Source organism: Anser brachyrhynchus, assembly GCF_964034855.1.
Source record: "Anser brachyrhynchus genome assembly, chromosome: 4".
NCBI lineage: Eukaryota > Metazoa > Chordata > Aves > Anseriformes > Anatidae > Anser > Anser brachyrhynchus.
Window position 1 is genome coordinate 55517669 of NC_137698.1, and position 234781 is coordinate 55752449.

At 41.5% G+C, this 234781-nt stretch overlaps 2 protein-coding genes and 1 long non-coding RNA gene across 14 annotated transcripts; 1 reads left to right on the forward strand and 2 right to left on the reverse strand.

The window, feature by feature from the left end:
• Nucleotides 1-93202: 93202 nt before the first annotated feature.
• On the reverse strand, nucleotides 93203-206946 carry TBC1D1 (TBC1 domain family member 1). Of its 12 annotated transcripts, XM_080588755.1 has the most exons (23): nucleotides 206246-206542; nucleotides 205858-205934; nucleotides 199024-199538; nucleotides 154106-154639; nucleotides 150348-150437; nucleotides 147166-147270; nucleotides 146627-146759; nucleotides 145120-145211; nucleotides 143388-143498; nucleotides 140825-140953; nucleotides 138042-138128; nucleotides 136047-136336; nucleotides 134194-134322; nucleotides 131758-131877; nucleotides 130432-130571; nucleotides 118845-119030; nucleotides 114891-115052; nucleotides 111899-112057; nucleotides 105149-105393; nucleotides 104476-104635; nucleotides 99841-100010; nucleotides 97355-97525; nucleotides 93203-95235 (listed from the first exon to the last, which is right to left on the reverse strand). In XM_080588755.1, the coding sequence occupies exons 3-23, from the start codon at nucleotides 199438-199440 to the stop codon at nucleotides 95035-95037; spliced, it is 3831 nt and encodes a 1276-aa protein (XP_080444881.1). In that variant the 5' UTR covers nucleotides 199441-199538; nucleotides 205858-205934; nucleotides 206246-206542; the 3' UTR covers nucleotides 93203-95034. The 12 variants fall into 12 exon arrangements, with proteins under 12 accessions (XP_080444881.1, XP_080444877.1, XP_080444883.1 ...); XM_080588751.1 differs by lacking the exons at nucleotides 205858-205934; nucleotides 206246-206542 and adding an exon at nucleotides 206805-206946; XM_080588757.1 differs by lacking the exon at nucleotides 205858-205934 and having other exon boundaries at nucleotides 206246-206551.
• Nucleotides 154648-157085, forward strand: LOC308193754. Its single transcript, XR_013949900.1, has 2 exons — nucleotides 154648-156239; nucleotides 156465-157085. It is a non-coding gene; the product is annotated as an uncharacterized lncRNA (long non-coding RNA).
• Nucleotides 206947-215226: 8280 nt separating the features above from the next.
• PGM2 (phosphoglucomutase 2) lies at nucleotides 215227-234198 on the reverse strand. Its single transcript, XM_080588766.1, has 14 exons — nucleotides 233724-234198; nucleotides 229537-229704; nucleotides 228598-228704; nucleotides 228192-228276; nucleotides 226460-226543; nucleotides 224771-224964; nucleotides 223400-223589; nucleotides 222517-222614; nucleotides 220865-221045; nucleotides 220645-220738; nucleotides 219624-219753; nucleotides 216894-217083; nucleotides 216085-216218; nucleotides 215227-215837 (listed from the first exon to the last, which is right to left on the reverse strand). The coding sequence occupies exons 1-14, from the start codon at nucleotides 233778-233780 to the stop codon at nucleotides 215735-215737; spliced, it is 1815 nt and encodes a 604-aa protein (XP_080444892.1). The 5' UTR covers nucleotides 233781-234198; the 3' UTR covers nucleotides 215227-215734.
• Nucleotides 234199-234781: the final 583 nt, after the last annotated feature.

The window sequence follows — 234781 nt, forward strand, 5'->3', positions numbered from 1 at the left end:
TCTCTTCCGTAGTGCTGTTACATTTTGAATTAAATATTCATTAGGTCAGAAACAATGAGGAGTTACTCTTTCACCAGCATTCAACCATAAAACGTCCCTCAAGCCTCTGCTGTTAATATCCCCCCATTACTCATGAATGGGACTGATAAACAGGCTCCTTGATTTACCCATTATGCTCCATTCTCATAAAAATTGTGTTCCTACTGTCGTTGAATCTTTGGAGAGTTACAGGTGCTGCATCCGGCTAACCAGACTTTTAAAATGTTCTTCTGTGAGTGGGAGCTTGAACCACTGACCAGCTTTTTGCAGAGCTTTATGGAAGCCTTGGAGATGCTCAGGAGAGGAGTTCTAGTGAAAACTCAGCATGGAAACCGAGGTCTACGCAGCTGCACTGGTAACCCTAGGGGGTGCAGGTGATTTCCCTGAGCTCATCTGGGACAAGAAAAGGCTGACTAGAAAGTTGGGTCAAATAAAAATGAGCTGTGGATTTGACTTAATAGCTTGGTCTTCTGAGGGACTTCAGTTTTATCACAGACCCCTCCATTAAACGGCACAGATGTCCTAGGCAGGAGAGATCTGCAGCTTGTGGCCAAGGACGGGTGTGCACAGCCCGTTTGGGAGGGTGCCCAGGCTCCAGTTATGCGTGTTCTTATCTGTTACTTTCTGCTGCTAGTGTCGAATGAACACAACTTGTCTCTTTTTAAAGGAGCAGTCAGATGTGAACGGCTGTGGCCTTTACGAAGGAAATTGCAGGTTTCTGATATTTCTCAACAACAAAAAATTAATCTAGAAAAATGAAAATGTGAGAGGGGAAATTAAGAGGAAGGTGCAGATGGAAATAAATGTGGAGAGAGAAACAGAGAGAAAAGAACAAAAAAGGAAATGAATTTCACAAAAGAAGGTCATTTACTTCCAAAATGTTACCCATTCATGCCAGAGCTGTAAAGTTAATAGCATTTTTGTTAACACAGGTTGGATATTCTCCTGTCCAGAGGTTGCTAACTGGCTTCTAAATATGAGGACAAGGCAGAATATTGAGCTACATCTAAAAGTAAAAATAAATCTAAGCTTGCCAATTACAACATTGAATATCCCCGTGGCAAACAGAAGCATTGACATTTTGTCTTGTGTCAGCAGTTGAGATGAAGAAAAAGTGTCTACCTTTTTCTCTATTCCTGCACTCAGAAATGGCCAGGAAAGAAAGGGTCCTAGCAGAGGCAGCAGAGAGCAAGCAGAGAAAAAAGCAAAGCCTGTGAGGTAAGGTAATGAGGAAGTTTGTGGAGTGAGACAAACAAGAAGCCCTTTTTGAATGGGATCCTGGGCTGAATAGAGAGGCAATATGCCTGGAAATGCATGTGGCAGCAGAACTTTTCCATGCGTGTGAAGAGGAGCATTCATAAATATACCTGAGCGCAATGACTTTTTTTGGATTTATAAAGGGAATTTCAGTAGGAAAGTGGAGCAGAGATGAAGAGGCAGACGGAGAGTGCTGGCAGAGGTGAAGTTAAGTGACAGCGTACAGGGGACGCACTACAGAGGTGGCGGACTGGGCCTGGGTGATCTATGCTGTAGGTCATTGCTGCTCTTTTTCAGGGCATACCCAGAAATTTGACAGGCCCAGCTGGCCTGAGGAGCTCCAAGGACACGGGGCACATGTGGCCGCAGCTGATTAGGGTATCTCAGAAGATGAGCGCCTTGCCCAGGGTGCATTTTTTGTTCCTTCAGTCACCAGAACACACAGATCAGAGGGGGTGAAGGCGTATCTCCCCACGGGGAAGGCCCAGCCCTTCTTTGTGCTTTGGGGTTACCTGGGTGTGAGGGCTGGGGGCTGATATTTTGCAGATGTTGTTCACACCCCACAAGATTTTCTGAAGAGGTTAGCAGGCAAGAACTGGCAGCAGTAGTTTCTGGCACGGGGAATAATATGGAAGTTATAGACACAGTTTTCCACCGTGAAGATGGGAAGGTGATATGTTTTTAGAACATTTTACAAGACACTGTCCTTTACACTGTGCCCAGCCTAGCTGTGGGGCTGGTTTCCACAAGGTGTATCACTAGTGCAGAGCTATGTTAGAAAGGAAAATTGTTTTAGTACTTAGTTTCCTTTGTGTGACCCCTTTGACCATTTGGGAATCAGCCACGTGAGAAGGTAGGAAATGCAAAATGAAGTGCAGTAGTGGAACAGCCTGCAGCTTGGGATCTTTTTTTTCTCCAGGCTTCTCCTGTGGGTAGTGCAACTCCTGGGGGCTGGGAGCTGCAAGGCTCAGTTTTGCTTTGGTTTGTGGTGGCAGAATGTGGAATATTTTGGTTCTGAGTGAGAAGGTCTCAATGGAGAAACAACATCTTCCCTCCAAAGCAACAAGTTTTGAAAAAAGTTTGTTGTTGTTGTTGTTGTCCAAAGCTAACCAGTAGGGAAAAAAAAAAAAAAAGAAAATACAATTTTCTGAGCAACTTTGAGCACCAGGAGTCAAAATGAACAGAAAGAATATTTAGGCTTATAATTTCCAGGAAACAGGGATAAATTAGGAGCCTAAGACCAGAATTAGGGGCCTCAGTGTTTTGTCTGATGTGGGTCTGTAAACATAAGACAATACATGGACAATTGCAAGGATCATCCTTACTCTGAGCTAGGGAGACTCATTTTCCTTTATATCTCTCCTGGCCTCACTGGTCTTAATGGGCTTTAAAACTTTTGCATAAATGGTGTAGTCAAACTGCAGCAATTCCAGAGGGCACATGGATTCTTTCCTCATTAAATTGTTACAGCAAGTTAATTAATGAGGATCTTGGTTGAGAGTGAATTTTAGGGTTGCCACCTTCTAAAAAGCTGAACCAAAGTAATAAATTTACTTTACTAAATTTACAGACCTAAATGGTCTGTTTGTCTCATTCATTCTCAATGAGTACAGATGCTTATCTCTTATGGAGTCTGCCACATGAGAGAAAATTCTCCTCTTCATTTTTTAAACTTTTCAAGTATTTGGAAGATCCAGTTTTTGGAGGCAGGACCTTCTTTTCACTTTTAAAATAATAAATATTGATTTCTGAACGCTGCATGATGAGTTAACCCACACCGCCACCTCACTACAGTCCTGTCACCACCATTCTGTTGAGGTGAATCTATCTCCAAGTCTTGTTCAATAATAACTTCTGATTTCTTGTATTTGATTTCCATGGGCCTTCTCCATTGGCTTGCACACCGCGTGGTCTTCCCTGCATGCATGCACTTTGCACCCCGCTGTAGCGGGCAGCACAGTTACAGAGCTAGGAGGAATTGTACCTTCACAATTTCACCTCCTTCTCCTCAGAAGGATAATGTGATTAGTTAACTGGCACTGAAGTAAATCTTATAATCAAACTGAAGGGGATTCTTGACCCTAAAACCAAATCCTGCCCCAATTCCTGCTTCACAGTCTCATGTAATTCCCTCTCCTGCAAACATCAATGAGCTCTCAGTGCCTGCCAAATCTCAGCCAGCCTAAACCCACTTTCAGAAGAAATTTGTCCTATGGAGTTCTGTGCCCTGGAAACAATAACATATGCAATATAACTATTCAAAAGTTCACATCACAACAGCAACTGCATAAAGCTCATTTGAATAAAATGAGGAATGAAAACAATGCAGAATGAGTATTAAAAAGTATAGCAGGTAGAGAAGCATATATATATATTTATTAGTGTAATGCTTCATCAAATAAATAAAAAAATCTGCATGATAACGTTGCCTGGTTTTATTCCCCTTCAGCGATATCAGGACCTGATATTTTTGCAAGGTTTTGATCAATGATACTTCATACTTTCTGCCGTAGGCAGCAGCTCCTTTCCAGGCAAAGACCTCGTGGACCATGGTGTCCAGGAGGGTGGAAGTCCCAGGCATGCACGAGCTCCACAGAGCGATGACGAGTGTTTGTTTGTCTGGGAAACTGCCTGAACAGTAAGCTCTGAGTGTCAGGGATTTTTGTTGTTGTTGTTGTTGTTTTGTTTCAATCAAAATTCCACTTCTGTGGCTTTTTTTGTTTGTTTTTATTTTTTTAAATGTGGAAGTGAAACTTTAGTCAAGAAAAAGCCTCAAGAAAAATTAAGAGGAGGAAGAAATGCAGTTGAGATACACGTAACACAGTCCGCAATGCATCATCACACTAGAAATATGTCCCACTGATAGCGGGGCCACGGCTCCTTTACCTGCAAGTGACAAACTGCATCAGCTGTGTTACAGAAATAACACGGAAAGAGGAAGCAGACCCAAGGTATTTTACTATGATGCCTCCTTCCAGCGCAACTCCAGTTACTGCCGAGAAAGGATGATGAATTGAACCGAGTGCTAGCGGCTTGTATGGGCAGCAGCAGCGCTCTGACAGTCCCGAGGGCAGCCTCCCAGGGTCCCAGAAGGCTATTCAGGGGGAAAAAAAATGACTTTGCCCTTTTGCTCCTGGAATCCGGATGTCTGGCGAGGGGGCAGGGGCGGAAGGGAGTTGCAGCTCTGTATTGTCCCCCCATCGCTCGCATTTCTGACACACCCCGATATCCTTCTGCTGTGCAGATCCCGTTCAGCTGCCCGGTCTTAGCACCTTCTGCTGTAGGAAATGCTGAGCATTTTCCCACAGAGCACCCCAGCAACCCCCTCCCTGCTATTGCAGCTGAAGTAATCGCATGTTCACAACACTTTCTAAAACATGTGGGCTTGATGTTAATCTTGATTTTGAGGGTTTTCCTCGTTTACACTTTTTCCTAATGCTCTTTACCTGGGCACTCTCACCTTTGCACATCCATGTTGCCCACAGCCTCTGAGTGGTTTTGCTGTGCAGGGGCTGGAGAGCCATTTGCTCACCGCCAGCTCCTTCTTTCCCCGTCCATCCCTCCCTGTGCACCTTCAGCCACCTGCAGAGGGCCCAGCCTGTGCCCTGCACTGTCCTGACTGCCCTCAGCATCTGCTCTTCTTTGTAGTCCTCCCTGCTCTGCCAGGTTGCTCACCAGCATCGCTCCAGTCCTGTTCCGATTCCTGATGTTCATTAAGAAATTCACTTCTACGTAAATTATTTCTGAGCACTTAGGGTCTTCTGGGCAGGGGTTGCAAGCTGGGGAAGCCCTGGAAGATATTTTAGTTGTCTGTATACCTCAGGGCAAGGAGAGACCAAGCACATCCATGCATGCACGAGAAGACAGCTGGGGTCACGGCTGTCCCTCCAGTGGCCGGATCTCACCACTGATAAGTTCGATGCACTATTTCATATGCATCATGAGAGTGTATAGAAACGCTGATGGAAATGAGCTGACGTAGGTTTAATTTTAGTTGTTAATCATTGGCCGTATTTTGATCAGGGTTTCTAAGGAGTGCTTGTAAATAAAATTAATTGCCCTTGGCTGTGGAAGGGCTTATGAATTGCACTAGCCACTGCTTACAGTCACATTTTCCCCTTGCTGAGCAAGGATGCAGGGGGTGTTTCCCAAAGAGGCACCATCAAAGTGAAAATACCATCACTTGTTTTCGATCAAAATTAAAACATTGCTGCTAGTGGCCCCTCGAAGGTGGGCTGTGGTCCTGCAGCCAGCTGCTGCTGGTGCGGGTGGGTATCCCAAAACAGGCTGATGCAGGTGTACCCAAATATTTTGGGGATAGACTCCACTCAGACACACCAAATCGCCCGTGCTGAGCATGAAATTTCTATTTTTTGATCCCATCTCATGCCCCGTCCACCTGTTTCCTAGCAGCTCACATATGTGGGTGCTGTGACAGCACCACTGCCCTGCCTAGCAGTCAGCTGGGACTTGTGGGGACATCAGGGCCAGAGGGGCAGCAGGCGTGGGCTCAGTCCCGGTGTGGTGCCACCGCGGGGGACGCGCAGCAGAGCTGTTGTGAGCCCAGTTTTCTCTTTGGTTGTCTCACAGCTACATTTCACATCTCTCTTCATATCCTCACATTTTTTTGGCCATGCATAACATTGGAGGTTATGCATGAGGTTTTAAACTCTCTGTGTGGTAACTGTAAACGCCATTTTTTTCAGTCTGTAATATGGAGTGCCATTGGGTTATTTCTATATGGTGTAGTTTCAATGACCAACTCTCTTTAATAGTCATTATTTTTAGAAGTTCTGTCTTGACAGACACTTTTTTACCCCTACTTTTTACATTTCCTTCCCTGTTTTTTTTTTTTTTTAATATGTTGTCAGGACACCCTTTTCCAACAAACCAAACAGATACAGTCCATAAATGAAAGGTGACCTTTATGCACAAGGAAAGACTCCTCATGAATTGCAGGAAGTAATAGACTATATGAGAAAAGTACCTCCTGCTCTTTTTTTTTTTTATGTATACCACATTTCCCCAAAGTCCACGACTGTAAAACAGAGACTTAAGTACCAGCCAGAAGCAGACTCCTGAGTATTTTGTAGTGCTCAGCTTTACACAGTTCCCTGCCTTTGTCCTTCGACAAAAGGCTGCAGTCTATTAAATTCTTCTGCTCAATTTGAAATGAAGGCCATATTACATAGACTTCAGCGTGAATTTCTATAGATAGAAAATGCTTTGGGGATTATTGGAATGCCTGCTGCAGTCATCTACTGGTATTTAGTGTAAGCAAATGCCTATTTAGTGAGGGTTTGAAATGCAATATGATTGACAGAGATCCACGCCCATGTTCCTATTATTTCCTCTTTACTGCAACTATTCACTGTGTTTTTCTAATGGCATTAAAATCCAGACTACAGCTTCCAAGGCCTGCCCTTTTCCCTCACACTCCCTGATACCTTCCTAAGTTCCTTTACTCACACCCTCCCACAACCCCAGTCTCTTCCCTTACGGCTGCTTTGCAGTAGAAGCGTTTATTGGCTTCCAGTCGTGCCATTTTCTCTCATCCTGTCATTGTCTGCCTGGTGTCTGGCTGAATTACCAGCCCAGCTCCACCTGCCAGAACGTCATGCCAAGCACATCCTCTCCTTCCAGATAAAACCACAAAAGCACTCTCCCCCTCCCAGGCAGGCAGGAAGGGGCTCTAATCTATTCCTCCCTGCTAACGCTGTCTACTAGGGATCGGCTGCTTGGTGCCTCTCCCTCCCTGCTGCTGGTAAAATGTATTTCATCTCCTTTTCCTCTCTCCTAAGGGCCAAACAACATTTGAAGAAAGCCTTATCTTTCCCTTGTCCCCATATCTGTATTGTCACGGATGGAGCTTGCTGAAAGACTGCTTCTGGGAAACTAGTAGCTTTGTGCCTTTTAACCTTTTTTCTGACCTAGTCCTCCCATTTGTTATTCGTGATGTAGACACACAGAGGGACAGACCTGAGGACAGGCTTCACAGGAGGGGATGTTTGCCACATAGTCCTTTGTACTGGTTCTTTATCAAAAGCAGGTATTGTTTAAGGGTGAGGGTGCTTGGTACTCACTAGGATGCTGTGCTTTCTAACGAGAATGAAATATTCAGCCAAGCATCATCATGTTCACAAAAAAGCTCCAGCTCTCCAGCTCCAAAGGTGGAATAGTGGAAAACAAGGCACAAAAAATGTGCTTCTAGTATGAAAAGTGGGGGCCTGCTTTTGTTCTCTCCAACTGACTGACGCTTAAATGGAAGCAACAGCAAGGACAAAAGCGGTGAGGCACATTTGTGGAAATATCACAGGCAAGAACTCCAGGCAGCCAGCCTGAACTGCAGCTTGCTCACTGCTCCCTGCAGCTGCTGGCAGACCTGTGGCTGGCATCTTTCAGAGGCTTTCTGCCATTACGATGGGGTGTAACACTTGCAAAGTTTTTCCTCCTTGACTCTGTGACATGGCCAGGTCTGTGAGAGCTACACGCACCACCAAGAGGGACACTGAGAAAAGGGGATGCCCAGACACAGAGAGAACTTACCAGAACACTTCCACCTGCATTTCATGTTTCTTCTTTTATTTCCACCAGCTTTTGAACTCTGCTGGGAGCACAGGAGCATAAGCTGTAAGCTCAGAGTGGATTTTGGCAGTTGTCAGCTCAATGTATTTATCAGAGTTTATCTCGGGTTTGGATAGGTTTTTTCCTCCCGCTGCTCTTAACGACAGGTTGTTCCAGTAATTCACTTGCATGACATAAAAACCTCCAAATTTTGGCCCAAAATAATTGTTTGTATTTGGGTCAGATTTTTTCACTAGTTCAAATATTCTTCACTCTTAGTGTTTACTTGCCTGATGTACTAACATGAGGCAAACGAGAGAAAGCAGTAGTTGGTCTTGGTTTTCTAAAACATTCCCAAATCTTTTTCTCAAATCTTGCTCTCACCTTATACATATAATAACCACGCTTTCCTGGGCTCATATTTCATAGCTGCATACTCAAAAACTATAATTTCTGTATGCAAACTGCTCAGCATAAATCTGCATGGAACCAAGCTCAGTGGGACACTATGAAATAAAGATCAGATTCATGCCTTTCATTGTGAAATGCTCACACTGGGAAAAAGAATAAGAAAGAGAAAAAAAATAAGAGAGAATGAAAAAGGAAAAGAGAAAGGACAAGAAAAAAAAGAAAAAGAAAAAGAAAGAAAAAGAAAAAGAAAAAGAAAAAGAAAAAGAAAAAGAAAAAGAAAAAGAAAAAGAAAAAGAAAAAGAAAAAGAAAAAGAAAAAGAAAAAGAAAAAGAAAAAGAAAAAGAAAAAGAAAAAGAAAAAGAAAAAGAAAAAGAAAAAGAAAAAGAAAAAAAGAAAAAGAAAAAGAAAAAGAAAAAGAAAAAGAAAAAGAAAAAGAAAAAGAAAAAGAAAAAGAAAAAGAAAAAGAAAAAAAAGAAAAAGAAGAAGAAAAAGAAAAAGAAAAAAAAGAAAAAGAAAAAGAAAAAGAAAAAGAAAAAGAAAAAGAAAAAGAAAAAGAAAAAGAAAAAGAAAAAGAAAAAGAAAAAGAAAAAGAAAAAGAAAAAGAAAAAGAAAAAGAAAAAGAAAAAGAAAAAGAGAAAAAGAAAAAGAAAAAAAGAAAAAGAAGAAGAAGAAGAAGAAGAAGAAGAAGAAAAAGAAGAAGAAGAAGAAGAAGAAGAAGAAGAAAAAGAAAAAAGGAAAAGGAAAAGGAAAAGGAAAAGGAGAAAAAGAAACAAACCAAACCACCAAAACCAAGGGCATGCTAAACAATTTCTAAAAGAATTTAAATGGTATTAAACTTTTACAAATACAGACTTCATTATTATGTGCTAATAAATTTGATTTGGGGAAACATTGCTGGAAAAGATAGAAAGTTGGAAATTTTTTACAGGATTGATTTTTTTCTACTTTTTGCTAGCACTCCGATTAACTCAACTGAAGATTATTTTCAAGTGTGGTGATTCCTATTTGACTTACTTGATGAAGGTGTGCAAAACACAGTCATCCTGATTCAGCTGAGGGACTGCTTCCTAGAAGACTAGAAATATTGGCATGTGGCCCGGTAGATGGAATATTTTTGCATACATTTTGCAAAAGCATGCACTGGTGCATTTAGCAAGGTACACTTTCTTAATTTAGGTGGCTTTTTTTCTTTTTTTTTTTTTTTTTTTTTTTCTCCCTCCATATGAAGGATAAGGTCTCTTCTTTACTGACATAGCATTGTAGCTCAGAATGGCTCTCTCAGTTTTGACATGGTGTGGATGGAGTAATATGCTTGCTTTCTTTTTTCTCCTGTTCATCTTTAGAAATTTAAAATTTTATTTTTCTTCAACTCCTGAACCATAGCTATACACTTAGTTACTTTTTCCCATTTGCTTTATCTTTTGTCTGTATTTACAATCAGGACGATTAGATACCGAACAGCATCTGCTAGAAAGAAAGGTCACAGAAGGTACAAGAACAGTTAAAATATTCCAGTTCTTGGACTTTGTGAAAAATCTTGTTGTCTTTAAAGCAAGATGACTACTTTCAATATAATATTTTTATCTGAATACAATTCTTAATATGCTTGTTTATTATTATTATTATTTGAAAAAGTAGGACGTAGCCCTTCTTTCACTTACAGTAGTTTAATGCTGACATATCCCCAATGTTTTTCTGTGAAATCAGCATCAAGTCCATGGGGATTGATTCAACCCTTTAAGGTGCTGCCTATTTCCATTATGTCTGTGAAAGAGAGCTTCAGTTTAATGAAAGGTTGACATTATTATGAGTCACGTAACTTCAGCCCCAAATTCGGTGTTATGAGAATCACTTTGAGTTATTCAATTCATTTCAGACTAGAATAACAAGACAGAAATCTTGCTGCTCAGCAGCTGAAGACAAAAGCAATCACTGAACTCCCCCAGACTAGAACATCTAAGATGTTTGTTGCTTTCACAAAAATCTTTTCCATGGAGAAAACTGAAGAAGAGAGAGAAAAACAAGGTCATCCAAAACTATTTTTTCAATGCTTATTTCCTCAAACTTCCCTGCTTCACTCTATGTAGTTTCCACTCTATGTGACTGAATGAGATAAGGCAGGGCTTCATGAAACCTAAAAAAGAAACTTTATTTAAATGGAGACAGCTGCTGTAACAACACTAGGACAGTTCACAAATCTGTGGAAATTTTGCAGAATTGTTGCGTAACACAGAAATGTTTAGTGGTTTGTTAAATACTAAATTGACACTGATTTTCTTTCAATACTTTTGACTCATCACTCTTTTATTTCCTAGTTTCCTAGTGTTAAAACATTCAAAATATTTGAGGTAGTCAAACTCTAGCTAAAATATTTTCATTAGCCAAAATAATTTTGTCAAAACAAAGCATCCTGACTCACTTTCAGAGGTTGATTGTATTCTTAATTCACCAGAATTAAAATAAAAACAAAAACAAAAAGACCTTTTCCTATCTTGCACGATCTTTTAGACATCACAAATAGCAGAAGAAAAAATCTTTGCTTGATTCAGTTCTGCAGAGAAATGTTTATAATGTGGGAATTAAAAGTTACATGAGCCAATGGGGCTTTTGGGAATAGCTTTGGTATCAGATGCCTGTGGTTATGGGACTTGCAAAATTTACTGTTCAAGCTAATGCTTGACCTCACCGAAGTTCCTAAAGCCTGGGAAGGGATCCTTCGGTCCCTGCTGGTGGAGGGGTAGCAGTGTTGATGGAAGGGAAGTGTTGCCCTCTTGCTGTCAGCTCCAAGACCAGGCGAAGGCATCCTGGATGGTGGGGACCAGAACCATGACTTTTGGTAGTGCTCCTGCCTCCAGCCTCTCCTGTGCTGTGCTGCCTGCCCAGCTTACTTCTTCAAGTCATACATTCACTGAACCTTGGAATAAGGGACCTCTCACCCCTACCCATTGCTGTGCAAGAATTAAACATGCTTTTAACATTCTTCTCCTGTCCCGTAACCTCTGGCTACATCTGGCACATCTGTGTCACTTGGCCAGGATGCTTCTCATGTGCCTGTTCCCCCTGGCTGCTTGGTCTCCACCCAAGATGTCAGCACTGCAGCCTTCAGGACGCATAAAATGCATGGTATGGAAAGCAGAGTTTTGTAGCTGCAGATAGTGAGACGAAATCAATAGGAAAGGTACAGTGGCTCACCGTGGTGCTAACATCCTTCATTTAAAGCACCACTGATCTTTCATATGGTAAATGATCCAGATCCAGCCACAGAGACATTTCAAAACACACGGAGTTTACGGCACTTTGGGGTGCTTATCCTTAGAACAAGCAACTATTTTTCTGCGTGCGTTTTGCAGTGCATCTCAGAGCAAGCTGCAGCTTCGGAGGAGAACTGCAAGCACAAACCGTGCTCGATTTCAGTCCACACATTGCAAGGCAGAACAAGTCTTTGGGGAGAGGCTGCCTGGAGGTCCAGCGTTTCATTTCTGCACCAGTGAAGAGGCACCACAAGGTCTCAAAAAGGGCAGGGTCACTTCATACCGTCTCCCCTCTTTGAACATGAATGGAATGAGGCTCTGACCTTGGTTGATTTTTGACTACTTGGGACTATTTTGTGGAAACCCCCATCTCTTATTCCCATCTCATGTCTGGCCTTTCTCCTTTTCTGTCACAACTGAGGTGCAAACCTCAAAAAAAAGGCAAAATGCCCACCTTTTTGGAAAGCACCACAATGTCACCCCCAGAGTTTCATAAGCACTCTCATGCTGATGCTTTGCACTCCTTTCTCTTCTCTAAATATCCCACTAAATGCTTGTAAGCTTGGGGAGCAAAGGGTGAGCTGTGCATGAGGACACGGCTGTCTGAAACAGTTCCTTTGAACAAGGGCAGGACCACGTGGATGCTGTGATTAATGAGGAGCATATCTTAGCATGACAAAACGGTGTGGAAGCCCCTCTATTAGCTAAAATGCCTCAAAGAACACGATTTTAATTTACTGTAGGTTTTACGCTGATAAATTGTGGTTCCTTTGTGCAGGGTCTTCCCTCTTAAATTCCTATTTATCTTTTCTGATGAAAAACATGACTAGAGTTTGACTCGATAAAACGGGAAATTCTTCAATAGAGTAAAATGTCCAATGTCACTTGGTACTAGCTGACAGGAAAGATGACAATTCTTCTGAATATAACTAAATACATCTTTTAACCATCTCTTAATTTGTATCCCATAAAGGACATTTTAAATACATTTTAATATTTTGTTTCCAAGAGAGCATAGTAAACTTTTCATGTGTCCAGATTCTGTGTTTCATGAATAAAACTCTCAACACAAAGTCAGAAGAAGGTTGACAAGTCTCGTATGCCTTTTCTTTTTCTCCATGACTTTTTGGGTGGTCTCAGAGTTTTTGTACCCATAGCAGATGGAACAGGGTGTTGAATCTTTAGGAAACAATTTTTTCCCTTAAAAATGTTTGCTGAGTATTGAGTCGAACAAGCAGTCTAAGAAACAAACAATTGATTAAAAAGCAAAATATGTTCAGTTGCTTTCATTAAAAATTGCCAGTAATTTCATTGTCATATCTTTGAGAAATAGTACAAATTTACCCAAAGGTGACTGAGGGTTGCATTTGTACAGTGGACAGTAAATTAGGACATAGAAGGTCTATGAAAAGGGAACTTTTTTTTTCTTTTTTTTTTTAAATTAATATTTGCTGTAGTGAAATACAGTCCTAATTTGACTGAAAATATTGGAAACATACTGAATTCAGTGAACAACCTTAAGAAATCTTTATGAAATGGTTAAAATAGCTCTTATTTTTTCAATAATATATATTTTGGGCCTTTTTAAAGGAAGCCATTGAAGGTTGCATTGTTATATTTATTTTTAAAACTATTAATGAAATGAAACAAAATATCATATTTGAGTGTCTTCACCTCAAATGATTTTTAACTTTTTAGTACCCTCATATTTTCCTCTTACAGTTTTGAACATCAGCTACTGATTAATCACACAACTCTAGCCACATCTGGGATTCTCTGCTCCCTACTTAAGAGAAAATCATTTTCTTCTGGGAGTGGGAAGATGAAGGAATGTAAGCTCCTCTCCTGAAACCAACAGTGTCATCTCATACTTATTTTAGGGTAAAGGAAAGCAGGATTTATCCTGTTCTATTGTTTTATTCATATTAGAGTGGTATAAAAAGAATCTGTCTTGTGTACAGCAGCTGGAAAGGCAATTTCAGTGTGACCCAGCATGTCACCACTGTATGTTGTAGCGCTGTGTTGGTGGTTGGACAAGAGAGCTCCTTAATGCCCAAAGGGATCTGCTGAGCCCCCCAAGGCTTCCCTCTGGCCCCTGCATCCACTCCAGCCAGCACTCGCCCCACGGACATCCTTCCTGTGGTGGACACATACCCGTGTGTCCTCTGCTGCTTGCTGGGGAGCCAGCAAGGATGGGAGGGTCTCTAAACACTTCTCTGCACAACTCCAGAAGCTTATCTGTCTGACATTTGTAGGTTAAATCCAGAGAAGGAGCAAATTGGCAAACATTCCCTCAAAGATTTGAGGGCAAGTTGACTTTAGCCAGGAGAAGATTCAGTCCGTAGCTACTTAATCAATAATACACAGTATAAAAAGATAGCTAATCTCTTAGCTATTACTTAGCTATTACGAGGCTGAGCTCGTTCTGAGGTTTAGGATTTCAGCCAAATCAGTCCTCCTCCTGTGAAATGAAGGTAGGAGCTTTTCTCACTTTTCTGTTCACAGGAGGTCATGAAGAGGCATGCCTTATAGATCGCAAAGCGCTCACATACCTGAGCGACGACGGCAGCTATACCTGTATCAAAGGCAGAAGGAATTTGCATGTTTAGTGAAACAGAGGGTTGAGCTTTAGTTGCTGTTGTTTGGGGGGGGGTGGGGTGGAGAGAAGGAAACGACACTACACAAAGTCATTTTCTTTCCCTTCTCAAAACACTTCCACAAATTACACGGTCAAAAATATTAAACTTCCTTCTCAGGGTATAAACTAATCTCCAGGCACTGCCTTTCCCTGATGTCCTGCTTCTTCTGTAACTGTCTGCAGATGGGACAGATGTGAGTTCCTGAACATTTTTCACTTTTTCTGAGGCCAGGTGGGAGTACGGTGCACTAAATGTACCCAATTGGGCCTGAACAGTTCAACACTTAGAATTAATTCAGTTTTCTTTATGCTTATGCACAGTGAGTGGTTGGGTGAGGATGATTTTGACTGTTCAAAAGTCTGCGTTGACTAGCCTGTAAAACATAAAATATAACTAGATAAATGAAATGATAGACTCACACCTGCATGTTTTTTGCTACAGGAAGTGCCTGTTACTATGCAAAGAGAGACAGCTTAAGTAAGACACCATCTAGAGCAAGGCTGTGCACTTTCCCTGGAGCTCACAAGTTTTTAGTGAGAAGAGGAAGAAAAAAAAGTTAGTTCTACAGAGTTTTGGCTCAAGTTTGCGCAATGCTAATGCAAACTCTGACCTATGCTAAGACAAGGAAGGACATGACCTTGCCCAAGCAGGGAAGAGAGCACAGGATCACATCTCAAACCCTTGCTGGCCAAACACAAGGTGAGTCCTATGGCTGATGGAGCACAAAGACTATAGATCCTTGGGGAGGCAGAAAGCGGGTGGTTGGAAAGGGGATGGATGGACCAGTGTGCCTCCAAAGGCAATCCAGCTTTGGTACCCTCTCTGAATTTATCACATCTTCCTATGCCTGTGCCACGTCTGTACACAGCTGCACAACCCCAAGAAAGAGTCTGTATGTCACTTCCAGAGGTCCCTTCCAGCGTTAACCATTTTGTGATACTGTGATATACCTTCACTTTGCAGAGCTCGGCAGTTTGTGTAGGAAAGCTCTCTCATGCTTTCCAGTCCTTCCTGCCTGTTGTTGGTTTTCCATTACTCTGCTTCTGGATGGCCCTGAAAAACCACAAGAACTTCCTTTCTTGTAGCGTTTCATCACTTTGGCCTCAAAATGAAACTAACCAAAATGAAAAACAGCCGGATCAAAAACTAATCTAATAAACAAATAAACAAACAAAACCAAATCTTCAGAAACCCAGTTGATTTTAATTTTGTATCTGTTTTTAGCCAAACTGTGCATTCATTTTTAGGTCTTTTCTTCCTTGTTGGTTCATATGTTCTTAGCAAGAAGAGTCACACTTGCTTTCGGCCCCCTACCAGTCTCTGATCTTCACTTCTGTTGTGCTGCCATTCAGCAATTGCTTTGCTGCTATGTTACTGCTTATGTTGGGAGGCCACAGGTCTGGTGATTTATGACTGAAACTCCAGGGGTTTTTGGTCAGCACCTAGTAAAAAAAATATTACTTGTTTCTTTCATTTAGGCTCTGAAATATTTTTGTCACTTAGGCTGGTGTTAGCATGAAGAGTTTTTCTAAAACCACTGAAAAGCTTTGTGGATCCACTGCCCCACTAATCTCAGTTTATAGTTTAAGGCCAAATGAAAGATCAATCCTGAAAACTTCACCTGAAGGGAAATGAATACGATCAATCAATAATTAACACTGTTCGCTTCTACTGAGTCCAAATTCCTGCATGTAGAATAGCTCTGCTTCTCTTAGTGCGACAGGTTTGTCAGCTTCATTTTCAGTTTAACCTGCCCAGGAAGTTGTAGCAACACACTTACAGGTGAGGTTCTGCAGTTTTTGTGTCCTGGCTACCCTTTGCTTGTGGTACTAATTTATGTAGTAAGTACACAACTGGAAGTTACTCAGAGAAAGCAGGAGTTTCAGAGCAGGACTGTTGGGATGAGACTCTGGATAATTTATTTTAATATAGATTATTGAAGAATAAACTGTCCTGTGCAAAGGAGATGTATCTGGGGGCATGAAGGAGGAGGTAAATGGCCGTGTGCATGTAAAGGACAAGCAACTGGAGGCTGGGGAATCAAAGCGGATTTATCCAAAGGAAAAAATCCTGACAGGCTTCACTACAAATTCTTCCCACACTGCTCCCCGCCACGAACTCCAGCCTAACATGAATGAACCACCAAACCTAGGGCTGGGAGGCAGCCAGATCTCCTCCGAGCTGGGCCTCCCCTGGCAGGACGAGCGAGACCCACAGGAGCTGGGCCCTGTGAGGTGGACGGCTGCCAGCAGAGCTCCGAGCTGGGCCTTCCAAGCCCAGCTCAGGCAGGCCCTCCAGAGGGACTTCAATCCCGGCCCCACCGTGAAAGGAGAGCACTCCGGGCCGCACAGCTCCTAATCTCTCTCTGTTTTATGTTTTTAGCCTCTTTGTTTTTCTTGTCCTGCTGCCAACGGGTCAGACAGTGTGCACAGTCAAGAAGCAGCTGCCTGCTGAAGCTCTGAAGTTCACGTCATGCAGGCAGGGCTGCTGGGGGAGAGCGAGCGAGGGGGTGAGATTAGGTGAAACATTAGCCACGTCCTCTTGGCTTCCCTCCAGAGCTTTTCAATTATTTCTTTATGTGCTTTTGGTGCTGTGCTTGTTTGGCATTTAAAAGGTATGCTCAGAGAGGATTTCACAACGAGCTGCCATTTTACAGTTCAAAACAGATGCAAGCTTATCACCCCCTGGAAATTATGTCTCCACAAACCCCTTCCTCTCCCGTTCCTCAGGGCTTACAGCAAAGCCACCTCCAGCAGATCAATCATGAGGACTGTGTAACAGGCTAAAAATAATGCTAGTTATAAAAGTCTGGAAGCTGTTGTTCATTTTGGGATTTGAAGATCCAAATGTCCATCAATACCAAGGATTCTAGTAGCTGGACAAGAGTAGATAGTCTTCTAAGATGATTAACGCGACTTGCTATCCATTTACCTCAATGCCAGTTGCCAAACTGTGCCTTCTTAACTTCCCAGGATGCAGGGAACAGGCAAATCATCATAACAGTTCTTCAGAAGCACAATTTCATCCTAGATCTAGAAAAATAGGGTTGGAAGGCAAAATGAACTGCACCTATATTGCTCCTGACAGATCCTTGCCTAACCAGTTCTTAAAGACTTGATAGAGCCTCCACCAGTGCCCGAGGCAGCCCGTTCCAGCGCTTCATTTTCCTTCCTATCAGGGAGCTTTTCTTTATTCAGATGGGAGCATGGGCTAGATTCCTTATCTACCTGTCCAGCCACAGGTAGGTGGAGTTGCGTGTTGCACCACTATCCGTGACTTGTACAGTGTCCTAAAGACAGTATTCCCTTCAGGCCAGGGTGGGGATGATGAGAGGAATACTGTGATAAAGCCTGGAGTGCAAATTCAGATGGCTGAAATACATCTTCTACCCAGGATAAAAAACAGAGAAGTCGGAGAAGTAACTACTGGCCTGAGCTTTCACAGTTTGTGTAAGCATCATAGGATTGTATCTTAATTTTGTGATGGGATTTATAAAATCATTGTCAAGGGAGGCTAATGCACTTAAGATGACTCTTAGTGAGTGCTATTCTTTAAAGGAGCAGGAGATTTGAGTATTCAGGGATCAAATATTTTACGTTTAATCTGGTCTGGCTCTGTGACAAATTTTGTTGGCTGAACTGTTATGCTGGTAATATGTTAACACTATAAAAGTGGGTAGACAATTTTTTATTTTATTTTATTTTTATGATAGGTAACATTCTGCCTTTAACTTTCAGGCAATTAACACTGTGCTTTTTGTTTTTGTTTCTGTTTTTGAGCTGATTTCTCTTTTGGTCTTCTGGCAGACATCATGCAAAGAGTAGCTTGAGAAGAAAGACATACCTGCAATTTGACACAAGCATGACCAAGAGAGGTCACTGCGGCATCCTCAGTGAATACGTTCACAAAAGGATGAGATAACACACTCGGGAAGGTAGTCTGAGGAAGCCATTGCCTGCCTCATAGAGTTTGGATCTTGCACAGAACTAATAACCCCAGAAATGAAGAAAACTCAGAGCTCACCTAACTATGGGAATAATTTTAGTATCATGAGGTATTTCAAAAAAGGCTGTGTTTCTTTCTTTTTTATTTTTTATTCTTTTTCCTTGTGTATGTAAGAGAGAAAGGCACACAATAAGTTTTACTATTTTTTTTTAGGTGGACAAAGAGCGATACCCTCTTCTGTAAGAGTTCTCTCTTGCCTCCTGAGACTACGAAGTTTCCAGCTGGCCATGAGACTCTTCATCTCTAATGAATTTATCCTACATCCTACCAGCCCACATCTGCTCTCTTCTCTTGCTCAATAATTAGTTATGCAACCCCGAGAAATATGCTATTAATTCCTGAATTTCCACGCTCAGTTCCTGTACTTAAGAGTTTTTGCCCATTTCTTTCTCTCCCTCCCATAGTTCCTGAGGTTCTTCATCCCAGGATGGAGGAAGACAGTGCTGGAGATGCTTTACTTCCCTTCCACTACTCGCAGACACAGTGATGAGAGATGGAGGGTGAAGGGGAATCCGGTCACAGGCTGACACACTTTTCATTGGCTGATGGCCAGAATGAACCGTCTTGTGTGACCTTCTCTATAACACAGACCAAAGGGCTTCCCTGCAGTCATTCTTGTTTGAATTACTGTTTTTCTTTGAGTAAAACAGCTAAACTTGATTTAACCACTCCCAGTGATGAAGAATCTACCCTCCACTCCATGTAAATTGTTCCAGCAGTTAATTTCCCCTCTCTGCTGAAACCGCTCACCTTATTTCCAAGGCGGATTATCTAGATAGAGATGTGTGAGAGCCCATTTCCAAAGTTTTGCTGCAAATGCAGATAGTCCTATATTATAGCTGTCTGAACCCTTCCCCTTGCTCTAGTGAAGTTCTTTGGCTTTTGGAAACTCTTGCTGTGAGACATATTTTCCAATCCTCAGTCATTCATTGGACTTGTTTCTGAAATGTCTTAATCTATTAACGTTCTTCTTGAATTGTACACGAGGCCAGGACACTTTTAAACCATGACCAGTTATAGCCTTTGCCCATAGCATCCAGAGTTCCCAGGTTCATACACACAAGGATTCCTCCAGCCCTTTTGCTAAAACAAAGATTTCCTTCTGTTGAGTTATCTGGTTTGGCCAACCCACAGACTCATTGCCTCTAACAGCTCCTTTAGCCTGTGTGGATGCTTTGCATAATGTGCCCTTTGCTGAATGACTTTACTTTTGGCTGTACTGAAGTTCATATTAAAAAATTGGCTCCTTGTGTGCAGCTTTGCCAAGCATGTCACATTGCTCCTTATCAGGGACCTGATTTCTTCATTATTGACCACTCCATCAGTTCATGTGACTTTGGTTCTATCCATGCTTGCAGGGCTTATTCATGCATTTCACATCAGATAAAATACGTAAGAGGAATAGGAACAAAGACCTTCCTGTCCCACCTGAGGTCCTGAACCACAAACTGAACTACATTTCTTAGACTTACTTTAATTTTGTTTGCCTAGTGGAGGTAACAGGGCTGTGGAAGAAGCCTCTAGCTCGTGTAACCTAGTTAATGAGCAAGTGCCAGATTTGGCAAGTCTGCTCAGCTGTGCCAGTGGCCTCCACCTGCATCTTCCCAGCACCTCACCTCAGCAGTGCAGAAACATTGTCTGGTGGCTAATGATGGTTGAGGGTAGTGATGGCTCTTTGCTTTGGGGGATGCTGCCTGCTCCTGTAGACTGTGCCACCAGTATTGGGTCCCGAAGGCTGATGAAAGTGAACTAGTGGTTATTCTAAAATATACTGGGCACTCTCACAAGGCATAGGACCATGCTTGTGGTGCTTTTTGTGAAGCTTGATGCTGAGGTGTATTCAGAGTGCACTTACTGGACTGAGTCCTTCAGGAGACCTTGGTGCTGGGATGCCACATGTCCATGAGGCAGACATTGAGGGTTCAGCACATGTGAGATAATGGTGAGCCTCGACTGTGCAGAAGCTCAGGAATGCTGAGGTCCAACAGTGAGGTACTACATGAGTATGGGAAAGGGCAGGCTTGGTTGTAATTGTCTCAAATAGCTCAAACTACCCTGCCCTTTCTCCCCCTCCACCCTTTAAAAAAGTATTTATGTATTTATTTATTTATTTATTAACCCCTAGGCACCACACCTGTATCCTTTACTGGATTTAGCAGTGGAGATTTTGACTGCAACCCCCATGTGTTGTTCCCATCCACAGCTGGGCTCTCTTTGCCCAGTTCTGCCACTGTCCATTCCTCTTCAGCCACATCCCATCACTGCAACTTTTTTCTCTCAGAGTGATCCTACTATTTGAGGTCTTTGCCAACATTTAACACAATTGTCCATTAACACAATGAGCCAGGTTCTGATCTCATTTACTTCTGCAAACTTAATAGAGTTCCCCTGGGCTTGTATCGATGCACATGAGAACAGATCCTGTCCCATTTAATTTGCCCTATTGCATATTTGCTCAGAGCTAACTGCATAGCTGGCTTTGTACAGAGGACAAAAAGACTTGTCCATAATAGGGAGCTGTTACTCTCCAGATGCTGCTGCGTTGGCTGTTTGCACAGAGCCCCGTACTCATGGCAGTGACAGTGTTCCTACTCTAGACCCCAAATTACTGAGATGATTATTTTTTTCTTTAAACACCCTGTTAAACTCTAGGTGTTTTGCTGACTTTTGTGCAATTTAAATGATTTAAGTGATTTAAATGTCAATGTGATGTTAATATTTAACAATTAACACCAGGATGTTCTCATACACCTTCCTTAGGAGATACAAAAAAGCCCAGCACTTACGTGTTCCTTAAGTCCTATTGTCAGTTCAAAGCAGATTCAGGTGGTGTGTTGGACCTTTATCAGTTATCACCTGCAGTAGCCCCTGGCACAGGATTGCCCTGAAATATGCTTTCCCTGGGCACCTTTCAAATTTCTCCATTTGCAATCTCCTCATAAGCCAGAGAGAGCTTGTATTGTGGAAAACAAGAAATAGAATAACAAAAACTGAGAGGATTAAAAAATAGCCTGAATGATTTAATTTCTGTTTTAATTCCAAATGTGCATGAGGCCCCTGATGTTTCCCACACACAGCTCCATTCTCTGCAGCACAAAGAGGATATATTTTAAACGGTAATGTTAATGGAATTATATGTTGCTACTGGATAATGGTCTCTGCTGTGGAGAGATAATTGTTGAGGCAAAGCTGAGGTATTTATTGAAGATAAACACTGAGGCAAAGCCAAGATGTTTATTTTCTAAACACCAGATCGTAATGCAGGCAAAACGTATAATATCATTGGCATTATTATTAATACATTGGAAGCCTGAACGTAGCCCACCACAAGCTCCTGTGAACTCAGTGGGAGCAGAACTGGGCCCCAAATGAGAATTGCACCCAATCCGATGCCACAGGGCAGCCCTGTTGGCACTATCATGGGCAATATTCAAGTGTTGTCCATCTTTGCTGGTGTCTGCCCTTCTGTAGCTCGGGGAAGTGGCAGAAATGCGGTGTGGGGACCTGACTGCTCCCAGATGAAGCATCAGGAAGGACGGATTTCTTAACCAAGTTGGCTCAACAAGAAACTAAAACAAAACATTTGCTGATTCTTCAGCTTCGTTTGAGGTAAATGAACCATGAAAGATGCAACCGGCCTGTTGTCAGGCCATTATTGTACAGTTTTCAAAACTAATTTTACAGATACCTGTGAATAATTCATGCACATATTACCTCTGAACACTTGTGAAGTACAGGTTTGTACAAGCACGTGGGCAGCCTCAAGCAGCAGCAGGGCCTGGAACCATGTGGTAAGGGAAAAAGATGGGCCCTCAGCTCCATCCTGGGCGGCGTTCGCAGCTGTTCCTGCGTGTTTGGGAACGGCAGGGCTCCTCTGGGCACATGCTGCTGCAGGTTTTCTTTTGTGCATGTCCTGAGGAGTCTGACAGCTCTGGCCGTGTTTGCCTGTAGGAGACAATCCCAGCTGATGTTAGTTGCCCTCTCATCCTATCCTATCCTACCCACCCCGTACCTTGCAGCAGTGCTGAGCAGGGTCTCGTGTCACATTTCACAGTTTTCAGCACTGGCCTTGATAGATTAAAAAAATCTGAGCTGGCTCTTTTTCACTGTGTTATACCTTTCTGTCCAGGGAGGGATGCAGGTCCTGAGTGTGTGAAGATACTTAAACACCTAGCTCCTACTGATTATGTTTGTCATTAGCACCTAAGTACACCCATGGGCCTGAGCATAACTCCCTAAACCCAAATAGGACAGCAATGTCCTTGAGTGTTGTGTGCATTTGAACACATTGGTTTCAGATTGGCTGTAAGGCGAATGTGTGCACCTATGGAAAATACCACGTCAGATGAAAGACAGTCCAAACTTCTTAGTATTTTTCTACTTCTGAAGATTATAACCTAGATTAATTTTTAAAAAGATAACTGAAAATTAGGTCCTAACAAACCTATCATATGTATACAACCTGATTTACAAAGGTACTAACCATCCAAGGTTGTGTATCTGCAGCAGCTGAAGGAATAAAAAATTCTGGGGTCTCCAGCCCTTTAAAGAAATTAGGCTATTTATGAAAAGTCTGGGTTTTCCATATACATACTGATGTATACCAACAAAACAGACAAATAAAGCACACAGTTGTCCTTTATTTAGGATGGATTCTTCCATTATATCTCTGTCATCAGCACTTTCCCTCCTAAACCCAAAGCCCATCATTGCCCTGAGAACTGCCGATTTGGCTGGTCCTGCTCCTGAGGGAATAACTGCTGTGCAGCTGCATGCAGCCCACTACGGACTGGCTGCGCTCTGCAGTATTTCCCTTTCTGATTGCTCTGTGGGCTTCCCCCAGGCAGGAGATGGTGGCCCCCAGGTCTTGCCCTAAAGCACTGCCAGGACGCAGCCAGGCACCCCCAATGCAGAGGAGTTTGCCATGGCACAGAGCTGCCCGGGGGGTACAGCCACTCTTACTGGGAGCTAGGGATTCATCCTAATTGTTTGCAAGGTTTTTTACAATGTTTGAATATAAAAAAGTGGCAACCGCAGAAATACCAAGGGAACATATTGTAATTCATGTTTTTACAGCTAGTGCTATGAGGTAAGTTGACCCGATTACAGAATAGTGTATTTCTAGCTTTTCCTTCAGTTTTGGCATACTCCCGCAAGAGCTGTAATTTTGATTTTAGTTCTTCGCTGGAGAGGCCATATCTGACATGTAGATATTAATTATTATTACTTGTATTTTAATTACCTTAAAGGTCTCCAACAAGATCAACAATGGTCAGCATATAGTCATATACATGCAATCATGTGTATGGCCCAAACTGTACCTGTCCCGGGCTAGCTATGATTGTTAAAGAAATCTGGGTAAAGGTATGTACAAACAAACAAACAACAAAACAAAAACAATCAACAAAAAACAATGAGAGTTTAAAAGTGTCAGGTTATTGTCAGGATCTTGTTATTTCTTATTATGTCCATGCTCCTGGGGATTTGTTAAATGGTAGGTAAATGAAGAGGGATAAGGAGGGAAACAAGGAGAACAAGGAAGGATGAAAAGAGACACACTGTCTATATGCATACATCCATATGCAAATGTTCTCACACAAAGGACACAGGCTGATCCTTTGGATTTGTTTAGATATATGCATATGTACAAGTGCTTATAGGTAGGTAGTCACATACAGACACAGCAGAATTTGTTCGGAAAGGCACAGCAGTGAGGCTACAAAACAGTCACGACGTGACTTTACAGCTGCTCTGGGGGTCAGGCAGCTCACCTGTGACCAACCTGGCTATGTGGCCCAAGTGGAAGTCTGCAGATGTGCTCTCAGAAATGCTATACTTTCCCTGGCTTTTCCAGCTTGGTGCTCTTCTCACAGTCTGAGTGCTGCTTAACTTCTACAAAGTAAATCAGCTCCAAAATGACCATTTTTAATGTGTGTAATATAGCTACAGGTAGCCGGCAAATACAAACTTCCTATGCCTTTTTCTTTTCCTTCCTATTTCTTTTAATCTCAATTTGCACCAAGCCTAGAGTGTGATAGCCTGGAAAGCTGGGGCCTGGTGTACAAATGGCAGGACATTTCTTAGCCATGTCACTCCTTCTCATGTTCCTACCTTGACGTTTTAGCAATTGATGAACTAATTCTGTAACAACAAATGTACTGAAAGAATAAGTTCACAAGAAAGGTAGCATAAAAATAAGGATTTCATGGGTGTTTCTAGTAGTCACCTGAATTGCAGACTGTATGACTGCTTGTTATCTCGTGAATCATCTGTCATATATTTGACAATATATGTTTTGTCAAGTCAAACAGGCTTCCTTAGAAAGAAAAAGATGATATTATTATTACCCAGGCTGGATTCTGTGTGTTTAATGGTGAAGCACTCAAACGTCTTTCAGGTTTGACACAATACAATTCACATGATGTTTTTCAGAAATTAGCTCTAAGCTGTTTATATGAGTGCGCATTTGCACATAAAGACATTTAGCAAACATTGTTTTGCTTTTGGGAAATCTCAGGATTGTTTTAATGCCATCTGCTCCAATGAACTCCTGTAGATTCGAAAAGGAAAACTGTAATTACTGGATTACTTGGTACTGTAATATTCAATATTATGGTAATGTGGGATGAACTAACCATGCTATGGGACTGAGGAACTTCTGCCTTCTAAACTCAACTTCACAGAGGCTTTAATTGGATACTTAGCAGAAGGCAGTTGGAAATATATTAGGGCACTCACTTAAGTACTGTGACAACATTTTGTCTGAATCTTTCTGGTTTCATACCCCAAAAAAGTAGATGTGACTCTTGACCTCTACTCTCAAACTGCATAGATGAAAAAAATAAGAGTAAAACCAGTTGTCATTTTGGTGTGACTGATGCACTGTAGCACGAATTGTTTTGATCTTTCAGTGTCACAGTGTAAAAACTGCTTCAAGCAGGACAAATGTGGAGCTAATTTTTTCACAGTCCTTTCTCAGATAAAATTGATTTTTCTAGTGGAATGCTGAAGCTGAAAGACAGCAGAAATAGCAAGCTAGCAGCAAGTCTCTAGCAGGGACAGGACTGCACTTTTCTCTTTCAGGAGTTACTGATTTAAAGGATATTTGCCTACTCATCGGCCTGTTCTGAGTATTTGCTGTTTGTGCATGCACCTTCATCTTCACCTAGCTCGTATGGGCACTGTATTCTGTTCTATACAGGTTCCCCAGGCGTGGGTATGGTAACCGTGCCTAGCAGTGAGGATGAGCACACATGCCGTGATGTGCCCTGCCAGCCATTCCTCTGGGGTGGGTCTTCTGCAGCACTCTGTGCTAGTGGGTACCAGTCAGCACGTTTCTGTTGGCTATTTTAGAAAGACAAGGTCAAATACAGTGGTAGCAGAAAATTTGGTAGTTTGTAGTGGCCTTTAGCCCTTGGGAAATTTATTCTTCAGATTCAGAGCTCTAAAAAGAGTTATACCTTCTGCACAAATGAATTTTTGTTGAACGTAGAGATTGCAGTACCTTGGAGGACTGTGGCTGAGAGCACCAAGGCTGATCACAGTCTTCACTGTGCAACTCTCTGGTCTTTTGCAGTGACTGTAAAGGGCTTCAAGAGTGAAGAGCCTGAACTAGACTTGAAAAGCCATGGATGGCTAGGATAGATTGCAGGGGACAGGTCGGATTCATTCAGAGCAGCTCTTGTTCTAGTGCAATGTTCTGTATGTCACATCTGGAATTTGGTATCATCACATGCAGGATGAGGAAGAACACGTTCCCAGGCCCCAATCATGCAAAGTCAGGCAGAGTCTTCTTACTGAGGAGAAAGTCTCACACATGTCCCCTGCAGAAGCTGCTCTGTGCAGTCATTGTCAGTCAGTAGTAGTCAGAGCTACTGCTAAATTGTGGACTGACTTAGCTAATAGTGGACCTGTGCAGGTAGCCACATAATTGCCTCAAACTCTTCAAAAAATGTATTCCTCCATTTATCAGAAGCTTCTTTCTTTTTTTTTTTTTTTCTTCAGATGTCTGTTCTCATACGAACAAAACCTGATCGCAACTGAGGTCAATAGGCATTTAAATGTTGATTTTAATAAGTGTATGTTTGAGTACCCATTGCATATGCTATTGTGCCTTTCCTTCATCAACACATGAATACTCTGCTTGCTGGTTTTGAAAAAAAGTGTATTAATTATGTGAAACACTGAGCCCAGCCCAAACATCAAAAGGACTTGTAGGTGCTCACTTTCTCACTGGAGACTTGCTTGAGGAACCCAGTGATCTATGAGCTATACTGTGTGTGACCATACACTTTGTCCTTAACATGTGCTTGACTGTAGTTATATACGTAATAGATCTGAAATCATTGCGATTCCCATAATTCTTCCACACACTTTGTTGCAAAATTCATACTCCAGTTAAAAATAAATAAATACATACTCAAGATGTTTTCATTACTTTTATGTTTTGTTGACTACTGATCACAGAGGGAAGCAGGTGAATCTGCAAGGAGAGAGAATGGGAGCAAGAATGAATTAGAGGTGGCAGGAGGTGAAAATGAAAGGGCCTATGTCTCTTTCTTCAAGAGGGAGGTAATTCATTGATATTTGCCAGAAGATTTCATAACATAAAATGATTTTTGTTCATAAAATGAACTACGACAATCTTGACAATGGCAGTATTCACCAAGTTGAGGGGCAATCTCCGTTTCTACCAAATTTAAGTCACTGACCATAGTGATAGCATTTCTCACATACCTATTGTGAAAATTTTGGGATGGAACTTTTTGCTCTGTGTCTCTAAGTGGGTTGAAAATCACTGAACTAAACAATTAACAAAAACTTTGTATGAATCACTAGCAAAGTGACTTTGAGGTGTGGAAAAATCTCAAGACTCCCTTCCACCTCTTGTTTGAAATCTCCTGTTCTCCTGAGGTGCTGCTCAAGCTGAGAAGGGAGAAGGAAACAGAAAGGAAGGGAATATCTCTCTTTAGAAGGGAATCTCTCTCTTTAGAAAATGCAACTTGTTGAAAATATTGTTCGACATTGTTGACACTCCTTTAAACACTAGCAGGGGGCAATGATTTGCACCCATTAGTCTCTCTTCAAATGAAATTATTGGTAGGATTGTAGCAGCATTAAGTGATGAATTCTTCTAAACAACATCAACTGGTGGCAATGACAGCATTCCAGAAGGCTTATTTAAAATATAGAGTGTATTGTGTAACCCTTTTTATTTGTCTGTTGCACAATCTATTTGCTGATACTTGTTTCTTTCCCTCCCTCTCTCTCCCCTAGGCTATCAAACAAGGCTGCCCAACCTTACACTCATCCATCAACCTTCAGTTATTAAGAGAATAACTGCAGAACATTTACAAGTGGATGGGATGGAGTGCTGGCTGCTTTTCAAGAACACAGTCAGTGCTACAAAAACTTTGCAAGATGGCAAATTTTCTCATGCTGGCTGTTCTTTGCACTGCTAGGACCTGCTAGAAAGAGTGGTTTCTTGAATTTAGGGTAACTGATATAGGCTGATGCCAAAGCTGTTAATCATATCATATTCAGTATCAAATCATAATTCTATCTTAGGAAAATCTTTTTTTTTGTAGCTATTTCTTACAAAGACTTCAGGATACATTGGAGGGAAGAAAGAGATCAGGGTAAGGCCAGGCATCTGAGTGCTTATATGACTTTCTCAAGTATACGTTTTAAAAAAATAATTGCATCAAAGCAGACGTTCAAAGTGTCTCACACCAGAAATGTAACAAAATGAATGTAAACTGGATCATTTTCTCATTGATTAAAAGACAGAGGTTGTGATGGATGGAGCGGAGTTGCAATGTAATAATCTACGAATCTGATCAGCAACTTAGGGTGTGCACGAAGACATCTAGGCTGGTGCGGCACAATTCACTCCCACAGCTTGAAGACTGGGAAGCAGTGCAGAGGCTCCTTGCAAGCCAGCACTGAAACAGAAGCAATATAGCCCTGAGTGCTGTGCCAGCTGAACATGATTATTCTGCCTCTCAGCCCCACTTGGCGTATCTGCACAGTACTTTGCTGTGCTGTGTGGACTTGCCAAATCAGCTCAGTGCTAGCTTGGGGATCTCTGCATCATGTTCTCTGCAATGTAAATGTACCCTTGGAAATTAAGCTAATCTGTTTGACTTCTGGAAGGGTAGGAGAATGCTTCCTGGCTAGCCAGCATTGCTCTAATTAAGCAGGACTGTGGGAAGAAGAAAACATGTCAGTCTGCACAGTGACTTTCCAGACAAGAACATCCCGGCAGGCACCGAAAAGCTGATTCCTTTGAGCATCCTACATTCGGTTCAAGTGAAAAGCTTCAGGCTTTGTTTTGCCAGTTTAGATGCTTGAAAATCCAGAGATCAGCGAACAGCTAAGAAGTTGTTCCCAGGATGGAGCAGGCAGTTGTCAGGAGCTGCTACTGGGCACAGGACTTTGTGGGCAGAGGCTCTGCCGAGGGAAACTGGAGGAGCAGCCAGCCTCAGTGGGAGGCATGCAGATAGACTCGAACAGATCTCTCCTTTGTCGTAGGTCCATTTTCTCTGCCTTGTCTTTGTTCTAAGCAAATCAGGCTCTGCTTTAGCAAGGCTGTTTGGTGATGGACACGGCTCTGCTCCTGGAGGCAGAAGAGCTGAAGATGACTCAGGACCATGAGGTAATCCTGGCTGACCACAGGAAACCTGAGCCTGGGAGAGTCACGGGGCTCTGCTGCAGGAGACGTGGAAGCCAGCAGCCTGGGACCGGGAGAGAGGGCATCTGATGAGATCAGGAACGTAACTTACGCAATTATAATGACAAAGGTTATGAACTTGCATTTTTTAATTCTGTTCTGTGTCAATTCAGGAATTGGCTACAACTTTTTTTTTTTTTTTTTGGTAGTCTTCTGTAAATGTGGCCTATCAGAGGGCATTTAATACCAGGAGAAGCGGCAGAGCACTAAAATATGATTGATTTTTAGCAGCTCCCACACGGTCTGTGTTTTCTCCACTCAATAACAACACTGCTTGGTGACTTCACCCTGCATGCATGGCAATTAGAAGTTTTTACCGCTCCACTTCATGTTGTGAAGATCCTCAGCAACAGCAGCACAGAGATTAATGAGAGAGGGGGAAAAAAAAAACATTTACCAAAGTTGTTGCTTGTGAAGACGTATCACAAGTTGAGCAACAAACACATGAAACACAGATGCTAAATTCCTGTGATAGCCTCTCCACAGGAGGCAAGCTGAATGAAAGCTAATGGTTCCTTTCCCTCTAGCTGTCCTCTTCTCCCTGCTTTTATCAGTTCACTTAATATGCTCCCTCTGACTGTTTTTCTTCCTTCACATTGCAGTGATGTACATCACACCTGATACCACCCAGCCTTAGCACCTCCCTGCCTTGCCTTCTGGCTCTCTTCTCACTCACTCTCAGTGACTTGTGCTTCCATCCTGAGACCCTTTCTCATTAATTAGGCTTCCCTCTGCTTCTGCTCCCCCCTTATGTGGCCTTCAGTTCTGGCTCAACCATTTTAACAAAATACCTGTTTATCAGCCTGATATTCATCAAGCACATTGCCCTTCCTCTTGTTTAAGCAGTGTTCTTACCTTTTGCTTTATTATTTAGTTCTTCCATTACTCCCAGGCCATGAATTGCATCAAAGCCTTCTTTACTCTTGATCTACTTCTTCAACATTTCGAGCTACTGTGTTGCACTGACATCCTGAGTGCTCATTATAAGCCTGTTTGTTATCTGAGAAACCATGTTATCGCACGTAGATGCACTGGATGTTCAAAGAAGTTCACACTGATCTTGGGGACAATTTCCAGTACCCTGCTGGCACATCTGGTTCAGGCAAAATCAAGTAACAGTTGTCTACTTTCAGGTATATACATAAGCAAAGTGTTCCTGCCTTTTTTCCTAAAGTGCTTAGCAAATACACCTATTATATTGATTCTTCTGCTCACTCTTTGATTCCTAGGGTAAGCAATCTGCACAAGGTGCCCAAAAGAAACCCCGTTCCTTAACCCTCCTAGGTTATCAGTGGCCCAGGGACGAGCTTCTTAGATGACATTTCCTTGTGCTGTTTCCCTGTTGGCTTCTTTGTCAGCCAGCTCCATGCTATCTCCCACGCTGCAACCAGTGGCAAGCTCCCAGGTGAAGTCTGTAAAACTGCTCCCTCCCAAATTACTCCTTCTGCTTCCCCCTTTGTTGTTGTTGTTGCCTCAAAAGCAGTCCCACGTAACGGTGCCTAGAAAGGCAGAGAGGCTTCTTTGATGATGCATTTGTGACACTGTTGCCTCATTTTACTGCTTCCACTCCTGCCTCGTGTTTGCCTTATTTACCTGTTGCGTCTTGTCATAACCTACACGAGCAGTGCCATGGAAGAGGGACTGCTCTTTTTGCTCCTAGTACCTCCCAGCTTCACCAGGGCACAGACCAACTGCTGGGTGCTAGTATGGATCAGGGCCTGGTGCCCCCAGCCCAGGCACTAGCCTCACAGCTCATATGTTCTCTGCAGAACCAGTAGCTGCAAGCTCTAATGAGCACTCGCAATTAAGAAGCAGTTAGCTCTGAGAGCTCCTGTTTCCTGGCAGAGCCCTCCAGTCCTGGGACAGTACCGGTACAAAAGGTGGACACCACCAATTCACCCGTTAGGTGCGTCCTCCAGAGGCTGTGGCTGTGTTGGCCGTGGTCCGTGCTGAGCTCTGCAACGACAAGGGTGGCACTAAGCAGAGTCACAGCTGGTCTGATGGCTCATGCCCCTGCAGGGACTCAGATAGAAAGGTGCTTCATTTGTGAATCCCAAAAGCTTTGTATGGGATAAGCATCAGGATCCCAACGCAGCTAATGAGGTGATACCTCTGATAATGCTCAGCGCTAAATTAATTTCTCTGCTTCTCCAGGGTTTCAGGTTATTCCGGTCTGGGTTCCAGTCTCTTCTTTGCATGGTCCTAACCCTGAGACACAGTCTCCTTATCTTTCCTTTGGGTCTTCCTTTTCTTTTTTCAGTCCATTTTTATGCCTTTTATTCACTGTTATTATGTGTTTTATTCACAAGCGTTTTATTCACTTTTTTTATCACAAGCTGTGCCAGGCCAGAAGAGAGAAGCAGTTTTTTTTCTTCCTTTGAAATTCTGACTATATCAAAAGAATCTTGTACTGATGTTATTTTTTGCTTATTTGTATTCCTGTTCTCCCCACAGTTTTTCCTGTCTTCCTGTTCCCTGCAAGGACCAGAGGCACTATCATTACATCCCATACAGGCAAACCCATGCCGGTAGCCATGAGGTGTGGTGGAGTCTAATCTTGGTCACACAACTTTCAGTTGTGTATCCAGGCCATCTGGTCTTGAGTTATTTCAGGTAATGAGTTCAGGATAAATCTCCAAGCCATTAAGAAGAAATCAGTTACTGCTGTCTTGCTTTCTCTGTGAACAGAATTTCCAGGAGCATTGATTTCCAAGCTGATACGAGTGGGTTTACTTATTTATTTTTATTGTTTTATGGTCTGGAGCAGTCACTTTCCATGCCAAACCAGGAATGGTTTTAAGAATTACCTACAGAAGGACCACTCACATAAAAGTAATGTATCAGGCATCTGTAAAAAACAGACTAGATCATTCTTGAAAGCAAAATCTGCCATCTAAGATCTTGTCTGGAATTAAAAATCCTTTTTGTTGTGTGATGCTGAAAAACTTCAACAATCTTCTGCTGGAAGTTGTTTAGGAGAAAAAAAAATAGTATTGGTTTTGTTTCTTTCTCCCTTGTTCTTTACATGAATTTACCAGTGTTAGAGGAAGCAAATCTGAGAACATGATGGCAGAATGACCCAGTGCTTTTTCTGAGAGTGCAATACCCATCTTGCTGTCTACTATTAGCTGGCACAACCTGTCCTCAGACAGCTGGTTTCTACAGTTCACCATCACAGCTGTAAGCTCACAATGACTTATTGTCACTATCAAACATGATTGCAACAGAATCATGAAACACTTGAATATAAAATTATAAATCTTGATTTCCCATCGTCCACCCCCTAAAGCGTCTGGTGCTTACAGAGCAGGTCTTTTAAAACTGTAGAGCAGATGCTCAGCTAGTGTAAATCAGCATACTATGTTGTGAAGTGGAAAAGTATTGGTACTGCTTAAAGGATGTTTTAAAGAGATCACTGAGTAATTATATGCTCAAAATGTCCACTGGGAAAGGTATAAACCAAGAACCTAATTTGCAAAAAAGGAAGATTTACATTATACATGAAAAAAACACCCTATCTAGGGGATAAGCAACAGGCAGGCAGGCTGTGTTGCAAATCTCCTCCACTGGAGGTCTGTATGAATGGATTAGACCAACATCTGTCACACATGGATGGATTCTGCCCTGGTGCAGGGCCTGAGCTGGATGTGCTCTGGAGATCTCTTCAGTGCTTGCACAGCATGCAGAAATGGACTTCAGCACTGAAACAGCTATGGGATTAGCAAAACACTTCTGACTCCTTCCTTCCTGTTCAAGACAGGCCAGAAGATTTGCAAATCAGTTCATTCCCATGTGTTAACCTCCGTGTTATTCAGGCAAAGTTTCTCAGCCTCCACTTCATTACTGAGCATAGCTAGGACAGAAGACAGGCAGTGCTCTTAAATCATTCCAGGGAATCCACCAGCAGATGTTAAATCATTACAGTAAAAAGTTAATATTCCTTTTTGTGCTAAAATGAGCTATAACAGCTATTTAACTCTATTATAGTTAACGACGCTATATATGCATCTAGTTATTACTGTAAAACTATATAAAAATATATAACCATATACTGTAGTTAGCTATTAAGCAGCTATAATAGCTATGTGTGGGTTTTTCAGAAGACATTTTATAGTGAAATCAATGGAAAAGCTTCCGTTGGTTTTAATGGAAAATAAGTCAAGATTAAAGAGAGGATATTAGTGTATTTTGACATAAATTAGTATCAAGAGTAAATGTTAGGCCCAGAAGAGACTTCATAGTATCATAAGACTGTAATTCACAAGTGTACGCACTTTCAATGATCAAGATTTTGCTAAGCACATTAAAGCAAAAAATATATTCTTCCATCTTACTCTGTCCTTCAACATTTGTTCTAAGAAGTTATGAGTATTTTAGTACTGCATGAGGCAAATTTTAATGGCTCTTTTTTCAGACAGCCTCTCTTCTGCAGGATTCTCTGTCCTGGCATGCCCAGCCTCCTGCTTTGTGTGCGATTTGGGGATCAGCAGGCAGCATTAGAAGAGGATCGGGACAATCGTACTTTGAGAAGAACGTTACAGTTCCTGCGTATTCCTGTGTTGTTCAGGCCACTTGGATGGAACAGTTTTGAGGTAGGAAAATGCTTTTCCATGTAACACAGAATAAAGACTGACACAAAGTGGTGCATGGGTGTTCCTCAAATTACGCCTGTGGGATGGGTTGTGTTACAGGAAGGCTTGTGAGCACCTGCACTCTCAGGGGTGCTTTTCAAGACTAAGCCCTGTGGCCTGACGCTGGAGGAGTGGGGAGAGCTCAGTGCTCACAGCGGCTTGTGAACAAGGAAAGGAACAGCCCTGATCCCTTGTGAAGTCCAGAGGGAAGCCCCCCCACCCCAACCCGCACTTACTGGTTTAGAAGTAACATCACCCAGAGACAGCTCTGGTCTGGTTTCACTGCAGTTGTATGCCCAGGTCCGAGGACCAAATTAAGTAGCACAGCTAACCTGAGCTCATAGGCTTTAAATGGGGCAGTCCTGCTCTTCCTGCCTTCCTTCCTCTCACTCTTCATTTTCACCTTGGTAATAGTAAAGCTTTTACTTTAAGGACACTTGCTGGGCTCCAGCTGACTATGTGCAGAGCCACCTCAGCTCCCATCTATTGATTTCCCAGTACCAGGACTGCAGAGCAGGCATACTCATGTCTGGCATTGCTGGCATTAAGCCCCAAATGGTAAATCCAGCCAGATTATTGAGTGCTGAAGAGAAGAACATGCTTCAGAGAAACTTGACTTGCTCAGTAGTGGGATAAGGAGGCTTCTTATCTCTGGCCAAGGGCCAGTGTTTTTAGTGCTGTGCTGTCTCTGGGTAACACTATCTGGATGTCCCTGTGTCACCCAATCCTGTACCTGTATTATATAGTTTCTTCCATTGTCTGGGGTACTGCAGCCTTTCCATTTCATCCCACAATTTCTTTGAATTGTGTGCTTCTCCTTAATATGCACTGGAGGGAAAATCAATTTTCGGTCTAGTGTTCTACTTAAAGCCTGAAAGGCTGGAGTACAGTAGATTGTCATCTCCTGGCCTCCAATACTAAGAGAAAACTATTCATTAAAATATTAATACATAATCATAAGATGATGCTAATAATGGCCATAATAACTACTTTAATCTAACCTGAGGGATTTTATTACATATTGTACCAAGTAAGATGCAAGGAGTACTTTTTGTTCCATAAAAACTTCATCACTGAGAAAGAACAAGAGAAGCCCATGAAGATTCTGAATATTTTCAAAAGGGTGACACTGAAGGAAGAAACTGCAGTAGGAGACAAAAGAAGTTTCTTTGACTTTTTATTTTAATCTTAAAATATTTTGAAAGACATATCAGTTTTGTCAAGAAGAGTGGCAGACAATGTAACTGAAGAAGTCACTTCATGCTCTGTGGTGAGGTGATTAGATAATTTCCTAGTCTAAGTTCCTGACTCACTCCCTGCTTTGCTAGAGCTCAAGTGTTCAGGGATGGCAGGATTTGTACGTGAGAACTGTAAAAGAAACCTGGAGAGGGGATCAGTGCTCTGGTCCCAACCCACACATGTCTTCCGAAGTGGAAAAACAAGAGGCTTAATCTGCAAATAGATGTCAATACTGTTTCGACAGAATTATTATTTGAGACACATGATTTTCACCTCTGAAGAACAACAGATAAAATCAAAATTTCAATACTTAGGCATGGTTACAAACAACTTAGGTGGCACTTTTTGGTCCATACCAGTCTTGTCACAGGATTGCAGTAACGCTGCATTGGAGCAAGTCTAGAGACAGTAAGAAAAGAAGTGAAAGCATGCAGTGCCTATGCCTAAAGGCAAAGCTGACAGAGAAAGCCTGGGGTCAGGCGCTGGAGGTGTTAGAGGAGGTTGTGTTTTTGCTCAGCTTTTTGAGAGCTGAGGCTATTTCATCAACTCCTTGGGGTCCCTCCAAAGCAGGCTGTAGACCATGTGTGCTGCTCTAGCAATGGCGGTGCCAGGCCTGCCTCTGCAGAGGCCTGGTCATACGACAAGAGCTTGCCTGGGAAGTACCAGTTGCAGATCAGTTCTGTTGGGGGAAGCGGCTGGAGAGTAGGAGGAGCTGCTGAAAAAATGCACAGACAGCCTGGCCATAAACACCACAGCCTGTGTGGCTCCCTGCTGGGGTGCCAGCCAGGGCAGGACGCGGGGAGATGGAGCTCCCGGCCGGCTCCCTTGGGGCCCAGCCCACCGATGTTCCCAGAGCACGCCTAACGCCCACGGGCGGCGTTCGCTGCCTGCGGAGCTCAGCAGCGGCCACGCTCTTTGAAATCGCACCTTGGTTATGATGGAGGTGGTTATGGGGATTTTTTATTTATTCAGTTTTTTAGTTAATGGCGAGGTGGTTAGGGTGCCTGCCCAGGGAAACCTCAATATTAGGTCTTCCTCAGCCTGGAGAAGATCAAGCTGACGTTTCCCAAGCAAGCAGCCTAATGAACAGGACAGCTGTGGGAGGGGAAGAAACTCAGAGCTTGCTGTTGAAGGTGGGTCTTGGTGGAATAAATTATATATCACTCAAAGGTCCAGAAAGAGAGCAACCAGAGGCAAAGTGACTGCAGCCCAGTGGCTACAGCAGAGCCTGAACAGGGCCAAGGCTTGGCATAGCTGCTGCTCCATGGCCTTTTCTGCACCTGAGCCCATGCAAAAATAAGTCCAGCACCAAATGTAAGGATTCCCTTTGTAAGAAAACAAAAACAAAACAAAAACAAAACAAAACAACAAAAAAACCCCTTTTGCCACAGAGCCAGGCTCCTTTGTGTACCTCAGCCACTTTAAAGAATCCTTATTTCTCAGTTGCTGCAATATAACTGTTTGAACCTCTCAGGTTAAGGATGGCACTAAGGACAGTTTTTTCTTGAGCAGTGCTTTAGCCAACAGGGTGCCGTACAGGACTCGGGTAGTGGTGGTGCCACAGCTCTAAGTTTCAAAAGAAACTGTACTTCTTGCTTTTTCTTTTCTTAGGAAATGGCTGATGGACTTTTCTTCAGGAGAGACTCGCTAGATATGGATTCCAGATAAATGAATATTCCTAGCTGCATTCCTTGGTGAGCATCCCGGGCTGTGGAGAGGGCTGGGTTTCTTAGGAACATGGCATAATGTAGGTCAGGACAGACTTCTGGGTGTCATCCCCTCCAGCCTCTTGCTCACAGTAGAGCCAGGTACAGCAGGTTGCTCAGGGCCACATCAGCCAAAGTCTTGGGTATCTTCAGGAATGGAGACTTAACAACCTTTCTGGGCAACCTGTTGACCACCCTTGCTGAGACAATGTTTGTATCCAGTCAGGATTTCCTTTGCTACAACATTTGACCATTGCCTTCATCCTTTCACCATGCACCTCTGAGTAAAGCCTTTCTCTGTAACCCTACCTTAGGCAGATGATGGCAGGAATCAGGCCTCCCTGTCGCCAGGGTTTTGCATTGGCACAGCTCCCAGCTCATTGCCATTCAGCAGTGCCCAACCCTCCCTGCAGCCTGCACTTACGCAGCTAGCACAGCATCTGCCATTGATCTGTGGAGACAACCCTGGACATTTGTGAGGGATTTCGCCCTCTGGTAGGTTAATTATATAACATCACACTACATTTTCATCTGAAGGTTCAGTGTTCCCATGCAGTTTTCCCAATTTCCATTTAAATCTGCAACATTGCCTGAGAGAAGAGACATACAGAGTGGTCAGCTACTGCTTTTTCCTGAAAGATGGATAGGCCTTAAAACAGGTAGTGTCAAACAATTATAAATCATTCTGAACACCATAAAATTTTCCAAATATAAACAGATACTCAGGAATGAAGGTAGAGGAACAGAGGATCTGTTTATTAGGTTGTCACTTTATACAGCTAAACATTTTACTGTTTTGTTTGCACTGAGATATGTGTCCTTTGTAGGTAGCAGCTGTACACCAGCTGTGTACTTAGTTCCCTCTATAAAGATTATAGAGGGAACACGTGGGCTGCCATGTGGAAAAGGAGTTTCTCCTGTAGAGTAAAAATGCAACAGATGTGCTGTATGTTTTCCCTCTCTGATGCATGCAGAGATTCCTCATATAATGCGTTGTGAACAGGACCAGTCATCTCCATTGCCTCTGAATAAGGTTCTTTGGAAATTGGACTGTGGTTTCAGGAGCACCTGAGCTGGCTCTGTGTGTGGCAGGCCCAGAAAGGTCTTTATGGAGCCAGCACTAATGAGCCCCTGTACACTGGTGTCTTCTATTTGCAGCCATGACAGTGGTGCTGTGCAGGGGCAGCTCAGGTCTCTTAAGGACCAGCAGTACCACCCAGGACCAGGTTTGGCTGCTACTAAACCTGCCAGCTTATGTATTTATGCACTGCTACATTTGAGCTAAAAATCCTTTTCCATTGAACTAATTTAATCTTTTTTTCCATTAAATTTCCCATTTAAAATAATTCATTATGGTCCTTTCCTGTGACCAGGATAGTGAAGAGCTGACTGCATGGGCTTTTCCTTGTTGTCTCTGAAACTTTATAAAGAAGCTGGAAGCCATAAGAAAATCTGAGCCCCTTTGTTAAAAGTGGGGCTTGGTGAAAGTAGCAGCCACCTAAAGCAAATCTTTCTCTTAAGGACAGCGAAGCTGGTCATGAGAGGAAGAATTTGAGAGCGTAAACCTAACAAGATAGCAGACTTCATCACTCCTACCAAACACACATTGTGGATCCCCAAATAGAAGCCAGTATATCTCACATCTCTGCTGCTGTACAGTTTTCCAGCTGTCCCGTGTCTCAGCAGGACCTCGTCTCCTACGGTGTGTTCAACCAGATCCTCTCCTCTGCTTTACTGCAAGGTTAAAAGCCAGTTTCTCTGCCAAGTGAGTCTGCCAATGCTTGGTCTCTAATGAAATCTCTAGCCAATTTCTGATGTTTTGAAGAATAAGATGTATTTGGTATGGTATCAAAGACAAAGTAAAAATCACAAAGGACCAGAGATTACCTGGAATGTAAAAATGACCAGGCCAAAACCCCTTGTATAAGCATGGCTGAGAGTTGCCAAGTGGTGGTGAAAGCAATACAAAACAGTCTTCATGACAGCAAGTCTGTCCATAACGTGAAGTGTTTCTGCCTGTTTGTTTCTTTCTCTCTCTTACATGGGTTAACTTGCTAATTTTCACTTTAGTAGTTCTCTGCATAATTTATCAACAGTGGATTAAAGACCGGATTATAGGGCATGCAGCATTGGTTTGCTTCTTGTGGTATCCTGTGGCTGCTCTGTACTTAAGGCGTTTGCAAGGCCAGGTCAATATATACAAGCACTTGACAGCAATCTTTTCTTCAGACTCTCTGTCTGAGATGATTCAGCACTTAAAGATGCAGTTTCAAGTACTGCATTTTTCTTTTTGAGCCAGAACTTTATAACTCCTCAAAGAAACCCAACCCAATATTAATATAACACACAATTACAAATGCTCTTACCTGACTTACCATGCTGAATGTGTTTGTAATGTTAAATTACACTTTGTGGCTCTTTGTGCTGTTGCTTGGGCCTGCACAATTCCCTAGGGACATCAGCCCTGCTGTTGGAGACAGCAATGCTTGGAGTACAAGAGCTGGTGGATGCAGCAGCCTCTTCACTTTGGCATGCTCAGTGCTGCCCAATGCCAGGTGGAAGAGAAGGAGAAAGGTCTCCTGTGACACCACCTCTAGCTGTGGCCATCATTTCCAGCAATGTTTCCCTACAGAGAAAGAAACTGACAGGTACCAACTCATAACACATTTTTTACTTTATCTTGTCAATCGTTTTAGAGAGCTGCAGATCTCCAGTTTTCGGCATTGACACAACTCTAGGTTTTGCTTTTCAGTTCTTGGTGACATTTAGTAATTTACCAGTGATAAGCATGGATGGGTTCCAATGGGAAGTTTATTATTTACAGTCCAGAGTGTATTGATTATCCTGACAACAGGAACTAGCATCCTGTTTTATTCTTATCCCTCTTACCCCACAGACTGCTTAAACTCATGCTGATGAACCAGAAGCCTGCTGACAAACATCCTCAGGAGCCCCGAAAGACATGCTAAGCATACTCGCTGGCTTACCTGGAGAACCTCCTAGAAAAATTGTTTCCAGAAAATGACAATAAAATATAAGATAGACAAATATATATATATATATGGCAATATGAGCAAAGCTATGCCTTCTTTGCTTCAAAGAGCCAATGTTTAAAGTGGTGTTTACACAGCTCTTCTGCTACTCTTTTCTAAATCAAAATGTCACCTGCCTCGCTTTCTGAACCAACACATGGTTGTTGTTTTATCATGAAATATGACGGCTGCTTAACACAATTCAAATATCAGTTTGAGAAAACAAAGGCTCTTAAAAAAGGAACTGGATGTACAAAGATAAGTGCTGTAAGGCCACATTCTTTCTAAGTGTAGCATCTAGGCTGCTGATGACACATCAGGTTAGAAAAATAATCAGCTGTATCTCCAAAGAATGTTCCCTTCTGCTGCATTTGTTTAATTCTTTTGGGCCTACATGTAAACAAAGGACTACATTTTTAAAATCTATAAGACCAGTTGAGCAGTCTTATTTCTTTCCCTTATTTTTTATTTTAAGTTGCAGAGCAAGGAGACTGTGGCTTTGTTTTATACTTTGCCACAGGACAAGGAGAACTTCTGTGGGTGTGATCCTTAAGATGGAGGATCAGTTCCAAGTCATTTGTATTGAAATGCTGTATCTCTGCTTTGCTCAGAGCTTCAGACGTTCCTGCCTCCATCCTCTTTTTCCATGACACCGTAGATTCCCAAGCATGGCCACGTATCAGCAAACTCCCACTCCCCACAGGCTCCAGTCTGCCAGATATGATTGCTGTCCTGTTGCAAATCCTGAATATATATGTAAAGGATTAATTTTGTATCTCTGTGGGGCCTTCCCCCAGATATTTTATCCCAGATCCGAACAATGATTGGACCCTCTTAATGGCTCTGTAGCACCTTCCCTCCCCTCCCCAGATATCTGGATTGTTGCCAGGCTCTATTTGGTTTTCACTAAGTGTGTTACTCCTCACATTTCCTTAATGCAACACACGGCACGTGCTCACGTACCTAGCTTGTGCCTTGGTTTCAGCCAGGAAATCTGCCCTGTCCTTCTCCCCAAGGTTCTTCCCTCACTGCTGAGGTGCTGCGGCTGCTCAGGAGCAGTTGCTGAGCTGCCATAAATTAGAGGCAGGTATATTAAAGGAAATTGAAAACGATCCTGGTTTCCTCCAAACTCAGCTGGTGATGGAGCTTTATGTACTGCTGAGCTACCCCTGGAGCAAGAGGAAGAACTGCCCAGAGAAAGCCAGGACAGAAAGCTAGGAGTGAAAACCACAGAAGTTGTCCCAAGCTAAACCCTCATCACTGATGAGTTGCATGTATTTAATGACGCTCATTAAAAAATAAATAAAAATGTTGGGCATGTAGAGGCAATAAGGACGAAAATTTTAAACAAAAGGAACCACTTGGGGGTATTTAACTGCTTCAACTTGTGAAAAATTTTGCACTCTCATTGAATTAGTTTTAAATTTTCTTCTTTTCCTTTTTTTTTAATTTCTTATTCAGTAAGTAGAAGAGGGCAATTGCTGGCAGGTTAAGCTTTTTCTTCCCTCTTGCAACAAGCACATACATGCATTTTTTTTTAAACTTAATTTTTCTGTAACTTTTCTAAATCATTTTGTGACTTTGTAAAAATTTAAGTGCCCAAAAGGAAAATGAAATTAACGGAATTTACTCTGTCATTACTTAAATCTCCCCCTGTTCCCGCTGTAATACTACCAAAGATCTAGAAACTTTGAAAGGCTGCAGAATAACAAAACAGGGTGAGAAGAGAGAGAAGGAAAAGTGACCCCCACCCCTACCCAAAAGCAACAACAACAACAAAGGAAAAAACCTCTTGTAACACCAGTTTTATAACAAACATGGATCAGAATAATTCTTGTTCTGCTCACGTCTATCCAAATTTTGTTTTGAGCTTATAGAGTAGTGGTAGAAGGCACCAGAGTATCTCTAAAGCCCCAAAGGTACTGTTTATATCATATTTGATTCCAACTCTTCTGTACTGATACATGTGTATATATAAATACATACGTATGTACATACAAATATTTATACATTTATAAATATCTTTGTGTTTTTGTATGTATATGTATAAAAGAATCACAAATTAATCTCTAAATTAGAAATTAATGTCAGAAAGTATCTGTTTCAGGCAGGTGAAGGGAAAACGTGTCAGTCTCTTTCTGTGTTCTTTTTTCTGCACTTTCAGCTTCTTGCTTTGTGGTTCTAGGAGGCAAAGCTGGAAGAACTCCAGAATTTCAGAGATTTGAGAGGTTTGTTTTTTTTTTTTTCCTTTTTGAAACAAAATTTCAAAATTCTGTTTGTGCTTATTGAGATTTTTAGGCAGAAACTATTAACTCTAAGCAACATGTGAGATGCCCATATGCTGCAATAATAGCGTATAGAGCAAAGTAACTGAAGTATACGAAGTTGAATTTGGAATAACCCACATGCTTTTATTTCCAAAAAGGCCGTATTAACCCAGGGCATGGTTGCAGTCAGTGTAATTCCTTCCCATTGCCCTCACAAAGTTTTGGGTAGCTTAAAATATTCACTTTAGCATGCACTTTGCATGCAACTGCAAACAAGGGAAGGAAGGGAAAAAAACAAAATGCCAACCAAATGTGTGGAGAAAAACCAGAAACAAATCTCAATCACCATCCAGCGTCTGCTTTCATCTTCACTTTTTCTCTTTGTTCTCCCCTCGGCTGGCATAGGTGCAGCCTTGGCAATGATGCAGTTTCACTTCTGACTTTTGAAGCCGGCCTAATATTTTCTGTCTTACGAGATAACATCCTTGGTCACTTATATACCTGTACTTACTGACATGTTTTGTGGATTTGAATGTGAGTGAATCGAGAGCCTAAGAGAGCCTGGTATGCTAGCGAGTCAGGAGTCTCTTTCACAATATTTCCAGTCTAACCTGAAATGGATGGTACCAGAAACTGTAAAGGAAAGCCTATTCCTAAATACTTCTAGGGAGAATTTGCAGATGGTGGAGTTTAATTCATGGAAGACTGGGAAAGGCACATTTTGTGCATGCTGTATGGTAGAACCCATTTAGATATATATACATATTATTATTTCAAGACATGCTTCTGGTGTCCTTTTTGATATCCTTACACCTAGCAGTTCAAAACAATCACGCCCTCCTTACAGCTGGCATTAGATATTTTTTAGTCCTGTTCTTCTTTTGCCTTCTGGCAGCACACAGGCCTGAGGAGGAGGCACAACTGCTCCTCACCAAGCTGCACCACCCCAGACGCAGCCCTGGCCTCACACGACCTGGAATGCCACGGGTCTTTGATGGGATCAGTACCAACACTCCCGCAACTGATTTAATATCGGTTATAACATTTAAGCCGAGCAGCTTTTTCTTCAACGACTCTGCTATTCCAGAAATCTTCATACTCAGCCTTTGCCTCGCCAGAAGCACCAGTGGCCTCTGTTCTGCCTAGAGTCAAGCCCTAGGGAATTTAATACCTGCACCTGTGAGCCCCTTCTGACTTGCTTGTGCTGGGATAACGTGGATAACTGGTACCATTCATTCACCCTTCTTGTGAAGATAAATTCTCACTTCTCTCCTGGGAACTGGGTCTTGACTGCGAGGACTATCTGTGTTGTTACAAAAAAATAAAACCTAATTGCAAATACTTATGGAAAGAGAACTCACATTGTTTCCTGAACACAGTAGGATATGTACCTGTCTTTCAGGCAATGAAGAACGGCAGTTTTGGAGATGAGGATGAGCGCTGTCCTCGGGAAAACCCCAATTTCATTTGTCTTACAAATACCTTTTAGCTGTAACACTGTACCTGACTATAACGTTGTACCTGTAACATTACACTTGCTTCTACAGAAGGCACTGATGGCAAGTTAATTAAAATAGCCCAGTGTGAGCCTGGGAATGATGACTGAACATAAAATTCAATGGGGAGTCTGCACGAGAAACAGCACCGACATTCTTGTCAACCTCTGTTTATCAACAGCTGGGCTGCTGTATTGCATCAGCTGGCGTTTCTTCACTGTATCAGGTGCAATATACTGGGAGTCATGATGGGACTGGATGCTATGGTTAAGTTTGGTGTGTTGTTTTTTGCTTTTTTTTTTTTTTTAGCTCAGAATTGGAAAAGGCATATTTTCTTGCAGGTATTTGAATTCCCAGCAGCAAAGGGAAGTTGAGAAGATGCATGCTATTTTGATGCCTCAAAGGCTGAAGTGTTATGAAAAGTTACTTTTTCATCAAAGACGGGGAGTTTCAGTGCTTCTACGGTGACTTCGCTAGCAGTGAAATGACTGAGAATAAGTAAGGAATAGGTCAAGAGAGGAAAAGCAAGATTGCCTCGTTAAAATACTGCCCTTGTTAAAGATGGCCTTATTCCTATATGTACCCAGCTTCCTACATGCACTGGGTTGGAATCTTTTCTACTGAAATTTGTCAAATGCATTAATTTTTTTTAGTAGGAAAAAAACTTATCCTATTCTGTGGATGTTTATTAGTCTGCATAAAGGCAAAGCTGAGGGTAGAGTTGGTATAAAATGCTGAAAGTCAGTGATGACAAATCTATTTTCCTGCTCAGTGTTTTGAAGAAGTATTTATAAGAACAGATGGTGGGCAGCAGCAGAACATGTTCAGCTTTATCAAGACATTTGGCTAACAAGCACAGACTAAAATTCATTTCTTTCCTTCTCGACTTAATAATTTTAATTAGAGGCAAAAGGTGTGGTAGTCTCATTGTCTGGAGGCGTATGTGCAATATTGTCTTGGTCGGGCAGGACTGGGTGGGAGAGAATATCACTGCCTCTAATGAAGGGTGGTGCATATCTGTACAATCTCTATTTTTTTTTATTGTCTGGTGATCTAAAAAATGCAAATCCTAAATCTGCTATTGCACAACATACATAGAGATACACTGAGGCTATGCTTTCAGTTAGTCAGAGAACAAAAACATGACTACAGAACATGTATAAGAAATACGCAGTGTCACTGGAGAAAAAAGGTCTTTTAACGAGTAGTGGGACATACATTTATTATCTTGAGGGGCAACTTTCAGAGCTATCTATGGAACTTAGCGGTCTCTGGAACTCCTTCGCTATTTAAATGTTTTTGAAATTCTCACTTATTAACCACTAATTTTGAACTTCATATGCTCTCTCCCTAAGAACATCAAAGTGTTCTGGAAGTGGTAATTAAGGATCATATGTCCTAGTGGTGTTCTGGTCGTTTAACCTACTTATCTATATTTGGCCATATTCTAGCTTTTTTGCAGAGCTACTCGCCCAGGTTCTGACGTGCCTTTTTTTTCTCTACCAACAAGGTAAGCCCCAGCCCAGAGCTTCTTCTCCTGCTCTTGTACGCAGCAGTGGGAGGTGGGGAGTGTAACAGAATTGGGTGGGTCCCAAAAGGAAGCACTCAGATGAGATCTGTAGCCCAAGCAGCCTTGGCACGACGTTCTTACTGAGTGTTCCTTCTGTGTGAATGGGTTATGAAAATATTCAAAATGTCTTCACCTTGTGAACGTGCATTTTTTAAGAGCAGCGTGCTTCTAAGATTTTCCATGAGAAGCTAAGCTGCCCTCTTATTTTGTTGTCATGGTCCTCTTGAAGATGACTGTTTGGTATTCCCACCATAAAGAAAGGTCATGGTATATATATAGTACTTTAAATTACTCTCTATTACTTTCTATAAATCTGCTATTGACTTCAGATATTCATTCCACATAAGTGTGAAGCTTTAAACCAATAAAATAATTTATCTTATAAGACCTTATTGAAGGTTCTCCCGTGCTGACTAAAGTTCACTTCTTCAGAACAGTTTAAGAAAGTTATCATCCTTGCGGCTGTAAAAAGGCAACACAGCTCTATCAGTCATTAAATCTGCTATTGACTTTAGATTTTCTCTTCACACGAGTGTGAAACTTTAAACCAATAAAATAATTAATTTTATGAGACCTTACTGTGGGTTCTCCCTTACTGACTGAAGTTCACTTCTTGAGAACAGTTTAAAGAAGTTATCAGACGCCTGGCTGTAAAAAGGTAGCACAGCTCTGTCAGTCATTAAATCTCCTATTTTGGAGTTTTTCCTTCACATAAGTGTGAAATTTTAAACCAATAAAGTAATATATTTTATAAGACTTTGTTGAAGGCTCTCCCTTACTGACTGAAGTTCACTTCTTAAGAACAGTTTTATAAAGTTGTCAGCCTCCTGGCCGACGCCTTATGGCCTTTTTGTCAGGACTGTTTGCCTCACGCTGTACAGCTACCAGTATTACCCATGCTGCTCTTTATGACTAGGAACTCGCTTTTGCGTGCTTAGTGAATATAAATCTCTTGTTGGGGTTAGTGCCACTCCTGAACTGTATTACCAAGACATACAAGAAGTAGCAGGCTGCACTGCACTTGTTTCACCAGCCCGGCTGCTGGAGGTTTCCTGTGCAGTGTTTGAGGAGGAGAACAGAGGTTCTGTGCGCTTGCACAGCTGGCAACTGGACATAAGTGACATTGAAAGTCTGCAGGTAACTTAGCGAGATCAATATTCGAGTCCTTATGGTCTGCCAGGTAAATGACATATAGTTTGTGTGATGTATCACAATACATACGTGCCCAGTAAACCATAGATGTATTACTATATAATATATACTTTCAAAATTTTAAGTACAAAGGCCTGACAAAACTCGATTATCAGCCATGTCCAAGTACTGGAAAAAAAATAATCCAATTTCACTTCCTCCTTCAGTCTCAGACCTTTCCAAATATCAAATATATGATTGAACCTTGGAAATGTTGGAGGAAGAGGCAGCCAGGCTATATCCTGGGATAACTCCCCCTGCAGAAGTCTCAGTGGATGCTGGTGCTTTGGGAAGAGCCAGTGCTTGGTAGTATGCAATAAACCAGGTGCAGCAAAGAAACCAAGGCCAACCTCTGAAAAGGGTACATGTAGAATATTCCTAATAGCAAACTGCACTTACCAAGTCCCCACAATAATGTTGCTTACCTGTGCTTATTACCTGAGCTGTTACCTGGGCTGTTTAAAGACCAATGATAACAGAAAACAAGATAACAACATATGAGAAAGTATAATAGCTAAAACCCAGAATTTCAAGTTAATTTTATTTTGATTGGTTTGGGAAAATACTATTTAAACATCTTCTGTGCATTAAGGTGTGGGCAGACACTCATTTTCAAAGTTTTCAGATGTCAAGCACAATGTTGTCAAGATACTTAATGCACGTTATTTTGTGATGCTGGATCAGCAAACCCTGCTAGTTTAGAGCAGATGAGCATCTGATCCTCTGAGGAATTGTTATAGGTTGCTGGATGCACCTCCAGCATTAATTGAGGTGCTGAGGTGGGGCTGAACTCTTCCTTGACTTGTGCGCTATCCCATCGGCTGGTTTCCTTCTGGGAGACACAGTACTGCCCTCCTCTGAGAAAAGGGGTTTTACTCATGGAGAATTATTACCAGGCTTACCGCTCCCTACCTCAGATCTGTAATCAAGGAGTGCCGAGCTGGGGAATCTCCAATAACCTATGGTGGTGTTCTGGGAAACCAGGATGTACTGTGCCAGGGGAGAAGACAAGTGGGTTGAAACCAGGAGCTGATCAGCCTCCTCCAAAGAGTTCAAACAACCAGAGGTCCTCAGGTGTCTGAACTGGCTACACAGGCAACCCCCTTTTTATTAAAAAAAAAGAGGGAGAACTCTTTTGAACTATGTCTCTTTTGGTTATATTTGAGTGGAATGGCAGGTCAATGTGCTAAAACAATTTAAACATCAATAAAATAATATAATAATATAATTTAATGGTTTGAGAGGTTTACAGTACCTACACGGTAATTTTTTGGACGGGATGCTGTTTTACCAACAGAGCAGTCTCTGTTTCATGGTTCTTCTATTTGTACCTGCTTGTAAGACATTGTAATACATAAAATAGTAATTGTAGATATTAGCATAGATATCTCAAATCTAGTTAAGCAAAACTAGGCTGAAGTACAATGCATTGCACTTAACTGAGGATGTGTTGATGTTTTCTGGCTTGTGTTATGCAAGAGGCCTGAGTAAACTTGCTGTTGGTGTAAAAGACCCCTGTATTCACAATTCTGGACAACAGCAAAAATTATTATTTTTTTTACAATATGTTTTCTGCACGTTTTGAAGGCCTGCTTCTTTAAGCAGATAACTTCAAATTGCTCCTATAGGCAGACTGACACATGTATGGAGGTTTGTAGATCTGATCTGAAACAGTACAGCTGGCACTTCTCCACTGCCTAGAGAAGAGCTGCTCTGGTTTACGTGTGGTGAGATGCTGGCTCTGAGCATCCAGCATGCTTCACGCTATTGGTCTGAGATGAAAATGTAGATTTTGCTGGCTTACATGGGTAGGAAGGGTGTATCTCCTGCTGGGTGTGTCTGATCAGTTATGTTTCATAGATGTTGTGTACTGCTTTTGAAAAGAGAGATAAATGGTTTACTAGTAACAAACCTGTCTCACCCCATCTAATCACCTGGAGTAAAAGCTGTTGAAAACAAATTTGCTCGTTCCTGTGTGGCAAAGTATCAACACGAAACCTTGACCTTTCCTGAGAATCCAGCAGTCTTGTAATCACTTGCTCTTGTTGCTTCTCTTGCTGATTGTGGCCAAATATCAGTAAATAAATATCTTCCCAACCATTAAGCTGATGTATAGGTAAATGATTCAGATTTTGCATGGCCTCCTTCCTTGCCCTTCTGCCCCTAATTGAGTAATGTACTACTCTGTAAATAGATATACTGACTTCTTACCACTGGTACAGATGTTTCAGGTCTGCATTAGATGTCTAGCCAATTCACATGCTGCTGTGTAAGAGGCAGGGCGTTACCTGCAAGCTTATCCTAAGGTGGGGTTAACACAAATCAGCTGACTTTATTTCAGGTGACAGAAAAGTAATGCTAGAATGAGGATAAAAAAGCACCAAGTTTTTCCTATTTGTCTGCACAGATTTAGAGCTGGATGACCTAGCACTTTTAGCATGATGAATATTCATGTTTGGGGGATGTAAATTCTGGACCTTGGCCTTTCTGCCATTGCCACTTGCTGACTGGTGACGCAGGTAGTGGACCTGTCACAGTGCTGTCAGAGTAGTGCTCCAAAATGGGCTGTGCAGTGTGTTCTGCAAGCTGCTAGCTGTACCCTGGCTACTGCTTGGTGGGTTTCACAGAGGACTTTACTTCTCCCACTGCTGTTAAGGAAATCTGAAGGCTCACAAGTAGTGGTTTTCCAGCCACTTGCCTTCCCTGGTGCTGGGCTCTTGGAGCTGCTCTGAGGGAGGTCCAGAACTCCAGCTCAGGACAAAGAAATGGGAAAAGCAGCTTGAAACCAAGCAGTAAGTTGTCCCCTTCCCACTCCATCCATCCCCTCCAGACAGGCTGAAAGGAGGACAAAGTCAGCAGAGGATGGTGCCGAGTAGGCAGTTTTGGAGGTAAAGAATTCCTGTCTGACTGCATGTTGACAAGTATCAGATAAAGTAATTGTCTGTGACTTGACAATGAACCCTACATGATGTGGGGAAGGAGGACTTCTGGCATGGTGAATGCTGTGCACTCACCTGACATCATCTTGGAGAGCGTTCAGGAGCAGGGTAACAATAGCGCATTATTCCTTTAGGGAAAGGAAAAGAAGAACGTGGCGAGGTCTGTAAGAAGCCATCAGGTAGAAATCTAACGAGGTACCTGAAAGCAGTGGATGGGGATAGCAAAGTGTTTCATTTCTCTTTTTATTACACTTGACAGAATTAAAGGGAAGAGTAGGGTTGGTGCATGGGCGCAGCCGATGAGCTATGCCTCTTTGAAGAAATGGGCTAGTGCATTCAGGCTTGGAGAGGCTCCATCTTGCTCAAGCTCCCTTTGCTCTCACACACCCAATACTTACTGTCAGAAATTCCTATTCACTGTTCAGCCTCTCTAGTTTCTCTTTTTTTTTTTCCTTTTTTTCCTTTCTTTCTTTTCTTTTTAATATAATTACTGCTAAATCTAGTGAGCTGTTACTATTAGGTCAGAGCAACAGTTGTTGGTTGTATCTGTGGTAGAGATGCTGAACAGGGATTAATCAAGAGAGCAACTGAGCTCCAGAAAATTCCCCATAACTAATCCATGTATGTCCATGCACATATTATATGTGCAATTCTTACAGCAATGCAGATATCTTTTCTATACTCATATATATTCAATTTGCAGCTTGGCTACTGCCATTGTCTCATGATATTGTGACTTGGAAAAAGAGTGTGTCGGGCAGGACAGCTCACTGGGAGTTCAGGGAGGAGAACCCTACAAAATCAGATTCAACCAGCTCTGAAGAATGAACAGTGAAAAGGTGGCAGTTAATTTTTAGCGACTTGCTTAGCACATAGCTCTACAAAACCTCTATGTGCATGTTAGCAGAGTGACTCTATGGGCAAAAACCTAGCTTATATACAAAGCACACAGCAGACTTTCCATGTACAATTCAATTAATTCAATTAGCTGATTTTATGATTGATTCATCAGAGGGAAGTCTATTTACTAAAACAACCTGGGTAAATATGATTGATTGCCTTGTCTGCTCCTGTGATTTCATTGTTAATGTTGTCATTTCAGATATGTGATTTCAGATATCAGAAGGGATGGAAAGACTGTAGGAAGGAAACGACCGTTTGACTAAGATTTCATCAGATGTGCATAAAAGTAGAAGAGTTAAGAACCATATTTGCCACTTAAGAGACTAAGGAAACACTTGTTATATAAAAAATGTAAATTCCTATATACCAACTGTTATTCAGCAGTCTTATTATTATGAGTTATGTAAACTCTGGGATGAAGTCATACAAGGAATATTTCCTCATATTTCGTAACGTTTTACACTGAACTGTATAATGTATGGATGCATTCTGCATTTCCAAAACATTAATTAAATCACATTAAGTAAACTGTATATTTTGGGAGGCAAAATTTAACTTGAGCAAGGCATAATAGCCATTAAGTTCATTTCATTATTTAGAAAATGCTCCTGTCATAAAACTCTTTTGGTAGTACCCATAAAAGAACAATAAAGTATGTCTTGGCAATTTGATTGCAAAAGCACTAAACAGTCTATATCCCCCCCCCCCCCCCAAAAAAAAAAAATAAAGGAAAAGTGCAGTGCTCCTATAAAAAAAAATAACATTAACAAATAGCCAGATTTTGTAACATATCCTGAAGGCTGAAAATTTCAAGTTTTTTTCAGTGAGAAGACAGCCAGTGCTCACTAGCAGCCTATATTAGTCTTCTGTCTGCATAACTATTCCCACTTTCAATGGCTCTCTACTCATGTTCCAAACAGGGAGGCACGTCTAAATGAAGGAAATAAAGGACATGGATGATGCACTCTGCCAGGGAAAACTGGTATCTTGAATATATTCAGGAAAGGCTTTGAAGTGATGGGAGTCTGTAGAGCATGTATAACACATAGTCCACATGAGAGGCTTTTAGAGAAGTTTCTACACAACTGCTGAGCTGAAGACAGTGGTGAAACTGGTGAAGGGAGGTCTCTGATTCTTATTAGAAAAAGGCAAGAAGTAGGACCTGGGAGGAGGAACAATAGATGAGTCAGGCTCACCTCAGTCCCTGGAAAGATCATGGACTATGTCCTGTTGGAAATATTTCCAGTCATGTATGGATGTACAGGTAATCAGGAACATTCAGTGCAGGTTTACCAAGGGCAAATCCTCCTTGACAAACTTGGCTACAGTCCGTGCTGAAATGACAGCCTGTACTGATGAGGGGAGCATGCTGGCTGGAGGATATATTGACTTTAGTGAGGATTTTGACCCTGTCAGAAGCAGGTGAGAAAACCAAACTCCTCTTGGAGATGGCAGATGATGCAATACAGGGCTATAGCCACAAACTGAAGGCTTGGAATGGATGTTACAAAAAATAGGGCTTGGTTTCCACTAGGAGGGTAGTGCAGCACTGGAAGTTACCTGGAGAGGCTGTGGAGCCTCAGTCCTTGGATGTTTCCAGGACTTGGCAAGACAAAGTCGCAGCTGACCTGATCAACCAGAGCTGGCAGCTGCCCACTTCCAGAGAGAGGTTGGAGCTGGTGACCTTCACAGCCCTCTTCCAAACCAAATTTTCTGTGACTGTGTGTTTGCCACTGGGCTTCCAGCAGTGAGCTACTCCAAGCATGGCATACCAAGCTTTATACCTTCGTGTGATACAGGTAATGAGTCTTGTTTGGACTTTGGCCCTGCTAATGCAATTGTGTCATTTCTGGCTGTGCTTCAGTAACGTTTTGTGTGGGAGTACAAACGGCTGGAGATTGCTGTGTTGGACTGAGGATGGAATTTATACACTGGCTGAGCAAGGAAAGGAGTTGTGGCTCCCTTTTTCTGTGTAAGTTATAAACCACAGTGTTCAAAGGCAAGTGGGCTTCATCAAGTCATCTCCATCATCGAGACAGTGCCACCTCACAAGGAGCAGGAAAGGGCAAGGCTGTGTGGAGCATCCATCCCTGCCTGGCTCCTTCCATTCCCCCCCCCGGCCACTGCCTGTACCAGCACGTAGCACGCTGCGCACACCACTGCGTATGGCCAGGAAGGGCCTTGGAGATTAAATGAAAATCCATGTCCAGATGTGCTTTGTAGGTTGGTTTGGGCAACATAATTCCCCTTGCTTGGGGAAAGCCATGAGGTGACAACGCAGCAAACAGGAAATGATTCACCAGTTTTCGGCACGGATCTCAAACAGTATTTGCGCTACAACAAATACACCATTTAATTTTGCCTGAGAAGTTGCTTACAAAATTAACAACAACAAAAATATTTTGTGCTTTCACCTTTGAAGAGATACAAATGTACATTTTAGATTGCCCAGATACTGCCTTCATTGCGCTGTTTACTGCAACACACAATGTCTTACTCTGTCTGACTAACTTTCCTTACAGATCCTGCCAAGCACAAATTAGGTCAACCTAAGCAACAGTATGAAATGTAATTAGCCAAAACTTTCTTAATTAGTTCTGCGATTCAGGGTGTGGAGAGCTTAGCTCACAGCGAACCGGGGCAGGGCAAGTTGGTAGAGAGACTCTTCCTAACGAGAGGTGGATCTAACGCTGGATACCTGCCTAATATCTTTGAAATGTTGATTGCGATGTTTTATGGCCGTAGCGAGGACTGTAATTTGTGCCTGTAGGGTGCTATGTGCTGCACTAATACATTGCAATAAAACAGCAAACAACAAGCTAATCATCCTTATAGACAACACCTTGTGACTGGAATCAGCAATTCTAGGTCTTCGGGCACTCTACCAGAATCACATAAAAAGCTCAGACTACCTTCATGTCAAAGACATAAATGATGCTTGCCTATTTTTTTTTCCATGTTTGCTGCTGCTTTGCTGCACATTGCACCCTCAGCCTGAGTAGCTGACATGCTGGCAGGCTGGCTGTCGGATCACCCCACTCCTGAAGTAAGTGGCTAAATACTGTATTTGTGGGCACAGGCTAACAGAAATCTACCAGGGCTGATATAGAAAAATACACATGGGAACGACCTTTAAATCTTCAAGGAGCAGTGATTTTTGCACTGTCTGTGCATGAACCAAGCCATGTCTGAAGGCAGTCTAGTTATGTTCATGCAGTACAGCACCCAAGCTACTAAACCCTGGAGCGAGGTATGATAATAGGATCATATGTGCAAATTAACATTCTCACTGGGTGAAATCATTACAGCGCAAAGCACATCCCACATCTACATATAAGTAAAGCCCTTCACAAAAATTTAAAATATAGTCTAAGTGTGGTATAAACATTGCGCTGATCAGCCGCACAGAGGTTTTTGCTTAGTGTTATCATGAAAATTGCATTTTAGCAGGAAAATTCACATCATTTCCAGGACGAAAAACACCCATTTAAGTGCCCCGTACTTAAATCTCATTATCTGGACAGAACAGCATGTCTCAGGGTTTGCTGTGGTTCTTATCTAGGTATGATTTACTGAAAAAAGTGCTATAATATGCTAGGTATTGTACAGCATTCATACTGGCATTCATTCAAAAGCGGGTAAGGTAACTATTTTAATAAACGCTATGCAGGACCAAAGCAAATCTGATTATAAAGCAATATTTGTTGATAATTTGATATATTGTTACATCAATAAAGACATAAAAATGTTATTCAACCTCATTACCTAGATAATAACTTATTTGGACTTATTTTAGTTTTGTATAAGGCCTACAGCCACAGCCACTTGATTTTTGTCATAGAAGGTAAACGTGTGTGCACTTTTATAAACTGGCATTATTTGAATTTATCAGCGACTTTTGTGCATGCGCCTAGCAAGGATGATTGTTTGTAACTTAGGATAAAATATCTAGGTGTATGTTTAAATATCCAGATGACAAAGGCCTGATTTTCAGATACTGTAGAAGTATAATTCTGAAACAAGTGATGTGCATTGGGTCCCTCAAAATCTCTTCCTGGTCCCTGTTCAGATGGGAAGCGGTTGCTTCCTGGACTTTCAGCATTCATTTGTAGCTGAAAAAGAAACATCAGAAAAGGAATGGGATCTTACTGTGAGGTCTGGGCTGAAGCCTCATCGTGCCCTGGTAGGTAATACAGAAAGAGTTCTGCTAAAGGAAGTTCAAAGACTTTCAGTGACTTGAACAGTGATTAAAACAGAGACATTGGAAAGAAATAGTGAAACCACATTCTGAGAATTTATAAAGAAAAATAACAGAAAGGCCTAGTTAAGAAATGCTCACCAAAAGGCCAGTGTTAATAGCCAACTTTCAGTGACCTCACTTATTATGACCTACTTTCTAACAGTCTGGAAACCTGTAAAAATTTGATTACTTCTGCAAGATCTGGTAGGCATTGTTTTTCAAGTTAGTGAAAAATATTTTAAGGAAAATACTAGATAGTTGGGCAAAAGTAGGTTGTCCTCTGAATACTTCATTTAAAAATGCATCCTTACTTCTGACTTTAACACTTTTTCATTTTGCTGCATAGACATAAATGCATCAAAGTCAACCTCCTTTTCTAAATTAATATTCCTTCTGTAGTTTTATCGCTGACAGTAAAGTTATCTCGGCCTTTACAGAAATGCTTAAATGCCTACTTTTTATAACAGGTCTGTCAGCTAATCCCAAGCGCACAAGCAAACGTTTCACTTGGGAACCAAACCCATTTCTATTGAGATCATTGTCAGTTTTGTGCTCATAATATATTCATTTTGCTCTCTATGTAAAAGTGCTTATCATTTACATCAGGTCTATAATGACACTGTTAAAACAGAGTACATCATACACCTAGAAACAAAGGGCTTAAGTTCTCATGTTGACAGCCTTTCTATATGAGTGCAAAAATCAATCCTTCCTCAAACCGAGGATTAGCCAACTACACAACAACGATCAGTTTTGTAACACATAACATATGTGTCAAATCTAATAACAGAAGTCTGCCTAAATAAAAGAATGTGTTCAAAAAGATTAGTGGATTATTGCGGGCTCTCACAGTCTGATGCCACTCAATGCTTTTTGGATGGCTCTGAGCATGTCTCGGCTGCTGCCAGTCCACACGTGCTTCGTAAGCATGGAAAATAATGCAGGAACTTAAGAAAGTGGTGCTGATGGTTTGAATGAGATGGCTATCTGGTGAGCTGGCAACATAAGAGGCTTGATCACATTTCCTATTTTGTTGTGGAAACTGGTGCAATGGCAGTGTTCCTGCCTTCCTCCGCTATTTGCACTACGTCTCCAATGGCCTGATTTTACGTACTTGGAAAAATGGATCAATAAGCTTCTAAATGATGAGGAGTATCTAGCTTGTGTGATAACATCACCCAATGCACATTCAGATGCCGAGATAAGGATGGTTTGGGCACCAGGCTTTAAATATTTGTGTTAAAATGATGCAGTCTGCCCTTGACAATTCATCTGCCTAACTTATCTTGGGAATTCTGTGTGAATATTGGGACTATTCAAAAACTATTGTCATTGAGTGTGAAATCTTCTTTGAAACAATTTTCTGAGGACTTGGGGGTCCACATTTTGCAGGACCTCATACTTCCTTAGCAGTAAAGTACTTCTCAGCTTTCTCATTCCCGATGCACACCTTTATCTAGAAATACAATTTAATGTTTTCCTAAAACTTTTCCTGAAGCATCCAAAATAGCTCCTCAGCTCTAATTTCCCCCCTTATTCTGGAACTGCAAGTCAAACACACTAAAATCTAATGTTTTCAAAGCCTCTTGGGCTGTTTCAAGAAAAATTCCAGGATGTTTATCATAAACTAAAATACTCTGTAGTTCTGTTAATGCTGCAAGCCAGCTTCACAGTTCAAGGGACAACTCTGTCAGACCATGTCTGGTATCACATATTAATGCTGTACTGGTCATAAAGAAATATTGTTTGATTAAGTGCTTGAACAAAGCCATGCAATTGTTCCTTAGCAGAAGTAACTGCACAGCTGTTGCCAAGATGATTCAAGCTTGTCCATCACGCTGCAGCATGTTCCCACTATTCATAGCATTTCTGTGAAACTGCACAGGACAGATATATAACTTGTAAAAATTTCAGTGCATGAGACAAATTCCTGTCATCTCCTGTGCAGTATCATTCACTGCCAAAATGTGCCTGTGACAGGTGCAATCCCACAGAGTCAGTCAGATACGTTTTCCTAGTCTTTTTCTTTTTTTTTTTTTCTGCGTATTACATGTACTACTCTACATTGCTGATAAGCAGGTGTGTTGTTATTATTTTCTGCTAAAACTTCAAAGTCTAAACGTGTTGCAGAGAACCTCCAAACTGTTTGCAGAAGGCCTTTGTAGCTTGTCTTGATCTAAAACCACTACTGTTGCAACTTCAGTGTCAGCTTCTGTCTTGGAAACCACTATTGCATCAGTTGGTGGTGGGATTATTTTTACTTTCTTTCTACTCACATAAGCAATTAGTCAATAGTTAAATTTATGTAAATATTGCTTTCCACATTATAGTTTTCTAAGATCAGGAGAGAAGTACAGACATCTATGCCTATGTGAGAATGGACAGGTCATTCGATTTGGTCTACCCTGCTACTGCAGGTTCCTGTAAATCACTGAGTGATGGTCAACTAATACACCTTCTATAAGCTGCTTAAAAATTTGACTTCTGAAAACAAATTTTCCTTAGGTTGCCTCAATAATATGAAATTTTGACTTTGATGTCAGGTTTTTAACTTTTCCATATGCCTCTTGTACCTGACTGAGGCTGTGGGCACATTTCTTACCTTGTGACTACTGCTGTGGGATGATTGAGTCTTCAACAGGTGCTGTTGCACAGTCTTTCAGTTCTGAGATAAAAGTACAGGACACTTTTCTGATATACCTATGCAGAAAAACCTCCACAAACACACCGAGGCATTCACAGTCATTCTGCTTCTCATCTCCCTGCTCCAAAATCCAGTAGGAGGAAACAGTACCATTAGTTCCTAATGCCACACACCCTAGTCACATTGCTCAGCTAATTAATGATTAGATAGGAAATGGGACCCTGTTAGAGCCATCAAGGTGATCACCTGCTGTCACATCCTGGGCAAATGCTGCTCGGTGTGTTGTAAGTACTCTGTTATTGCCATCTTTAGTTTTCGGCTTCTTTGTAAAACCGGTTACTTTGATTTAGCACTGAAGAGGACAAGAAATGAGCACCTATGATGAAATGGTGGCCTTTCCTGTTTAGGGAAATGCACAACGATGGACAGTACATTTCTGCTGGGGACAGGAAGACTTCTGTCCCGTTCCGCAGGTGACAGGAAGCAGGCTCCCCGCAGCAGCCAGAGGTGGCCCAGCTGGTTGCTTCGGCGCAGCTCCTGCAGGTGCAGTGGGTGTGTTTGTGCCTAGGGAGCCAGGGTCATAGGATAGGTGAGGACCAGAGGCAAATGCATCATCATTCCCAGATGCAAGTTTATCAAGTTTATCCCTAATTCCGAACGGAAAATATTCACTCCCCACTCGAAAGCTATGAACTTTGCCTTTTTTTTTTTTTTGTGGAATACCTTCAACTTTCTGTAGACATTTTGCTATTAAATAGTTTGATTCATTGAAACACAATTTTCCATCAGAAGTAAGAAACAATGGATACTTCCTTACCAGACTTTGTTAAAAGTGCATAAACCCAAATAAAACATTCCTTGGGGCATTAGTAGGTTAAATGCAATATGTTATAAAGGTCATATTTATAAAAGGATGTTCTATACTCAGTCTTGGAAAACAGCCCAAGCCTACTCCTACAATAATAATCTTTCCTTACCCTTTGTGCTCCCTGAGTTATGCAGTATGATGACTGTCAATAAATAGTCATGTTTCCTCAAGTACTGTGCCCAGTGGCACTGTATGTGTTGGAAAAGTACCTGCTTTATAAGTCATGCTCTTTAAATTCTGTTGATACCATTGGACAAACACTGCTTGAGTCCTTTAGCAGACAGTACTCTAGCTGAAGTGACTGATTTTCTTTTTTGATTTTTTTTTTTGCCTGGATGTGATCCATATAATGAAGCCACTACTTGGTAGACTCCCAGTGGAGGAAGAGCCAGAGCTTAGCTTTCTCAGAAGGCATCTACAAAGCATAAGGTGAGATTAAAGCAGCATCTAGTGAAAAGTCTTAGACTCTTTCCCTCTTGAACTGAGAATCATACTAATTGCAGGAGGGGCAGAGCAAAGGATTAAAATAAAAGCTGTTACCCTAATTATGTGGATCCTTTATTTTGTATTAGAATGAAGCCTTAGGTGTGGTTACTATCTGTTTGATTTCATTAATGAGACTTCATAAATTATAAACCAATAAAGAATGCAGATGGGAACGATTTCAGGCTGAGTATGAGAATTTTATTGCTGGCTATCAAAGACCCGCTCCGAAAATGCTAATTTTTTAGACACAGTCCTTTGATCACTACAGATAGTGAAATGTTAATCAAATAAAACTCTAACATTGTTCTTGTTGTTCTAAATGGGAAGTGAAAAGCAGTCTGCCAAATTTTAATTGTTCATTTGGGCTATACTGCTATCACTTTGCAAATCTCAAAGCCCAATGTTAGAGAATATCCTTCTTAGGAAGAAGAATATACTTCTGGAGGCATGCCTGAATATCACTGGCTTGAGAGCATAAGTATTCCTCACTTCTGAGAGCTAAATTAAGACTCTCACTAAGTACTGCAGCAAGTTGCAGTGCTGGAAGTATTACGGGCTTGCATAAGGCAAGACTGGACACAGTATTTGCAAGTTAGCTGGAAGGTGGGATGACGTGATCTGGCAGACTCTTCTGACAAGCCCGTGGCAAGGCTGCGGCATGGTTCCCCCAGCTCTCCTGATGCTGTCTGGCTTGCACAAGTGAGGCCACCACCACAACCCATCGCACTAAGCCATGGCCACTACGGACCTTGCAGACGCCTCCTTTTGACACCCAGATTCTGCAGCCAGACAAATTATGGTTTGCCTGGGAAAAAAAAATGGTTAGGAGGGAAAGGAAACACCCTTGTTTTCTTCTGCCTAATGATCCTCTGATGGGGGAGCCATAACTTAACACCAAAGCATTAAGAAGCCTCTTTGATTAAGTACCAGGAGAAATAGTATACCCTTGAGGAAAAAACATGGCAAGAGAGAAAACACCACTTTTTTTCCTCTTTATAGAGACAGGTGATGCATGTTTACTTTGCTCAGGTGTTTATTTTACTATAACATAAACTCTACACTAAAGCCTAAACCATTACTAAGTAATGTTTTTAGAACAGTTTTTAACACATGAGTTTTAACTCAAGATACTCTGAGGGGGAAAGTGACCATTAATTTTACAAAACTTAGGATATTTTTAAGCAACTTTCAGTGTAAGTCCTGGTAGAAGATATTGTGAGTGTTTTTATGTGGACCTCTCCTGTCCCTTTGAAAACTCAGTTATCATATTCTAACTTCCTTCACAAGGTTTAAGGAGCCCAAAACTTTGCAAATAAACATGTACAATTATGACTCAAAATCCATAAATCAGCACTCCCCCATGCAACAAATGGAAGTTTCTCAAAAGGGGCCCGGAGAGGTGCTGTTTGTGGCAGAGGTGCCTCCACCATCTTCAGGGACAGGTGTGAGGTTCCCTTAAAAAGGGGCCGAGAGCAGCTCCACGAGCTCCAGAGGAGAGCTCCTCTCTAGAAGCAGGTTCAGGTGAGGGTGGAGAGCAGACACGTGGCGCTGCACTCCTCAAGGCACCGAGCATCGCTTTCCCACCCTCCTGGCACCCCAGGGTGCCTCACAAGTCAGGAATCGCCCTGGCTTCCCCCCCAGCAGGCGTGCCGGCCCCAGGCGAGGGGCAGGGACGGGCAGGGTGGGAGCAGCGCCTTGCCGGGGCACCTGCTGGGGCAGCAAGGAGGGGCTCCAAAGGGGAGAGGCTGGGAAATTCCAGAGGGAAAAAATACCCTAACAAGGTGTGGGGACACACCGAGGTATACGTGGAAAAGACTTTGGTGTGGCTATTGCTGATCACTTCAAGGGCAAAAAGCAAAGTCTCTCCTGTGCCTCTCTTCTCATCCTGGCACTAAAGAGCCATATGTGGGGTACAACCTGGAGCTGAAGGTTTAATTTCTCCAAATACAGTAGCAAAATTTATGGTCAGAGTAGGGAGGCTGATTAAATTAAGACTTGAAAGAACCTGCTATTGCGTGCAAAGTGTTATTCTGCCATACACACATACGCACACAGGCATCTCAAACTGTGGAGAAGTTCATTGCTCCACTGAGTCAGGACAGCACGTGGGCCATGGTCTATCGCCATCCTACTGTCATACTAAAGCTTAATTTCTCCACTTAACTGCACTGGCAGCAACGGAGGTGAACGCAGTTTCTTGAAAGGCTGACTACTTGGCATCCATACTGTCCTTGAAATCTCTTTCATCAGCAGACACAGGGTGGTGGGGCATGTGCACATGATAGAGAAGGGCATCTGAACACATGCCGTATGCCATGGAAAGCACCCATGTACTAGCAGAGAAGTCCCAGCACGCACTGGAAAGAAAGTGGTCTGGGGAGAGGAGAATTCAGGTTTAAGCCAATGCAACTGTATGCAGTGGTGATCTTGTGAGAATATGGATCAAGATAGGATTTGGGGGACTACATGATTTTCCCCATGGGCAGACAAATATCTGTGTGGCTAAATAATGATATTACAGTTCCATGAAAGCCATGCATAAATGTCTACAATAATAAAGATGTAATCTGCGTTAGAATGGGAAAACGTAACAGGAAATCAGGTGGTAGTTCTCAAATAACAGTTTTATTCTGATTTCATGAACTGCAGCTTTCATTTACTGCACTGTATTTTATTTAGGCGGTGTTTAAGAGTGCTTGTCACAGACAAGCATCTCTTTTACATGAACACAGACTCACGAGGTTCCCTGCCTAGGCTCTGGGCTGTTTTTTCTCCTTCATATTTTCCACTGCAGTCCCCAGGAAGCATACACATGCAGAAGATGCTATTTGGTCTGTTGCAATGATAGCATTGTTGAGAGTTAGGAGGAAAATTCATGAAAATTTAGGACTGAGATAATACTGGAGTGTATATGTCATTATTGACAATGAACTTTCGGGTTTGAAGGCAAGGGTTAGCAGAGTTTATTGCAGTTGCACTGCTGGCATGTTTATCACACTCATAAACGCTGGCAAAAAAAAAGTGCATAGTAGCACCAAGCATGTAATGCATGCTAGAAGGAAAAGCATGGCATCAAAAGAATCTGAAAGCAGCATGTAATTCATAGAATCACAGAAAAACAAACAAAAATCATAGAATCATAGAATATCCCAATTTGTACAGACCCACCAGGATCATTGAGTCCACCTCTTGGCTCCGCACAGAACCACCCAAAAATCAGACCATGTGTCTGAGAGTGTTGTCCAAACGTTCCTTTAACTCCAGCAGGCTCGGTGCTGTGACCACTTCCCTGAGGAGCCTGTCCCAGTGCCCGAGCACCCTCTGGGTGCAGAACCTTTCCCTAACACCCAGCCTGACCCTCCCCTGTCCCAGCTCCATGCCGTTCCCTCGGGTCCTGTCGCTGTCCCCAGAGAGCAGAGCTCAGCGCCTGCCCCTCCGCTCCCCTCGTGAGGGAGCTGCAGGCCGCCATGAGGCCTCCCCTCGGCCTGCTCTGCTCTGGGCTGAGCAAACCAAGGGGCCTCAGCCGCTCCTCGTATGTCTTCCTCTCCAGACCTTTCACCATCTTTGTAGCCCTCCTTTGGGCTCTCTCTAATTGTTTTATGCCCTTAAGTTCCTCAGTTCACTATGGACATTGTCCTTCTCAGTAGCAATCCCTCAAATTTGGCTGAAACGTACTCTAGCTCAGGTCTATTATGAAGACATAAAATCTTCATTGAAAGCAAATTTCTGCTTCCTCTTTCATTCTAATGAGAAAAAATAGCATTGCAAATGGCCTTTTCCCATTTAACCATAGTCAATAAATACTTTTAACTATATCACCTTTCCTGGGATAAAAATAACTGCAATTATTGTAAAAGACTGTACATGGCTCAAGTATCACAGAGAACATTTTCTCCTGGCAAGAGTCACCAATAAAAGCATACATGATAGAGCTATACATTTACAGTCAATAAATGTTAATTTTATTTTTGCTAGACATAATAAACCTCTTGAGATGGTTAAAGAGAGAACTTTTAAAAGTAACTCTTTAGCACAGCAAGTTTCCAGTATAGACAAAAAATCTTTTTTCATCAGTTCTCTTTAAAAAATGGCAAACAGTGGAGACAGTGTGATAAAAGCCATTTTCCTTATTACTGTTTATGGATAATATCCCCCACACATGACTAGCCAGAATAAGAATATTTTTGAGATTTCCCTTTTGCAATAGGTCTTTTATGAACAGAAACTCATTTCTTTTTCCTTTTTTCTTTTTTTTTTCTTTTTTCTTTTTTTTTTCTGTTACAATGCTTATAAAACGGACAAAATTTTGGTTTCATTGTTCATTTAGAAATGGTCTTGGAAGTAATTTTCAACCAGCTGTGTTTCTGTGGATTATTCCCTCAGTGCTGTTCATGACATACGGTATTACTAAATGTCACAAATCATCCTGAGACGTCACGTATTGTACAGTACAGATTATTTATTTTGCCAAGTCCAGGTTTTTCTTTCTTAGGTTAAGAGTTTGGAAACAGTCCCAAAGGTAATAAGGAAATTTGTGAACTCTCCGTTAAATCTGTCTCTTGGCTGTCTCCCCTTCCTGTTTTCTTGGCCTCTTTGGGGACACATAATCAGTGCAACTCATGTTGACCCTTTGCAGTTGTGTACAGGCTTCTCAACTTCTTACATTTCAGCCAAAAAAACATTGAAAAGGCTGTTTCAAAAACTAAACAATCTATAATTTTTGAAATTCATGTAGACTAGCTGCTTCATACTGCTGGGTAATGAAGCTACAGGTGACTGTTCCTAAGTCTTCCACATTTGCAAAGTGACATGCTATAAATCAAGCGTAGTAGGCTGCCTCATTCTGCTGCTAACCAGGTCAACCTCCCCCCAAAACAAAATTCCAGAAAGCAAATAACCATAACAAGTGGTTGTTGCACATAATGAAGTGTTTTGCTATCATTACACAAAGAGCTTCATAATGCCCAATTACAATTAAAAAAAAAAAAAAAAAAAGAGGACTGGTTACACAGGGATTTCGCAACTGGAGGTATCTCAGTTTGCCTGTGCTTGGATACTCTTTTCGGCTAGTTGGATTTTCTTATGGCTTTAGTACAAAAAGTATTGTTTTTCATTTAAAATAAACCAAAATCAGGCCAAAGGACATTGATCGTGACCAGAGCAAGATTTGAATTATTTTCTCTGTTTATAGGCAAGAGGGAGAATAAATGCTGAGTGAAATCATAGCTAATTACATGAAGTTAAATCTAGCAAAATGAGTGCTTGTCTGCCAATTTAAAAATTCACCTTACAACTCATTTGTCATTTATCTTATAAAGTAACAAGTATTGTAAAGGAAGAACATCCATTCTTTTTATTTCTGGAGATGTTTGGGTTTCAAGGCCTCATCTATGCTGCTTTTACACCTGAAATAACAACCCTTGCCTGTATGTTGGACAACATCTTCCTGCACATCCTGCCCTTTGCATCCCTCTGCCCTCCTTCGTATCATGCAATGGTGACTTTGAAAAGATTCAGCATTGAATGAAGCAGAAAGCCTCTAGAAAGACTAGCATGTGGTCAGGTAGTGAAAGCATTATCACAGGAGGTATGCTGGCCAGGCTGAATTAGAATCATAGAATCATGGAATCAGAGAATATCCCGAGTTGGAAGGGACCCATAAGGATCATCAAGTCCAACTCCTGGCACCGCACAGGTCTGCCCAAAAGTTTAGACCATGTGACTAAGTGCACAGTCCAATCTCTTCTTAAATTCAGACAAGGTTGGTGCAGTGACTACTTCACTGGGGAGCCTGTTCCAGTGTGCAACCACCCTTTCGGTGAAGAACCTCTTCCTGATGTCCAGCCTAAACTTCCCCTGCCTCAGCTTGACACCGTTCCCATGGGTCCTGTCACTGGTGATAACGGAGAATAGGTCACCTGCCTCTCCAATCCCCCTCGCGAGGAAGTTGGAGACTGCGATGAGGTCCCCCCTCAGCCTCCCCTTCTCCAGGCTGAACAGGCCCAGTGACCTCAGCCGCTCCTCATACGTCTTCCCCTCTCGGCCCTTCACCATCTTCGTCTCCCTCCTCTGGACGCTCTCCAACAGTTTAATGTCCTTTTTGTACTGTGGTGCCCAGAACTGCACACAGTACTCGAGGTGAGGCCGCACCAGCGCAGAGTAGAGCGGGACAATCCCTTCCCTCTACCGACTAGCAATGCCGTGCTTGATGGACCCCAGGATACGGTTGGCCCTCTTGGCTGCCAGGGCACACTGCTGGCTCATATTCAACTTGCTGAGGTTAATTAAAGGCATTTAGGCATTTCTTAACTTATTAGGCATGGCACAGTAAGCTGTGGAGCTTTGCTTTTCCAAACTTGAGGGTCTTTGCCATTGTTTAATCTTATTACATGAATGTGATAGCAAACTTCACTGAAACCAACCAAAGTACCCCCTGTCCCCAGACTAGCATAAAGAGAAAGCAGCTTTATAATTACATATTATTCTTACCTGTGGCCAGATGTCACAAGTGTTGTTGTCACATCCCTCCTAATATCCCTGTCATGTCGGCACTGTCACTGTGAACACAACGTTCACAATTCTGGACAGGTAAAAGTACTGTGCAATAATGCAAATAATGTAAAAAAAAAAAAAAAAGCCTCCATGTGATCCTACCAGAAGAGCATCCTCCTGGTGGCATCCTGTGCCCAGAGAGGCTGAGATACATGTGGCCGTTACTGAGAGAGAACCACGTGCAGGGATTTTACATTGTCTCCACAGAATAAGGACTCTCTGGAGTTTAACCTTGGAGTTTAATTTATGCTGCCAGGTGACTGACAAGGGAAGAAATAATCTCCCTGGTGCTTCTGCTGTCTTTAATCAATTTCTATCCAGGAACAGAAATATTTATCAAAAAGTACTCACTCCAATCAGAATAAGCAAGCGCAAGGTCTAATACATATATTTTTTCCTTAAAAAAATAATATCTATACACACACATATATTTCATGGCTTTTAAGTGATTCATAAGGGTTTTGCTGACGCTATCTAATAAGGAGATCTTCAGCAGTTTGGGAATTCCTTTGAAGGACTTAAGCAATTAATATGTAGCTGAGCTGTTCTGTTCTTTACACTCAAAATATTGTCCATGGGCAAAAAGGAAGCACACCTTCCTTTACATAAGTATGTCTAAGAATTGCTTAGTATAATGGTGACCTTAGCAGGCTAATTGAGGGTTGGAATTATATGATCTTTAAGGTCCTTTCCAACCCAAACTATTCTGTGATTCTGTAATTCAAAGATCATTATTAGTCTAGATCTAATCGTTACAGAAATAGAAAGAATAATAATGCTTTTAGAAAAAGTCTCAAAGATGGTAATAAGACAATTAAAATTGCAACACACACACACACACATTTCTTAGTTTCTGTCCTTTTTCCTGGTGTTATGCTAACCCATCCTCTGGACTTATGGTCTTGAAGTCAGCAGCTTCAGGCTGCTGGAAAGGCTAACTCCATCTGTTGTCAGCCTCTGAGTCCCTCTCTGGAGGAAGATGGTGTTGATGCTGCTGGTTTCTTTGTCTAGGATCTCTAGGATCCACTTGGGGTCATTTTATGTGTTTGCTAACATACTTTTACACATTTCTCCCTTTGTCTAAATCTCCATGTCACATCTGAATTTACTATATATGGTGCCCTTTACATATGTTAGATACTGTTTCCTCGTCCTCTTTGTTAAGAGAAACCTGGGGGAGCATGGGGTTCCCGGGAAGGAAGAGGGTAGGACACCAACTCATTGCTCCTTGGTGAGTGAGGAACAAAACAACGTGATCATATAAATGGGCACCTCAATAGGAGCAGGGATGTTACACTGACTGTGTGCTGAGCAGCAGTGTGATGGTTTGCTGGAACAAGAGACCCTGCAGTGATCCTCAGAGCTCGAGAAAGATGCCAGAGAGAGTTAGGAGAGACCAGAGGCTAACTAAGGTATCGCAGGATGCGTTTTGAAGGAATTTACTCAATGTGTCAATCTATTTATATGAAAAAAAAATGGCAGGAGTTATGTTTTGGGTTGCATTTCACCAAGATTTATATCCTTAAACGAGTCAGAGTGGGGTTATTTGACTGAACCAGCCAGTGGCTAGTGGCAGAGCTGGAGAAGAGCTCAGGCCTCCCACACCCCCATTTACTGAGCTGCCCCTAGGCCTCTGTGACAATCTCACTGTCCCAAGGAGAGGACTTTGCATTTCAGTAGTGAGAAGGAGTTCAGTGTGGCAAAGGTAAGATAAAGTTCAAGGACTATGTGTTGAAGTGGAGCAAATACAGGCTAGAAATTAACTTCCAAACAGTAAGGGCAATTAAACAAGGAAGGGCTTTAGAAGCTGTGAGCTCTCCATTTCTCAATTCTAAATAAAGTTATTTCCTAAAAATATGTAGTCGTTTGCACAAGAACTCATTCAAACAAGTGCTGTGACCCATCTTGTTTACAAAGTAAACTGAGAACTTTCGTGATGTATGGATTATAAACTGATTTCTGGATTTACATATCCTGTCATGGCAAAGTGATGTTGACACTGTTTGATCTTGATTTAGTGATTAATTTGATCTTTTATTGACTTGTGGCATATTTTCTTAAAATATAACCCTTCAATTGAATTTGCCGTGTTCTGAATTACTATTTGCTCTATTCCAGGAACTGAAATGACTCCACTTCTTGTTCCTTTTTTTTTTTTTTTTTTTTTTTAATAAAACATCAGCCCTACCCACTTCTTGTCTTGAATGACCTTCTTAAATTTTCCTTTTTCAGACATCCTGTAAGGAAATCAGAAATTAATAAATATGTCAGCTAGTAGTGCTATGGATCTATGCCTAAACCAGCTAAGTGTGTACACAAAGTCCTGACTGCAATGCAGATTTTTTTCATAACCCCAAATGAAATCTAGTCTTTCTTCTTAATGCAATTCATTGTTGTCATATCCTTAAATGACCTGCAGGTAGATAATGATATGTTTGACTGCATAAACAAGTTCATGATAGGTGAGACTGTAGTAGTAGACAATTTTTCTCAGCTTTGGTCCTTTAGCCAGTTTATTGCCAGTTGTTCAGTAGCCTGTGTTAGTGGTGACTGACCAAAATGTTGATACTAGGCCAGGCAGACAGACCTAATATTACATTGTGCAAGTGTGTACTTTCTTTACGAATCTGAGATTTTTCTTTCTGTGATGTTGGTATTTTCCCCCAAAGCACTTTTATTCTCATGCATTTTATTCTGAAGCAAATAGATGCTTTGAAGCATCTTTAAAATATTTTTTTCTTGGCTTTTGACTGGATTAGACTACAGGTAAGTGAGTAATGGTGCTTGCAACTTTTTCACTTGATTGTACAGGCATGGTCAGAACAAGCACAGACTGAGTTGAAGGTAAGAAAGAGTATGTGATGAGGCTTGAGCTTGGGAAGACCATGAGTTAGCTTGATTGGCTTGAGAAGAGGAGAGAGAAGGGTCAGTTTGTGGATGTTGTTGGAGGGGAACTTGTCAGGGTGTGGAAAGATGCAACTGGGCAATATTAGCCCAGTGGGTAAGAGCTATGGGCCTCCTCCCTTCCAGGCTTAGTTCCAGATTTGTAAAGACTGTTTCGTTTAATTCCCACCATTTATTATACCCATATTTCTGAAAGACTTTCCTGTATCATTTGAAGTGGCGGTGTGCCACACAGTTTGACTTGCAAAGGAACCAGACTCTTCTTTATGCCTGCCTTGCAGGGCTCCTCAAAGAACAAGCTCAGCCATATCTGCTGATGCTCTATCTGAGGAAAACCTTTCCCAGTCCCACCCTTCTGAGTACTGATGGGGCAGTAGATTAAAAACTCACAGCCTCTGGCATAGGGGTGGCTGTTTCAGATACAGCAGAAACTGAACATACCTCCTCCTATCTTACTTTGATGTTAATCAGATATCAAGACATTGGCAGGTTCTTCAGCACTCTAAAGCAGTGATGCAATTTCCACAGGTAGGCTTGGAGCCTTTGTCAAACTGACCCTATATGTTTCCCCAGCCCATATGAGCTCTGTTATTGCTATTTCTGACTGAAATTCAGGGTCTTCAAAAATCAAGTTGATGCTAGAGCCAAAATCAGAACTCTGGAGCTCTCTATTCCTGGGCAACTTCTTGGGCTCAGGAATATGCATATGTCTTGTGCTTGAGCTAGCAAGCCTGAGCACCACAGGCAGCAGCTGGGTGATCAGACTCATTTGCTAAAAGGTCAGTTTATCCTATAGCAGTAACAATCTCTTGCTGTAAGTGTCGGTGAAATGCAAAGAATGGACATATGATTAGTAGTTCGAGAATCTCTCATTCATTCTCCCTTTTCTTCTCTCACGAAACGGATTACAAAGTACTCCTGAAGACCCTTCAATCCACTCCTCATGCCAACACATGCACATGCAAAGCTTCTCAGTTCATGTGCTGTCCAATGCCACATAACATTTGTTAGACATATGATTTTATAAATCAACATTTAACAATCAATTAGTTGTCTCTACTACAAAGTGCCTTACCATGACCAGTGGTAGTAAGATGAAGAAAATCATGCCTAATTCATATCTGCTCAGAGACTCAGCCTGCTTTTCAGTGACTTCTATGCAGCTTTTTTCCTGTGTGCAGTAACTAGATTTTATATTACATTCCCTCAGAGTTTAAATGTAAATGCATTTTCCATTTTCTTTACAGTCATTTTTTAGGCTAAATGATAATTTACGTAAAGACAATTTTACTGTATCAGGTTAGATAAATCTACTCACTGATGATAAAGAGTTTGCAATTATCATATGCTGTAAATCATGCGTAATCTAGAAGACAGTGATAGTGGCTCCATAGGGATGTGACAAGCAATTCATACTTTTTGGATGAAAGAAACCCAAACAGGATAATATTATATTACCTGTACATCATTTAAATTCAATAGTAAACAAATCCATGGCTTGCCTCACTTACCCACATCCAGGCATATAGTGCTGTTTAAGAAGTCTCAGGGTATGTGCAGCACCCACATGCAGCTGATAGATATGACACATGGGAAATCTGTCATGAGATCTATAGCTACGGATCAGGTGGGTGCCTTGTGCTTTTCTCACATAGTACTGGACAACTGCACAGAAGCAGCTGAATTGAGACCTCTGTGTCTGTAGCAACATGTCACCGAGGTTTTTTTCCAGCTGAAATGTGTCAGCTCATGGATTGCATCCCAGTGGTCATTATTATATAAAGCAATTTGCATAAAGTTTTGCTAAATGTCATCTTGGGATCAGAATTTCAAAATAAACATTGCTGTTCAGCTGAAGAATTGGTTTTGGGTGTTTTTGTTGTTGTGTTTGTTTTTGTTTCTTTAACCTGTCTTTTCTCCTTTATTCCTGATGTTATCATTAACTCTTTTTCTGTGCCCATGCAAAACCTGGAGGGTAGTGGGAGAGGTGCTAGCTTTCCTTTCTCAGCGCCCAGTCACATGAATTCCCGCTGTGCTCATTGCTCAGAAATGGCAGGCATGGCAGATGCTTACATACAAGACTAAGATGGAAATAAATGGAAAACTTAACATAGCTATAAATAGGCAGAGCTATTATTTAAGCTTCCACATATAGGAATTAACTGTCTTAAGGAGGATCTTTGGTATGAAAATTCTCTGAAGAGAATAATTGGAGAGGACACAAATAAATTTATTTATGTTTGTCAAGCAACAAAAGCCAGTAGATTTCTGTCTACAGGGTATTAGAAAGAACCCTAAAACAGAAACCTAACGTCACTTTGAATTCTGATAAATATGACTTAGAGAAAAGTGAGGGGTTAAGGAGTTAAGTCAGCTGTGATTATCAAAGATAATATGGGCAACCCTATCTCTACAGTGAGAGAACATTTTTCACAGTAGTAGATACTGAATCTAACAGTCAGAGGCAGAGTAAGATCCAGAGATGCAAGATGCAAGACGAAACTAGGAAAATTGCTATTGGAAATGAGCTACAACTTTTTAATTGTGAAGTTGGTTAACAACTTGAGGACCTCAACAAAGGCTATGATGGATTGTCCACCATCTGAATTCTTGATATCAAGACAATGTTTCTCTGAAGCCATTTCGTTGTTTCCTATCAAGACTGCTGGACTTCACACAGAAAGCACTGGTTCTAACTCTGCGGTCTGTACAACATAAAAGGTGTCAGCATAGTCCTTTTTGATCTTAAAACCCATGGAAAGAAAAAGAAAAAATCAGTCATTTCCCTGCTCTGCAATAAAAAGCCATTCCATGACAGGTCAGACAGTATGAACGATGAAATGTGATTAACTTAACCTAAAAAGAAACATATCACTTTACATACAAAAGCAAGTACCAGACAGTCTTACCATTGTTGTCAGTCTGTCACTGGGTGGCTTGATTGTTGTTTATACAGTGTCTAACACAAAAGGAGGCTCATCTCTAAAAATGTAGGCACTCTGATAGTAGTCAAACAGTCTCAATAAAGGAAAACAAGCCCCTTGGGATTACTGCTGAAGTACAGCAATGGAGAAGGTTTCTGAGGCCTTCAGCCTTCGGGGTCAGCACAAAAGTGCAGGCTGAAATGAGTTTCTCAAAACTCAGGGGAAAGTTCACAAGATTGCTGAGTAACTACTGTCTTTTAACATGCAACTCTATATATTTTAATTTGTTTTCACTCTTTGTCATTTTGGAGACCATGGGCAAGATTAGCCCCTGGTTTCTGAGGAAATTGGATTTAACTCTTTAAATATATATATAGAAATAGAAACCTGTGCTTGATCATCAATTTTCTTTTCCAGTCATTTAACAGCAAGATGTTGACTTTAAGTTCAGCAAAGCGGTTTTCTGAAAAAAAAATAGTAAGAATCTGGTCCCATGCTTGAAGTTCAATTTTGAAATAATAACAGGGTGTTTTGTAACGGCAACAAAGCTGCACCAGGGGAGGTTCAGACTGAATATTAGGAAAAATTTCTTACTGTGAGGGTGGTTGATGCTCCATGTCTCTTGGTGTTCAAGAGGCATTTGGATAATGTCCTAAATAATATGCTTTGACTTTTGGTTAGCCCTGAAGCAGTCAGGCAGTTGAAATAAATCTTAGTAGGCCCCCTGTAACAGAACTATTCTGTTCTGTTCTGTTCTGTTCTATTCTATAAACGTTGTACTATTTTCTGGGAGATGGATTAAGAAAACACTCTCCCCCCCCCAATAAAAAATGTAATTAAAATGGCAGAAAAAGTCATTTGAATAAAGTAAATGGGATCCAACAAATGAAAAGATGATGGTGCTGTAATACCACTTCCCTTCACCAAGCTCACCCTGTCCGATGTTCAAACAAATCACGCGGGGGTGTGTTTGAAAGGGATTAGTACACTGAAGGTGTCTTAGTACACTGAAGGTGTCTGACCCCAGGTCAGAAACCGAATGGCAAACTGCATGGCTTCAGGCACTCACTTTGGGATTAAGCAGCAACCTGCATGGATATGCCCTGCTGAAACGCTTCCAGATGATCTGGTTCACCAGGTCAAGGCGATGCCAGCTCCACACCCCACCCCGTGTCCCACCTGGCTCGCCCACAAGCAGTGTGCCTGTCCCCATGCTGCTGGCAGCGGACGCCTCAGACCAAGCCCTCTGACAGGCCCGAGCGTCATTTCATGCGAAGAAGCAAAGTAAACACCAACGTGGCGTTTTCAGAAAATCTGCTCTCCCTCGTGTCAGCACAAAAATCCCCACTGACGTCAGCACACACAGGATTAGGCCAGGGCTTAGTGCTTTCAACACCCGTCCATGCAGGTAGGGGACCAGGACACCCCTGTAGGCCCAGATGCGTCGTGTATGGATGCCAGCATAGAGACAGCAATGCAGGGATCAGTGTCGGCTGTAAAACACATCTGAATATTTATCTGCCCCTCACCCCAGGCATGTTTGGCAGCCTGTACTGAGTTAGATACTGCCCTGGCCACACTGCCAGATCGGCCTGTTTGAAGCCAGCTTGGGTAAACCCACGCAGACAGCGGTAGCATGGGCATGCCCTTACTGTGGCAGAAGAGGTACGGAAACCTGAGGGGAAGGACTGGGGCAGAGCAGGAGATGCTCTGATAACATGCAGAGTTACAGCATTAATGCGTGATCCTGTCCTGGCTGATCTATTTATTGCGGCATCCTTTATTTTTTTTTTTAATGTTAACTCAGTTAATCCCCCTCCCAGCCGTCCCTTGCTGTCTCTGCTTCTACAGCTGTCTCACCACAGCTGTCGCCCACCGGGTTCAGCAGAGCTCGGTATGCCTCCAAGCCAAACATGAAGCTGAGGAACAAACACAAACGGAGCTGCTGAGCTCGGTACTGTGGAAGGTGACATCCTACAAGATCCTAAAGGCCCTGCCATGCTTTCTCTGATGGGAGGAGCCTTTTCCTGGGAGATTCTTGAAGGAGAAACTCTTCAGAAGTTCAGGCCCTGAGCATTAAAAAATATACCATGAAAACTCAGTTGTCTCACTTCATATCAGGGAAGTCCATTTTTGCCAATAATTGAAATCCATTTTGATAGACGTCCTAACTAAACATAAACAGTGAGCAAAGCTTTATTTCTGCAGCTTCCCACATAGTGGGGATGCCCTTACATTTTCTCCACAGTGGGTCAATCCACATCTCCTTCAAGGGAAAAGACTAAGAGGATGGTTGGATCCAGCAGTGAGTCTCCGTGTGTTTTCTTACAGTGCACAGACAAAAGGCAAGTGTTATCTCTTCACTAGAGCTACCACAGGCTGTTCAGGGTGGAAATAGTTGTTGGGGTAATGATATATGCCCGCTCCACCCTGCATTTGTCTCAGGGCAGGCCAGGATCTCCTGTCCCTCCTCCTCTCACCTTTCTCATGCCCTGGAGAGCCCTCTCTAGCTGCCTTCTCTGCTCCCACATCTGACCTGAATCCTCACCCTCCTTCCTTGATGTTTCTCCAGATCCCACACCCAGCACAAATGTCCTCTCTTCCCTTATACAACGTGTGGGAGGAGCTGTGGTCTGGCTGCAGACATCCCAGTCTTTCTCAGGCTGGAAGCATCTCCACGAAGCAAGCTTAGCGTTAGCTGAACCCTGTAGTGATGTCTCATGAGAAATCTGATCACCACGTGCGATGCTCCGGTGCAGTCACCCCTACAGAGGCAGTCCGGAGTTTCTGAGAAATGCCTGCCCAGGTGTTTGTCCAAAGAGGAGCTGACTGCTCTCACCCAGTCTGGGACATCGTTCAGGGAGACAAATGTGGTGGCTCCCACCACGAGATGTTCTCATGCTGGTTCAGACCATGATCAGGCATGAAACCAGGTACCGAGAGGAGCACTCAATGGAAGAAACATATATATACGCCTTTCAGGCTTCACACAAGTAAGAGAAGTTGCATAAGCTACTGGCATAGCTTAACTCTGCTGACAGTCCCTGGAAATGACTACATGTGCAGTTTATCAGCGGAAAGTACTAAAAGCATTTTTTGATGAAACTGTCCCAAGAGTAAAGAGCAAAAATAAGGACACTGAGAAGGTGTATTAGTGAATGGATGGGATGTAAGAAAGTTAGAATAATTGTATGACACTGGAACATGAGAAGGCATCCTTTTACACAATATCACAAAGAAATTTCAACAAGGTACACAGTCCACACCAACCAGCTTCAGCCCAGAAGCTGTCATTACAACAGCTGGTACTGCCTGTCTGGCAAGGAGCTCTGTGAGACATTCAGTTTCTCTAATAATTAGGAACTTGCTGCTGCCAGCTGCTGAGCATTCCCATCTTCTGTCCCCTTCAGCTGAAGACAAGGAAAGCCACATACACCTGACAAGAAGTTTTGGAAGAATGACAGTCTTTGAGGGCCAAAATGTTCATCATAGATCAGGTTAAACATTTACATGTAAAAAAAAAAAAAAAAAATAGAGAGAGAGAGAGAACTACAAGACATTGAAAAATCTATAGCTCTGTGTACCAATATGTAAATCTTCTTGCCTCTCTCCTGACGTGGGTTTTAAAAACATGCTGGATTGTGGAAAGCCATTTGAGCCTTGCAAAATGAAAATGTAATCTGTGGAATGGATCAATCCTGGATGAATTGTTAAATACAGGAAGCCCAACCTCTACTGCTGCCTTAAATGAACCTTTTGGCATAAATCAGATAAGAAAAAAAATGTCCCCTGTGAGTGGAAGAAGGTATCTCGATTAAATACCTGAAGGAGAAAGCTTATTTCTATATCATGAATGCTCTTGTCAAGAGTATTCCTGGGAAATCTGAGACAATCAATGGATATTTAATTTTGAAATGGCCATATCAAACTCAGTATGCAGAAATAGTAAAAAGAACATAATATAGTGTTAGGGCCATCTACCATACAGAACGTCCTTGGGCACTCAAATCAATACAAACATTTAATAAACATTGAGAACACATTAGATCTGTGGAGAGTTGGGCCACATAAAAGTTTGTTAAAAGCCCGGAATGCTTCTATGCTGTAATTGAGAAAGCAGATTTTTCTCAATTTACTCAAAGCACAGACTACTGTGAGATAAACAGGTTTTTGAGCGGTTTTGCTACTTCTTCCACTTATTGACTGCAGAATACCATTGACAGAGATACGCTGAGCACCAAAGTCCTGGAAGACCCAGATTTCACAGATGATATCTGGGTCATTGACCAGACACGACAGCACGTGACTGCGAAGACTGAGGACAACAGGAAGCTGATAAAGGCAGTGGAGATAAAATGTATACTGATTCATGTAACAAAACACACAGACTGCAAAGTACAGTCATTTAGACTGGAAACTTTGTGAGTTTCCTGTGGCATTAAGGGAGATAATCGTACTGGGATGGGGAGAGAACAGTGGCTTTTACTGTTTCAAAGAAGAGTGGAAATTAAGTTTAACTGAGAAATAAACTTCGGTTCTGAACACAAATTTAAAGGGAATTTTACTGAACAGGTCAGAGGCACTGGAGACTACAAGGGAACTGACTAGAAGACTTTTAAAGATTGAGATCCCTCCACATTTTAGACATTAATGGATAGTTGAATAGATAACAAATGAGAGCACAGTATACTATAAGAGAGAGACATCAAAGCTGCTGTTAAAGAGTGTGGAAATAGGCTAGCCACTGTCTGAGTAAATCAGACATCATTGCTAGCAGGCAAGCTCCAGAGTGGAGCCTACAGGGAAAAAGGAAGACCAGAAAGGCTTGAAGATATGTCTAGCTTGGAAAGACATCAAACGGCTCTCAGAGACAGAGATGAGTAAAGAAAGGATCATCTAGAGGATCATCTCAGAGTCCGTAAGTGTCTTCTGGATAAGTAATGCTAGTAGACTTGCTCGAATATGTTTTTACATAGATAAGTCTCCATGAATTACACTGGAAATTGGAGCTCTATTAAATAGAGGGTTTACACGCATTCTTGTAAGAATAATGCTTAACTGTACATTAATGTTATACTGGCTGATTAACTGTTATCTGGGTGCGATATTTAGCAACTATAATATATGCTATTATAAGAAGCACTTTTATTGTTTGTTCTGTGCTACTGCACTGCTGTTGGCTGCTGATGTCCAAAGGAATTTTTGGAAGATGCATTTCTGATTTTAATTCCCTGCCATGGCAGTGGCCTCACTCTCTTCTCCTCCCTTCTCTCTTGTCATTGACTGCAGATCAGTCATATTTCTCGCTTTGTTCCACATCCACACCATCCAAAACATTTTTTTTTCTCGGCCGCTCATTCTCCCTTCAGCTTAGCCACCTGTTTCCCCCCTGCCTTTACATAAATTTTACAGAGACAAAGAAGCAGGGTCCACAAGGTTGACTTGATGGTATAGGGAGGAGAGGAACAAGCATGAGAGGAGAACAGATGCAAAGAGCTGTATCTTCACACATTTACGAAAAGGATGTGGAAAATTGAAGTCACTGACTGTACTTTATGGAGGAACCAAGCTTCCCTCCTAGCAACCTACAGCAGAAATTGCTCTCAGAGGAGAACGCAGAGAAAAACTTTTACTGGCATTAGCTAGGAATGCCAAGTTAGCTAGTAATGCTTGGGTGAGCTAACTAAACCATAAAATAAACTATAGGGAGCACAGGCATAGTTTTTATGTCAATAATCTTGCGGAGTAATTGCACCATGCTGACTGCTTATCAGTCCAGGAATAAGTTATCCATCTAAACAGAACACAGTCTTGGAGCGTGCAGTTTATTGGAACTAGACAGATTTTGAATTATTGACATTTATAAGCTCAGAGGCAGGCTCACCAACCAAATGGGGAACACTTTAGCCAAAGAGATCGGTGTAATGTACAAAATAAATAATGCACACACTGAATTATTAATTAATTAGTGGTGTCATAAACAAACTTTTACTGCTTTCTGTTTCAAAAATTGTAAAGTGTTCTGAATAAAAGTAACGTGCTAAACTTGTGAAGTGAAAGCAATTATGGATATTGAAAGTGAAGAAGTCAAAAATCTTACATTTTTGCTGAGTTCCCACCCCGGGTTCACCTGAGACCGCATTACCAAAACAACGAAAAAGTTTGTCTCCCTAGAGCAATGATGTATCAATATACTCCACAGAGTTCTTAACATGCACAAATAAGAACACAAATTTCTCAGTGTTGTCTCCAAACAGCTCCCAGACCTCCTAAGATTTGCTCATCTTTAATTGCCAGTGATTTCACTCATGACTTACTGACAGTTCCTGCCTCGGAAAGCTCAGCCTGTAAATCAGTTGCAGCGGAGTGGCAATGACACAAATATTGTTCATGCCAACTTTTTTGCCTTTAAACACACCATCATTAAAACATGCTTCTGTAAGATATCCAGTTATTTTACCTCACATATAAATAGGTAGGCTGTCCATCTCCTTCCATTTCAAACTCAAAGTCCTAATGATGCCCAAAGAGAAATATCTTTCAGCTCAATTTTTGGAATCACAGTTTTTGACCGAAAACGCTTCAGGGGAATCTCACTCTATAAGTTCACACAGTAAGACAGGCACAGCATTAAAAGCCCCAATGTGAAGTAAACCCAACCATTCCTTGACCCCACTAAAACGAAGCTTGACGCATGAAAACTTAGCTGTTCTCCCAGTTTCCTTGGCTGTTTCCTAACATATTTTCTGAGGACTAGTGTCTGGTGGAAAATAGTTTCCTCATCCCACAAAACTGCAAAATTTCAAAGTCTTTCCTATCCTGAGTTGGATAGAGCCCAAGACCTTTTGAAGGACTTTGCTAAAACCTAGAGATGCCCAACCAGCCAAGAGCTTAGTCTGAGCCATTCAGTACTGGTTGCCCTTTTCACTGGGCTATGAACTCAGCCTCTTGTTCAACTTGCCCCAAGGTGAGGGGGACAATTAATGAAAAAGAAACTATTCTTTTTAATGATTTCTCTTTCTTTCTCTTTTCTTTCTTTCTTTCTTTCTTTCTTTCTTTCTTTCTTTCTTTCTTTCTTTCTTTCTTTCTTTCTTTCTTTCTTTCTTTCTTTCTCTTTCTTTCTTTCTTTTCTCTTTCTTTCTCTTTCTTTCTTTCTTTCTTTCTTTCTTTCTTTCTTTCTTTCTTTCTTTCTTTCTTTCTTTTTTTTCTTTCCTTCCTTTTTTCTTTCTTTCTTTTCTTTTTCTTTTCTTTCTTTCTTTTTTCTTTCTTTCTTTCCTTCTCTTTCTTTCTTTTTCTTTCTTTCCTTCCTTCTTTTCTTTCTTTCTTTCTTTCTTTCTTTCTTTCTTTCTTTCTTTCTTTCTTTCTTTCTTTCTTTCTTTCTTTCTTTCTTTCTTTCTTTCTTTCTTTCTTTCTTTCTTTCTTTCTTTCTTCTTCTTTCCTTTATATTTCCTTTATAACAAGCATAGGCACTTTCACAGAAACCACTGAAAACCACATTCCTTATCACTTCCCAGCAGAGAAAACACTCAGGGGGAAAGCAGAGCGTCTTGTTCCTTTGGCCTGGAGCTGGCAGGGGGTATAGCCAGACTTGGGCTCTTTCCTCATCCCAGAGGAGGGCTCTAATCACCCCACTACGGGCTGTTTGCAGGAGAGGGACTAGTGGGATGTTATGGCCAAATGGCCTATTTTCTCATTGCGAGCACTCCTCTTTCTCTTTCTTTCTTCAAAGAAAATGGAAAGAAAAAGAAAAAGGAAGAAAAATAAAAAGTGAAAGACAAGGAAACCAAAAAAAGAAAGGGAAAAAGATTTGCTCAATATGCACACATCATAGCAAAAAATTCTCAAGTCTGATCAGAGCAGGCAATACCTGATGAAAATCATTTGGTTGTAAAATTCCTGACCAACCCTAGTTAAAAACCTGCTATTCAGAGGTAGCTCTAGCCACCGCAGCTCTTGCTGGGCTCCCCTGTGTTTACTTTTCCATATCCCCTGGTAAATTTGCACAAGGGTTCAAGGTCTGGAGCTGTGCGCATGCCCTGTGCCAGCCCCGTTCCCGTGACAGACTCAGGAAGCCACGGGGTGACCTTTACAGCCCCATTTCAGTACCTGCCCCAGCTTCCCTCCCCCTGACCACAGGAAAAGACGGGCACACGCTGCCAAGTGCCTGCCTGTCGGGTGAAGCAATGCTGAGCTGCTGGGGCTGCCTGACCCTCTGGGACAATTTCTGACGCCTGGACCATGACACATGGCTTTAAAAGCTCTGAGGCGGATGTGATTTCTTGGCTTTGACCCCAGCACACCCCTCCTGCCAATTTTTTCACATTTGCATGCTGCTGATGCTCCCGGTAGAAAATGTGCTGCTCCCATCAGCGCCAGCCACACCTGCTGGTGGGTCACAGTGGCCCAATTCAGAGCACAATCCTTCCAAAACTTCAGCCTGCCCTACTGCACGTCCTACAGCAGACTTGGGGGGGTCTTGCATTGGGCTTCACCTCCCAGAAGGATAGAAAAGCAGTTCCAAAGGCTGCATTGCTGTCTGCTCCAAAGGCAAAGGGGACAGCGGAGTGAAAAAAGACCTTGTTCTACATAATTCACAAATTCCTGGTAACAAAAACTTTCCAGAGCTTAAAATTAAAATATTAGAGAAAGATTGACATCAAATAAAATTTACCTGGATGAACAGGAAGCTCTGCAGAGAAAGAAAAAATTTTAAAAAAATAGGAATGCAATGAAATCAGACAACTAGTGTGAGGTGAAATCCACAGTGAATCGGTGGTCGGAAATCGCTAAATTAGGAGGGTGCAGCTGAAGAAATGTGTTATTTTGGTGTTGCTTTTCATTGGTAGGTACAAACAGGTGTGCATGGAAACTAATCCAAAGTCATTGTGTGCCAGGTGCTGTGGGGGAGCTGAGGCACAGGGACAAGCTGTACGCAGCCCTGAGACACGGTCTGTCCACAGCCCCTGCTGGCTGTGCTTATCTGCATGCAAAAAGAAGTGCAATTGCATGTGTTCTGGCTTTTCTTTCTCTTTTTTTTTCTTTTTTTTTTCCTTCTCCTTTTTGTTCTATTTGTTTGTTTTTTATTTAACTTCTCAGTCTGTAGCTTAAAAAAGAACTACTTCACTTGGTACAATGTAATTAGACTAAAAGAGGGAAACTGAATTTACTAGGAGGAAATCCTGCTTTTGCTCTAATGCTTCCTGCCTGTTCTGGATATTAGGTTCAAAAAGATCAGAGACTACCTGCTGCATCAGCAGCAGAGTTTTTCTTAAAGTCTCTGGACATCAAACTTACACATTTGTTTACTAACCATCACTTGTATTTCCTCATAGCCCTACTGACTGGTATCTAATGACAGAAAGTCAACTTGCAGTACATCATCTAAACCGTTTAGCTGCTTTCAGATCTTCTGCTGGAGGATTCTTTCAGATCTTCCGCCTATACCAGTTCCAGCAGTGCTGTCCTGCTTTGTTACCCACCTTTTTCCTGTACACGCTTTCTCCCCTGGGCCCTGCACACAGATGCTGCGGGTGAGGTGTCCATCTCATTTCCATCTCACTGACCTAATGCAGAGGGCTCAGCTTGCTGGAGAGGCCTGAGTCAGGGGAAGCAAGGATGCACTGGCGATAGGGACTGAAGGCACGGTTCTGCAGCATCTTTTGTGGGCTGCAGCTGGTAGCTGGCCAGCTGTGCTGCTGTGGTGAGGCAGGGAGGTTTGGGGTGCACCTCACACTCCAGGGAGCTCAGTCCTTGCACTGATCCACACCACTCCACAACACCACAGGTGGTGCTTTCTAAAGGTGCATGCTTAATTAAACTCCATTTAGTTCAGAGGTCTAATATATAGTCAAAAGCAAAAAAGTACCTTTTAAAGATTTCAGGTGCATGCAGATTGCAGCTTATGCCTTAGCACCAACATCCCCTGCCAAAATCCTTAATAACTTTCAGTACTTTCTGCTGCTATACTCCAGCTTCTCTCTCCTGGCTCAGTGTCACTGTGTCCTGCACTTGGGCTAGGAGGTCACCCCCAGCAAAGGCAGCATCGATCAGGGATTAGAGGGTGGAGTGGAGGTAAGGGCCCTTCACCTTCATCTCTTTTGTCTCTCCTCTGCAGAGTGGGCCCAAACAGGGCCATCTGAACTCATTACATTTCCATTACTGTGCATATAAAAAGGGAGAAAATGTAATATCCTCTCTAAAGCTCTTGAAATCTACCGATGGAAATCTTTATTGAAGAGCAGATAAATTGAACAATGTTTTCTAGGTAGCTTTTTTTTTAACATAAAAGAGTAAAATTGCCAGGATTTTAATTTGGGATGATAAATGGAAATTATGATATATTTTTTTCTGGATAAGTTTTTTTTTTTCTCAGTTGTTAAATTACAGTACCCAGTATTGAATTAGATTTCATAATGTTGGCAAGAATGTGAGAATAATAAGAGTGCAATACAACACAAACATCTGATACATTTTGACTTTAACAAAAACACCTACATTGTTCAGATCTTTTTCTCAATAAAAGGGAAAATATCACCAAAAGACTTTTTCTGTGCACTACATTAAGCCAGGCGTTAATTTTCCAGTGACAATCAGCTCTAGATGAGCTCTGTTCACGTGCACCCACCTTTCCCTTAGCTAGGCATGGGGTCCGGGTAATGGCGAGTTACCCGTGGAGCTACCTATGGCACTGAGCATATCCATGAGCTCAGTGGTGTCCCCACTGCAGTGCTGCATGTAAGCAAAGTGGAAACTCCTCAGAGCCTCCACAGAACAGAACTGGGGCCCAATATTGTCCTGGCTTCTGGGAGTCTGACACCTGGCATGTTCCAACATCTCAGAATCAGTTATGGAAGTAGATGTCAATTAGGAGAAAGCAAGAAAAAAAGAGAGGTTTCCCAGGTCTTTTTCATGGTTTTTGTTTATGTTTGTTTCTGTGAGAAGCTCTGCTGACAGGCAGGCAGCCACCTGCCGTGTGTAACACTGAGTAGGCCTCATGGGTTACGGGGCTGCCCGAGGGTCATGGTGTTTGGGCAGAAATGTGCCTTGAGAGTAGAAGATGGGTTGCCCAGACACCTTTCTACACAGAGCGTCAGAAAGGCTGCTTTCTTTCTGCGTTCAGATGGTCTGCTACGTGAGCAAGTTACTTCTCCTCACAGCTAAAGGCTCACAATGCTCTGAGACATCACAATAATATAATGCTGGCCTTAAATTTCCTCATTAGTTATCAGAGCAGCTGGTAGAGAAAACATGTATCAAAATATATGCTGTGGTCTTGAAGTCTTTGAGTGGTAACAGAAGGCTGAAAAAACTGTTACCTCATCCTCCTGAGGTAAAGTTATTCCTAACCTTCAGTCCTGCACTTACTCTCCTCTGAAACCATGTGCCAGTGGAAACCAGTGGCAATCTTAACATCATTAGTATTAACAGCCCGCTTGTCTTTTTTAATGAAGGTCCTTCTGTCTGGCATGCATGCTGGTTAGTCGGGGACTGAAACAGATATGGCCACGAGGAGGGGACTTAGGAGTTTCGGTCAGCAAAAGCCTGTGGGGTAACCAAGGCGGCATGCGCGTGATAAGGCCAATTGTGCCTTAACATCAGCCGGTTCAGATGCTGCCGCGTCCTATCTGGGCAGATGACTACACTCTGAGCCCGAAGGGTCATCAAATACATTAGCTGTGATTAAAATCATTACCTCTCGTTGTAAACTTTGCCTCTCCAGATAAGGCAGAGGTGCAGCAATCGACAGTGGGCACCGTGCCCTCGGGAGGGCCTGCGCAGGCTCCTGAAGTGTGAGCAGGCTCACGTCTCTTGAGGGTGGGACAAGCGCCTCTCCCGCCGGTTTAAAGGCGAAACGAGAAGTTTCCATGTTTCTGTCAGGTTGATACGTGTGAGGAGTACAGAGCAGGGAAGCCAGTCCAACCTTCAGGCTGAAGCATCACGCTGAGGAACCATCAAAGTCGGGAGTCGTCACTTTAAATCGCACTTCTATCGAGCTTTTCTCGGTGGGGCCTTTCTTAACTCTGTTGTTCCAAATGAAAGGTGGAAAGTCTGATAAACTTTAGTGCTAAAAATAAAACTAGCGCAGATGAACTTTAAAGTATATGTGACTGAGTCTCATGTGATCAGGGGACCCAGCGCTGACAGGGACTTGAACTTAATGTAAGCTAAGTGACAGTGTTCTTTCAGCCAGTGCTGGTGGAGAGCACATTACTGTTTGCAAATAGTACAATTCTGCTTTTAACTCATAACATCAGTGGATCACCTCTAAGAAACAAATGGAGCTGATTTTAGCTGAGTGTTTGTAATGTTGTAGTTTAGATCTGTCAGCATACTAAGGTAAAACTGAATGTAAAAAAGAGTTCAATGAATTTCATGCTAAATCCTAGTACAGGAGCCGGAAACCTCAGGTCGAGGTCCAAAGTGGAAACCGTATTTAGCTTTAATGCTATGTGCTATTTAAAGACTTATTAAAACATTTTCCAGAGCTGCACTAGCCTGAGATATTGCTTAGGAGTAATCCTGCAGCTGTTTGTTTGTAGCACATACAGGAACTGTGCTTCGTCTTGTGGGGCAGGTTGGCTTTTTGGTGTTTTTTTTTTTTTTTTTTTTTTTTTTCCCCCCTACGGTGTTTCTGTTTTGCTGACTTCAAATAAAGGTAAATTACTTTTTTTGTGATAAAGGCCCCCTTCGGTGGGCTCTACAGCCCACATTCGCTGTGGATAGTAAGGTGTTCGTGCCCAGCTGATTTTTTCTGCTGTAGGGTAGCATTGCGATGATCTCCAGCCTCTCTGCCCAGCACCTCCAGCTCTCACCCAGAGCCCTCATCTACGATGATGAGTGCTGGGTAAGAGCATAAGGCAAACAGAGATCATTCTGCTTGTCTTCTGCATTCTCCATCAATTAATTCATTGCTTTTACAAGTTCCAGAAGTTGTTTCATGGACTAAGACTCACACGATCCTATAATTACAGCTCATAAGAAGTTTTCATCAAAGCTTTTTCAAACCAAAATTATACTATTTATTGTCTAATCGATCAAAACTTTTCTTCTCCAAATCATTCAAAATTCCGAAGATCATTTCCTGGACAAATCTCGTGGCTCCCACTTCCTTGAGGAGTTGTTGGCAGAGAAGTCCCTTTGAGCACAAGTCATCTGAAACAACATTACCATCTAGTGGAGATTTTGTTCCACCGCTGAAGTGAATTCCCTAGCACAGAAATAACAACACGCTTTGTGGCTGTTGCACAAATGCCGAATTAGGAAGTGTATTAAATATTTGTTTTGAAACTCAATGCCTGAGGTTGACTGACTGCTTTAGTTTAAGAGTGATAGAGTCTTTGAGTCGTAGTGTGGATCAGTAATGTTAAAGCAGGAAATCAATACAATACTCACCAAATAAGTTTGAATTCCCTGAGATTTGCAGAAGGAAGCATTGTTTGATATCCACTCTGGCAAAGCAGCTAAACCTAAACCTGCAGAAGAGAGAACAGAAAAATGCAATTATCCTATATACAAACTATGTACAAGTTAGAGCCCAGCATTAATCAATACAAATCAAAGCAAAATACACAGGTTTGGTGTAAACGGAAATCTTGAGGCAGGATCAGCGACGTCTGCTTCTGGAAACGTCACTGGGACCCACCAGCCATCCTTCAAATGCTCCCCTTCTTGCAGGCAGGAGGTCTGACATCAGGGCACTGAGCATCCCTTGTGTTACGTGCAGGAGAGGTGTGCGAGACAGATGCTGGCGGTGGCAGGCCTGTCCTGCTGCTTGCAGGGCTCTCCTGCCCCACATCTCCACCTGGCCCTTTCTACAGTTTCTCCCCAGTGCCCAGTTTGTTTATCGGGTTTCTCAAAGATGCCCCACAAGTTGCTTGACTTGCACAGCCTTTGGCACAACAAGCTGCACTTCAGCGCAGACCTTCACCTGTTGAAGGTGTCTGCCTAGAGCCACATGTGCAGAGCTGTACCGAGGATTTGGTTCAATTCCTTTACTCTCCTGTTTTTCCCATGCCATTTAGAAAAACTACATCTTGTAGAAGCTGATGTCTGCAGGAGATGGAAGCGCTCTGCACAGCACAGCACTCAGCAGCTTGCATAATGCTGAACAAAAGCATTACAGCACCTCCTTTGCTTAGGGTCACAGTCGCTGCTTTGCTTTGGAGATTATAGGCTTAGGTCTTAAACTCTAAGGGTAATAAACACATTCAAAAATAACCCAGCAACAAAAAAAACTGCCCCAGGGGCAGAATGTTATCTGAGGCGGGAATAACAAGGGGACCATCTTGTTCCTGCTGGAATAGGGGATTACATTCTCCACCCCTTCCAGGAACAAATATGGGTCCTTTAATATCAGGCACTAAAGGAAAAGTAAAATGAAACAGCAAAAAATAAAGAAGTTTAAATCTCTGCCAAAGTTTTGTGGGCTTTCTTTTTAAAATCAGTTTTCTTCCCTTCCTGATAAGATGCAGGAGGGTAATACTTTACTATGCTGGCATTTCTTCCCTTATATAGATAGAACACGCTAGCTCTGGGAGACAGAAAGTCCCCAAAACTTGTAATTAAGAAGACAGTTACCATCTGCCTAGCGTAAGCCCACATTATAATCAGCCTGATTTTTGTGATGGGTTTGGGTATGACAGCTGTTTAATTTCTAAACCTCCCCCAGAAACAGCAATGGCTACACAGCCAGGCTAATTGCCTGAAGCTTTGCAATCCTTGTGCAAAAGATGACTGGAGAGAGTGGGAAAAAGCACTCATACTACTGTCACAGAATGGTTAAGACAAATGGCCAAACGCATTATGGCAAGGGAATGAGCTTGGCCTTTTCTTTTTTTTTTCTTCTTTTTTTTTTTTTTGGAATATTCAGCACAAATTTCACAATTCCTTCTGACCTCCCACATGGCTCAATAACTGCTTTTTTGACTCCAAAATTATGCTGGTTTGGTAGCTGGCGAGAACCTTAGTACATGCTGAACAACCAGGCAGCTTGGGAAGTTAGCACAGTTGGCAACTACTGAGATGCTTGCATTTTAAATTTGCTCCTTCATTCAAAAGTTCAGTAGGCAGTCAGGTCTCAGCTCAGTGCTTGCTCACCCATGTAGCAGAGGGGGCTGGAAACAACAGCATCTTGTTGATCATGCTCTATAAACTTCCAGGCTGGGATCTTAGGTGGCTCTTGTAAACCCCACAGTGGGATGAGAAACGTACTTATAGAAGTTCTGTTCCCCCCAGTAATATTTTAGAAAACCTTTAGGAAGTATCCTTTAGAAAGCCTTTAGGAAGGCTTCTGAGTGATCTTGATTACATTAGCAAGATGCAGGCTTAAGGAAATCAAAGTTTGTAAAGTAATGAAATGAACAATTATGCAGTTGGGAACAAATAATCTGTGCCACAGCTACAGAGTAAACATTGGGATCGTGGGAAATGCCCGTAACTGAAAAGGCCTGAGGAGCCACTGCCACTGTCAGCAAATGTAAGGTGAGTTCCCAGGGTGTGCTGGGACAAGAAGTCTAACATCACCTGCAAACATGGAGACCAAGGGCTAACCCGGGACCTGGAGAACACTGGCAGTGGAACATTGTGTGCCATTTCTGTGCCTGTCCTTCAACAACTAAGAAAAATTGCAGGAGGTACCAAAGCCCACAGCCTAACCGGTCAAGGGCTGGAAAAATGCTTCACAACGCTTGCACATTCAGAGAACCTTAGTCAAGAGGAAGCCTTGAAGCTGACACCCAAAATGTGTCTAATGGAGTGGTGTAGGCCAACGTGAGCAACTCCTGTATTCCCAGACCAATTCCAAACTGGGAGTTTTATCTGCATGGAGCCCAAACTAATAAACTTGGCTATGAAGCAAATAAATAAAATGTGACTTCTGGGTCAAATGAACATAGAGTTTTGTTTTTGTTTTGTTTTGTTTTGATTCTACCTGTAGAGGACTGTGGAAATATGCCTTAAGAAAGTAGCTCTACAGTAGGTCAGGAACTGAAGGAAGGAACTGAATTTGAAACCACAATGGCCCAAAAGACTTCCTTCACAGATTGAAAAGCAAGATCCTGAGATGCATAAACTTTCAGACTTCCCATGCCCTTGGTTTCCTTGGTGTGGATGATAGGGCTCGTTGTACTAGCTACTGCTGGGCATAGACCAAATGTGGTAACGAAGGCGATGGGGGAGAAAATATCCAATCTTTTAAGAGCACTTTGTTCCAGTGGTTGATCTGCCTGGCCATGAAAGATGACGGTTGGCTCTTGTTTTCAGTCCTTCATCCATGTTTGACCTTCTGCTTTAGAATAGTCATCATCTCTTGACCTGTGCTGGATCATAACCTGCTGGTTTCCCAGAAGATTCGCTTCACCAAAATGCACAGGATCGGTCACTACAAAGCAGGTGACTCTTGCTGACCCCACAAGCTGAAGCACGTACCTTAGTTGCCAGTGACGAAAGTTCTCCATCTAGTCTAGTTAGCTTTGGCATTTCATCGTGACATGTTGGTTAAGCGAGAGACGGGAGCTTGCAGACACTGCCTTGGGTCCGTGGTACGTGCACATCCATCTTCACATTGCAAGACAGGGCAGCTGGTGGCAGGGGAATGCAGAAGGGGCTTTCAAGGGAAAGTATACTATAACCTTTTCTCTGAGATCACAGTGCTGTGACTAAATATTCCTGGAATTTGTAGGCCACAGAGCAGTGAGATGCTGCTTGTTGTTTGCTGGGATCACAAACCAGAGGTCACAGAAAGGGTTTGGGTAAATCCCTGTTGTCAGCTCTTTGCTTCTGAAACTCTCAATTCCTCCTTCTCCCACATACACTTGTGTTCCTTTAATCATAGGACTTCCTACTTCTTTTTTAAGCAAAAGCTGACAATTGAAGTTTTTTTCCTTTGTTGAGCCAAGAATTTTTTAAAAAGGGGAAATGAGAATTTACTGTACTTGGGACACACATTCAGCAAACAGTTAGCATGGATCCACTCAAATGTCCAAACAGACATTCCCTAATTTATCCACAACTTTAAGCAATGGTTGCCCTATTCTAAACCCATTTAGTAACACCTCGTAAGCATCTGCCACGACTAAAATAATATTCCTTTCTGGAAATTAGATACTTAGAAAAAAAATTGAGAGAATTGGAAATGTTGCCTTTTAATTTTTTTCCATAAATGCTGGTAATTTTTGGATGCCTAAGGATGCTCTGATGACAGAACATGCTGTTTATGCATGCTTGATTTATGCTAACACAGACTTATTTTTCTTTCTCCATACGGAGCTTGACAGCTACCAGAGTACGGATAACGGCTTGCTATGGCACCTTTCACACTACCCAGCCCATATAAACTCGCATAATTTAACATAAAAGTCAGTAGCTGTATATGGCTCCATCATGCAATCTTATTAATACTGCAGGAGCTGAGTGAGCCATCTGCAGGTCCTGCAAACATATTCTTTGTACACGTAGGATAAAATGCTGCCTTACAGTCTGGACCACCCTCCGTTTTTTTGTCCTCCTGCAAACTCAGGTCAGTGCATTAAATCAAGCTTTCTACTGTGTCAATGTAGTTTAGCAGCTTAATGCCAAAAAAAAAAATGGTCACAGGACTTGACAATTAAAACAAATCCAAATTTTATGAATAAAAAGTAGTGTTTTATTGTTTTTAAAGGTAAGGTAGGTAGCAGGGACCAACAAGAGAAGTTCCAAGCAGAGACCTTCTGATAACAGACCAGCATCACGGTCTGCCTGCACTTCAGATCCACTGAGGTTAGGCATTGTAGAAGTGACTGTGGCTGGAAGTTGTTATATTGTTATTTACTTGTTATTTCTAAGAACTATTGAAACTGAAGCTTGTTTTCAGCACCATGAAGATACCAGTGTATCCCAGAGACATGCCAGAGGCTGCTGTATTAAAAATTCCTTTATTTTGTACTCCAGCAGGAAGCATTCTTTCCTAACCAGATGACTAGGTTAGGCGATCAAGTCTTAGCTGACTTTTGCCACTGTTTGAAAAGAAAAACACATTTTCTTCATCTGAGAAGAAACCTTGTTTGTACTGAGGCCTGCCTCTATGCCCTCCATCATGAACTGAAAAAAACCCCACACCTAAAACAACAACAAAAAACAATACCTGAAGGCTTTCTGAAGTGTATGGAGATTATTTCACTATGCTCAGATTCCTGTTGCCCCTGCTCAATGGATATTTGCACTCATCTCTCTTTATGGTATGTTAAACATCCTACTGCAGAGATTCAGGCCTTGAAAATATCATGACTTTTATCATGGTCATCCCTACATATTATTTTTGACAGTCCAACTCTTTCCATTCTTAGTAGGCATCTTAGTATTTTCTACTCTCAAGGTGACTGTAATGCCAATCCAAATGCTTTAAAATTATTCTTTACTTACATACTGTTATTACTCTGCTACTTCACCAATTGCAAGGTTCACTGCTTCTCTATATCTCCTTGTTACCTCTGTCTCTAACCACTGAAACCACCATTTGAAACTCCTTACTAAAAAAACTAGACACAATTGTTGCAGCAGGCCATTAAATACCGAACAGCAATCACATTTCAATTTTTAATTTTTATTTAGGGTTCTTATTTTTGCCCTAAGAGAAAAGTAGAAATGATGAGCTGGGGAGACATACACATACTGCTAATCCCATCAAGAACTGGTGGCTTTGTGAGCTCCAAGTCCCAATCAGTGGCCAGCTCTTCAAACTACTCAGTTAACTAACACATGGAAGAGACATCCTCTCAGTCAACTGTTGCCTTAGCAATTTCAAGTCTTTGACACTGCAAGGCATTTCGTTTTCTAAGGAGACAATATCCTGAGCATCAGGATCCTTTTCCTAACATGGAAAAATACTCCAAATAGGAGTATTCTAAGCATTTATTCATCTTATAACAGCTTATTTAAAAGTAATCTGAGAAAACAGAACCTGGATGCAAAGAAAAACTTCTTACATGCTAGTTAAACAGTTAACAAAAACCCAACACTTTCAAGAGAAGTCAAATTGTAGCAAGACAACTCTATTCCCCCCCCGAGGACTATCTTGATTAGACTGACTTGCTAATAACTAGTGAGAAATGGAAACTCACCACCTCATTACTAACAGAAGAACATATACAAAAGTTAATTATCATATTCTGCTTTTAGCTAGAAAGTGAAAAATGGATTTATATCACCTTTGTAGACAGGCAGTCTACTGCAAAATGTTAACGGACAGAAAGGGATTACAGGACGGTGATGGGCAGTGACAGACAGGCACGGGCATCCAGTTGAGTCTGGCCCCAATGACCACTGTCAGAACATCCTTGTTGGTCATTTTACTCCAAATCAAAAGCAGAATCCTGCTTCCATCTTATTCTGTAACAGCAGCATCTACTTGTGAAATACAATCCCTTAGAAATGTCAGGAAAATTTCCTAAAATCTCTTCGGCATTCTGAAAGGCTGTATGAGAAAAGCTGGGGGCAGGGAGCTAGTACAAGCTTCTCCAGAACTTTGGTTTTAATGAACTCTGTTCATTAAAGCTCCTCTGTTAGAAGAGTTTCATCATCTTTTAGCATCTATAGCCCAACAGCTTTTCAAAAACCCTGGAAATTTATGATGCAATTAGATAGAAGGAAAAAAAATCCATTTATATAAAGGAGTATCTCCTACATAATGAAGTACTTGCTGATTTGCTTTGGGTTATGCTGAAAAGGCCTACTCTGAGGCACTGAATTCTTGAGGCCTCAGGTTTGTTTAGATGAAAGGAACATTTCCTGGCAGCTGCAAGAGCAAATGAGTACCCAGTCATCCACCCTAATTTAGGTTATGTAAAACTTAGTGGGTGTAAGCCACACATGTGGCTTCTGAAGGCAATGCCTGGGTTGCGCTCCTGTCGGCTAGCTTGGCTGCCAGCATTCTTCTCCCTCCCACGTACCTGTGCGAGTAAAACTCTGTTAAAGAAAAAATATTTCACATCACAGGGCGTGACACTATGTGAATACTGTACAACGATCTAAGGTGCCTCTTGCTTCAAGCGATCATGGCACTCATCCAGCTATAGTCAAAATGCATTCTCTTTTCGATTTAGGCACTTTTTTTGGTGTCCTTAACATAGCAAGTAAACATGGTACCCTCTTTGAAGCAGAAAAGATCGTGATCACAATATTTTGCAATAGGTAGGAGACTAATAAGGGTCCTTCTACACAGGGTGACTTTTGTGTTGGAGGTCCCTGCGCAAGCTCTAAGGGAATCGGTGTGTTTGCTCAATGCACAGTGGCACGCAGACACACCGAAACAAACTCTGACCAGACCAGCACTGGATTCAGCAGCAGACAGGTAACTGGAGCTGTGTTCTGTGCTGGGTGTTGGGAGCAGTAAGGGCAGGTGCAGCCCTGAAGGGAAAAGTGAGCCAAGAGCTGAGAGTGACAAGCAGGCAAGCAAGGGGAGCATCTTACTGACAAGAGGAAAGAGGGGAATGGGCTCAGGGCATGACACTATCCCAGCTCACTTGGCTAAGCAGCAGTGGCGTGCTGTGCCATGTTGAGGTATCAGGCTGTTTGCTTACGGTAAAATTGCAGCAGCTACTGCGGTGGCCTTGAGCTTCAAAAAATGAATCCAGTTCCTTGTTCCACTGTGCGCTGTAAGACCACCTCCCAAAGGAGAAAACGATGAGTGGTGGTGTCCTCCATGCAGATTACTGTCCTTCATTCAGTGTCTTTCTAGCTGCAGTTTAATGATTTGGTCCTGAGTAACAGCAACTGTTACCAAAGACTACTACATTTGAAAAAAATAATCCTAAGAATATTGGTTGACTGGTGATGACACATTCCAATCCTTGCTACTCAGAATTGCTAGCAGTGCACCTGCTCCAGCACACCGACCAACAGCGGGAGGTGTTAGATACCTGCAGAGGACCCAGTAAGGAGTGTGTTTTAGTAGGACTGAGTTATTGTTGGGAGAGAGGTAAAGCTGCCAGGAAAGGATGATGCTCCAGTGACTGCGCTTCCCATTCTGCGCTTTGGGCAGAGCACTGGCTGAGCGCTGAGTACATTGCAGACCTTCTGGAACAATCTTTTGGACAACTAGCTAGACAGCTTGACCATGACTTAGATCCTCATTTCAGTGCCAGTGATAAATAAGAAACTGTAACATTGAACAACTTGGTGACTCAATTCTCGCTCTGAACAAGGGAAGGCCTGTAAATGTGTGCCTTTCATGAAGTGCTTTTGACCTTCTCACTCAATAGGCACTGCACCATCATTCTCAGATTCCATATTAAGCTGTGATTCTGGAAACAGACAACAAGACAAAATTACACAAGTACATCAGGCACCCAAAAGCACAAGGAGTCTCAAGAACCTACCACACACTACGTGCACTAGCTGGAAAAAACCAAACCCGAACAGGGTGACACACCACACCATACCACAGCAGGTCCTTCACCTACGGAGCGCTGTTCAGTGCTGTAGATTTACAGTAGCTACCTTTTTCTTGTTGCACATACCAATACTAGCTCCTTCTGCATTTCAGACTAACCTCTTTCTGGACTACTGCATCAGTGTCACGCACCAGCACCCTGGCACAGCACCCTGCTGCTGTATGTTTTTCTTTTCTTCAGTAGCTAAGCAAAAGTCCTGAGGATTTTTACCTGTAGAAGACGGGCGATGGAGAATATGTTGATTATTTCAACTTGGATTTTCCAGGAATGGTTCAGTTGGGATGCCTTCTGAGGATCGGTGTACGGATTTACAGCACATTGGTTTGTTTGTTTTAAGAACATTCAGTTTAGAATTAGAGATTACTGTTCACATGGAAGACATTATGTGATGACAATTACTATTTCTCAGACAACAGGGAATCTGATTTTACATATCCATAAGGCTGTTCACATACAGAATGGAGTAAGAGGAGGATGCAAGTGCCTGGGACTGCCTCAGGGCTCTAATTACTTCTCATACTTCTGCAGGGAAAAGCTCCAAGCTTTTTGAAAATTGGGAACTGTATGCATGATATCATCTTCCTCCATATTCTTCCACTTTTGGCCCCTTTACCTGGAGAGGCCTGGTGACAAAAATAGGCATAAGATGGGGAAAGACGTACTGAAGCAATATACTATGTATCTGTTTCAGTGCAAGCTGCACAAAGTCTTAATTCAGCTACTTTGTTCATGTTCAAATCCTGGACTAATGGCTAGTATGACCCCATGCTTGCCAGCCATTTGTATGATTAACAAATTTGTATTAATTTGCATATGTACAAATAGAAAATTCCTATGTGCCTACAGAAAATTCGGCTCCCTGCTGAATTTGAAACAGTTATATGGTTACAAAAGTAAACATTTCCTTATTATCTGCTTACCGCGTTTGTGCATTCAGAGAACAGTTATTTAGCTCTGACCTGCACCGTGCACTTCTGCAATTATGCAGATTCTTGATGAAGTACTAGAAGTAATCCTCCCCTTCAACGCTGAGAGAAGCAAAACTCCAAAAAAAAGGAATGCATCCCTGGAGTCATGCAGAATGTGCTTCACTTTAGTCAACGTGTGCAGGTGCAGGTCCCAAGATCACAGCTGGATCCTGAGCATGTTTATGAAGTCTCAAGAGTTTTCATTAATTGTCATTGTACTGCAGCTTCAGGGACAGTCTCACCTTACACAGTTCTGAACTGCCATCCCGCAAACTATATTTTTATTTTTAAATGTAAAAATAAATTACAAGCATTGATGTAGGCATAGATTATTATTTTTATTGCTCTTGTTAAAGTCAGTGTATGAATTATGGCACGATGGTGTAAAAACGCAACGTTATGGAGTGCTCTAACAGTACGAGGTCCATTCTAACAAGGTTTTAAACATGAAGCATGAGCTTCAGTATGGATTTCCAAATAAAAAGCAAGCTTTTGAGGTAAATGGATTAATAATAATTAATCTGGAATTTTAATACTAAGTGAAAACAGAGTGGATTTGCAAGAACCAACCATATTTAAGACATGACAGAGTCAAACAAAGATTTAGAAATTGAACAGTAAATTCTCTTTTTCTTTTTGAACTACTTGGAGGTATTTGTTTTGCACGGTAGATGAATGTTAAACTACAATCACAATGCATCAGAAGGACTTCCATGAAGAAAGGAAAAAAGCAAAACAAAACCTTTTCTACACTGCCAGTCAGAAAATAAAACAAAACTCTGTGCTTTGAAGTTTTAAAAATAAAAATAACAATTTAAGAAGGAAAAAAAATCACATCTCCTGGGTAAATCTCCAGCAAGACAACACATTGATGCCTATTAACTCTGTGCTCGGGGATAAATCAAAACTACAGCACTATTTAATTCTGAAGCAAACCCAAACAACTGGATATCCACGGACATTATTGCACTTGTAGCAGTGGTGCTTCAACTGGCCTGAAAACTACTTTCACTGTATTAAGGAAACTGATGTTTTTTTACAGGTGTAATCATACTCAAAAGAGGCAAAAGAATGGTGTCCTAATTCAAACTGCCATACCCTTCGTAAAGCAGTTTAAGAATCTCTGGCACAGCATGAAGCTCTCGAAATGCCTCCAATGCTTAGAAAAAAGTCTTAAAGGGTGGATGAGTGGGCATAGAGTACCAAATAAAGAGGAAAAAGAGATTGTGGGCATTAGCTTCCCCGCAAAATGATGTTTTACATCACACAGCAGATCAGAAATAAATAAAATGAAACTTGAAGAGTCTGAATATAAAACCTTGGATGATGTTGCAGGAGTCACAGGCTTCACCAAACCAATGTCAGTGTATTTTGTTAAGCATAATGCAATTACTATATACATTATGTACGTTTATCAGATAATGCCAAGTAACAATACACTAAAGTAATGGATGTTAAACAAAAATATATTAAAACAACATACTTTTGAAAACAGATGGCAACCCCTAATTACGCATAGTTACATATGATGAAGTCCAGCTCTCTGGAGTCCAATAGACTGACACCTTCAAGCATCAGGAAACAGTTATCTGAGGCATAAACAACACAATCAACAGAACCAAGTCAAGCTACAGGGAAAGTACACTGACAAAATTACCTCAAGTCCAATCACAAAACTCTCCAAATTTTACCACTGCATAGCTGCAGCGAGGCAGCCATCCATTCAAAGGTTTTACACTGCCATATTTCTTCAGAGGAGCTTCTAAAGGACGTGCTATTTAGCATGGTGTTGATCTACACACAAAATACGTAACAAACAAAGCACTTAGGTTTAGAAGCACTTATGGAAGAATCCATGACATCTTTACAGCATATTGTGTATGAATGCACACACTATTAAGTTTCTCTTGCTTATTATGATGTGGCATCTTACTGTTCATAGCATTTCTACATACTAAGAAGAAAGAGCCATCTCCTGGAGGAACCAGTTTCTCTGATCTGGGCAGCCACTGCACCTGTATCTTGCTTTTTGCTAGAGTACGGCATGTACAATGAAGGTGACAGTGTCAAATCCCCATGAATCATGACAAAAAGAACCAGTTCTTCCCTTCTTTTTTGCTCAGCTTCTCTGCTCTGTTACAACAACAGATCTCAGTCAGCATCCAGGTGCTCTTGCCCAGTGAGTAGAGGTTTCTCGTCTGTATCACCAATCTTTTTCCGCATCTCTTCCACTGCCTTCTGCAAAGCTGTTCGCTCCTGCTCAAGAGTGAGAATTGACTCCTTCAGTTTGCTTTCATTAGTCAACAACAGCTCTACCGTGGCTTCAAGGTTTTGGATCTTTCCATTAGCCACCTTTCAAAGAAGGAAGAGAGGGAAAAAAAAAAAAGAAATTAGTAACTGATAAAATACTTTCCAAAATGATGGAAAATTGCAAAAGTAAAATGGAAGTCTGAATGCTATTAGATCTGTACACTTTAGACAATTACTGCTATAGTGTTCCCTGTAACAAGAAACCTCCCTCTCTCAACTTGATTGCTTTGACTCATTCACAGTTAACTGTACAATATAATGCAAAGTAGATCAAATGAGAAAGTTATTAAGTCTGCAAATTACATACCAAAGAATGGCAGGTTAAGATAAGTCTCTGCATGGGTCAGTTAGGAGACATTTTTGCCCAACCACAGTTGTTGAATTCTACACTGTTTGCAAAGCAAAGACAACTTGACCTGTTAGTTACACCTCATTTCTTCTCCACATTGAGTCCAACAAATGCTAGACTTGGAGGCGAGCAAGGTGAGGATTTAGTGTAACATACGAACAGACAACAAATCTGGAAAAATTCCAGTTGTGTATTCCTGATTCTCCTTCAAGAGGCTGCACATATTGCCATTCTAATTCACGGTGAAACAAAGCATGATATCATTCAAATTCATCATGTGAGACCTGAAGCTGAGGTGCTTTGTCAAAAGCAGAGATCTGTTTGGAAGTTTCATCAGATAACATTTGAAGAGAAAAGACCATTTGGGAGGTCTCAACTTTCAGGGCAGTATTTCTTGTTTCTGATGAGCTCACTGTTCTCCATGTAATTATGGTGGTTTATCAAGTTCAGACTTTAGGGACAAAATATGGACAAACCATGACCCACATGTTTTGGTCGTGTATTTTCCTCATGTCAGCAACAGCTCACCTTTCACGATAGGAAAGGAAGGCTAGTGAGACCCACCTAAAAGAAAAAGGGACTGCTGCAACACTACAGATAGTTCCCCACCATGATGCTAGGTGCTGTGTTGCACTCAAGTGAAGATGAGCTTTGTAAAAATAAATAAATAAATAAATAAATGCTTAGGGCTGCAGTGTCTTTAAGGGCAGGAGGGTGGAAGATGTCCTGATGCAAGTATCTATATAGGACATCTCATCTTGAACCTCATCCCAGAAACCCCTCTGCCACGTGCTGCATTCAACCATTTCCTTGCCCATGTGCCTGAAGCTTTATGAAAATGTCTTGCAGAGGAGTTTCTCTTGTTCTGAGATCTCTAAGATTCATCTTAGCACCTGGAACAGGTTCAGGTTCAGATCTCACACAGTCAGAATTTACATATTAAGCAGACTTTTGTTAGGAAAGGCAATTTTGGTATGCATTGTTGGCTGGCTTTAGCCATGATACAGGACCAGTGGCTGAGAAACCTGAACTCCTTCCCTCACCTATTACCTTACAAAGTCTATGTCTTTCACAATAATCAAGAGGCTTGAAGCTGCAAATAGAGCACATTGTCTGCTTCTTACCCTTGAACTCCCTTTATTCATCAAATTAATTGTGTGGTTGGAAGTTTTACACCAAATGTCCTGTTGTAAAGCAGCCAGAAGGCTGACTTCTTGAACAGTTAAGCAAAGAATAACCCCTACAGAGACCAGGTGTACTGCCTCTAAAAAAAGCTGCAGACTGAACAGGCACAGAACATAAATTAAACATTATTATTTCATATATTATCTAATCCATCTGGATAACAGTTTTTGAAAAAACAAACAAACAAAACAAAAAAAGCTTGCAAGATAGACCATGTCTTTACAGACAGTAAATCCCATAGATGATGCATCTCTAATTTGTGACACTGGCATTAGCTTTCCCCTTCATAATAGACTAGTATCCCTGCTGTAGTAAAGCAGTGACTGAAATATGTAAAAACAGAGTTGTGAAAGCACCTTATGTATTCTCAGTCTTCCATAGCTATGATTTTAATTACAAGAGAGGAGAGTGTAAAAGGAATCAGTTTTTCACTAATTGCAAGCACATGCTCTATCCACAACCTATTCTGAGATTTCTTTAAATGCTAAACTAGATAAAACTTTAAGTGGCTAAGCTTCTAAGTCACTAGACCAAACACCAGCCTCTTCTGTGCCTTAGTATGGGATGGTCTCTTCTGAAAAGGTGGATAAATTAGAATGTTAATTAAATATGAAACATAAACTGTACCTGCAGTTCTTCCAGGAGATCAAAGTTCTGTTTGCGCAAGCTACTGTTTGCCTTTTCTAATTTATCCAGTCTCTGATTGTCATTTAAAGATGAATCTATAAGCTCATCCTGAAGCACATGGTATTCGACTTCATAAGCTTGCAACTGCTTGGCAATATCCATTTCAAACACCTGTTGTATATAGAAATGTTATTAGGTGCTGTGAAGATTAAAACTATAGCTCATTCAATGCCTTAAATCCCATGGATCTAAACTTGGATATCTAATTGCTGCATACAAAAAAGACAATTTTTGTCAGTCACGTTTCCTACTCTGGAGAGGGGAAGGTTGAGGAAGTAGAGTTCAATACAATGGCATTTAAAACTTTGCTACTAATTTATTGCCTGCCTTCAGCAAAATCACTCATGCTAAAGTTTTCAAGAAATTTAGAATTTTTAGGGAATTCCTTTTTCTAGATTTCAAATTTAATGCATCTCAGTTGGGCATAAACTCTCCTAGACATATTCAGAATTAGATGTCACTTTAGAAAAGTGCAGTCCAAGCCGCTGTGCCATAAAAGTGTAAGACTTTTCCAGCAGCACAGCAAAATGAAAGGTTCAAATGAAAAACATTAAACACTGTTAGGTTTATTTATGATTCTACTATGCTCCGTGAGCCTGAAAGAAAATGAAATAATCTATCCTCACACAAATACACCTTAAACATTACGTAATGTCAAAGCAGATTTCTTTAATTGTTAACTACAAATCACTGAAATAAGTGCTCAATCTTATATAAGAGTATTAAGAACAATCTTAGATTTTAAAAGCACATAAATTGAGGTGCACAGAGAGACCCAAGGGAAAAAAGCCCTGCTATTAAATTTTTCCTTTCTCTAGGTTTTGGCAAACACCTGCTTTCAAATCATTCTGGAAACATGATTCTAAGGTCCCCAAGACAGTTATCTCCCTTGAAAGCAGGGAAAAAGCATTTAAATGAAAAGGACAAGTGGCCAATAACAGAATATATTAGAAACCAAACTCAAGTTGATTTTAAAATGCACCTGGGAAACAGCCCATAATTAGAAGTTCATGGGTTAGCATTAGTAAGGTGGGGACTGGGCTCTTCTCCCAAGCACCAAGTGATAAGACGAGGGGAAATGGCCTCAAGCTGCACCAGGGGAGGTTGAGGTTGGATGTTAGGAGAAATTTCTTTACTGAAAGGGTTGTGCGTCACTGGAATAGGCTGCCAAGGGAAGTGGTTGAGTCACCATCCCTGGAGGTCTTCAAGAAATGTGTGGATTTACAACTTAGTAGCGTGGTTTAGTGGTAGACTTTAGTACTAGGCTAAAAGTTGGATTAGATGATCTTAGAGGTCTTTTCCAACCTGAATGATTCTATGATTATATTATTCTTTTATTTTTAAACCTCTTGTCGTTTATACCTCTTGGAAATGAGTCAAAAAAATCAAATGTTATCTTAAATATCTGATGAAATATCAATAATTATTTCCTATTTTGTTCATCTGCACGGTAGGCAAGCTGTTAAATATAGTTGAAGAAAACATTAGGTTTATGAGGTGTTTATGACACCTGTTACATATGCTATAAAAGTTATCTCAAGTAGTTGTACAGAAGAAATACAAATCTAAACACTGAAGGCTGAAACACATTTCATCTGGGTTTGGCTATACATATGGAACTCTACCTTTCTGCATGCTCTGAGCATCTCTGGAAAAAACGGTACAATTCAGCAGGGCAGACTGTTAGCTCCTCTCATGACCTCTGCCACTTTTAGCCTTTCTGCTCTTGAGAAGGGAGGGAAATCCCTGCTGTCATACCCAGAGTATCATATTTGAAAGGGATGAAACATGAGGCAAATCAAAAGTTTGACTTGAAAGCTAACCAACTGAAGGCAAGCTATGGCATGTAAACCCAACGCCACACTGCAGAAGGGGTGAGGAGGATGGGGATTAGCCTAGGAGCCGTGTACAGACTGCAAGGCATGTCAACCTGCTGCTCTTTTCAGCCATTATAGACAAAGTCAACAAAGGGAGGTCTCTACTTTTGCTAATGCAAAGTCAGCATTTGTAAGGCTCCCGTAATTCAGCTTTTGCTCCAGAAATTACTTGGAGAACACGATTATTTGGAGATGTGAAAACTCAGCAGGCTTTTAGCACACCTTGCTGCTTTTTTGTGGAGTGCACTGCATATGGGTTGTAACAGTGCTGCCAATAACAGCCATTATGCACACCTCTGAAAAAAAGTAAACATTTTAATTAAGGGTTCATAAAGTGATCATAACCAACATGTACATGTAAGAATACAGAGGTACTACACTAGTCATATGCTTCCAAAAGATTTCAACACCTTCAGAACTACAATAACAGAATTCTTCTCAGCTGGAAGTAACACAATACATTGTTGGGGTTTTTCTGCCAAGACCTTGTTAAAAAAAAAAAGCGTTATTTCTTTTGCATTCTACTCATACGTTCAGATTATTTCATACCTGACTAATGGTCTTTTCCATTTGTACCAAACCCAAGTTGGGGAGAGTGTTTTTAATAAAATCAACAATAGTTTCTAGGTTCTCATGCTGCAGAATCAAGGGCTTATGGCTTCCCAAAAGGCTTAAGGCCACTTTAAATATAGCCTCTGATCCTTGAAGGAAGAGCATATCTGTGAAAACAAACAAAAAACAGAGTACATCAAGCAAGCACATTTTTTGACAAGAATATTAAAACAATAAAATGTCCAAAGATAATAACTTCTCCTAAGGGCAATCTGGAGGCTAGATATACTCTGCCAGACACATCCTTTTGTTACTGAGGCTACAGCTTCAGATATCTTGCAGGATCAGCATTATTACCATGAACAGCACACTTGACTAACAATCAATTATTTCATTTGTTCAGTGAGTTTTCATCCAATAAATCCAATTCAAATTTAAGCTAAACACATATAATAAGCCAGGTAGTCAAATTTCGCAGCATTGTTACTTTTTGTGCACGTAGTAGTTTTGTGGGCTTTTTTCTTTTGAAATGTTCATGGGAATGAGGAAATAAACCAGCAATTGTGGAATTTACTGCTAAGTCTTCAGTTCTGAACTTGAACAGAATTCTACTCCTGATGACATTTAAAATCTTCATAACAAAGGGCAAAAACTACACCCGAAGAAGTAACTGAAGATCCAAAGTTCCGTCCTTTTCTGCTCTGGAGGACAACGCTGCAAGTTCTCTGTCAGACAACGCTGAGCACACAAGACTAAATGTGCATTTTCCAGCAGTATCAACTTTCATGGGCATGTGCTTATTTTTAGTAGGTGTCTCAACCACTTACATTAATATTCTAATAGCTACATGAATAAGTACCTTCAAATCTTAGTAATACAGCTTAAGTGCTAATATTACAGGTGGCCCTGCAGTGACAGCACCCTGGCATACATTCAAGCACACCGAAGCCACAGTATTTAACAACCTTTTACTTCAACTGCCTTTCTTTTCTTTTCCTTTACAAATTTCCTATGTCTTTATAGAGGCAAGATACGGAAGACTGCAATCAAAGCATCAGACAAGAAGCAAACGCATTTGTCCTCACCAACCCATCAGTATAAACAGCATTGCCTTGCACTTGACTTTCCTGCTACTAGAACTCAATCCTCTACTGGCTTTATTGAAAGATTTGCTACAGGCAAAAGCATCTAACATATGAAATGGTACTGCTGGACAAGCCTTTCTTACCCTGGGCTTTCATTAGATTCTACTCAGGAGAAGTGCTGAAAGTTGGACAGATAATTAAAAAGTAAAATGCAGTTTTTCTATTTGACTCATAAAACAGTCTGTAGGTTAACCTCTTTCTAGCCCACTGCTTTTATGTATCACTTGTAAAGATGAGAAAATAATGTAATTTTATTCTGTATTTTCTAAGTATACTTTTATTTTAAATAGGGCTTTACTTTCCCCTTCCTTGCATTTGAAGCTGTGAATGAAGCCACAATCACTTACGAAGCAGCACAATGACACCAAATAAATAGTATGTCTTCATGATCAAAAAAAGGAAGAAAAAAAACACACAATAAGGGAAATGATTACTAGCAAAACCACAGATATCTCTGATGTAGTAAAGAGCATATGAAAATGCTGGCGAACTGCCTTTCTTAGTAAAAAAAAAAAAAAAGTTTTTTTTTTCTTTCCGAATTTGTATCAGAATGAAATCCCCCTCTTGTGCTCTTTTACATTTTAGGCTGAAGCTGCAACTCATTCCACTATTCTTTCTCACTGTTTGAGAAAGAAAAGCACAAGTAATAACTAACCATAAACCTTGCACTTGGCTGCCATTCATCCTAAAAGTGGTATAAAGTTTTTCAACTCTGGTTCAACGTGAAGTCCAAAGGCAGCAATGATTGGAAAGGGATAACAGAGTAGGCATCTGCCCCAATTGCATACTGAAACAGTATGTGATGGGAAAATGTTTTATAGGGAAAGCTATATATTATGACATGGAATGCTAAAGAACAGCTAGGAAACTCAAAGTGATAAAAACAGAGCTGAGAATAACACGTACCTATGACTCAGCACCTGCCCCACAAAGACAGGTAGTTTAACTCAAGGTGACCTGTAAGTTGTTAACGAACGCCTGTATGAGCTGAGCTGGTAATACACAGCTGAAATCCTTCTCTCATTTAAAATAGCAAGTACTTAACAAAGACCCATTTGTTATCCACTCCCCACACTTCCTGTTAAGTGGGCTGCTAGCCAGCGACAGCAACCCGAAGGTACCCAAATTAATGGCAGCATGACTGGCAGCCCAGAGGATTTCAAATTCAAGTTTTATCTATAATCTTGGAACAAAATAAACGTTTTTCTATCAAGTCTCCTCCCCTGATAAGTAAATAGGGGTATTAAAGAATACATCTTTGTTATGCTGTACTTTCATTAGATTCTACTCAGAAGTGCTGAAAGTTGGACAGATAATTAAAAAGTAAAATACAGTTTTTCTATTTGACTCAGAAAACAGTCTTTACGTTAGCCTCTTTCTAGCCTACTGTTTTCAGATATTATTTGTAAAATACTTGAAAAAAAATATGCTCTATGTAAATCTACGGGAAGTGTTCTGTAACAAGTGCATTAAATAGCAGCAGGGTTTCACATATCAAGGGTTCATTGACAGCACGTTAGAAAATGGCAGTGCACTCAGTCTTAATAGCCTATAGATGAGTTACTTAGACTTTAGAGGCAACATTCATCTCAAGAATTCCAAGAAATGAGCAATGAAAACATACACACATTCTGCAAAAGTGTGTGAACACAGGGGTCAGACGTGGTTCGATCCTAATTTGTAATAATGCTAACAGCAGCCACCAATAAAGTGACAGGCTCAGTCCCTTTCAGATTTGCAGTTGCTTCAGTCTTCAGCATGGGTAAAGACAAGATTTTATTTTCTAATGTACAAGAATCCCCAGGGCTCTCTATTTACATAGTTCCAGTAAACATTGTTTTAAGAAACTGCTAAATACTTTGAGACATTAAAAACTTGCAAGTGTTGGTTATGCTGCACTCTCTCTCTAAGAAACAAAGATTTCAGGTGACAGTTTCAGTCACACATGCGTTTCTTTCTTGACCTAAAATCTGCTATATGCAGAGCATGTATCTTTGCCTTCTATTTTAATGTAAAAATCTTTGCTTTTTAAAGCTCTGCAATCCTCCAATGACAGATAAAATACTAATCTGCATATTAAGGCAGAAATCCAAATATACTGGATACAGAAGGCACTTTTATACTCTCAGTGCAGTCAATAGCTCAATTCAAAGACTGTTATTATCGTGTGCAATACTGTGATAGAATAAGAATAACCGAAAGATGAACTGATGATAATCCCAGTATATAACACTTGCATACAACACTTCATTTAGTTTCTAAATATTATCATTGCCAGCTAGATATTTGTCAGTGGAAGTTAACCTAACTGTTCCACAAAATAAATAAAATAAATCAAAATACTGTTTTCCCTGGAGTTAAGATGCTAATTACAGGACAAGTAGTTCTACTTAGCGTACACCATCATTATCAATGTGATTTCTTCTAACACAACTTGTGGCATGATGTTAACCAGAAACAGGACTGAATCTTTGTTGGCTTATCTTGGAATCTACATTTATTATTTGTTACTGTGGTAGGTGAGACTATAACTTTAAAAGACAGGAAATTGTCAATATTAATCATTGAGTAATTACATCTCTTAAGTGAGACTGACTAAGGAAAATGCAAATATATTCCTATTAGGAGACAGAAAGCAGAAGTAGAGCTCCATTCTATCCTGCTCAACATGGAAGATCCAGTACAACATAATAAAATCAAAAAACAAGTAACTGAGAAAGAAAGAAAGCATCCTTTCAAATACCAAATGATCTATGGAATGCATCCATAAAATAGCATAAAGGTAAATTCTTAATGTGAATTTAATTTAAAAAATAGAACGCTAATTCTGTAGATTCCAAAAACAGGTAACAGAAGTGACTTCAGAGCCTAAACGCCATATGCTTCAAAACATTTTCCAGTTTTTGGAAAGTAAGAAGATTATCTTTCAGGCTAGAAGTGTAAGGATAACCAACAGTACTTTAAAAGCTCTGTGCTTGTGGAGAGTAAATCCGTGATTAAACTTTAAGGGCCACCCACCTCCGTGCATATTGTAAGAACATAACCTTCCAAATCATTTTCCATTGACAGTGTTGGAGATGATGATAATGGAGTAAATGGATATATTTCCTGAGATGATGCCTTGATTATGTCTCTCTTCAGCCTGAAACTAAGTAATTCTAGGTGTTTAACTGCCATTGTCATACCACTATGCTTTCATGGCAGCAAATCTTACACACTCTCTACAAGTGATTACAGGGTGGGAAATGGTAACAGTTGAAAAGATGGGGCAGTTTGGAACAGTCATACATTCTTCTCTCTCTTTCCATTTTACTGCAAACTCTATATGCTCTGTAGGATGAAGTCAGCTTTGCCGTTCTGTTCACCAATAGTGAGTAAACACTACTTCTGGATGTCTGAAACAGATTGGGTGATACTCTGTTCCTAGTAACAAGATTCCAAATACAAGGTTTCAAAAAGAACATACAGAACTTTTATAAAGAATTACCAAACACCCTGGCTACAAATCCAAGGGGAAACTGGGAGGCAAACATGGTGAGAAACCAGGGAGCTGCATAGAGGCTGGGGCCAATCTCATGTTCCTCGAGGTGGTTATAGAGATCTCGATGGTAGTCATGAAGAAGTCGGGACAGTTGATACATCTGGATCTACATGGATGAAGAATAAAGATTTTAAAAATAAAATAAAATAAAATAAAGCTAAATATGTTCTAACAGCCACAGTAGCAAAGGCCATGCTTCACAGACCTACTAGAAACAGTGAAAAATACTTGTCAGCTGGTGTTTAGACTGACTTTTGTGAAGAACAGAAAGACTCAGAAACCACTTAGAAGACCAGGGATGGGTCACCCATGAGTCTACAACAGGCTTATTTGCAGGGTCATTTGAACCTCATACAACATATAGCAGAATTCTTGCTGTTATGGTTTTCATAATTTCCCTAGTAACCTTTTTTTTTTTTATTTGAAACTTGTGCATTTAAGATGTTATATTCTTTTTCCAGATCATCATCTCCACTCTTGAAAAGTGAATTTAAGTTCAACTCCAGATGTTGGCAATACCTATATTGCTACCTATATTGTTGACAATACCTATATTGCTATATTGCTTTATTATAATTTACACATTAACATTCTTGTATTAGAAAAACAGAAATCATACCTGTAAAATTGTCATATCAGGACGATATTGTTTTCTCAGCCCCACATCAAACATGAGAAACTTTAGCATTTTAAAAGCATCTTCTTCACTCATATGAAGTAGTAAAACTCCTGCTACAAAACTAAGGCCCTGGCAGTATCCTACTTCCTGGTCCAGAAGAGAATAGGCCTTCAAAATATTGTAGAGGGACAGCTGCCCAGCTCCCAGCTGTGCTGAGAAGTACGGATGTGTTGGAAATGTGCGTCCTGTGAAAATAGCAGAGGTTAGTGATTTACACTAAAGAATAGCCAAAAAGAAAAACACCAGAAAACCCACGAACAAACAAAACAACGACACAAAACTTGTCATGTTATCAAATTGAACAGTCTTTCAAAAGGTAGATTCTTTTGAAAGACAGATTCTGAGTCAACCTTCAGGAAGCCTGTAAGAAAGTTAATATAAAACTATTGATTCATACTCTACAATTAAGGGTTTCTCTAAGTAGTTTTGCTACAGTAGCTGCAAAATGAATTTGGAAATTGCCAGAGTAGACAGGCTCTGGGATGGGGACAGACTGCTGCGTGGAACAGCTAAGTAACTGGTTCTTATGACTGGAACTTGATCAGTCAGTTCAAGGGCTTATAGCAAGGAGGTGGTTGCCTAAAATAGTGAGACTCAATTCAGAGGCTCAGTGACTCACCCAGTCCTCTCCTGTCCAATTAAACAGTGTTAGATTTTAGATAACTATTAGGATCCAAACATAGATTTATAACACCCAAGTTCTCTGGGTCAGGGCTCATTCTCTTCTTCTTTTATTCTTGTTTTTCCTTCCAGTAAGTGCGTCTGATCACCTCCCTCCCCACCTTGGTCCCTCGCAGTCTTAAGAGTCCTTACTTCTTTTCTGCACCGCGAAGCTCGGACTCTTACATGAGCTGATCCAGTTCACTAACCTGGCAGAAGAATCCCTTTTTGTTGGGGCTTAGGTCTTCTGCCCTGTCACTCCGCTGTACTGAGGTGTCCCATGAGCACCACCACAAGTGACAGGTGCTTGGAGAGCGGGAGTGAGTTGTGGGATCATAACCTTTTCTCAGTAGTGATGGACTTTGGATTTATTCCCCACACCTCTTTAGATTCCAGCCTGCGGTAAACTATATTAATTCCAGAGCTGTAGCAGTAAAACTGAACCATTCCCAGCCCCTCAGTTCAGGAACAAGATGGTAACTTCCACCCCAGACTGATTTATGTGTGTAAGCTTTCATACAGAGCTGGAACCCATACGTCCTTATAACAAACCAATCCAAATTAGTAACTTAAACAATTAGTCTGAGCCATGATATTTACTCAGAAAAACAGCAGTTTGTGCAGCAGCTTCTGGGCTCTGTTCCTCTGAGTTCTTCTTGAGCTTCTGGGCACTTTTTGCCCAGGACTGTCAGTGGATTTCTAAGAAGCAGAGGGTGCCTGCTGCTGGCAGGTAAGGCTAAGGCTACGGTAAGGGCAGCTCTAAGCAGCTTCTTATGAACTCTGCCAGCTGCCCTTGATCCTTGTCAGGATGCTTGTCACTTTTATTCTAGCTGATCCCTGATTAAGGAGACCTAGATGACGGGACAGAGTGCACCCTTAACAAGTCTGCAGTTGTCACAAAATTGGGAATAGCAGCTGATACACCAGAGTGTTGTGGTACCACTCACAGGGGCCTGAAAGGCAGAGAAATGGGCTGACAGGAACCCTGCTAAAGCAGGGGGCTGGAGCAGGTCCTCTCCAGAGGTCCCTTCCAACCTCAGCCATTTGGTGATATCACGGTTCTGTGAGCAGACACATCAACAGCCTCACTTCTATAGATATTTCAGAACATGTTTACAAAGACAGTATTTTCATCTCCAGAAAAAATAATAATAAAAAAGCCTCGCCCCATCACATTTCCCCTGCTACATACCTGAACTGAGAGGAAATTTGAATACTTCTTTTATTCTAGTAGTAAGTGGAGCTTGTTTTTCATTTGCCCACTTGTTAAACACCACCCCACCCTTTAGCTCCTGGAATGCTGCTGTGCTGCCAGATAACATCAGAGCTCCTGTTTCAAGAAGACAAAGCCTGGGGCAGAGTCCTTCTGCCATCCGGTAGCTGCTCTGGCCTGCCACACAGGACTCCAGCATGCAGTTTCTCAGCAGGCCTCCCCAGGCCAGGCCCGGTCACATAACTGAACGCTACAGAAGCGATGCTTTTAGCTTCCACGTGTATAGGGGAGCTTGCACTCTGTTGCAGAGACTTCTCCGCCTGAAGTTACTACAGCACAGACTAAAGGCAGACCTGTGGCAAGGTTGCAATTGCTTTTACTTAGGACCAAGTTCTCGCCCTGCTGAAAAGAGACTGAAATGAACTCTGATACCTCAAGAGTGCCAGGATGAGAAAGTAAGTACCTATACCAACTACTTTATTTCCAGAATATAACAAAACAATTTTCTACTGCGTTCAGCAAACACCCAGTGATGAGTACAGCAGTTTCCTACACTGATAGCATCTGGAGATCAGTTTACTCTAGCTTAGCAAGAAAAGAAGTTATTTACTGAACATAAAGCTAACCTTCAGGAGCTGAAATCCCCACTGACTGCAGCAGTTGTGCAAATGGGGCCAGAGAAGGAAATATACAAAAAAAAACCTTCAGAGGACTGTGGCTTTGTTTTTGCCCATGTATTAAAGTAGCACAGTGACAAGTAAACTGGGCCAGGAGAATGGCTGCTGTACCTTAACTCTGCATCCAGATGCTCCTCATTGTCAGAAAGCAGTATTGCCATCTGAAAATCCATCAATTCAATGAAGCGTGGGCAATACGATTACGGTTTTGCCTCATATTGTGTCAGCAAGACATTTTTGGCTTAATTTGAGAAAGTTTTTTTTAAATATTATAACCACACATTGCAAGAATGAGAGCTCTTTCTCAAGGGAGATGTGGATGCTTTCAGAAGGATTCTTGAAGCTCTGTTTACTTCTAAAAGTCTGAAGAAACACAAGTCAAAACATGCAAATTCATTCTAGCTGCCTATCCAATTGCACTGTACTACTCTGTTTTAACGTGAATCATTAAAGTTTTCAGCTTCCTAGTTTCATCTTAAGGAAATACCAGGACCCCATCCTTCCCTCAGCTAATGGGCTAAGCAAACAGCTCCCTCACAAAATCACTTTGCACGAAAACAAATACGTGCAGTTACTGATTCACCAATGCCTGTAGTTATTTGTCTCTACAAGCAGAGCACATGCCTATGAAGAGAAAGTACTTGTGTGTAGAGCCAGACAGAAAACATGAACAGCCAGCAAGCCCCAGTGCTATATAAGAAAACCACCCTTAGGCTGCCTGTGCTTCCAGCTGCCAGTTATCGCACCCTCTCGTGTGTCAACTCTGCCACGCTATGGACTCAGCTTTACTCAACCAACTCACTAACCCTGCACAAAGCTCTTCACCCATTACTGCAGAGCTTCGGTGTGACAGAACCCCCACGCATATTGCCAGGGGTATCGATACCACATACGCTGACTTGACTGATTGGTACCGGTTAGAGCAAATGATCTGTGTCTGCACAAAAGTGTCTCTCAAAAACAAAAAACCTGCTTCTTGCACAGTGCAGTCCAGGGGAATTCCTAGCATGACCAAGTCCCGAGGGAAACAATCTGCACACATTGCGACTGCCTGTTCCCAGCTGGCCACTTAAGGCTCCCTGGAGTGTCACATACTTCCCAGTGCCATTCCTCAACCCGGCAGGCGAGACAGAGGAGAGCAAAGGTGAGATCAAGTCACTCTCCCCAGCTCAGCTCATGCCAGTTTTAGCAGAACTGTGCCTGTTCCACCAGATTTTTGTTTTGTATGCACTGCCTTGACATTTTGACTTACTTTACTAAATGTTGCAAAACACCGATTGAAAGATGGAGAAAATATTCTCATTTACCACGTAAAGCTTAGTTCACCAACTAAACTTGACAAATCTTCCCACAGTTCGGTACATGCTGAAGACTGTCTGCACAGAGTTATTAAGAAGTAGGTACCCCTGAACAGCTCTCAGAATAGATGATTCCTATAAGATGTGGAAGAAACGGTGGATAGCCTTCTACTTGCACTGAAATATGCTCAAATACTGTTTGAGTACAGTTGCAAAGAATGGAAGTACAACAGGATAACTGTATGACATCTTACAGAAAAGACCTAAGTGAGAATAATACACTATGTATCAGTCATTCAGACCAAACCAAGTACACGTTTTCCTGTAAATTATCACCATCCTATCACATGACATTGGGTTAGTTAACGGTGCATAAATTTCCCCAACAACAGGTTTTTCCACGGTAAACTTATTCATTTAAACTTAGTTATTACGGAACTCTTAAATTGCTCCGCACAACTCCTCAGACCCAAACCACAAACACTACCACAAAAGTCTTTGTAAATTCTGTCATTTTCTGGAAGATTATTTTTTCTTTTATTATGAAAGAGCATGAACACTGAGAGTAAAGAATTACCCCACGTGCAAAAGACATTCTTGTGGAAAAATGAGGATGGCTCCTGGTTTCCGAGGCAGTAAACTGAATTGAAATATCCAACACAGGAGAGAACAATATCTTAAAAGAAATATCCACAACTCTATATTTCCAAGAATAGCCAATGGATTAACTGTAAAACATCCAATTCAGCCATATACCAGTGAGGTGTTAAAAACTTGCATCAGATGACTTGCTTTCAAGCACAAATACTTTTGCAAAGGTAAAGGTTAGACACGTGAGCATCTGACTCAACAACTGCATATATTTGAACAATTACTGTCACGTTAGAAATCCTTTAATGACTGAAGATACCACAGAATTCTTAATCCATCTGAGGAGCAGCCATGTGCAGCACGCTGCCTGGAGGCTGAACCACAAAGAAAAGGGAGCAGCCTTCATGAGAGAAGACGGAGAGGATGCCAAAAAACTTTGTGAGATCTATGAAACAAATGGCCAACTCATGGTGGAGGGTGGAGGAGTTACTGCTACTGATACAGACCTTAACAGAACTGTGTGGGAGCGACAGCAACCAGTAACAATGTTTAGCAGTGATCCATGTCTTAGAGAACAAACTGATTTTTGGTGTTCCTGGGTTTGGTGATCTTAGCCTACCCATGGCAAGAGTCAATCAATGAAAACAACTTTACAAAAAGGAACCCCAAGTGATAAAGGAAGAGGAACAGGAAATGTAGAAGGAAAAGTTAACCATGGCATAGTTTTTCTGATGTACATGAGAACTGCTCTTTTACGATTATTTTCAGCAGCCTTTTCTGCTCCTACCTACTGGACACAATCCTTTCATTGCATTTAAATTTCCTTTCTTGTGTTTCTTCCTAATATTAGAAACAATTTTATAAGCATTGAACAACAAATGTAAGGAAAAAGGGAAAAATAATTAAGAAGACCAAAAGCCTGTCTGAAGCCCACCTACCTGCCAGCGATGCACGCTTATAGCCCAGAAAGCCAACTGTATCCTGAGCTGCATCAAAAACAGCGTGGCCAGCAGGGTGAGGGAGGTGATTCTCCCCCTCTGCTCTGCTTTTGTGAGACCCCACCTGGAGCCCTGCGTTCAGCTCTGGGGCCCCCAGCACAAGAAAGACATGGACCTGTTGGAGCAAGTCCAGAGGACAGCCACAAAGACGATCAAGGTGCTGGAGCACCCCTCCTACAATGACAGCTGAGAGAGCTGGGGTTGTTCAGCCTGGAGAAGATACGGCTCCAGGAAGACCTTAATATCTAAAGGGGGCCTACAGGAAAGCTGGGGAAGGACTCTTTATCAGGGGGTACAATGATGGGACAAGGAGTAATGGCTTTAAACTGAAAAACAGTAGACTTAAATTTAGACATTAGGGAGAAATTCTTCACTTGGAGGGTGGTGAGGCCCTGGCACAGGTTGCCCAGAGAAGCTGTGGTTGCCCCATCCCTGGAGGTGTTCAAGGCCAGGCTGGATGGGGCTTTGGGCAACCTGGTCTGGTGGGAGGTGTCCGTGCCCATGGCAGGGGGGTGGAAATAGATGATCTTTAAGGTCCCTTCCAACGCAAACCATTCTGTGATTCTATAACAGACACTTCAAAAAATCAAGAGCCTTGGTTTCTAATCTCTACTGTACTCAGTGGAGTGAAGCAGATGTGCCTCCACAGACCAATTCACTGTCCTAAATTAGGAGCCAGCTACTGCTTACAGTTAGGCAGAACACCCTGCTGAGAACTGCCTTTAAAAAAGAGCTATTGAGCTGTTCATATCTGTTTTAATAGAAGTAAAAATACCACGTACTAGCAGCTACCCATTTAAACCCGCCCCCCCCCCTTCACCTCCCTCCCCAGAAACACTTCTGCAGTACTTCAAGCAAAGGTGTTTAGGAGACAGCAAAACACTGGACTTCAGGAATGAACAGCACCTGTTACTCAACCAACTGCACTTAAATGTTGACATATTTTCTTGACAATTTGTATTCCACTGATCTATGGAGTTCACCATCAATATCTGAAACACAGATGCATTAGAGATGCATCTGGTTCTGCCTCTAATTACCACATGTTGCAAAGGACCTTTGTGCTTGAAAGGCAGATTTTATGTTTTCTTTGTGGTGCCAAGTAATAGTTCTCACACCACATCAAAAGCAGTTTTTACCAACAACCTATTATTAAATGTTGAGAGGCTTTTTATGTGTTACTTTCTTTTATTTATTTCTCTTCTGGAGATCTTAAAACCCTTATTTTAATTTCACAGCACTCCTGTACTTACCTAGGTCAATAAGTATTGCATGTTGCTGGGAAGTTAGCTGTTTCAGGAGTTCTTTATAAGGTGTGTCCTTTGGTTGTTGTTTATTTGGAAAATGATGTTTAAGATGGTACTGCTCTGCTAGAAATTTCCAGATCTCCCCACGGTGGTGGCGTGGTACTCCTGAGAGAAGAAGGTCATTAAAACCGTAAATTCCCACTCATACTGAGGGTTCAGCTACAGTTGAGCTAACAGGCTTCAGGAACTAAAGATCTGTATCTTGTATCTAGATATGCAAGCAGATCCATATCTGCCAGATATCTATCTGCTGTCTCCAGTAGACCATAGAAGCAGATCAAACTAATGTGCTTGTACTTCCTTCACCAATAAAAGACACTGGCAATGTAGCAGGACAGATTTAAGGTGGAAACACGGTGAGCTTGCCTAAGTCTAAGGTTAGCAGTTACATTCAGTCTAAGAAGTACTAGAGGAGGCAGCAAAAATTGTAATGCTGGTCTCTGAAAAACTATATGCTTATCATCCATTTTCCATATTAAAATATACGATAAGGCTCTGCAATAAAATTAACATTTTCCCCAAATACAGCACTGACATTTCTGTTGGGAGTAAATTTCAGGAAGCCGGGATGCATATATACCCAAAGAATTAACAAGTACAAATGAGATGTGGTCTAGAGACTACAACAAAAGCCAAGCAATCAGGAAGCAAGTATTTAATTTCCAATTTTGCTATGGGCTTGCTGAATGATTGGTGCAAGTAAAAATCTATTAAAGCCTGAATTTCTTTCTCTGTATCAAGGGATGAAGCTACTTAACTATTTCACATACATAACAGTAACCTTTATCTGCATCTATATGCAAAGCTCTGAAAGGAACAGAAAGGTTATTATTACATGCATACTTTATTCAGCACAAGATTGGCACTATTGTATCATCTACCCAAGAATTCAATACCCTATTCTTTGGGCAAGTATTCTGTCTAATCCATGATATACTGCAACCAGGTATTACAGTTTGAAGCAACCTGTGGCTGTAAGTTCTTCAGAGGTTTGCTTTTTTTCCCCCCCATTATATTTGTAACGTATGGATGTCTACAGCAATAGAAGAAATAAAAAATTAACTCAAGCATACATCTTGCATGAAAAGATAACAAAATAGCAACTTTACTGTCTCTCATATCAGCACAAAAGGATATGAATTTCTCTCTGCAATACTTATTTTTGCTAGACTACTGTAACTCAGAGACAACTACTGTAGCATGAAATGCTAGTAGATCTGTATGGTATTTGAATCCAAACCACAAGTATATTTAGACTGTGTGTCTGTAAATTACTTTAGGGAGCTTAACCCTGATTATTGGAAGTCTCCAACATGAAGCAGTGAGGGAAAGTGCCTCTTCAGATATCCATATAAAGTCCTGTTAACCTCAGTGAGGATGAATGTCTCACATAGGGTAGAATTGGCTTAATAGAGCACATCTACAGATGCAAAATTACAAGTGAATTAAAGTTCCCTTAAGAGAAATAGTTCCATATTGAGTTCATCTCTATGCTGCATTGTACATGTAAATCAAACATGCATTATACTTAAACAGCTACTACAGTGTATGTTATGGGTCAATACTACATATTTACTATCCTAATTTAAGCCCCATGCCTACTGAATCTTGCATTTCTTGCTTGTTTGCCTTGCTTACTCAAGTTATTTTTAACAGCTTTGGTCTAAACTAGAACTTACTCAGTTGAATTTAAATGCATTTTTCATTTCTGCATTTATATGAAATTTGACATCACTCTAAAACTTGGTTTTGCCACAATTAGGATCTATAGAGATGTTTGTAGCATTAAGATCTATGGATTATTTACCCATCTGCTGGCTACTTGCATCTGTTTTATTAGTAGCGATCCATTAAGCAGAGATTTATTTATTTATTTTGCATCACTTCAAGTTAAACTGCTAGCTTGAACACCAACGCAGGCCAGCATCACTGGACTATCAACAGAAATCAAGTTTTTCTCATGTTCACATATCGACTGGACAGAGGCCTTTATCTATATGAAAGGAAGGACACCTGCGGTAATGAGCTTTTTGTACTCTGCAGATATCTGTGCTTGGGATATTTGATACTGCTAGAAATGTGGAGCTACCCAGTCATTACAAATGGACAATTTGGTGCAACTTGCTCAGATAACAACATACAGGTAGGCTCAGTATTAACAGTATTAAACAGCATCTGCTAGCAGTGAATTCTTGATACTTCCTTTACACATTGAAAAACTTTGTATAAAACTATAGAACGCTCCTTGGAGAAGCTGTCTTCGGCATCAGCTACGTACAGCACTGAGCATACAGCCTTCAGGTCCAACCATGGCATAAGTAACATTGAGCAATAACCCATTTTTTTAGAACTTTTAAAAAACTTCCATAGGTTATATTTTTTTTGATGCAACGAAGATGAGGTCTGCTCACTCAGTCCTGCATTTCCGAGGAAGACTGTAAGCACATGCTTAGTTCATCTCAGAAAAAAAAAGCAGTTCTAGAGAAATAGCAATGTATAGTGTTTGTATGTACATGTATTAGCCAGGCTGGAACAGAATTTCCAGAATTTCCAGTACACACAGCTTCTTCAGTTCTTTACACAGTCATGTCTTTGGCATTATCCAGACTCATTTCTTTAATTACAACTTTGTTTATAAAATTGGGTTGCAACTATTATGATACAAAGAGGTACTATACACCTTTCCCGTAAGCAGAGTTTATGTTAAAAAAGAGAGAACCCCAAGTATTTTAACCCCATTAATACAACTGCAGCTAATGCTGAAAGGGAAAGTTACATGCATACAAATAACCATGAAGATACCAAACATTGTTACTCGTGTGGTCAGCAACCTGAGAAACAGCTCCAGCAAGAACCTGGTTATAAGGAGTAAAGAGTCACCCTATTCCTTTTCAATTTACGCACACTTCAACAACTCAAAATAACAAACAGTGCTTACCTTGCCCAACAGCAGAGTGTATTTTTTCCATGTCAAATTTAATCTTTGACCTTCCAGGTGTACTCAACATTTTTTCCCAAATCAGAGTCACATCTTTTAAGCACGGTGTGATTTCTTCATAGTCAAGTTTCAGACGTCTGTTCTGCAAATTGTTTTCCGAAGCTGGGAAATTGTATCATGAATGCACCAGTTAGTATCATTTAATATTTGTAAAATGGGTTAATTTAACTTAGAACTTCATCATGCAAACAGTTACCCTGCAATCCGTCAAAAATTGAAGCCAATTAATTCTGAAACATTAAGTGTAAAAATTGTTGTGATTGTGGTGTGGGTTTTTGTTGGTGGTGATTATTTTTTTTGGTTGGTTGGTTGTCTATTTTAAGATATTACATGCAGCTACTTGCATTAACAGTGTTTTGCCTGTTACATGAAGCTCCTTACAGCTAGGCAACTCTTAAATCTAAAGAAACATGAGAGACTCTGACTCACAAATGAAAGCCAAAATTCTCCTATCAGGATATTTCCATTTCCAAACTCTTAGAAAAATTAGTGCACAAGACTTGCACCAAAAAAATCACAAAAATAAAGTTGCATCTACTTATTATGACACTTTATAGTCCACATAAAAAGGAAAGTTCAAGTGTAGGAAGCTTCAGAACTCTGAACACAAACAGAATGTTGAACCTATCCAGGCTCTCTTGAAGTTGCCATTGAAGAAATCAGAACAAGGGTCAGCATGTAACTCAGTCTTAAATAAGGCCTTTTAGATCACCACGGCTCCTCAAGCAGGGATCCAATACATTTTTGTGCTTGTCTCAGATTCTGAGTTACAAGAATATTGCACTGTATTAAATAATCCTTCAAATGCTGAGGGAAAGCATCAAAGGATCATGGCAAAAATGAAAATAAATTCTGTATATGAACGTGAACTCCAAAGTTTGGAACTGAAGTGAGAATTTCAAAGGGACTCCTGGCAAAACATTTACGTGTTGTTTCTGTGTTGTTTGTTTTCATGGATAAAGTGTGAAAGCGTACCTGGAAAAAATGGTTTATTAGTGGCGTTTATGTAAACTAAAGACCTGTAGGAACACTGAATGAATTTGTGCAGGTCACAAGACCAGAAGAACAGAAGAGATTTTTCAGCTTTTTCTGGAAAAAAAGGTGCTGTACAGATGAGATGGAAAGGTGTCAGACATCTATTCCTAAAAGGGAGAAAATGTTGCAAGAATATGCTATAAGGAAACCTACACGAAACTACAAAGAAAGTGGAGTAAATACACTCCGACAAGTCAATGGAGAACCTAACAGTGGGTGTCCCAGTTTTTTTTTGTTTTTGTTTTTTTATTTAACTGGACTGTAATGTGGCTGTAGACTCAACACATGCAGTCCCTGCACAAGAGTTCTGGAATATGGGCAGCAGCTCTCTACCTGCACAACCAGCAGGGCACAGGTTCAAGAATAAGAAAGGACTGAAAAGGATCTATTAGTATAAAAAAAATAAATTAAAAAATACTGCTTCTCAATAATGGTCATTGAGCAAATTGCAAGATTTGGAACCATGTTTCTGAAAGATTATATCAAAAAGCAACCATGATTTTTAATAACGTTGCTGTGATACATTCACCATACCTCATTGTTGTGATGATGCATTATCATAATGCTAACAAGAATGCCATTTTGAGGACATTCTGCCATACAACATAAGCCTATTGCCACTTTGAAAATTCACAATAGAAATTCACCAAAAATCACACTCCTATTTGTTACAGTATTGAGAAAAAATGTATGTTAAAAGGATGTTATTTGTTAAATTCCTTGTTCCTTGTATGTTCAATTCCTCAATGTTTCTATGTTGCTTATATAAATACACTAAAATTATTTTCCCTTGAAGTTTTTCCCTTCCACTGCCTGCCTGAAGCAGAAATGACTATTTTGGAAACTGTTAAAAATCACCTGAAATTTACCAGGGCCATAACCAGAACAATGTGATTACAAGCACTGAAGGCTGTATTATAGCTGTGTGCCCACGCTGAAAGTGACAGTGTATCTAGACCATATAGTGAAGTCAATACATTCACATTTTCTTTAGGTAAAATGCAACATATTTATATACTAGAATATTAACAAGTCTTACACACAGGTATGAAGATAACTTAAAAATGGCATTTAACTTTCAGTTCACATGAAAACAAACTCCGAGAAATCTTTCCATTTTTTGTCTTTTGCAAACATGTTTTGTGGCGCTTGGCAACTGACAGATTGATTCAGCCTTCTTGTATCGTGCAGAAATGTGACAGAGTGACACACAAGGACTGATGATAGAATATGCCTTCATTAAAAAGCATATTTAGATACTGACGATACTTAATTCCCAATATCACACTTAAGCCTTATCAGTAAAAATGCAACCGTGCATTGAATTTTAATACTTTGTTTAGTACTAAATAGCAGTACTCAGATTTATTACTGCATGTGAAATTCTTACTTTTTCTTCCCAGAGACAAAAGCATCAGAGCAGGTGGCATGACGTTGCAAAGCTGTACTTACTGCAGCATAAAGATAACTAGCAATACGACTAGAGGGAATGGCCTGAAATTGCTCCAGTGGAGGTTTATGTTGGAAATTAGGAGACATTTCTTCTCAGAAAGAGTAGTCAGGCATTGGAATGGGTTGCCCAAGGAGGTGGTGGAGTCACCACCCCTGAGGGTGTTCAAGGAAAGGTTGGACGTGGTGCTTAGGGACATGGTTTTGTGGGTGACATTGGTGGTAGGGGGGATGGTTGGGCCAGATGATCTTGGAGGTCTTTTCCAACCCTCATGATTCTATGATCCTATGGTTTTGCAAGTACTGTCTCACTGGTTGAGTTGTTCATGCAGCAGCTACCTAGGACAACTTCTTTATTCCAAAGTGCATACTGCACACCTCAGGCCTTCAGGTATAAATCACTGCTGTCAGTACCTCTTTCTCCAGACGCTTCTCATGGCACCTAGCATTGTATATTCGGCTCCCGTGGCCAGGATTTGTTGTACTATCAGTTTTGTATAAAATGTATTAGCATTTTTTGGGAATGTGCCTGCCACCTCTGGGACTCAGGAAATTCAGGTATCAGGTATTCTTCAAATAGCAGGGCCCAAGTAGAGCTATACTACCAGCAGCAAATAGCTTGCAGGTAGGGTAAGTGCTGTGGGGGACCATATCCAATGTCCAAGAGAAGCGTCTTCTCCTACAGCCAGGAGTTTCATCCCAAGTTTATAAAAAGATTTCACATTTGGTATACTGAACTTTTCACACTGCTGGGTCCTTACTCTACACAGCTGTTCTTCATGGAAGACAATCCTTCCCCACGTTTACACAAAGGCAAATAAGAATGGCCATTTTTATGCCAGGTGCCCCACACCCAGGCGGCTACTCCCTTCCTGAACTTCTAAAATCAGCCAGATAAACATTTCTGTCCTCCTAAGTCATATCCTCAAAGGAGCACCTCTCAAGGACAGTCACTTGTGATTCCGTATGCAGCTGCCACATTAAAATGGATATTCTTAATAACCTGCATTTTGACTTTACATGTCACAACTACCACCATGACAGACTTGCAGGAAGCATTTGGCCACAAAAATTTGTGTTAAGAACCACAACAGCTTCAAGTTTCTCAGTGATTGTGGTATTTCCTTATTTTCGCTTCTAGACACCAGACTAAAATACTTCAGCCACTGTAAACTAAAAGAGTAGCAATTAAGATGAAGTAAACAAATTATAAGGTTAAGTACTTACAATAAATAAATAGTAAATCATTACTTACCATAATGAGAGCTGAGGGAGACGCTGCTAAACTGATTTACCTATATGTCCCTAATACATTTCATTAAGGTTTGGTCCAATCCACTGCCAAGGCCACAGAGCAAACTGAGATCTGAACTTGTACCACAGTAGTGTGTAACAAAGAGCTTCACCAACCTTGTAATTTCTGGTTTTCTTTCTCCATTCTGAGAAGCAGTATCTGCTGAATAATGGCTTTCTTCCACAACTCACGAAGCTCACGGGGTGTCCGTTTCCTTTCTTCCTTCACAGGACCAAAGGGGCCATCTTCACACACTGGTTCCAAAGGGGATCTGGGTGGAAGTTCCCCCAGTTCAGAGTAATCTTTGAAAAAGAGAAGCTGTTGTGAACTACTTAGACTTCATGAACAGGTGAACAAAAGGACACATTTTCAACGATTACATATATAACTATATATCGGTATACATATTTATATATATACATACTTAGAAACATACACACACAGAGGATGCAGCAATACCAAGCAAGATTTTCCAGATGACAATTTCAAACAGATTTACATTGTTTTTTTCTGAATAAGAATCATATGGGCCAAAGCCTGGACATTAATTTTTTTTTTTAACTGCGTGTCATATGCCAACATCATCACTTACTAATTACAGCTTTACAAGACAGAAATAAAAGGGAAAAGGCAAGTCTGAAAACCTGCAGATATACAACCTATAGCTGAAAACAGGTATGATTCAAATAGCATATAAAATCAAATATAGCACCCACTTAATTTAAAAAATAATCTCTAAACTCTGTTTGACAAAGAAAACACACACCCTTAGCTACACACACACAACACCAACTAAGGCCATACAATGGGATAAATTACCTGTTCTTAAAGTAAACATTCAGAAAGGGAGATAAACACTTAAGACACCTTTGTTCTTACTTCTAATTTTTAACCACATCACAACCTTCTGCACTTTTGCTTTTGGCTTCAATCAGCCTACCACAAAATGCATCTTTTTGACAGGAACACAAGGTGATCCTAAAAAGACTGATATCACTACAAAAGAAAGAGATCCTTAAATGTATCTCATACAAATTGAGAAATCTTTTCTTCTTAGGGAAAGGGTAAACAACATTGTTTTTAATCAAGTCCTCAATGTAAGAAGCCTAAGTTCTTACACTTTGCTTTCTTAATACCTGATGTAGTATCACTTAGTTCTATTATTGTTTTATACAACTTTTCTGAAGGCTCAGTAGTCTTTGATATATTTAGAAGAAAAATTACTTAATTTACCACCTTTAAAATGAATGATCAAACAAAACCACCCCTCTCTTTCTACTGAACTCCAAATGGAAATTCATCACAACAGCGCTTCTCCCTTATCCAAACAGAATGGCTGAGGAACATCTCCCTGAGGAGAAGCTGACCAATTACACACGCAAGAAAATGCTTTAAAATCAGTGTAACTAGAACTATTCCCCACTCTCCTGACAAAGACAAGTACATCTGTGCATGTTCCTGGAAAAGCAGCATTCCTGAAACAATCATTCTGCATGGTAGCTCGGTGGTCCATTTCTTTATCACTGGCTAGCATAGTGATAAGTATTTCAAACCAAACACACACACACACACACACAAATTATCACATCTCTACAAACTTACAAAACAGAAGGGCTTTTATCCCTTTAAATTCTGCTCAGAAAGCTACCGTATGTTGACTCACACGGTTCATATGCTGCTATTCTTTTCTTGTTTGTTTGAAGGCACTCACACAACTGAACCTGACGGCTAAATATGAATGGAAATGTTCACAGCTGTTGGCTTCTGGTTTTCTACGCTTTGCCACTGTCTGTTTTTTCCTCTTGAAGAGTTGGAGAGCAATAGGGTGGGTCCAAATACCACCTGTTTCCTTATACAACATTTATTTGTGTTACCACACAAGTACTAAATTCAAGTACTAAAATACATATAAAAATAAATTCAACCTCTTTGGCTAGTAGGCACAATTTAAACATATATCCAAAGTCTGAGTTTATAGAAGTGTGGATACGAAGACTTTGGGCATCTACAGCATTTCATAGAACAATAAGCTTCATGGGATGGTGAACTAAGCAAAGGACAAATATTTGACTCTTTAAATGCAACCACCATGTGTCACAAAGAAGTAGGAAACACTGACACGTATGCATTCTGAAATACATCTGATTATTATCAACACAATAAAAAAATTATACCCGATCCTTTAAAACAAACTGGGAAACATTCATTTCACTTTTTCTTTACAAGTAAATGAAAAGATGTCCCTAGGCAAAGACTTACAACTGTAAAAGAGCTTGAGAATTAAAAGAAAATTATTTTGACTTGTTACTTTTGTGATGGTATAGCATGTACATCAATGTTCTGTACGTTTTTATGTAGAATGACTGCAATGAGTAGGTTTCATCCCTTTTCAATGTATATTAAATATTATAAGAGAAAGGCTCTTAATGATAATACTAGCAGAACTGGCTTCGTTGCCATTAATAAATAGGGAACTTGGAGGAAAAAAAAACAACAACTTTCCATCTTTAAGTAGTCTTTCATTTTCTTTAAGACAGCACTGCATGCAAATAGCAACATTGCCTTAAGAAAAAGGAATTCCCCCAAATGGTCAACAAGCATTAGTGTAAAAAGTAAAAGTGATATAGATAGGAACATCCTTATCCACTACACTCTGTCTGTAATCTATTCACTTGGTACATTCTCAGAACATCCAGTAAGATGCACGTACATCTTCTTGGGGGGAACAAATCTCTTCCCACCCTACTCATCCTCTCAGTGGTTTATGGATCACAGTGTCAGGTATGTATTCTGGTTTTATATGTGTGTATGTACACATGTAATGTGTTAGAAATTATCAAACTATCTACAGAGACAGCTTATGGATAACCGCTTAAGGAAAAAACAAGAACAAAAAAACAGGCTGTGAAAACACATGCAAAGAAATGAATTAAATACATCCACACATTGTTTTCCTAAAGCAAGAATGACCCTAACATTCTCCTGTTAACGTATACCTTCTACTTCCTCAGTGCAAATTTTGTGGATTGTTCTCCAAGGACCAACTTAATAAAAGATCACCTTCAGATTTATTGGAGATGTCACTCAGTTCTAGTCCTCCAGTGATCAGCCCTACTGTAGCAACACATGTAACCACCGCAGAGCATTAACTACTGGGGAGCATGGTCCTGCTTCCATTTAAGTTGAAAAATTCTCGTCTGTTACCAACTAACCTTTAGTGAAGACACTAAAAGAAATATAGCTCACAGAAGTTAAGGCTATAAAAGAAAAAAAGAACAAAGAAATTATAAAATTCTACAAGCTGAAAAATTATTATTATCAACCCTACCTCCAATTCCTCTGTGGAAGAGTCCTAGGTTTGGTTTTGCCTTCCAACTGGCAGCTCCTTTTCTAACTTTTCTTTCTTTCTTCTTATCACTTGTGGACATTTAACAGAAAGTCTGAAGTCCACTCTGATAAAGCGCAACACATTCACAACCTGCCTTCCCTCCCATCACCATCCTGGCATGTGCCAGGATGTATAGAAACCAAAATGAACCAGTTTAACTGCTCAGGTGGCTTGTTAAGTTTGCAGAGTTGCGTCAGCTGTTTGGCTGGCAAAGGCAGGGAGGTGGAATGGCCAGGTAAGCCCTCAAAGCAAAGTATAAAATAATGCACGTTTGGTAAGTCAACACTAATCCACATCCATGAACATACAACAGAGCCATTGGCAGATGTGCCATCCAGCTTTCACATACAGAAGAGATCAGAGAAGAAATACTGTAACAAGAAACGGAATATTTCATTGTTATGCACAAATGATCTGGAGGACAGCAGAGAAAGCAAAGACAAGCAGTAGAGCAACTGAACCGAACGTAACCAGGAGCGCACGTTCCACTGAATCAAACTGCCATGTGTTAAAACCCAAGTCACTGCAGCTTTCAAAACTTGCATTAGATTAGTAGGTGCATTTAAGGACACTAAGTGTGTCAGCACACACAGAAAGACTGCTTCCCTGTTCAACTGCCAACCTTGTTGGCTCTTGCAGACCCCTAGTCCGCGTTTGGCCTGTACTTCTTTCAAATATATTGCACCCCTCACTGCAGCTCCATATAAAATTCTGCCTCCATACATGCTACTTCTACAGGCCTACCATACTTCAGCAATTCAGGTTCAGGACTGGGCAAGTTGACTTGATAACTATTATTATATCTTATCAACATAGAAGTTATTTTCCACAGGAAGTCCATATTGCTTTCCTGCACCATGTACCTCTTCAAGTCTGTGGGTACAAACTGAGTATTCCTTGAGAAAGCGTGTACTTCACTGGGAAAGCCACAAACAGCCCTGTGCTGGTAAGAACTTGCTGTAAGGTAAAGAGCTACAGGTAAAACTGCTCCTGGAAATGTACAAATGAACTAGTGCATCCATACTTACATCACAAGTACTGCTCTGATGCTCCCACCTCTCACAACACCCAAGAAAGAACGAGCTGTATATAGTAAGAACGAGCTGTATATAATAAGAATGGACTGAGAAGGCATTTGTACAGCAAATCCATTTATTTGTACCTGACTCTTTGGCTTTGCGTAGCAGTGCTTCAGTCCTAAGATGCAGAGTAGCCCTACACTCCAAAAGGATCCACACATGTATTGCACAAAACTATCATTAAAACATCCCAACAGCGAATTATCAGAATACTGCCTTAAGCCTTATTTTTTATGAAAGTTAATTTGTAATTGACTAACTTTAATTGATCAATAGTTTCTTATTCAACCAATCTCAGTACCAAACGAGGCTTTGCAAAAACAAGAAAAAAACCGAAACCCACTACGAGAAACCACACAGTCAAAAACAATAGAAGTGACAAACCCACCTAAAAGCCTAAATTTTCAAAACATTCTTTCACAAGCGCTTAGCCTAACCAACTTCAACTATCAAAAACAAGACTACAAGATTCATCTTTGAATAGAAGCTGCAACCCTTCATGTAGAAAATGGTTTTATTTTAGTGTTTGTTTTTGGTTTTACATGAAGCTAAGAGAGAGGAGGTTCAAATATGAAGCGCTACTGCCATTTTACACGTTACTATCTAAATGTGCTGTTTACCAGCCACATCCTCTCTCCAGGGTTAATAAGTCAGGCAAGATACCTCACTGAAAACATGCATGGAAGAATCCCAGCTAAGCATTTCATTTTTTGCACCAGACTATTTTAGTTTGCTGCATTTTAAGCATCACAAATTTCAGCTCACCAAACAAATGAGAGAATCTTCATAATCGCTTAAGTAGCATGACCAGATGCCTTGTGTTACCGGAAAACTTTAGATTTGGAATCACAAGCAGCAGCAAGTTCTTCTAGTCTCACATACAACTTCAGGCAATGACTGAACAAGTTGTTGAAAACTTGTGTATTTCAGTACAATTGGTTAAAATCAGCTCTGAGAGATAGAGTTTGATTTTTCAGTTACAGCTAAGAGCTTCTTCAAAAGTAATCACTACCTTCAAAACTCACCCCATTTATTAATATTATTAAACGCTGAAAAATGAATGCCTTGATATTCCAGTGGGCACAGAAGTCATTGCACATGATTTGTGGTACTGCTGATAGCCCAGCTCCTATTCTACAAATCAAGATTATCAGCATATGTACATTCTGAAAGGGACATAACTGAGGGATCAATTCTAATAAGCAGGATTTATTACAGCATTTACAAAATTTGTTGTTAGTTAATAATCATTTCTTTGCTAAAAAAACACTTCAACAGCTTTGGAGAACACACTGCAAATAATTTACACTATGTAAAAATTCTAAGTACTTTATAGAATGCTAAAATGAGATTTTACAGTATTTGCAATATTACTACAAAATGATTTAAAAAATACTTTTGCGTAAATAATGTATAAATAACACCTCACCACAAGCAAATAAACGAATGGACAGGTGCTAACTACAACTTGTTTTAATAACAGTTCTTTGCATCCAAATTTTTATAGGAAGATTCTCTTCAGCACTTATGATTTAACAGCCTGCTACTTCTATCTACCAGAGACTGAAACCCAAATCCTTTTAATGAATGAATTAAGATGTGGGTTGTTTCTTTTTCCTGTATGGAGATGCTTGTCCTTTCTGAAAGGATATCTTTCTGCAAGTCAAGTTTTCAAATACTACATAGTTGTTCTGGCTAAAGCCCCTTCCCCCCCCCCCCCCCATGCACTGCTAAACACTACACAACATTTCATTCCTCCAAATTACTGTTTCTTTCAACATGCAACTCCATCCCAATGCCCAACTTAAAACAGATCACCCATTCCCCAACCTAAAACTGACAGAGCTGTTATAAAAATCTTGCTAGCTACCTCCCACAGGAAGAAAGCTCACTGCAAGAGCCATTACTTTCCCACCGTTTATTTTAGAAAACAATTCACGCACCCTTTAAATCTAGCATTTGGCTCTACTCTGCTGGGAGCCTCTGACAGTCTGCAAAACAGTTTTCCCGCTATGACCAATTCTGAATAGTCATTATGCAAAAACCATAGTGAAAAAAGTCCACTGCACAAAGATTTATAGATATTGAGCTCAAGTACATAAATATAGTGCTGTGCTACAGTGCAAGCTGAAGTTTCATGATCACTCTGCACTGGTTGAAGCGCGTACTGCCCCTGAGAAGGGCAAGAGAACCCAACCTCTGCTTCTAGGCACGTGCCCCTGCCACCCTCCGTGTGCTTGCCCTAATCCTTGTGTAATACCGTCAATGACCTTAGAAAATTGATCCCACAGAAAACTATTCACCTTTGAGTGAAGCCCATACTTTGGCTGATTTAAATGATGCCAAGCTGTTCCCTTCATCATTTTTCCCATAAGGATACTGTCCTTCTATGACAAGATGACCTGCCAAGTAGATGATGGAAAGGCTATGGATGTGGTTTACCTGGATTTTAGTAAAGCTTTTGGCACGGTTTCCCACAGTTTTCTCCTGGAGAAGCTGGCTGCTCATGGCTTGGACAGGTGTATGATTGCTGGGTGTAGAACTGGCTGGATGGCTGGGCTCATAGAGTCCCAGAGAGCAGAGTTCAACCCAGCTGGTGCCCGGTCCCCAGTGGCACTCCCCAGGGCTCAGTACCGGGGTCCGTTTCATTTAGTATTTTTATCGACGTTTTGGACAGGCTGGGCCCATGGGCCATGTCCAGTTGTGTGACGTTCAACAGGGCCAAGTGCCAGGTCCTGCACGTGGGTCACAGCAACCCCATGCGGTGGTACGGGCCTGGGCATGAGTGGCTGGGAAGCTGTCGGACAGAAAAGGACCTGGGGGTGCTGGTCAGCAGGCAGCCAAACAAGAGCCAGCACTGGGCCCGTGGGTCAGCAAGGCCAATGGCATTCTGGCCTGCATCAGAAAAAACATGGCCAGTAGGACTGGGGAAGGGACTGACCCCTTGTGCAATCCCTTCCCTAGTGGGGAAGGGACATGGGGAAGGAACCCTTCCCTCAGGCGGAAGGTACCAAGGGCCATGGTTTATTGATGGGATGCAGTAGGTCAGGTTGACGGTTGGACCCTCTGTTAGAGGGTCTCCACATAAGCATGAAAACCTGGGTGCAAGCAGGGTGAGGAGCTAAAAATCAAAGAACTGAAGAAACACTTTTATAATTTAAAATGTTTAGGATAACGAGTGTGAGAGCCAGAATGAATTTTATGCATTCATTTACAGAAAACTGGCCCAAAAAAAATGTAGAAAAAGATTAATGAACACCTCCTTTCAAAAGAAATACAGCACTGCATCAGATTATAGCATAATTGATTTTGTTAATGACCTGTGCTCCTCCTCTTCAATCTCCTCACTTCATAAGATACAGCACTCATTCTACCCGCATAAATAAAAAAAATAAAGAGAAATATCACAGCAAAAGGTACTGAGCTCGTATCCAGCTGGCAGAGAGAAACGCTGCCCCCCAGTGCTCCACACCACCCACAGCAGCACAGCTACTCCTTGCTCCTTACCTGTCCAGCCTGGTCTGGCCTCTGTTCAGGAGCTTTCCCTAAATCACACTGTTTTGGAAGCACTGAAGAAAAATTGTATTCACAAGAAACATTACTGTTCTGAAACTGTATTTTAGATCCTTTTCCAAGTACAAGTGGCTGGTTGAATAATTTTGCCATGTGTCAATTCTAACAAATAGAAAAAAATGAAAGCAAACCATATCGTTTAGATCTACAAACCCTTCTGACGCTGACAAAAGGAGTATAAGAGGAGTTCTGGGGCACGGCAAGGGGCAAACAGCTGGAGAAGAGAGGTTGCACTGTAGCTTGCTATGTTAGAACTAACACATTTCAATCCTGAAAACTTTCTGCAACCAGCTGGAAAGCAGTAACAATCTCTACAGGTCATTTTGCCTATGCAGAAAATCCTTTCAAGATCCCTAAAAACCGGAAGCCAGCTGCCTCTTCAGGCTCACCAGAGACTGAGTTGCTGGCAGGAGGCTGTGACAGGCTGTTCTGTCAGGCAAACTGCGTGATGTGCCTCCTATGTGCTTCATCATAAAACACTACAGTCCCTTCAACTTCAGTGCTGCCTTGGGAGGGCGGCACGGGAACAGGACCCAGCTGTGAGCTCAGCCCCAAGATTATATTTGTTCCTTGCACTTCACTTACACACAGACCCGTGTGAAAATAGCAGCACCCACTAGCAGGAGGTGGCTAGAGGAAGGGCATGCACATGGGTGTTGCTCCTCCAACACCCAGAAGTAATGGTTTCCCGTACCCAAGGCTTTCTGTTGTCTCAGAGTGCTCACTTTTTCTGAATGGGGCTGGGTTGAGTCCAGTCATCAGGCAAGGCAGCAATCACAACTGGCAAGCAAAAAGGCATTTTAACATTTCTAGTATATATGGTTGGTTGTCACTCTACCGATTTAGGACTGCTTTTCATTCTACTCCCAAACTAGTAAGAAATGAAAAGTTTCCTTCAAGCATAAGGCAAGTGGTACATTTAAATAATGGGGCCTGGAAAACAATGTGCTCTCCACCTTCTCATACACAATGCAGCTATCAAGGCACAGCTAGCAAACATTCCTCTCTAGCTGAGCTACAGGAAACAAAAGTTTAGCTCATAGAGCACTGAAACTACTAACGAACACCTCCTAAAGAAGTAAAGGGTTCGGAAGTGCAAGACAGCAGAACTTGGTGCAGTCTGCTTCATGTTGGAAGTCAGGACGCTAGACATCCCTTAAACTCAGTACCTCATAAGATTAAGCTCAAAAATTCTACATAAGCTATTTATCAGTTATTTGATCTTTATTGTTCTTAAGTTATTTTTAGTAAACACACCTTCCTACCACACAGAGTGGCAATGGACAGGATGCAACTTGAGGTTCAGCTCCCCACTTGTCTATACAAATGGGCTCACACGTGTATAAAGCTTAAAGTTGTCTCTATTCCTTGTCACATTTTACATGTATACTTACTGATTAAAATCCGAATACTTTACAGCAACAGAGCAGTCTCATTTAGTTGGCAGTGCCTGCCCACGCTTAGTCAACACAGCATGCAGTTCAGGCACGCTGGTAGATTTAATGCTTGACACAAAGTTTAGTAAAGCAGTCTGTGCTAAGCCTGTAAAATTTTATCACCTCTGACTCAGAAATCTAAGATTATTGGTTGGCTGGCTGACTTTAAAAAATAACTAAATCCTAGCCCTTCTTTCCTTACTGCTCTCCTGTTCAGTACCCTGGAGTGGCGTGTGGGATACTGCATTTGACCAGAGAAACTGGTTAATGGAATCACCGTTTATAGCAGGAAACACATGAATGTTGTCTCGCTTTCCTCTGCCTGATTACTTTTGTAATGCAACAAAAAAATGGTATCTTTAAAATCTTCCTCCTCCATCCATTTTGGTTGAAACTGATCTTTTGGTCATACATCAGCTGTTTGTATAGAGACTTTTTCCAAAGGAGAACAGTCTAAAATGAGCAAGGAAGCCTTAAAAATAAAATCAACTACAGGTAACTCTTGTCAAACTGACCGACCCTGCTGCATGTGTAGCTTCTCCTTAAGCAAAGATGAAAGAAAAAGGAACAAGGTGATGAACGATAGCTAGTTACAGTTTCTCTGGAACTACAGAGATTACTGAGTTAACTGCGGTAGTGAGTTCCAATGTAAGATTGCTTGTACAGAGTTCTCTTAAAGGCTACAGATTTGATCATGACTAAGCATTCTTTACTGCCAAAAACACTCCAAAAAAATCCAAATACTTGTTAAAAAAATGAGTTTTCTCCCTCTGTTCATAAACTGAGTATGTACATTGGAACAAACCCAGAAAAAGACAACAATAGTAAGGAAAAAGGCCAGTTATTTTAAATTGTTCCTCCTATTAATAGCACTTCCTGTTTTCCTTTTTGGCCACACATTTTTTCTCCAACTGTTCTGCTTATCCAGCTGTAGATTGTTAAGATCGTATCTTGCGGCTATTATGTCTCATAGGAAAGGTCTGAACAGGCAATTTTGTTTATTTGTTTTTCCTATTTAATATGGGAAGGTTTTGTGGCTTTGAAAAACTAGTAAGACTACTTTCAGTCACAAAAAAAACGCATCAAATTCACAAAAATAGTAGCTTTGCTGAGGTTGAACATCCCCTTCATGTACCTCGAAGCGCAGGAGACCACTTCACATGTTATGTATACATAGACATGCTCCTGACGTCACTTAGCTTTGAAGAGGCATTTGAGAGGCATCTATGCCTCTATACAGTTTACCCCATATTAAGTCCTATTACATTCCAAGCAATTCATTAATGACAAATGTTTTTGTTATGTGCAGTGTCCAGTTAGCCAAGGTCTCTTTTTAAGATGCAATAAAAACGTTTCAATGACTGTTAACCTGAGAGCTTTCCCAGTCATTTCAAACATTAAGATTACTACTTTTTACTATATTTACTACAGCGTATTGTTCTCTATGGTTCCTTGGGACTCTTATACTATGACCTTGAAGTCAGAAGGTAGAAATTGCAGAGCTCAAGCTGTGAAACTCAAATCTCAGTGAGCCAGAGACCATTATCTGGAGACACAAGGTTCTCTGAGGCATTTTTGGTCCCAGTGTGTGGTGTATTGTCTAACTCACATAAGGTGAGATACATGAAATGATGCACTTGCACAGTCATTTGCAGTGTTTTTTTTTCCCTAGTCTGTGGTTCTTTAGCTCTACAGAAATTCAAGGAAGAAATAAGATAACAGGGGATAATCATGGTTAAAGTGGTAAAGAATTACAGACTGAAGCAGCATACATGAGGTCAAATTCAGGATGGTATGAAGTACACAATACAGTACTCAACTGAGGTCATGAAAGAAATTAAATTCCTTCTGCTAGGGCTGGATTTTTCTGGTCCTTAGTTCCATGCTCTAGCATGGAAAGATGAAATAGAAGCATCGTGTTTTCATCAGAGCAATACTTGGTGATGCATTTTTTTCCCCCAGAATTCATTAGAACAGTGTATCTAGAAAATCATTTCTTCTCTGATTAGTTAATTTTATACTATCAGAACTATGTTACATATAGAGCTGAAAAATAAAAACTCCAAAAGCTGATGAGCTTTACGTGACCAAAACTTAAGTGGGAAATCACACATACAGTACAGACAAAGCACTGGGCAAATATTCCCACTCAGAAGACAAAACAGTCCACACTTCACAGATTATAGCCGCTAACAACATTCATGGAAGCAAATAAACCAAGACTTACCATCATAGCGACTGGGAGAATCACACGCTTTCTGAGGGGTCGCCACTCGCAGGAATATCTGTTGTCTCCATGAATGCCGGCGAGTCCTTACAGGGCTGTCAGCACCAACAGCCTGCTGGCTGTGTTTGGATTCATAGTCACTAAAATCGCAGAACACAGAATGGCTTGTGAGGAGGTTACCCAAATTCGCCAGGAACAGTGATGCAGTGTTCAGTGAATAAAACAAGAACCATCAGCTAAGGCGTACAGTGTGCTGTGCACATGCTGTGTCAAGCCATAAGTGGCAGGTGGGTGAAACTTGCTCAGTAGCAGCATGCTTTTACAAGGCTGCAAACACCACTCAGGTTCACCATAAGGGGCTGGCAGCACTGTGCAATCTGCTTTCAGAAGTTTTATTTAGTTTTCAGCTTTCTTTGTGGCAGTGCATGAAACACAACGACTTAAAGATACTTACACATACACCATAGTGTATCTTTACTGTTCTGCAACCATCTATACCATCACTACCATACCATCCACAATATCTAGCAGCTATTTGTAGGAGATAAGAGTTCTGTTGATGCCTTTTATCAGCAAACATCAAGGAGTTTTATAAACCTTAATTAAAATTCCAGCCTTCTGAGAACCAGGTATGTAGCATACTCCTTTACAACACAGACTTGGAACCTTTGTGTTCCCAAGTCACCATCTGAAATAAGCAAGTTGTGAACAGAATCCAGGAACCTTAGATGTTGCACCTTTGATGAAATCCACAAACTACACACAGAGGTTTTTATTCAGAATATTAAACGAAGTAACGAACAGTGATGATGTCTTCCTATTAAAAATCCCACTAATTAATTTAACTCATTACATTTTTAAATAAGTCATTGTTTTACTCCAACCATTGGCTAAGTGATTACATCAGTCTTTGTTCAAGCTGAGAGTGATAGATGAGCTTCAACAGCTCTGGCAACTGGGAATAGTATTTCACAGGCTGTCCTCTCCTTCCACCTCAAGGACACTGACATTGCTTAGGACGAACCACATATATTCTCCTAACTGAAAACAGCAAATACAGTCGTTTGGCAGGAATAATCGCAGAAGTGGACGGATGGAAGTTGCACGACCATCACAAAATCAAAATGGATAAGCTCTGCAAACTTTTTAAGAGAGGAGTCTGGAATAGCTCCACCTTTTTGACAGCAATCACATGCAGAATACATGCAAGTGAATTGTTGCACAAGTCAGATTTTGCAAGTGCAAGAAGCATTTGAAGTATTTCAAACTAAGAAATCTTTGGATAATAACACAGTTTTACCTCCAGACTCAAAAAGAGAACCCTACCTTGTTGCGCTCCTAAAGTCAGAGGTGTTATTTTCATCTACAGGAGCCAGAAATTTTAAGAAATTTGGCACAGAAGAAGAAGAATGAAGCTTTTTCCTTAAGGCAGTACGGTAGGAGATGCTGAGAGTGCAGTTGGGAAAAGTATAGTTTAGAACAAGGAAGTATAAATCCACAGAATAAAAACACATACTGCTAAGTTTTAAACAAAAAGCAGCTAAATCCTGAAGGCATGAATACCAAAGAAACCAAAGTCAAAGTTAAAACCACTAACAAAGTGATACTTTGAAATACATGTTTCTTTGGGAAAACTAAAATGTTCCAATATAAATAAATATACGTTGGGTAAATTTGTTATTCTTTAACATAGCACAAGATTTTCAGTGCACGTTTCAAGTAAATTCATATAACCTAATAGGAACTGATGCCAACTTTACAACTGAAAATTTACTTAAATATCAGTTGCAATGATTGACCAAGTTTACAGGAAAAGATTAGAAAAAGCTGGCACTGATAAACATTGTACCAGCAAATGAAAAAAAAGACTTTGGCAAAGAGCATTTCATAAAGCTTTAATAGGGTTTTATTCAGACAAGCTTGGAACTTTTAAGCTAAAAGCTGAGCTTTCTGACATCATTTAGGATTGATTTATCCTAAATAAAGCTTCAGGATGCAACAGACAGGAGCACTAATCAAATTTCATCAACAGTCTTCTGGACAACATCATACCTAGCTCTGCTCTTTAGTTTAAAATAACCAGCTCCTAACACACTCAGAAGGTAGTTAATAGAGGAAGCAAGAACAACTCAGTTAATGAAAAGTTTCCGTATGGAATGAAAACATAGAAAGTTACTTGGCCGATGAGACTAGAAGACCTTTCCTCATAAGAGTACACAAAAACATGTGAATAGGATAATTTACTCCTGACAAACTAAATTTTATTAAGAAAAGCTTCTGATAAACCTTAATGTTACATTTGGATGGCATTTAGCTCTGCCTCCTGAAGATGTGAACAGGGATGGCGGGCATAACCTGGGAACACCAGAAGTATAAAGTGAAACAGTTCTTTAGTATCTGGTACTAAGCATGAGGAAGATTCTGCTGTAGCACAGTGTACCCTGTAAACACGTTTCGCTTACAACTGCACAGTAAATCAATTACAATTATGTGGTAATTTCACTTAGAGGATTACAATCAACCCAGGCAGTCTTTCTGATTTCAATTCATTAATCTATTTGATATCCCTATCCATTTCAGTTCTCAGTCTTGTTTAGAGTTTCACTACAGTACACCCTTAAACAGCAGGGAAAGGGAAGTAGAAGGTGCTACTGCAGAATATATCACCAAATCTACCGTGGAAGAACCTACTTTTGAGAATTTGACCTTCAGGATTCAAATAAAGGGGCATTAGTGTGGTGTTCAGGCCTGGATAAGTGTTGTTAAAACACACAGTAAATAGGACATTGCAGACTCATGTTTCTTCCCCTGAGCAATACCATACCTCTGCGGTGAAGCTAAATGAAGAGGGACGCTACCAAGTGCTCAGCAGATGCAACTGAAGGGACTGGTGAAATAAGGTTGTGGGCTGAGTATTTTCTCAGGATCAAAAGAACCAGCACCTTGGGGAAACAGGAAGCTTTCACACAAGAAAACAGAAAAGGAACAACAAACAGCAATAAAATGTGCTTGCCAATGGTCAGTGATGCTGACCATGCTTTCAAGGACATTCAGCCTCGTTAGCCTTTGGAGCTAAAAGAAGTTTAACTTGAAGGAGTTTCACAGTTAAGATTTTTAAGGAGTTACTCATTTCAGGTTCTCAGGAAATGAGAGGCTTACGTCAATACTCACTATGCACGTTTTTGTTTTAAGAAATAGGGCACAGAGAAGTATCGTTTGATATTGCTGAGCATAACAAAGATAAATTAACCAACACAAATACAAGTTCCTTTTTTCCGTTTTTTTTTTTTTTTTTGGCTGTCCACAGTCCAGCTACTTCTTGCCTATTTTGGTTAACTTAGTATATTTCCTTTTAAATGTCAGGCACAGAAGGATATTAATATGTTTCTGTGTTAACCACGAACAAAGCAGAACAGAACTGAATGATTCAGGAGAGGCAGAGCGAGCTAGATTACAGGTTCTTGGCAACTTATCACTGGCACAATTTTAAGTAGTGCTGCTGTCTGCTGCATAACAAGAAGCTGCTTTGGAGCAACTGTCTCCAAAGAATGTCATGCATCTGAACATTTTATTCATTAAAAGAAAAAGTTACACAACTATCAGCACTACATTCAGTAGTGGAGCAGTTGAGTTCCCCCTCCCATAAAAATCTACCACCTTTAGTCTCTATGAAGTTATTTTAATTATTTGCACTACAGAGCTTTACATTTATAGCATGGCAAAACAAACCCTACCCCAAACTAGGTACAGGTGCCGTCTCACCTCTTTTGTGCAAAATGCCCACTTTGTTCTCCACTTGAATTATGCCTTAGATATTTAAAAAAGTTGGGTGAAGAGGCTGAGGGATTAAGACGAGCTAGAGTAGGAGAACGTGCAAGTTGACCAGAAGAACTTTTAGATTCGCCGACAGATGTGTTCATACCGTATAGTGGGATTCCAACCAGAGGAATGGAGTTGAGGTAGCAGAAAGAACAAAACACAGTAAGAGGGAGGAAATGGGAAGGGGGGAGCTAAAAAATAAATAAAAGTGAAATCTCTTCTCTAATCTCTGAAAGTAACCTGTACTTGTAACAAATACAAATCAGCCATTTCATACGTTTTTCACAGTTAATGTAGTAACTGCAAGAGGCTGAACGTTTTAACCCAATCAACAAAGTCTGAAACACACATTTAGAATCTTCAGTGAGGCATTTCAGTGCATGATATATTCAAACTCCTAAAGTATGTTAATAACAACCCTGTTTCTTCTCCCTCATATTGCTTCCCCTTGGTTTCTACGATAAAGACAGGCATACAATCAAGAGACTTCATGGATAAGAAGTGAAGTGTTAAATGAGAAGTGAAGTGTAAAATGTTTTGAAGTTCTGGATCCATTCACACTTGGAAAACAACAATCAGGGTAAGCTATTCAAAAAATGCTCACAAAACATACATGACTTGTTCAAAGTATTGTGTTCTTCTATGACCTGTTCTGTATGTTTCCTATGAAAGGTACACAAGAGTGATTTCTTTTTTGTTGTGTGAAGGAGCAGACAGACTTAGGCCTTAGTAAAAATTACATAGTCAAATAGCAATAACCAAGCAAATTAAAAATATACTTAACTTTTAACTGTATTCCTATATTAAGATAGGAACTGACTGAACAAGCAGCAACAAGCGTCACGGCAACTTTCATGAAGGTAACAGACCAACAGCAGAAGTTCTAAACTGCATTACAAACACATTCCAGTATTTAAGAATTAAAAAGGTTCAAAAAGGGGACAAAAAGGCAACCTGGGTTATGTTTCCTTTTAAATGCTGTAATTTTTCTTTTCCCTGTCATCACCTATTTCAGGCACGTTCTTTTATTGCCCTGCCTCCTGCAGGGAAAAATAAGTTGGAACATATACAGATTTCCTACTGTCTAACTTGTGTAAACGAGCAGTTTTGGCAGTGAAATGAAAGTCTACAGACAGAAGTGTTTCCACAGTAATTGGAAAAAGCCAGATAGAGGGAGGAAAGAAAGCTGCCATAACATTCAGAGACTTTGAAAATGCTGAGGCAGGATTACAAAGGAAGACAGCTTGAAGAATACTGGCATTAAGGCAGTCAGTAGCTTGCTTTTGCAAGTAAAATTTACATAGGCTCACTGAAACGCTGCACAGGAGCCTCACCTCTATCACAATTACGTCAGTTTTGTGTGTTACTTTAAAATCACACATGAATTCACCAAACAGTAAGGTTTTCAGCATCAGAAATGCTACATAATTTTTCTCTACAAATAGAAAATGTAGATATAGCATTTATTTGCACTGCTTGCAGATCAAGGCCACAAAAATTACTGAATATTGCTTGCAAAAATATAATCTAATGCCTTAGGAGAGCTCCTACTTAGCTTTGTGACAAAGTGTGGAACTACATGTCTCATATTTCATCTCCCCTGAAGCTCACAGGGACTAAAATTGTGGAGCACACGGGACAGAAGTATTTTTAAACAGGTTACCTACAAACCTCCGAAGAGTGACACACTGCTGTGACATTTCTTATCCACTAAGAAGACACACCAGGTATGCAATCATCATCCCCAAATATGTCTTCAACAAATGAAAGCACAGCCTGCTTTTAGTAAGTCTTACTTTCTCATGTGAGGAGTCTCTGTGCTCACTGAGTGATACCTCATAAGTTTCCTCTGGGGAACAGATGGCGATACTTCAACGGGTACCAGAGACTCCTGGCTTTCTGATGGTAAATGACTCAGTGTGTTTGCTCGCCTTCGAAAGCCTTGCTGAGGTAACGTAACAGACTGGTCAATTGGGTAACTATCTGGGTCGCTGGAGAGATCACCCACTGATCCACTGGTCTTGACAGCATTTTCTGCTGGAAGTGTAGGAAGTCTGTCTCTCTCCTTTTCACACAACGGTGGTTCCTAGCAGAGCAAAATATAAGGTTACTGACATGTGGTTTTACCATCAGTTTTGGGGATTGCAGTTCCATGTCATTATTCAGCCCCCACAGAGATCTGCTTCAGACTTGCACATTTTTATCATGATATCTCAAAGAAAGAATCACTGATATTCAGTGGTTTTTGTTCTTAACCACTTGGGTCATCAAATCACAGTCTCCATTCTACAGAGGAAAAAAAAATTTTGAGAGTGATTGCATTTTACAGTATATTGAACACAACACAGAACCAAGGGGAAATGAACAGATGGGTCAGGTTTGGGTAACAGTGACAGCAATGAAAAAGGCAGCATTTCAGAGTACTGTTTATTTAGCACCCCATTTTACAATGTAAGATTCCTTTTTTCTATTTTAAGACTCACACAAAGGACTTTAATCCTATGACTAAATGCCTGTTTCAGCCCCAAATCACATATTTTTCTTCACTTCCCACCTCTTGTGTTTTTTGCAAAGTTAGCCATTCCTTCAGAATCGCAACCACGGAGAGAAAACTCTCCATTACCTGCATTCAGGAGCCCACAGTAGGTGACAAGGCACTGGAGCAGAATCGATAGCTGTATCCAAGTCTGCAGAGAGCTAAGCTACATCCAAGGAAGATGACTGGCTTTCTTCTGTGTTGTTTATATTACTTTGTTCATACTAAAAACTTTCTAACCATGCAAAGTGGGAAATTACTCCACTTCTTGGTTTAGTTTTATACTTCTTATGTATGCAGTCCCGCATTCATGGTATGTACTTGCAGGGCTGAAGCTAACCAGATTAGGGTCAGCAGCATGGTAATTATCAAATTTGTTTTGCTGTACATTGTTGCTGGATTCAGATGATGTTAGGTAATATTTTAGTTCACATCTATGGATTCACATGATAAGACACAGATACAACATATGTGTTTGTATATAGTACGACACATTTCTACTTCAAATGGAATCCCTCTTGCACCATTATTTTCTATAGGAGTAGGAACACAGGAAAACCCAAGGAAAGGCCTAAAGGCAACTTGAAATTTCTGGAGAACAGGAATATAGACTTAGTAAAAGTCCAACTTTTCAAATAGAGCAGAAGTCTTTGGTGAAACTCTACAGATGACAGCACCTTATACATGATCATCTGTTAGCATGTGACTGCTATTTCTTAATCTGAATCTGTTACCAGAATAAACTGTGAAATTACTTTGTTCAAGTTGTTCTCACAGGATTCAAATACATTTGACATATTATATGCAAGAAAAGTGATTTGGGTAACCAACTTACAAATTTCAAAAAATGGAAAAATTGTTTCAAGCTGGGAAAGTGAAGGGAAAGACAGTGACTGATCAGAGGCTACCTGCAGTGTGTACATCCCCATCACCCTCAGAGGGACTTGGCACAGGAATAAAGAAATCCACGAATGGACCATCAAGTGGCAGCAGGACTCTTAGGAAGAAGGCATACCTAAGCCCTACTCAGTGCTGCTGTTTTTATCATTCTGTTTGGATGTTCAGGGGTTTCTTTGTTTTCATACACAATCAGTTAGGTTGTCTACTCCCCGGATATAGTGAATACAAAATGCAAGACGTTAGAACAGAATAGTTATATGACCAGTTGGTGACTATACTTCACTTCTGACTAGTTGTTTCAGGTAGCATTAACAGGAGTTTCTCACTATATACAGGCACTACAGGCTTTACTTACTTTATTTGTGCTGCTTAAGGTACTGGACATGGAGCTCTCCAGATCTACAGCACTAGAGCTGTCAAGTGGACCTCTGGCTTTACTGCCCTGTAGAAATAAAGCACAGTTAAAATTATAACACAAGGCATACCAAAAAGGACTTGCATAGAATAGACAGAATCTGTAGCTTTCAAAGACAGCATCAAATTTAATCTCCCGAAATGCCTAGCAATAGCCTTAGTCCCTGTGAGAAACAAAGGCTTCATTCAGGGCAGGCACTGACATTTTAAAGGATTCCTATGTAATTAGGGAATTCTCATGGGCAATTATGTACTTTCCATGGTATCAATATAATCACATATTGCATGTATGCACTATAACCACTATTAAAATACCTTCTAACAGTAGTCTAACCAGGAAATTGTCATATTAGATACTTGCTATCAAGATACAAAAAGTTGTAAAGGCTATTAAAAAAGGACTGAAAACTGTATCAATTTAATATACAGCAAGACATAATTTCTAGTATTTTAACATCAGAAAACAAGTATTTTTGTACAATTTTTGACAATATTTTTTGTATAATGTGTTGAACTCTAATGCTTTATGTTGAACTCTAATGCTTTATGTAACTAAGAGAAATATCAAGAAACCTATTGATGGATTTTTTTGTGTTAACACAACTATGGAACTCGTATCCTCCTAACCTTAAAGGGTAACACTGCATTATGTTCTGAAGTAAAGGCATATGCTCTCTTTGAACTACTATTCTAACTATAATTTAATGTTAGCAGTATTCACAATAGTGAACATTGCTCCTTAAAGCCCAGGCAAAGTGCTTTGCCTCAGATCTGAACAAAATCAAGAATTTTCATCAAAACAGCCATGACTGTGAAAATGCAACCAATATACAACTGCGCTTATATGACAACAGCTTACGCCTGTTTGGACAAACTGGCAAAATTAGGAACAATGCTAATGGTATGTTTCACATCCCAAACACATGCACAGCAGGATTTCATGGGGGTGAACTCCATTAATGCTGGTCAGGCAGTTATGAGGGGAGATATGCAACTACAAATCCTCAGCGCATGCCTACCTGTAACAGTGAGAATATGCTTTTACCATGGCCATTCTTATGCCATCATTTGCTTCTAGGGAACAGGTTAGGTACGACATCTGAAATAGGCTTTGAAAGCCTAGTTTTGTCACTACAAACTGCGTCTCTGAGGAAGTATTTTGCAGATAAACTAAACTAGATCTTCCTTCAACTTAACAGTTTGCCTGTAAGAAATGAGAATGTCCTAATTTCTATTCCTTACTATTTGTTGTTTGGTTTTGTTGCATGTAAGCTCTCTGAAAGGTCGGATTCTTTTAATCATTTGTCAAGCAGAAGTCTTTCCAAATCTTACTGGTTTCCTCAGACATCTCCCTGAACCCATTCTACTTTGCACTCTGTTTTAAAATGAAGTGCAAAAACAAAGAATATATGAACGAGACAACTCTGTGTAGGATTAAGTAGTACTTAAATCTGACATCTGATTTGTTTTCTTAGATGCTGCTGTATAATTAGGAGATACTTTCAGCTATTTGTTCATGATAAACATCTTCCCAATGTGTTTTCTTGGGGATCACTGTCACACCGGAGTTAGTTGTTCCCATAACAGGTACTGACAAACATTGTTTTTGAAGAATTTATGTGATAATGCCCAAGTGCCTGCATATTCCTAGTGCCTTCTGAAGTTCTTTACATTGCTTGCCTTTAGGTAGTTTCTAGCTGTTGTGGCTTAACCCAGCAGGCAGCTAAGCACCACACAGCCATTCGCTCACTCTCCCCCCAAGGGGGATGGGAGAAAGAACCAGGGAAAAAAAGTAAAACTCGTGTATTGAGATAAAGACAGTGTAACAGGACAGAAAAGGGAAAATAAAATAATAGGAATAACAACAACTATAAAAGAATACACAAAACAAGTGATGCGCAATGCAATTGCTCACCACCCATTGACCGATGCCCAGCCAGTCTCCAAGCAATGGCAGCCCTCCCAGCCAACTCCTCCCAGTTTTATTGTTCAGCATGATGCCATTTGGTATGGGACATCCCTTTGGCCAGTTTGGGTCAGCTGTCCTGGTTCTGTCCCCTCCCAGCTCCTGCTGCACGCCCAGTCTGCCCGCTGGCAAGACAGAGCGAGAAGCTGAAAAGTCCTTGGCTCTGTGTAAGCACTGCTCTGCAACAACTAAAACATCAGGGTGTTATCAACATTATTCTCATCCTAAATCCAAAACACAGCACCATACCAGCTTCTAGGAGGAAAATTAACTCTATCCCAGCCAAAACCTGGATGCTAGCATTTAAAAGTTCAGTTGCCTCATTAATCATCAGTTCTTCTGTCATTAATAAATACAGTCTCATTTGGAGTGCTTAGTCAGTTCCCTAATCACTTCCTTCTACATAAAAAGAAGTGAACATTTGTGATTACTTTTATTTTCTAATTCCTAAAGAGAAATAAAACAATGGCAGCTTTTCATAAGTTCTCGTGCTCGGCTTCATGTACATTTTTTAAAATGAATATATACACTATTGTTTATCTAGTACTTAGTTCGCTTCTTTCAGGACTTGGTATTTTCTTTAGCAAAGCCCTGCTTTGTTTTGTTATCTTGTAACATGAACATTCAAGCACTGTTTCACTCTGCCTTTAATAACCACTTAGCTACAACCTAAAAGGATAGCAAATGCAGTGTATCTACTATTCAATAAATAAAACAATGAAGCTACATTCAGAGGCAATAAACATGAAGATACTTACACGTGATAAAATACTTTCAAATGATTCTGTCAGAGATCTTTTTGCTTTGTTCTTTAACATATCTAATCTGAATCTTGAGGCACTGCTGGGCACCTCATTTGCAGCATTCTCAGCCGGGGATTGTGAAGTCTGTAAGTGTTTAAAAACGTAAGTGTGAAATACAAAACAGCATGGAGCACAATTTCAGTGAACAATCTGAAGAGCTCTGTAAAATCTATCAATACTTTCTCATATGGTGTCCTTGGTTTTTCATGTCTTTCTCTACTTATACTTACATTGAAGTTTACCAAACTATCCTAACATAAGACCAGAAAATCTCTGCAAATTATATTTGTGGAGTGCCGTAACATGCTTCCGGGAGAACTGCCATTTCAATAGGGATTTATAGCTCTATCAACAAATTTTCTTTAATGCCAGAATACAATTGTGTAAGTTCTAAATGTTTATGTGTAACAGACTGGAGATTTCTAATAGATTTACTTTTCTTCAGGCAAGATATACTTAACAAGAACTCTGAAGAGCCTTCATCACATAAATGTGGGGCTAAGCGCCACAAAAACACATGTAATAGATAATCTAACTCTTCTATATATTTCACCAGTAAAAACATTTCCACTTTAAAGCTAACAGTCTATTGACAGTTATGCTTTTTAAATAAGCCTTTCAGTCCATTTTTATTGCTTGTGAAGATCAGTGTAGCAAATACAAAAATGATGCTACAATGCAAATACTACCATCCAAACCTGACACCTGCAGTAGAAACCAGAGCACAGTTTTCAGTGTTACTTTTTTGGGGTTTCATCTTGAGGCTGTCAGGCACTGTAGCCCTCTCTACCTGGCCCTAATTTCAGAGATCTGAATGCTCAGTGTATGTAACTATCAGTATGCAGACAACTGAACAGCTGTCAGACACTAGCATCACCAAATAGTCCTGTATAGATGTAGTTTTAAAGAAACCTATTTCCAGGACAACAAAATTACAGACTTCGGTATTTTCTTTTCATTTTCATTTTCATTAATGTTAACCTCAACGGGCAAATTGGATGCTGCCTGCTACAATGTTCTTATGAAAGACACCAGGGTGTTATGGGTTAATGATTGCTGAGGCAAATAACATTGCCAGAGTACATGTTCAAAGGTATCTGCTGTTACACAGCTCTGGAGATAAATTATCAGAGTAAATATAAAATGTTATGTTAAGACAAATGATGGACTAGGGGCGAGCCAACTGTTCTTACAGCTTTGGCACCTTTGCAATGTCAGATGAACCAGTTTTGGTTCCAGGAGCTGAGCAAACTGCAGCAGGCCTTAAGAATTTTCAAATCATACCAAAGATACATTAAGATATTATCTTGCTTCATATATCCGTACTTCTAAGCCATTCATAACTGACAACTATTTGATAGCTGGCATTAGATCAAATAAAGGTATCTCAGACATGATGATAAAGAACCTCAGGCAATGTTTCTTCCTGTCAAGTGTTGTGCTTTTTTCCCCCCCTCTTTTTTTCCTAAAAATATATTTCTGGTGTGATGTGCAAACTAAGTAATCAGAACTAAACATGCAAAGTTTTCTTCCTGATTTCTCAGAAAGGTCAATAATTAACTAATTAGCCATAAAATAAAAACAGATTAGCAAAATAAATTAGTGGTAAATGAAGACTTGCTTTTATTTCCCCAGTTTCTTCAGAGGCCTAATTACTGCCCATATATATTGATTTACTAGTTTATAATACAAATCATCAATAGCTATCATCACAGTGGGATTACCAGGCAGCAGTGGTGGGAGTCAGCCAATATTTTGAAAAGGGTCAAATGATCAGAACTGAAAGTTTTCAGAGAACGACTATTGATCCTCTTTTGAAATACAGATCTCCTCAAGGTGTCTCGAGTCAGTCAGTCACAAACGAAGGCATACAAAATCATGAATCCCTTCTAAAAAATATTAACTGTGCTGTAAAAATAAAGCCTATTAAACAACACTGACACAATTTGATGCAGAATAAATAGTTCAGCTCTTTGGAAACAGATGACGATTTCTGCTGCTGTTTCTGCAGCAATGCTTCTCAGCTACTCCTCCCTGAGGGCCATTTCAAGTGGTCGTTTGCACACAAGAAATAGTTTTCAGCTATCAACTAAACATAATGGTTTTTATCAAGGATCAAGTCCAATGTGTTGTCAGAACACTGGCTCATACAGACAGGGGGATGGCAAATGCCACAGATTAGCTGAGAGCAGTTATATATAAATTCTGTATATATTCTCTGACGTATGTTGAATTGTCATTGCGGTGACAAGAAAGAAACAACCACATTAGTGGCCTACCTAGCCTGCATCTCTGTCTCCAAGGTCTGGAACCAGACTGTACCAGCTATCTCAAAACGCGTGACATATGCTTGTCTTGGCACATGATGCTAGCCACAAGGAAAAGCAGAGTTCGCTGCTGCCTACAGTTTGAAGTACCAAAATGCCAGTGATGGAAAGCTGCCTTGGAAAGATAAGTATGGAATGGAAGATTATTCCTGGCTCCCTCTTACACGGGCTAAAACTGAATGGTTACTTACCTGTTTTGCTTCCCAAACGTGAACATGGTCCTTCTGTTTTTCTTCATACATGTTTCTCAAAATAGAGATAATCAACTCATTCTCTTTTTGATCATTTCTTGGTCTTAATTTCTTTAATTAAAAACACCACAAACACAGTCATTACACATTCATAAAATGACTAGCAAATACTTCACCCTTTTCATTTTGTCACTGTTACTACGCAATTAGTGTAAGAACAAGTTGAACTTAGATGCTACCCTATCAGTCCACCAGAGGACAGCAGCATCCCAAGCAAAGCACCAACACAGCCAGAGAAAGACTTATACTGGATTTCCTAAGTGACAGACTTTACATGAAAACTAAAGGCCAACCTTAGAGGTATTAAACTGCCACATGCAAATAATGACTTCAAAGTATGCTTTTGCCAATTCACTTTTGAGGAAAAAAAAAAAACAGAAACAAAGAAAATGAGCGTTTAGAATACATGAAGTACTGTCTTGCTGTCAATGGTGCATGACCCTTCTCCTATAAATCTTTCTCATTAGAAACTTCATTTTTGGGGGAAGTAACAGATATTTTAAAAATTAGTGCACAAAAATGTATAAGCTAAATATAACCACCTCTGCTGCATTCTATTTAGATCTGAAACGCTACATGAGAAAATAATTTTAAAAATTTATTTATGATAGAATTTAATCCCATAAGACATGGTTTTAAGCCTTACTGAGGTAATGCAGAGGATATGGTATGAAGTAGCTAAGGCCAGGAGAGCACCTTAGATTAATTAAAATACCCTTAGACAGTTATCTAAAAATGCAAATCATGGTTACAACATGTGGAGCTGTAAAAATACAGTAACTAAAATTTCTGTCACTCCAACTCGAAAGAAAAACTGAAAAGGATATTCAGGAGAGATATACTTTACCCTTAGTTTTACCAAGTTAATTGTTTGCAGACTTCTACCAGAAGCATTAACAGTTAGATTCATTTCCTGTAACTACTAGAAGCTTTAGACCATTAAAATGTGTACAGACTACTAAAAAGGCAACAGTGCCAGCTATCTGCTATATGCTAAAAAATTACTTAGGTCATGGAATCACTCCCACAGAGCAATTTCCAAATTTGGTCCTAGATGATAAATCGCCACACGGAAGCAGAGAGGGAGACTGAAATGACTCAAGAGAGGAAGGAAACGTTATTTAAAGAAAAAGTCTGAAGTTTCTTAATCTTTACTAACGTGCCAAACCCAATGACATTGCCTTCAATGGTCATCATCTGCCTTAAATCCAGCTATGCTTTCCTCCATGCTAACCTGTGTTTCATTCAGAGCATCGAAAGACAAATTTTTTTTAGTTAGTTTGACAAGTATTAAGACCCAGGTTAACTTTCAGGCAGGACATTTTCCAGTTTGGGAATGTTACACTCATTTGTTTCGTTCAAAGTAACAGCTGAACATTCTCAAAGTACAAGTTACTGCCTTCACTCACAAAAAGTCTGTATGCAGTCCTCCTCAGGGAGGAAGACTATTTGTTTTCATGGAAAAAAAATATTAGGGGAAGAAAAATGAGTAAAATAAGCCCTTTTCAAGAGCAAAATATATCAAAAAATGATACAGAAATTAAAGCACAAGGTGATTAATAGCCTGTGATATAAAGTTAATGAATAATTCACAAAAAAATGTGGAGCTTCACAATAATGTTAGCAAAAAACATTAATTGAGTTAAAACCTTGTAGGAGACATAGAGCTTACCTTAACCTCTTCAAAAACAGAGGCTTGCTCCTGGCTATTTAGTGTTGTTAGATGCTTTTGTAGTTCTAGTTTAGTCTTAAAAGGGGATAGCCCTAACATGAAGAACAAAAAAGAACAAATCATGGGGTCAAATTAGTCAGAATTAATCAACTGCATAAATATGCACAAAATGTAAGCTAAAGCTCATCAGTACCAGTTATTTGAGCTGACCCTTTGCCTTGATTTCATAACAGGGCATCCGAAAAAAGCGTAGGTTAATTTAAAGCTACTGCTGAACTCTCGTCTTTAAAATGAGGGACATGAACTCTTTGCAACAAGGAGATTTACTGAGCACGGACCAGGATTATACTCTTAGCTGATCTAGAAGATTCCATCATCACACAAAATAAAATAAATCCACAATCTACATTACAGCATTTTAGCAGACTACTTTGCTGGTGTTTGATGCAGTAACTGCTTGGACTTTGTTTGTGGTACAAATATATTTTCTATTGATTTCCTCTAGTTTGTATGCCTCGGCCTCTCCTTAAAATAGCAGATCTATTGCATGGTAGCAAGAAGCAAAGGAGAAATTCACTAAAAGATTTACTGACAATCTAAAGCTGACTGCCCTCTCATTCAGATTACTTTTTTCTGCTCTCATCCTGGATTAAGTTGCTTCTCTCTATTTTCTGTGGAAAAACAGCAAACCATCAATGGTATTTTGTACTTAACTTCTTGGCATCATCTGGCATCTCTCTTTCATCTGATTTGATGGTATGATTAAAGACATTACGATTCTTTTGCCTTGAAGAACTTTCCCAAAAATTATCACTAACTGAAGGGCAAAACAAAGCGAAAAGTAGTTTTGAAAGTTCTCCAGTTTCATCAAGTTAATACTAGAGAAGTTTTGTTCATTTAAGTGATGTCTGGTGTAATTAAAGCCCAACAACAGCTTGTCACATCACAGCTTTAGCTTATTGGAGTAAAACCTGTGAGATTTGCTGAAATGCAAACTTTTTTTTTGTCTTGAGCATGTTTTCTAGGCCACAACTACAGTTTTAACTTCTCCATTTAAATGAGGGAGCACAGATCAACATAAACATGCATATTGAAATCTTGCTGGTTCATGTTTAGAGGCAGTGTAATACCACTGTCTAATTGGGATCAATAGGACAGCAGGTCATCGGTATTGCTGCGTATATTGTTAAGAAGTTCAGTATCTACAATTCTCTGTATTTAAATGGCTAACAGTCAGGCTAGCTGTAATTCAATTATATTTAAACAAATATTTTTCAAAAATAAACTGAAACACAAGAAGGGAGCTTAGATTTTGTTTGAAAATTCTTATTAGCTTCTAGATTACTTTATATTGCAGTCCTCTTAATAGAAGAGACTGGCATTCAAGCCTACTTCCCACATCCCAAGTTCTATTTAAGCATTCCTTCCCTTTCAGACCCACATGTAATATTGCCCATCAATAAAATTGTTAAAAAGATATTTGACCAGAAAATTCTTTGAACCTCACCTTCTATCTTTTCACAGAGTTTATGCAAGCTTTGCATAGGACATCCTTCGCAGAGCTGGGGCTGGGCCTTGGAAGTTTGTTGCACAGCAGCTACAGTGAAAGCCTGTTTCAATGTCATCATGATTTCATCAACCTGAAAAGAACAGAGTGCTAAAGAACAGAATTTCACTTATCCACAGAGCTTCTGTTTTCCTTAACACAAAAACAGTCATTCAGAATGACACTGTCATGTATCTGGGAAGGTGCTTATGTTAAAAAAGAAGAGCTGTTGCTGTGCTGTTTCTTGCATACGCAAGACAAAGCTTATCATGAAGTCATCTCTCTTCCAGGCCAACCATTTTTATTTTCGTGGTCTAGTAAAAGACATTACTTCTATCTAGAAACCTTTTCTTATGTATGATAAAAAGAAAAAAAAACCTCCTGTAGTTGTGAGGCACTGGCTTGACCCACAGCACAATAGTGCAGTCCTAGTGTAGAAAACATTCAGCAAAATACAGAGAACTGAACAGAAGATTATGTTAGGCCTTTCTTTTACTTACCAATGCTTCATCTGTACACTGAAACACATAGCAAACGAAGTGGAAGCCACCATTTTCTGAAGACTCTCTGCAGATGAATCCAAAGTGATCCACATGTCTGATTCCCTAGCATAAAAATAGCAGTAATGAAGCAGTCTCATTTACATTAAATGTTTTGTACCTGTATTTTTTTCTATAACAAAAGCATGAAAGGCCCAACAGCATGACATCACATATCTATGGTACCTTAAAATCATCTGGCCATTAAAAAAATGATTCTCTTATTGAATTTACTATTTCGTGAATATTTTAAGTTTCATTTTAGCCAGAGTTCGTTTTGTTTTTAAAGAAGAAGTATTATAGATCCATTGGAAAACACAGAGATGAAGAAAGACATATTGAGTGGTATTTTACTCGATATTGGAAACAGCGGGGAAAGCAAGGTCACTCTTTTTCTTGCCTTTTGCTTAAGTGGTCACACAATTGTTTTAGATTTGTAAGAGCAAACCAAAGCATCTGTGAAAACTGATTTTTTTTTTCAAATCTCAAGAAAAGCCTGTTTATTTAAAAATGAAAATGGTTATAATATATTAAGATCACTTGTGGAAGCATTTGTTGCTCCTAAAATGCATGCAAAAGTCAGGCACGATCTACTTGCAACAATAGGTAAGCATCACCTCCTAGCAAAACTCTGAATTTATTCAATTGCTGGAATATTTTCTTTTATGAAAAGACTTTCAGATGAGCAGAATTAGGTCATACCTGTGCATGTCTCCTCAGTGCACAATTTGTGGTAAAAACTTATGATGAATTATACACACAATGGTAGAACCTACGTATACAAATTCAGTTCCACTCAGCACTCTTTTGCTACCTTGTAGCTGTCATGGCACAACCGTATTAAAGTGAGGCAATAAACTGTTTAAACTTCACTGAAATTTCTAATTTATTGTTAAATCAAAGTCACGATCATGTTTCATAATCTGAAGATGGCTCCAGGACTTCTCCCCACACCGTTTCCCTGTTAATGCAGCAGGAATCATCAAATATTCTCTTCATCATTTTATCACAAAGAAAAAATAGTAATAACAAAAAAGCATTAAAACAGCATAAAATGAGAACACTTCTATAGAACAGAATGGGTGGGTGGCCTAAAAAAGAATATGTAATAGCATCAAATATCCTGAAGTAACCCAAACAATGTTGTTCTAACAATAAATTGTTTGAAATACTAACAATAAACCTTCAAAGCATGCCAGCTGAGTAAAGGAAAATAGTTCAACACATATGGAGATACCCAGTTTCTCAAAGCGTGCCTTCTATACATAGACAACAAAGGCTTGATTACACAGACAACCATCAGGCATGGTGTACCATGAGAACAAGCAGATCAAAAGGACACTGAAATGATGTGAAGTCCTCAGCTTCTCCACCTCTAGCTCCACTGGACACCCAGGCTAAAGCATTTTGGGAGGCAGTTCTGTGATGATGCACAAACAGGCTGATACAACCTGCAGACTGTTTTCCTCCGTCACCCACATCAGAGACGTGCTCAGAACACGCCTGTGCCCCTTCATGGACTCCCCTGTCCACGTTTCTTTTCCTGAAAACCCAACTGCAAGAGTGGAGGGAGCCCACCTGGGATCACAGCCCTCAGATCTCAGAACTGCAAGGCACCAGGAGCGATCACACACTTAGCTGTTTGTGTAGCTAATGCTGACACTGCCCCAGGATGACGTACTTCTTCCTACCATTTCCAGTATCTGACAGATTGGGCATTCTGGAAGTTAAGTACTGATTCTGATTTCCCCTATAACTTATTTCCAGTGCCTCCAAGAAAAGATTAATTGAAGGTCTTGTACAATCAAGATAAATTTGCAAGATGGTTCTGGTGAGTCTTCTGAAGTTTGCATACTTGGGGTAAAAGCCCTTGGGCCTGAACCCCTACCCCACTACTCTCCCAGCTGACAAGATCTGCCCAGCAACACTTCCTTCAGGCACGAGGGGAGACTCGATCAGAGTCTGCCTCCTACTGCTCTGCGGAGCACAGGAGCCTGCAGGGCAGGGCACAAAGTCTACTCAACTACCTCCTACCTAAGGGCATGTGGGGATAAAGATTTTTCTGTGATCAAGGAGCTCCCTTCAAAGCTCTTGATCTGACATCATGCAAACTAGCGATGTTTACTCTGCCATTTTCAGAATAAGTACATGCATGTTTAATGATGAAAGCAACCTCCATCAGGTAAAAAAAATAAATCAATCTCAAAACAAAAAGGGCAAAGAGAATAATAGCAAATCATAATCCCTACATTTAAAAATTGCTAATTAAACCTATTGCATTTTTTCTCTATTTTTCTAGTTTTACCCCAATATCATTTAGACCAGAGCCTGTGATGCACTGAATAGAATTCCACTGTACAAGTAAGCAAGTGCAAAACGGTGCTAGAAAGAGTGGCAAGATTTACATCTCAGTACACTAGGTCTTACTCCCTCCTGAGACCCACAGTACAAACAAGACTGAACTGGTTTAATTGAAGGTGAACTTTTAGTTAAGCTAGTGGAAACATCCATTCCTCAATAAATGTACATCTATTTACATAATTGCAGTTCATGCTAATTTCTCAGGGCTTTAAACTAAAACAATCCACAAGAGGTTTTAAAGGAATTAAATGTTCCCTAAGGAATCTATCCTTGTTTAATGAATTAAACTCTAGGAAATGTCTTTACGAACAGCTGCAATGACAGTTGTCTTTTACACACATGCAACTCAGTCTTGAAAAACATACATCTTTTAGAAGCGTTTTTCAGATAACTCTTGCACATTGTTTATTCCCTTTCATGATCACTCCTTGAAAAATACCCTGACACAGCTCACATTTGCACAACTGTGAATCACGCCTGCTGAAGTTTCAAACCAGAAATGATAAGGTTATTTCTTCTAGCTCGTATTATTCATTCACTAGTCAAGGAAGTGAGCCTTTATCTTAGAAGTTACAATGCAAAGCACGAGGGAAGAATGACGGTTTTACAGAATTACTGATTAACCAGCAACTTGTTTGTCAATAGCAATTACTGAAACCACTTGGGTGAGAATCCACTCGAAAAGCTGGGAGAAAGAAATACACGAACATTCACAAATGAAGAATATATACATGTATATACATATATTTTTTTCTTAAGAAAAAATACACTCCCAATCTTACCTGAGAACAAAAGGATATTTCTTTAAAGCTTTTTTCAATTGCTACTTTTTTAGTGTCAGGACTGATAAGGTAAACTTCAGACTGGCCAATCTAAAAAAAGCAGAATAACAAGGTAACAAGTAACATTACACTTACATTTGTCTCACTGCAAAAATGTTTCCTGGACAAAATCTCAAACAGTCTTCTATCTGTATTTTTAAACCAATTAGTGTATTATTACTGGACAAAGTGAGAATGAACAGCATTGGTTTTGTGTTCAGAGCACTGCATGTTACTGAACTGCGATTTAGTTTCACATTTGAGACATGAAGTTGAGATGTGTTTTACTACATACGTGTAATATTATACCACAAGTAATTAATTTTACACTGGGAAAACATTCACACTCTTTTCTTACTTTCAACAGGCTTGACACACGCTGTATTCCCAAAAGCTACTGTGAAAAGCTACTTAATGAAACTGTCCCAAAATTTAAATTTAAGTGTATTCTCTCTACCTGTACTTTATTAAGATGCTCATAGCATTTAATTTAAAGGCTTTATCTCAAACTATAAAAACAAGCTTACTGGAGTGTATTTTCTAACTTAATTTCATCTGGAGGCCATTTGTACAGCAGTGCCCCAAGAGCTGATGTGAACTTCTGATAGGTGAGGACTCTTTTTAAGGTGAAACTATTGGTTTTGATTTCTCAGCTGTTGGCAACATCTCTGTAACATTTCTGCAGGTATGTTTAGATTCCTCGCAGTTCCCAGCACATCTGAAAGCCTGCTAAGGGTAAGTCTTACGTTAGATTTTAGGGAAGATGGGCAGAATCTGGATCCATTCACAAGTTTGACTGAGACAAACTTGCTGGAGCTTCAACCACCACCAAATCCCAACACACACACACCAGAAGATCAGTGTCACCAAGACACCCAGAGCTTCTTAAGGGGTGGGGGGAGAATCCTGTGTGGAAAAGGGTAAGAATAAGAAGTGCAACTTCCCTGTGTCTGAAAACAGCCCTGTGCGTTCACCTTCCACCTCCTCCGTCACTCCAGCTAGCCACAACCATTTTCCCACTTTGCTCCTACTGCCCCCAGGGCCGCTGTTGTGGGGGTTATTCCTACTCACACCCACTCAGCAGCCTCCCCCTGCTCCCTTCCTAAGAGGCTCGCTCTGAGCTCAGCCCCACGCATGCCTTTCATACTTGGTCACAGGGCAGCAGAAAGCATTTGAAGCCAGCTGAACACGACAAAACCAGCAACAGAAACACCTGAGAGAAAAACCTAAAAAATAAAAGCAAACAAAAAAACCTAACAAATTGGCTAGGAAAGCAGTTCTTCAGGATGAGATTAAAAATCCAGACTGTCTGAACCAGGTCAGCAGCGTCAGCAGATAACTTATCTTAAGTTTTTCAGACCTCATACACCAGCCTCTCCTGCAGTCTTGGGGAAAATCCAAATTTCTTCAACTCAGAAAATACAAACTATTTTGCTCCTCTGGATAAGAAGTTACTCTTGAGCATTTCATACACAGCCACACACAAACCGATAAGCAAAGGTGGAAACCTGTGCACGGTGTATGTTGATTCAGAACCTGATGACCACGGGGGCTGCCTGCCCACAACTCGGCTATGCCACGAGGTTGGGGACACCAGAGTCACAAACCACGGTTACTTCACTTCCTTACTTTCAGCTAAACTCAGCATGGCTGAATGGCAACAGAAAGCAACTGTGGGTATTAAACACTATATTTCCAGGCAAAAAAACAACCCGAAGTAGAAAGGCAGATCAGCAGAGCTGCAGAATTTGGAAGTGAGCCTATCGGTAGGTGACCGACGTTGCATTCAAGTTGGAGCTGCACGCCTCCCTGAGAGCTGCTGGTTTTATATAAAATAAAAAGGTACCTGCTGCAGTACGCTGGGTCTGGACTTAAGCATATCCATCTCCAGTATATGCATACGATTTAATAATGGAATCAGGATTTGTTTAAAGATTAGGCTTTATTACAAAGGGCATTTGTATTTTCCGTGTGAAATACCTGCTCAGGGGAACAAGGTAAAGATGAAATTATTTCTCTCCACCTTCTTCCATCTCACTCTCTGTTGCCAGCCTGCCACAACCAAACAGAAGTTTTTAACCAGGTATAGCTAACTGTACCTCTCACTGTGTTCCTTTTTTTTTTTTTCAAAAAAAAAAAAAAACCAAAAAAACAGGTGTAATAATTCAGTGATTCTTGTTAAAGCAGCACAACTCTTTCTCCCCTCCAAAAAAATGCTGTAACCACATCTACTCCACTCTGTTACTGTCCCTAAAAACTCCCAGCCCCAAGAGCAGCTGGCGGATCTGAGATTTCCTTACAACAGCCAGCTATTGTTCTGTCAGCTCCAGGTTTTTCTGTAAGATATGATGAAATATAACATGGAGCAAATAACATAAACCTCACTTCAAGTGCAAGGTCCTGCATCTGGGCTGGGGCAACCCCAAGCACAAACACAGGCTGTGCAGAGGTGGATGGAGAGCAGCCCTGAGAAGGACCTGGGGGTGCTGGTTGATGAGAAGCTCAGCACGAGCTGGCAATGTGTGCCTGCGGCCCAGAAAGCCAACCGTATCCTGGGCCGCATCAAAAGCAGCATGGCCAGCAGGGTGAGGGAGGTGACTGTCCCCCTCTGCTCTGCCCTTGTGAGACCCCACCTGGAGCCCTGCGTTCAGCTCTGGCTGGGCCCCAAGCACAAGACATGGACCTATAAGAATGAGTGCAGAGAGGGGCCACAAAGACGATCAAGGGGCTGGAGCACCTCTTCTACAAAGAGCTGAGGGAGTTGGGGTTGTTCAGTTTGAAGAGAAGGCTCCGGGGAGACCTTAGAGCAGCCTTCCAGTACCTAAAGGGGCCTACAGCAAAGCTGGGCAGGGGCTCTTTGTCAGGGAGTGGAATGATAGGACAAGGAGTAATGGCTTTGAACTAAAAGAAGAGAGATTTAGATTAGATGTAAGGAAGAAATTTTGTACTGTCACAGGTTGCCCAGAGAAGCTGTGGATGCCCCATCCCTGGCAGTGTTCAAGGCCAGGCTGGATGGGCCCCTGGGCAACCTGGTCTGGTGGGAGGTGTCCCTGCCCATGGCAGGGGGTTGGAACCAGGTGATCTTTAAGGTCCCTTCCAACCCAAACCATTCTATGATTTTGTACTTCTTTCTGAGGTCTTCAAAAAATATTTTTGCTGCTTACCCACCAAGGCAAGAGCATTGCCAGCCACACAAAAGCAGGACAGGAGTGGAGGCAGGCATGGAGTAGCAAAGGGAGTTACTGCACTGCTCTATCACTACACAGACGTGTTGGCAGCTGAATAAAAATGAAGTTGCTTATCAGGGGACATAAATACCACTAGCTCACATCATGGTTTGGTCCTTCTGCTTTAGTTAAAGGCAAATTGTTCACCAGGAAATTTATTTCTTCTGTTACTAGCTAGTGTAATTATACACACCTTGTTGCAATTGTGTAACTAGCAACTAATTTGCTAAAAGCTGTCTTTAGAAGCCCAGTGTTTTGGATAATGCTGTTTTAAACTATTTAGCATAACCTTATTTTGACTACATCAAACAATTTATACTGACTGGTAATACTTTATAAAGAAGTAGGCGAGTTTAAGCTAAGCTCTGGTAATTGCAATTAAGTTATTAAAGAAGCAACTGCCATCCATCTGAAAATCTGCTTTGGCGTTTGCCATTCCAAACTCCAAGACGTGAAAACACCATCAGCAATAGATGCAAAATCTTGCTTTACCGTAAACAACATTGTCCGGTTTTCTGCAATGTCTGTTGGCTGCACAACACTGTGTCCATAGATAAGTTGACTTTTTAGGTTCAGTGAAACTGCATCTTCTTCGAAAGACCTGACAAAGCTGTTACTCCTATGGCTTCCCTCTTGAAAATCCTTCTTAAAAGCTAATGAACGAAGCCCAGGCTGAGAAAAGGATTTCCTAATTGGCCTCTTCTCCTCCTCTTCACCCATCAAGGGCTGGAAGACAGACCGAAATTTGCTGCCGAAAGAGAAGCCTCCAGAGTTATTGGCAGTTTCATTTTGTTGGGACGATGAGTTAAAATCTGAGTTTTTTGTACAACTCGCATGATTAAATTTCTCAATGCATTCATCTATGAGTGCTGGGGGTGCGTTTTTATGTGCTACAGTCACACGTCCACAGAACAGCACCTCAAACTTTTTGGCAAAAGGGTCTTCAACATCTGAGAGATTATTCTGAAACTCTTCCTGACGAGCAATTTTTCCAGCTTGTCGAATCGAGCTTATAATCTCAGGCACCTAGAAGAGGGGGAAAATAAACAAAATTAGCATCTGGTGCTTTAAAACAAACAAGCTGCAACACTCAGAGGTGCTCCCTGCTGTTATTTTTCTTGCATGGCTGACTTGTTTTCATTTTCTGAAAGACCAGCTGAAGTGATCTTGTATTTCTCCAACAGACCTATGTTTTAATACGATAAACACTGACTAGGTAAATTGCTCATTTGCTTCCCCGTCAGGAGGTCCAGCATCATCAACATGTCATCAGAAGAGCTTTGCCAATGCTTGGTTACACTGCACTGCTGTGATTCATCTCATAAAGGTTCTCCTGCAGCACGTGCTGCTGCCACGGGGCCACAATTTATGGTTACAGCAGATAATTCTGCCAGCTTTTTAATTCCCCTGAATTACTCCGAGAACAAGTCATGCTAAGTGTGTCAGTTCCCTGACAGAACAAATTTCCTCCATCGAGAATCAATAGCTTACTTCACAAGAGTTTGGCTGCAGATAGTACAGAAGGCAGTAAGGGAGCCGCAGACCAAAACCCTAAGAGCGAAGGCAGCCCTGAACCTACAGAATGCTTTGGAGGCACAAGCTCCATCTTCTTCAGATGTTTCCAAGGCCACCTACTAGCTAAACACTATACAAAAATGAAGGTAAACCAGAGAAAACAGCAAAGAACTTGGAGAGAAAGAAAAAGGTTGCACAGCAAAAACTGAACATACTCTGGGAATGCATAGAGACCTCCGCGTGACGCTTTTTGTAGACAAGGAAATGCACACACACATACAGCCAGCAGGTTTCAACCAACCAGTAAGAGACGACAGAACACCCCGGGTGGCTCAGGAAGCATTACCTCACCGCTGAGCCACCAGCTGATGGCACAGCCAGGCCGACGGGGAAGGTAAGGGTCCTGACTTCAGAAGCCTGCTCCCAGCGGTGGCACTTTGCAGCTGGAAAGCCCTGATTCAGGCAGCTTCCTGCCTCACTGTTTTTAAATCACATACAAGAAGAAAGTAAAGGACTACACTTTTAAGGTTCATTATAGAACCTTTATTACCTCAAATAATATGTATTTGCTCCGGTCAGCCCAAAGCTCACCTCAGTTGTATTTACCTGATACTCCTTCACACAGTTCTTAGTTGCCTAACATGTCAGGATGAGGGCGAAGCAGACGACTTGATTCTAGCCATACTTCAAGCTGCAGCTGCCTTAGCATTTTCCAATAGACACGTCTGACCCTGATGGAAGTGCCCGGGCTCACCAGCTACAGGCAGCCACCCTCCCCAGTTACCCTGGGATCCCAGCTCTGCCCTTGATGAGGTTGCAGCGGTCACAGCGAAGAAGGGAGGCAGGTCCTGGAAAGGGCTCGTGCCATCCAAGCCAAAAGCGCCAGCCTGCCACAATCTTGGCAGGGATGAAGCTCCCGTGGCACAGCCTGTGCTGCGGGTTGTAAGGAGAGTTTGCAGCTGCTGCAAGGGGTGGAGCTGAGGCAAGGCCCAGGCTGTGCGTTTGGGATCCACCACAGACGTGCTCCTATTGAATTTGGTTTCTTCAATGGTTTCGTTATCAAACACCTTGGACTTTAGTTAGAGACTATATCCCTCAGAATTACTTTGCAGTAAGTAAACTTCATGTCTGAAGAGATTTAGTGGGCCTGTTGATGAAAACAAAGGGGAGTATTTATTTAATTCAAGCCTTAGCATGTGTGAAGAGAAATATGTCACTTATAAGGACCAGCTGGTTTCTGGGCCATGCTTAATGAAAACCATGGACTCCTCTGTTCTTGCTTATTCACCTAAACAACTTCACAATCTATTAATATCTTTTTATTACTTCTGATTAGGTAATGGATATTGCTACAGCAGAAGCAGCAAGCCACCACCTTCCTTTCCTCTGACCGTTATGTATGTTAAATGTTAACCTCTTCATCAATCAAGACACGGTGCTATGATGAATAAGAGAAGAACAAAGTACATTTTCCCGTGGAACTGTTCTTGGCTTGACCAACGTTTGTGCTCTTTTCACCTTCCTGTACCACCCCGGGCCCTTTACGCAGGTATCTGGAGAGCAGGAACGCAGGTGCTGCTCAGCTCCCTCTGGCCCTGGCTCCCTCAGCAAATAGACCTGGGTGCTGACTACGTGAGAATCACGTAAACGTTCAATAAATAAATAAATAACAAAAAAATGAAAGAAATCTGAAATGTATAAATAAAGCTCTTTGGAATTATCAAAATAAACTACCAGGCTCTATCCTGGCAAATGCTCATTAACCACAGCTGGGATTTTTCCAGATTAAGGAGCACGCCGTTCAGCTAACAGTAACCACGTCTCTTCCAAACCTCCAGCAATTAATCCAAATTTAAATCGTATCAGGTTTTGTCTCTTTGATCTGCATCAAAAAAGCAGCAGACCTCAAGTTGCTACTGAATTAAGGTAATGTTGCTTGGAGTTTTGTAAACAGTAATCCAAGCCTACACATAGTAACAGAAATGGGAAGAATAAGGCTTCTTTACAAAATAAAAGGATTGCCAGTTCCTACACCAGGGATGATACATGGGATGGAAGAACTTCCATCTGTGGAGAGGGACATTTTCCTGGTAGTTTGGGGGTACAAGCCTATCTTCACCAGCAGGAAACAGATATATACATCTGTTTTATATAAAATGTAAATTTTATATATATAAATATACATTTAAAATTTAAAATAAAATTAAAATATTATGTATATAAATATACATATATTATCATATATATATATATACACATATATATGATATTTTTGCTGTGCAAGCTACAGAAGCACCCATGCAGCTCATGCAGAGATTAGTCTACTGCTGTTGGTGGCTCTCCCTGCGGTTCAAGCACCTCTACCTGCAGACGCGCCGTAACTCTACCTGAGCCAGAAGCTGCGTGGGGGGGTGGTGGCTCAGTACCACTGGGCTGGAGATTTCCAGATCATTCCTATCCTATTTCAGACATTCCCCTCACACTTCACCGCCTCCACCGATGGTCTTTCTCAGTCGGTGGCCACGACAGTTGGAACAGTGCTCCCCAGAGAGCTGCACGCTGCTGTAGCTGCTGAAGGAGCTTGAAGAATAAAGTACACGAGTCCTGCTAGATTCACTTTTTCATCTTTGTAGAAAGAGGTGTGAAAAAGACTAAACAGGAGACAACTTTTTTGCCTAACCTCTTCTATTTGTCCAGGAATTAGGATTAAAGGGCCATCTATTGCAAGAGTTAGCTCAGAGCAGCTATTCTTACTACCTTTCTACCTCTCTCTAGACATTTACTTTTAAAATGCATGAAGCTAATACAAGCTTAAAACAAGCTTTGAGCGCTCCCTGTGTTTTTGCATTCCCATCTCTCTATTTGTGAAGAACCTGATGCCAACAAGGACCCAGGCTCACTCTGTGGGCATGCAGCATAGGCCAGAAACAGGCTCTTGAGGAGAGGCCAGCCAGGATGGTGAGGAGGGGAGTGCCCTGGATGCCAGCGAGCAGCAGGGAGGCCTGGAGCCCAGCCTGTGGAGTCAGCTGAGCACCTACACCTGAGAATTAGCAAATGAGGCCTTCTTTGGACTGCAGGGAGCAGACTCTCGTTCAGAAGCACTGGCCCTCCTGGTGATTTTAACCAGCCTGGTATCTGCTCGGAGGGCAACAGAGCAAGCCAGAAGCAGGCCAGGAGGTATCTGGAACATGCTGACGATAGCCCCCAACAGAGGTGATGCAGGAGCTAAGGAGGGAAGGCGCACTGCTGGGCTTGTTACTTGATAGGGACGTGAAGTTTAGGAGCAACCTTCACCACAATGACCACCTTACGAGACAGGGCAGAGAGCATAATCACAGCCCTGAACTTGAGGAGAGCAGAGCTTGGCTAGTTCGTGGATCTGAGTGGAAGAAGCCCCTGGGATATGGCTCCACAAAGAAGAGGGATCTAGGATTGCTGGTTGATTTTCAAGGATCATCCCCTCCAAGAAAAGCCCACCTCTTCTCATTGTGCTTTGTGAAAGGAAAAGAAGCAATGCACGAAATTCTACCCAAACGTAAGAAAAAAAATCTCTTTAATTGTAAGGCTGCCCAGACACTGGCACAAGTTACCCAGAGAGGTTGCAGAGTCTCCAGTCCTGGAGAGACTCAACCTGCCTGGACACAGCCCCGAGCAGCACACTCTAGGTGGCCCTGCTGAATAAGGTGTCCCCCAGAGGTCCCTTTCTACCTCAGCGTGGTGATTTAGGTACCAACATCTTTGTAGGCACGAGTAGCTGTGCCTGCTGATCTAACTCACATAAGGCAGTGGGGCAAGCCTACTGCATACATACGTGACTTCTTCCTACCGCACAAATTGTGTTTTCTGGAATACTCCTATTTTTATGTGTTTTCTGACTTGTTTCTCAGTATAAATATGTAATTAGTGGGTAAAGATTATTTCTGTAATCAGAAAAACTAAAATTATTCCCCTAAAAAATATTTATGACCTAAAACTATTTCCCTAAACCCACAAATGTAAGCAGAGAACAACAGACTAAGCAACAACAAAACTTACCAAACACAGAACACGACCTTCTCATCGTTCTCCCTGGGCCAAATAGGACTGGTGAATTGAAGATACAATTGAAACTTAATTGAAAAAGACGTACTCATAACCACTAAAACTAAGTATACCATGTTACTTCTGCTATGATTAGGATGCTTATTTTCCATAATGCTGAGTACTCTTGTGACTTCATCCTTGCAAGCAGAACACAAACCACCACCCAGAACTTCCTGATGTGTGTTGGTCTGACACCAGACTAACAGCTACAGCTTCTGCACCACACATGAAATCAGGAGAAAAGGCAATCGTTTGTAAGCATGCACAGGTTTGGTGCAGCTGGAGAACATGAAGCAGCTCCTTCCCTTCATTTCCCTGCAAGAGAAGCTCACACTTGCAACCAGACGTCACCCTGCAAGTTCACATACTAACGTACAAAAAAGACACCAAATGCCTTTAGCCTGTCAGTGGATTTGAGAAAGAGTAAGAAACTATTTTAATGAAGAAGGACCAGTAACAGCTGACTGCAACAGCTGCCTTTTGGTATACTAGACTAAAAAAGGTTCCCTGCTTCTTTAACATGCAGTAGGCACACAGGCAAAGCGTGCCACAGAAGAGGAGCCATCAAACACATCAACTGGTGAGGACTCAGGGCAAAAAAAGTGGGATGTTTTTAGGTGTGGCAAAGTCCTCATAACTACAGAGGTACCGGTCCCTCCAAAATGCTTCGGGTCAGTGAAGGACTCAAGCACAAGCTTAACTATTTCAAGGGAGTAAGTGGTATTGTTTAAAATAAAGACCTGTGCTGTCAGGAACTGATTTTATGTAATACGCTACGTAAACTCTTGCAAAACAAAAATCACTAGGATAAGATCTTGAGTTGAACCTCAGAAGACAGCACATCGCAGTGGCTGGAATAGACCTTTAACAATCTTGCACAAAGCTCTTGAAATGAGTCAATGTTTTCCTTAAGCAAGCTTTGCCTGCCTACTCAAGCATCCCAGGACAAACTATCTGAATTATTTTAAGAGTATTTACTTGCCTGCTCTCCTGTCCACAGCAGGCTCAATAAAATACGTCAAGAAGTCACACTGTTTGCTGCTTATGCCATTCCCTCTCTATTTTATTAACGAGCACTGCTACAAGAGAAACATGGTCCATGCCAAAATATTTTTGGAGAAGCCATCCAGTTGTATCAGGACCTATAGCAATGCTTGTCACCAGTACAGCATTTATTATCATGGAATACTTTGTGAAGTGTTGGAACTGAAGAAAGCAAAATCATTCTTGAGAGACACACAACATGTACAAAAAGATGATATAACACAGTATTTATCTGCATTTTTAAAAGACCACGCGGAATCTTCAATTTGAGGAGTGATGTTTACTGAAAAACAGCAGGTCTGTTTTCAGCACACTTCAGCAAAACAACTGTGTAGTAATAAAACAGATCAACATTTCCAACCGTACCACTCCCTAAACCCACACTTGTGGTCAACAACCTTTTTTGAACAGTTTTTTCCATTCAAGGGAATGCAAAGCTTAGCATTTTTAGATCTAATGCCTTTAAATCTATAGATCTCATTGGGATGTTTTCCAAAAAGAGTTGAGACTGCACAGGAGTAGAATCACAAAGAAATTTAATTCTGGAAGCGACCTCCGAAGGTGCAACCCCCCTACACACAAAGCAGGGCAAACTTTCAAGTTAGATCCAACTTCAAACCTGATCAGATGGCTCAGCATCACATCCAGTTCCACACAGCCTCAACAGCACACACCCCACAGCCTCCTGTTCCCAATGGGAAACCTGCTCCTTCCAGAAGGACGTCAAGACACAGCCAGCTGAGATTTCCTTCCTGAGAAGCCTCACCTCCTAGCTTAACCCAAAAATGAACTAAATACATACAGCACAAACCCAGTCTTTAATCTCTCACTGAAAGAGAAAAAAGGATGTCTTCAAACCAAGAGAATTTCCTTACAATTTGACATCAGTATAAATTAAAGGTAGAAAAGAGTAACAATCTTCTCAAGTTCATTTCCATTTCAGTGGAAGACCTTTTGTATTCAGGTCTTACCTTAAGTGTAGTCACAGGGTTTTCTTTTATTATCTTGCCTGGAAACTGCTCTACAGCCTCCTAGACGTTACTGACTTTCTCCAGTCATTAACTGCAATTCTTGTTTTCCAAATTTTCACCCCTTGATTCCTAATCAACAGTTCTTTCAACAATACTGTAATTACTAGTTTTCTTCCTGTGCTACTTGTTGAGTTTTACTCCTCCCACGGAATTCTTTCAAACCAAGATTTAATTCAGAAAGAGAGGTGGAAAGTTTACAGTTCCTCCATTCCCTGGATGATGACGATGCTTTCCAAGCTCCCGTCCATTTGTTTTCTGTGCATAATGAATGCACCACACTTAGAGTCCAAGTAAGACTCGTACCAGGCTCTCTAAGTATTCAGGTCGGTGGGTGCATGGAGAGGCAGCTCACCTTTGCTCCATCACTTCTCATCTCTATGTGTATGACCCAAAGCTTTGCTTCTGTACCCACACTGCTCAGCTTTTGGTGGTGGTGGAATTTTATTCAGTTATTTCAGCAGCTTCACCATCCACGTGTGTTGGTCTATCTCACAGTCCTACTACCCACCACCACCGCCTAAACTGCATGGGTTCAAAGCAGAAGGGAAAACCAATAATAATAATAGGCAGCATGATTTCTCTTTATAGTACCTAATACACATTAGGTGTCTCATATAGCCAGACAACTTGTAGATGTCTTGAAAGACAACAACTTGGAGCACGACCAGAGGCTGTGAGAAGCAGCCAGGAGAACTAACAGCCAGGCTGCTCATGCAGCAAGTCGGGAAGGCTGTGGAACCAGACCTGACTGCATGACAGAGATGGCTTTTCAACCTCAGTCAGGTTGATATAATTCAGTATGCTGAATAATATCACCCCAGGCCTAGGAAAGGAGAAGTGATCATACCGCATGTCTGCTTGCAGGTGCAGTTTGCTTCGTTAGGGTTCGTATGGGCACTATACAGAGAATGGGATAAAAGAGGGTGATGGGGTTGAGACTCCAGTTCTGCAGGGACGTGCAGGAAGCTGATGAACAAGAGTGCACTCAAATTCCAAGGACGTTCTGTGTGAAACCCGTTCTTTTTGACTTGGAGCCTGGTGGCTGAGTGGCACTAGCAGCACCGTCCGAAGGGAATGACACAGTACGCACCGTGAGAGCAGCTCCAGGTAGTCCGTGTGCGCTCTTACAGTTTACATGTTATCATAACAAGTCAAAGGTGAGCATACTTTCCACAAGTCACAAACCTGCTGAGCACTGCAGGCTGATGCTCCAAGTACAGCACGCTGCTCCCCCACCACCACGCTCCTTTACTACAGACAAATAGCTTGAGGAACTTCCTCACAAATCCTCAGACCAAAGCAAAAAGTGTAATCATTTCCAAAGTAATGTGAGTTGGAAAACACTCCATGCAACTTAAACAGGCACAAAAAGATGATCTCTCCTTTCTAAAAAACAACATTTGCAGAAAGCTTTTATAAATTATTGTAACCAAGCTCAGAAATAGAACATAATCGTACTCGATGTTCCAGCGAAGCTGGGCTACTCTATTTTGTGGTGGTGTTTCCTCCCCAGGAGAGATGCCTCATGTTGCTGACACACTGATGTTTTATTCACATGTTTTCAAGACATACCTTCCCTAAAGCCCCAAATACGACAAAACCTGGCAACTTGCCACAAACAAGCCACCGTGTCCCGGATCGCTGCTTATTTTTGGGACCCCTCCCCAGGAAAAAGCACGATCAAAAATAAACTGCAGCTGATGGAATGCCCCTGTGGGGCTTCAGTGCAGCTTTGAACGCAGAGCCACCTGACTGGCTCTGAAGGAGGCATTCCTGCAAAATCTGCTTCTGCGAAGCCTGGTGGTATACTTTACTCCATACCTGGAGGGCTTATTACAAGGTAGTAATTCTTCCCCTGCCCCTCTCTCTGCTTGCTATCCAAACCATTTCTTTTCATCTTGTACAGCTCCATCCCCCCTCCGTTCAATACCACAACTTTTAAGCAACAAATGTGAAATAAAGCAAGTCAACGGGTATTTCAAGTGACAGGTGAACATCTTCACAGTGTTACCTTCCCCAGCATTTGTTTCAAAGTTTTCCTTCTGTGCAGTTTTACAAATGAAAATGGCACTTGAAGACATAACAATGATTACTGGGCATACCTGAAGGATTCCTGGCTCACATTTTACAAAATGACTGCTTAATGTGGAGGCAATAACAGTCGTACAGTAATAGCTAGAAACCTCTGTGCTCATTCATTATGAACAGATATTAAATCCCTTTTTGCTCTTTGGTATTGCAAGCAGCTCCTTTTACAGGGCTGAGACAGGCCCAGGGCAGAGTTGGAGGCTAAGGGAAGGGAACAAGAGGAATCCTATTACATGGATATAAACGGCAAGAGACAGCAATGACATTTGAAAGCTTTTGGGACAGGTTTTGTTGTTGGGGTGTTGTTTTGTTTTTTAAACTGAAAGGCAACACCAGCGTTTAGAACAGGAAATGAGTTACTAAGAACATTTTGGGAACAAAAAATATCAGATTAAATTCCAATTTCATAATAGAAGTCAGGTTCTCTCCCCATCTCCTTTGCTCTCAAAAGCTTTTATCACAGTTTACATAGGGACAACTGGCAAAACAGGAGCTAGCAAAACAAATTTCAAATGATAAAAAGCCTCAAATTGGTCTGTCTTTCTTTTTAAAAGCAATATCCAACTCCAAATGAGAAGGGAGGAAAACCCAAGTTGTGATGTGTGTCCTCATTACAACTGAGGTTATTTCTGATACAACCTTTTCGGACAGCTGATCCAAGTGAATGTCAAAAATCCACCTCCCGTGGATTTTTCTTTCGAAATTATCACTGGGGAGGGAGTTAGCTCCATGGTGTGTAAGTTAGCTCTACCTGCAGCAGAGCACAACACTTCTCTCTTGCTCTGAGAGCACAGGAAGACCTCCTGAGGGATGAGACAGCCGCATGCTCCTTCTCCCTAGAACTACGTGGGGTAGGTTGGATGTTTTTCGTGGGGAGAATCTTACTCAGACATGAAACTTATGGAGGTCCCAAGGGAACCAGAGTGCAGAAAGCACTTAGCTTTTTTCCAGCACTCTGCCTGCCTGGTAGGTTTAACAGGCAAGTGAACCCATTTGCTCTTGGAGGAGCAAGGACCTGCAGCTGTGTCGTGTAGTAACAGATCTCACCTGCCTCAGGTCAGCTTACAGATGGACAGGACTGCAACACAACAGTTAAACTTCCCACGAACATCCCATTTCATAAAAGTTAATGCCTTGAAAAGTACCAACTTCCAGCTGGGGAAAGCAGAATTTACATCACCTTCTCATGTGACAAGTTAGTGATCTCTGAAGACAAGTTACAGACATCACCAGAACTTGTCATCATGGAACTGTATAGTTCCATGAAACCCACATATATACTTGACACTAGCTGTTAGTATTCATTTTTTCTAAAATACACTCTAAATCACCCCAAATAATATTGTATTTATTTAGGAAAATTAACTTCATTTGAAAATATGAACTGAAACTAGGTGTTTGCCAGCCTTTGTTTCCTACCTAGGTGGTCATCTGAGGAAAAGCAGGATACTTCACAGAACTAACAGACGTTAATCTGAAGATTAAAGGTAATGCTGCTGATTTTTACCAGGCATTCCTAAGGCACAGTGCATTCAGTGTAATGGAAGAGGAGGAAGAACAATACAAACATACACCTGAGTGTAACCCACAGCTCGTATCAAGACCCTTATTATTTAGAGAACATACAGAAAAATTGTTAACAACCTACAGAATTAAGCTGTACTTTGATTTTTGAAACAACTCATAGAAAGCTCACTGACCTCCCATTATTCATTAGAGGCATTTGAACTAAAGCATTTATTATGTAATTTGAATGAAAATAATTCAGCTTTTTTTTTTTTTTTTTTTTTTTTTAAGAAATTTAGCTGCAACAGGATAGGTCGTGGTTCTAACTCTCCTGAAAATAGTTTCTAAACTGTTATCAAGGACACTCCAAAGCACACTGCTGCCCAAGATCGCAGTGATAGCTTCCTGTAACTCCAGAACATCCTTAGGAAAGTAATGGGAAGAGCAAACTGTTTACTCAACGTCCCCTCCATTAAAATATAGCCAGATCACATTAGGGGCATTTGCCAATTTTTCCTCCCAAGAGTCAAGGATCATTGTCCTAAAAAGCAAGTGCTTCCAATTCCTGCTGATAAAAGGCAAATTAGAGCCTGCTTCTTCCCTCCTGTTAAAATTTTAAGACAGCTGTATCTTTTAAAGTAGGTGAAAACTTTTCTGTAACCTGTTTTCCATCTCATATCCAGATTTGACAAAAATCTTGGGGAAAAAAAGCTTGGAAAAACGTGTCTTTGCTGTAGCGTACTTGTTCCATAAACTCTTACCTGAAGTACCTTTGAAAGTCACTGTAAAAAGCCTATTATGTCCATATCAAGTATGTAAGTAGGCTAGAAAAGTGAAGCAAGGAAAAAAAAGAGATGGGATGCTAGATGTCTGAAGAAGATATTTAATGATTTATTCAGAGGAAGATGATCAGCATGGAAAGTGTGCTGTTTAATTACAGACTGCCTGCAAGACAGCATTTCACTGCAAATGCCATTATGGGTTGTAGGAACACAGCTAAAACCAAGCATCCCAAGTCTGGCAGACCACCCCACACCGCACTACTTCACACCTACTGTCACTTGCCTGTGCTTCTGGTGGTTAATCAGACCTCATTTCTTCATTTAGAGGCTGACATCTCCACTGGCTGGTCTCTTTTAACTGCTGCAGGGCAGCCAAGCCTGCTCCCCGTGTTGACAGTCAGAAGTGAATTTGCATGACCCAAGACAAAACACAGATGCCACTGTCCTTTTTAGATAAAGCTGCACATTCTGTCCTGCACAGACGAGAGTTGCCAAAATATGGATAAAAGGCACCACCAGGACAAATGCAGCTAAGGGATCACTCCTGAAAGCCACCCCAAGGACAAGCCAAGGTGTCACCCTAGAAAAGAAGCCAGAAGGAATTTTAGCAATGCTTCCAGATCATGAAAATGGTTCTCCCTGCTGCCTAGAACTCCAACAAGAATGTCGATGTCCCATACCAAACTCACTACAGCCCTACAAGGACAGAGCTCTAGACCTGCAGCCTGTGCCAACAACTTTCTTTTGATCATCTCACTTCAGCACTATTGCCTGGCCCATGCAGGCACTGCTGAATGAGCTCAGAAGCAGCACTCATGTAGGAAGGCTCCAATAATTGAAGCATAACAGCTGAAATCCATCCTCCTGTTCTTTCTCCATTAGCCATTACACAATATCATCAACAATCCTCTGAAGCTGCAGGCAGGTGCATCATCTGGTCTCTTCAGATAGCTGCCCTAACAACACCGAACCAGCATCCAGTCCTACATGATGCTTGACAGGAGTTTGGAAATACTATTTATGCAGTAAGTAATTATGCAATGAATAAACAGCAAGAGACGAAATTCAGGGAAATTAGTTACTGTGAGTCTCCTCGTTTCTGTGTCAGAAAGCAATGCAGGAAAAAAAAAAAGAAAAACCACAGTGTGGAAAAGACACACCACAGCACCCAACTCATTTGTTTGAAAATAGAATATTTTAGCAAATATCTTGAGAATCAATGATGCTCTTCCATCACTGTAGTCCGAGCAAGCTAGCTGCGCTGATGGGAACCGAGATAACCAGAAGTCACCACACAGACCTACCAAGGTGCCTTTCCAAACCAAGTGTCCACCTGACAGTGCAAGATCAGGGAGAACCATAATCAATACAAAAGATGTACTGATAAGAGTGTAAACAAAGATGTTCAACAATATATGCTGGCCCATCACCATAAGCATTTCAGGAGCTCCTGCTACTTATTTGCATTAGTATTGTATAAATACCAAATCTGATCTGCATCATACTTTACTGAGCCACAAACTGTAACGATGCACACAAATTCAGATCCTGTTCTCTTTTCAGGGTTATGAGACTGCTATTTTAAACCTACCCAGTTTCTTCCAAGAGTAAATTTTCCATTATTCCTTTTTTGTTCGTATTCCTCTCCTCACCGCAAGTTACAGCTGGGTTCCATTAGAAAACGGTAAGGCAGGTGGACGACTACCGAGCACTGAACTTCAGCTAAGCTGGACAACTCACCGGTTACACCCCTTTCACAGCGAGGGAATTCTGACCTTCACAGTATTTCCAAAGTATTCTATATTTAAATACTTACAGAGGAAATCCAAAAGGGAGTGGTGAGTATTCAACGTTTCTAAAACAGACGTCACAGACTTTGAGGGTCCCCACAAAAAGCTGGAGGGGGGATGCAAGGGCGATGCTCTGTGAGAATAGCTGAAGGAAAGCAGTAAGGGAAAGAAGACAAGATTTTAAGGAAAGCCTCCATGTATGTGTCTTTCTTTCCCCAAAGCATGATGTCAGCACTGGGGACTGCTGGTATTTCAGCCCCACCTAATACTCACATGGACTGGGCTCTTTTGTGTTGATTCTTTTAAACGTGTGTGAAAGCGTTATCGAATCTTCAAAAACACCAAACTGACAACATGCTGCCTGAATTATAACAGCCTACAATAGATAGTTTTGTATATGACTCTGTGATTCACCCACTAAATGTAGCATGAGCTCCCTAAACTGTGTTTTCAAATAAAAATGTTTCTGAAGTCCACACAAGTCAGCCTCCCCCAGCTATACACCAAGTGAAAATGTCAGTCGCTGCCACAAAATGCTAAATCCTACAGGCTGTGCTCCACTGGGATTTATCCTCATTCCAAAATTCCAGCATGGATTTTTGGTTCAGGTGCTGGGTAACTACTGACAGAGTTTTAAAGACAGACTCCTTGCACATCATCGCCTAAAACTCCAAAGCACTTCTACCAAATCTCCTTTTCCGTGGCTTGCCTGTAGGGAGATTGGAAGCTATAAAAAAGTCCTAAGAAACAAAAACAGCATGAAACATTTAGAGAAAAGTGCTAGCCATCCAAATTTCCATGACAACAGCTTCAGTGAGCTCACCTCTTTGGCACTATAGCACCAGGCCAAGGGTCCTGTAAATGTAGAGAGGCAACTGTTATTGGATCTAGGAAGAGTAAGACATCTGGTTACAGAGCTCCTGGAAATAAACACACACATACACACACTCAAAAAAAAAAAAAAAAAGAAACACAAAAAAGGGGGGGGGCTGCTTCATTTAGCTCATCTTTCCCACTTGCAGTAGTCGGGAGTGTGCCTGTATAACTATGTCTGTTCTCCTGAGACCTGCAGTTTCTCAGGGTATCTGTACCTGAAAATCCTGTTTGGTTACTGCATATCAAAGATCCCCCCTGGAAAAAAAAAAAATCCTGTGATGATGCTGTAAAAGGCACTAAGAAAAGCATTCCCATGTCCAAAGCCAGCAACTTTTAAACTGGGGAGAAGCTTCCAGGTATTTCAGCCAAGATTCATGTAATTTTTTTTTTTTGAACGGCACCATCCACGCACACAGGCTCATGTGCACGCTGCCCTGAGGACGGAAGGAGATGCATGCTTTTACAGTCTCTCTCCACAGTGCTCCACTTTGTGACAGACTAAAGAAGTAGTCTAAACCCCAGAAACTCTGGAGAACTTCTTGAGGCCTGAGATTCTCACGCAGCAGCAGCCAAAGGTCAACATGCCAACAATACCTGAGATGGGCCCCATTCCTCGCATCCATGCTGGCTACTGGAAAGCCGTGCGAACTGGGACTGTCCTGCAGCTCCGTGAGCTGATCTCTGAACAACGTGGTGTTTTGCCCAACTTTTCCCTTATGGATATTTCTGTTTGGGGAACCCAGAGTCAAACTGCTGCTTTCACGTTCTCAGAAACACTTCTATTGCACCTAGAGACTGTTTCATTACATCAGCCTTCCAAGAAAGCAGGCTATGATTTCAGGCAGTATTTTAGATCATCACGTGTAAACCAAAGGTAAACTGCCATGCCACATATACATATAGAAAACCCCCAAACTTAGTTGCACTCTCAGTCTCTGATGGGACCAGGAACCCTCCCTGATCCTGCAGGACCTACCGGTATTTTTGCTATTGGTTTGGCCCAAAACATGTTTACCACGTGAAGACAGCTAATAGCTCCGATTGCCAGGGAGCTTTCCAGCGAAGAAAAGCAAACAACTTTCAGTTGGAGTCTAAAAGTTCTGGTTTGAATTGCGGAGGGCAGGACCTGTGTAAAACAGCAAGCTAAGCAGCCTCGTCAGCCTTAGCTTATTAAGAAATCTGAAGGTCGACATGAACCTGAAAGTAGATGCTCATAAGAAATTAATTCAGAAAGGCATAAATGATTCAATAGAAAAGCCTTTGTGAGCTGAAATCTACATGACCAGGAATTTCACTCTAGAGAGACCTGCTCCTTCCTAAGCACCCTTCGTGCACCTTACAGAGGCAGAGGACGCTGCCATACAGCATCGTAGAGCCCCGTAAAAGCAGAGTGAGCCCGCCTGCATCCTGCGCTTCTCCCAGGGAACCGGGGACGTGTAAGTGAAGCAGGTGTAGTTCGGACCGTGTCTAGAGAAAGAAATGGAAAGAGGGAGAACAGAAGCGGAGCAGCTCCAAAGAGAGCTGTGTAACTGCTGAGTAAGGGAGCGGCGTCACCGCGGGACCCACTTCATTGGGATGCTGAGCGTGTGTTCCTCAGTCATCGCCGGGACCCGCGGGCAAGGCGGGGAGTGACTGGCATACAGAAAGCGGCGTGCCTGCGAAACGCTCAGCCTTTGGCGAGGATTGGTACTCATGTGAACGCTGTCGGTCGGTGACAACATTTCCCCCCCCTCCAAAAAAAATCTGACCTGGAGAAATACACCAAGCAGCAGTCCTGTAGTCTCTGGCAAGGGCACTGTGAACTTGGGCACAGAAATGCAGCTCCTGCAGAAATCTCAAGTTTCTCTTTTCTGTGTCGCAGGCATCTGGCATGGGAGACAAGTGAGGGTCTGTCCCTCTGGCTCTACGCACCACGTTAAAGGCTTTGGGGAAGTTTCTTCTACAAGAGAAACTGCAGCATTTGAGCGTTTCTTCCCCGCTCATCCCCAAATCTTCCTTGACACTAATTCACAATTAACTCCCTGATCCATGATTCAGCGTACAAGTGTCTGAATTTATTTAGAAACAGGGTTATGCGGGTAACTGCACTAGCACAAACAAGGGTGTACACCAAAGGATACAAACACCATTGATTCACCTCCCCAACTAATTTACCATCTTACAAGTAAGATGGACTTAAAACTAAGGCTTAATAAACTTCAAAGTTTACCAAGCTTTAGATAGCGTTAAAATGACCAGTTATCAGGGCTCCTTATGAGACCAAATCCTGATCCATTTGGCTAAAACACAAGTCATTCTCTGAGGGATTAAAGATGCCCACAGGTCCTCGACTTGACTAGGAGCAGTGGGGAATAAAGAGACAAGTCAGTACAGTTATAACAAAACACACCCACATGCGAGTAGGATATACCCTAAAACAGACCAGGAAAAGAGACAAGATAGGCCTTTCAGAATAAAAAGGAAAAAAGGAAGGGGAGGGATTTCTTGCACTTCCTGATTTTCAGTCTCTCATTCCTTCTCATTCTCTTCCAGAAGGCAAATGAACTGCATTTGCAGCTCCTGACCTAAGCTAAGAAGTAGATGGTTACTCCCACGCATTCTCCTCCAGAGGTCTATTAGGCACTCGGTTATTTAGAAAATAATAGAAAGAATGGCAAAACATGCGCAAAATCACTTCCACCACAGCATATTGAATTATCTGAGGATTCCAAGAAAAATAAGTTGCATTTCCAGTCTTATTATCTTACTTGAGTAATGCTAGCCAGGTATCCAAGCACTGCTGCCCTGAGCAGCGTGTAAGTTTTCTTTCCTAATGCTTTGTGCGCTTCCTACACTGAAGAAAGATCCCAGGTGATTCTGCCTCAGCAGTCCTTGAGAAAACTACTTCTTGCTTTGCTATTGGGAGTTTGAGAGCATCTATTGTGAACATACTCCAGAAGCCATTCTTTGGTACAGAAGAAATCCAAGCGATCAGCTTGTCAGTCAAAGGTGCAAGATTTAGCCAAACCAGAAGGGGACAGCTGCGTGGCAAACCCATCCTGCAATGCCGGCGTGCTTTTTTTGCCAGCCTGGTGGCCCATTCTCGAAAGTACTTGGGGCTGCAGTGAAGCCTTGCTGCAGCCCGTTCCCTCTCGGGGACGGTGGGAGACCTGCCGTCCTGCAGGCTGGAAGGGGATGGAGCTGCGGAGACAGCCAACAGGGGTTGATCGATCCACGCCACCAAAATCATTGTAGAAAAAACCTTGATTCAGATCACGTAACCAACCTTGCTTTGCATTTTATATTAGTTTACTTAATTGTACCTTGTTGGTTTATAATCCTGTAGGCAAAATGAGCTGAAGCTAAACACAGCTTTTATATAATACACAGCACTTCTTTGTAACTAGAAAGACACTATGCATAAATTGCTTAACTAGCTGAGAACGCATTTACTCAAATTCTCTTTCTATACAATTTATTATGCCAAGTCTTTATTTCTTCAGTGATCATTTCTTAATTGTGACTCTGTCAGGTAGATTATGAATAGAAATTTGCATTATAAAATGAAGCCGGAATTGTAGATAACTAATGCTAAAGTTGTTTTTTTTCTTACTTAAACTAAAGCTGTATTAAATACAATTAAACCAAATAAAAAAGCTCTTAGCAACTATCTCTGTACTATTATCTCTTTTTGATGAATTAATGGTATGCAAGTACACCATAAATTGCTAAACCCCACATTTCCATATATTTTTTATTTGCAGATGGAAAGTTTTGGGGTTTTGACTTCAAAGTTATTTATGTTTTACAGCAGTTATTGCAGTGAACTAAACCGAATATAAAGATTGAAGTATCTTTGGTTATTAAAGTGACTATTGTCTACCTACAGCTGACGAAAGTTAGCTTACACTTTGAACAAGCTATGTTTTAAGGTGCTTAGTCAAGTATTTCCCTGAAGTCAGTTGTCTGATTTTGTATAAAACCATGCAGGAACAGCAAGCATAACTATTCTCTTTCATTTAAATCATTTTAATAGACTACAGTAAGTCAGTGCTTAAGAGTTCACTATCTACCACACCATCACTCAGTGGTTTAGCCAGCACCCACACTGCCAGTGTGGGCAATACCAACATGACAAAACTCACCCCTGAGGAGTCTGTGTGGAGATGGGAGACGAGCAAGGTAAAACAGCATGTAAAATATCAGTAAATACATGTTAAAAGGTAACACTTATACAAACAACGGGGATCAATTTTATAGCACATGGGAGTAAATTACTTCACCTGTAAGTATCTATAGGTCTGAGGGCTTGCACAGGGACACTAAGCACTTAGGTTCCTGGGTGAGGGAATCATTTTTTCTTTTTAAGTAACAGCCGCCCAGCTTTGTTTCGAGGGGGGACAGTTCCCCCAAACACACCCTCAGGTCATTCCCTGTTCTGGAAGGGGCCACCATCTTATAAAATCCGGCAAGGCTTGCCGTTGTGTTGAAAGCATCCAGCAGTATTTTCTATGTTTTACTGATCAGATTTTGGCAGGCTGGATGGCTTCCTCTGTTAACAAGCCTCATTTTCTAAGTACACCGCTTTGCTCTCCCTCCCAAGCTAGGGCTGGTGATTAGCTGCCATTAAAAGACTAACGCTAAACACTTGCAAGGAAACAGCGCTGTAATAACTGGCTTTGAAACCCCAGAAAACACTTCTTCGAGTGAAGCCAGGAGCGCGTTTCTGCAGGAGCTCCTGTTACTCCCCCCAGAAGCGCAGCCAAGTCTGCACACCACAGGCTCTGCCTTGTGCCGCTTCCAAGACTCGCTCCTCTCTGACTAGCGGCTTTGTCCAGCCGGGAAACTCACAATGAGCGGGGTAAATGGGCTACCCCGCGGCTCCGTCCTGCAGTATTTACCCAACAGAGTCACTCATTTTTGACAGCAGCCACCTGTAGATGAGATTGGTGTGCTTGTGGCAGCCGGCACGGGATCGTTTCCTCAGGTAAACGCACGGCAGATCAGGCCTTGCACCACTGGCGAGACAGAGCCACAGTGATGGCAGAAGGAACTACTTTAAAATAAATAAATAAAAAATAAAAGAAAAGATCCCACTCGGTAGCTACTTAAACAGATTTAGAAACCAGGTACAAAGAGGAAAGCATACACTTCTACTTTTCAGGGCATGGCTACTTTTCAGGCCAAGTAGCCTCCTTTTTTGGACAGATCAGAGCAAATCCTTCTAGCTGAGAACCTGAATGGGGGTGACACAGTCACCCACCAAGCTCTCCCTCCCCACCACCTCTTACAGATCTAGGAAGAAGGATGCATTACAGCGGTTAAGCAACTGGCCATTTACACCTGGCAAAACAGACGAGAGAACCAGGTTTTATGGGTCTGCCTAACGGACTAGACCACCCATTAGTTTAACTTCAAGATACGGTCTTATTTTTCAGGTTAATTCCTCAAAGGAGCCCCTACTTCTTGCCTGTCACACGGCTCGGCCTCATCCGCTTGCCCTCTTCTGCGCTTTCCGTTGTGCCTCCGCACGGAATCTCATACACAGGTCACTTTCCATTCACAACTGTTACATTGTGTTTATGGGGGGGGGGGGAAATGAACAAGAAAACCAACACGTTTTTGAAGCATCATCTCTAAACTACATTCCAGATTTTCTTAAACCACCTCCGCTGCCTTGCGTAGCTTCACAGGCACGGTGGAGGACACTGCTGTAGTCTTTGACACACAGGTGCAAGAGCCAGCCGGTCCCATACACTGGCATACTCAAGTAAGTCTCACATCATAAACTAGCCTACCACCCTCTATAAATTCCACATATGCCAAGAAAAACTTTGCAAAGAGTCGGACGCAAGCAGCAGGAGCGCTGTTAGATGTGCCCGGAGCACCCACGAGCGCTGCACACCAGCACTTTCACTCGCACCTTTCCCCCCCCTACAGCCCCGCAGCACAACCGGGGCTTCGCTTTTAACCCCGTTTTCCAACTTTCCTGCGGTGCCCGCTCCGAGCCCCTCCCGGCTCTCCGGCCGGACCCCGGCCACCCCCGGGCTCACCTTGGCCACCCAGCCGAAGAGCGGGGACATCCCTACGGGCTCCGGCGCGGCGGCGGCCGCCGAGCGCCCCTCACGGCTCCCCGCCGCCTCCTCATGCGCCGGCCGGGAGCGGCCCCAGCCGCCCTCCGACAGCGCTCGCCGGGGCGGGAAGGGAAGGGAAAGGCCGGGAAGGGAAGAGAAGGAGGCGAGGGAAAGGGAAGGGAGGAAGGGAAGGGCCGGAGGCCGGGCCGGGGGCCGCGCCCGCCCCCGCCGCGCTCCGCCTCCTCCGGGGCTCCAGCCCTCAGCCCGCTCCGGCCGGGCTGCCCCCCCCCCAGGTAACTCGCCCTGACAAACTGTGGTCACGGGCCTCGGCCCCAAAACCCCTCCTGGGAGCACGGCAGCATCGGAGTCCTGCCTAAAGTTCGCCTGGTTCTTTTACTGTCTTCCCCTTTGAAAGCCACCGTGGGGTGGTAAGTTTCCAGTCAGGCAGCTGGTGGCACTTCAGGTGGAGCACGAGTGGCTCTGCCTGCAGGGGTAAGGCGGCAGGGAGGGAATTGAAAGCTGAGGGGGTGAAGGGAGGGGACCTGCCCCAGTGACAGGGAGGGGGAAAACCGAACAGAACTGGAGGAAAAGAGGCTTGGATTTCACAGGAAATGCTCCGCTTCAGCCAACAAAAAAGGCCCTTTATTTTCCATCACCTCATAGAGACAAAGCGAAGAACTACGTTTGCAAAATCCCTACAGAAAGGCACAGCGCTTTCCCCTGCGCTTCTTCCCAGTACAGTTCAGCTGCTCAAAGTGCGACGGTGAAGTGCCAAATTCAGCTCTCCGCTTTGCCCAAAGCCGCTTTCATCTAGCCAGCCAAACCACCCAGAGAGCATCCTGCACGTGCCAGCATTTGCAGGCCTCGGGCTGATGGAGTCGCCTCCCGGTTCAGATCTGACACCGTCCCACTCGTCCAAGTCACTGGGCATCAATCGAAGCAAAAGAGCGATACCTCAGCACGCAGGCTAGGGAGAAGCAGAGCCACCCTTGCAGCTCACTGAGGCAGAAAATGGGCAGTTTCGGCCCCTTCTCCCCTGCCCCCAGCCTTGCATGCCCTGGTTTTTTACAAAGTGAGCAAGACAGCTTATTGCCTCCAGCTTACGGTGCCAGTTCAGCAGCACTGAATTAGATAGAGTGCATTTTTAAGAGATTACACTAAGACTGAATGACAAGCACCGTTTCTCAGATTGTCACTGATTTGGCGAGCATCACAGCACTGGCATGTGATAGTGTGCCTAAGTGGGCTGAGGGGACTGCCCAGCTCCTTGCAACACAAAAGCAGTTCTGCACAGGTCATGCCTGCGTCTTTGCAATACCAAGCACGATGCTTCCACCCACCTCCTGAGGAACACCAGACAAACAAACCATAAAACCAAACCAGATCACTGACCCAGAATATTAAGAATTACCCAGGGTAGGTGGCTAGCATACATGGCATGAAGGAATGAGTCCGTGAGAAGTAATGCCTCTGGTAAGGAACAGCATATTGCTGATAGCCTAAGACTGAAAGTATCTGATGGTGGTGGCTGCAAGAGGTAGTGCAGAGCAGTGCATGTCCAGCCCTGGTCTCACACAGCAGCTCCTTGGCCAAGCTGGGCTGGTGGTGGTAGGACTGGAGAAATCTGCTTCCCTTGGATATTAGGACTCTCTAGTTGAGTCTTCAGCCTAAATACTAGTTTACCCACCTGTAGAATTAACATAAGGCTTGACCAGTTTAGGTGGCTTGCTCAAAGACACACAGTCAGAGGAAGACATCTGATGTGGAAGTTTGAAATCCTGTAGACACCTTTTCCTGAGCAACATTTGCCAAGGAGCCACAAAATACTAACCAATACGAGCTGATTAAACAACACGCAGTTCATTTACAGTTACCTTCTCATGACTGGATAGCCCAAAGCCTTCCTGGAGCTTGTTTTTAATTAACTTAAAACCTATGCTACAGCTTCTATAATTAAAGCCATAAGAAATACATTTCATATTTTCATAAAAGGAGAACAGAGATCCATTTTTCTAATAGCTCTACAGGTGAAAGTAGAAGCGATTCACAAGCACGGCCATTGGTTTATCTTGTCATTACGATAGTGGCAGTGAGCCATTTGAATGCATGGACTTTCTTTACCCATAAACCCAATAATGACCAAGTATGACCAACACTCACTCTGGTGGTGGTATCTAAAGGTTTACTGGCATGATAGAGGGGACAGACTTTCCTGCTGCTACTGCTCATGATGTACAGATCACATACATGAATAAAGAAAATCTGTTCTCAGGGCTTTAAATTAGGCACCTTACAAGAAACCTAGAAGTACTTAGCTTTTAAGTATGCAAACTTGGTCTACTTTTATTTCAGGCAAGAACAATGCCACAGCATACTGTAAAACTATGAGCAGCACATTATATTTACTGTGTGGTGGTAGCCTTAGAGCTGCATCTCTCTAACACTGAATGTGAACAAAAACATGTCTAAATGATTATTTCTGCCCCTTTCTCTGAGGAGACCCTGCCTGCTTGGGAGCTTTTCCAGCTCCCCCTTCCTGACTGGCACCCTTCCGCAGTTTCCAGCTAACAATACACACATATCCTCTGAGTCTCTGTTAAATGCTGATGTCAGTCAGGAGACCTGGCTTCTAGCCCTGACTGCCACCGGCTCAAAAAGCGTCCTCAGTGCGTTACTTCATGCTACTCAGCTTCTAAACCTGCTGCATGCAGTTGTTATAGTGACGTCCGTATGATTTTTATGTCCGCTCTCAAATCTTCTACATGCTATAGGGCTGGGAGGTCTTGTGGTGAAGACACTGAATTAGGAGATAGAGTAACAGTGAAGGAATTCCAGCTTCTGTTAACATCATTTTCAGGCAAGCTGTTTCACCACTCGCTCTGTTTTAGTTTATCTGTTAAATGGAGGTGATATTTGCCAGCCTTGAAGGAAGGAGTGGGTACACTCATGAGCATTTGAGAAATAGCTGGCAGTGAGGTTTAAGTGCTCAGATATAAAAATGTTTGGTAATGCATGGAATTCTTCAGTGTAAATGAAAAGGTCACTGTTTTGCTCACCTTACAAAAAAGCGATGTAGTAGGAACAATAACTGCATTCATTTTTCAGGATGTTCAACTTCCTAAAAAAAGAACCTCTGTATTTTTCTATTTTAAGTTTGGCTTGTGCAAATAACTGTCTCTCCAAGAATACTATATATCCATTTTGGGTAAATGGAAAAATTCAGGGCCCGGGAATGACATCTGTATCACATAAACAGCAAGTAGCACTTGACACTATCTTATCTAAGCATATGATCTTAAAAAAAAAAAGAGACAAAACCCTCATTCCTGTGAACTGTTCCATGTTATCATGGAAAATATTAGCAAGATATTTGTGGCTGTTTTTAAAATAGCAGCAGTTAAAATGCTTCAAAGCCACAACTGAAAGCTTACATCGTCAGAAAAAGGATCTTTCAGTTTTACAGATGTCCTTCATAAATTTACACATACACAAATACCACCCTCATTATTTCTCCTCAAACAAAGCTCTCTGCATTAAAAGAAACCAGTTGGAGGTAAGAATGGGAGGAGAGGGGGAGATATAAAGAAGAACGGTTGATATAATCAACCTTTTAACTCAAAAGAATAACATTTTCTGACTTGCTCTCCTCTGATTTTAGCTTTCTTTAGGTTTAATGGCTGTAAATATTTTTAAGAGTCTTCACAGTATGTCACCACTGAGCAAAGTCTCACAAGAAACTGCATTAAGATTACAGCCACAACCGTAATCACTTGAGAGCTGGCCTCTCCTGCTGCTTTTGTTTTAGTGTTGGTGGTAGTTTTATAGCAGACCCCATTCCCTTTTGAAGCTTTTTCCTCTGAAACTTTTTCCATAAATGTTTTTTGGAGCCCTTCTTTTCTTGGATGATCCCCTCTATTCACATTACCTGTTACAAATTCCATTTACCTCTTCTTTCCCTGTTCACGTCTATCCTACACAAAGTATTTGATAAAATGCAGTAAAAGAATATACCTGCCAGTAATTACCACTATCCATTATTTGGCCTTTGTTTAAAAACACACAATTTTTATCCTTCAATACTTAGTTTTAACTGTTCATTAGGATGTCCTTAAGTCTTGTCTTTTCCCTTCCCACTCTACATAGTGGGCTAGATGGTTTCTGTTTTGTCAGAAGAAAAAGACGGAAAGAGTTACTTCTGTGAGAGTACTGCTTGTTATATGAATCCCCAGTACTTGTAATATTTTGTGTACAGCTATATTACAAGATATCAAAACAAAGGTGTCTGTTTAAGGAAACTCCAGACTTTTATGCCACCTCCATACGATGTCAGATGAGACAAAATTAACCTGGATCCACTGAGGGAAGAGTAATGAAAATAACAGACTTTTCTCTATTCAAAGATGATCAAGCTTGACTGGCTGGTTTCTGAAAAGATACTGTAGAGAAGAGTGAGCTTCGTTACTTGTTTTAGCTAAACTGTAAAAAAAATATTTTTTCTCAGAGCAAAACAAAATAAGAGATTAATCATAAAACCAACCTACCTTACCAAACAAGACCTACGTCAGCCCCCTGAAGAGAGATAAGAGCGAGACCAGCCAGGTAACCACGGACTGGCAATGGGTGTTCCCTTAGGCAAAGTGCAAAGACGCCCGCTGCCTGGAGCTGCACTTTCATGCTAAAGATGAAATCCAGCTCTCTCTGAAGAAAGGGGCTTGACTTCTTAATATTATGCTTTCAGACACTCAGTGGAAAGGGAAATTACAATGTTTTGGGTAATCTCTGCACTGCTAGTCAGTTAAGATTGCAGACTGAAGTATTTTGGCTATCTGCTAACCAGTAGCAAGTAAGAAAAACACAAGACTTTGGGCCGGTGCCCAGAGACAACACGAAATCCCCTCCCTGTGCAGCAGCCCGACAGAAGGGAACGATTCCTTGCCAGAGCCCTGGGCACTGACCTTGGGCAGCAGAACCTTTTCCAGCTGCTTCTGTTGGTTTTAGCTTCCATACGATTGCTCGTTCAGCTACAAAATTTGTAATTGCCAAAATTCTTTGGTTCAAATAGCATTAGCATTTCCTGCCATTGCCTGTGCAAGAACGAAAGGCAGCCTTGATGGCAGATTATTTGTCCTCTTCCCAGCCAGCAGTATCCATCCCTCTCAACCGTGTCAGAGCAAAAGAGTTCCCAAATGAGCCTTTGCTCATGGTAACCTGGATCTCAGCAAGAGGACCGAGGGAAGGAGGAATTTGCGAAGGGACAAGCGATCCTGCACCATGTAGGAGAGAAGAACAAGAACCCAAGGGCCACGTTTCTCAGCAGACAGTAGAATGAAATCCTCCTTGGGCAAAAGCTTCCAGGCAAGGTTTCATCAACTAGAGTGAGATCATGAGCGTATGAGATGATAACATGAGATGACATGTTACAAGGTTAAAGTCTTTCCTAGCTGCTAACGTTATCTTAAGATTCTTCCCCATGGATCTGTTTTGGGCAAAGAGTTTTGTTTGTTTGTTTGTTTTTCCCTTGAAAAAGGTCTATCTAGAGAAAATGAATTGCTCTTCTGCCCTACTATAAGGCAGTTCTGGGTGACAGCAGATGCTGGGCTGACCAGTCAGGTACCCAGAATGGAATGGATCATCTCTTAGTATTTGATTCAGAAAGTTAAGAGCAGAAAGGCTTTGAAAGTCTTTCTTCAAACAAGGGACTGGGGAAAATGCTGCCATCATCCTGTACAGGGCTCCTCTTCTGAAAAGGATGAATAGTATAGAGAATCTAAACCCAGAAAAAAAGTAGTTTTACCCTCAGCACCTGAAGCTGGATACAGGAGGAGAAGCTGACAAAGGGACACTTTTAGATGTATAGGATCTGACCAACAAACACGAGGGATACCAAAGGTATCCAAGATATCATAGAATCACAGAATGGTTTGGGTCGGAAGGGACCTTAAAGACCACCTAGCTCCTACTCCTGCCATGGGCAGGGACACCTCCCACTAGACCAGATTGCTGAAAGCCCCATCCAGCCTGGCCTTGAACGCTTCCAGGGATGGGGCATCCACAGCTTCTCTGGGCATATTCAGGTACAGAGATACCTGCTGGGATAAAAATATATAGAAAAAGAAAGAGACCAAGGCTACACACAATCAGTGTAACAATAAACACAATCCAGCTTTAGGGTCCTAGTACCCATTCATGACTACTGATGCCATCTGATGCATAATACTCATCTGGGCTGAAATCATCCTGCCACTTCAAATACTTTCAAAACCACTGATGAGTAAACTTTGGATTTGCAAACTTTATGCTGGATTGAGTATTTTTTGTCTTCACAGGAAAAAGAAAAAAAAAGAGCTTGAAGCTGTCAGGAACTCTGCCTTGGTTTCTGACTAATTCAGCTAAAGCATGATTATATGTTTGCATTTGACCAAGATCAAATGTGCACTGCTGAATGAGCCAACTGTGACCAAGTGATCAGATCTCTCTAAATGAGCAAAAAAACCCACAGCCTGAATCTGAAGGTAAGTCCAGGCAGACCTGCAGAGATATCACTTCAATTTGAATGGCTGGAGACAAGAAAACCAAAAGGACAACGTGGCAAGCAAACAACAGGGGAAGCTCTGCATACAGAAGCATCAGAGGTTCCAAGCATCTATTCTGTTTTGGGACAGACGGTTTTCTAGCATCTGTGAAACTGGAAGAGTAGAACACAGGTAGGGCAAACTGGCAAATTGCAGGACCAGAGAACAGAGCTCAAAACAAATGGGGATGCTGCCAACAAGTGGTGACAAAAACAGAGGTGGAGCCCTCAAGATCATCAGTGAGATCCTGACCATGTCTGAAACAGTTAGAAACTTCCCGTTTTTCTCCCTGGAGGCCAGTATTTCTTGTTCTTCTCAGTGTGACCAGGCGGAGGGACAACTAGCTGAGCTCTTCAATATGCTGAGAAAGCTCTGGGGAGAGAGCAGCAGCAGCCACAGGGACAATGCAAAACTGCACACACATGGACATAACTGGATAAACCCTAAAATATGAGTGATGCAAGACTGCTTATTTTAACACCCACCCCACCCCTGGCAGTGAAATGTGAAGGTTGTGACAATTAAACAAGGATCATCATCCCCTGATAAATGGCTATGGAAGGATTTTGCACCCTTCTCCTCCAGCCTCCCCTTGCTTCCTCACAGCAATCACTGGTGAAAAAAAGCCTCTAAAAGTTTCAGAAGTCTTTTCTGAAATGCAACTAAAAGGTTGCTCTTAAAGTGTTCCTTGGGCTTGAAAGTTAAATAGTTAAACCAAGTTACTCGGATGGGAAGACGGACACTTCGTTTGAAAATGTCTCGTTTCCTTTGTGCAGAGGCACTACCTCACACTGGAAAAAAACCACATGGAAATACTACATGCTGCTACTTCCAATAATGGACAAGTTAAGCAATAGAAGATGTCTAGAAAGTGTTGAGGAAAAACAGACTATGAACAGAAAGTGACATCTTAACTGTGTTTTGATTTCTTTTAACCAGTCATAAAACTTATCTACTCCACGCGCTATGGGTGATGCATTCCTACAAATGCCTACTAAATGGGATCCATGTTAGTTAAGATGCCCATCTGCACTTCATTCTATTACAGATGTCCAGTAATGAGTTTCAATATGAACAATTTTTAATGCATACTTTATGCATACTTATAACGCATGCTTACAGAGTTATAGCCTAGCTCTCTGCTCCCATAATTAATCATAAACATGAAAATAGCCCCACTGTCCTGGCCATGTTACTTTGTGCACTTCAGTTGCAATGGTAGCAGACTAGGAAAGCATATTGAATGCCACAGCATGAAGGGCCTGATAAGTAGCCAGTCTTCTCAGTTCTCCATAGCAAACTAATAACAAATCTAACAGCACTGATATATGCGAAGATTACATTGATTTCTCCTAACTAGATCCTACAGCAGTCCCCCATAGGCAGTACACAGAGTGTACTGAAATTTTACTGGAGTTGAGATACTCTAAAGCAACATCTAGTTCACTATAAACAGAAGGAAAAAGGTTTTATTCCAACTACCAGTTAAGTATTAACAATTTTTTTCCCCTCATAAAATGATAATATTCTTGTTTTGCTGAAGACGACAGACTATCAGGCCAGGTTTACACCTCAGTAGGTGCAGGGGCCAGAACTTACTTACCATCCCCAGGGCTACTGCAAATTGCACACAAAGAGCATGCGGGTGCAAAAGCTATTTGTCTGAAAAGGACCCAATCCTGCCCCCGCCAAAAACACAGACCGAGTTGCTACTATATCCTCACGCACCTTAAACACAGATAAAACAAAAAGAAGAAACGAGTACCATGTTGTCCTGCTCTTTTCCAGAGTCGAGCTGAAGCAGCTTCAATTTCTGCAGCGTCGCCCTCATAGCAGCGGCCTCCTGTGCAACACCTGGGGCGAGATCCACAGCAGGTTCCCTCCGACCCACTGCAGGAACCTAAAAAGCTCGCCAAGCAGCCTGACCCGGCTCACGCCCCGCACCTCTTCCCATCACCAGCCCTTCCTTGGGCTGCAGGCTGCAGCACAGTCCTGCCCTAGAAATTTCCTGTGCCGTGCGGAAGCCGGAATGCCCCTGGAAACCTCCTAGTATTGTGATTTGCTCGCAGGGTGATTTTGTATGATGCCTACAGACCCGCGTTTTTATGAAGCTATCTGCAGTTCTGCGTTTGCCGTGTTGTGCTGTTGATTACATTCCTTCTTCTGTCCTGAGAGCGGAAAGTTTCAGCAGCAGTGCTCCCTCACACACACTTTTCACTTAATGCTTCTTACACTTTCCCCTCCTACCCTCTTCTCAGGGCTTCTCACCTTCGAAGCGCATCGCAGTCAATGATCTGGGCTCTTTGGTCCGATTTTCTATAGTTTTGGCTAAGCCACACTGTCTTTCAATAACAGCAAAGCCACAAAACGGCAATAAAGCATCTTCAAAACCAGGATTCAGGCAGTGTCTCTACCAATCTGAAAACCCACTTTTCCCCCTGTTGAGTTAACTTCTCATTCAGGAGCTTGCAGCCCCTGGTTTCCTTACAGACGGCGCTCCGCGTGTAGCTGTTCCAAGCCAGTTCTGTCTGACTCCTAAAAACACGCTGGAAATCATTTGTGAAATACAACACACAAGCCGGAGACATAAAATACAGCAACAGGACTCGCCCTTATTGATCTTCTGTGGTTTTGATAAAGGCGGATTGCTTCAAAGGTCTCAGGATACGTTACTGGAAGGCACGGCTGCACATTTCTGCCACATGTGCTGACTGCGCTTCCGCTCCTCCGCAAGAACAATGGAGCCTCAGCAGCTGAATCAGCTCTCCCAAAACCACCCATCCCCACGGGCAAGAGGGATTCGCTCCCTGCGGGTCTCTTTAACCATTTCTTACCACAGAGATATCCTAGAATTGGCAGCCATAAGACTCCTGGGGTAGGTAAAATTAAGGAAATGTGTGCACTTTCTCAGGAATAAAGCCCAAAATACTACTGGGATTGTGGTACCCTATTGAAATAGATTAATGACATTACAATAAAATAATCAAGGGCTGATTCTGCTGTTTCCTCCCTCCTGAGCATTACCAGTATTAACAGGGAATTCTGGTATCCCAGAAAAGAACTGCAGACAGCTGGAAGGATGGGCAGGACAGCCAGACTCTTCACTCTAGCGATCTTACCCTGTGGTTCAAACATCTGCCTGCCATGGAAGCACTGGAGGAGGAGAGCAACACAACTTCATTTGGAACATGGTAAGTTCAGATACCACTGCAACCCAGGGCTGAGCTCACATATGTGAATGCACTCACGGGCACGAAGACCCAAATTAACACGTGAACCTCAGAAGTTATCTGAGCAGGGTTTTCTACCCCGGGATGCAATAAGTTCTCAGTCTGCTGTTTCAAGCAGAACAGATTTATGAGTTAAATTCAGGCTTGCTATAATTCACTTCCTGAGTTTGTTTCTAATATCCAAAAAATATAATACACAGCCAAACAGGAGGAGTTTTTAAAAATACATATATTACATTCTCTAATTGCATATCCGTAATGTCAGCCCCATACATGTGCTTTGACTTCACTCACAGCCCATTTGGGATTGAACTCCACTGGAGACTGCTTCCTGGAAGTCTAGTTCAGCTGTGGCTGAGCTGTCTTAAGGTGGCATCAAGACTTTTAGAACATACTGACATATACCTGGGTGGGTGGGTGGGTGTAAAAGTCAAGGCACTGCAAAAGGAAAAATTGTCATGTACATAGTTCTTGTATGACGTGTTGGAAGTTCAGCGTCTCAGGTTGTGTGAATGGGTTTATCCTGAGATCTTGCCAGTTTGTATTCTGTAACTTGAGCCTGTAAGTCAGAAACCTATGCTTTGTTTGTTTGACGTTCCTGGGAACATTTCTGACTCTTGCAAACACAGGTGGCATACGCATACTCTTTTAAAACTCAAACTGTAAAGATTCTGCTGAAACAAAACAAAAAGGCAAAAAGTATTCATTTTAATGGAAAACTGGAAGCATGTTTTCTACAGTTCATAACCTGCAGAACATCCACCGAAAATCTCCTACAAGCAAAGAGGAGGCCTGCACACAAACAATGCACACATTCTGATGACTGTTGTCCTCTGGATGTAACTAGTTCATTGCGGAATTAGTAACTTACAGGTAAATTACACTCTGAAGTTCTTTCAGTTTTGAGAAGAGAAACTTTGGTCCTTAGGACCGGGTATCCACATATTACGCTCATAACATGTCAGTTTTCACTTCCATCCTGCTAAGGAGCAGACATCCCAGAACATCAGCTAATGCCAAACACTAAGCCCAATGAAGCATGCGTCTTACTTTTTCCCCCAATATTGAAGAATAAAGTGTATTTTGTTAGCAGTTCTAGGAACACCAGTATTTCAACTCTCAGGCAGCACCTTTTCTTACTGTTGGTTCCTGTGCTAGCTCACCACACAGCAAAATAGCAACTCATTACAATACTTTTACAAGTATTTATTGCAAAAAAAAAAAAAAAAGGCACAAGGAGAACCCAAACAGAACTTCAAATTTGGAAAAAAAGTAAGTTTTCATGGCACTGAAATTCTTACCTAAAGCCCACCAGGGTCTTTGGATTGATTTCAGCCAGTCTTAAGCTGTCAAAGATAAGGCAAGGAGGCATTCCCCTGCTGGTGGAATAGCAGGAGAGGTGAAACTGTCCCAGCTAGCACAGCATCTTACATTTGCTCTGGACAGCCACTAAGTGGCACTTAAACACCTCGGCTTAAGCTGTGATGAGTCTGCAAACTGTTGTGAAGGGAGTGGGGAAAAAAGTTTCTCGCCCTGGGGACCTTAGAGCAGGGGCTGAGCGCCTGCAGAGAAGTGAAAGTGGTGAACGGAGCTTTGCTCTTCAAGACTTCAGCATATTATTGCTTCCTAGGCATATGCCGGGCCTCCATTTGCACTTTTAATCAAAGGAATAAGCCCAGTTTTCCTACTAGGGTTGTTAAATCAACTGTGTTAATCATCCTGAACATACTAATGCATTACAGCTATTGCTTTCGTTTGATCTGGTTTTGAAGGTGGTTTTGCCTCATTGAAAATCTTTCTCAAGGAATTAACCACAGAAGTCAGAAGCCACGTACCTGCAAGCACGCTCACTTCGTTACTGCACTATTTCTGTTGTCTTTAATGCAGCTAGCCAGAACTTAATGCACGTGTGTTTTCAGCATCAAGGATTCAGAAGTAAGACTTAGGGTTTATTTTTAGGCTCTCAAAGAAACGCCTCCAGTTGAGTTGGCCACAGGTTTAGATAGAAGATGTCCCATCGGATAGTAGCTGCAATCTAACACTAACCATTTTCTACTTCTGTGCTGTACGTGGCCTACAGAAATCTCCAATTAACCAAGTTATGAATTTCATCTCTTATTCTCTCCCCCGAGAAAGTCCAGTACATTATGACGATACGCAGAGCCCATAAGCAACAAAACAACAAGTTGCACCACATCATGATTACCAACAATAAAAATGTAAACCATATTCTGCTCATTACACATGTCTGTAGCCAGGTTGGGCTTTGTTTCTTTGCTTGTTTATTTGTTAAGGCTGAAACAAGAGGCTTTAGGAAACCAAAAGCACTCCATTAGCTACACAGAAGGATGAAACTTAGCCCAACGCAGGAGGGATCAGCAGCCCAGCTGTTTTTATGACCGCGATACATCTCGGTAAGTGTCACAGGGAAAAGCAGGGGGAGGGTGGGAAAGAAAGCAGCAGCACGCATCGGTCTGTAGTTTCCTGCAGAGGACAAGCCAAGGATAAACTGGCATTATCCACTCAATCCTTGTATCAGATCGTCGGTGCTCAACCTTTAGGGCAGACACACATATCCATTTAAGCCTGTGTTTGTCCAGTCACACGAATCACTCTTTAGGAAAATATTTCCCACAGCCCTTCCCATAACTTGACGTCCACAGAGAGGGTAAAATAACAGAAATATAGAACAACTGTCTCTATACCAGGCAAGGGAAAGCACTGATTTTATGATAGTCATTTGTTACCATTATTCACTTTGACATATACCGGGATGGGAGACCGTGCTAGTGAAGTAAATAGAGCAGTTATATACGCCTCCTCTGCTTGGGTTCTCTGCTCCACCAGGCAGAGAGCCCGCATCTGATGACCCTGAGGGCACAGCAGTAATGCCAGGGCCATGCAGGCAAAACTCTAAACGACAAGCTGACTGCGTGGAAAAATAAGGAGCTATTTCAGGAGGGTGATTTACTCAGTATCATTATTTATTAATTGGCATCTTTGTGTTTTAATGTGGATGGCTTGAATTTATCCATTAGGGCCACTTTGGAATCTGAAAAGAAATAAATTGCAGGAACATGAACGTACATGTTAAAGCATCTCCAAGTGAGCTAAAACCCAAGCTTTTTAGAGAAACTTGTGAAGCAGAGAAAGAGAAAGCTTTTGCTTCTACTCATCTTGAGGGAAGATCACTGACATAGGACCCAGTCCTAAGATCTAATATATGCAAGAGTCTGTCTGGATAGATTGCATACACAACAGCTATGGCCTTTGTTTTTTCAATTATTTGAAACAACTATCTCCCCACATTTAAAAGTGTTAACTTTCACTAAGTTACACTGTCCTCAATATGTTGTTATATGGTGTGCCATGAAAACCAACACTGCATTAAATAAGACTGACTCTTTTTACAAACTGTTCATTGCCAAAGCAGTTCTATTTTCCCCTCTAAAACATACTTTCTGGCTTCAAATTTCATAGAACTATCACTGCACCACGTACCACAAAATTAATTTTAAAACATCGCAACTGCACATACTTTAAATTCCTTCTGATCATTAATTACATGAAAAATATAAACTGTCTATTGAACCCACATTAGATTTTCTGACTTGCATTTGGCATTCAACAAGGCTGCATTCTTCCAAGCGTCCTCTATTCTTAAATTAACTTTAATAAGCCACAGCAACGGGTAACTACAGGAAATACAGCAGAGCTCCCTTATGATTAGTTATCCTCTGTGGTATCTCACATTCAGGCTAACATTCAACACTGATATGAATCAACCAGTATTTTCTGAATTCTTAATTCTGTACATGCGTCTAGAAACCCAGGTTGCATCCTCTTTCTTTTGCACAGGCACAACCCATACTACATTGCAAGGAGATGTGGAGACACTCACTTTGTGTGTATTGCAACCAACACCTTTGCAGAAGGCAGACTTCGTACATTATAATAAGGTGAGCTGAATAACTTTGTCATTACCCATTTAGTTACTGCTAGCACTTGTGAATTTGGAGAATCTAATGTGTAGTTACAGAGTAAATACATGGATACACGTAGCCTCTCAACTGAAAACCTTGTTCTTTGAGAACCGTGTGGATTTAAAAACCATCAAGTTTTCAAATTCATCTTCTACACTAAGTTATCTGCAAGCTTTTCAATCAAATTTGAATACTGTAGCATCACCAAGACCCTCGCAACATTTTGGAAGTTGGTCACAGAGGGTTCACTTATTTCTTGGTAACAGTACTGCTCAGCAAAGCAGAAATATTCCACTTGAGAAAATGTAATTAACCACAGGATGAGTACCAGTAAGTTAGTGCCAGAGTGAGGCTGAAGCCACAAAAGTGAAGAAACTGCCACGTGACAGCCTTTCACAACACGCTCAACCCCTCAGAGACAGCTTCACTTGTAATTTTAAGACAATTAGGTGTAAATCACAGAAGTGTACTAAAAGCTCTCAATTCCCATCACCATGACAGTGGCAGACACAAGCCTGTACGTAGCTATTTATCAGCACACAGATTGTCCCCAAGCTGTTTGGGACCTCTCAGCAAGGCTACTCCCTCTGTGGGCTCACTGGGCTGGTACGCAGCGATTTCCTCCCAGCAGGGCACACTTCAAGGGCTTTGATTCTTCCAGAGCCCAGGGGGCTGTGTTACTTGTACAGAGGCCAAGTAATGCTCCACATTTCCCTGCACACCACCACCCTTACAGCCATTCATTGAGGATCACCTTAAGAAGTCCCATCAGCAGGGTTCCTGCTGCACAACCCCGTGGGGTCTCTCTGGTGCTTGCACCATCTGCTTGGAAGAATGCCAGGAAAAATCTGCCCCAAATTACTTTATGTTCTCACTTTAGTTTCTATATCTGTGGAATGTGACAAAACATATAAGGTGACCTAACAAGGTATGCTGAACCGGTCTGGGGCAGAAAGCAATTCAGTTTTTCTGCATTTTTGTTCTCTCAGCTAACTTATTTCTAAAGCAGCTCAACGCAGGGCTGCTCAACCATCAATGCCAGCCCAGGGGGAACACACTGAGAATGTATGTCAAGAGATGGCTCAGAAGAGGAAAGAATAACTTAACTGCCTCTTTTGACAGAGGACAGGTATTAGACCTCCTCAAAATATCATCAGATTACACTTGAACTAAAACCCCAGGGCAGTATAGGGCTGAATCAGGGACCTGAGGTGCCACCTGCTCCGGAAAGTGTGGCCTTGCTTCCCCCTGACTCTCACAAAGGTGCTCATGAAGCCATACTGTGATCACGTCACGATGGCAATTTGTTCACAAATGCATCTCTTTTCCTTTCGAAATATTTAATTTGCTCTCAACTGGCTCAGTCACTGATAGCATAGCATGATATGAGAGCAGAGGGAAAAGTGAGATTGCACACATCAGCAACCAAGGGAGCGCAGGCACCAGCAGCTGCACTAGGCTAAGCTGAGATGTTAACAGAGAGCTTCTCTTTGGAGATATGTAAAGAAACAGGTCAGTCAAGGTGTGCTTAGTAAAAGACCAAAGAACACAAGACAATTTATACAGCAGGACTTCAAAATGTGACCCCATATCTACAGGCTTAAAGCACCTTTCGACAACAGTAGAATCATGGGATTGAAGAAACACCAGAATTAGGGAAACTCTGCTTCCAAACACCATCCTCACTAAGGTAAGAACCTACTAAGGTGGAGGTTTCAAGAAAGTAATGCCCAGCTGACGTGCTAAGTATACAGTATACATTGCATACCACTTGACAATTTACCTGCAGAGGATGCATCTTCAGAACACACACGTTTATGATCTTTGCAAACATGGGATGAAGCAAATGATTCAAGGCAAAGGAAAAATCTGACCTACTGCCTAAATACTATAATTCATAGAGTTATTCCGGATAAACTGTTTTCAAACAGATGACTGCAAAAGCAGACACTTAATTTGATGACTCAAGAGACCTCTGAATCATAAGCGCTGACTTTAGAGCCCTACGCTTAGATGAAGCCTTACAAGTACTGGAAATAAAGTCAAAGTAGACCTGGTCTGATAAAATTCACTATTGTCCCTTTCTACCATCACCTTCCCTCTCCCACCATCTTAATTACTGCACCCAGAATTCATAGAAAAAGAAATCTTCAAAACAGTGAAAGAGGGATGTATCAAAGCCTATGGAACATACACTTAACCTCCTCCTGTAATTATTTGCTTCCGTACTACAATACCATACAGAATTGCATTTCAGTGCACAGTGGTGCAATAATCACTTCCATCACCAAGCACTTGTAGATGACTACTTACACAGAAATCATTCTTGAATTAAATCAATGGTGTTTTTCAGCCACTATACCTATAGTATTATGGCCCAAGCATGCTTTATCTGTTAAAGTGTGGGGAACGTCTAGGTGAGATTGTCGGGAAATCAGCTCAAATTTCCATGCTGAAAGGTATGGAGAATGACAAAAAGATTTGCTGCACCAGAGAGGGAAGGAACAAGGTAAGGATGTACGGAAGGAAGGAGTTCTGCAAGGAAGCCCCCCAGAGCCTATAGACAACCTCCAATATTGCATAAAAATGTAACAAAAACCAGAGGCAGCTGGGCACATGCTAGTATTGCAGTAGCTCAGTATTCCCTTATGAAGAGAGATAGAAAAGGATCTGAGCTCATTCCCTGTGTTTTATCTCCCTGGGCCAAGAGGAGGGAACAAGCTCAGTCTCCCTCCTCCTGCACAAACACTCTGCTCTCCTGGTGGCCTACCTGCCTACCTGGTGGCTCTGTGCTCAGCATCCTCACAGCAGCCGTGGCGGCAGGAGCCTGCCGAGCAGAGCTACGACTGGTGCTGAACTGCTTCATCCTTCCAAGGCAGAATTTGTTCTGGGCGTGCACGCTAATTCCAGGGACTCTAACTGATGAAAAATGTAAGTGTAAGTGTAAATGTAAGATGCTTTACAGATATGGGTTTAGATAGAGGCTATGAATCCTGCACTGTGAGACACAGGTACCTGAACTCTTCTGCGGTCTCAATCTCTTTGTACCCCACTTGCGAATCTGTAAAATGGAGACCACAGTTCTTCCCTATGTGAAAGTGAAGTTTCTGAAGGAAACTCAACTGTTACTCTTGAGAACGCTTGGGCGTTATGGCCTACAGCTCCTATTACCTGTACCAGGCTTCACAAACTACCAGCATCAGACCTTGTAAGACCAGAGGAATAGTTATTATTCCAAGAGAAGCCATCACAAGCCTGCTAATTACTTTTTAGCATCAGTTCCACTGTTGTGCGTTTCTGCTACAATACTCAACAGAAAAGGTGAAGCATGCATGAACTTTGGCTCTAAAATGAAGTTATGTGACAGATCAGGTGAGACACAGATCATTTCAATATTAAGTTGAAAAATCCTCAAACAGTGCCAGCTGATACAGAATACCGTACTGCTGAAGTCACGTTAAAAATTCTTTATAGTCATTCTGGAGCAGAATTTTTTGTAGGATTTAGCAGGTTGAGGAAATCATGGGAAAGTATAATTTTATATGTTGCTGCCACTGTAAGAGTGGGAACACACATTTATCTAACAACCCATGTGATGTATTTCATCTTCCTCGCTAAGACATTATCTCTGACTTCAAGTCAGGAAGTGGCATTGCACAAATCATTTCCTCCATGTGGCAATCAGAAGTGGGGGCTAAGGGAAATCATACAATATTTCTTATAAAACACGGGTGAACAAAGGAGAACTTAGCTGAGCCAGGAATGCACCAGAGTCACTCTAGATTCTGACACGGCACCAGAAACAGAAAGGCTTGGGGCATTACTGCTTGGGACAGGGTCAGTGGCTGTCAAAGCCCCTGAAAGCAGAGGGCATTCACGAACCTAAATCCTTTGAGCAGCCCCCAGGCATGGAGCTGGTGCAGCGATTGTTACGCTCTTGGCTCAGGATGAGCAAAAAGCCTATTTACTTTCTGAGGATGGCCAAAGCAGAGCTGGCTATTGCATTACACAGGATACTCTGTTAAGGTTTACAGAGCTAAACTTTCACCCACTTCATATAGCAGACTATATATGTGCACAGGCATGCCTTTGATTCTTCATTTGTTCTGTGTTTTTTTCCTTCTGTTTTTAACATGCATTTCTCCAGTTGGTATCTGGGAGACGAGAGAGACTTCCTAAACTGAAAAGCAGTGCTAGTACCTTTTTGTTTGCAATTTAGAAGGTTCCACCAGAAACAAAGTGCATGTGAATAGAAGGGAAAAACCAGCCAAATTAAGCTCTCAGCTGCACTGAAGTAAGGCCAGTTACTGTGTTTTGTTCCAGCAGAGTTTTATGCTCTTTGCAAAATTTTAATCTCCCCAGACTCATCAAGCAATAATATACAAAATACCTCCGTATTTACAATTACCTTGCTGAATTCATTAAGAAAAGGAAATGGCCCTATTAAAAATGAGCTACTTATGAGGTCATATCTTTGAGTCTAATGTAAAAACAAGTTGCATAAGAATCCTCTGTCACAAAGCTAAGCCTCACAACAACTGCTTTGGAGTTCACAGGGCCTTTGCCACTCCTTTTATAGATGAATAATGTGAAGTTCACTCACAACTTCAGCTCTGTGCAGCCTCACAGAGACCTAAGTGTTGATTACCTGAAACCAGCTGCTCCAGGACATAAGCAGATCCCAAACAGCATGTAACAAAGCATATTGCATTCCAGGTAATACAGCCTGATCTCCTTAAGCACATAAGCTATTGTAACTCATAAAAGCAGGTGAAGGTTGTTTAAGAAGCAGGAGCTCTTAAAGCAACTGGAGGGCCAAAAAACGCAGGCACTGCCACTCTCGTGGCAACATTCCCGCAGCTGACAGAAGCCCAGCTCCTGGGCCAAAACCTCTCCCTGATTTGTGACACTGCAGAATGAGGGTTTAGAAGAAGCAAGCAGACTTGTGAATGTGTTCTGCAGCTGTGAGGCCACTTAATCAGGAATAGTACTACTCTATGTAATAGAAAAGAACAGTCCCATCCAGCGTTATCCCACTGTGGCATTAACAGTTCTGGTAAACACAAGCATGCAGTAGAGCCTGTTGGGACAACTTGCATGGAGACACTAGAAAAGAGAGAGAGAGAGAGAGAGAGAGAGAGAGAGAGAGAGAGAGAGAGAGAGAGAGAGAGAGAGAGAGAGAACTTAGCTTAACCTTTTCAAAATCTGCACTAAACTTTTTATATATCTTCATACTCCAGCTCTTGATAATCATTGATAATCTCAGAGAAATATTTCTTCTGACAAGACATCAGCCTCAAGTTTCTAGGCTCTTCCTCAAGCCCTCTAAGTCTCCTGTTTGTATCACAAAAGGAAATAAAGAGAGAAACTCAAGCTTTCCGAGCATCTGCTTCACTACAAGAGTTGACAGTGCTGTCTGCTGACTTTTACCCCGCATCCAGGAATTCACTGAACCCTGTGGCCAGGAAGGACAAGCAGACACTGCCCTCCACAGCCAGCTAGAAGTAGCCTCACATTCCCAGGCCCTGTCCTCATGGACCATCCTGATAGCAGCTGGAGGAACGATACTGCAGGGCATAAACAGTCCAGGAGTTTCCTAGAGAGGATCAGTGACAGCTTCCTGACCCAGGTGACAGAAAACTCAATGAGGACAGGTGCTCTCAGGACCTTGTACTCACAACCAAGGAAGGGCTTGTTGGGGATGTGAAGATCGAAGGCAGCCTTGGCTCAGGATCCTAAGAGGAGGAAGCAGGGCAAAAAGCCAGATCACAGCCCCAGACTTCAGGGGAGCAGGTTTGGGCCTCTTCAGGGATCTGCTTGAAAAAGTCCCATGGGATAAAGGCTCTGGAGGGAAGAGGGATCCAAGAAGGCAGATTGATGTTCAAAGATCACCTCCTTCCAGCTCAACAGCAGGCTATCCCAGCAGGCAGGAAGTCAGGTAAAAATGCCAGCGGCCTGCATGGATGAACAAGGAGCTGCTCGCAAAGCTCTAACAGAAAGAGAGCATGCAGAAGGTGGAAGCAGGGACAGTAACCTCAGAGGAATAGAGAGACACTGCTCAAGGATGCAGAGATGCTGCTAGGAAAGCCGAAACTCACCTGCAGTTGTATCTGGAGAGAGATGCCAAAGGCAACATGAAGGGCTTCTCTAAGTCCATAGGTGACAAAGAGACAAAGGGAAATGTGGGCCTGCTGCTGCGTGGGGCAGGGGTGCTGGTGACACAGGACATGCAAAAGGCTGAGGGACACAATGCCTTCTTCACCTCAGGCTTCCATGAAATCATTGAGATGAGAACCGTTATTCTTTATTGACAAAGAGCATAAAATATAATAAAGGACAATACAAGTTTAACCTGCCTTAAATCTGAACTGGCCCAGGGCATTATCAGATACGATAGTGACCAATATTTCACTTGCCAGCCAAAACATGAATCAATTAAAAATACCTAAGAAAAACAAATCATTTGATACACAAAACTAAAATCAGCATAATAGGATGTAGAAGTACTTTTCTGAACTGAAAATAAGAACAGAAATTGCTCTTCCTCTAATGCTTTGGCTGCTCTGTATTTGTTGGAGACAGCTCAGGAGAAGCTAAGAGCACGCTGACCCAGGGTGTCAATCTCCCTCATGCCTCAGAGTGAACGAAGCGCTAAGCAAGGTCTCCTATGGAAGGAGAGAGTGTTCGTGGACAATGACTTTACGAAGGAAGCAGCATGCCTCAGGAAACACACACAGCCACAGTTCCCAACACTGTACCTTTCAAACCACCACATCCCAAGTATAGGACAAAAATGCCAGTAATTTTTAATGTCAACAGTTTTCAACAACCACGATGCCAATAGCATCCCTCTTCTGTAGGGCCTAAATAAATTTCAGAGCAGAGGTCACTGGGAAGACACGCAGGCTGGTAGCATGCAAGTTTTCATTCGAGACATCACATACACATCGTACCCTGATGCTCCAGCCAAGCTGTTCAACAACGCTGCGTTCTTACGACGAAGAAACAGTTCTGCAAGCACAGATTTACCGGAGAGATAATTTTTCCTCAGCTTCCACCATCATTACTCAACATGGCATGCATAATCCCCATCTATGACTTATTAGCAGCCCTCACAAGCTCCCCACAGGCAGTATAATTGAATCCTGCTCCATTCCTGAGCACCTGCAAGGAATACGCATTAACACTTCAGCCGCAGCACCAGGCAGAAACTACTTAATCATGAGGCCCCACCAGAATCTTTACATGATGAGGGTGAAAGCATAAAAAACTTCACCAACTTTAACTAGTGGAAATTCACTGAGATTATACATGAAGGAAGAAGGAAGGGTTCAGATCCTATAGACAACAGATCCTCTTAGAAAGGGGAACCCTGATCCATAGCAGAAGCTCTCTGTAGGCAATGCAAACTCTTCCTTTTAGCACTACGTGGAGTGGAATGATCTCTATAAGCATAACCTTGCTTTTAAGAAATGTGCCAAGGAGCAGTTTGCCAGGAACGCTTCTTCCATCCTTCCCTATTTACTGCTCTGTCAGCCCGGAAAGCGAGCTGTATACTGCCACAATGATGCAATGGAAATAATTATACAGGATCCTTCAGAGTGAAGGCAAATACCACAATAGGGCACTGCCTGTTCTTTCACTTCTAAAGAGAAGCAGCAGAAAGAATCCCTGGCTAAGAACCCTGCCTTTATTTAGCACTAATCGCTTGCCTACTGATGTCTTCTCTAAAGAGGACATGTTGGTAATGGATCAACAAGGAACCTGACAGCCCCGCATTCATATCCAGGAAATACATTACATGTTCCCACAGCTCCATCAATTCTAGATTTTAGCTAAGTATTCCCCAGCAAAAAATCACCTCCCACTAACAAAATGCTTTCCCATTATACAGTAGGATAATTTCTCACTACTGAAGTGAGTGTTCTGTCTCTGTATGTATATACAAAATAATACAACTACAGCTAATGTTCTGCTATCTATCTGCAACACTCATGCTAAAAGCCCGACCATTCCTAGTTTCTGCACGTTCTATCACCTCCAGTGCTAGTTCTCAGTCTGAATGAAGTTCAAGTTTCTTGTCCTCCTCTTCAAAGGATTTCACTGTTTAGTCTTCTGCTCACCTGCTTCCATCTTCATCTGCCCAGAAGTAGACTACTTCTCCTACAGACAGCCTGCTGTCCTCTTTTATTCTACTTCCCTAATGTGTGGATATAGTCAGAACTTGTTTGCAAAGCCACACTTACCTTCTACTTCAAATCCGCAGTCAGACATGACCTAATCTGAGAACTCCGTGTAAAATAAAGCCCTGCTACGAGTTTGTCTGTGAAGATACAAAGAACTGTGGCTCCTGTAGTTTACAATATTATGATTAGCAACCTGTGTCAGTTGTCGATGTTGTTTTTCAGTAGAAATAGATGAAGTGCAATTATCACAAAAGCTTAGATGTTCAAGATCACTGGATGAGGAGTTGTTTTATTAGCATGTAAATTCTGTGACCAAACCTATCTGGACTACTGTGTGTTTTTTTTTTCCCGTTTGCTTCAGCTCTGTAAAAAAGTTCAACATTTTTTGTCCATTCTGGGCTTAGAGGGGATTGACCCTGACAATGCAGACTAACTCTGTAAGATTGCTTTTGAATGTTCAGAGGAGATGTTGCAGGAACTCACAAGCAGGAGTGCCAGCATAGGAGTCTGCTGAGTCACACATGCTGCAAAGGTCCTGCTTCTAAATTTTCTTTCTTCTGAAGCTGAACATAAACTGCAGCAACATAGTGCTAAATTCTTCATCCCAACTCACTCAACTTTTAACAAACAGCTCCCTCAATTCGTAACCAAGATACCCACTTTGAAAGGGCTGGAGCGCGCTGTGTATCTGCTAAACAGGTAACATCAGTTCAGTCCTCTTCAGAAACGCACAGACACCAATTAGCTAAAAGGCATTGTGTGGCAATACTCAGGCAGAATAACAACACTCTGATTAATCCAACTTTGAAGTAAGTTCCTTATGTAATCAGTAATTACTGAATGTCAGTAAAACATGCAGGGTTTCGCTTTTGGAGAAAAGATCACTTGGCGTTTCCATTATCCTCTTGGCAGAACAGCTCCACAAATGCTGCTTAGGCCTCTACCTCCTAGTTAGGAAACTCACTTGCAAAAAAAGGTCAAGAGAAACACCCCTTGGCAAGTTCGGAGATGAGAACTGGATTTTCTTCTGAGGTGGAGGGTGGTTTTTGAAAGGACAGATAGCTGAGTGAACTTGGGGCTAGGTAGTTAAAATACGCATCCAAAAATTCCGGGGGGGTGTCTACAAAAAACACGTAGGCAGCTGCAAATTTGACTACAGAATTCTGTGCTTTCATTTCAAACAGGTCTAGGAATTTGATCAAACATGAAGAAAAAGTACTTGCTTTTCAACCTTCTGTTGCAGAAGACGACATATTGGAAGTGACCAGCATTGCATACTAACTGTAAATAATCCTGTAAAACCACAAGCCACAAAATGAAGTGCATAGGCAAACTGCAAAATGCATTTACCAGCTACGATTCAATGCCAAGCCCTGACAGACCTACTTCTTATTTCTGCTCTCTTAACATATGTAACTTTGGTATTCTGCATTCTAACTTGACACGATTTCTCAGTTGAATGCTTATGATTTACAGCATAATTGCCTTCTAATTTACTGGGACTGCTTTTTTACCTAGGGTGATTTAACTAAAGCTGTTTCCATATGTTTTGGGCACTCAGCTTGAGACCACGGATTTGGAACCACGCAGTGTTTTGCTATTGGGCAGGCTGGCATAAATCCCACATGCAGTGTATATTTGCTTAACACCTCCAAGTTGCTTCAGCAGGACATCTCCTGTGAGGCAAAAAAAGCCTCACAAGATGCTGATTTCCAACTCGATCACTGAAGTCTACCTTCAAAAGGTGAAGGACATGTCCCTGTTTTGCCCACAGTAGCTCAACCTACCACAACAGCGTTGCGCAAAACCCTGCTCACCTTCTTCATTCAGACAGTTCCTGTCTCACATTACTCTCAAACAAAAGAGGCAACTGTCTATTTTTAATGCTGCAACCTTGTCAGCAAGGACACGATTTGCATGCGGACAGAGCTGAATTTCACCCACAGTCTGACATTTACACGTGCAACTCCTGTCTTGCAATAAGCAGCAGCAAGCCCGCAGGTCACAGGTGTGCAGCACTGCGCTGTGGCCTCTCTTCCTCTCTCTGCCACCACATGGATTGCAGAGCTGGGAAGAGGCTCCCAGTGACCTGTGGCTCGGGGTATGCTCGTAAGGCTCCACCCCACCCCTTCCTTCTGAGAAAGGAGGCGCCTCTCTTCCCCAGACACACAGGTCTCAACTCAGGAAAACAGAAATTTGAGAGGTCTGACTGTAGGATTAGATAAAGTTCACAATGACTCAAGGGTGAAATCCTAGCCCCAGTGACATCAACAGAAAAACTCTCACTAACTCAAGGGCCAAGATTTCAGCCCATACCCCAAGCGTCTTCTAAGCCAACAAAATCCAGGCTCTGATCCTGACGATTTACACACCTTTCCCTTCACATACTGAGCAGTTTAAATTCAACAGAACCATTAACATCAAGTAAAGTGTATCCTGTTGGTGAGTTCCAGAAAGAGAAAGTTTTCAACTATAAATGCAACCTTAAGATCTTACACTGTGGTGGGAAGTTTCCAACAGCACAAAAGCAACTCCATTTTAAAAGAAGTAGTGTCAGCTCCTCCACATTTACATCACGCTCTGTAAAGCATCAGATAACACAACAAGAACAAATTCTGAAGTGTGATTATGAGGGTTGCTTCCTGTGGTATTTTTTTTCCTTTTTACTTACTTTTGTTTGATCATCAGCTTTGAACACATAGCAGATGCTTTGCTGATTTGCTGCTCCATCCTTTATCAGACAGGCAAAGTAGCTGGGATCGTGGCTGTTGTGAATCAGCTTGTGGACCTGCTGTGGCTTGTACTCAAACAAACTTGAGCAAATCAACGGATCCCACTGCTGGTCTTTCCCCATGTCTGGCTCACATCGCAAACTTGCTGGTGAAACACAGAGCCGGATTTGGCTAGTGCCGGGGTCTTCTTTGGAAGACTTGGTACTGAGCATCCGGATCTCCGCCACAACCCAAGGCAGCATGGACATGGTGGTTAGGGAATGCACTGGCAGAGAGCCAACAAACTGGAGGCCGAAACTTGCTGAGAAGTCCCCAGGTGCTTGGCATTTTTTAACTTTGAATGTTATTGGCTCCATTTTACAATCCTTTAGGGAACCCGGACTAATTCACCAGTACGTCAGTTCCATGGAATGACAATTTTTGGATGGTTCTTTAATTAAGGAACAGAAGAAATCTGAAATGAAAAGAAACAGTTATGTAAGTGCTGCAACCCTATTAAAAATGAACTGTCAGCAACACAAATATTTAATAGATTAACGTCAGAAGAGACGTACTGATCGTCTGCCATGACATACCTGCACACTTCCCCTACCTCAGGCCTTACTATTTCAGGTGCAAACACAACAGTACTAAATGTATTGCTTGTTAAAAGCTCAGTCCTGATTAAAAAAGCTACTCTTGTAACCCCTGTTAAATCATCTAATGAGTAACTAAACTATGAAGTGCTCCTTCTCTTTAGTCTGTTTTTGTTTCATGGCCAGGCAGGTGTGGATCACATCAGCCTATTTCAATCCTATTGTTGGAGAAAGGTCTCAGATTAGCATTATAACCTGTGTGCCATTTGAAATCAATGCTTGCCAAGACACTTTCACATTTAAAAAAAAATAAAAGGTCGTCTATCTTGTTCACGGGTGGATGAGCTTGAACTTGGCCCCTAACATGGAGTTGTTTTCTTGGGTATCGTCTGCTGACCAAGCAGACCTTTCTCATTAGTTAACACCCCAGAAATCTTTGTCATGTGAAAAAGCTAACAGCAGTCAACTGACCCATCGCTAACACACCTGTCAGATGGCACAGAGGAGTGACAATCCTTGCAGGATCCCACTAAAAAGCAGGCAAGGATTCACAACTTATGGCTGCGTTTTAAGGCCTTGTTGGCCAGCCAGAATACGTAATGTTTGCCACGTTCATATTGTATCGTTTTCATTGCCTAAAATGTCAAATGGAACCAAGTCACCCATCGCCCTGTTATAACCCAGTTATACCCAGCCATATGTACCACTACTAAAATGATAAATATATAGGAACAGTCGTAAAAAAATCCAGTAATTGCATTTATCTACCCATTTAGTTCTGCAAAATGCAGTCTAGGAAAACATGCAGCTTGGCATGTGGTACGTTACCGTGTTTTAACTCTTTCTTAACTGAATCTGGTTTCAGCTGTTGCATTATTCTGTGTGAGACTGATGGGAAGCTGACAGGCCTATAATTGCCTACATCTAAATACCATGACACGAGTTTACCCTCAGCCTTCTGAAAGTTTCCCATGGAAGACCTATTAAAAACAACACGAGCAGTCCCAAGAACTCCTGACAAAACATTTTTAATTATATTTGAACAAGTATTTAATAAATGGCATCTGTTTACTGTGGCAACAGTATTTCTGTTCTTTGTTCATCTACAAACAGGATCAAAAATAGTAGGATTTTTCTCATGAGTTTTTACCAAACTTTGTCCTTTATTTGTCCTTGTACAAATATTTTTAAACTGAGCTTCTAGCAGTACTTCACCTTTGTTGAAAATGAAGACAAATTTTCGGATTTAAAAAAAAAGACAACTTCAGGATGGAAATTCATTTTAAACTGAAGTGCTTAAAATGCAACTAATTTGCAGATGTCTAAATGGGGAAAAGTGGTTCTGCAGCAACTGGCAAAGTGGAAAATCAAGAGACTTGCAGAAGCCATGTGTTTGGGTAGATTTACCTTTTGGGAACTCTTGCATCTTATGACAGATGAACTCTGTGGCAACACTGCCAGTTCCAAGGACACCAAATTCAGCAAGAGAATCCAACAGCATGGGAATTTAAAGTCACTGTTTGACAAAATCTTTGTAAGTGGCATGCTAAAAGCATGGAACAAGTTTTTAAAAAGCCTTTCTATCACCCTCCGTGTGTGTGTGCACATGTACGGGCAGGAGTCTTACACCTCATTTCAAGTACACTAAAATGATTTTGTTTCCCAAGCAAGAAAACACCCAGCTTTCATGAGATAGATACAGATGCATTGCATGGTACGGGATATGCTTTAAGAAGTATTTTTACACCTTATCAACACAAAGTGCTACACTCAGTTATCATTATAGTTTTGCATCTGTCAGGAACCAAAACTTTCTCTTCCTGTTTGACACACTATCACAAATTTGTTCTCCTTGAACATAACAGTGAAATATAGTTCAACATCTTGCAAGGCGGTTTGGATTCATTCGTGACTGTAACAGTGCACAGTCCAAAGCACAGGAAAATTCCATCAACAGGTTTTAGTGTTCTCGTTATTTAGTAACACACATAATAACCTGAGGATAAAAAAGCCTAACAAAACTCGATTCTCAGCTGAAAACCAGGAGGAGTGAGCAGCTGAACAGATGATGGCCGATTAGCCACATCCTCTTTGTAACCATATTTCTCAATTGTTTTCTCAGAACTCTTTTTTTTTATAAAAAAAAAAAGAATGAAACAAATAAAGTGCATGTAAAAATACCAAGTTATTGTCATTTAAGTCAACTTTTTAAGGAAGAGAAGTTTCCTTGGGAGCACCATCATTTACCATGCTTTTTTACCCCAGGCCTACAAGGCACTGCAGCCTCAAATAGGACTAAATATCACAGCATAATACATCGTTCTGAGCTCCAGCTACAAGGACCGAACAATATTTTAAATAAACAGGTCAATACTCTGTCATACTTCAACAAACACTGTGCTGTTGGAATGTATTTCATATAAATGCAAAGCTTCTTGGCATTCATGTCTTCTTAACAAAATAAACACCTTGCAAAGTCGACAACATAAATAGTCTCTGCATTTGTTATTTCTAAAGAAAAACAGTTGATACTAAATCAAAACAGTGAGCTAGAAGTTAGAATGTTTTCTAGGAGAGGGGCTAAAAGTGCAGCTTCTCAGAGCACAGATTTAGCAGCACCAAGAGGTCTCCGTACCAAACCCACCGCGCTCTGTACCGCACAGTTCTGCGCGTACCGTCTCCCCTTTCCCAGCCATTTATGCCTTGCTTCCTCCTGCTGCCACCTTTATCTTGATTTACAGGAAAATCCCACCAGAAGTTATACACACTGCACATTGCTGAAGTTAAAATCCTTTAAGTTTACGCCGAGGACTAAGGTTGCACTTCAAGTATTTATGCCCGTGCTGAATTTAGACCTAAAAATAGTTCTGTTCTTCTTCACAGGCCTATTCCTAGCCACAAAATTAAGCCCACCTTATAACTGGAGGGTGGCTGTGCCTTGAGCCCGTCTGTTTGCCCTGGCACCACGGCACCTTCGCCCTCCTCTGGTTGCTCCCACCCAGCTCATCCCCTCTGAAGTCTGACGCTGCAGTACAGTGACATGAATAAAAGCAGTACAATAAATGAAAGAAATTTTGTGTATTGCATGTTGGATTCAAAACTGCCTGCCCCGGCACCAATTTTAGGCTATCACAAGTCAGGGGTCACAGAATTATGCCTAACAACCCCTGCAATACCATATGAATACACTCAGTACCACCTTCTGTACTTGGAGACACCAGACCTAGTGCTAATGTGAAAGATGCACATGGGAACATGGGTGCTCTCTGCCCTCAGCTTTTCCTTCACCGCAATCAACTCAACCACTTCACACAAGAGGTGAGTAGGCTTAGATAGCACACAGTGCTATGCTGATAGGCCTGCTCTGGTTTAAAAACCACATATAATTCAGGCTCTCTTAATTTCCCAAATTCAGTTGTATTGTCACCCTTTTACAACAACAGAAGTGAAAAGGGATGCCATCAGCGAGAAGCCAGCATGATGGCAGGCCAGTTTGAAGGCAAGAGCTACAAAAATCAGTACTTTGCCCTCTGGAGCTCAGGCTCTCTCTGCAGGGAGGTACATGGCTAAGCAGCTGCGCATCATACAGGACAGCAGTTCTCAAAACTCACTTCATCCCAAGAGAGCTAAGACTTTATCACGAGGACAAGGTGAAGACTTTGTGCGTAGTTTGTTTAGATGAGGTCAGGGTCATCTTTGAGGTTAGGAAGGAAAATCCTTTGGGGTACAGAGAACAGGTTGTATAGTGAGCCTATATGGTTAACGTGCGTTGTTTCCAGTGTGAGGCACTAGAATTACCTTTCTGCTGCTGGAAAGAGTCCGGGCAGCTTTGGGATGGACTCAGGCTAATACAGAAAACAATGCAGAGAGAGGAGAAACTGTCCTAAACCCCAATTACACACAAGAATCAAGAAAAGCAGCAACTGCAACAGTGGCACAAAGAGCTATCCTTCATCCCTTGTTTCTTCTGTCCTAGATTAAATACAATGCAAAGAGATGGCCAGAAGTCCCGAACTCTTATTCAGAACATAGGTAACCACTAATCTAAGCAATCTCTCTCTCTTCCAGCTCCTCCCCAGTCTGGTAGCAGCCAAGTGCTGGGACCCACAGCAGAACTGCTGAATTCTGGCTGTGCCAAGGCAGGCAGCAGTCAGGGCTTCTGCTCATCAGTGATGAAACAAGGAGTTTGGCCTGGAGGCTACTGAACAAAGACCCCTGCTTCTCAGCCTTTGCAGTCCACCCAAGACAACCGTGTAACAATCCTACATCTAGCTGCTGACAGCAGCTTCTGTCTGTAGGTCCATTTTCTTTTTCCCCTTGAAGAAGCCAAGCACTACTTCCAGCCTCACAGCAAGGTCTCGTGAAGAACAGCTGGTCTCAGAGAACACAGATTTGTTCAGCTCTTCCCTGCAGGGCATTAGCGCTGAGCCCTCCCGACAAATGGAACCAGAGGCACTGGTACTGGCTGCGCTTCACCACTGATTATTTTAGCAGAAATATCATCCCAGTCGAGGATTATGAGGAGCCCTGGCCTGCAGCCAGAACTCTGGAAAGCAAGCCAGAATGAAATACCACTCCTCTCCCTCTCTCTGATCCCTAACCGAGATTTACATTGGCTTCACTCATGCTGACAGATTTCTCTATCCACCTAGCAGGAAATGCAGAAGAATACAAATCAGAGCGTGTATTAGGTATGGCGTGATATGGCCACTGCTGAGAAGAGGTCTTTCTATGTCGCCATCAATGCACATGAAACAAATCTCTTTTTTGGTGTCACAGTACAGCATCCATTCGATCGCTCTCTTGGACAGCTGGTTGTAAGCCTGATCTTTCTTCTTGCAGCTTCAACCAACGCTTCTGGCTTGTTTTCTCTAGAGAAGTAAGACCGTTTAGATATCATGCTACAGGTTGCCTTAAGTTTTCAAATAGCTCTAATTTAACCCAAACTGGCACTTGGAATCACAAAGTGCTCTTCCTTTACAAGGTTGTTCTTTTTATCCGATAGTCACTTACTACGTGCTGTTTCATTCTGGAACCACTTGTTGTGAGTAACATCATGTACAAATCCAGAAGTCAGTTTGCCTCAGAAGTTATTTTTAATTTCCATTCTTTTTTTCATATGCTTGCATTAAATGCTGACTTTTTTAAGGAGTCTTTTTGATGCCTTCAGCAGCTTTGGACATGACCCTGAATAATGTTCTGCCACATACTCCAAGCAAACTGTTTGATTTTGTGGAAATAAACACAGCTAAAAGTATTTGCCTATACAGCCAACATTTATTTCACTCCTCAAATAGATTATAAGCAATTAAATAGATTAATAGCAAGGAAAGAGTCAAGCAAAATGGTAATATATTCCTAATTATAAACATACAAGCTTGTAATCACCTACCAAATGAAGAAAACAGCTTACCATTCTCACCCTTGACATCTGTTGCTACTTCCCCAGCACAGCCCACAGAAACTAGTATTCTGATGACTGAGGTTAGAACTTGGATACTTCCGAGCCAGCCTCACACTGACCTGACCAAAATTAGGCTGTCCTACCGCTGCAACGCAATTAAGAGACTCTTTGTAACAGAAAGCTCGCTGCGTCAATTACATCCTGAATGCCACTCCATTTCATTCAATTGCATCTCCACAGCCAAAATCCTTGCATCCAATTTTTCAGTTAACCAAATTATGAAGCAAAAAAAGTGCCAAGATGTCCATATACTGTTGAATCTGTTTGGCCTTCCTTCCAGCCTGCCATTTTCCTCACCTGCAAGCATTTCTAACTTTTGCACGTTACCTGTGACCTCCAGCACTTCCATAAATCAAGCTGTGCTGATTTTCCATCCCATCCCTTGCAAGTGTCAAAGCCATAAGCACGTTCACCGGCTCAGCAGCGTCTGAGATTCGGGAGATGCTCATTTTGTTAATTTTGGCCCGGGATGCCCCGCTCGGCCTCTGCTGTAAGCAGCAGCACATCTCCCACCGCCTGCCCACGAAGGCCCCACACACAGCACACAAGCAAGGTCTCAGCCTTCCCTACCCGCTCTATAAATAACCACACGGCTCCTACCCCTCACGAACACCTCACCGAGAGGTCACTCCCTCGTTAATTTAAAACGGGGGGGTTAACGGGGCAGAAAGGCGCTGGGGGGGGTGTCAGGGGGTGAACCCCAGCCCGCTGCGGCCACAAAGGTTTAGCTTTACCCTCCGGGGGCGAGTCGCTGTGCTGCTGCTCCGGGCAGGACCGGGCTCTGGCAGGAGTTACACCGAGGCGTCCCGCACTGAAGGACGAGGAAGAAGGAGGAGAAGAGTTACACCCAGCCCCTGGCACTGCCTTAACTCAGCCCAGCCGAGCGGCTCGGGACGGCCGCGGGCCCCTGCGGGGAGCAGCCGCGGGCCGGGTGCCCGCAGCCCCGCGGGGGGACATTTTGGCAGCCCCGGGGGGGCGGCTCGCCCGGACTCCTGCTCTTCCTCCAAGCTCCCAGCCGCTCTTTTCCTCCCACCCCAGCAGAAAGCAGCCTTTCCCCCCACACCCCCGGTCCCTCAGCGGGGCGCGGGGCCCCTCACGGCCGCCCCCGGGGCCGCCTCTTACCGCCGCCGCCACAGGATGTGCTCGCTGCAAGGAAGCGCCTTCGGCGGGCAGCGCCGCCCGCCCGCTGCCGCTGAGGGGAGAGGGCAGAGCCGCCAAGGGGCTGAGGGAGGGCACGGCAGGGGACAGGAGGCTCCCCCGAGCCGGATCCGGGTGGCCGCCGCCTGCTGTTGCCGCCCGGCCGGCCGGGGAGAAGCGAGCCCGGGGCCGCCCGCACCTGAGGCGGGCAGGGCAGGGCCGAGGCTCCGCAGCCGGCGGCCGCCCCTCGCCGCCTCCCTCCCACCCTCCTTCCTCCCGCTGCAGCCTCCAAGGGTAAAAATAGCGTTGGGGCGGGGAGCAGGGGGTGGCGGCCCCCGGAGGGCAGAGCTGAGGGGTCGGGGGTGGGCATGGGGTGTGGGTTAGGGAGACTCAGGTGGGTGCGAAGTTACCAGAAGCTGCAACACTTGGAGGTGTCGTGGAAGGAAATCGCCTCAGGAAGCTGGGCCCGGCGCCGCATGTGAGCCGTGGAAGCAGCAGGGCCCCCCCGCAGCACCCAGCACAGCCCTGACCCTCGCAGCCTCACCTCCTTGCCCGTCCCGGTGGGTGCCGGCATCCTCGTGCCACGCATGGCGAGGCGTGCGTATCCAGAGCAGCGCCGTGCCAGAGCTGGCACCAGCTGGGCCTTGTGCTGCCAGCCAGCCTCGGCAATTAGGGGTCCGGGGACTTAATTACGCTGCTCTGCAAGGGCGCTCTCCAGATGGTCAAGGCACCCTACGTTCCAGCTCTGCAGACCGCTCTGACTCTCAATTAATTCCGGCTCTTCTTGGCAGGGAGACGGCTGGTTTGCTTGCTTTTAAGTACGTAGAATCAAAGCTTTCTCCGGAAAATTTGCTCTGCTGCTAACGTGCGCTGCGCTGTGAGGAAAGTAATTAAGTAGGCTGTCAAATCCAAGCACAGCGTTTCCCCAGATTATGAAAAACAAGTCGCAGTTCAGTCCGTAAGCACATCCCGTACTTGCAAAGAGTGCACTGGTTGTATCTACATGACTTCTGCTTGCTCTGTGTACTTTTATAGGATTGATGATCTGTGGGTAAAAGTATGAAAGCAGCAGCTCGCTCGGAGCAGTTGTTCCCAGTCTGTATTTTGTTCATGGTTTGCTGCTCCTCCTTCAGACGCAGGGTTCAGACACAGGAACCCTGTGACACAGGAACACGAGGAGCACCTCGTGTTTTCAGTGGCATCCTCAAGGAATGCCACCCCTGCAAGCCTTGCCTGTCTCGTGTCTTCAAACCATCACAGCTAAGGACGACGGTACGTAGAGCTACCAGCTGCCAATCTCAGCATCTGAGGCAAGTCCTTTTGCTTGCTTTAAGCCTGCAGCCTGAGTATTTCATGCCCCTAGTAATCAATTGTGTTATGGAAGACAACAAACTGCAATCCCCAATTAGACAGCTCCAGCACTTTGGCCAAGGCTAACATATTCCCAGATTATCAAACAGGGATTTTAGGAAGGCTTTTTTTACAGCTTTTGCCTTTCAGAAGGTGATAATGAAACAGATAAGGATCTGCTACAAGGCTATTTCTTCCTGCTTGGAAAATCCCTGATCATCAACAGAAGTCTAGAGCACCACAAATACAAATCCTCTCCTCATTCTCCTCCTGGATAGCTGGGAAAGAAGTTGGACTGTGACTGATCTCATTCACAGGGGCCTCCTTTACTTTCTCTATTATTCCTAGCTCATGAGTTTTAATTTTTTGCCTTGCATGGTTTTTGTCAAATTACTTAAGCTGTGATACAGTATTTCATGCGCAAAGTGAAATGCCTCTGATAAGAACTACACTTACGTTGATTTAATAGTTCCATCTACTCTGATTTTTCAAAACACCCTCTTTTTTTTCAAGTAGGCCTATACTTTCTTATAGTTAAAAGACAAAAACAAAACAAAACAAAACAAAACACTTAAGTGTTTATATTTGGCAAATGCCTTGAAAAAGTATTCAGGAACAGTGATCTGTTTTAACTAAAGCCAATCTTCTGTAATGCTTACTGCTAACATGTAGTAAAAATATGGTATCTGAGAACCTAAGAAAAAAAATTTAGTTTGACATTTGAAACTTTTTATAATAATTTTATTTTAGACTATTTTGCTTTTTTATAAAACTAATTTAAAAATCCAAGTAATAAAAATACTATGAGGTACCTAAATTGATACAGAAAAGTAGGAAATAGGGTTGTGCATAAAGTCACCGTCTATTTCTGGTTTTAGCACCTTTCCCGGGGCTGCAAGATATGGTCCACCATCCTCATGATCCAACAGCTACACTTTCCTGTAGATAGGTATTTGCATGCTGTGTTTGAAGAACAAAAAGATCATTCTGTCTTGGACATCTGTGACACATTTACCCAGGATGCAGGAAGACCACTTTGTTTTCTTCTTGGCCTGAGTAGAGTGTTTGACCTACTTCCCATGAAAGTTTCCTAATGATGAACCTCAAGGATACATTGGACAGCATTCCTTCTCCCTATTTCCTGCTGAAATGGTAAACTTATGTAGGAAAAAAAAAAAAGAAAAGTTTAATTTGTGAAAATGAGAAGAAAACCAGAAGGGGGTCATATGTTCAAGTCCCTGAGAAGTAAATGCTTCCACGTGTTCCCGGAACACATGTAATGTACCAAAGTAGAATCTCTGTATTCAGGTGAAAGCCCTAAACACCAGACTTCCTAGTTCTGTTCGGTTTTCTGAAACAGCAAATCTTTATGTGTGTGTTTTTGTTGTTGTTGTTTTTTCCTTCAAGACTAAAGAAGAGAAGCATCTGGTCGTTTGATCCCAGCTGAGGTAGGTTTGTAGACCAGCACGAAGCAGATCAGTGAAATTTAGGCTGAATACATCTGCACAGGGGGAGAGGCAGAACTTGGGCTGCTGTGATTGTGGATTCACCCTTTGAAGCATGGCTAAGCAAACAGGAAGTTTAAAGTTTCCACCCAAGATGCTGCTCTGAAAGAGCTGAAGTTCCTGCACAGTTAGCCAACAGTTGAGCAGTAACAATTTGGATTATGACTTAGAAGGTGGGTACCTATGCTGTGCTTAAATTGCATTAGAAGTGTCTATGCTTTCCCCCTGGGTAATCATATTAATCAATTTCTAGTGCTATTATATAAAAAAAAAAAAATGTTGAACTCTTTATTTGTGATTTGTTTCGTGTGCATCTATTTAGTACCTCATTAAGGACCTGATACTGTTTTGTAGTCGCTTGATTTAAATGAGCTCTGGGTAAAGTACTACATTCTTGTCCAATGACACTGTATCTCCAGACACTCTCTATACATGGTCCCAGACATTCCATAAACAAAATTTATTAGAATTTATTATTTATTATGTCATGTTTGCCTGTTTAATATTCTGTAAAAATGCATGACAGCAACTTCACTCGGTGGTTATCTTCATAGACAAGAGGCTTTCAGTTACCACTCATCATGAGTAAAGAGTCATGAAAGAGCTGAGCGACTGTTACAGATCCTGCCTGCTGCCTCTGTATTTTTGCCCTTTCAGATTTCATGATTAATCCTCCCTCCCCTTCACTCCCATAAATACATCTGCAAATGACTTACCAGTGATTGTGTGAGCATTTCAAGCTTTTCCTTTTGTTTGGAAGCTGCTGTTGCTATGCCACCATCATTTGTATTGCATTTTATTTAGGTGGATGTTAGGAGATGATTAGATAGTTTAATAGGCTCATCCCATTATGCACAATGTTCTGGTGCTGCGTGACCTCATTTCAGTGACCTGGCAATCGCTATTCAAAAGAGAAATGTTGGCTTCCACTTGGAAGTTGGACAGAAACACTATCCTTGATGAATTTGTGTACTTACGTAGTACAAAAGATGTAGACTACCTTTGATTAATTTTGTGCTTGTGGGCAGAGAACAGTTTTGTCGGTGATTATTATTTACAATTAATGTTTATATTTTACATAACGTGTGGCATCCAGGTGCCTTCCGCCACGGGATCCTAAAAGTCCCTAATCTTGTAAAGATTTATGTCGGTGCTTAACAAACAGTCCTGCCCTGTTTAATGTCACTACTCACAGTGACTGTTAAGCTAGGATATAAGGTTTGCGTATCGTTGGTGTGTCAAAATAAAAAGCACAAGCATTAGAACTTTGGAAAGCAATAGCAAGCAGGAAGTTTATGAAAACGGTGTAAACAAATTAGTTACAGATTTAAACATACTTTATGAATATGAGAATAATTGCTTATCTATTAAATTTTTATAGTGAATTCCAGTTGTCCCTGGATGATTTGTTGTTATACAGCAAGTCTCAAATAAATCCTTCTGCAACCCAAGTACAATACTTGTGTTTTTCATACCATGCTGTGGACTAAGTTCACAGCCTGCAAGGAAGATGAAATGTGTTTACTTACCTCTATCCAAACTATTTGATAAAGTTTACTGAAATAAAAATGAAAATAAATTCAAGGGTGGTTTTAAGCTGTGACTAGTAAACAAACGAATAACCTTCAAGTGAAGTGCATCAGTCTAGTCTCGCAGCATTACCCTGCTTTTATTCTTGTGGCAGAGTTGTAAGGACCGTGGTAATTTCTCCTTAGTCAACAGGCATTTCCTCCCCACCCCCACAGGCACGATTTCCTACTGGATCAAATGTTTACAGCTGGTGTTGACTTTCATTAGAATGATGAGTATTCATCTGTTAGAAAAATCAGGCTCATTTTACATGCTTTTGGTAACAGGGATATCTCTCTTTCTGGAAGCAGCCAGGAGTTCCCTGACACTTGGGCTCCGTCCAGGCTCCGAGCGTTCTTTATTCCTGTCCTGGCAATTGCCATTTCTGGATAAAACATTAGTGCCTCTGCTCCGAGTTCAAGGGTGGTTGCTCGCAAATTACATTTGTCTGTTTTTTAATGACTGCCCTGGGACTAATCATCTCTGTATTGTCTAAATTGGCTTCTTGGTTACTTTACACACCCCTTTGATGGAGGAATTAGTGAGCTGTGAAACAGTTCAAGCTCAGCGCCCATTCCAGTGCCCAAAGCTAACTGCTCTTGGGTGTACTCCTATTACTTACGGTGCAGTTCTTTATTGCAGCTCTAGATCCTCTTTCCCTAATGCAAGACGGAGCTGGTGAAGACCCCAGCAACGGTAAGTTTCTTCTTGTAGTTCTGTAGTTCATCGTAATTGTTCATCAACACAGTGTTTTTTAATTCCTCCTCCCCCCCACCCCCAAGAGGTTTAAACCTCCGCTTTGAACAGAGCAAGCAGATTCTTTGCCCCTGGGAAGACAGAATGATACAGACGCGACCATCATCTTGACCATATCTGTACTGCTTCTGAGGATGCTCTAAAGCCACCTAGAGGCTGTCCCAGTACAGGCTGGTTCGTTGCTGGCCCCGCTGCCAGCCTTTTAAGACCCTTGCAGAGTTTTTCCAAGTGCAGCCCCTCAGTGTCCATCAATCATGCACTGATGGTTATCATAGACCTTTGGGGGATGTCTGTAACGGCCCTTTCGCAGCTTGCCTTATACCATATTCACCTGCTCTGTAAGACCTCCTGCATAACCTAAAAAAGGGGTTCTCAGGCTGATACCTGTAAATCAGTCCCACTGTGCAGAGGTAACCAGCTTAGGGGATCAGGTAAGTGGAAGGTGAGGACGGAACGAAGAGGTTCCCCCCTAAAGGGCTGTGACAACAGTGGCAGCACCATCACGGTGCCAGCGGAAGTATGACGGCAGAACCAGCTGCCAGCCAGCCACCCCAAACATCCCAGCACACTGCGGGACTGCCTGCCTACGGGAGCTGAACTGGCTGGGAGATCTCGGGGCAGGACAGACGTAGTAATTAGCATGTGTAGCTGGAACCTTGCCACATAGATCTTCCCCAAATAATGGCATCAGCTCAGTACAAACCCAGCCTGTCACGGGAAGCTGAGCAACAGAGCTGACCATCTGGATCTCCTTAGCATCCCTCAGGACCGAGGCACCTGGCAGACTCTGGCCAAGGCTGAATACAGATGGTTTTCCTAGAGAGAGAAAACATGAGCTAAAGCCAGATATGTGCTTGGCATGTAAAGGCAGATGTGAAAAAAACATGCCTCTGTAGCCTATGTAGATATTCAGATAAGCACAGAAAATAATTACAATAAATAAAAAAATAAATCAGGACCTCTAACCCTACTGTGTTCAGATCTTCCCCATGAATTTAGCAAAGTGTCCTTTGTCACATTCTGTAACAAAAGGAATGCAAGACTTGCTGCCTTACAAGTGAAAAACAAAAAGCAGCTCAGGACTACAGGCTTGTACAGATCCACAAAGCCCCCCTGCCTTGGGCAGAGCTCTCTGGCACCCAAACGTGGGGCCCCACGTGCCCGGGGGTGTCACCAGCTGAGCAACGCGGCCGGCCAGGCCAGCAGTCGTGCATCCAGCCACACTGTGCCTCGAGGCCAAACACAGCCAGGCCAGGATTGCCACACAGAAAGAAACCGGAGCCTTGAGGGTGCTGGAAGATGGCACACACCCCAGACGAGGTGCGGTCGCTACTCATCTATCTTGTGGCAACGGCACTGCTGCTGGGTGGCCTGTCTTAACGCTGACCCCCAGTTCACAGGGGTGACGCTGAGGCTGGATTCCAGAAAAATGCCAGCCTGAGGAGCACTGAGCACTGTCGGCTAACCAGGCAGCGAGTGCTCTGCCTTGGGAGCTTGGGCACGGCCGTTTGCTTTGAAGGTCAGGATGCAGTGCAGCACAGGAAGCTGTTTTGCAAGAGTAGCCCGTGGTTAAGCCACACGTTAAACTCTACCAAGGGCGAAATTCAAGTACTGGCCCAGCATTCACCCTTCCACTTCCCTCGTAGCCAGCATCTTGAACTAGGGCCCCCTAATCCTGTTCTGGGGCTGTGCACTCATGTCTCCCCCTCCTCCCCCCTAACCTGACATTGGACGAGAGAGTAGCGTGTGTCCCCAGCAGGGAACGACCGACTGGGACCAGGCAGTGGTAGATTACCCAGAATTTATTACTCCTGAAAGAGCCCATCACAGCTACAAGGGGGCTAAAACAGTCATAGCTGAGGATGAATGGCGCATGCACCCCTTCCCTCATGATGCTGAGAGGTTTCTTGAGCTCTCCAAAGGTTCTTTTGCAGTACCCAGCTGCACAGCTAGTGCAATCTTCTAGCTGTATTGGAGAAAAGCAAGGATAGAGAACCTGACCTCGGGGAGGATAATAAAGCAATAGAGTCTTGCATCTACAGAAGGTATGTAGCTACGGTTGTAAATGTATTCAAGTCACAATTTACAGTTACCAAACCAGTTTCCATTTCACCCACAAGCTTTGTCTGCCTACCTATTCTACCAGAAGTGATGGTGCAGCTGAACGTAACACCTTACATCAGCCTTTATCGCATTCACCCAAAAGACAGCATACTTTCTAGGGAGGATGTTCAACATAGAAAGACTCCTACCTGGAATGGCAGTGGGAACAAAATAAGGACAAGTTAGGAGAATCAGGTGCCCCTATCTTGCATTTTGCTTCTTATGCTCCTGCTCTTTTCTTTTAAATAGAGGTGTGATAGACAGCAATAGCACGTTGGAGCTATTTCCCTCCAACTTTGTTTTCCATCTTGTGTACACAGTTACCACATACTAGCTCAATTTAATTATTTACTCCCTCTATTATTAAAGTGTCTTTAATAATAAATAAAACTTTTCTGCCCCAAGGTCAAGTGGAAATGGACTGGTTATCAATTAATCTATCAATGAGTGTCAGGATCTTAGGAAATTCTACTTCGCTTTTGAGAATCAGTTCAGATTTACACTTTCAGCACATACGTGAAAAAAGTCTAAAATCCTATATATTTACTTTAAATCCTTAATTTGTCATTAGTGTTTATTTTCAGAAGGACGAAACAGTAGTAGTTGATATGTGTAGAAATTTCACACTGAAGGCTGATTGCACTCAAGTGAATATTGAGACTCCCTTTACAGTTATTACTACAGTCAGTAACCCCTAGGGTCCTATTTAGGAATATGGATTGCATTATTCAAGGCACCAAATAAACATATATCAATAAAATCATCTCATTTTTGGTTTACCATAGGAGAAATGGAAACAAATAAATGGAGGGTGCGAACAGGTTATTTGCACAGAAAGTGCTTACTTCCTGACTTCCTACTCTAAAGGACTAGGATTCAATTAACAGTATGCACTGTTTCCTCAATATTCTTATTACTTTTTTTTTTTTTTTAAGTTTATTTTCTGTGCCACACAGCTGGACCTCAGTATGACAGATGTAGATGCTGGCTTTGACTCTGTACAGCCAAGAAAAGCTGAAGTGTCAGCCAAAGAACACAGGGACTACTCCTTTCTTTGTACCCTCTGATTATAACTCTAAAGAGTATAAGGCGTCACATGTTAGCTAAGATGGCAAGCAAAGAAAAAGGTAAGTCTGGGCACAGAATGACAGATTTGACTCCTGATAATTTGCTAAATCTGATCTACGCTTGACCTAGCAGCTAGTCAGTGTCATGGGACAGCACAAGTAGTTACGGTGAGGAGGTTTCTTTACCCAAGATCACACCCAAGATGTACTGGGGCTGTTAGAGATACACTGATACTCAGAGCAAGTACTGAAAAATGCAGAAAAAAACTATATTAAAGTTAAATGGTAACCTCCACATAACCATCTTGGACTCTGCATGTGCAGATGACTGAATGAAATGAAAACTTCTGCACTAAATTCAACGCGCAGAGTTATGCAGCAAGTCATGTAGCATACAGCAGGACAGGACCTGACGCTGGGGTACGCGTTGAATGAATTATGCTTAGATCAATGAGGCAACGGAAAGGTGCTGTATGCAGATACATTCTGTCTTAAAATGTTCATGGTATTGAAAGGTTCATTTTGCACTTCTAAGGAAGAAAAGTTTAGCACACTTAGCATCTCCAACCTGGAGTTTGATATGTAGTCCCACAGCAAACAGAAGCTTTCCAGCAAATTCGTGTGACTTCCTTGTTTATTTGGGCAGAAAACTCTCTCTGAAGACCACTATTTCTGGAACTTTTCCCCAACTTTTCCAAAGTTTCACCACAGGCTTTCATGTCTTATTAACAGGAGCACTTGCTTTACAAATCTAAACCTAGACAGAGTTGCATAAGATTACACACATATAAAAGAAATAAAAGTTCCCCCAAAACAGGCTGCATTTCAGAAATCAAGATATTACTTAGAGTATTTAATTAAACAAGTATTGTTTGAAATACATTCAGAGACAACTTTTTGTTCATAAGCTGACTGGCTTTTTTTTGGTCCTTCAAGGGTAGACATGCTTCCCCTCCAAAACAAGATACTACATCCAAGAGTATGCAGAATGAATCTTAACAAGAGCAGAAGTCTTTTAGTCTGTGTTCTCAGATATTTGGTCCTAAATATCCTTACTTCTTAAATAATGCATTTCTAACACTGCCAAAAAAAAAAAAAACCACTATGGTAGTATATTTTCTATTTTACTCAGTCTTTCGCTGAAGATTATTTTTTTCTGGTTGAAAGAAGTGTTTTTCAAGAGCATTGACCAGTTCATCTAGTTCCTTCTTCAATTGCTCGACGTCACTAAAAAACAAAATCCACACAAATACAGAAAACGCTGTCAGAGTAGAGAAGCTAAAAAGAACATTTACAGCCTGATGTATTGTTTTAGACAAACATTTCCGATCAATGATAAAAGTATATATACTTGAGTTCTTGAAGTGACTACAGGAGTAGTATTCAATAATGAATAGCCCTTTCCCCACCAAAGCAATACAGAAAAGCCACTCAGCCCCTACTGCACAGCATTTACCCCTGTGAGTGACAATACCTGTTTCCAGGAGGTGCACAAAGTTCAGAATAGTATTTGATTTTGGGTTCTGTCCCACTGGTTCGCATCGTGGCCACTCCTCCATTAGCAAAAGTGAATGTAATCATTTGGCTACTTTTACTAGTGGGAAGTATCTAGAAATAGTAAGAAGAATATATTTATATATATTTAACATTTAGAAAGGGACTATACTGACTTCAAAACAAAACCCACGACCTGATGTCATATAACTAATACATCAGCTAAAATTAAGTTTTGTTCCATTTTCTTCAGCATTGTGGTCTTGTGACCACAACAGGCAAATGACAGCTTTACCCTCAACCTGGTAGTAAAACTGCTGCTAAATATCACTGCTGGGTAGCTTATTTCAACTCTAGTCAACATTTTAGCTGCAAACAGGAATTGCTCTATGATGAGCTTCCCCAGGAGGAAAAAGAAACATGGCTCATGGAAGGCTGAGGAACCCCAAACCACATCTCAGTAGACTGTCTAGCTTACGCTTACAATAAATTAATGCAAGACTGCTGCAGCACTACAGCAAGACCCTCCTCCCTCCCTCCACAGACAGCCACCTTGGAGAGTAGAGAAAGAGGGGAGATGGGGAGAGAGAGAAGGAAGAAAAAGAAAAGAAAGGAAAGAAGAAATCAACCTTGATTTATTCCCCACCAAAACAAAACAATCATCCCAAACGTAACTCATCTTAGACTCAACATTGAACATAATGTGTTTTAGAGTATTTCTCTGTAGAATATTTTTGGATGTGTTTGCACATACATACACATGATTGTGTGTAATAAAAATGCACTTACAGCTTTTTGATCTGGCTGGCTGCTGTCATACCCAGTAGTTAGATCCCTTATTCCAGAAACTTTAAATCTACCACAAGATTTTGGGTATGTGTTTTCTCCATCATAATTCCTGAGGTTGTCAAAAAGCTGTTGAATCACTTTAGGATCGTGACAGATGAAATACGAAGCTTTGGTAATATGGAGGCCGTATCTGTGAAGACATGGTACTAATGAATTGAAAAAGTAACGTTCCTGTTAGAGTCGTACACCACACACATTATATAACCCTCTATAAAGCAAGAATCTATACTCACGGTCACGCAACTGTGGCATAACTTCACCCCATTACACTTTTTAAAAGGCTTTGACACCCTAATAGCCCTATTTTACACACTTTAAGAGGGAAAGGTCTCTGCACAGAAATTTCCTTAATGATCGAAAATGAGAAAGTTTACTTTGAAATCAGAAGGAAAAAAAAAGAAAAAGGTGCCATTATTGCCTTGAGAAGATCTAAACACCACAGGAAGAGAAACGAATATGTCTAAATAGGTCCCTTGACTGGATGCTAGCTGACCTCTTCTGAGTAAAAGTAATTCCAGACCTTTTCCCAATCCAACTTCAGAGGCTGCTCTCCCATTAAAGTCTTTCTAACTAAACTGTTCCCAAACATCACCTCTTTATGTTATCTATTTGCTGCCAGATAATATGATGCAGAATCTGCATTAAAAACAAGTTGACTGATAATACAGACTTTTCTAAACAGCACATTATTGGAAAGCATACAAGCCTGGGCTGCTGCTTTAAGTGAACTTTTCCTAAAGATGAATAGTTGTAGAGTATCCTTGGTGCCAGGGAAAGTCTGAAGGGCAGAAGCTTTCGCTAACACTAGGATGTTCATGCTAGAAATCTGGAAGGCTTTTAAAGTAGCAACACATTTATACCTAAACGGAAATCTTGAATGTCAATAGTTGTTAAATCAGTCTTGAGAATCCAGCAAGGGAATTAAAAAAGCCTATCCTACATTTGAAAGAAGTAACGAACCTGTTAGGACTGTGTCCTTTTCCTGATCTACCTTGGCTTTGAGATGAGGTAACAATGAGAACAGATCCCCGTACTATACCTCCAAAATACAGAGTAGAGTTTCTTCTGCTTCAACAGCAGTTCACAAGACAATCCTGACCAGGAAAAAAAGAAGTAAAGGAGTAGAAAAGTGGAACACTATACTAGCCACAAAAACAAGCAAACAAAAATAACCCCAAAGCAAGACAAGAAAAGCCCCACAGTTACCAAGCATCTGTTAAGAAGACAGATTTGTTTTCTGATCTGTAGCTTTTCCATGAATAGTGGCCATGCACATTGACACGAACAGTCTCACTCTGAGGTGCATCTGCAGGCTGCTTTTACGCTAAATAAGCTATAACTTTCAGAGGCCTCTTCAGTGGCTATGAATACAGCGGCACTGTGCCATTGCTAAGTTCCACTCAGCGACATTTTCTGATTCTGAAGGCAAGCTGAAGCAGGTGTTTGTTTACTGAATGAGCATTTAAAAGAGCACGTCAGAGAGTCTAGAGCAACTAGCAGTTAAGGGAATTCCCAAGTCAGATACTGTATTTGCAGCTCTAGGCATGATTTTCTCTTCCATGTGTTTGTCTTACTGTTTCATGAACCCACCTAAACTACCATGTACAACAGCTGATAAATTCCACAATTTATGCATTGGTTTTGCCACCTGATTCCTTCTTAACTGGTTGTTAAAACAAGCATGTCTAGTACTGCACACAAATGAGAGCTCTGAGGACTGGTGAAACAAGCAGCACCAAGGCTAGAGTTTTCCATGAATCTTTCTTCAGGTTCCACCAAAGCTTTGTTAGTGATGCTACCAGACATAAAGAGGTGGAAAATATCCACCAGCCTGTGCTGCTCCTTCCTTTGTAACTACAAACCCCAAAACCTTGTAAGAAACATGCCCTGCCCCATGAAATCCAATAACCATCTCAGCTCTTGATTTCTGCAGGTCCTAGAATATGTTACAACGAGAAGTAGCTCCTAATATTGAAAGCTCTCTGAGGGACATCCAGCTGGATACAACAAATAGAATCAGTTATAGAACTTCAGCTGAATCAGCTCAAATATCAGTATTCAGGAGCAGAAAGACAAACCAACATATATCATTGATCCAAAAATGAAAGACAGAATGATATAGTATAGCTATAGCGCCATCTAAAATTAATTTAATCACCAATAGCCCTACAAGCAGGACAGAAACAAGCTGGCTTCAATGGGTAACGTAAATATGCCAGAGCTACTTAGGCACGCTCTGCCGTTAATGTTTTTGTACATCTAGTACGTTTAAGCAGCAAGAAGCACTATGAGCTCCACAGTGCAACAATACTACTGGGGAAAACAAAAGAAAGCAGACAAAAAACTCCAGTCTTTTGCACAAGAAAGAGCCCAAGAGCAGAACTTCTCAAATAGAGGGAACCCTTCAGAAAAAAAACAAGCAAAAATGCTATGAAAAATCTCATTAACAGATTAAGAATTAGAAAAGTAATTCTTTTAATAACTTAAAACTACATAAAAACAAGTCATACGTGCATTCATACCCATGACACAGGAGAGCTTTCTAGATCACTGTTACCATATTCCTGTACTACTGTTTCTTCATGTACACTAGGTTACTATCAAGTCCTGTTAACCGATGTATGTGTCATGGAGAAAATCTGGTTATTGGACAATTATAATCAAACTCACTCATCATAGACTGCTTTCAGCTGCTGAGACAAAGACATATTCCTGGTTGCCAAAAAGCTAGCCATCTCTGCAGTTATAACAGCAGCGCTGACACCATCTTTGTCCAGAACAGCAGGACAGCACATATATCCTAAACAAAGGAAAGTTTAATATATATTATTTATATATTTGATTGATTTTTATAAGGAAAGTAGATAGTATGGGATAGAGAAGTAGCACTGGTGGAGGAGGGGAATGTAAGAGGGGACATTGTTCAAAGGAGAAATGTATATTGCCATACTACACACATTTTAGAATTAAACCAAAAATTTTTTCAGCATAGCCTAGGATTTGAAAATTGTTTACCTTCTAATTAGCGTTAATTTCAATAATCAAAGTATTTAATGAATTTTCAGCACTTATTTGTATCTTATCTGTGCCACGTGCTCCTGAGTACTTTTGGAACTCTCATAAAAAGAAACGCACACTACAGCAAAAATGCAAGTATGGCGCTTTCTCTTAAATGTGAGTATCCCTACATAGTAGCATATGTTAACACTGGGAATTATCCATGAGGTAGTCACATTTCCTCTGGTTTTCAGGCACTGAGATACTTAAGAAATTGTATTACATCTTTACAACCTGTCTCACATACTAATAGCTTTTATCCATGTCTTTCCAGTTTACAGGTATTGTTTGGAGGAGTTTTTACTTTCATGTTTAAACTTAATTGTCAGCTACACATACTCAGCTTGAAATTTAAAGAAATGTGGTTGGTTTTTTTGTTTGTTTTTAAATGGCTTGTAGGGAATTTGCGGTCCAAGTCTACATAGCCATTACTGAAAATATATCCACCTAGTCTGCATCACCATACCTGGTGCTAAACAGAGATTAGGACTGCATACTAGTAATATCAATCAGCCAAACGGATCATATCAATTACTCCTATTAAGTTGAGGCCATTTGGCTACACAGCTATTTTTGGCAGTAGTCCACTTTCACTATTTTACAGGATTCTAGAACGCAATATTCTCTTTCATACCTATAGCCTCTTCAAACGCAAAAAGAACAGCTTTTCCCTGATCCATGAGCTGCTTGGCACGGTTCCCCATCCACTTAAAACCTGTCAGTGTTTCCTACAGCAGTGAGGAAGAAAAAAAAACACGTTAAAAATAAAAGCAATGTTTGACAGAGATAGAGGACACAAAACACCGTGTAGGAAAGCAAATAAAAGGATATAGAATAAACTTGTAACAGCTTACCTCAAAGTGAAAACCTTCCTTTAGTGCAATTGCTCTCAGGATTTTGGAAGAAACTGTACTAGATAACATGTAGACATCTTTGATGGCACAAGCATCCCTATTCTGATTTTTCCAGCAAGTGAAGATCCACCACCCCAAAAGAGCTCCCAGTTCATTTCCAGAAAACACCTTCCATTCACCACTGGAGAAAAAAAGAAAAAAAGTATATGAATTCAAAGGACAGTACTGGAAAAAATCTAGAGGTTCTTCCATACATGAATACTAGCAAATAAACCCACCACATTTTAATTTCAAATAACAGTAACGTGACATTTTGTATCCATTAAGAAAAAAAAAAAAACTTCCCCAAAGAATTCTGAAGTTATATTCCTCCTCAGTCATACGTATCAGCTTATGAATTTATCCAAAGATGAAAGCGATATTTCCAGCATATTTTAAATTAAAGAAAAAAAAAAGCCAGTAGATACAAATTAGAAAAATCAATGGCACAGACATGAAAATACAATTCTCAAACGATCAGTAGTTTTTGTCGACTTGGTAACAAATACATCGATCTGTCATTAAGGAAAATTGGAAAAAAAATCAAATAGTTTAAAAATATATACATTAAAACTGACCCATTGTTAGAACAAGAAAAACTGAAGGAAAAAAAAAAAGGAAAAAACAGATGTCAAAATTGCCCAAAAATCCCAATCATGAAAGGGGACAGAGGAACTGTCAAATTGGCAAAAATGAATACCTACAGAAACAGTACCTGTTGTGAAAGAGAAGCAGACTCAGTCTCCTGCATTTATTGATGCCATCAGGCACTAAGCAATGCACGGTAACAATTAACCTAAGAGAGCTGAGAAAACGTGCTCTAGCAGGAGTTTGTGTCAAAGCAGACATACAGATACTATGGAAGCCTACATTTGTATATGATTAGTGTACAAATAGCTGCAGTGGAATTTGGAAACAATGCAGGACCAAAAGTTAGGTGACAATTAAGGGTTGCTAAACAACTAGCAAAGAGGCAGTTGAATGAAAGCACCATACTTTCAATTGTGGTAATTACAATAAACTTAAGAACCCCTCCGAGTCTCTGGTAGCTATATTTTTAGACAAAATAAAAAATAAATTAAAAAAAAGAGTGGTTTTCCATTTTTTTTTAAACCCATCATAACCAGAACAAACTAAAGCTTTTTATGTATCTTCCTCAATGCTGAATTGCCAACTGAGGCCAAAACCAAGGATATTCCAGCTAAAATACGGAAACAAACCAAAAAAAATGTGAAAGAAAAACTGCCATCTTTGAAGGTGGTACCAGATGAAAACAGGTTATCTGGTGAGCAAAATGGATACTTGCACTGTCTCCTTCTCCTGGGCTTTTGGAATTTGTGGATGACAAATATTTGAGCCTGAAACCAGTTATGCAATCACTGAAGATACTTTTCAAGAAACCATTTCATGTTTTGGGTACCAAGGACTGTTGCCATGATTTTATCTCTCTCTCTCGTGTGTAAAAAAGAATGAGTTCATTCATACTACATATTTCTGTGTCTTAGTCCAAAGAAAAAAGACTACTGTGACTATTCTGCAACACAGGTAGCCAGAATACCTCAAATCTGTCTGACCTTAAGTCCAAAATGGTTTGCGTTTATTTGTCACCATACCTTTCCTGTTTCTCAGCCACTGCAAGTCGGTCAGCATCTGGATCATTTGCTAAAATGATTTTTGCCCCATCTTTTTCAGCCAAAGCAAAAGATAACGTCTGGAAACAGTAATAAGCAACATCAGAGAAGCATTAATACTCCCAAATAACATTTTTGCTTTCTTTACAGACTTTAAATAAACTTTGCTGGTTTATTTAATCTCAAACACCCGAAGTCATGATGTGTGTCTACAAACAAACAAAACAACAACAACAAAAAAAGCACTACCCCAACCACTTCATTTACATTTAACCAATTCACAGGATATAAGCCTGGCAACAGTTGAGCATGAGCAGGATATTTAACTTCACCTATATCATTCCAGTTTTGTAGCCTGATTCGAAAGGTAATTATATTCAACAGGGTCTTTAATAATAAAATGATCATACTCATATCAGAAATTCCAGCCTCCTAATGATCAGGATTGCCACTGTGGTTTGAGAACAATTTAGTCTTTGTATTTCAGATGTAAACTAGAAGCTTTCCAAAACTGGGGGGTAAAGACCTTTTCTTTTTATTTATTTATTTTTAAAAGGAACTGTATTACTTTGCTCTGTGTGCAGATGCTGCATATTCTGATAGATAGCAGAACAAAGTACAGTTTAAAGTTACAGCTAATTATTACCTGACTGGTTCAAAGAGAGTTACGAATTTTAATGAAATGATACAAATGAATCCTTGATAAACGTAAAGATATAAAAACAGAAATAAAATAGATTTTTAACCAATATTTATAACCATGACTGCTGGCAGAAGGGAGACAGGCAAGTTGCTTGACAGACTTTGCAACTATTAATGTATATATATATTTATAAATATTAATAAGTAATATATACATATTTACCAGAACACCTTTGCCTTCTTCAGGATTTGGATACTTCACTGTGGGAAATTCTGGATCAGGATCCTTCTGCTCCGGAACAGCAAAAGGAGGTCTAAGGTCAAATGCCTTGAAGGCCAACTGCACAAATTTGTGACCTACACCATGCACGGAAGTATGAACAAATTTCAAGTTTGTTTCCTTGTTGATATTCCTGAAATAAAACAGATTAAAATTAAACTTGAATACGGCAGAATATTCTATATGAAAATTCACTATGTTTGGGAACTGATGTGACTCATTATTCTATAGCACGGTTAACATGAAAAACTAAAGGAGGTTGCTTTTTAAAGGTAATGGCTTCAAAATTGGTTTAGCCACATTTTTCAGCTCTGAAAGTTATTGTAGATATCTAATGTTCTGGTACATGGAAACCACTGGAATAAGAAAGATAGTACACTCCATACACCTCAAAGGAGGTGAGTGGAAAACAAATACAACTGACTAGTAAGACTCTAGTTCCCCAAATCTGGCATTTAAGCCATCTCCAAAGACTGTGAACACAGTAAACCTAGAAGAGCATGTCTCATTTGAGCTCATTCATTTTTATAGATTACATTGCTAAAAATGTGAGACACGTAAAGGCATTCAAACTCCTGAGACATTTAACTCCTATTCAGAAAAAAAAGCAGCATTATTTCTCACTTAGGCCTGCCTTTCTAGTAGCATTGACTTAGCTTTTAGCATCAGTTACTGGTGACTACTGGTAGTTAAAATTTTGATGCAAGTAGGCAGATTAACAGGCTGTTGCTTATCTAACACACAAATTGATTCTACCTGATAATCACGAAGAGAAACATCCACTTCATTTCGTTAGGTGAAGTTTATGCTGAGCAAGTGACAGCAATACACTGGTGCAAGGCTTCCAAGGTTACCAGGAGCACATGCAAGGCTAGAATTATAGAGCAAGATCTTCTGTCAAAACTGTCTGAAAAGCCTGGTTCACCTCCTCTCTTAACTGCTCATTTTAAGGCCGTGATTCAACAACACTAAATTGGATAGTCAGTGCCAACCCTTAGCTTGCCTCTAGCTGCACAGAATAGTCCCAATCTTCCAGCAGCATTTGGCTGATGCATGGCCACACTAGTCCAGGGAGAAAATATAATCAGAAACTAACTTTTGCTGGGTTAGATTTCTGCCAGAACAACTTCATTAACTTGCTTGCTACGTCACCATGCCACTGCCAGTACTACTGCAAAAGATCACAGGAATGATCACAGACAGAACTGAAAAACACAGCAGAATTGTGGCTGCCCTGAGTTTGATCAATTTAAACTGCCATGCTGACACACCAGATGGAAAATCCCATACCTTAGCAGAGTTAACATCAGTTACCTGTGAAAGCACTGTTTCTGTATGTCTTTGAAATATTCCTTATTGACAGTGGCATAAGGGTCATGAAGTAGCACGCTGCTGTCAATTAGTTTATCATCCCAAGCCTGAGGCCATGGCTCTTGATTCTCCTCAATAGCCTGAGAAATTCCTTTGTCGTGAGGGGAAATGATCTGAGCACCATTTTCCCAGTAAACCTAAATGATAAATGTGGTAAGAGAGTATTTTGGTCATTAATAATGTAGGATAGCTTTGCAATTTTCTGTTGGCTGAGATGTATTTGATAGGATATTACAGTAAATTCAACTAAAGTATACCCAGAATATTTCTCTGTTCATATTCCCAGTGTTTCCTCTCAAACCCCATTTTTGTTCTACAAAAAAAAGCTATTATATTTCATCAGAGCATACTGAAGTTGATAATGAAACACAAAACGAGGCTCAGCTCATTTACTGAGAAGATTCAAATATCAGTCTGGCTGCTAGCCTTGGAATTGATGATATTGAATTCCCCATGATATTTCAGGTACTTTCCACATGATTTTGAGATATAATTGTTATATATAAAAGAATTCTTTAGAGAAAATAAGTGTCAATGAAATGCATTTATCACGAAAAACATTAAAGAGAAAGGCACAAAACCCTTGTAGCTGCCTACTGCAGCAGCCTTGCCACAACAGCAAGCACAAATTCAATTAAGTTTCAAGATGTTCATTACTTTAGTCCTCTGTTGTTTTTTTTTAATTGCCTACACATCCAACAGCAGGCTTTATGTTTTATGTATAAACAGAATTATGTTTTAATTTTTGGCAGTTGTTTGCACAGCTCCTCCTACTGATGGTTTACAAACCGCAGATTTAAGGAGAGATACCTAACAGCATCTGGGTCATGTATACATGTAGCTCAAATAACAAAAAACATCAACAAAAATTAAATTAATTTTAAAAGTAATTGATAAAATATCCAAACGGATGTGAAAAAGCTATCAAAAAGAATACATGAAACATTAAAAAAAAAGCAATTCAAACAATAGGACAAGAAGTTCTGAAGCAACAGGCAGCAAGAAATCCTCCCTGTTAATAGCTTCTTTTTCTAATAAAAAGACAAAAAAGATTTCCTAACCTCCATTTTTGTGTTCTTAACACAGCCAGTATATGACAAGTTCAGCTAAGTGATTGGCAGACATGCAACTCAGCCATGTTTTTTTTAGTGAAAAACAGACTTCTGTCATTTGTTTCTTGAAATACTAAAAAAAAAAGGCACACTGATAATTGCGTAATTTAGCAAAACAAAAATACATTATATGAAATTAATGGAATTCGATCAAAATGATTTGTACAAGGAACTCATTGTGTTCAACATATTTTATTATTTGTATTTGTAAAGGTAAAGACATCTTTTTAAAATCATGAATTGGAGGAACGACCAATGTTTTTTGAAAAGAGGTCATTTAAAGTGTTCCAAAAGTTCCAAAACTATACTTACCTTTCTGCTTTTTAAAGCTAAGATATTGTGTTATTACTCACTACTAGCTCTCAATACATATGTCTAGATCAGAGATCTCAAGAATCAAACTACCTATTTGTTTGGTTGATAACATGATAGGAACTATACACAATAGTATTAGTGTCTCTACATGGAAAAAATTACTAAAAAGCAACCAAAATCCAGAAAATAGATCATACAGGTTTACCTTGTAACCATTATCTTGTTTTGGATTGTGGGAAGCCGTAACCATAATTCCAGCACAAAGCTTCAGATGGGTTACTGTATATGGCTGTAACAAGAAAAGGTTAACTGAAGTTGAATATGAAAAATATTATACAAGGTTTTATTCTCATTCTTATGAGAATACTTCCATACTGCTAAATAAAAAGGTCAGGATATTATTTCTACAGACTGACTCCCTAAAGCAGAAGCTAAGCGCTACTTGATCCACTAGTGTGGTACAACCTTAGTCCTTGCCACTTCTTGTGCTTCTTTCCATTAATATATATTATATCTATTTAGCACTGTTTCAGATACTTTGTGGCTCACTAAAGTAGTGTTTTGATAGAGGGAAGCTGAATGCATGTGTTGCCTGCTGCAGAATGACTTGAGATACCTCAGGTCTGTAAGAGTGTAAAGTCTGGTGACGTAGTGACAGAACTGTGTACGGTAGAGAGAATGAAAACTGCAGCGTTCTCATCCATACCTTCTGTTGAGAGCAGGCCTCTGAGCAACTACTCCATCATTGTGTAGGAGAAAATTGTTTAGGAAAGAGCTACTCTAAATTAATCCAAACCAGATGGAGTGAATAACATAAATAAAGCATTATTTGTGACCAAAGGTCCAGTTCGAATTCACTCCTGGCTCTCTATTTAATAGCAAATAAGATCAACTGTAGTTCTTGCAACACTGCTTTAAGCTGTTCCACAAAGAATCTGGCACTGTATCTACCAGAATTTGTATCAACACAAGAATGCTATATACAAAGTCTTCAACCCTCTGTGCTCTGTTGCAGCATTCACTGGAGCAACTGTTATCAGAGGAGAAACTGTTGCATCTAGTGTAACAGTAAGTTTTTCTCTATTATTCTAGAGCACTGACCCTTAGTGTAATGTGCAACTAGATGTCTAATTTACACCTAATTTACACCTGTGTACGTGCAGACACATTCAGTAACTTCTGGCATAACGTCACTGCAATCTTAACAACCTGTATTTTCAGAAAGCTACCGTGGATTCAATATCCTAAAATAGAAAAAAGAAAATCATGAACTAAACTTCAAAGTTTCAGAAGTTTCAAACTTCTTAGTTTCAGTCAGACTTCAGACTCCCCCAGCATCTAGCTCTACAGCTTCCTCAGGAGGGGAGCGGAGGGGCAGGCGCTGAGCTCTGCTCTCTGAGGACAGCGACAGGACCGGAGGGAACGGCACGGAGCTGGGACAGGGGAGGGTCAGGCTGGGGGTTAGGGAAAGATTCTGCACTCAGAGAGTGGTCAGGCACTGGGACAGGCTCCCCAGGGCAGTGGTCACGGCACCGAGTCTCTCGGAGTTCAAGAAGTCTTTGGACAGCGCTATCAGACACATGGTCTGGTTTTTGGGTAGTCCTGTATGAAGCCAGGATTTGGACTCAATGATCCTGTGGGTCCCTTCCAACTTGGGATATTCTATCATTCTATTAAACTAGAAACTATGAGATGTCTTCTACAGGAAATATGCCTGAAAGCGTGAATGAATACAAACATGGCCCATTGTCACAGGTATTCTACTAAGCTTCTTCAGTCTACTGCTGTGGATGTTGTAAACCACATCTAGATAAACAAGCATAAAACAAACTGCAGTTAAGCTTAAAAAGCCAGAAGTGGTTTGTCTAGTTTTCCGTATTATTTTTTGATACCGTACAGAATTTGTGTGTATATAAATATGTTATAGAAAAACCTACCACAAAAGGAGTTGGTGTTATATCAGAGAACAGATAAACTGGAACTCCCTGGCTGATGAATGTATTAGCAGCAAGTCTTGCAAACCTAGTTAACAAGAAAAGAAGCTGTGGAAATTTATTCCTTTTCTCATCAATTAATTTCCTAGAATTCACAATTTTTTCTCCCCTCACTCCAATTAAAAGATAAAATAAATCCAAATATTATATGCAACTCAAATGTTTTCACTCCCTATTCCCAATGGACAAAACACAACTATAAAAACTGCTTCGGTATTAAGAAAACAAAAATACTATAAAGCCCTCAAATTAATTCATTCTAGAGAAAGAGAATATATTGTTGAAGTAGTTATAAGACCATAACAAACCATGTAAGACATCTACAAAATAGTTAGCAATTAAAAAGTACCTTTTGCTACTACCTCCACTTGAAAGATGGGCACGAGCATCAAAACCAATCACAACTCCTCTCTTTTTCAGGTCACTGAAGTTCTTTTCAAGGTATCTGCAAAATCCCTGAAGACAACAACAAATCCACTTCATTAGCATAATCATAATATTTCATATATCATTGTATAAAGACAACCACTAAAATGTTAATATCTTAAAAAGATAAGCACACATCAGCTCACTGAACCACACTGCAATGCAATTCATCTAGGACCAATAAACACCGGTACCAAAACCTTTCAAATCAATATAATGAAGTTTGACAGCACTTAAGCACTTTTCCAAAAATGAGAACCAACTCCAGAAAGAAACACTTAACACAATTAGGCTGAACTGCAGATTTTGAGAAATGATTTAGTTCTTTTAGGTCTCAGATGAGGAAGTGAACAACTGGCCAACATTTCACTTTCTGAATTGAATCTCATCCTTAATAACGACACCTCTTTAGGGCACCATCAGTCCAGGCAGCAGTAATTTTAAGGACTAACCTACTTTAGTACCTACATGTATGCATACATATTCACTGCACTTCTGTAAATTTACATACAACATACACGAAGTTTAGCTGAATGCTGGCTACCTTCTTTTTTGTTGGTTTGTTTTGCAGTTGTTATGCCAGGACTAACTCATCCTTAGCTTAACTAGCCGTGTATGAATTTAATTGCAAATCAAATCTGGAAGATAACTTATTTTACCAGCTTAAGAGCTTCACTCTGCATATTTTTGGCGATCAGCACTAAAAAATTATTTAAATAACTTCTGAAAATTGGGAGAACAGTAAAAAAAAAAAACACAAACAAAAAACTTGTACTTCCACAGAACGACCATTTGCTTGTTGTGAGGCCCTTCCATTCCTACATACACCCAGCTAAATGAGATAATATGATGAACACAATACCTGTGTTGTCTGGATAATAGTCAAGTCATTCATGTGAGAAATTCCTGCTCCCATGGCAGCCCTGAGCCCTGCTGTGCCAAATTCCATCCGCAAGCCAAAGCATTTCTGTAGTTCTTCCACATTTTCTTCAGCAACCAGTTGCTTCACTATTGCAGAAGTTTTTGGATTCTGCAGATAAAAAAAAACAAAAACAAACAAATAAAAAGCATTTCTAAAATATCTGAATTTTGTGGGGTTTGTTTTTAAACACCCTTAAGCTTCTTAGCAGAACTGACATTCTTCCCCATGTTCTCTACTGGATTACTACAGTATTAAAACCGCACACCGCTTCAGGAACCCAGGAACTTTTGCTACATATTCTGAATTTAAAGTCAGTACAATTTCAACTATTCCTTATTTATCTTTATCTCCTTAAGCAAACATGCTGCCTTGGCAGCACCATATATATCAATTAGGAAAGTGAAAAGATTTCCAAGGTGTCAAACTTAAGTTTTTCTTGTTTTAAAACAAACCCCAAACTTTGCAGTTCAGAGAATTTTTGTTATCAGAACACAATTACTCTAAAACTGTCAGAAAATAAGATAGGCTCATGACTAAGAAATATGACTAAGAAATATTACTTCCACAGTGCTGTGAGTTAGAAACAAACAAAACAACAAAAAACACATATAGTTGTCTGAAGGTTGGCTAACAAGAAAGGGCAGTAACAAAACTAAACAGACTGGTCAGAAGATAGAGGTAACAATTTACACAAAATATATTTCTGAGTAGTGTTTGTGAAAATATATTAAAGGTAACACTCAAGATGAAAGCTTGGCCGAATTCTTAAACACAGTGACTGCGCAGAGCAGTGATGTGCAGTCTCATCAGGCTTGTTATAAACAGTGAAAAGTTTCTTTTCTAAGTCTTCCTCCTTTTCTTGGTGTATTACTTGCATGATACAACTATTACCAGCTCTTTGTTTCTGGAATTAGTAGTCTTGTATTTCCCAACACCTCAGTAACGTGGGATTTGTCAAGTTTAACATTAGTTTGCCTCCCTGAAAACTGATGAGCCAAGAGGACAGATGGCACACTCCAGCCACTAGGCAACGGCGTTATGCAAAGAGGCGGCATGCTCCGCAGGTTAGTCACGGCACGATTACACACACTTTACACTGGAGTACAAAGATTATTATTTCCAAATGATCATAAGCTTTGACTTCTGGTCAACCGAATGACCTCATGAAAGTCACAGACTTTACTATTTCCTGGATAACCCAGGCATGCTTAGAGCAAATGAAGGCATATCATCCTGGGCAGAAATAGATTTTTTTCCCTGCATCTCCAGAACGTGCTGAAGAACATACACAACAGCAGTCATCTGAGTAAACTTTCATAAAAGCGTGTAAGTATTCTGTGCATCAAATTGAGACCACAGTTTGAACACCTAATGAACAAACCATGTTTTTCTTAGACATCATATTATGCTTACAGATTGTGGATGCCTCCTGCCCCAGTCACTGCACCTGCTGCTGAAGGGCAAATGTGATAGTTTAAATAAATACTCAAAAAGCTAATAAGGCTTTGTGCAACTAAGCAAACTATATAATGCAGAATAAGCTGGACTCATTAAAGAAAAAAGTTGTTTTTTCCCAGGTGCGATAAAGCAATTATGTATCCCTGAATTACTGACTTCCAGTTTAAGAATTAGCAATTTACCAACCCAGGAGTGCTGTAACTGAACCCTCCTTGTAGGAGACTCAACTTAATTCCAATAACTTGATAGAAAAAGCTTGGTTGCTTGACTTCAGTTGTTTGGGCTATCCCCCCGCCCCCTCCATCAGAAGCATTACAAAAATATAATGGTAAAACTTCAGCCCAAGTCTGTTTCATATAGACCCAGGGTTTTTCCAGAATTACTATTATAATTGTTTATGGCTATGTTCTCCTAAGAATCTAATTTTTTTTTTCCTCCCCTCTTTTTGACTGTACATACTGTTGTTCCCATTTTATTTCAAGCCTTGCAGAACTCTAGGAGCATTATAATGCCAGTGTATATAGTTAGGGGAAAAACAAACAAACAAACAAAAATAAACCAACTTTTTAAAAGCAGAAGAATCTCTATAAAAGGACCCAATTGTATCTGAAGGATGAAGTGCTGCTTTTTTTCATTCCTCTTTGGTTCTCCCTTTTTTCTATTCTCAAACAAGCTGGATAAGATTATGAGAATACTGATGTCTGACTACAGCAGCAGGTGTTATAATACAGAATTAATACCCATTACTGCAATTTGTTTAAACATCACCTTGTTACACACGAGTTATTTATACTAAATGAAGGCCCTAGAGATGTTTCCTCAGTGCAAAAAGTCCTCTCAAGGTTTTAAAGTAGAGGGACAGCTACCGACTAAACAAGTTTTGTTTGTAATAAAAAGAGAAGCTACCTTCTATCCGTAATTTTATGTTTGATAATAGAATGAATGAAAAATATGATACTTATGTAATGAATACAGTGATGAAAAGAGCCTGGTGATATGCACAGTAATTGTTACCTCCAGTGAAGTCAGCAGGACCATTTCCACGCGTAAGGGTTTGCTCTTGCAAACTATTATTTTGCAAGAAACAGTCAGCTTATCATCATTAAAAATTAACTTCTCCCTTCAAATTCAAAAGCAGTCCTTCCCATGGAGGTTTTTTTTTTATATATCAGAGTAAATGGACAAGGGTTATATCAGATTAGGCTGTTGCTCAATGCAAACACTGTAGGAGCTCCCTGAGAAATATATGACAATACCTTCCTACTTTTCAGCAATCTGCAATGGGGTATTGCATACTGGTCAAATATTACTGCAATCAAAGACGCAACTGTTAACAAAGAGCTAACCTTCAAAAAGGTAAAGATAGTTCAAGGGATGCTGAATTTCACAAGGGTTTCACAAAATAATTGGAATAACCAATTAAAATGAATTGATTAAGCAGAAAACTGGAATATAATTAACAATAGTCAAAGAAGTTATTTTACTGAAATAAAGCACCCTTTAAAACCAGACTGTTTTCTCTAAAATCAATTAAAAAAATTTACACAGAACCTGACCTAATACCCTAACAACTCTGAAAGAAGGGCTGGGATGGCACTGCAGCATCATTAACAGGAATAGAGCTGTCAAACAATCTTTAAGGAAGTATCACAACAAATTGGAAGTACTTCCAATGATGGCCTTTAGAACCTGGAAGTATTTGTTAATATATGTGTGTGTGCACTTTATGTTTTCATTAATGGTCTTGAATAAGCAGAATACCACCTACCAAACAAATATGTAGGTTACACAAAACCTATACAGTATTGTACAGTGATAAAAAAAAATAAAGGGCAGTCACTGAAAGCAATATAAAGGAGACAAATGGCCAACATGTTCCACTACAGCCAAATGAACAAATTTCACATACAGGGACAAAAAATGCAAACCACATATAGGAAATGCAGACCTGAATCTTAGTGGGAAATGCAGCAACAAGCAGCTACAGAAGCATTTCCAAAACACCCCCGTAGAACATAGAAACAAACAGATGATTTTACATCTGTGTACAGTACTACCCAGATTAAAACTGCAGACGGAGAGATGTTTTAAGGAGTTTAAGCACCTTCCCAGGAACAGATGAACTGCGTACTAAAGCGATAGCAGAAAAAGGGAGAGAAAGCGCCAAGGCACCAGACCGCCGTGGAGGTTGAGGTTCAGCCGTCACGTTACTGAAGGCAGGGTCGCCAAGCGCTGGCTGCCACTACCACGAAGCACGATGATGCCTTCTGCGTTTCCTGGTCCTTTCGAGGCAAGCCTTTTTGCAAACAGCATTTGAGCAAAGGGAAACATGGAGGTACCCGGAGGTTTTAATACTTTGAGACAGACAACACGGCAAGTCATCCTCCCCTTGAGCGTTTTACGTCTAGGGACCTGTAAGAGGAGAGGTTAGGAACAACGCGGAAAGGAAATTCAGAGAGAAAGCAGAGAAAGGCGTGCAGCAGAGGCTGTGTCAGAGGGGGCTGCTATGACCGGGGCAGGGTCCCCACAGCGGGACCGACAGACAGACAGACAGCACCCCCGTTGCCTGAACCCCCAGGAGCCCATCGCCTCCCTCCCCGAGCCCCCAGGAGACCAGGACCCCCCTCTCGGCCCCGGGCCGGCCTGGCAGGGCCCCCGGCGCCCCTCACCTTGTCCCACAGCAGCCACTGCTCCGCCGCCCGCCTGAGCGCCGCGTCCCCGGCCATGATGCCGCCCGGCCGCCTCAGCCTCGGCCGCCTCGGCCGCCCCGCTCCTTCCCTCTTCCGCGGCGGGGCCGGGCCGGGCCGAGCCGCCCCAGCTCCGCCCCGCCCGAGGCCGGGGTCAGGGCCGCCATGACGCGGTGTGCTCAGCCCGGCCGCGGGGGTTCAGGGCCGCGGGGTAGGGCTCGGGGCTTTCAGCGGCGCTTTCGTGCGTTGGGTGCAGAAATGGGCAGGGTCCTGCGCCTGTCAGGGAGGGCAGAGCCCCTAGCCAGAGAATAGCAAGCCTTCCCTCGGGGAAATGCGAGCCGAGAGCTGCCTTCGCCCGCAGGCAAGGAGGGGAGCAGCCCGGGGGCTCCGCTGCCACTGCTCCCCCCCGGTGCTCACTCCCGCACGCTCCAGGGACAGGAGTTTCGCACAAGTCGGGGTGAATCCTGCAGTGAGCCGACCCGCAACTGTTTGTTTTTTTTTTTTCTTTTCTCCTTAGTGTTTAATCTCAGACTTTGGACAGCACCCAGCAGCATGACTCCAACAAAGCCCCTTCCGAGATACCACCCAAAAATATCCTGGAGAATTCCTACTCAGTGTTGTGAGACGGCTGCTAACTCCGTTCCCACTCTGTGGGACTCAAAATCCCATTCGCGAAAAGAGCCTGTTAATTGTGAATGTTATTCCCACTAAGGAATACTTTTTGTTTGTGAATACATTTTCTACAAATTACACCGTCAAGATTGATCTGCGCATTATCTGCCAAAACATGCATGATTTCTATGTGTTATCATGTATACTATAAATCAGATATTAATGGCAGGTAAGACCAATAATAAAAGAAAATAGACCAAATATAGTTAGAATAATGAGTACTGCTTTTGTAAATTTTGATGTAAATAATAATTTGTAGAGATATATGGAAAGCTTTCAAAGTTCGGTAGTATGTTACCAGAATGCATGCAAACAAGAAAAATCCTACACATCATTTTCAAAAATGTTAATGAATATCCTTCTACACT

Excerpts from the sequence above, each read along its gene's own strand:
- TBC1D1 (XM_080588751.1), bottom strand. The coding sequence starts at position 199,440 with ATGGAGCCAATAACATTCAAAGTTAAAAAATGCCAAGCACCTGGGGAC. Across the intron at positions 154,640-199,023 it reads AAGCTGATGATCAAACAAAA|GTGCCTGAGATTATAAGCTC; the intron begins GTAAGTAAAAAG and ends CCCCTCTTCTAG. Across the intron at positions 131,878-134,193 it reads GGGCATTTTGCACAAAAGAG|CATCTCCTACCGTACTGCCT; the intron begins GTGAGACGGCAC and ends CTGCACTCTCAG.
- PGM2 (XM_080588766.1), bottom strand. The coding sequence starts at position 233,780 with ATGGCCGGGGACGCGGCGCTCAGGCGGGCGGCGGAGCAGTGGCTGCTG. Across the intron at positions 217,084-219,623 it reads CTGAAAGCAGTCTATGATGA|ATACGGCCTCCATATTACCA; the intron begins GTGAGTTTGATT and ends ATGTCTTCACAG. Across the intron at positions 216,219-216,893 it reads GCCAGCCAGATCAAAAAGCT|ATACTTCCCACTAGTAAAAG; the intron begins GTAAGTGCATTT and ends TACTATTTCTAG.